The sequence below is a fragment of the Harpia harpyja genome, chromosome 3 (assembly GCF_026419915.1).
Source record: "Harpia harpyja isolate bHarHar1 chromosome 3, bHarHar1 primary haplotype, whole genome shotgun sequence".
In the NCBI taxonomy this organism is placed as follows: domain Eukaryota; kingdom Metazoa; phylum Chordata; class Aves; order Accipitriformes; family Accipitridae; genus Harpia; species Harpia harpyja.
In genome coordinates, this window is record NC_068942.1 from 27,217,672 (window position 1) to 27,473,013 (window position 255,342).

General features: G+C 42.8%; 2 protein-coding genes and 2 long non-coding RNA genes across 11 annotated transcripts; all 4 read left to right on the plus strand.

Annotated features, from left to right (window-relative positions):
* Positions 1–2,977: 2,977 nt before the first annotated feature.
* ASRGL1 (asparaginase and isoaspartyl peptidase 1) lies at positions 2,978–23,581 on the plus strand. 2 transcript variants are annotated; one of them, XM_052781775.1, is made up of 7 exons: positions 2,978–3,114; positions 4,367–4,609; positions 8,082–8,224; positions 13,301–13,455; positions 17,628–17,746; positions 19,684–19,794; positions 22,445–23,581. In XM_052781775.1, the coding sequence occupies exons 2-7, from the start codon at positions 4,423–4,425 to the stop codon at positions 22,678–22,680; spliced, it is 951 nt and encodes a 316-aa protein (XP_052637735.1). In that variant the 5' UTR covers positions 2,978–3,114; positions 4,367–4,422; the 3' UTR covers positions 22,681–23,581. The 2 variants fall into 2 exon arrangements, with proteins under 2 accessions (XP_052637735.1, XP_052637736.1); XM_052781776.1 differs by having other exon boundaries at positions 2,987–3,154.
* A 1,855-nt stretch (positions 23,582–25,436) lies between these two features.
* On the plus strand, positions 25,437–33,298 carry LOC128139417 (uncharacterized). The gene is made up of 3 exons (XR_008234373.1): positions 25,437–26,531; positions 28,197–28,301; positions 28,828–33,298. It is a non-coding gene; the product is annotated as an uncharacterized LOC128139417 (long non-coding RNA).
* Positions 33,299–40,446: 7,148 nt separating this feature from the next.
* Positions 40,447–114,282, plus strand: LOC128139419 (uncharacterized). 4 transcript variants are annotated; one of them, XR_008234377.1, is made up of 5 exons: positions 40,447–40,598; positions 48,018–48,129; positions 78,127–78,323; positions 90,356–91,401; positions 111,986–114,282. It is a non-coding gene; the product is annotated as an uncharacterized LOC128139419 (long non-coding RNA). The 4 variants fall into 4 exon arrangements; XR_008234374.1 differs by lacking the exon at positions 90,356–91,401 and adding an exon at positions 110,418–110,537 and having other exon boundaries at positions 111,986–114,276; XR_008234375.1 differs by lacking the exon at positions 90,356–91,401 and having other exon boundaries at positions 111,986–114,275.
* Positions 114,283–116,228: 1,946 nt separating this feature from the next.
* On the plus strand, positions 116,229–133,034 carry OGFRL1 (opioid growth factor receptor like 1). 4 transcript variants are annotated; one of them, XR_008234378.1, is made up of 8 exons: positions 116,229–116,641; positions 118,540–118,626; positions 119,174–119,255; positions 123,776–123,854; positions 123,947–124,013; positions 124,156–124,301; positions 125,854–131,068; positions 131,446–133,034. XR_008234378.1 is itself a non-coding variant. In XM_052781779.1 (8 exons), exons 1-7 carry the CDS (start codon positions 116,357–116,359, stop codon positions 126,611–126,613), a joined length of 1,506 nt encoding a protein of 501 aa, XP_052637739.1. In that variant the 5' UTR covers positions 116,229–116,356; the 3' UTR covers positions 126,614–126,620; positions 130,768–133,034. The 4 variants fall into 4 exon arrangements, 3 of the variants coding, with proteins under 3 accessions (XP_052637739.1, XP_052637737.1, XP_052637740.1); XM_052781779.1 differs by having other exon boundaries at positions 125,854–126,620; positions 130,768–133,034; XM_052781777.1 differs by having other exon boundaries at positions 125,854–133,034.
* Positions 133,035–255,342: the final 122,308 nt, after the last annotated feature.

The following is a 255,342-nucleotide window of genomic DNA, read 5'->3' on the forward strand; positions in this document are numbered from 1 at the left end:
GGCCAGTGGAGGCTGGGAGTGCATGAGAAACTGGGAGGGGACACAGCCAGGACAGCTGACCCAAACTGGACAAAGGGGTACTCCATACCATATGATGTCATGCCCAGTATATAAACTGGGGGGAGTTGGCCAGAGGGCACCACGGCTCGGGGCTTGGCTGGGCATTGGTCAGCGGGTGGTGAGCAATTTTACTGTGCATCACTTGTTTTGTATATTCTCTTATTACTATTATTAGTATTATTTTCCCTTCCTTTTCTGTCCTATTAAACTGTCTTTATCTCAACCCACAACTTTTACATTTTTTTTTCCCCGATTCTCTCCCCCATCCTACCGGGGGCGGGCAGAGTGAGCGAGTGTCTGTGTGGTGCTTAATTGCTGGCTGGGGTTAAACCATGGCCACGAAATATTGCAATTTACATTAAAAAATTAAACTGATTCTCAGAGGAACTGGTTTTTCCAGCCTCTCTAAATGGTAGCACGCTCTTTGCAATAAGAATATGGTAAGAAGTGGTTTACAGACTTCATTGAACTGTGCACATGAAAGAATTTATTCAACATGCATCAGTTTTTGCAGAGCATGACCTGAGCATCCTAATGCTGCAGTGATCTCCATATGACAGTTCTGCCTAATATAAAAAGATCCAAGTTTGCAGACTTTTTGAATTAGTATTGTGTTTCTGCATGCTTATGACACTTGCTCAAGCAGCCTTAGCCTTGATCAACTCTGCATGCTCCTACAATCCAAGTAATAAAATACAGAACACTGCTTTCTGTCCTATGTCATGTTTTGAAGATTTTAAAATAGTTTATTTAAAATAGTTTTATATACAAGCTGCTACATAAACATTTAATCAAAAAAAAAAGGAAAATATTTATGATGCACATGCATTAAAAGACTTACTTTTACTATATATTTTACTTTCTTTGGTGGTTTCTAAAGTTAAGTTTTCAAGGAGGTTCTAGCGGAATTCTTTCTCTAGAAGCAGGAGGGCATGCCCCTAATTATATGGGTTCTGCAGGGAAATAGAAGGCACAATTATAGCTGTATTTTAGTCATCGGAGATGCCGAGTAGATCCTATGTTATCAGGCCATTCTCACACACACATGTTCCCTATCCACATGTGGCAGGATCACTTCCTTCCCAGCTTCAGCCCTCTGGCCCTTACTCACCTGTGGTAACACGTTTCCACCTCTTTCAAGTATAGCACATTCAGCTTACAAGCAGGAAAGCTAATCTTCATGAGGGTGCACATGCAAAAGAACTCATTTATTCCGTATATTTTTAAATTTGCTTCTCTGGCAATTATGATATGCAAAGTTCTCTTAAGAAAATGAGCAAGAATGAAATCAATAGGTTTCTACAGTAATTATTTAAAATTTATCCCAACAGTTTACATAGCTTTAGGACAGATTTCTGATATGCAATTCAATATGTTGATTTTAAAAAACTACATAATAGTTACAAAAATAAAAATAATACTTTCCAGTAAGTTCTGAGAAGCTTTACAGCATTTTTAAAAGAATAAATGATTTGACCACAATGGCCAATGTGGTGGCCAAAGAGGGCTTAAGGTAGAAAAATTGATGTCAAAACTGATTATTCCAGTTCTATCAAGTGACAGGCTTGTTTTGTTGAATTGTAACAACGTTAGATTAATATTAAAATTTCAAATTAAGGTTACTATATAAATTTAGTGTTCAGCTGTCCATGCAAACAATTGAAATAATTCTTGTAAACTATTTAATCTAAATAGTATCAGTTTCCTGTTTTGACACTGCCTCTGAAAGCAAGATAAATATTCTATAAAAACAAGCAGTACTCTCAAGTAATTCACATACAAAATTTAAATTCCTCTTTGTCAATCCTATCAGTGACAATGAAACAACATCCAGAGTAGTCCCTTTTGATTAAACCACACTAATTCATTTTAAACCAACCTTCAGGATCAAAAGAGATCTTAAATTGAGTGAGTGCACATTGCCATAAATCCTTGTCCTTTTGCACAGGCATGTCACCTCGACTCCTCGCGTGGCAACAGCAGCCTGCGTTCGCTGGTCTCCCTGCAGCCTCGCCTAGAGCAACAACATGGAGAAAAAAAGAAGCAAAGAAAAAAAGAAGCAAAGAGTTGGTAAGCCAAGCAGGAATGGTCAAGGAAGAAGGCTGGCTGCTTTCTGGGTAGAGTTTGTATAAATTTTGAGATAACTTTGTTTATCTTTTTTACTACAAAGGTAAGGAACTTTGGAATTTTTTTTTTCTTTTTAATGAACTCTATTTTACAAGTATTTTTCCTTTTCAGGAAGAACTTTTTTTAGTAGCTCTTTTTATAGCAAACAACTGGTTGTCCCACCAGCAGCCTATAATTAAAACAATATTAATAATAAAGAGCAAGCTTACTTCTTGCCTTTGCTGCCTATTCGGGATCTGGGTGGCCGCGTACAGCTTATCCTCACCCAGCCTGTGCCAACCTGAGGGCAGGCTGGGACCCGCCATGTCTCCCACAGCCCCTACGGCCTCTTTCGACTTCACATCCCACAGCCCGACCTCTGGGAATGGGAATAGCCCGAGCTCTGGGAATGGGAATAGCCCGGCCTGGACAGAGGAGAGGGGAAGGGCAGGCACACGGGATGTGCGGTTGGCTTTCGTTTTGGGGGAGAGGTGCCATTTTTCTCATGGAACTGGAGGTGAAACCAGGCTGTGGTGGGTGACGAGGTGGTGTCACGACGCAGCTATCGCCTTCCACAGCGCGGCAGCGTGCTGCCGCAGGACCCGCTTCCCTCCCGCCTTCCTGTGGCTGAGGGGGGGAATGAAGCCGATAAGGGCACGATTCGGCGCTACCCGCTGCCAGGCAGCCCGGGGTCGGGCCCCCGCCAAGGGGGGGTGTGTGTGTGTGGCTGTGTGTGGGGTGGTGGCGGCGGCGGCGAACGCCCGGGCGCGAATAGCAGCGTGCCGCCATTTTAACTGCGGGCATCCCTTAGCGCGGCTGCGAGCGCCATGTCTGCTGAGGGCGGCTGCCCGTCCCCTGCGGCTGGGCCCGCCCCGTGCTACCGCCGGCACCCTCCCGGGTAGAGCGTCTGGGCCGCCGCGGGTTTGCTGTGGGGACGGGGCGCTGCAGGTGGGCTCCGAGGCCGCGCTCTCGTTCTCCGCCGGGGCGGGTGAGGCTGAGCGGGCGCGGGGACGCCGGGAGCGGGCGGGCGGGCGGGCAGCCCGGCGGGGTGCGGGCCGGGCCCGCCCCGCGGTGAGGCGAGGTGAGTTGAGGCGCCGCCGGGATGCCCGGCAGGGCTTGATCCGCGGCTGAGGAGAGCCGGCGCCCAGTTCGTCCTCTGACCCTGGCGGAGGGAAGAGCGTAGCTGCCGATTGAAATTAAAAAAAAAAAAACAACAAAACAAAAAACTGGCAAGGCTTTGCTTACGGGATCCTGGGTGAAAATCGAGACGTTTCTGCCCCACCGGGGGCTGTAACGCCCGAACAGCATGGGCCGGGTCGTCATCTGGTGGGTTCCCGCTGCCATCTTGGCAAGCGGCCCCGAGAGCAAGGGCCGCCGCTGAGGGAGCGGGCAGTCGGTAGTGCGGGACGGCGGGGAGGCTCGTGTCTAAAGGGTTGGCACGTAGGACGAGGAAGGGTGGTTGGATTTTGTTCTTCACAGCCTCCAAAAATAGCTGGCCCTGAGAAACTGTTTTCACGTGGAGACTTTCCTCTGTGAGGTGCCCTAGATTTCTGTGGGAGATGAGGCTGCTTCTCCTTTGCCTTTTTCTGGAAGCAAAAACGTGATTGCTAGCACCAAAGATGCATAGCAACACTCTTTTCTGCTCGGAAGAGGCCGTGAGCAGTAACAACAAACCATTTACTGCCAGGTTTGAACACCTTGTTTTCCTGCGCAAAGTACAAAGTTTTGCAAGAGGTCAGAGGTTTGAAGTCCAAGCACTAGAGCTGGTTGAGCTGTTAACTCAGGTCGGGTCAGTCACTTTATCACTGGTTATATTACTGTACTCGAACAATGGGGCTACCCATCTAACAGGAAGAGCAGTTAGCAGGATCAAGGGTTACTCAGATGCTTGTTTCTGTGTAACTTGTAATGTCACCAGGCCGGGTTCATGCTAAACCATAAGACTATAGAGTAATGTAGGCTGGAAGGGGCCTTCAGAGGCCACCTGGCCCAGCCCCCTGCCCAAAGCAGGGCTGACCTCAGTTGCATTGAGTTGCCTGTGGCCTTCTCCAGTCCAGACTTGAATTAGGAGCTCCTTTGTGTGAGTACTGAAAGATAAAATAGTTGCAGTCAAGCTGAGTGTATCTGTTAACGAACCTGCAGGTCTTTCTCTCTCCATGTAGAAGGGAGCACATGCTAAAGGCTTTTCTTTCCAAAACAGGCTAAATACGAGTAACCTGTGTGTGCGGCTGAAAGCCTTGTGAGGAATTTGGCAGGATGAAGCCTGTCATTGTGGTGCATGGTGGAGCTGGCCGGATCTTTAAAGAACGAGAAGAAGGAAGTCGTGCTGGTGTTGTAAGAGCTGCGCTGCAAGGTTATGGTATCCTGAAACAGGGAGGCAGTGCCTTAGATGCAGTTGAAGAGGCAGTACGATCAATGGAAGATGATCCTCATTTTAATGCAGGTAATTTTTCAAGAATTAAGTGGGTTTAGAATCGTCATGTATTTCAAGTGTTTTGCCCTGATGCTTCTGAAAATGCTGGCTTGCATTTTCTTTGAATTATGTACATTGCAGTGGAGTAAATAGTGGTGTCACAAAATAGTTTATTTTTCTGTATAATAAAATAGCATGGTATGTACCATAGTTTCTCATGAGTACACTTAGGCAGATGAGTTACTCTTTTCTCATTTTTCAGTGTTTTATACCTGCCATTTCATTCTGGTGGTGCCGTATTACTTTCCTGTAAATCCTTTCCCATTACTGTGCTGTGTATTCAGTTTTAAGACATGGACTCCTTAATGGAGGATATGTTTAGTGTAACGTTCATGTTTAAGGCACTTGAATATAGCTTGCAGCAATGTTTAAGCCTTAACGCTTGACCTTTACTATTGCCACAGGAATACTGTTCTTGGGGATTTTAGGTGTTTTTCTCTTAAGTAATGCTTGCAATTAGTAATTTTGTAAATAATAATACAGAAGTAATGCAGTAATGGTATATGAGTCATGAATTTTTACAGTAAGGGTTCATAACTGGATTTCCTAATGATTAATGTTAATGTCAATAGTTGAATATTTTTCTCCTCTTCGTATGACCTCAAATTTATTCTTTTGATGAATTTCAGTGAAAATACTTCTCCACCTCCACCAAGGTATGTCAGGAATGAACATGGAAAGACAGACCTGTCAGTGGTTTAGATAACATAGGTATTGGTTATGCACACACTTAGTTTGCAGAGATTCTCTTGTTCCTTCTCACCTTGTAATTGAGAGCAGGGGAGAGCTTTTACTTCGTATGAAACTTCCAGCGTTTTGTTACTGACTTCGGTTGAATATCTTGATTTTTAAAGGATTCAAGCTGAAATCATGAAGTGGACTTACAGGTGTGGTGTGTACTATTGTATAATTAAAATCAGGGTGGCATTCTCTCATTTAATTTTTACTTAACTGGACTTGAGTCTTAAGCCCTTGTTCAGGTTTGTGCTGATCTAAATGGCAAGTAGTCTGGTAATCACTTACAGATACATCTAATTGTGTTAACACTCATTAGATACAGCTGCTCTCAGTAGCTGGCGAAAATGAGCTGAAAGCTATGTGAAGAGGGCCCTGATTGGAGTGGCTGTTTAAAACTCACTGTGTGGTATTTATCTTTGTAAAAGAAAATCAGTTTTACTGTAATATTTTCTAGGAAAACACAGACATTGCTAAGAGACAACAGTAAATATTGGGAAGAATAGGCATAACCATCAAGTTGTGTCCTTTTTTTGAATGATGGGGTTTACCCCTGCTGTGTAGACGCATCTTGATGTAGGCTTTGGTGGAGGGGCTCAGAAGCTATACTGTTGGCTAAAGCTGCCATTTTAGTGACTTGTGCAGCGTCGTGAAGTCATCAAGTTCTGCCTGTGATGAGGAAGTGGCCTTGGTTATATTTCCTTCATGGGATCTCTTTGACTAGCAGTATTAACTAGCTTGGTGTGAATACTCCAGGTAGAAGAACTGTTACTATAGTGATCCTTGCACACTTTCCTCCTCAGCCTTTGCAGGACAGAGGACAGATCTATCTACTTGTAGATAGAGGGAATTGGAGTACTCCTCTCAGTGCCCCTGCTGCAATTTGGCTGGTGTCAGACACCTTCATTATTTGGGTCCCTTTAGATTTTCTGTCTTCTGTTGTCTCTCTGTTTTTTTTCCTGCCCTTTGCTTCCCAAGTGAGCCAAACTTTTTTTTTTTTTTTTCAGTGCTGCTGACAATGGGTACCATGGCCTCAGAGACAGGTGGTCCCTATCCATCATCCTGGAAGGCAGGTGAAAAGGCAGTCTGTAACCATAGAAGGAAGGATTCATCCTCCCTCAGATAACCTGAAGTTTAGTATCTAGTCTTGCTGTGGTGTACAGACTTTCATGGTGGTCAGTGGAATGAGAAAGGGTGGCTATACAGCTCTCTGAGGCAAGTGGGATGAATTGTTCTTGGAGGGCACCTGTCTCCCTTCACCAACTGTAAAAGGAGGCTTTTGTAGGAAGCGGCCTTTGACTACAGGAACTGTCTGCAACTGTTTTCTGCTCAGGAAATTTTAGGAAATCCTAAAATGTATCCAAGAGAGATGTCCAGTAGACATAGGCTACTACTAATGCAATGATGAAGGGGGCTGGTAGAGCTTCCCCTGGAACAATGGTTCTGGTCACTGATACTTGAGATGGGGTTACCCTAGTTCTAGTGGGAGTTTCGTGATCATGGGCTAGAGAGCCTACCTTGTCAAAGGAAGCTAAAAGAGTATGGCAGGGTTTATCTAAGAAAACAAAGAAGTCTTATTCCTTACACCAGCATAAAGGAGAAGCTGGAGGAATGATGTTAACATGGGTGGCACAAGGCAGTTACCTGTAAGGTCTCTACAGGTCAGTGTAGTCTAGATATTAACATTTTGTGAATGGTGCAGGACTGAACTCTGGAATAGCTTATGCAGTCAGAGAGGAGCAAAAAATAACTCTTTGGGGGTGTGTCTGTGTGGCAGGGGGAGTTTTGGAGACAACAGGAAAAAAAAAACCCTGGTTTAGCTCTGTATAATGTTCAAGTCTTTCTACCTGAGCTACTGTGTAACTCTGCCATGATTTGTTTTGTTGTTTTAACTTTTTAGGTTTAGTCTTCTCCATCCTTATTAGCAAGGCTTGTGCACTTGATGACTTACAACTGATTATTCCCGTGTGATACAGTTATTGGCATTATTATAAAAAAACCCCTACTATTTGCATTATCTCATTTTGTATCTCATTAATTTTCAATTAAGCTAGTAATAGCACCAGTAATTATAGAAGAAAATAACTACCCAACATTTTATTACTTAATTTTTAATTTTTTTTAATTCCTTAATCTAGTGTTTTTTATGTGGTAATGAAGAACTTGTTATTTCAAGCTTTTGTTACGGTAGTGAGTGAACACTTTTATTCTGCCCTGTCAATTTTGGCAGTTTCTTGGAATGCTATGTGACCTTAATCTGTTGATAGGATTGACCACTGTGCTATTTTGTTGGGTTATATTGTATCCTCCTTTGGAAGAACTGTAAAGGTAAAATAGTTTTATGCACACTTGAAGTGATCTGGGGGATGAAGAATTGTGCTCATGATTTTTTGTCATTTTAACTCTCATACCTAGTGTATCATTTTGGATGGGATTGGAAGTGTGTGTTTCATCTTATAAAACTCAGATTTAAAGCAAGCGTTGTACCCTGTGAGACTGCTGTTAATGGTTGGATTTTTGTGGTTATACTCAGTGTTTCTGCTGTTTTGTTTGTATGCAGGAGATACTTTCAATAAGTCAGACAACAAACTGGGAAAGAGAAAGTTTGCTTGATGAGACCTAATGGTTGAATCATGTAATTGTTAGGTCTTAAAGACTTTCTTCTTTTTCCTTTCTCCCTGATTTTTTTCTTTTTTTTTGTCTTTAGGCTGTGGATCTGTTCTAAATGAAAAAGGTGAAGTAGAAATGGATGCCATTATCATGGATGGAAAAACTTTAGACTCTGGAGCAGTATCTGCAGTTAAATGTATAGCAAACCCAATAAAACTTGCTCGACTTGTCATGGAAAAGGTATGCTGAATATGTACTTGAGTATGAAACATTTTTTCCCTTAGAACTTCATCCGGTATATTGATACACCTTGATGATGTTTGTGTAGCACTTTGAAGCAGGAAAAAAGGGAGAAATATATGGTAGTGTTCGGAAACTGTGGTCATGACCCTGAAGAACTTTTATTTTAAGGGATTTTGAGAGGTATTTATTAAAAATAGCGTTCTAAGGAAATGTAAGTTCTGCCATGCAATTGGAAGCTCAAGGAGAAATTGACATACACATTGATCTGTATCTTCACAGCTGGTGTTCAAGATTTTAGGGTTGGTTTTGTTCACTTGTTTTTTGAAGAGCTTTTATGCTGGCACTGACTTTTCTGCTTGATCTTGCAAGATTAAAGTTGGATAATATACTGGTGACTTTGCGATGACATGGAACTGAATTAAATGACCCAGTAACATATTTGGCCATGTAATGTGGTCTTACGTTGTTCTAGACAGCCTCCTCCGTTGTGACCTAATCAGATGCCGTAGTGCAAAGTCATGGTCTTCCAGCAGTAGAAGATAACATTAGCACTATGTGATGGTGACAAGATTTTCCAAGAGAATCAAACTTACCAGGGCAGCAAATGATTATTACTTGACTTCTGACGTAAAGTTGATCCCGCTTTGCTCCACTAAGAAGTTATTCTAGTATCTGCCACAGCACACTTCTCTCATTTTTCAGAAATGGTGCAACTGGTATGGTTCAGGATGGAGTAGGTTATTTGTGTGGTATGTGCATCTGTTTTACCATTACTAGACTTTGACAGGGATCAAAAAGTTTGTACTGTCTTTGGAGTTTACATTTTTCATCCTGCTAGTGCATCTGCCCTGTTGTTGAAAAGGGTTCATATTTGCAGAAACACTTATAAACAAAGAGTATTTATGTTTCTTTAACCTTTCAAAGTGACTTTTGAGGAAGCAAAACCTCTTTTGGTGATCTGTAAAGATGATTGAAATGTAATTTGTCCTCAACAGCCTCCAAAGAAGATAAGAATTATTTTTGCCCTTAATTGGAGGATGGTTCTGCTTTCAAAATCAGTCTAGTACGTCCACTAGAAAACAATGTTAAAACCTGCAATGAATAAGCTTTTTGTTCCTTCATATTGGTTTTATTCTGTCATTTGGCTAGAACAAATGAATAGGTATAGCTAGTAGGCAGCTTCACAAGACGAAATTTTTTAAAATTTGAGAATCTAAGTGGAGGGTTGGGGGGGAGATGTTTTCTAGTGTGTTGGGGAATGTTTTTTGTGGGTTGTTTTTTGTTTTTTTCCTGTAGATAACATCTTTTAATGCACATTGTTCAGTTCATATTCCAGAATCACATTTTTTTTGTTGCCTTCTCCATGACAAAATCCCATTTAAGTTGACAAGAATAAAGTCAGAACACCACTGTTGGTTTTTGAGAACATAACTTTCCAAAGTGCTTTTTAAAAACCAAAAAAACCCAAACCAAAAAACCCTCTCTTTTGTCTTTCTTGTCTGTTATAAGGTCTTTCTCGTCATTGTATGGTGCTTCTGGTGTTCAAAAATGTTGAGGCTAAATTTGAAAGGAAAACATAAAATTGAACTATACAGGACCAAGTATAACGGCGTAGCTCTAAAACCATGAAATTTTGTGGTAAAGTGTATTACTCTTTGCCCAGATGCAAAAAAAATCTGTGTAGATGACAAAGTTCAAATGTAAATTTTGGCCTAAATTGCTTGATATATCTTGAGGTGAGTTTCTGCTGCTTCTCCATCAGGTATTGTAAATGGGAATACCAACTGATGTTACTCTTCTGTTCATCTTGGACAGGAATTCTGGGACACCAAGCCAGGCTATTTCACAGTACACTTCGGAGTGTATTTTGTTTTGTTTTACTGTGCATAATTAAAAATATTTTCAACTCTGTGACCCATGGGTAATAAGACTAGTTTTCCTGGGGTCCTAAGCATGTTAGGATGCTTATTCCCCAGTGGTTTTGAGATGCCTGACTGCCTTAAGGAATTTTGAAACATAGAGCTCCCAAAACCAAACAAACCCAAAAAACCCTCCCCACCTGCTTGTAATTTTTTTCTGTATTTCCGTTACTATTCTGGAACAATATGGGCTCCATCTGGTGGCCAGAGTGGCTCTTCTAGATTGTTATTGCGCACATTTACCCTGTGTGCTGTCACATTCTCACTGGGCTCAAATTTGTCCAAATCCATGGGATTGAAGAAAGGAGGGCAGCAGAATAATTTCCATTCATTATTTACTATGCTATTGAACACAGCAGCCTCTAGAGATGGAAGGCTTTTAGTACCTTAAGTAATTCAACAAATCCTTGAGAAAGCAGTTCAATTCCTGTTATGTGGTGAACAAAAATAGAATGATACATTGAAATGGCACATTGTTTTGTTTTTGAATGGGGCATGTAATCCCCCTCAGCTCCAACACTTCATTAGGTGGGCATCTTGTGAACATTAGAGTACTGATTCATTGGTATGCGTGAACTCTGTATATGTTTTCCCCTACTATATCATCCAGCCCTTTACATTAGACAGAGGCGAATTTAGCTTAGGACATAGACTTCTCAAGGCAAAGGTGCAAATTTTTGCTATGCTCTGCACACTGCCAGGATTGTTAAATAAAGAACAGTGATGGTCTGAATTTCAGGCCAGCTGCAGAAATTTGGGGGATTTTCTCTTTCCTGTTTCCCATGAAATTAACTAAACTTGCTAACATTTGTTGTTTGTTAGCAAGATCTCTAGAATCCTTTATTTATTTTTTTGTCCTCTTGGATTACTTTGTATAAATGTGTCCCAGAAAAATTAGGCACTTAAGAAAGTTAGCAAACTTATTCGTGAAACTGTAGAAGAAGGATGAGACAGAAAAATGTGCTTTTGGGTTGTTTGGCAATGTTCTACCAGCTCTTTTGATTGATAAGATATGTTGAAAAAAAAATCAAATGCGCCTTAAGATACCTTCTTTTCAGTGAGGACTGAAAAAAAAAAAAAACCCCAAACAAACAAAAAAACCCCTATCATAGAAGCTTATTTCTCTATGTGCAAGTATTTCTTGTTTGCGCAGCTCAAGAAGGTGGGTATGTTATCAGAACCTGCATATGGGAGGGAACCCTTTGAAAAAGTTTTAAGAAATAACTTCCATTTTTTACAATAAAACTTTTTTTTTTAAAACTTTATTTAAAGGACGATATAGAGTCTTAATTGCTGAAGAAAGCAAGTGATGAAGGACACAGCCTTCTGAGACATTGAACTTTTATTTTGACTTTATCTGTATTTCCTAAAAAAAAAAAAAAAAACCAAACCAAAAAAAAACAAACAAAAAAACCCCACCAAAACCCCAAACCAATTTGAATTATTGGGTTGTATGCTTCTGGTGGTTTGGTGGCAATGGCAGAGGGGGGCAGTATTGCACAAAGAAGTTGGCTTTCAAGTGGAAGACCGCTCGCTTTGTTAGAAATAGGTAGGTCTTACTGTCTGGTAACATCACTCAGCATGTAAGCCTGTTGTCCACTCTTTCACACATACAGAGGACTTCTCCCTTGTAAGCCTTATTCTTGTTCCCTGAAGCAATAGTCTTATGAATTGAGGGCTTAATTTGTCAATAAAAAGGCATTTAAATTTTCAAAAATGGCTGATGTCAGGGCCACAACATCAGGAATGTTTCTAAAGTGTAGTCACATTTCCCACTTCTGTAACTATCTGGAGGGGTTAGTGCAGAGGCTTTAATAAGCTTAAGTCGAGATCAGTGTCTGTGGTTTGGGAAGGGGTTTGGCTGGAATCCTTTAAAACAATGCAGTACTATGGGTTGGTCACGGTAGTGATTGCTTGTCATTGCTTTAGAAATCAACAGAAGTTGATGGTCTGCAACATCTTAAAAGTCTGAAGCTTTGAGAGTGTAAATGTCCTGAGGAATGCAGCATGTCACAGAAATACTCAACCTCTGGCATCCTCGCTTCAGTCTGAGAGCCGAGTATGTGCCACTTTGGTGCCCTGCAAGGCTCTGCAGGCCTGCAGCCTCCAGCATCACGTGGTTGTACTTTCTGGAACTCACCTGGTACCTGTGTGCTGTGCTGCTGCATGGGCATAAAAGCTTGCTTGAAGTTAGGTGCTGTGCTCTGAAATGACTCCATACGGTATAGTCAGACCACCACTCCTCCAAAACCCTCCTGGGCTCTGATGAGCAATTAACAGCTGTGTAGTGGTCCAAGAAGTTGATGCTTATTTTTGGAAACAGATGTGAAAAAAAAAAAATCAGATTTTAGAGGTCCTACTAAAGTATAAGGATTAATGAAACAAATTTATCTGGGAAGTTTCTCTAAAATGTGAATTAACCAAGCTGTACAGACTTTGAAGCATGGATTTAACTAAGGCGGTTGACTTAAAATCTGGTCTAAGTGCTTTGCTAAATAAAGGAATCAAAATAGAGCTTCTGCAAATGTTAGAAGAGAGCAAACATTTTTCGGTCAAACCTGTTAGAACAGTATTCCATTCTTGAATTTGAAATTCTGGGTCTCTAAGAGTAGCAGCTAGGTGAAGGAAATATTTAAAATAAAATGGTTGAGCTGATGTTAAGAAACACTTCAGTGCATGATATTTACATTTTTTGGTTATTGTACTCTTACAAGGTGTAATACCTTCAAACAGAACAGGAATTTAATTACCATTCTTTCCTTCTGAGTAAAATCCTTCTAGATCTCTTAGTTAACTGGACAAAACAGTTTAGCTAAATAGTGATTTGATGATTGACTGGAAACAGTACAAGGAAGTTGCATGCAAATGAGCAAAAGAGCAAGTTTACCAATTTTTCCTTCTCCCATTATAAGTATTAAATAGATAAATGCAATTCTTTTCTGCTAATGATGAAAGTTTGTGTTTTGGCGAGCTGAAAATTTTTTCAGGTAGTGGAAGAGGATGTAGGCATAGAAATCTAGAAAGTTTAAAAATAAAACAAAATTTGGAATTTTCTTTGTGTGGATACTTCTAAAAATAAAGAGTGCTTGTACAAAACTGCTCAGTACAAGACCAAACAAGAATTGTCAGTGAATCTCCTGTCTGTCTTCTGCAGACGAAGCACATGCTGCTGACTGACCGTGGTGCACACCTCTTTGCTCAGGCCATGGGTATTCCTGAGACTCCAGGGGAGAAACTTATAACCGAGAGATCCCAGGAGAGATGGAAGAAGAACCTTGAGCCAGATTCCAACCCTGAAGAGTTTCAGAAGTAGGGTTTTTGTAAAATATTTTTTCTTTTTAAATTCAGGTAATTTAATTTATGCTATCAGTTAAAAAAAATCCAAACAAACCAAAGCTTGAAGGCCTGTATGCAGACTTGAGAATACTTCAGTTCCAAGTATTACATGGTTTGATACAGTCTTCACAGTATGTCCTCAGTGAAAGTAATGAAAAATCAAGCTTTCAGTGAATTTGCTCAAGTGTAAGTGACTGGAACAAACTTGAACAAACTTGTTGATGCTTAAGATTGTCAGTCACTTTGACATAGCATAGGTTTTGTGGCATTAATGGAGAACAAGGTTAGAACTTGTTATTGCTCTTAAAATCACAGCAGGCATCACTTTGTATAGTTCTTTTCCATGGAGGAACTGTGATTCTACAATATCTTCAGTCCACATTTTAAAACGAGTCCATGAAAAAAAAAAAACCAAAATTAATAGAGCTGATCTTGGTTAAGTAGATGATCAGATTTGTCTTTAAACTGGATTAGGTAGTTAAACAACATCAGATTTTGACTAGTAACTTCTCCTGAGTGCTGATTGTGGCTTTTGGTTATTGTAGGTAGGAATGACAAAATTGACCAAGAAGTTTGGTGTAATGGTTGGTGTGAAGAGGGATACTACTGGATGGTATTGCACAACAGAAAAACGAAAGTCACTTGAAAAATAAGCAAGTCTCATATAAAGTAAAGAGGAAGGTGAGGTGGACAGGAAAGGAAGCAAAATCATCAAATGTCAAAAATGTTTTTTATGCCTGTGAGGTAGGCATAAATACTAAATTGTTTTGAGCTTCCATTTGTATGTTAATGGTTGTGGCATAGGAAAGCACTGTATTATATTACATAAATGCTGTATTACATGTTGTTCATCTGTTCTGTGAAACAGTAGTAATGAGAGAAGCAGAGCTGAAGAATTTGTAGATCAAAAGGAGGAAATTTCTTCTGTGGGCATCTTTAATTAAAGTCCATGAAATGAGGCTATAAACTACAAGCTATATGTTACTGTCAGTAGATTGCTAGAAGGAAAAACAAATTCATGAGGCAAGTGTAAATATGGTCTTGTAAACAAAGCGAAGTTGTTCCTTGACCATAAGGTCTCAGTCGTAGTTCATCTTGTATCCAACAGAAGATTTCTTTTGACCCATGGTCTATCCAAGGACTGTGCGGTATTATAATTAGTTATGAAGGATTAGAGGATGGCGTAGCCCCTCCTGCCACTTGGTCTCCTGAATATGTAAGTTGGAATGGCATGGCATCTGAGCCTCCATTCATTCCTTATAACTGCTTAATTATTTTTTTTCTTGTAACAGTGTTAGGTATCTTCAATTTCAGCATTGTCTTGTTCTGAAATATCTGATAATAGAAGGCTTGTGTATTTTTGAAGGGCTCAAGACTTTTTCCTGTCTTAGCCATGCTGTTCTTTTTCTGACAGCCAGTGCCCAAAACATCAGCACAATTCACAAAGTTGAAAACCGGTCTTTTTTTATGCAAGCCCATTTGTTCCTGTATCACATGTGGAATGTTCTTTTTCCTGTTATGTCCACAGTGATTATGCAGAAACTTGCCTGGGGCGAACAGACAGAAGGTGAAGTAGTGTTAGTCAGAGGCAAGATAATACCAGATCACACTGGGAATTTGAAGGTTGGTGTGTACTTTACTTCCAGTCCTCCGGTCCTAACAATGTTGGAAACCTTGGGGGTTCACAGCTTTCCAAGCCAAGTTTGCTGTTTCCAGAAGAGAGACCTTTCTCTTCTGCTGGTTAGAAGCCAGCATTCATTTATGCTAAAAGCTTATGATTCCATTGCACTTACGACGTGGCATCTTGTACACGTTTTGCTGAGAATAGGATGCGGTTTGTTTTATCTTCAGTCTCTCACTCCAAAGATTCTGACCATACCTTTGTCAAGAAGGCTGGAGATTGCCTGAGAACCCCTCAGAAAGGCAGTTGAGTCTGGCCATAAGGTAGTAGATCTGTGAATCACAGTGCAAGAGTAACTCGAGGAGGTATTAATTAACAAGGGCCCTGACAGCAATCGAAAGAAAACGCTACTATTGATGCAGGGCTAAGAGACAAAATAGCAGATGCCTTATTAGTTGAATGGGGATAGAATAAGTACATGTAACTTCATGAGTAATGGATAATGAAAGATTTAGACAAAAGGGAATGAACAAATCCAACTGATCCATTCTGTGTCACAGTCTGTGCAGTATATAAGAATAATTCTTGATTGAACAAAATCATTATTACTAATAGCATCCTCTGGTATACTACAGGTACTTGTTGAGGTTCTTGCTACTGTCACTAACTAACAATAGAGAGATAGTTATAATATGGTATCTCTACTTAGTTTGCCTGCCTTGGTGATGTTTCTGAGTCAACTAGCTATGCAACAGATTGTTTATATCTTCTCTGCCTTTGTTCTGAAGATGAACAAAGAAAATATGTGACACTGAAGCAATAAAAAAGTTTAAAGGGACAGTAAGAAATATAGTGTAGTTGTCTATTTGCTCCACAGCAGATAAGGTATGTCAGATGCATTCACTTTGTTATTTATTGCCAGTTGAGCTTTTGTACCAAAACAGATAGCTGCTGCGTATGTGATTTGTGCACTTTCATTATTCTCACAATTGCTTAAGGTAAATACATACTTAGGAAAATGTACGTCTGGATGCACCTTTCTTAAATTCTCAGGAGGATCTAACTTTAGTTGGTTGAAAGGTGCCACATGAGTGTGCAAGGGAGTACTGAATTTACTAATATTCTTTTCAGCAAATCATTTGTAACAGATGGATGGGTGGGAAGCCCATCTGCACCATCATACCAGTTTGAGTTGAGGTCCGTCTCCACATAAATGTCAGAGCAGTTTGTAAGGCCTGTGATTCATCAGTCAACTTCGAATTGCTGTGAATGAAGTGTAGGGACTGACAGTATGATATTTTACATCAGCAGCAGGGAACAGGAAGTTGCTTCTCTGAGAAATTGACTGTGGGTTTCATGGTACACAAGGACTTTGTCTGACTTAATTAGCTTAGATTTTGTGGGGCTGTAGAAAGACCCTCACCAGTGGCCAAGCAACTTCCAAAGATATTCCTGTTCCAGTTTCCTGTTGAGCAGTTCCTTGAAGGATTGTTACAAATTCTTTTCCTGTGTGGAGGGATTTAGATTTTTTTGGTATACCTCTCTTAGCTAGATACTGTTTTATGTTCCTGCATGAACTGCCAAGATTGGAATATGGGGACACTCAAAACTGTTGCTTCTCAGTAATGTCTTGCTTCTCAGTGCAGCAACTGTTACAGTAAGTTACAATAGCCTTTTTTTTTTTTTTCTGAGTATGAATACATGTGTATATTTTAAGCAGCCTATTATATATGACTTTTCTGTGCTGAAGAAATAAAGCAGTAGTTGAGACTTCTATTTTCTTCAGTGCATGAAGATTTTTAAGCTGATGTGTGGTTTCAGCAGATTCTACTGGCCAAGTGATTTAAACCTCAAGATTGTGTAGCTACAGAATACAAAGATGAAAATATGTATTAATGATGGGTTGTGAACAATACTAGTTGAAAGGCACATAAATAACTTTTTTTTTTTTTGGTGGCATTCAAACATTTAGGAGAATAAGGAAGAGGAAAGAGGAGGAAGAGGAAGGAAATGATTCAGTGCATGCATAACATTACTGTCCTTTTCTGTATTCACTTGTTTACGTGCATTGTCATTAATAATTCCGGTTAACCTCCTGTTGAGACAGTGGAAACAATTCTTGCATCTTTGAGTTGCTGTTTAGGGGAAAGTTGTGTTTCAGGTGTGTCACAGCCAAAAAACTACTCCAGAACTATGATAGCTAGAAATATTTCTACCCTGCATGCTTTTGTTTCATGAGTTTTTGCCTCCCCAAATCAAAGTTTCCATGCTACAAAGGTAAAGAAGTCATGGGGGGAGATGAAAAAAAATTGAGTGTTTTCTACTCTATTAAATATAAAGCTGTGAGTATTGTTGCATATTGCTTGTTGGTTTTGTAATGAGAAGCATGGTAAAAAATAGCTTTATGATGAGCAGTAATTTTTTTGCAGTAATCTTTTTTAAAGTTACTTGGAAAAGAAATGCAACATGCTTTGGCAGGTATGCTTTAATTCTACCTAATTTTGTGAACTGTTTTTCTTGGCAGAGACCTTGGAACAGTCGGTGCTGTTGCTATAGACAGTGAAGGAAATGTAGCTTGTGCAACATCCACTGGAGGACTCTCTAATAAACTGATTGGCCGTGTTGGTGACACAGCATGCATAGGTATGGGGTGTGGGGTCTTGCCTCTCATTTTTTTGAGGTATCTTATTTAAAGAAAGAAAAAAAGAAAGCAAAAAAGTATTACACAGTCTCCTTTTCATTTCTGAAATGAAACATAAATACTGGTACATCTGAAATGGAGGTCTAACATTCAAATGTATCAAAGCTGAAGCTCCTTAACATAACATGGAGATTGCAAGTACGGATTGGGAGTAGAGGTGTAGTGCTGTCATTATTATCATAATCCAACACTTTTCTGTCTGGAAAATGGGGATGGGAATTCCTTTTTTCTGTCCTTTCCTGAATGCTAACATTTTTTTTTTTCTGTTTCCTTTCTGCTCATTCTGATAAAACTCTCCTTTTGTATGTCTGTGCTTACAGCTAAGTCAAAAAATGTAGCCTGTTCCATACTAAGATGCTGTTTTCTTGGTACTTAAGGAAGTAGGTGTAATTGTAATTACTGTTCATTATAGGAGTGAGCCAATTTTGTAAAATGACTGGCAACTTTGAGTAAATTCCTGTTCTTAGAGAGCCCTGATAAGACTGCTTCAGAGCCTAATAGATGCGGTGTGGAATAAAGGAAATATTTTAAGAGATCTCTTATCCAAGTATAAAGAGGCATCTGAAATCCTTTCCGCAGACTTCCTCCTCTCATGGGACAGACTTGCCATTTGATTGCTTCAGAGTTCTACCATACAGTTGGGATTTGAAAAATAATTATTTTTAGTAAAACATGTTCCAAACTCAAATAGCACTGCTGTTGGCAGTACATGATTATTATAAAACTAATACTAACTTTTTCTCGCACCCTAAGTTGCTATGTTTTGGTACCCTCTGCATGCATTTTGACAATGATTTTCAGCTTCATTTCTGACTGCAAACACCCTTCTCTTGTGTAGATCATGTTCAGGGCTCCTATAGTATGGGATGTAGGTCTGTGAAGGACAAGTGAACCTGGGCACTCTTGAGCATATTGCTTGCAACTTTTGCTCTTAGTAGACATCTGCAGGATTGGATATAGAAATACTAGCTGTCCTTTTAAATATTAGAGCCTTTTGAAAGGGGGCTTTGACAGACTGATTGTGGCAGTGTTTTTCCACGTGTAAATCGGGTTCCATTGAAAGGGTCTGATCTGATCAAGAAAGTACAGAAGGGAAGAAACTTTCATTGCTCTTCTGTGCTGCTTTCCCCTCCCCCAGTACCTTGTTTATAATGCTGTGGTATGTTCCTCCCCAGCTCCTGGGAAATATTTTTCTTAGGAGATGTGCTAGAAACATGGGTGTTGAGCAAGCGGAAGCTTGGTGGTGAGCAGGGTGTGGAATATGCCAGCAAAACAAGGATGGGAGGAAAAAAAAGGGGGGGGGAGCACATTCAACAGAAGAAACACTGCTTGTGGTGAGGATTGCAAGATTCTTCGGGGGTGCTTTGTGATGCTTCACTAGAGCCCAGGCTCTTCAAATCTCTTACCTGCTTTTTCTGTTGCGGATAAGTTCCCCTCAAACTTTAGTTAATTCATCAATGTCCTCACAAGATCTTCCTTCATATCTTCTCAATTGGTAATGTTGTATGACCTGGCACTCTGCATCCCATCACTAGTTTGCTGATGCTCAATATTCCGTCCCTTCCTGTTCTGGAAGATATTTTTGCCTATCCCTGCTGCTTCTGCTTCTTGTACCACAAGCAGATCACTAGTCTTCTAGCTCTCTCAACCTGGCAACTGACTTCATCCAGCTCTTGTTGATCTCTCTCATGTCTTTTACTTTTCAAACTGATGCAGAAATGGGAAAGAAGTTTGTTACTGACACTTTGCTCCCAGATGTGCACAGAACTGCCGGCCCTTTAGGAAGAAATGTTCAGTACCTATTTTAAACAATGCAGAGCTTGCAAATTGTATTACAGAATATTGCTGCCTTTTTTTTTTTTTTTCCCTCTCTGAAAAGGAAGTGGAGGTTATGCTGATAACCACTCCGGTGCCACTTCAACCACAGGACATGGAGAGAGCATTATGAAAGTGGTCTTAGCCCGACTGATCCTCTATCACATGGAGCAAGGTATATTCCAAACTTCCTGTGAGCTGAAGTAATGAGGCTAGGAAACGTTGCCTAATGACAGGTTTCAGTTTATGTACTGTCATCCTAGAACGGTTGTCAGAAGAGTTGTTCCCAGGGGTATGTGGATGGGTCACCTCTCTTTAAAAACGAAATGAAGTACTAAAGTATTAATAAAGCTAAAATAGCCTTAAGTGGACAGAAATATCTATGCTGCTTGATGTTTAATCATGCTTTAGATCAATGTACGTTGGAAGACATTATTGTCTACTTCGTTTAACTGAAGTTCTCTTTGATAATTTTTTCCCAATTTTAAACTAAAATTTTGTGAACAAAGCAACAGAGAACAAGTAAAAGGAAGATTTGTTTAAGGAAGCAGTAGAGGAGGGCTAGAGATAGATAATCAGAGCTGAAATAAGAAAGCATAGGATATCACCTTTCTAATAAACTGTTAAGGTCTTTATTTTAACAACTCTGATTATAGCAACAGAAATGCTTTTAAGATGTTTTAACTATGATTTAAATTTTCATTTTGTTTTGGAAAATATACTAAACTGACTGGGTGGGTATGTGGTAAACAGCTGACACAGTATGTCTTATGTGACTGTAATATAATCTGACTGTGAGATGACCCTTTGGAGCTTTACCTTCATGAGTTAGTCTGTCATCTAACCCCTTGATTATATTACAGCCTGTAAACATAGCCAGACAACATACTTCTATTGCATGCAGTTGAAGAACCATTAATATAGATATCACCATTATTTTTAGAAAGCCATAGCTTTTGGGCAGTACAGTGTAGCTTGCTTTGAGATCAACTGAACTGGAAATAGTTGGAAAACTTTCAATTTACATTTTCACTGGAGAAGCAGTAAGTAGAGAGACAAGTAACAGCTGACAATATTTTTGTTACACTTTATAGAGCTGTTTGCATATAGTGGGTGCATTTCTCTGTAAATCTCTTGGCTAATGTGATAGTTTCAGCATAAAATACAACCTACAGATTGTTTCCCAAAGCTCTAACACATTATGATCTCCCCTTACTCTCTCTATTATGTCCCTAGCTATTCAATTTGTGACTGGCCTTCTGAGCTCTATTTAGTCTAAACTGTGTAAACCAGTTTCTTCTCTGGCTTGAAGTTAACTGCATTGCAAAACCTATGCACTGATAGCAGTTACCTGGCTTGTGATCAATCAGTATGAAAGGCAAATGAGGCTCAAATTAAAAAGTTTTTTAGAAAAAGAAAAAAGAAAATGAACCCACATGTGTGCATGTTTAATTGGTTTGCACTTGTTCATCCTGCCCATGCTTGCTCTACCTTCATTCATCCTGCCCAGAAGTATAACTCAGCTGCCAGGAAAATACATCAGCAATAGACTGCCCCCCCGCAACGTTTCCATGAAGGTGCTGAAAACAAACCCTCAAGTTACTGTAACTTTTTGAGTCCTTGAACGGTCAACTGAAGTTGCATATTTAAGAATAACTACAGAGCTCTTTCATAATTCTGTTCAGCTATTCAGTAATTCACATAGTAAATATCTTCTTTTGGACCAACGTTGTGAAACTTACTTTCATATTTCAGGAGTGAATTGCTTTGCCAGTCTTAACAGCTGTTGCAATCTCTGTCTTATGGTGGCAGCTGTTGTCTTGATGAAAAATCAAACAGTGAAATGCTGACCCTTTGAAGTTGGTGCCACTGACTTGAATAGTCACAGTGTCACTCGTAACGTCAGAGAAAGGAGCTTTATCCTGTCAGTCACCAGTGCTGTGAATAATTCTGACTCTGCTGGTTTTGTTTGGTTTTAACTCAAAATTTGGAGGGAAGGCATGAAGGTCAGGTTTTGTTCTGCAACCTAAGCTGCATAACATTACTGATGGTATATATCTTAGAACAATTAGGCTGAGCCATCTGCATTCCTGAATATACATTCAAACTTGTAGTGAACAAATATTCTGCAGCCATTACAGGCTTGTGTGTATGATGTAGACATTAACTTTGTTTTATTTAGAAAATAGTCCTGTTAATGTGAATTAAGTGTAATGAAAAGATAAAGTTGCTTTGCTGGTCCTTTCTCTGATGTGTAGTACGTTGAGTCCTCATCTTGCCTGATACTTTCAGAAGTTTCAGGAAGAGTAATGCTGATGTCTGCTTTTGATAAATTATGACAGTGTGAAGTACATGCTTTGAGCTCCATTGCAGCCAGTGGACTTGGAACATAGATGATGACTGAAATTTTTGATTGCTTTAACGTGGTTTTTTCCAAATTCTAAATGCTTTAGATGTACCTTGTGACAAACCTTTGATGGAAAGCGTGCAGATTGGCATTTTTCCCTTCAAGTGATGGCATAAGAAATGTTGTGTCTTGAACATAGAGTTGATGAGTTAGTCTATACCAAACACTGAAACTGAATTACAATCTGAAGCTATTTAAATCCTGTCTTTGTAGCAGCACCATACCATAGCAGCTATTAGCAACTGTCCAGGGCCTTCCTATAAACAGTTCCTTTGCTACACTGGAAATTTCTTGCTGATTTATTTGAAGGAGGAATTAGATTTGGCTGGCTCCATGGGGAGGGGTGAAACTTAAAGGGAATTTTAAAACTTACTTCAAGGCAGACACCATGAAGTTATCTTGTTCTTCCTTGTTTCAGGACTGTCACCAGAGATGGCTGCTGACACTGCATTAGACTACATGAAGACACGAGTTGGGGGCTTGGGGGGTGTCATTGTTGTTAACAATTCAGGAGAGTGGGCAGCAAGGTTCTCCACCAAGCAGATGTCCTGGGCTACTGTAAAGGATGACCAGCTGCATTATGGGATTTATGCTGGGGAGAGGCATACAAAATCTGTTGATGAAGCACTTATATTTGAAAGTGAGGGATTCTGAGGATGAAGAAATATCGACTGAGGTAGAACGGAGATCTCCAATTTTTGCTGGAGGACAATGACAGTTGATGTCGTCTTTCTGAAAGATCTGTACTCTTTTGATTGGTTCACTGACATTGCCACATTTACAGTCAAAATGAAATCTGGACGCAGCTCTTCAGTGGTCATGGATATATGTGTAGTGTTTATTAATACCTTTGGGAAGTCGGGAGATCCTCCTTTTCTAGATGAGAAAGAGAATGGTCAGTAGGTTTCCTTGTCACCATGCCTGAATCCTACATTAAGGGGAGCCTAAGTTTCCGTATTAGAGGAACTCCTTTCCATGCCCATTCTCAGAGACTACTGCCAGGATGATTTCAGAGATTAATACCTGTTAATTAAAAACTTAATTTTTAAAATTGCATTGCTCTCCAGTCATCCCATAATAACAAAGTGCTAACTGTCAGTGAAATACCACCAAACAGCAGTGAAGAGTTAAGACTACATCGTTGTCACAGGCTTGATGTAACTGTCAGGGGAAATAATAATGAAGTAAAGAAAATAACTTTTCTCCAGACATGGGAAACATGGTGTTTCTACGGAGTCCTATTTTATTCCATTCATTGGCATCAGACCTACAATTAAAAACCAGACACCACAACAAAGTAGGCTACAATATTTCGAAGTATATGTGGATAGTTAACAGGAAAGATATTATTGACTTAGTATCTGGAGTAGTAATAAGGAAAGTCATGATTTCAATAAATATAAGTAAACCAGCAATCTTTACTACTCAAATACAAAGGTGGTAGGCACCTTTTAAGTCTAAACATGAGATGGGGATTAACTGGAAAAATAATTATCTAAAATCAAGTGATAAAAGCAAGCTGTACTAAAACAAATAAAACTGCCTCTTAACAAGCTTCTTGTCTGAAGTCTGAAACGTTTTCTGGAGAGGTTTTCTTTTTAAAAAAGAATTGATGTTCTGCAATACCTTTAATACAGTTTCTTCATTAAGGTTTTGTAGTTTTAAAAGAAAGACCAAAATTTCTTTTTCCTGTTTTCTGACTTAACTACATAATTTTTTTGTGTTAAAACTGTGTAATAATTTTATGGATTTTAGCTGGTGACTAGGTTTCCTCTGCGGACAGATTTGTAGTTATAATTGCATGCCATCATACTGTGGAATGTTCTCTTTACAAGATAACCCAAATAAACATAGCAAAAATCTTAAATCATAGCGTGAAACTACTCATACCTGTGTCCCAACTACAATGAGCTGTGTTATTGAGTTGGTTCAGACAGAATGGTAGGGTTGCCAAGGCTGTCTAACCTGCTCTCTACTTTGATCTGTGGTTTATTAGATGCTGCAGATGACTGGATGTAGACAGTGATGGTTCAAGAGCAGATGGTTCATTCAAGACACAACCATGGAGTGCTCGTGTACTTTGTCCGCAGGAGATGGTGTAGCAAATGGCTACTGTCTGATCATCAGAAGCTTATGAAACAATAACAGTATTTAAGATGTGCTCATCTGTAGGGAGAAGTAGTTGTCTTCTGAGTAAAAACTAATTCATTTCCCTTTCTCTGCATGAGATACCAATCTTACATGGCCAGACTGTTCTCTGGGGAAAAAAAGCAGTATCGCCTTAGCTTCATTTCCAGAATATCAAGGCAATCCAGATTTTTGTGGTCAAGATTCTACTTTGTTTACCTCACCTGTCCCTAGTCCAAGATCGAATTCGGGACAGGCAATAGAAAATATGATCTTTGTGAGTTCTGCCAAATTCCACTTTGCAGCATTGTTGTCATGATATTGCTCAATGATTTTTTTTAATGAAAAAGAATCAAACTTGAAGGATGTTTTTTAGAGCTAAATGGTGCTAGGTAGGCATGGATGTAGGCTGTACACAAGAAGAATACAAATATCTTGTCTTATAGCTGCTTTATCAGATTAAAGACTCCATAGAGGGCATGTTCCTAAGTAACCATTCCTTTGCTTGAAGTAGCTGGAGGCAGGAGCGCTTAACCCACTGTCGCTGCAACACCTGGTGTATCAGCTTTGTCAAGCTCTGGTTTTGTTGTTTTCTGAGTGGATGCAAGCGTGTTCTGGTCACGCTCCAAGTTGACCAAAACCCTAGTGATGGTTAGTGTAGCAGCAAGTGTAAGCTAATACACCTGCTGGGTGGTTTGTTGGCAAGGGTTTGGCACTACGCTAACCTGGACAGTTGGCTTTTGGTTAGCTTTGAACATGTTCACACCATCAACCACAGCAGCAGTACAGATACGATCTCAGGGCTGTCAGAAGGAATAGTAAATGGTTACTGTGGTTAATTCACCTCAGCTGTGTTCAGGAACATAACGTAATAAATTGCTGGCACTTAACAAAGAGCATTATCCTATATAGGCTCTTCTGTCGCTCATCAGCAGACTAGCTGGGCACTGTCCAACAGTGCATTAAGCAGTGTGACTACCATCTGGTCTGTATGATTTGTTCTGTCTCACCCGCTCCTTGGTAGCGTGCTCTATATTCCTTTCTCGTGCAAAAGTATCTGGTTTTCAAAAACATGCTTGTGTGCTGTTACGCCTTTCTACTTCACGTGGGGCTGGGAATGAGGAACTGTGCCTTGCATACAGATTGATGACGTTTGATAATCCTTAGGCTGGAGTTTGCTCTGCAGTTCAAATGATGGCAGCTCAGGCAAAGCACTGGGACCAGCGGTCAGGGCTACGTGCTTTTCGTCCCAGCTAGCTGATTTCCTCACCTAATCTGGAGAGCAGGTAGATCTGTTCTAGGACAGTGTTCCCCTTTCTGCGAAGAAGGGGGGATGATAGCAAATGGTCAGGGATGGGATAGGCCTAACTTTCAAAGAAAGTGGAGAGCTGGGGATCGAACAGTTGTTTTTCTTCTCTCTCTTTACCCTTCCAGTCATGTTCTTCAGCTAGAACAGCGCAAGACACTGTTGCTGATGATGTGAGAAGTTGCTGGTGTTGCACAGGGCTACCTAAGTTTTTAATAAGCTTACATGCCCCCTGCCCCTTAAGAATATCGAGAAATTACCCTTTATAAGGGCTTTAATTTAACAGCTTTTATAATTATAAATATGGTTGAAAGATGCTGAACTTCAGGGGGATATTGACAGCAGGACGGGAAGTTGTGTGCCACTGCCATGCACTGCTGCTGGAAATGAGCCTCTAATCCAAATGGCTGTGACCTGGATATCAAAGAAGGAAAATTAGGGTCTGTTGCCAAGAAACTGAGTGTCCTTGGCATGTAGCAAAGCAGCAACAGAGTTTTAATTATCTAATTAAAATGTGGCATCCCGTTATTTTATATCATTTAGAAAGCCAGTTGTGGGTATTGTCCTGTTTCTTTCTTGCTACTCTGTAGAAAAGGTCCCTGACCCGAGCAGGTAGCCACGATGGGCATGCGTATCAAAGCCAAGATGTTAACAAAAGCAGCAGTCATTGACTTTGCTCATATGTTGTTAGTTCTGTGCAGGTTTTCCTTCTTAATCTTTGCAAGTTGTAAGTAATTAAAAATTGTTCTGTGGGAGATGTAGGACGTGTTTGGAAATTTTGGGTTATTTTTTTCCAGTGTTCTACTTTGTCCTACATTTCAGCTCTGTGTCTCTGGGGTGGTTTTCATTGACTTTGAAATCTATCTTGGCAAAGTTTAATGGCACTCACTGTTTTGCTTGTTTCTCTTCTGGTCTGCTTTTCCTTTGATATGCTCTGATAAATATTTGCTGTGGGACAGATTTCAGTCTTGGTTATGTCAGTATAAATGAAAAGCACAGTCGCTGAAGTCCATGATTACACTAGAGGAAGTGAAATTGGACGTGGGCTCGCCTGTCCGAAGCCGGTAGCTCTGTAAGTATTGAAACAGCCTTTGCTAACGAGGGAGAGAAAAGAAAGAGGACAGAGAGCCTGCTGCGGGGAGTCACTGCCTGAGACAGGACTCTGGTCTCCGGCAGTGTCAGGGTGAAGATCATGCCCAGGGAAGTAGTTAAATATGCGCACTAGGAAATAAATAAGTGTCAAATGATTCACATAAAAGAATTTTAAGATCGTACAGATAGGGCAAGCAATGAGTCATTTTGGTTTAGACACGTAAGCCATGAAGGAGGGGAATCTCATTTTCCTTTCCACTGCACCCCTCACACTCGGTTTATTGGGGGCACATAGATACCCCACAACCTTTGTGTAAATGAGCTTTGCCAGCCCTGGTCGCATGTGCTTTAACTTGAATTATTTTTGACATTCTTACCTTTTGGCCTTTGAAATTCTCCTTGGTTAGAGCAAGTCTTGTTTTCTTGCAGTTCCTCCCTAAGTCCTTTTCCGCTGAGGACAGGATGGGTTACGATGCAGTCTGCGTGGGCTTTAGCCCTCCAGCCCTGCACTTTTGACCCTTTACTGCCAGGGCTTTACTACAACTTAAGCTATGTAAATGCATGGTAGCATGCAGCTTATTAAATACTCAGCTGCTTCCAGACTTAATGGCTCTGCCTGGCCCTGCCTGCTAAGCAGCATAGCAGGCTGTATGCTTAGCAACCCAGGCTGCTGTGAATGCATCACCCCCGTGCACCGCTTTCCCTACTGCCTCCCCACTGAATAAAGCAAATATTTCCAGCTTTTTTCCGATGGTACACAAAACCTTGTCTAGGTTTGGGTGTAGGTAGCACCTGCCAGCCGCAGCCTGTGCTAACAACTGTGTTTCAACAGCACCATGAGGTCTGACTAATATGGGAGACAAAACCTGGGGCCGCTGGAGGTGCTGGACCCATTTCTGCAAGTACTAGTGACTGTAAAATATATGTACCAGTAAATGTAGATCCTATGTTTTTAGCACTTGCTTTTTCTTAGCAATTCCTAAATGTCCACTCATAAATAGTTTCTAGAATAATTAACAAACTGTTGCTCTTTAGGGCTGGAAAAGTGCACAATTTGCTGGGACGTGGGTACTCTTATCCTCTGTACTTGGAACTCATTTGCTGCATGGAAGAGGGATGCAGCCAGTATTTCTCTCCTTTCCTATATTATAGCAGATAATTTGTGGTGGTGTTGGTTGGTTGATTCTTTGTTGTTATTGTTTCGTTGGTTTTGTTTTTTAAAAACTCAAAAGAGTTACTGTGGCTTCACTCAGGTGTTTTTACCTATCTTTTTTTCTCACCTCAGGTAACCCTTCTGAGGTCCTTGGGAATGAGTGTGGCTCAGCTAAGCCTCTAGTAAGATAATCACTCGGAAATGATGATATTAGGGAAAATGAGTGGAAGATGAAACCCAGCATGTTTTCAAGTATTTTAAGCCAGAATGAACCACAATTATTATCTAGTCTTACTTGCTAAATAAACAGGCCATAGGTCCTTCTCTCTGTTATTTCTGCATTAATCAAATAACTTCTGCTGAAGTATGGTCTGTTCCTGCCATGGACAGAATGAAAATGAGGATGTTCTCTGTGAGAAAACACCTGAACCGGTTTTTAAATAATTCTGTTTTAACACATTTAAGAAAAAAAAAAAGACATTATCATGGCAGATACCCCGGTGGCTTCTGTGCTGCCACCAGGCTGTGCTTGAAGTCTCCATGGGGTGAGGACGTCTGCTAGAAAACAGACCTGAAATTTCAGATCAAAGATACACGGTATGTATTTTCATGGCAACAAACCTCCAGAAGTCCTGCGTGTAATGGTAATATTTATATAACAATTCAGGTCTTCAGAGAAGTATACAGAAGCTGTGAACTGATCTGCGCAGCTCTTCAGTGGAGTTTATTATATTTGAACTGGTTTATCTCTGGTGAGCACGCAGGGAGATTAAACAACTACTCTGGAGCCACCAAATGCATCTGAGGCAGGGCCAAGATTAGAATATTGATTTCTGGCCTCCGCAGTCCCAGGCTCAGTTCACTACATTATGTTGTTTCTACAGATAACGTTTAGACAAATAGATCTTGACATATCAAAAGCTCAGTAGCCTCTCAGTAAATTGAGCAGGGCTTTAGCTGTTCAGTTCCTGTGATTTGTGCGTGCCTCATGCCTGGTCCTGGTAATCTCAGTAGCTATTGTATATTTACAGTGAAAACCACTTGTATCCTGAAGCATACTAGACTTTTTTTTTTCTCTTGGAGTAGAAATAAGCCTAATTATGTTACAATTTCTTCTTGTCAGATTGAGATCTGCAAATATGTTACTTCAAAGAAATTCTGCTTCAATCCTCTTTAAAAAAAACAAAACACATTGATGGAGATTCTCAGTCCTAACCAAGAGTAGCTTGTTGCTATTTCTAATTTCTTGTTTGTGTAAGAAGTCAGAAAAATGGGAAAAGTCCCACAGACCCAAAGTTCAAATCCAAGTGCTTTTAATGAAATCACCACGTATCACCTGAGGATACTTGGTTTCTGATATCCGAATGCCAAAGAAAAGGCAAGTATGTACATGAAAGCTGAAATAAATTCTACACAGAGAATAATTCAGGTATGTTAGTACTAGAAAATTTGTCTCCCAATATCTACAGTGGTGTAAGAATATTGCCATTGCTACAACCCAGGAAACCTCCGAACCACCTGAGCTTGCTGAGATGTAGACCAGAACCTTTTCTCCACATTTCTGAACTCCGGGTATCTCATCTGCAGCTAACAAAGGACGCTGCTTACTCATACAGAGCCTACTTGAAGTTTGGCAGTCCTACAAGAGCTGTACTGGCCTTTCGAACACGTCAAGTTATCTAACAGCCTTCTCCACCCTTCCTTGTTACCCCATGCAGTAGCACGATGTCATTTGTCAGAGCGCCAAAACTGGAGACATGCTGAATATGTGAATACCAAGGAAGTGGTTTCCTTAGCAATAACAGGCATGTGAAAGTCAAAACTTCCTTTCCTCCTCATGTGACCTTTTTCAAAGCAATTCAGCCCAGGAACAATAGGAGTGAATTCCAAGCACCCGCAGTGTTCCTGCACCGCCGGGCAAGGATCTGCCAAACGGCCAACTTATCTTAATAAAAAGGTAAGGTAAAATTATATTTCTCTTTAGATGTTCTCCACAAGGGATTTGGTGTGTTTATGTGTACAGCATAGTGTTTCCTGAAAGCAAAATTGCCTAACACCATAGAAACAAATATATAGAAGATAAGTAATTTTCTTGCCATTGTGGACCAAAACTTTTGTTATGCATAAAATCCAAAGTCCTTTCTGTTGAGAGGAAATAAGGGCATGAAAACTCTTGCCAGCTTGTTTTAATAGCTGGACCTCCCTGATGACATTTTGCCCGTTTCATGTAAGGTGAAAATCACCACTCCTTATGAAAACTCCTAAGAAAAAGAACGAGAGAGACAGATGATTTACAAAGGCAAGTAAGAGGAAGATGACGTTTGTCTCACCCGTCCCGCACACAAGTGCAGTATCAGTCCTCTGTTGCTATTCTTATCCTGAATATTTGGTACAGCCTTTTCTCATCCCTAAGGAGACAGCAGTGATAGCCAGAAGTACTTACACAAAGCCGCCTGTCGAAGAACCCTGAAGTATTTTCTAAAAGCAGATACTAAATTTAAACCTGAGCTTCCTATTGAGTTAGGGAACTATCCTCCCTGTTTTTCCAGCTGGGGAGGCGATACAGCAGGTAGTTGTCAAAAGGGCAGAGAAAATTCCTGTTGGAGCTGGAAATTGTCGTTCAGCATCCTTTCTGTATGGCAACGTGTGAGAGACAGGCTTGGATTTCAGAAACTCAAGGAAAGCTCTGGTGTTACAGTTCTCCTTGGCTTTGATGTTTCTGGGCCACCTTTACCCAGCCCCTTGCTAGCTGCCTTGCTGCCCACCGATGGGACCTGCATTCAAGTCTCTGGTAATTAACAGAGAAGGGATTCTCCAGTTCTCAGGGACCACTGCTTATCATCTTGCTTTTAATCACACATGCTGTGGTTTGCTTGGGTTTTTTCCCCCCATTTCAGCATTTAGTTTTAAACTCTAGAGGACCAGAAGTTTTCAGAAATGAACTATGCAATGTGGATAGCTGAGTTTGGAGCCAGTCCTGCCAGGCAGGAGAAGAAATTTGACGGGAGACGGTTCCTCTGCAGCTTTCTGTTAATCTAGGGAAGGGATGTGGCATGGGTTCGGAGCCTTAATGTCTGGAGGAAAATAGGCAAGCCATCTGCTCCTGCAGGCACTGGCGCATCGGTGCTTTGTGCCAGTTACACCAAGGCAAAACTTATTGTCTAGCCAAGCATTCATGTCCAACAGAGTGTGTAAGTACCTGCGGTGAGTTGCTGTATGAAATCCCAGTCCACTCTTGGCAAAATGTCACACCAAGCATGTTCACGTTCAATGCCAAGAGCTATGCAACGCTGTGCGATATTCCTGTGGTTCCTGAAGGTGGACTATCACGAGGATGCTTGAGGAAGGATGCGGATGGGCTGTTGTCAGGGGGGAGGCTTGGTATGTGCAGCAGCCTCTGCCACTGATTTGGTGCCGGAGGGGGTGACATTCAAACCAATTTCTCATTACACCCTCAAAGGCAAAAGGCAGGTGTGACCAGAAATAGGGACAGCCGAAGCAAACCAGACACAACTGTGGTGAACAATTGCAATGAGTCTTTCCGGATACAAGACATCTGCCCCGCACAGGGAGTGAGGAGTGGGAGAACAAGGATTGTGCTTCCCATGGGGGAGCGAGCGAGCACTGGCCGGGACACGGCTGCAGCGGCACCGCCGCAGTGCGGTGCAACGTGGAGGTGGGCTTTCTGCTGTCGGGAGGCTTAGCAAGTGATGCCGTAAGCCCAAAATACCACATTACACAGGCTGTGTGAAGTAGGTACAGACTTGGAACAGCAGTGGAGCTGAAATCAAAGACAACTGAGCGCTCCGAGACAGTGCCCTGCCATAAGAAAGAAAGACTTGGAAAAAGGCCCCTGCCTTTTTTTCTGGTGTGGCAGAAAAGGATCAGAAAAAGGTGTAGGAGGAGCCAAGAAAATGCTCTCCAGCAGAGGAAAGACAGCCGATGGGCTGTCCACAAGTCCCCCTCCAACAGTAACTATACAGGATGGGTCAAAGTCAAGCTAGGCAGTACCCTAGCACCGCAGTAATACCCAGTAAACTACTGCAGTACCAAACAATGCTGATTTTATTACATGCCAGTGCCTGAATGAGTAATTCGGGATTTATTTAGCTATCTCCATGTTGCTGCTCTGTGTGCAGGGGGGTCTGCAGTGGGCTGGCCAGGAGGCTCAACACTTGGTGGCGAGGCAGCGCTGCGCAGTAACGACCCTGGGTTCCAGGAGGAAGGACGGACTGGTGCAAAAACACAACAGCGGCACAAAAATTTGGATGACAGGAGAGAGTGTGCCGGGGGCTTGCAGTGGGGAGCAGAGATGGCAAGGGAGACCGGCACCAAGCTGCCTGTGTGTGGCTACAGTGTTAACTGCTGGGGCTCAGGGAATCGTTCGCCTATCAAGGACTAACCTGAACATACAGGCTCAGTGCATTACAATTACCCAACACAGAGCAGACTGCAAGATATGTGTCACGTGCTGTGGGACTAGGCACTATTTCCAACGATCCCATAGAAGTGTCATAGGATGATACTCTCAGCTACGTGTTAATTAATCAATAGTTTTTTTAATTCTGTTTTCCTTTGTTCATGTTAAGACAGGCTTTATTTCTCTTTATGGGTCATTTAGCTCGATAAATCTATTTGAAAAATTACTTGACAAATGTTTAAGCAAAGATTCTTTCTAAGTATGTGTTCCTTTTGGAGAAAATCTGGCAAAGTATCTTCCGATCTGTTCCTTCATAGGAGAGAGAATACAGTCAGGATATGCCAGCTCCTCCTGCGTAGTGCAGTTATTTTTTTCCTTTAGTTCTTGCATGTTTCAGTTTTACAATTGCTCCCACGGGTCATAATAAACCAAGATATAAAGAAAATATATTCAGCATCTTTTGAAAAATAACAAGCTGTATCCTTTACAGGAAATGTGGGTTGAGGCATAGTATACAAACTTTTGTCATGTCCTTTAATCTCACTTAACAGGGACATAGTTTAGCCACGCTGGTTTCTTCAGAGCATGTGCTGATAGGATTTAATTAATAAATCAGATTGCAGATTCTGTGACTGCTAGAAAATGTTCAACAGCAAAGTCACTTTGACAGAGCTGCTTTTCAACATATTATCCTTCTGCTGAAAGATCCCCCAATGAATCCAATATTTGTCTCAAGCACTGAGGAGAGCAATGACCTACTATAAACAGCACTGCCTGGCAGTCAGAGCTTGTCATTGTTAATTTACTGCCACAGCAGCTCATTCCCAACCTTACTGAATAAACACAGGTATTAAATCATTCAGCTGATGGGAAAAATGCAGATTCCATTCAAATCGATATAGTATGATGTTTCTAGACTTCACTTTTTGAGAAGTGTGTTTTAACAAAACTCAGGCTTCTAGGAGATGGGAGTGTGAGCTAAAGCAGTGCTATGCGCCTTAGTACAGAAATTTTCCAGCTATTCCAGCACAACAGTGCTGTCAGTTTAATGCACTTTTGAAACCTGCTATGAAGTGACTATGAAAGTAATGAGAACCAAGCAGATTGTTCTGGGTCTGGAAGAGCTGCTCCAGGTGAAACCCCCAGCAAGAGGAAAAACGTTCAGTGACTGAGAATGAGGATGCAGAGACGAGGGCGGGATGCAGAGACAAGGGTGGGATGTGGAGACGAGGGTGGGATAAGGGCCTGAGCAGACACGCAGCTCAGGTGAGAGAGGTCTTTCACCAAGCACCGGTTGCATCCTTCCTTTCAGCACAGACACACAACTTTGCCTCTTCACAGTGGATCTCTAGGCCCTTTAGTGTCTGAGAGCCGTCAGAGACCTACCCCATTGATTAAATTAGAAAGCATCTCTGCAGGAAAGCAACAGTGTGCTCCAGAAGTTTCCTGACGATTAACTTGAAAATGTGCAGTTGCCTGTAAAGCATATTTTCTGTTGTGGACAGCTGAAGGACACACAGAAATTCAGCATCGCTGCTATTGCAACTACTGAGACCTGAAAAACAGGTTCATTACCAGTTCTACAGGTGTAATGGGAGGATATGGATCTCGTATCTTTGGTTTCACTTATTTTTGGTGCTCGTCACTTGATCAGGCAGATTTGTTCCCGTTTCTGGTTCATTCTTCTTTTGTTCCGATCTGTCTCGCAGGCGGTGTTTGGGAAGAGCACCTGCCTCTCCAGAACCATTTTGCATCAGCAGATCTCCCAGAACCTTAACCAAATGAAAAGAAATGGAAGGAATGAGGCAGATTTGGGGCAGTTGGCAGGGGCAGGCGGGTAGGGAAGCGCTGTGGATCGGTGGATCATCCTCGAGAGGAGCAGGTGGAAGAGCTGTCATGTGAACACACAGTGTGGCAGGTCCTGGAGTGATACCCAAGCTCCCTGAATACTCTGTGGCTGCCACTACTGCTGAAACCCACCGAGCAGACCTGTTCTTGTGCTGGTCCATCTATGGAGAATAAGCTACTGCTACAAGCAAACACAGGCTGCTTCAAGTGGCTGTGGTTTCTACGGGGAACCTAAGGGTTTCACCCCCGTTGTGCCAATGTCAGACAGGTATCACTAGGATGCTTTGGGGTTTTTCTCCTCCAACTTTTAAAGAAAATTACTTGTAAAAGCTACATTAAAAGAAAGCCATAAAATTGAGCACTCACATGGTATGAAATGGAAGAATTACCATTACGCTCTTTAATTCAACTCTTTTTTGTCCCTGCATGATACAATCTTTAATTATACTCCACCAGCTAAACTTGTAAGAAAACTGCTACTGCTTACTTTTACTGGTAATTTATTATAGAAAATAATACGCTAAACATGAATGACATGTTCAGTGATTTAATATTACCAAAGCAATAATGTGATAAAATATTGTGGTGTTACTTGTTCACTCCTCATACTGTACTTACTGTACAAACATTTTAGTGAACAGCATGGAAAGCCTGGAGCTTGAAAGTATCTTTTGGCAAAAAAAAGACTTTTAGTCGATGAGAAAAGTTATCTCGGAAAAAAGCAAAGGATGTGGACTAATTACTTTGCTTTCTTGTCCCAGACATTCAGCTAGAGAAGAGAAGATTTACGAAACTCATATGATAAGTGTGAACTGAGCAGCTTGTATTGCAAACCAGAATTGTTAGTTCGTGCTGTTTGATGGCACCTCTCCAACGTACACAGGGCCCTGATCCTTAAAAGCTCATGCACTGGGCGTCTCTTAACTTTACATACATGTACCATCACAAGAGCGTCCAAAAAATGAATAAATCCCAGTTCTTGCAATACAGTATTTCATGTTCTCCCCCCTTTTGTTTCTGTATTCACCTCTACTCCAAATTTTAATTTGTTAGGAAATTAAATGTTTAATATTTTCTGGTCTATTCCTGGTAGAAGGTGCAAAGAGCTACAGACATCTACTGTTCTCTTACAATATTACAAATATAACTTCTTTCAAATTTAAATAAATATGTAAGATCTTGTACCAGGAGAACTGCTGTCTGTGTCTTCAAAGACATTTATTAGAAATATTTCTAGTTATAACCTAAATGTTTGCCTCTGAATATTAGATTTTTTTTGCTTTATACTAATATAACTAAATTGTCTTGTTACCTTTAGCAAGACAACTTAAGGAGAAAATTCCTCTGATGCCAGAATGGCAAAACTGGGCCCTTTGTTCTTTAAACAACAATTCAAAGTCACGTTGCCCTTATTGCTGGCCTTCAGTACTAAAGATTTTCCTCATGTCTGGCTTCACTTTGACTTCATGGCTAAGGTTTCAGCTAATGATGCTATCAGACAATAGCAGAATGCAATTCAAAACAACTACTGGAAAAATCCCTATCCTCTTCCAAAGCTGCCAGGTTAGGACAAAAGAAGAGCTGTAATACCTACCATGAAGGAAACACAAGCATTGAAGCTATCGGGCCTGTATCTGTACATCGATTTGCTCACTAATTTAGGGATTTGTTGTTTCAAATATAAGTTGCAAATGGTTTGATAACATGGCCTGAAAACAGACAGAGCTTCTGCATCTTTTGAGAATTGGCGATGGTCTTTTTTTTTTTTTTTTTTTTAATTTTTTCAACCACAGCATTTCTCTGGAATTAACTGTTGCCCTGTCCAGTGAAGCTCACCTGAGATAGCAAGGATATGCCATCATGGTCAGTACATCGTATCTAGTCATTTTGTTAGGGAATTCAGGTCTTTTTCATTAGCATGTACTTCTTTTACTATGCTATATGGAGTTAAACTATGGTATATGGAAAGAGAAGAGGGTAACTGGTAATACTGGTGATATTATGGGCATCCCTGTGAGGCACTAAATCGAACCAAATCAGTCAAGAAGAATATTCTGTTATAGTTGGGATCTGAAGTCTAAAAGTCACTTTTGATTAAATTGTAAAATAGTATTTTCTAAGCTGTGTTAATTTTACTTTGAAGTCCAGAGCAGCAAAAATGCAAGACAATATTAGAGTTAGTCTGATCATCTTTTTTGAAGGCTAAACACTACATACGGCTCCCTAACTGTAACTCACTGTGTGCATGGTAGAAGTACCAAATTGGACATCTGCTGCTGTGCTCTTTACCAGCGAGGCCACTTTAAAAAGCTGTCTGCTGTGCTTTCAAAGAAACCCATCACTGCGTTCCAGCGCTGAAGACAATAGCGGAGGGCAAAGATGTAACCTCTCTTGCCTGCATGTTATATATTCACATTACATCTCCTGCAGATAAGAAACCATCATTACCATGAAGAAGAAAACTAATCTGGGAACAGTGTATTTTTCTGAATTATTGTTTCAATCAGAAATGAAGTGGAACTGCCCAATCTTAGCAGTATTCACTAAGCAGGTTCATTATGGTTGTATCTATCAGCCAACCCACATCAGATCCTCTTGTGCTAGACATTATAAAACCAAGAGCTGTTCTTAAAGTTGGACTATGCAGAAAATCATTTGGTACCACTGAAACATGTCGCTTGGAGGAGTGCCTAACTTTGTAACTTTTTTAGTACAAACACTTTTGGAGTAAGGAAAATGGTGTAATACTAATTTCACTCAAAAGCTCAGACTATATAGGCCGTGCTACTCAGAAACAGAACATCAGCCAGAACGTGTTGCTTGCTTGTGACTGGAAACAGCCAGAGAAGAGGCAGAGACAAGCGGTCACTGCTGCAAGGGAAGGGTGGAAAATGCCGGCCTGAGAGAAGCACGAGGAATCTTTCTTTCTGGTAGAAAACTGACTGGAAGAAAGCTAGGAGCACTAAATGAGTATCAAAGAAGGTATGTTCTTCTACAAGGAAGCAGAACTCTGTCAGTGCCGCTCCCAGCTCTACCCTTGACTTGGTTTTCTGGTGGAAATAATCTGTGAGACCATGAGTATTGGCTCAAAGGGGATTTGAGCCACATTTCTTGAGTTTGGATCAGAAGGAGCAACAAGATACCAGTGGTTTTGCCCTTAATGTTGCAGTGTGCTTGTCCTTCATTAAAAACTAAAATGAAATGACTGTGCTTTTTCTTCCTCCCAGCCTCCCACACAGCAGCTCTGCTGCAAATCAGATGCCATGGAGGGTAGGTACCTCTTCTTTCCAAATGTCTTGTTTAATCTCCTCCTTCCCTTCTGTTCAGCTTCTCTTACAGTACAATAAACCCCGGGCTTTGTCCACCAGCCTGCATGTATACACTAGGCCTACAACCTTGTTTGTAGTTCTGATGACCTCTGGGGAGAATATATCAACACTTTCTCATCTCACTACAGCAGTGAAAGTGAGTAAAGCACAGTTGTTTTGTCTTTGAGCAATGGTTTTGATGAGGAAGTTATCTTGGTAATTAAAACACACACACCCCCCCCAAGGACTCTGAATGGCTTCTCTATTAATCACTACAAGGAGACCATTGACTTACTGCATTTGTGAGAAACATGCCCATAACAAAGTAGACACAATTTTTTCTAACTCAAAGAGCATTTCATTTGGCAGAGTCTAATACCTTTCCCTCACAGATATTACAGTAATAAACTGTGACTGAAAAAAGTTAGTAAATGTAACCCCGCACATCTTAAATATATGATTGAACTTCGTATGTTTACCAAGCTCTTTTAAGTGTAAACCAGGAATGTTCAGCTTTTCAAAGGTCGGCAAGATTGGGCTAACCCAGCCTTCATATCGATGCATCTGGGTGTTAAAGCCTGCTGAGAGCTCACCATTGATGGAGTTATCGGATGTCAGCCAAGCAGCAATGCCCATCCCTGCTCTTAGCACCATGGCAAAAGTGAGATGCGATGCTAACATACACCTCTTCCCCTGTGAAAGCAGCTTAGGAAATGTTTTTCTCACATTTGAAATGGTTTATGAGCAGGAACATGGCCAATTACCACAGCTCAATCAGTGGCAGCTCATAAAGGCGTTGCAAATCACCTATGTATCTGCTGTGACCAACAGACATCTTATTTTACCCACATACTGGGAAGCTGGATGTGGCTTTTGCAGGAGGGACTTGCGGAGCATGGATTGGAGTGACTCTGAAATTTTTCTCTGCTATGCTGCTGAGATTTGGCTGAATCCTCAGATAACTACTCCGTGTATAAATACTAGATGTCATTGTTCCTTCAGCATCTCTTAAAGCTTGTCCAATTTGAGCTGTAGGTTGTTGGGGGCAGGACTGTCCTTGGCGAGATGTTTGTACCACAGTGGCGTGCCCGGGCTCTGTCCCTGAACTTGTGCCCAGCTGTGACAGAAGGACAAGCCTTACAGACAATAATAACACCTGAACTTCTGGGCTAAAACCCCCAGACACGAGAAAGGTACCAAGTCTGCTCAGTAGGTCAGATCTTCATTGACAAACAGAAGTGCAGCAAAGAGCCTAAGCTAAGGCTATGTTTTGAGGCACACAGGAGAGGATGCTGGCACCAGTGTGTTTATGCACTGATACTCGGCTCTCAAGAGAAAAGGCTGGGAAAGAAGGACCTCTGTGCTGCGTACAGGAGAAAAATCCAAGTTTAGCCAAATCTATTTTTGTTAATTGTAATATTGACGACTCTCTCACGGCCACAAGACATAGTGTATGGCATACGAGCTGGAATTAACCTCTGTTATTCTTTTGTCTATGGCGTGGGACTCCGACTATGGCAATCCTCATCAAAGGGCAAGAGTCACCAGAGATGTTCTTCCCAGGCAGGGGGAAGCCCATGTGGGCTAGCCACCAGCGCGCTCGTACTGCCAGCCTTCAAACTCAGCAGCAAGCCAACTGCGGACTACTTGTCTGCCACCGTTAGTCGCTAAGGACTGAGAGCAAATGTATAAGGAAAAAGTAATGAAACAGGTGGGTGTAAGTGGAAAGTGGGATAAAACACATGATTTCCCAGGGGCTGGCGAGGTGCTGCAGGGTGGGTAGGAAACTGGCTAAAGGGAGATGCCACAGAGGGAACGCCCCCTTGCAGAAGGAAGGTCCAGGAGGATCAGGCGTTACACCGAAGTTCAACAGGTTCATCCACAAACTTGGCACTAAATTATGGGGTGTACTGGTGAAATTTCCCGATGGCGGGGCTGGGAGGGACAGCCAGGAGGAAGGAGGATCAGGACAGCCTAAAAAAAGATTTGCCCGAACTTGAGGACTGGGATAACGTGACGGAAGTTGAAGCAGCAAGCAACGAGGTTATGTATTTCGAGAGTACACAATAAATACACCCAGTTCGGGGGGCGTGTGACTTACTGGGTAGGACTGAGTGGAGTACACTTGTGGGTCACCAAACGGGCGTAAGGTAGTCGTGGGAAAGGCAGCGAGACCCCAAGACAGCGGCTTTCACCTCTGAATTATTTTTCCCGCTCACTCCTTGGGTAGAGAAGGGCCTTTGTGTTCCTCGCGCTCCAGAACTGACGGGAGGGCTAACCAGGGGTGGCTGTCGTCCCTGGTGGGGACAACAACCGGAGACAACGGTTCCGCCTGGGTTAACGGCACTGCTCCCCTCTCTACCAGAAGTAAGCGGGACCCCAGCCCTTTTCTTTTTTTTTTGCCTTCTACCCCTCCCACCTCCCCACAGGAGTACCTCAGGAGGCAAGCCGGCACTGCCGGGGGCCCAGCAGGGCCCCGCGGGCCCGGGTGCCCACCACCCGGCCGCACCGCTGAGGGGACGCCGGCCCCAAGGCGCGGCGGGGCCCGGCAGGGAGTCGCGGCGGCGGTCCCTCGCTCCTTCTCCCCGTTCCTCCTCCCCGCTCCTTCTCCCCGCTCCTTCTCCCCGCTCCTCACGCCGGAGCTTCGCCCGCCGCCGCCGGCTCCCCCAGGGCCGGAGCGCCGCGGCTCTCACCCCGCTGCCGGGGAGGCGGGCCTACCCGCCGCTCCCCCCGCCCCATTGGCTCACCCTAGGGAGGGAGGCGGGGACACACACACGAGACTCTCCCGGCTCCCCAGCGCCTCATTGGCCGGGGCTGCCCCTTTCCCCCTGAGCTAATTGGCGGAGCGGGCACGGGATCCCCTCGCGGCGGCGGCGGTCGGTGGTGGCGGCGGCGGCGGCGTCCGGTCGGTCACCTGCGGCCGGGGCGGGCGGCTGCTGAGGGGAGGCGGCGCCCGCGGTCGGCTGAGGGGGGGGGGGGACGGCCGGGGAAAGCCGGAGAAACAAAGAACATGGCGAGGGGAGGAGGAGCCTGCGCCCTCCCCTCGCCGGGAAGGGCGCTCCGGGGGCGGACAATGCCCAGCCCGGCCCGCCCCGGACGGCGGCGGCGGCGGCGCCTGAGGGCGGCTCGTCTCCCCCCGCCCCTTGTCCCCGCCTCTGTGGCAGGGCCCAGCGGGGGGCTGGGCCCGGCCCCCGCTCCGCTCCGCCGGACGGGACGGGCTGGAGGAGGAGGAGGAAGGCGGCGGGGACCGGGAGCGGGCCCGCGGCAAGTTTCGCCCGGAGTGGGGAAGTTGGACGCGGCCCGGCGGGACCCGGCCAGGTAAGGAACGGGCAGCGGCGACCGGCGGGGCCCCGGGGTCGCTTCACCGCCTGCGGCCGGGGGCAGCGAGCGGGGGAAGGAGGGAGAGAGGGCCGGGGCACCTGCCCGGGGCTGCCCGCTCCGCCCGCCGCTGCCGGGCGGTTCCCGTGGGCGAGGCGGGCGCCGGGCTGGGGCCGCAGGTGCGGCGGGGAGGGGACGGGCGGGTGTGCCCGGAGGGGCCCGGGTCCGGGGTTGGTTCGGCAGCCCCCGGGTCCGGGAACTTTTTCGAAACTTTTGACGGTCGGTCGGCCGGCCCGGCCCCGGTCTGTGGGAGAACGGGCGCCCGGGGGTACCTGGCCCGAAAGCCGGCGGGGACCGTGGTGCGGCTGCCGGTGCCGGCGGGGAAAATCCCTGCTGCAATTCCCTCCGTAAAACTGCCTGGAGTCACAGACCTACCTGCGGAGAGGGGCCGGGGCCGCTGCCCTCGGGGAAGGGAAAAACTCTCCGGCCCGTTCTCCTCCCGCAGCCGCACGGGGCGGGAGTCTCTGCCGGTTCTTCTCCGCTCCCCAAGGATCCCTTCGCTCTTCTCCTGGGTAAACGCTGCTCACGTCCGAACCGTTACGGTAGTGTTGTCAGGCCTCGGTCGGGATTTTGATCCTTTCACTTTGTACTGAGGTGGAGACTTTTTTTTTTTTTTTTAAACTAACTAACGATTTGAGCGTCCAGTTTGAGAGGTGATTTAAATGGATCTGTACTCAGCTTTTCAGCGTTAGTTTTAAGATGTCTTGAGCTAGTTACCTGAAATTTGAATTTCCCGAAATGTTGAGAAAAGATGAAAGGTGTATCGCTGCGCTGACTAAAATCATGATTAATGTGTTCATAATTAATTCTGTTACAGTCCTCCCCTCCCTCCTCCAGATTTACATCCAGGCAGCTCAATTGCATATCAAAAGCCTCTTCTCATTTTCATGTAGTAAATCATTAGACTTTCAAACTGTTCTTGCTTCTTTTCTTCTCCCTTCACTCGCACCCTGAACAGTTGAAATGAAATTTTGGGGAGAGACAGAGAAGAGTGTCTCCGCGTACTTGGTTAGGCACAAGTAATAAAGGCAGCTTAGCGATAGGAAAGCCAGGAGCGTAAATAGCCATTATTTTCTGTCCAGGGTTAATTAGTTATCATCTTTATATCTGCGCATGTAAGGATAGGATGGATAGAATTTTAAGGTGAAAGTGGCACAGCAGCTTTGGAAGGTACTGTTACACATCGCCCCAACTTAAGAAGAATATCTCTTTAAAATGTGTTGACATTTAATTGACCTTTGAAAGTTCATTCTGTTAATCATACTCAAAGCGCTAAAGCTATGGTTGACTGATCTGGTGTTCGTACATTCAGCCGTGCTCAGCATATAAATTCTGCAGCATAATTGCTACTTATTGAGCAAGAGTTTCTTTTCTTCTCCGAAAATGAGAAAGTTTTGCTTCGCCTCCGGCTGGGTGCTACGGGTAGAGTTGTGAATCCAAATGCTTTCCTGCCATCAGTTGTTGTGGCGGGTGTGGCCTCCAGCCAGGCAAGAAATTCCTTTGCTGAAACTGTGTTTTTCTCCTTCCTGAGGCCGCACATAGGGCAAGGTAACCTTGAAGGTTACTTCTGTGTCTGCTGGGAGTCAAACCACAACGGTTCATTTTTTTTTTTTTTTTTTTCTTTTAAGCTCTTCTAAACTCCAGCTGTTTGGGTGGAGAAGGCTGAGTTTAAATAGGTTGATTGCAGAAGGTAACAATGACCACCCGCCCCCCCAAAAAAACCCCAAAATCTTGGCTCTTAAAGTCAAACCTAATACACCTGTGTTAAAACGCATGCTACCTGCTTTATGGCTGTTGTCCATAGCTTTGTTGTAACCGAGACTCATATAGATACCGAGAATGGAAGCGTTACGTATAAGGTTGCTATTGAAAGATCTGGGTAAAGATTAATTTCTATTATGTTCACTTTCCAAAGGATAGGTTTCCCAGTGAGGTCAATATCACTAGCAATATTTTTCGTGTGTCAAGACCTCTTGTGTCATATGTTGAATTTATAAGTCTGTTTCCTCATGCAAAGGGAGGGAAATACTAAATGTTAAATGCAGTGTCTGTGATTCCTAATAGATCATTAGCTCTTTGCTGTTACCATTGAAAACTAATTAATAGCTCTTATTCTTAATTATAAATCTACTTATAAAGTTAGAGCCCTGGCAGTGCTGCTTTTCTAAGTACTTTTCTAAGCTATTTTCTCAATGCTGCTTTTGTAGCTGGAATCCCCTTCGCTAACCATAAAGTCAGATGTGATGTTCAAGCTGCGTTTGCAGCCGAGTAACTGCCCTGCCTCTCCGTAGGGTTAGGAGCTGTTAAACCCCGGGGAGGGGGGTCATCCGAGGGAGTGCTTTAATCAGGGCTGTGTCCACCATCGTGCAAGTGCTTTGAATACTAAGAAGAGATCCTGTAGTTGAGTTTTGTTTGTTTTAGCACAATAGATACAAGTGCTGCGTGTGATTCGTTTCACTGAATCTTTAGAAAGCTGAGCGAAGATAAATATGCCAACAGCATGTCTGTACTTTCTGTACAGTTGACAGAAGGAGGAGGCAAGAAATCCAAGGGAGCTTAAGGGCTGGAGCATGCAGATGCCCGACCTGCAGCTGCTCGCATGCCCGGTAGCCCAGAGTTGGCAACTGCTCTGTCCGGATGACCCGCAGGGAGAGGCCATGCAAGGTGTCCTCCGGCCACTGCGGAAGATGAGGAGCAGAGTGCCTCAGCTGACCAGCGGGACATGTAGCGAGAGATCTGCCACGCAGGCCAGCTCTCATAGAGGCTTAGGTCGTGGGTCTAGCTGGGAGAAGGTGTTGGTCCGTTCGTATTATTTGCAGTTGCAAACGCTGTCCTGGAACGAGACGCCTGAGCAGGGTCCCCTTTTCCAAAGGCTCTTCTTAGGTCATCTTGCTGATTTGGAGGAGTGATTTGAATGTGTTGCTCTCCTGGGTGGCAGGAGGTCCTGGGCTGAGCCTCTCCTGTTGAAATCGCTGGACAAAGCACGGATGGCATCACCACAAGGGCAAAGGCGTTCAAGTGGGGTAATGAAAGCAGACCCAGGAGGGCTTTAAACCTGAACGCTTCTTGTCCTAGTAGTTTGTATTGTACAAAAAGGTTTCTGGTGCAGCTGGTCCATTCCCAAACTCCTGATTTTATTGTTGGGGTAAAGGACAGATCTGGAAGTTCCACTTTGAAAAGCATGTTCCTGCATTTTGGCTGTTGAGGTGTGACAGGGTGAGCAGGGGATTTGAGAACTGCATGGAGGTTTGGACGCGTGGTACTGGTTCAAGCAATGTTACGAAGGCTTCAGTTTTGGTACACGTACACACTGGGAGAAGGTTGTGTGCTTGAAGGGTAGTAGCAGCTTAGCACGCATGTTTAAAGTTTTATTCATATCTAAAACTCTATCAGGCACCTAAACCCTTGAGGGTTAAGAGGGAGAGTCTTATGAAGGTGGTGGCTGATGTTCTTCATATCTGCATTCCTAGATTACTCTGAGGAGGATAATGTGAAGTCATTTCACTGAAGATTATGGCATTGCATGAAAGGAATGTAACATCGGGCCATAAATTAACAGAAACAAGAAAAGCTCATTCTCGGCTCTGGTTTGTTAATCCAGCCGTTTGCATATATAACCCTTTGCACCAGGAACTTGCACTGCCTAAATGTACCTTTTACGATAACAGAACCTACCGCAGCAAGTACATTTTTTCAGAGAAAAGTTCCCCTTCTCTTTTAAACTCAGGTGTGTGGAAAAGAAGTTGTACGTTATTCTCTAAGACTGTTTTTGCCTGTAATGCTTCACGTTGAATAAAACAGGACAATATCGAGGTCTTGATCAGCATTAGTCCAACAGATGCCTTTCCTCTGTAACCATTTGAAATTTAAAAGAAGCACGAGTTGGAGTGCAAATGCAGATGGGTGTAGTTGCATTTTAACATACTCACCGGTCAAGGTGAGTCCAAGCCATCCTAATGTGACATGCTTGACATAAGCCAAAGGGGATTAGTTATTAATACATTTGAAAAGTAAAGTCTGGTCTTGCTTCAATGTTTTTCTTCAATGACACATGTTCAAAATAAAAGCTTTGGTGACAAGTTGATTATAAACTTTCTACGAGTCTAAGCAACTGAGAGCTGTTCTTGGAGCTGTGAAGATAGGTTCTAATAGCTCTAATTTTTAGCTGACTACAAAAGCTATATTTATCCACTGGGGATTTTCCTTGCTAATAAACATCAGAAAAGTTTTTTGGATAGAAAACTATTTCATAGGTGTCCTCCTGCCCCTTTTCTGTAACTTCTGGGCAATTATTTCTGCTGATCAGGAGCAAAATGCAGTTACATCACTTGTTTGCATCTGTAGAAGGCTGTGTGGGGGTAGCACTTAGAGTAGTTCTTTGTGACTTATACTGGAAATTTTGGGGTGAAGGTGGGAAAGGAGGATAAGTTTAGGTTCCCAATGCCTGAAGCTAGCAGTAGGGTTTCTTCTGTCTTTGTGCCCTCTTCCTACCTGCCCCCCCCCGCCCCCGCATCCCCGGTCTTTCACATGTGGCTCTGTGGTCAGTCTAATGCTTTCTTCTCACTTCGTAGGACTAAATTGTTTCTCTTTTTAACTTGGTGGATGTTTTTTCCATGTGCATATTAGTCTCTTGTAGCTTCTGCTTCTGGAAAGCTGGCAGGAAAGACCCTTTCACGCTGATGAGAATACAGGTTAAGAGAAATTTGAAAGTGTAACATCAACAGGATTCAGGTTCGTGGCCCTGTCAGTATGATGTCAGCATTTTATCTGATTGGTCAGAGTATTTAATTAAAAACTGTGGGAACAAGCAAGTGTTTAACTACCTTGAGGCTGATGTTCAGCCTCGTTCTGTTCCCGCACGCCATAAGCCTGGTTATACCCAGGGAAGGGGGAGGCTGTTCGAAATAAATGAAGAATGGGACTTGAGTAGGTGTATTGCCCCAGCCTGTATGTGTGCAAAGGTTAATGCATGTGCTGCACATGAACTCTAGTTTTGTTCTTTAAGTGTTGCTGTTACGTTTTACTTGCGTAGTGCTATGAATAAACAAACATTTTATAAATTACTTTAGCACATGGTGTTGTTAACAAAGTTGCTTTCTGCACACTTTTAGTGGATGTGTTTCTTAATGCAGTACCCAGAAGTTCTCTTGCATCTAGCACTAATTTCTGGTAAAGCTCAAGTACCTTTGGGACAAGAGTAATCAATGCATTGCACAACCTCATAGGTAAAAAAACGTAAGCTGAAGCCTTGCAGACTCTTCTGCAGCATCTGGGGCTTGGGCTTATGCAGTTCGCTGTGGATCACATTATGTAAAAATAGTCTTGTGGTCAGAGGCTGTATTTGCTTTGATCTACAGGAGGCGAAGGACAAACATTGTGATTGTGCTAACTATTCTGAGTCTTTATGTCCCAATTGTGTGTTTGAGCTCTGTACAAGGGAAGGAGTGATGGGAAGAGAAAAGTGGCCTTCCCTGTATTTGCAAGGGAGTTGGGATGGGTGCTGCGTCCTGGCTATGGGCAAGCAGAATCGATTCCTGCATTAACTACCAGACCCTGAAATCAGAAATATGAGGGTAAACTTGTAGCGTGTGAGGTGTGGCTCACTGGACCAATGCAAGGATCGGAGTTCCAGTCCCTGCTTTTCTTCAAGAGTACAGCAGGGTATAAAATACATTCCCCAGAGATGTGACTTCAGAGCAAATTAGATGTCCTGAATAAAGGACATAAGAAATGTGAGTTAGGAGACAGTTTGCAAAATACAGGATGGAAGCGTCCTAGAAATTCTTGGAGTATTTTGGGGCAGAGTTTTGTGTTTGAGGATGGCTCTGGTCAGCCCAAACATATGTTCACTCCTGTGTGCAGGAATCTCAGATATGGACCACCTGCTGCCTGTAGTGCGAGTCCCCTGTGCCAGAGGCTTGTTTTCACTGCAGCTGTATTTCGCCTTCCCTTTGAATATGGACAATGAGGCTGATTATAGGTAGTTTGTTCACCCTGTTAAATCTGGTATGTTATGCTCTCTTGGGTAATGCTTCTCCCAAATAACCATGAGAAGGCACTATTGCTGTTGGGGGCTGTTTCCTTGTCCGATATACGCTCTTTATTCTTGTGTTGAGCCAGTACATGGTCTTTGTATTTGTCTGAAATAGAAAACCACTGACTTAAACGTTCTGCCTTGGGAACTGACACAGCAATGCATACTTGTGCACAGCTTCAGGCCAGTCACCTGCTCCGCTCCACGGTGGAACAGCAACCGGCAGGGCAGGCAGTCGGTTCTGCCAACAAGCAGGGTAATGCTCTGTACCACCTGGGCATCACCCGCTTCTGCCGGCTGATACGAAAGGACAGTTGAGCCCATTGCACCTTCCTTTCTGGCCAGTACGTAAGGTTTGTGGCCTTCACAGTGATGCCCTCGTGACACTGAAATGTACAGTAGTAAACACCACTGTATTGTTCACTGATTCTATACCAGAGCATAAATATTGCCGATTTCCCTCCTTAGCCTTCACTTGTTGCTGGAGCTGGTTGATTGAAAGAGATGTGTTTATCAAAGACATCCTCATTTCATGTGGTCATGTACTGGTTCAGGTACCTTCAAAAGGTGTCAGGAGTGCAAATCGATAAATAATATATTTTGAATATATACATTTCAGTTAATAAGCCCTACTTACTGCATATCTTTTGCTTTTGTTGTGTGCTCATAACTGAGATTCCAGAACTGTCACGTGTGTATCCTTCTCCTTTTACAGATTGGTTTACTTTAGTTCCCCTTATTGTGTTCTTTCCATGCTCTTCTCAGTCTCTATTTGTCTATTTCTTTGGCTTTCTCCTAATAATCTGGTTCTGTCTTGTGTGTGTGTCTGTCCATCCATCCATCTACAGAGGGGTTCTGTATGTCCCTTTTCCTCCAGAATGACTGCGTGAATAAATTCCTTCTCTTTCTTAAAGGCTTAACTAGGAGGACTCTGGGGATTTTGCTTTTCTGAAGTGATGCTTAATCTCAGATTTATTGTATGGTTGGTTTTGTTGTGTAATCTGTAAATTTCTTAAAATAATAAATAAGAGAAGTTGTTATGCCTGTCTCTGGTGGGAAATTTAACTGCTTCAACACAGGTTCTGAATACTTATGCTACCTTGGCAGTTAACCTTTATCTCCTATAATTGAGAGACAGCTGCATTCAGGAGTAATGTGTCACTTTAAACACAGTCGAAGTTTTAAATGACTATACCAGAAAAGGACACGGTTTTAATAATGGTTGTTAAAAGCTATCTGACTTCTTGCAGACAGTCCTAATAATGAGAACTATGTGATCTGAACTACTGGAATTACAATAACTTCTGTTCATGTGTGTGATACAGATTCCTGGAAATCTGAGGAGCAGTCTTCGGCGGCCAAAGAATGCAATTCTCCCCAGAGGTGTGGGTATCTCGCGTGAAGGGGACTGAAGTAGGATCAGCTGGTATCCAAGAAGTAAGTTCTTGTTTTCTCCAGATATATTTCTACTGAGGTCCACAGTAGTATTCATTCACCTAGACGGATTAAAAGCTGATTAAAATCCCCAATGATTAGATATTGGGGAGAGACTCTTGGGAAGAGGCTCAAGAAAATGCACTACATGTTGTTCGTACTTTTACCAATAGTTTTGACATCTCGTTCCCAAACATTTGGATGTTCTGTATCTCATTTGGTGCGTAATTTCAACTGCTTGTCTGCAACTGTCTGCTGAGTGCAGGGGGAGCCTGCCTCTTCAGGCATTTTAGAGTGAGTTCAAATGCAGTTGGGAGAGTTGGATTAATCGGCAACAGTTGGAGATACTCATGCTGTATCATAACAGCTGTGAACTCAAGTTCATATAAGTAATGTGTGCTTAATCTTCCTGTGCTGTCAGTGACAGGAAGAGGAGGAATAATTTTTTCCCATATTTAATGATGATCTTAAGGCTTTTGACAAGCAAATTTGAAAATGTATGCTACAAAGCAAGTTAGGAAACAATTGCCACAAGTCAAGTTTTTTCAAGTTCTATGCAGCTTTGAATTTGCGTTTTTATCTGTTGGTATTCCAGTGTTATTCTAATATGATTAAAAACTAATTTACCTGTCTGAGTTTCCATATCACCTCATCTGTATGGAAGGTGATGGAAAAATGCGAAGGCCTTGTTTTTGAATTCTAGCAGCACTTGGATAATTTTGGTTTAGTTGCTTTTTTTTTTTGTGTGTGTGTGGGGGGGAGGGTTTCTTTCTTTTCTTTTCTCTATCATAGAAACATAGAATGGTTTGGGTTGGAAGGGACCTTAAAGATCATCTAGTCAACCCCCCCTGCCATGGGTAGGGACACCTTCCACGAGACCAGGTTGCTCAAAGCCCCATCCAGCCTGGCCTTGAACACTGCCAGGGATGGGGCAGCCACAGCTTCTCTGGGCAACCTGTCCCAGTGCCTCACCACCCTCACAGTGAAGAACTCCTTCCTTACATCTCATCTATATCTACCCTCTTTCAGTTTAAAGCCATTACCCCTTGTCCTATCACTATATGCCCTTGTAAAAAGTCCCTCCCCGGCTTTCTTGTAGGCCCCTTTAGATACTGGCAGGCTGCTATAAGGTCTCCCCGGAGCCTTCTCTTCTCCAGGCTGAACAACCCCAACTCTCTCAGCCTGTCTTCACAGGAGAGGTGCTCCAGCCCCCTGATCATCTTCACGTCCCTCCTCTGGACTTGCTCCAACAGGTCCATGTCCTTCTTATGTTGGGGGCCCCAGAGCTGAATGCAGTACTGCAGGTGGGGTCTCACAATAATCCAATAATCTCACTAATAATCCATTCATCTTGCTTGGAAATTTCAGAAGAGTGAGAGAAAAGCAGTGGAATATTTTTTTAACTGAACGGTGCTTAGGCACCACCAGTTTTCCCCTTTCTCCTTCTGTGACATGTAAATTCATTAAGACATTGAAAAGTTAGAATGTTGTTCATTTTTTCTTGCCTGTGTTTGTTCAAAACCTTATCAAGATCAGCATGTATCAAGGTCTGTTAATTGATACTCGAGTCTTGGACGCTTTCTGCCTAAACACCTCTATAAGAATACTGTATAAATTAAAAAACAGAGCAGTAAAGATAACTGATTGCATTCTCTTGCCTAACAGTCCATACTCTGTGCTAAAATGCCTCACAGTTTTAGACTGACCTTGCCTTGACTTTCATACAGATATGATCTGTTTGATGTCTTTTAAAAGCGGAAAGGAAGCCATACATGGAGTGGAACTACGCATTGTTGCTGACATAATGTCCTTCATCTAATTAATTCCAAGTAGCAGGATTGTATAGTCTCCCTACTTTTCCCCCCTTTATGTTGTAGATATTAGGCCGGTGCATTTACAAATGCAAGGCTAATCTCTGTTTCATGACTAGGTGTAATTAAGCTGAAATCTTTTAATTCTGCAATCAGTGGTTTGCACCTAAGGATTTTTTTTGTTGTTGTTGCTTTTTTTTTTTTTTTTTCACAGTCCATATATATTGTCTTGCAAGGTGACTATTTGTGTTTTTCTTAGCTGGCTTGTGATAAACAAGATGGAACTTGCCAGAAGAGGAACTCTTTTTTTCCTTTTTTTTCAGAAGTATTGTTATAGGAAATATATTTTCTTACCCTCCTGTCCTTCAGTAGACCTCATGCAGGGATGTCAGTACCTCCTCGCCTTGGCAGCTTTGTGAAGTTGGGCACCTTACTGAGAGTTTCATAGCTTGTCCTGGTAGCTCTGCTAAGGAGAGGGCGAGTGGATCCCGTGGCTCTGGCGTGGTATACAGATGCCAAGTGCTAGGAATTCCTGGAATGTGGAGTTGTGCAGCACTGATAAAGTTTGCTTTGTTTCCCTAGTGACTTGACCCATTGAGAAAATGTGGTTCCCTAGGAAGCTTTAATAGCTCAAAGTTGGTATTGAATAAAGGGAAAGGCCCCAACGTAATTCTGCTTGTTTTCACCTGCTGCCTGAAAGATTAATTTTCTTAACCTTAGTATAGAAGATATAACCCTGAGTTTTGAAAATGATTTATAGAGATCCTTCACACTTATCAGTTTGAGTAAATACGCCGCAGGCTTCTGCGTTCCAGCTATGGTCTTTTCATAACCTACTCAGTTTACAGTGTGGTAATTTCATTTGGGGGCAAGAAAGTTTCAACGAAAAAACACCTTCTAATTAGAGTGATATAATCACTCTGCTTGCCTGCTGTGGTTTCATATGACTTCAGAAAAATAGTTGAGTGATTAATCTTTAATTTTCCCCATCATTAACTTAATAAGGAAATGGGAGATAGAATGAAAAACAAACAGCAGAACTGTACAACCGGGACGTTATTATGCCAAATCTTTTTGGCTTTTTCATTTGGTGAGAAATGCCATTCTGCCAACTGTGTGAAGTGTAGCAGCAACTGGTTAGCTCGGATAATTTGTAGAAATCTTCTAACAGGTTTGAACTTTATTGAAGCCTTTGCAGAGTTTGCTACAAGACTTCCTCCCTCTTCCCCACAGTCCCCTGTGGGTTGGGTGGGTTTTTTCCACAGTTTTATTTGGAAGCAAGTGTTGCATAAACTAACTTCTAGTATCACATAATTCCCTCGCATCCACTTTTCTGTTGGGAAGGAATCCATCTTAGACACTGTAGTGAAATACCCTTAGAAAAGGTTTGGTTCTATTTTCGTGCTGGTTGCTATCTTTAGTCACTGTGCTGATAAGCAAACTTAGTTGTGGAGTAGTGCAGTTTATGTAATGAACATGATGGGATTGCTCTAGTCTCTTGGAGAACAAAACAAATGCAACAGTCGAAGCAAGTTGCTCTTTTCATATCTCTTTAGTTTAATTCTTACCGGATGTAAAATAGGCAACATAATTCTGGAAGTGTAATGCTTGAAGAGAAACTACGCCTGGCTGTTTGCAAATGTCCCTCTGGAAGTCGTACTTTATTTCATTTGTAAATACTTATGAAAACAGTCCTGTGTACATCTGTGGGTAGCAAGACAGCAACAGAAGTTGTAGCGATCTTAACTAACCTGCTCGGAGGCCTCTGCATGTTAATAATATAAAGTAAACAGCTGAGGAATGTGTATTGCTGTTGACAGTGAGCGACTGTAAACATCCTCGACTGGAAGCTGTGAAGCAGCAGATGGGGCTTTCAGTCGGATGTTTGCAGCTGCCAACTGCCACAGACGTCAAGAAATGTTTGACACCTAAAGCATAGTTGTCTGTTTAAAACTTCTATTTGGTTTATCACAGACATATGAATTTAGGCCAAACTGCGTACTGCTTAATCTTTCTTGTGAAGTCTGTGTCTGAATATCTAGAAGTTATCCAACCTCTGGTAGGAAAAAGAGCAAAAATGGAATCAATTAGGTTATATTTGTAACTGCAAACTCAATTCTCAGTTTTCAGAGGTGAGTTTCTGTGCAGCTTGCTTGGCTGTACAGGTTGCTTGGCTTCATTTCCAGACTCTGCTACAAAGTTTTTACAAGATTATTTCACATATTTAGCATCTCTGCAATGGTTCATTTAGAATTTGAAATCCTAAGCCTTGTAGGAAGCAATCACTTAGAGGAGTTATGGAAACTAAAAATGCACCAATTAAAGCAACTGGAAAGGAAAAGTATATAAAAAAACCCCTTTTCCTGGATGAGGCCCAACCCTATAAAATGATGGGGAGGTGAGGGAGATTTCATGCGATCAGGTTCATCTCTGATGTATCACAGCATCTCAGCTGTCTGAGGTTCAGTGATCCTCCCCCTTCTCCCTTTCCTTTCATTCTCCTTCCCTCCTCCCTTTCAAAAAGAGGAGGAAGTGCTGAATGCTGATTCATACTTTTCTAGAAGTCAGTTGAGTCAATTTCAAGACTCCAGTCCTGCCAACTAGTTTTATGTGTGGGTGGACCCCTGTGCTTAAATATGACCCCAGGACATAGAGAACAGTTTATGTGATTGGGACGGTATTTAACGATGATTGCTATCATACCAGAAAAAGAGCAGTGAAGTTGTAGCATATAACTGATTTAAGTTGATACTGAAAGCACTAGTGTATTCACTCTTGAGAGAAGATATGCATCTTGTTGGTATGTATGTTAGATATCTATGCCTTCAGTAAAGAGCGTTTTGTTGTTAACTTGTTTTTTCTTGTCGTCAGTATCCTTGTTTCTCATATATGTATGCATGCTCATATAAAAGTATGAGGGGACATAATCTAAACGTTAATCTGTCCCTTTATGTTTCACATGAGACGCAGATAACCTAAGGTTCTGTGGAGTTTCTGACTTTTTTTTAAAGGAGCTAATGTCCTGGTCGGAGTTGTTATAAAACATTATTGACATGTAGGTAGCTAAAGCAGTGTGTGCAGTGTCAAAAAAGCATGCTCTATATTTGAGGAGACTTCACTAATCCATGCTTTGCAAATAGCTTTCAGTGTAGATTCATACACTTGCCATAGATTCAGCTTATATTGTGTTTCAGTAGTGCTTGAAGGCTCCTGTTAGGATTAGCACTGTACATCATCTTGCGTGTTTCACCGTCAGTAGTAAGGTACAAGCTCTCCCAACAAGGGATTACAGTCTAATTCAAGGCCAGTGGCATTGAAGTGGAATCCAGATGGTGTGGGCAGGGGACAAATGGGAAGAGTGAGAGGAAAACCAAGGGGCAGAGGGATGGTTTTAGGAGCAACTGTCTGCGTGTGTAGGTGGCTTTGAGTTGTCTGCCTAATTAAAATGAAGACAGAAGACATATCTTCTTAGCCAGTTATTTGTCTGGCTATAAATATTGTGAAAGGTGATGGTTTGGTTGGATGGTATGTGCATTTGAAGTTAGGACAGACACTGATGAAGCTGTATTTTCAGGTTGATCTTTTTTTCGAAGTACAGCAGAGGGAGCAGGTGAAATGGGCAGAGGTTTCCAAAAGCCTTTTCTTGCAAATCTGAGAAACTCTGAAAAGCTTGCAGTGAACTCAGAAGAAGAGTCAATACGAATACAACATTTGACTTAAAAGTATTGCAAACTTAGTGACGTACTACTGACCAAGTTCAGGGCCAAGGTAGATGTCAGAGGTAGGGCTTACGTTCACTGTAGAAGTAGCTGAATTTTCTGTGAGTATCTATGGCAAAAGAGAAATGGGAATTACTGACAACAGTGAGGTTATATTTGTGAATGAGAGAGATGGGTGTTACTGTTGACAGTAACTGACTGTAGGACAGTAATGAAGAGAGTTGTAGTTCAACAAAGTTTTTAGGTGAGTGCTTCTGCAACCTTTCTGGGCTTAAAACTGGCTTTTTTGACAACCTAGAGAACTTCCTAAGTGACCTTGCAATGAAATTCATGAAACTTGGACACACTTGAGAAATGCTATCTAGGCAGAGGATTCTTGACATAATCTCCTCATCTGGAAAGCTTCGCTATGTATTTGAAGAAGAGGATTGAGCAATAGGAGAGAACTTGCATAGGCAGAGTATTTAATATCAAAAGCATTAAGTACCTCCTGTGAAGATTTACATATTGATAGTATTTGTGCTTTGGCAGGAAATTCTTTCAATACCCATTCTATTACTCTTCTTCCTGAATTATGTACTGTCTCAAAGTTCAGCGTGTTTCCTCTTGGAAAATGTAGTAGTATGTTGGGACTGTTTTCTTCAGCCTCTAATCTCACTACATGCACATGAGGAGTTTTCTTCCAGAAAAACAGCTTCAGACACGTAACCCACTCTTCTGCCAGCTACCTCTTAAAACCTGCTAGGGCTAAACTTCAGAAGAACATTAGAGCAGTGGTCCTTAATTTCTGTCTGTGGCAGAAGCTGCCCGCTATCTTTGCATTACCCTAAATGCTGGTGTATGTTATCTTACCTGGTACTTGTTGAGGTCACTGTCTCACTTGGAAGGCAGGGTCTTGCTTTCAGGCCCTGGCTTCAAGATTTGGGTAGGTCAAATCAAGCCCTCTTCACCCCTCTACTGAATTAATGGATGTATTCTTAAAAAAGCTGCTTCGATCCCCAGCCCTGTTTGAAAGGGAAGAGCAGTTTTTGTCTGAGGGGTCCCGGTTTTGTCTCTGCAGGAGTTCTGTCTGCTGGCCGGGAAGGAGAGAAGGAAAAGGGGAAAGTCAACCAGTGCTACTTACCCGTGCATGCTGTTTATGGAAATCATCTTTAAAATGACGGGGCAGCTGTTGGAAAAGCCACAATCCATCTGCCTACATATGCACTTGTTATGAAGAGAATACAGTTGATGATGTGAATGGAAAGCTTTCAGTACTGAGCTGCTGTTCCTACTCAAGCCACACTCAAAACCGTAAATTTTTCAGATATGTGCTTTAACTCTTTGCCTGAAAAGTGACAGTGTTTAATAGCCATGCTTCTTGGGGAGTTTTCTTTGTTAACGATATGTGAAATAGGTGTTATACAATGTGCTTGTTTTGTTTAAAAGCAGTAAAAGAAGATAATAATCCTGTAGCTCTACAACAAATCTGAATTGGAAAGGATGATTCTTCTGAGTTGAATTGGGCTTATAACTTTTTTCCCTTTAAGCAGTAATTTATAGACCAAGATGCATGAAATCACTCCTTTTTTTGTACTGATATATACAGAGTGTTCTGTTTTTTCCTAAAGCTTCAAACAGTTATTATGAAACAAATAAACGAACAAAGGATATGAGAAGGAAGCCACGTGCCGTGCAGTGACATAGTGTTTTTCCAGATGATGGCTTGAGGCATCTTTTTTAGCTGTGGATGTAGATGTAGCTGCTTTATTTAACAATACTTCTCTTGATTTAATATGGATAGCCGGCATTTTGCTCCTATTCAGACTTCCTGTCACTGGCACTTGATTTTTCTTGTGAGTAAATTGGAGATATTTTCAGTAACTTTCTGTCTTGTGTTGCCGAAGACTTTTTCTTCCCCCGCTTTGATTAAATACATACCTCCTTTGATAATGCAGAGCATAGAAAATTAACTTCAGAGCTTCTGCCTATAGCAAGCCAAGAATATCAGTGGAAGAGAGGGATATTGCTCAGGTTTTTTTGCAGTCTCTTCTGGGCATCCAGGTGTATTTCAGTCAATAGTTGGTCTTTCAGCATCTGCCTGGAGGAGCTCTGAGCCGTTCTGTCCTCTTCATTGCACTTTTTTTTTTTTCTTTTATTCTTGTCTTGTGTAAGGGCAGAGGATTTGCTTTTAGCTCTCCAGGATGCTGTGCAGAGGTCTCTTGTCTCTTTGCTTTCACCAGATCACTCGTCTCTGCCTTCCCCTGGCTCACCTTTATTCATTAGATGCAACTTAAACTGCTTGCTTTTGTCTTCAAGGCCATCACGGCCTATACATGTATTAACTCCCACATCCAGTTGTCCTGTAATGCTATTCTCCATTACTGGCTTGAACTTTTTCTGTCTTTTTCAAACTCTTCAAACTTTTTTGCTCAATTTCAGAAATAAAAGGCTAATCAGTCAACAATCTTTCTAACTACATTGTTGTAGTAAAAGCTTTGGGAAGAGTTTGTGCACTCTTCTGAAGGCCATAAGCTGTTAAGAGATCTTCTTACAATAATGTTTATAGTACTTCTTTTTTCCCTTGCCCTCATCACCTTCTGTATACTTTGAGAGTAGGATTAATATTTTCTTATTGCAGTGTTGACTTTGCAGAGTTGATAGCTGCATTTCTGATGTGTTCTGCTGTTTCTGGGGAAAATGCCTGCTTTATCCTGTGCAGAATGGTGAAAACATTTTACTTCTTCCAGAAAGGTTTTCACCATTCTGTATAGCAACATGTATATCCTTTATGTTCCTTTATATATATTTTTTATATATATATGTGCTTGAAATGAATTGTATTAAGAAATTCTACTATACAAGGCTGATATACTCTGCCTTGTATTTTTATTTGAGTGTGTGTACATATGCGTATACACACACGTATGCGTACATGTATCAGGGAAGAAGAAAGAGGCAAAGGAGGCTGTGCAAATGGCTCAGTTTTTTCCACCTGTTGCCTAGATGTGCGTGTTGAGCAGAGTAGACCAGCTTTGTGTTCTAGAAGTTCTTAATACAATTAGTTTCAAGCATTCTAGCTGTGTGTTATTTACGACGTTATTCCGTGGAATATGTGCTCATCTGAAGCTCTTGCTCAAAAATTGTTGGTTGAAAAAAAATAAAGCAAATGAATATTTAGTCTGTTTATGTTAAGAGCAAATGCTGCTCTTTCTTTAGAGCAAGGATCTTATTAGTGTGTCAGCAATTTAATGTATGGAGACTAGAATGAGCTGTGAAGTTCCTCTATTTTGATTGTTGAAAGCTATGTAACCTTAAAGCCTTTCTGCATATCTGATGTGATTCTGGGATTCATAGCAGTGATTAATTCTATAGCTATAAATGCTCGTCATCAACATCCTGAAATGTTTTCAAAACATACAGAGGGGTTTTTAACAGCTTAAACTAAACAGTGGTGAAATAAGGGAAGGCCTATGTGAAACACATTTACAACAGTACTTACTATCTCATAGAACCATAGAACGGTTTGGGTTGGAAGGGACCTTAAAGATCATCTAGTCAACCCCCCCTGCCATGGGTAGGGACACCTTCCACGAGACCAGGTTGCTCAAAGCCCCATCCAGCCTGGCCTTGAACACTGCCAGGGATGGGGCAGCCACAGCTTCTCTGGGCAACCTGTCCCAGTGCCTCACCACCCTCACAGTGAAGAACTCCTTCCTTACATCTCATCTATATCTACCCTCTTTCAGTTTAAAGCCATTACCCCTTGTCCTATCACTATATGCCCTTGTAAAAAGTCCCTCCCCGGCTTTCTTGTAGGCCCCTTTAGATACTGGCAGGCTGCTATAAGGTCTCCCCGGAGCCTTCTCTTCTCCAGGCTGAACAACCCCAACTCTCTCAGCCTGTCTTCACAGGAGAGGTGCTCCAGCCCCCTGATCATCTTCACGTCCCTCCTCTGGACTTGCTCCAACAGGTCCATGTCCTTCTTATGTTGGGGGCCCCAGAGCTGGATGCCGTACTCCTTGCAACCGTACCTGCTATGAGAGTTTTTGGTCTTTGTATGAATAGTGATGTTCCTTGAGACACTCAAGCCAGTAACTGGAGCTTCTATGTAATGCATGGAAAGCAGTGAAAGGAAGGAAACTGGCTTAGGCCCTAGACTTACAGGGCAAGACCCAACTAGGAGCAGTGGGGAAAAGAGTATAAAGCGACATTCAAACAGTTCTGCAGGGTTGGCACAATGTCCTGTCTGCTAAACCATGCTAAACCTTCTCCAGCTCTACTCCGAGAAGTTTGCATGCACAGCAGCATCTTCACAAATATTTCAAAGACACAGGTCAGATCCATTTGAAATGGCTGTATATATTCTGCAGGGCTTGTTAGATGAGGCCCAGGGCTGCGACCCTGCAGGTGTACAGCTCTGACCAAAGGTGGCCCTGGAAATGGTATAGCAGCCAATTGGCAGGTCACATAAATACAGGTATATGTGAATTAGCTGAGTACCTCAAAAATGGTTACTTGCTTATTTTCTGAGCAATTAAGCTTCTTCACAAAGAAACAAATAGGAATTAAGATTCTGAAAGTAAATACGGTGTTGTCTTAAGGTGGGAAAAACAGTAGAAATGTGGTTTCTCTGTCCCACAGTGGGTTTGTGTGGTTATCATTACCTTTGAATACTCTGTGAGGATTTAATTGTTCATGAAAGTTGGTAGGAAATACCTGTGAAAAGGATTCACATTGCTGAACTTACTGCAGCTGTGCTGTAGTTAAATATGTCTGAGCTGGACTGTTCTAGGCTTACATTAATGAAGATTGAGAGGCCCTTTTACAGGACGATTTATATGATTTATTTTAGATACATATTTAGGAGTGGGATGACTTGTCCCCGGTTGCCCTGCTTATTTCTCTCCTTTATCTTCAAAGTAAGTCTAGGATAACTAGCTCAGGTGTGGGTATCTTGGCTTATAGAAGTCCGTATGTGGTCAGATGAATACAATCTTTTTTCTCAAAGGAGGAAATTCAAAAGGTAGAAGGCTTTTGAACAACACAAAGTGAAAGATGAAATATGAACAGCAAAAGCGGAGCACTTTGGAATGGCTTACAAAAATCTTACTAGTTGTGGAAGAATCCATAATCAAGGGAGATAACAGAGATAAAATGTCTGAGAATAGAGGTGGAAATGGCTCTTAAAAATACTCTTTCCCTTCCTCCTGCCACCAGAAATCCCTAAATAGATGGCTGTCAGCTTTTATTCCATGAATATAAATTAGCAGATAATGAAGCAATGTATGAAATTAGTAAGAAAATGACATGGAGGGAGGGAGGACAGCTGGACAGTCAGAGGAAGAAAGATTTTTATTAGAAACAAAAGTAACTAATGTTGGTGCCATGTAGAAGTCAAAGTCATAGAGCAGTGTCTAAAAACAACAATACTTGATAGATTTGTCAGGGATGCGATTAAAAAGCTAGATTTTAGTCAGATACAAACGTTCATGGCATTCTTTCCACTTCAGCAAGCCAGGAGCATGTTTAACAACAGCTATTAAAATGTGACATAACTTAGAATATGCCAATAACTTGTATCAAGGAGCTAGAGAGGAGTAATATGAGAAACTCTGTGGACTGCTAAGCTAAAATTAGAGTATTCCAAATTACAGGTAGAAACTCAGTTGTGCTGGGGCTTAACTGGGTGAGTAGAGTGTATGACTGCTTATAGGCTGTCAGCTTGACATGGATTTGGACAGAAGTACTGAAATAGGACTTGGACCAAAGTAGGTAAGTGGAGTAAATCATACTGGGAAATGGAACTCGTCTACTGTGTCATCTTTTAATTTTATTTCAGGTTAAGTCAGGCAGATTAGTAGCTTCATACAAACACTAGCCTTTATGATTTATTTCAGGATATTGGATTTGGCAACCCAAACATCCTGATGGAAAAAATCGAAATAGTGAAAAGTCTAAATATGATGTCTCAGAGGGATTAAACATTGGTGAACAGATTTAAAACTATAATTGTCAATGAATAATCGTTGTTGAGTGGTATGTTTCCTTGGGGTGGAGAGAGGTAGGCATTGATTCGTTATCTTCTCTTGGTTTCTTTTTTTTTTTTGTTGGTTTAACTAGAGGAAACCAGAGTTATTCCTGTTAGCTTACAAGTGAATTAAATATTGGAAAGGTACAATGAAGATGGGAACAGGTCATATAGCAGTCTGCTTGTATCTCTTGGGCAGCAAGCTGGTACTGTTCATCTTGAACGCAACCAAAATGTATATATATATACATGTTTAGAAATCAGAAAATTAGGGTATGTTTATACTTGATTTTTCTGTTTGTGAAAAACGCATTGTGGGTGCCTACTGGATAATGGGTTGAAGGAGTTGTAAGAATATGTGCTTTTAAAAGGCAAAGGAAAGAATTATGTGAAATGCTATGCCTCCAGGATGAATTTATATTATAACAGTGAGGAGTTAGAAAAATGACACAATGTAAGCCTGGGTGGTATTTTGTACTTTTCTCTAGCAGTATGTGCTTTTGAGGATAGTTGGACCGTGGCTATGACCTAGTATGTAGCTTCTGTGTTGGAAAAGGGAAGGCAAGGTTGCTGGCCTATTGCAAGGTAGTGGGGAGTGCTAGGAGATAGGGGAATAGAGGGAGGCATGAAGAAGGAATGTCTTGCTCAGCAAAAAAAAGGAAAATGAGAAAAAGCAAGCTAGTAAAGCTGAAAATGTGGAATGGACAAACATGGGAAAAAACGGTACCAAAACCTTGAAAACGAGCACTGTAGATAATGCTTTTGAAATACTTTGATTTTTTTCACTCCGGGTTTTGAGTCGAGCAGTTGAGCATGACTCTGTCAGGCGAACTATGTCACCAGCGTACCTCTGACGCGTCTGATCAAAAGCATTCCTGTGTGCCCCAGTGAGAGGGTGGAAGCGGAGCACTGACCAGCCCTGTGGGGAGCGAGGGTATCAGCCTTTAACTAAAGGTGTCCTCAGGGGCTCTAACTTTGCTTTTGAGCAAGAGAGACGGAATGCTTAATGTCTTCTGAAAGTCAGGCCTTTAGGATTTATCTCTACGCAGTCAGCAAAGAATGCTGGTTTTGTCATAAAATGTAGTTGTGCTGTTTTGACTCCTAAAGAGGATCTTCAGGGTCGTCTTATGGCTTGTGTTGGATGGTGTTTTTGAAAGGAGTGGAACTTGGCTGTATAAAAATAACGCATTAAAAGTGTCATTTGAGAGTTCAGAGAGTTGTCCGGTCTCAGACCTGGAGTAGCTGAGCTACGGATTACTTCTAACACTTCAGGATACAACACCACTACGAGCTGAGGTTAATAGATCAAATTCCTAAGTCAGTCAGTCTCTGATTCATCTTTTAAGTGTTGTTCCAGGTCTTCAAAGTAAGCCAAACTCTCTACAGCAACAAATGTTTCTACTTCTCTGAGCATACTGAACAAGTAAATAAAATAAGTTCAGCAAAATCCAAATGCAGTTTGGCAAGCCAGGATACTTACTGCTGGAAATACTTGCCAAAATGGCCTTGGAAAAGCTCTTCTCTGTTTTCAGTAGATTTGGAATTAATTCAGACAAGATCTCAGCTCTCTCTCCATGGGAACGTTGTGACTCTCTTAAATATTCCTACTACTGGGTGGATTGTGTGTAATGAGTATAGCTATAGAAGCGCTGGGTGCAGGGTGGTTTCCTTGCACAGTGTCTCTCGTCTCTGAGCTCTGAGAACTGGGTTATAGCTACATTAGTGGAATCATTCAGATGCTTGTTAAATAAATGGGAAAGGAGGACTGTGTGTGCTTGTAAACCTTACAGTGAAGGGACAATACTTTCTCCAGTGTTCAAACGTTAGTAGTTGTTCTGTCCAACTCTGGCCTTGGTGAAGGTCTGATTTCTGTAGACAGAACGCAGTCAGGAGGGCTTCTAGGTTAACAGCCAGGAGATTAATTATCTTCTCTTGGAAACAAATCCCAGAAGATAGAAGAACCAAAGAATAATGGAAAGAGGTCTGTGCTAATACCCTCCAGTGTGTATATATATATTTTTTTTTTTTTTTTTCCCCCTTCAAATTTCTTGTGTTGGTAGTAGCACAAATACAGATTAGATGCTACTGTTTCAGTTCAGGCTGTTTGCTAGCAGTAGGGAGCAGATGGTTTGAGGCATTAGTTAAGCTTTTCAGGTATATGTGATGATATGGAAAATAGTATTTTTACACTTTGCGCAAAAGTAAGCAGGTAAAGAAAGAGAAATAGGTGACGGCAAACAGTAGCATTGGGGGTGGGGGATGAATAAATAGCAGTCTAAAGAGAACGAGAAAACTGCTGTGGAATTTGAAAGCTGTCATAGGTCTCGTTTCCTCTCTTATTTATTTTTTTCATTTTGTATTCCTAACCTGACAGAGAGTAGAATATGCAGGCTATAGCAAGATGCTGGTGTGGCCAATAATGATGCCTAAGATGGATGTTCGAAGCAATTTAGATGCCAAAAATTAGACAGCATCTCCCTCTGGAGGTCTTTAAAGGCATCTCTGTCTGTGCAGGGAACCTTGTACTTATCTTGGGAAAATTGCATCATTAAGTTCCTAAACCTTGGAATTATCCTGGATACTCTAGTTGCTTCTACCCCACCCTGCATGTTCAGTAAAAACACAATATATGGCAGAACCTGACAGGTCACTGACTGAATGGGAGAACTAACCTGTTCTGTATGAGTGGGTTTTATGCACCATACTAAAGAGAAGTTGATTAAGGCAGTTCATGCAGGCAGCTTGTGTAGAAGACTTTGGCAAAAAGTTTCTGGTCTAATCTTCTGGCAAGTGAATAATTGATCTAGGGAAGAAATTACATTTGGCTGCTGCTTTAGAAGATCGGACCCTAAAGAAGTTACTGCAAAGGCCAAATCTCTTACATAGCACCAAAACCCCAATAATGTATAGCCTAAGACTATTCTGCAAGTGATAGCTATCTTCTTGTCAATTGGTGAAAGAATAAAGGGTGCATTCTGTTCATGACTGATGAAAAACATTTAAGTTTTATAATTCTGCACGAAGTTTCTATGCTCGCTCTCTTCATAGTCGGTAAAAATTTAGTTGGTAGAGTCATTGAGGCCTGGATAGCAGCCCTCTGGTCACCTTCCTAAACATAGTGCCCGTTAAGATCTCTAAAGCATTGGTGAAAATTGGTTAATGCTGATGGATACAACCTGGGACCTGCAGGGTTTACAACAGAGGCAACTGCAAGTGAGGTGGAAGTCCCAGAATGTTTAAACTGACAGCAGATACCTATGTCTAGGGACCTGAATTACACCCAAAGTGTCTGCTGTAGGATAAGCTGAATCTTTCTGTAGGCTTTTTTGACTGTAGGGGAAGTTTATGTGTCTTTATGTGGTTTAGGTGTCTTATCGGGAGTTGAATCCTACCCTAAATGTCTTTGTCTTGTTCTTCTTGAATCTGTAAATAGCCAGGCATACCTGTTTGGATAAAACCCGTGTAAGAAGTTCTAGGGAGAATCAGGATTTCGCCTGAGAATGTCAAAACGGCATATTTTTTTATAGGTCTGTGCAGTGTTACATTGTGGTGAAGTGTTGACAGTGTTCAAAGATAATCTGGCATTTCATTCCCAGAGTAAGTCTCTTTTCCCTTGAGAAGTCTCTCAGGATTTAGTATGGCTTTTATTCTTTTTGGAACTATATTGTCCCTCCTGTCTGTCATCTAATCCACGTGGATGTTTTTCTGTAGATCTATGCAGAACACGTGGGAGCTTTGTAAAGTTGGTAACGCTGTGTTTGTCCTCTACCATCTGACAGCCTAAAGACAGGAAGCTAAAGGGTTTCAATGTCAAGATGGATCAAATGGAGTATATTGGAAACCTGTAAACAAGAATTCTGATCTTCCCTCCTTTTCCCCTTAAGTCTGCACCATAGCAACTATCTACACAGAAGGATTTCATGTCTTGTATGAGGAAATCTGTAGAGAAGCCTTGTTGTTCTTTTGTTTGTTTCTGACACAAAGATACGTTACACGAACGTATCTGGTGCTGTCTTGGAAAGTTGGGTGTTTCATTCCTGGGAGGAACTGAATGCAGGTATCAGCTTTGCTAAAAGATCTTATTTTTCTGTTACGCTTCCTTCCATGTCAGTGTGCTGAGTTGAAAATCTGATTGTAAAGGAGCTGTGAACTCATACCGAAAAATAATGTGCAAGTTTTCTAACCTGAGCATTTCTCCTTCTCAACAGGAAGATCTGCAGGTTTTCCACGTTAGTTAAATGGAATTAAATTGGTAGCTTTAGGAAAAGGAGAATGCATTTCAGTGTTTCGGTACAGAGTTTGAATGATTAAAATTTGGAACTGAACACATTTTCGCCTTGGGCATTTTGCATTTGCTGCTTATGAGGATAGAGTTATTTCAGAATGATTTGGATCTTTTGTCAGTATCGCTGATTTAAGACTGGTTTAGCCCTTACACTGCCGAGTGGACGTGTGTTGAGGGGAAGAAGGGGCAACTGTTTTTCATTAGGACACAGACAAAAAGCTGCAAGCGTAAAATAAAGGTATGGAAAGCATCTTCCTTGCACTAGTGTCAGCTGGACCCAGTTCTAAGCCTGTCTAGTACTTTTCTGTGGTTATACATGTGGGTTTTTTCCACTGCCAACCGGCTGTTTGATGTTCGTGAAGGTGCTTGCACAGCGGGGCTGAAGCTCACATGTTCCTGCCCGGGTACGCACCATGAGGAGCGCGCGGTCTGCCTTGTGTTCAGAAGTGCTTATTGTCTACAACTTCTCTAGACTAACTAAATGTACTCATTCATCGTAGCTAAAATAGATTTTTAAATGTTTCTAGGAAGGTTATTGGTGCTTTAAGTCCCTCAACCTTCTGGCACTTGCTGTCTTATATATGGGAACATGGGTGACTAGACTTGGTCATTGTCAATGCTTCTCTTGCAGGGAAGTTTTCTACACCGGTGGCAGACTGCACTTGCTAGGGGTATTGAGTTACAAGATAGTGTTATATGCAGATATGCATTCTCCTCTATGAAAGCTGTAGAATAAGTAAATGCTCCTAACTGCATCTGCAAAGTGTCTGCTGTCTGTTTTAGATACTAGTGAAGTATCTTTGTTCCTAGAGATTCAGTAGCTCCTAATAAAACTTGTACAGTTCAACTTCTAATGTATGGATACAGCATTTTTGCTTTAAAAGTAAGTCGTTTTTAACTTTCTAAAGATGTTTCCGCGGCTGCAGCAAATCTGTTCTGTTGTGTGAAGTATGTGAGTGGAAACAGCATGTGCTAAAAATTGCATCATGAACTAAATCAGGGTTGTGACATCCATTATATATTGAGAAATAGTTTGCATTGAATTTCAGTTGCTTACTGAAAAGGACATCTGAAGGTATAAACCCTCTAGTTCTCATTGTAAGCAATAAATCATCTCTGATTTGATTGCATTTTGTTTTATGTCGCTAATACTGTGCTTTAATTTGCTGGAATTGATTTGCTGGAACCAGTTTTCTCCTCTTGAGAGAACTATCTGCTGGTGGGACGAAAGTTTCTTTGAGCTGACCAAAGTAGTAACTAATGGACCTTTTCCAGTCACTTTAAACTTAACAAGAGCAAAATATTTGCATTTTAGAAAACAAGGTGTATGCTTTCAAATCTGGTCAGAGAAATTACTATTGTTTGCAGTAAATTCTGCTGCAGAAAATTTGTGTCAACCGTCTACCTTTCTAAAGAATCTTAAGATGCGTGATGTAAAACAACATTATGCAGTCTTCACTTCCACATTTATCATTTCAGAATGGAGGATTTTATTGTTTACAAAATTTAAAATCTGAACCTAACTTAACTTTCAACTTCCTCTTCGGTTCCCATTTTAGCATCTCTCGACATTACTGTTGTGTTGGCAGAAGGTGTCATGTTGCTGGGCTCTCGAGAACAAAGTTTTCTGACACTGGGATGAACAGCACCAGGACAGATTTTCTGTTATGAAGAGGGTGTATATGTTACCATGCTGCTTAAATTTGGTTTTTGACCTCTGCTGAAGTGGCTAATGGTGACGACAGAATAATTTCTGATACTGTCCTGTGGTAGTTTCAGTGCAGCTTGTGCAGCCTGCCGGGGCTGTGAGCAGGCAAATGTCAGTTGCTGCAACCTTGAAGAGAGAGTAGGGTATTTCTAGCTGGAAACATGTCAGAATAGGAGAGAAGGTAGACATCATGGCTCTTTCATCTCCTCACAAGGCGCCCCGATTATTTCGCATAGCCTCCTAACAAACAGCCCGTGTGGCACTTGCCATCAGCCCTCTCTTCGGGTTTGTGTTTAGCGCAGAAGGTAAAATCGGGATGTTGCTGAACCCTGCCTAACATGTCAGTTCTTCAGATAAGACCCGTAGAATTGCAGCGCTGGTCAAAAATATCTCCAGAAAGGAAGTACCAGAGCTGCTTACATCCCTTTCTTCTCCCTTTAATATTTGGCAGGCTTTCACTTAGCTTGGTCAGGAAGTTAATATGGGGTGGTAGTTGGAGAGGTCACTTATATCGAGCAATCTGAAATACTAGCTGCCTGCTCTCATCTTTAGCCAGGAAGGGCACAGGCAGAACCGTAGGTGGTCACTTGATTTTTGTTGTTTTTTTTTTTAATTTTATTTTATTTTTTCCTATGCTGCTTCTGAGATTTACTGGTGTTGTAAGACTTGGGAAGGAAAACAAAGCCTCTGTCCACTGCTTGATGGTTGGGACTAGAAGGGGTTTCTTGTAAATTACTTTTTGTGAGAAGTAGCCTGCTAAGTTTTGTAGCAGAGAGAAGCTCTGGAGGTGAGTGGCACCATTCCAGGTTAGCACAATGATTCACAGCCCTGAGCAGGGCAACAGGATGCGATTTAGCAGCCTTGATGGGGGAGGAGGCATGGAAACTTTTAAAAATATTATTTCCATTGCCAGGCCATTTACTTACGAAAATTCTTATGCTGGAGCCTGTCTCTGCCCTTATCTTCTGCTGCTGACCCTCGGGTTTCTTCCTTCCTGCTTCTCGGATGGAACCTGGATATCCACGTTGCCTCTAACTGATGCTTCTTTGCCTCCTGCTTCCTACCAGCCGTGTCTGTCATAGTCATCAGGCGGGTTGTAGGGCTGGAAGTGAGGTAGAAGCAAGAAAAAAAATGTGATGCATTTTTCTCTTAGGCCTGCTTGCCTTGTCTTATACATTGACCGTATGATGTTAGGAGTTTGATTCGTAGGCAAAATGCATGCAGAGAACAGCTTTCTGCTTTATTCCTGTGTTAGTAACAGAGATTGAAAACTCTTCAATTACCAGATGGACGGGGTTTTCCGAAAGTTATAATTCTCATGAACTTTGTGAAGCTTAGAGTTTATATATCCCACTCTTGGATTATAGTTGTCTGTATTTATTTGTTTAAATATAGGGTACAGCGTGTACTATTTTGATGTACTATTTTTGATGATCACTGTATTGTTCCACTTCCTTAAAATAAATAAAATAAAAATAGGCTAATACTTAGCAGCATGCTAAGTGTTGAAAGGTTGATGCTAATTAAATAGGGTTGTCAAAGTGCATATATGAAGAATTACAGATGGTGCAGAACCTTTGTAAATGCTTCAGCTACCCCTCCCTTTAGACTGCCCAAACTTTGTGAAAATACAAAGTTTTTCAGTGCATTTAAAAAAAAATAAATCAAAAAACCACAACCAAAAAGTATTCCTTTGTTTTGTATTGGCACTATTTGAGCCCCTTATTTGTACATGTATAAGTTAGGCAGCAAGAGGAGAGGTGGGGATGGAAATACAGAACTGTTGCTAAATTGGTACCTTTCAGTTCCTTTGTTCAGCATAAGATTTACTTTAACCGCAGTAAAATAGATGTGGTTTTTAAAGAAGCCTTCATATAAAATAACTAAAAAAAATGTATCAACATTTGACTAATGCTTAATTTACTACTTTTTAATGAAAAAAAAACCCCAAAACCAAACCCCAAACTGCTGCTTGCTTAATTTTTTCTTCATACTATTTTTGTTCCGAAGTATCCTATCGGTGACATTGCTGTTTCTGTAAACACTGTCCATGGGCTGGCTCCGGGACTCTGTTTGTTCAGAGTGTGAGTTGGGAGACTCCCTTCCAACAGAGGAAATGGGCCGATGCATTAAGCTCTCGCTGGAGATTGTTCATGTCCACAGAAGCTATATCCTCTGCAGGAAAACAGAGCTTGGATTCGTGCCACAGTGTGTCCGTGATGTTAACGAGTGGGAGAAGCCGTGTGTTCGTTGCCCGCTTCAGCAGTAATCTGCTAATTCAGGGAGGGGGTGAGAAAACAAAGTGGAGTTTGATGAAATTTAAATGTGACACTTAATCCTGTTAGTACACAGAGGGAAAAGTTTTGTGTTGCGTGGAGGGGAGGGAGAGGAACTATTGAATTTACCTGAAATCTATGCATCAGGAAAAACCAGATCAAATGGGATCTGGATCCATGCCTTGTTTCAAATACATCGTCTTTGCCAAACAGAAACCTCAGCTGAGTTTCTGTAAAACTGAAGCCCTGCTTGTTTTCATCCCGCAGCAACTGTTGTTTAATACAGATGAGCAACTTGATCTTCATGGGTTGCTCACATACCATAGTGATGAGCCTCACTGAAATACTAATGAAGAAGTTTTAAGTTTACTGCCTATTTAGGAGAAAAGGAAGTATGTTCAGGTGAGTTTTGGTACTATCTTTATGTTCAAGTGGTGAGTCTAAATCCTTTTTTCAGTTTTAGGGTTGCTGCTTCAAGTAATACCTATTACTGCTCTCAAATTTTTTCTTTGGTGGTGTTAATTTGGCAGCCTGAGCCTAAAATGGGCTAAATAACTTAGAAAAGTTGTCAGTTGTTTAGTGTGACTGCAGCGTGCGGTGGTGCTGAGCATCGTGGTTTCTGTGCGATCCCTGATGTAGCTCTGGATCACAACGGGTGGATGTGCTGGGGGGAGCACGGGGCAAGGCAGCACTGGTGGGGCTGGTAAGCCAGTAACACCAGTTCATTGCTTAAATGTTTTTTTGTAGGCAGCGTGAAGAGGAAGGAGGAGGACTGTGCGGGAGGCTATGGAGTTGGAAATTGCATTTCTGTTAAGACGCAACGTAGAGGAAACCACAAATGAGGCTTGAGGAAAAACTGCACTGTGGGGGGCAGAGGCTGACATTGTGATAACTGGAGGTAGAGAAGGTGGTTTAATGGGGCGAAGGATGATTGTAGACCTTGACAGGCCTAGCCCATGACAGTAGCTGCTGTTTGATTCAACTGAGAAGGGGTAGCCATAAGAGAATGTAAAGGGATGACTTTTAAGACTATTCTTTCTGGGAGTAGTTTTCTGAATGGGAGTCACAGCAAGATTTTTTGCCTTTCCTTCATTGGAGAACGTTGTGTAAAAGTGAACCTGGAAGAGGAAGAGTCACTGGATGGGACAGAAATGTAAGGATCAGTTGAAAGGGCTGCAATTTAGATTTTAGGCATAAAGAATCTGCAAGACTGGGTGTTGGGCTGGGTCTGTGGAGTTGCAAGCATTAATGATGTGTTTGAGTTGGCAGGCATATTTTTCTTGAAGCAATGGAGAGATGAAGAAAGATTTCATATGTACCATTGGACACAGATTTGAAGTAGAGGCAGTTTTCCGGACCATGTTCACAAGGGTGGCAATTTTTAAAAAATTGCTAAGTAGATCACCCAGAGACTGAATGTCCAGAAGAGCTTTTCAGGATCTCCGCTGTAAAAACAAATCGAAGATCTTCTGATGGGGGGCGAAGGGGAAGTAGCTGAATAAGAGAGCTAGGTCTGGGCTGTCACAGAAAAGATGATTGACAACTCAAAATGCATGGGGATGGAATAGTGCAAATATCTTTGGACTTTGGCAAGAACACCGTTAGCTAAGTTAACCTGAAGAAGGTCTAGGATGGAAATAGAAAAGTGAAACTTGAGGCGAGTGGTGTGCTTACAGATTAAATGAAAATCTGGGTAGTGAATGAAGAGGTGAGGAGATTGAAGGATCTAAGATGGGGAAAATAGCTAAAGGATGGAAATTCCCTAGTAATGCATACATTTCCATAAAACTTACTTGTAAATCCTTAAAAAAGGAATATCATTAAAAAGAAATGAACCAACAAAACTATTTTAACATGGTTATAGTAACCTAAGCATTAGCAATAGGAAATGCTTCCTGCATTGCTTAATTCTTGCTCTGTGAATTTAATAGCACTCTTAAACCAACAGCGGCAAGAAAAATTGACTGTACAAGTCTTTCAAGCATTGTGCCAAACCTCATTCCTACTTGTCCACGTAAAAATGACAACATTTTAGGTTGGCAATTTCCCTTTCTTAAAAGCATCTTTATCTAAAACTTTTTTCAGTAGAGGAAAAAGGATGCATCCACCATATTCCATCTGGTCGGTTATGCAAATACTGCCTTGTAACTACTGAAATGCCAGCCTCTATCAAAGCCTCACAGCTTGAATACCATTTGCTGCAGTTCATTCAGCAGCAGAGCTAGCTGCCTGGTGGGTGTAGAGGAAATGTTAGAGGCTAGCTGAACGTAGTTTAGGTAATTTAGAGAAGGACGCAAAAACCCCTTTGACGCTCAAGGGTAAACTTTTAATTCAAAGATTTTAGGAAATGAAGTTGCACTAAACAGTAACTGACTGTAAGCTTCTTTCTACTCAAATTTTGCTGCTGATGTGAAGTATTAAGTAACTTTTAAGTGCAGCTTTGCAGTTTTGCTCCTGCAGAAGCTGAAATTCTTCTTTCCTTCTGAAAACTTTGATTTTGAAGAAGTTAGATTTCCTAGGGAAAAGGGGCCAGCTATTCTATTATTCTGGCACAGTGTGCAAGCTGGCTGTTCAGTCATGTACTCTTGATGCTAGTAATGTTCTTGAGATTTCCTGAAGAGAGAGTGACTAGAATAGTACTTGTCACCTGGGCATATTGAACTTGGACTGAGCAAGTGGCACGTGTAAAACTGAGGCACTTGGGGTTGGTTTTTCCATGTTTTGAACATGCAAAAAGGGGGGGAAAAATGACTTGCAGAAGAGCTGTTGTAGAAACAAGTGTTTACGTGTAGAGAATTTGAGGGAGAGAAGTTAACAGAGAGAAACTATGAGCCTCAAGGGTCTTTGCTACAATTAGAGCCAAGACTCATGAATTAAAAATTCCAGTTTAGAGAGTGCACATAAATTACCTCTTGTTTTAACCTGACAAAGGCTTGCAGTTGTATGGAACAAAATAGGAATTGTGCAAAGGTTTCCTGATGAAACTCAAAAGCAAGGTGAAACATGCTTGTAGGTTTTATATTTAATTAAGCACTTAGTCAGGTTTGCAACAAAACTTGCCTTCCTTCCTGAGTCTGTGATCAGACTCCTCCAAGAGAAACTTCTGAGACTACATAGCTCACCTGAATTGGAGGGAGGTTCCAGGGCTTAGTTTTGGTACAAAGTTAGAGGCGCTTTTCCTTTGGACATAATTTTGATACCATGTTAAGTGGTTTGGGGGTTTCCTGCGAAGCGATTTACTTCAGATTCATTTTTTGCGGTTGCTGCTGCTCAACTACTAGGTAGTTTGTACTCCATCTCCCCTTCAGAATTATTAAGGTAAATCTTCTAGGATGCTGTCTGCCTCTCTGCTTTTTATTTTTCTTTTCGATATTAATATCCAAGTTGTCCAGCATCTATATTAAGAAAACGTAAATGCTCCAAAAAAGACTCTGTCTATCTGTATTTTTGCTGCTCTTCCAATTTTACTCGAGATATGAAACCATACAAAGGAAGTCTAAGAGCGCGGTAGGCTTAAAACTTAAGTTGAAGCCTCAGAGCTGTGCTAAAACTGCGCTATAAGGAATGACAGAGATTTTTCAGCAAATTCGCTTCCTAGCTGTCAGCCTAAAAAGTTCATTTTCTGTTCACGGGTTTTTAATTTAACATAAAGTTTCCTTAAAATATGTAATTTTCAAAGTTTCTTACGTTGGACTGTAAGAATATATGTGCACTGAGTTAACTGCATTTGGTAAGAAAATTGGAGAGGTTTTTGTAAAGTCATGCAATAAGCCAGCATTAAAACCATAAACCTGGTTTCTTACATTACTCTTGTACTTTAGAAATGAATTAAAAACAAAGTTCTCCTAATGTAAAATTCCATAGGTCAATGTATTTTTGTTGCTTTGCTTACCTGCATATTTCTCACAAAACAGTAATCAGGATGTCAGCTGAGAATTCTTTGCTTGGTTTCTACAAATTCTGGTGTTCTCTTAATATGTGTTTTTGCTTCAGAGTAAGACTTGTTGATTGTGGTAGGATAGAAAGCTCAATCTATAAACTAGGAAAGCTGAAAATTCTTGTGAAGACTAAATGATAAAGGTTACATTTAGGATGGAGGAGTGGTTTCATTCCTTTTTTGATTGTTTTTAATCTATGCACTAATGGTCTAAAGTAAGTCCTGCCCTTTAAGTAGCCTGTGAAACTTTCTAGTTATTAGCTTTAGTAGCAAAGTGCGTAACTGAATTTGGACATTGAGCAGCAAAAATGTTTGTGCCACATTTGTCTTGCTGAAACTAATTTCTACCGTTGAGAAATTGTAAATTTTCATATTTATTTGCATGAAGAAATGAGATAAATGCTGCTGTTAGAATTTTTCTAAGTAAAATCGCCTTAGCTGGAGATGCTCCGGAGACACTTTCCTTACAACTCTTGTCAAAAATCAATGAGACAGGGAGAAGGTGGAGGGAGCCTCTGCTGTACCACAAGGACAATCAGGCGAAAGCTTGTTTTGCAGAAAAGCTTTATTTAGCTTAGCAACCTCGTTGCTAAATATTCCCCAACACTTTGCAGCATAACCTAAGGAGACTAAAGTTTTTTAGGAACAGAGGGAATGCGAATGTGTGGGGCGAAGACGTGTGCCATAGCTAGTCTGACGAGCATGAGGAAGGAGGGCATTGAACCTTAATTGGAGATTATTTAATACCAAGCTGGTTCTTGATGTCCTGCAGCAGTAGAAAATGATGCCTATTCTTCCAGCTTTGTATTTCATTTTTTGCAAGTTGATAACATGCAAATGAGATCATATAGCACGCACCAGGGGCTGCTTCTCCCTATGAAAGTGAGACTTCCTATTTTGTGTGACTCTTTCCATTCAGGACTGATGGCAGGGCTGGATTTGTGTACCTGGACAGCTGGGGGTGTGTTAAATAAATATCCTTATCAGCCTGGAGTGGAGGGTTGAACTAGCAATTCTCTGGGCTGTACTGACATCTGGTGGCAGTTTATATATTCATATAGTATTTGAAATGTTTTTCATTGAAAGATGGGGGGGTGGCAGTTACCTATCCACAGTCTGCTTGCATTTGTATTTTGGGCTGTTCCACTGTATTTTGTTGCTTCTCTGTGGTGGCCATTCTTCTCCCACTATCTTGCTTCTGACTCCCCAGGGGAAAAAAAAGTTTAAAATTACTGAAACTAACGTTTCTTTTGGCTAGTTTAAAAATGTACTAAGGACTTTAATTTCAGATTTTTTTTTTTATTCTGTGTGTGTCTTATAGCAGTTACATAGCAAATGAAACATATTTATTATTTTATGTTTTATCCCCTCCCTTTAAAGAGCTGCAAGGCTTGTGAAGGAAATGAATGGGATAGTTTTCTTTCTTCGAAGCCGAAGGCACATACAGTTGCTAAAGGAAAGCCCTGAGATCCACCTCTGTTTTTAGGTCTTCCCCATCCAACAGAGACCCTGGGGTTCCTCCTTACATACCCAGATATGTAAGTGCACGTATCCAAAATGTAACACAGAATGATCAGGACAGGAAAAAACATAGAATTCATTGGCACAGGCTTGAAGTAATCTTAGAATCATGCCAGGGGTTTTTTTGGAGAAAGTCAGTAACAGATCATTGTTACCAGGACCAGAAGTTGTTCACTGAAGCTGCACGCCCTTCCAGGAGCAGGCAGGTGAGAGGAAAAACTTGGCAATTTTGAGGGAAATGCTGCTTCATGTAGTAGGAGAGCAGCAGAAGTGAGCGGTTTGTGGTCTTCACAGCTGCCACCTGAGGATGGAGACATATGAAGGGGGATCCACCAGACCCTAGCTAAGCTCTAAGGGTGCCCGCCACTGTCTGCTCCTTCCCAAGTCCAAATCTCAGTCCTTGCTTCAAATTGACATGGCTGGTGTACTTCGTATGTTGCTGGTTGCTTTTCGAGGGGTGGCAGCTCAGTGAAAGAGGTGATTTGGGATATATCTCCAAATGTAAAAGACCACACAGTCTTTACTCCAGGACTCTACCAGGCAAGGAAGGAAGAGTTTTAAATACCTTGCAGTCTTCCCTAGGCCTGCTGCTTTTTAAGCTCTCTGTATTCAGGAGGGGGGTTACAGCACAAGTATTTTGCCCCTCAAGTGGGTCACTGCAGGTGGATCAGGTAGCCTCTTTGTAGGCAGATTAGCCTTCCCTGTGTGCGTTGGAGATGAATTTTGAGGGAGGTTTTGGAGACCGTTTTGAAATTTTTTCGTTTGTAAAAGGCAGTATAAGAGGGCTTACCATATAAATAATGCCTCATTAGTTTTACTAATGCCATAATATTCATAACATTCAGTGATACTTTCCCCATTTGGTAGGTCCCACCCACAGTGGTGTGTCTGATGCAGAGGTAGCAGAAAGATAAGCTTTTTCAGAGGGGTACAAGTACATGGAAAGTAGCAGGATGTCAGCTCATCCAACAAAGCTGTAAAGATGTTATACCTCACGCTATAGATAATTTTCTCCCTGTTTACAAACTGAGGGTCATTTTTCTTTATTTTCCAGTCATCTGCTGTTGGCTGATATAGTTGAGTGGTTCTTGACTGTAACAAATGTTCTGTAAAGTGAGCAGTGAGTAATTTGCATATGTTGGCACCCAACTTCTTGTCATCACAAGAAATTAAATATCTAACTTGCTAAAAAGGGTAGAGAATAGGTTTTCTTTTCAGTCCTTCCGTTTCGTGCTTCGTTGTGAAATGAAAGCAAATGAACGACTGCAGTCTCTTTATAGCGTGGCCTGCATTGTGCAATTCAGAATCTCTTTCTTCCAGGTGACGGCAGGGCAGTGCTTCAGTTGGGTTTTGGGGTCGTTGGGTTTTGTTGTTGCACTGCATTCTTTCAGCAGCTGCTTCTTTTGTAAAACTCTGTATTATCGTTCACAGTCATATACCTCAAGAGTAGGATAATGAAGGCAAGGGAGGGAGAGCAGATTCTAGGATCAGCTAAATAACTGTTTCACTAACACCTTGCCTCTTGGAGATCTGGAGGAGAAGGCTTTTTTGCAGCAGTTTATCCTTACTGTTGTGATAGATAGCTTTGCTGAGACCATGATCACCTGTGTGGCTATCTGTGCAGGCAGTGCCTTCCTTTAACTCCCTCAGCTGCAGAATTTTAGCCTAGTTTTGTGCAGGACTTGCTGGCAAATTGCCAGCTTTATTTCTTCTCAGACACCTATAGAAGGACATGCTTTGCAATGAAAGCTGGTGGGTTTTGTGGTTTGTTTTTTTTGTTTTTTTTTTTTTTTTTGCTGCTCTCTGGGTACCTAGACATAGATGAGGAACTGTGCCTAGCAAGTGGTAGGCATCTATTTTGGCAAAGGGATGTGTTGTGTGTAACTTCTTACCCCTCCCCAAGTATCTCACCTTAGAAGCATCATTCAGACTTCATAAATACTGGTAAAAATGAGTCACCTGAAATGATTTGGAAGTCAAAGGCAGTCAACAGAGAAGCAGGAGAAATATAGTGGACCTGTGCTTACTGTAATCATTTCATTGCTGTCATGTTCTCCTGTCGCTTGTTTTGAATGTAAACCTTTCAGAATAGGAAGTACTGTGGTGAATATAAATGCTTTTCCCAGAAGATTTCCTTAAATTGCTTGAAGTTGTTATGACTATCTGGTTGGAAGCATATCTGAAGTATATATGCAAAACTGGCTTTTAAAGTCTAAGTCGCTTATGTCATTCATTTAAATGCTGAAGCCGGAGAATATATAGTAAGTCTCAAAAGTGTTTGGGATTCCATAATAGTATGAGACAATAGTATATTGCTTAGTTTTTATTGTGATTTTTCTTGTTCTGAATTTCTGGATTGTTTTTTCCTTCACCTGTTTATTTCCTTGTCACTGCATCATTTGCCTTGACAAGTTTTCTTCCTCTGTGTGCTGACAGCATGTTGCTTGTTATTGCGCTAGCTCTCATAAATTTTCTTAGCTATGAGGCCAGCAGCTCCAATAGTTCATAGACTTATTTTGAAAGCAGAATTCTTTCTTGCTATAAAAAAAAGCCAAAGCAGGCATTTTGGTTTTTTTCCTGCTACTTACTTTTTAGCAAATACAATATCCATGCTCTCTGAATTTACGTAGTTAGGGGTTTTTTTTGCCTTAGGGACATACTGGATTATTGGGGGGGGGGGGGGGTAATTTTTTTTTTTCCATTTATTTTCCATGTATTAAACTTGGGAAAACTGTTTTAATGTTAGAGGCTCTAACATAGGTTAACATTTTCAAAGTCAACTGTCTGATTTTAAGCCCTGAAGTTTTAATTGTACCAGAAAAATAAAATAATAGTAAATAGAAATTCTAACCAACAGTAATAAAAGATGCAAATCAAGATGATATCATGATTGACCACTTCAATATAAAAAAAAATTTCATCATAGCCCTTAGAGGATCAAAATAAGATCTGTGAACAATAGAAATATCAGATGCCTGGCTGCCAAAGGTTGAGAGTACTGTGGTAAATTCAGTCAGAGACTACCACAATGTTATTTTTCTGCTCTCTCTTGTAAAAGGTTGAAATGTCTTCTGCAAATCGTACTTAATGTGGAAAACCTTGAATGAGGAATGTAAGGTCTCCAGCAGCTGTTCACATGAGACTTCAAAGCTGGCCCTGCCTCCAGTAGTGGCTGGGACTAGACAACCTCCTGAGATGTGTTCACACCTGGATTATTCTGAGATTTACTCCTTTTTTTTTTTTCCTTGCTCTGAGGGTACAGCTCCATGATTTTCTTTCTGTACTTCATGCTTTTGTTTCTTCTGCTGGATTCATTGCTGAGCCAACACCAGGGTTTCTTGCAGGTTTTCCTGGCACTCTGACTGGTTTGGCTGCTTGATTAAAGGACAGGGATTTCCCTCTTCTGCTGTGTGTCTTTGAGAGATCCAACCCATGGCCCCAGTCAACACGTAAAATTAGTGGAGTTTCTTTAGGAGAAATGCATCTTCTGAGCGCAGAACTAGTGTAGGTTGTTTACCTGCTGATTAGAGAACTGATTTATTCAGGACAGACAGCTTGAGAAGGAAACTTTTTAATTCTTGCAATTTTTGCTTTCTTTGCCCTTGCAGTTTGTATTATTTTGTAGCAGACTGGAAGGTGAAGGTGATCTGTACCTTCAGATTTATTTCAACTTTTCGGGCTCCTGTAAATCTCTAGGCCTTCTTATGAATGCTAAAGTGGGCAGTGCAATTACATAGTTCCCCTCTTTCCTTCTCCTGCTGCTGTAGTTCTTTGCCTCAACCAAGGGGATCCTCACCAGTGATTTTTTTGTGGCCACAAGAACTGGGCTTTTAGATATGTGTCCTGATTTTCAGAAGTACTGGAATGAGATGCGGGTAATGGTAGAGGAGAAAATTGTACAGTTACTTTCATCCAACTGAAACATACTTTATGCCAGTTTCTTCAGAAAGCTGGCCAATATACTGTGCTATAAATGGTGTTCATATAATGGCGAGAACAGTACCAGTATTGGGGCAACCTTCTATGTGTTAAGCTCTCGGGTAAAGCTCCTCTGCCTCTTCAATAGCAAATTAACTTTTCTTAAAGTAGGTTGCTGTGATTTTGTAAGACAATTCAGGTGCCCAGTCACTTGCACATGGGGGTTTTTTGCACATGCATTGTTTTTTAAAGTAGAAACTATTAATAATCTTGTCTCAAAAGTGTTTCTGATGTTGTGCTAAAACCTGTTTAAGTGGAATTTTTTCTCTTCTGAGCATTTTGGCTTTTGTTCTACAAGAGAAAAACTTTTTGTTATTTATGATTGGATTCTCATTTTTTATGTTGTCTTTTCCTTTTCCCTTAGAGGTGATATATTCAAGGAAACTGAATACTTAATCTGAAAATATAATCTCAAATATACCTAGACCGCTGTTAAGTAATCTGTTGTTGTATACTGAACTCTTTAATTTACCAAGGCATGTCTTTAAAAGTATCCTCTTTTTCACAGTATTCAAAGGTGTCCCAGAACCATCATTCCTCCAATTATTAATACTAAGCCAAATATTGTAGGCATTCCTCTAAGCCAGCACTCTAGGTTGTTGCTTTTAAACTGTGTTGAAAGCTTCCAGTCCTTTGGAAAAATTACGTGACTACTTTTACTTATGGAATGCAAATACAGTTTTTCTGCTTGATTGTTTGTTTGTTAGTGTATTTATGTGCACTCATTAAAATGGTGAATTCTCTTTTCTCTGCAGGCACAACTTCAAGACATTCAGGAGTACTTCGGAGTGAACTGGCAGGAAGCCTTGCAATACCACGGTGGCAATAACAGTGGCTGCCCTCTGGAGATGCAAAAACTCAGCTTTATTTTGAACTTCTTTCTTACACCTCCCAACCTGTGCGCAAAGGACTTAACATTGATTTGGATTCATGTGGTATAAAATAGTCATGGGTATGGGCTTTTTTCCTCCCTTTACGTGACATCTGCGTGTTTCCAGCAATCAGTGATGAAGTCTGTACTAGGTCTGCTGACATTTGGTCTGGTTTTTGAGAGTTCTGAGTGACAGGTACTGTAAACATCCTACACTCTCAGCTGTGGAAACTAAGAAAGCTGGGAGAAGGCTGTTTACTCTCCCTGCCTTGGAAATCATCTGGAGGACAAGGGTGGAATATTGTGAGCTCTGTGTTGATTGTATTTCTGACAACCTGTATTTCATATTTTACATTATGGTGTCAGTAAACAAATAATAGCATTATATCATGTCATCAGTGTCTCATGTTCTGACTGAGGTCAGAAGGGCCTTACAATATGCTTTAGCTGCACTGCTGGCTTGAGGGAAACTTAAATAGTAGCAATAATACATTACAATACTTTCATCCTTAAGCAGTGATTAAAACAGACCTGTCGTGCTGGTTTTTTTATAGGTGGTGGTACATACAAGTTACAGTGTAGACATCCTCAGGTTGACACATCAGTAGCATATTTAATCAAAATCAACCTTAAATGTTTGGTTCTTGTTTTCTAAGATTCACTCAATTCTTGTTTCCTACCCAAAAGGGTGTCAACCCATCAGAGGTGTCAACACTGATTAACTCCATCTCTAAATTAACTGAATTAAAGATACAAAGGTATTTGCCTTGTGTTTTCCACTTGCTGTTCCCTGCCACTTGCCCCCCAGACTGTATTATTCTTTGTACTTTGTCCTGGGAATCTTCCTCTTCCTCCCTGTGTTTCTTTCATTCTATTTGCCATTAGACAAGTAGAGCTTCTCATTTTAAATGTAGAATAAGCTGAAAAAAAAAATTTTCCTTTTAAATCTAATATCCTGCTGGCATGGTCTAAATCCTCATGAAGTGTAGTTTTGCAGCTCTTAAGCAGTGACTTTCACAGAAAGAATATTGTTTCCTCTTTTTTTTCTTTTTTTCTTATTTATGAAAGGGGACACCTTTTGTGCTCTAAGAAATTTTCATAATACAGTTGAACTCAAAGATCGCCTTCCAGCTCCTTTTGCAATAGCATTCTTATGTCTTCAGATCCTGCTGCTTCAGCTCTTTAGCAAAGGCATTTAAATATAAAATCTTTGAAATAAGAGCTGTTCTAAGAGTGTAAATATCAGGGTTTGGAAAGTGATGGGAGTGGGAAGACAACAGAAGAATGGTAAAAGATTGTGTAAGGGTTTGAAGTAGTACTTGCAACAAAATGGACAAAAAAGAATTCAACTGTTAGGCAGAGCTAAAAAAAAAAGTCAATTATTTGAAGCAGTAATTATTTTTCAGGTTCTGGCTTGCCTTCCTTTTGGAAAAAGGAATCGGAGGGCAAGCCAGAGTCACAGGGCCCATTAGAGTGCTGTAGCCAAGGAGTAAGTTGATGAGTGAAAAGAAGGTTGAGGTCTGGCTGTGCAGTAACAAACACCGGCACTTCAGGTTTGTGGGGGTAAACTCATGATTTGTGTAGTAATTTCTAAGAAAAGCAGAGTTAGCCTCCTAAAATGATCATTTTAAGGAGATATTAGCTGTTCAGACTAGTCAAACGATAGAGGGTAGCATTTCCTCGTACACATGGTTCCCTCGGCAGAGAGATATTTCCGAGGGTGGTGGAGCGCACAGTTACATCCTCCGCTGCATGACAATACTGATTGTAGGCTATGCTGTTGAGGAGAGACAACCTCCTGAAAGGAGGTAACATCCTGAATTTGTGGGGTGTGGGGTTTTTATATTATTCTTACTTAAATTTGCTTTAGGTTTAGAATCATTATTTTGTGTCAACTGGAAAAAACTTCGCTATATTTAGCATTACTTATTTGTGCATTTAATAGTGAAATTCCATCTTCAGTTTCATCAGTGTAAGTGACCGCTGGAGTCTTTCTCGTACATTCTTCCTTGGCCACGCTTTCCTGCCCTTTTACTTGTGCTGACTGTGTTTGTTTAAACTGCGAGCTAATTCAGTGGCTTGACCCCGCTGAAAACTAAATAAGCAAAACAGCTTTTATGTGGATCAGCTGAGTAATGACTTACTCCACCACTGTGCTGTGGCCTAAAATGCTACTAAAAATGCTAATTCCTTCAAATATGGCCACTTTTCTGAAGAGCTAGAGCAGAGTTTATTCTAAATAGATTATGAAATCCTAAAACAATAAAATGGTGAAATTACAGGATTTGTATATTTTCGTATTTTATTTGATATTAAATTATTTTGTTAATGCTGCTTGAATGCAATTGCAAGCATGGTGCTAAAATAAATTCAGTAAAATTGTTTTAATTAAATTTTTTCATTTTTTGAACGCCATTCATGCTTCTCTGAAAGATTTGTTTGTAAAGTCTAATAACTAAATTGTGTTGGTAATAGGGAGCAACCAGTAATTTTGCTACCTCTAGGCCTTTAATTGTAAAGGTATCCTCTGATGTACTTGCACCATACTGAGCACTGTATAAATTGCATTATTTCTACATCACAGAGGTTTTTTCCCCCAGGTGTCACTTGCCAAGCTAAAGGCAAACGTTATGTCCTTTTCTCTTGTTAATCTCAGACTTCAAAGAGTTTAAGATTCTTTCCAGTCTATCAATTAAATATAGACTTTCCCATTGTGAAAAAACATACAGGGCTGTTTCAAAAGCCTGTTGCCAGTAATGAGTTTTGGACTGGATCCATGGAGAGGTAATCTGGATAGCTACCACAGCAAGTCATCTGTGGGAAATTGCTGATTGTAGGCATGAGCTTTTTTTTTTTTTTTTTTTCTTGAGGTGGGGTTCTGCCAAGATGCAAAAGTGACTTGGTCCAAGTGATTCTTGGCACCACCCAGGACAATATCATTCTTGCATGTTAAGCTCAACATGCTGCATTGATTGTGTTTTGGGTTGGGGTTTTTTTCTATCATGAAGAGGAGGGCAGTTCTATCATGTTTCCTTATTTCTAAACTTAAGTTGAGGTATTGTAATTTTCTTCCTATAAACTCTTAACACAGAGGTGAAGCAGAATTTTTTCTTTTTTTTTTCTTTTTTTTTTCTTTTTTTTTTTTTCCCTCTACATTTTTGATTACATAGTTGCTCTAGGTAATTGCCTAACATCCAGTTTTGGTACTATAGGGAGTGACTGTGGGAAGAATGAATGTGTGGGAGTCCTTGGGTAGAGCTGTTGCTTGTTTGGAGGTCGCGACCTGACCTTGAGGTTTACCAGTGAAATATTAGAAAAACATTGTATTAAAAGTTTCAAAGAGCTGCTAGTGAGGGAAAGGAGAGGTGAAGGGGGAAGAGAGGTGACTGACTTATCCTCCAAAGGAGAAAGATAATATACTGTTGATTTTAAGTGTAAACACTTCCTTGATGATTGTCCTGGTTTTGGCTGGGATAGAGTTAATTTTCTTTGTAGTAGCTGGTATAGTGTTATGTTTTGTATTTAGTATGAAAATAATGTTGATAACTGAAAACATCAGTGTGTTGTTGCTAAGTAGTGTTTAGTCTAAGTCAAGGACTTTTCAGCTTCTCATGCCCAGCCAGCAAGAAGGCTGGAGGGGCACAAGAAGTTGGGAGGGGACACAGCCCGGGCAAACTGGCCAAAGGGGTATTCCATACCGTGTGATGTCATGCCCAGTATATAAACTGGGGGGAGTTGGCTGTGGGGAGTGGATCGCTGCTCGGGAACTAACTGGGCATCGGTCCGTGAGTGGTGAACAATTGCATTGTGCATCACTTGGTTTGTATATTCCAATTCTTTTATTATTATTATTATTGTTGTTGCTGTTGTTATTTTCCTTTCTGTCCTATTAAACTGTCTTTATCTCAACCCACAAGTTTCACTTTTTTTTCCACTCTCTCCCCCATCCCACTGGGTGGGGAGAGTGAGCGAGTGGCTGTGTGGTGCTTAGTTGCTGGCTGGGGTTAAACTGTGGCAATGATACAGTGAAAGAGAGCAGCGGTTGTCCGTGATGCTTATACAAAAGTAGAGTTCTTTTTATGCAGTAAATCTCACTGTCCCTGATTCTAATTCAGTGTGGGAGAATTTAAAGGTCTGTGACAAGCTATTCTACTTTGAAGACCTATATCTAAATGGAAGAAGAAAAAAAGAGTTTGCTTTGAATGAAAGAGAAGAAAAACACATTATGTGGACTTCAGTCATAACTGCCCCTGAAATGAGAGAGGGGATTCTAGATTTGAATTTTCTCTGTGCTATGATTGAGATAAAAACATGTAAAAACAACTGTCCTGCAAAATGCAAACAGGTGTGGGACATCTGCCACACAAATATGCATTCATATGCAAACAAAGATTTTTAAAGCTCTAAAAATACATTAACTTAAAATGTGAGCAAACACTTTTTTTTCTTTGATTCAGGCTTTCTTCAAAATTAGGTTCTGTATTTTAAAAACCTTTTTTTGTAAACTGATTCTCTTATAAAGCACATTTAATTAAACAGAACACAAAAGCTGAAGCTTCTTTTATTCTTGTGTGAAACTTTGGTTCTTGTCAGCTCTGGGCTCCATCCAAGACCTACTTAGCTACAGTTAGGCTTTTGTTTCTGTATTTTTGACCTTTGGTTTTAAGGATGTTAGGGTGAATTAAATGGAGATATGCTTTTGTAGCAACCACTTTATGTAATAAGCAAACTTCAGCGAAGCATTGCAGTCTATAACTACAAAGTACCTCAGAAGAGAAGCTGAGGGCTTGCTTATTTTAAACAGTATAATATGATAGCTAAATTACACCTTATTTACCTCTCCAAAAGGGAGAGTAGAGTGAGGCTGTGTTGCGTAAGCCTTATGTTTGCAATGCTGACTCCACTCCAGGAGAGGGAGGATCCAGTTTTGTTCCTGCTACAGTTAATAGGGGATTTTTTTGTTGCTGCCTTGGTCATGTTGTTAGGCTGTTAAAATAATACTGCAGAAAGATGGGCTGTAATCCTGGCTTTGGACAGACTCTCTGCACTTCATTTGCTCCTTTGTGAAAGATGACAGCACTTCCTCTGTAAACGCAGAAGCCCGCGTTGTTTAGGAGTCTCTCTCTTTGCGGTGAAGCACGTTTCCCAAAATCATACCATCACAAGGTAGTTTGTCTCATTGTGTTCCAGCCTTTCACTATGTTTTAGATAGATTGCACTGTTCGGTTGTACCGCTGGGGAAGCGGAAAGGATGTGCTTATTACAAGACCTAATGCAGGGTTATGATAAAGGCTGCTAAGAGCTCCTTCTTGTGCTTCGGTTGCGATGCTGTCCTCCCACAGGTGCCAAGCGGGCATACGGCACCTCTGCTAGCGGTGGTTTTAAGCGTGTGGTACAGGGCAGCCCGCAGTTCGTACAGTCATACCCCGGCAGCTGGGGTACTGAGAGCTGCCCAGCTATGGCAGCGTGGAAGTCAGCTCCAAGCCAGCCTCACCCCACTTTCTGGTACCCTGGGTATATTCTTAGGCTACGGGAGGGTCCAGCAGACCCTGTTTCTTTTCTCTTAGCTCAGGATAAACACACTGAGCATTGCCACCAACTAAGAACTTCTGGGCTTTGCATGGTTTGAAGGCTGCCTTTCTCCAGTTGTTTCTATATAGCCTAAAGCACCTGCTGGCTCAGGTGTTCTGAAAAAGTGCTGCTGAAATAACTCAGCTCTGATGGGCAAGGAATAGGGTGATGTTGACAAATGAAATAATTCCAGGATCTATGAAATTCATGTTCTGTTCCTTGGCTAGAAATAGATGGCTCTGTATAGCTATGAACTTCATAAATAGTTGAACTTCATGCAACTTGCCTAGCTTGCAAACGATTTTAGTAAGGATGTTGAGATGCCACTAGATTATGCTTAGTTCACGAAGTACAGATGAAATATGCACAGTGGTAGATTTATTATTTTTTATTCTTAGCAGTGACTGTACTCACTGCATTGATATTAATGGAGCTGCTAATTAAGATCTTGCAGCTTGACTATGTGCACTTTAATGTGAGGTATTTGAAAGACGTGTAGATGTGGCACTTAGGGACATGGGTTAGTGGTAGACTTGGCAGTGTTAGGTTTACGGTTGGACTCGATCTTAAAGGTCCTTTCCAACCTAAATGATTCAGTGATCCTATGATTCTAATTGATTAAATGCTACAATATTCTTTGTGCTGCCTGCATGGAAGAGCAGATCGAATCTAAATTGAAATAGATCATGTTTTATTGCCTTGGGGTAATTGTGTGTAGCATACAGCCTTTGAAATTAGAAGTGACAAAACCAGTTGTCTTGGTTGCTACTCAGAGTAGGTGCGTGTCATAGCGTATAGGTTTGCAAAAACAGGAGTGACCAAACTTGTCTGCTCTTTGCTGAAAGGTCCTGATACTCATGAAAAGTCCTACAGCCACTCGTGTTCATGGCTAGGAGTCCTTCATGTTGACTTCTGGGGACCCTGGTGCTTCTGATGACCATTGCAGTGCCTCCCCCCTGACCCCAGGAAAGGGCTCTCCCGGGGTGTATTTATCACCTGCTTTCCCTCTTGAAAGTGAAAAGTATCAGCTCCCTTTTGTGATCAACCTCGCTGAAGTTTGCATGCTCTAAAAGTCTCAGCAAGTACCCAAACTGAGGGGTGCTTGGTGATACTACACCTTGGGAGACAAGCTCTACTGCTAACGAAGATCTATTTTCTGATACTTCCAGTGGCAAACTTTATGCAGACAGCGTGTTTTTACCTATCCTTAATGTTTCTATCTCCTGCAGAGATGTGTGTGTGTGTGTTAGCTCAAATGCTTTTCTGTGGGACTTTGCTGCTCTTTATTTTGGAGATTTGGTTAGAGCTATGTGAACTCACTGTGTCATATGGCTTGGTTAGGATAGGAAAGGAGTAGGACTGAAACTCAGAGGGCAAAAGAAGTTGAATGGAAAATATCTGGTAAGATTTTTTTTATGAACTGCTGAGCTCTTCCAAGTGGGGGAGAAAAAGGATCAAAAATGCAAAATATTAAAGACAAGTTGATGTCTGAACTGTCAGTTCAGGAAACTCCAGAGAGAAACTGAATGGAAAGTTTTCCCCTGAAGTCCCCATGGAATTTTTAAAGACAAATCTAAATGGAGAACAGCACGGATTTATGTCTTTGTCTACAGGAACGGAATAATTATTGGCAGCCAAAAGAAACTCCAGATTCTTGGCAGAAAAAGAAAGAGGTCCGGCTCAAAGACTTGAACCGAGTTGATTTAAGGTCTTTCATGGGCAAATGTAAGATTTTAATATGTACAATAGAACAAATTTGTGGAAATGCGGAGGTGGGAAATGAAAAATGTTGGTTAGGGCTTGAAAACGTGTATACCTGTGTTTGGTTTCTTTGAGTATTTTTGCAGGCTGGAATGTTGTCTGAACATATGCCAAATGCATTGTTTACAGCAAGTAAGGTAATTACCTATAAAGGAATATAGAATTTCCTGCTTCAGATTGTGGTCTGTCATTTAATTTTAAAAGCAAGACTTAGTTTGAGTATTTTAACAAAATTTAACAATTTCTATTTCACATTTTAATCTGGAATGAGAGGAAGGGTAGTTTATGCTTTCATCATCTCCCAGTTTCAGCAGTCTGAAAAATATATGTGGATTTTAAGTGCATAAAAGTTCACAATGATTTCTTGATTGCTGTGGGGGGTGTTGCTTTGGGTTTTTGGTTTGGGGGTTTTTTGTTTGTTTGTTTAGTAGATCATGTGGTTCTTTTGATCTATTTGATGTTGCTGGAATTGTCTAAGGCAGCGTTAGGCTGGTTTTACTCCCCTCTCTTGCCCTCTCTCTGTATTTGCGTCTAGTGAAGAGGGGGAAGTAAGGATTTTGCTTCGGTCCATTTGAGTCAAGATTCCTATACTGTGCAAAGATTTTTGGTGAGGCGCTCACAGGCTTTTTAATATTGCTGGTTTAGTACCATCCAGTAGTTCTGCGGGGATGTGAGAGAAAGTCACGGACTGTGTGCTCTGAGGCTTGTACAGAGGGAGATGTTAGCAGGGCAGGAGCAGCAGGCTGGACCTCTGTGTCCTTGAAGCCTTCCCCTCCAACTCCCCTGCTGAACTTTAAAGAAACTTCACAGGTCTGTCCAGTTTAATTTCTCTTCAGGTTAACCTGAAAGATGGACAAAGGCATATGGCTGTCACCAGTAGGGCTAGTTCACATGGCTTAGCAATCTAGGGTGTTTTTTAATGTTTGCTCTTCTGAAGGGAATTTCAACTGGGACATCAAAAAGTATAGGCAGGGGGAGAGAGCTTCACTTTTTTAAGCAGGAACATTGGCTTGTTACCTGGCTCCAGGGACTTGCCTTTACATGGAGTTGTTCTGAACAGCTCTCCGTGATGCTTCTGTGAATAGAACAGGAGCTCCCAAAAATAATTTGAATCATCCATTACCTTTGAAGTGCGCACTCTGCTTTAATAGTAACAGACAGTTTTTAGGCATAGACAAGTTCTTGACAATTTGTTGAAAACCAAACCTTTTTGTGGAAATATTCTCTACTTCGAATGAATATTTGAGAAATGTGCTTGGATCCAGACTGTGGTTTGTGTGTGAACAGTGAGGGCAAACCTGCAGCACAGGCACTGGGACACAAGTGGGATATGGGAGACTGAAACGCACATCTCTTCCACCCGATTCAAAAATGAAAGCAAGTGTTGAAATCTTGACAACTCTCACAAAACCAAAAAAGCACCTCAACCTGGGTATGTACCCCGCAACTTCCCATGCTCTCATATTCTGACCAACTTTACTCCACTGTTTGTTCATGGAAAATACGGTTGTTTTATACTCTGAAGACCTTGACGTGCAGCCTGCTTGAGAGTATGTTTTCCAAATCAAGTCATCTTAATTTCTCATTTCTTAAATACAGAAGCATCCAGTTACATTTGGGATACAGTTTTTTTTCTCGGGAAGGGAGGTGGAGGAAAAAGAGAGTCAGTCAATGCAGAAGAGAAGAAAGTAGAGAAGCATTTTTCAAAGAGCCAAAAGGTCCGACTTAATCCTTGCCGATGCTGACAGTCCTGTGGAGTTCAACATTCAGCAGCTGGGACTATACCCTTCTGAGGTTGTGCCTTGCCTTTCACCAGCAGCTCCTGCTCTGTGTCCCTCTTGCTCCCCTGTCTGCTCCGTGGAGCTTGCCCAATCCCACTAAGCGGGACTGAGGACCAACTCTCAGCTGATCCGTCTCCTACATCTTGTGTTTCGTAGCTAAGGAACTGAGAGGAATTGGGCTGAGAAGAGGTAGCTGCCCAGGCAAGTTCAAGAGGGGCTAAAGCTGGAATGGTTGCCAGCAGAAAGAGACCTAGAAACAGGGCTGCAGAAAGGCTTAGCAGAAGCAACCTGAGGATGGCTTGAGTAGAGAGAAGTCTTGGGAAACAAAGAGAAGAGCAAACCTGGGGAAGGACAGAGCTTGCTACTCAATATAGAGCATCAGCAGCTGATTTCGCAGGAGAGGAGATGGCATGAAATCCTGCACAAGAGGGTGTAAAATGCAAAAGGTAGGCAATGTCTGTGTGTATATAATCAAAAGGCAGCACAATGTGAGACTGCTCTGCCTTTGCGGGCTCGTGAGAGAAACTGGAAGTACTGTACCAGGAAAGGACAGTGAATCTTTTTTGAAGATGGGACCTGATAGACCCTTAGCTTGAAACAGGCTTGTGTCCAGCTGATGCAGGGAGAACTTGTAATTGTTTGGAAAAGACCATCTATACCTATTGTAAGTCCTATTGCATGGGTTTCTCCCTTGGTGAAGGAAGGACTGGTCCTCCCACATCAGTCCACTGACAACCAGCTATTGCTCAGCCTCGAAAGGGCAAGGTCATCTGCTAAGAGCCTGGTCTGTGGTGTCACGTTCCTCTGGAAGGAGAAGCCTTTTGCCCTGGTCACCTGTAGCCAAAGCCCCTGCACCATCAAAGGAAGATGCCAGGGACCGCAGCCTGATTCTGAGAGGGAGAGTTAATTCATCACAAAATTATCTTCTTGGCCATCCTGAACAAAAAGCAATATATAAAGCAGCCAAGGATTCAAATATATGTTACCCAAACCACCTGCATCAAATCAAGCTATTCTAAGAACAACATTCTATCAACAAGTGATTTGGGAAGGCCTCCTTTGAACATTGTCCTCCTCCGGAGCAGCGTTTTGGAGGTAGCTCTGCAGTGTCTATAAGGTTCATCAAGTGCTGAGGTACAAAATGGGAGCTGTCTGTACTCCTGCAGGTCCCTGTGGTGGCTGGTGCGAGGGGACCAGAGGCAGGGCTGTGAGAACAGAGTGGAAAATGAGTTTGATAACGTGGATTTATGTTTGGGGATTTTTTTGTGGCTGGAGGCCGTGGAGCTGGTGGGCAGCAGGAGGGGCTGCTGCCCCTGCTGTCTCTGAAACACTAGAAAATAATGAAAAAAACCAGTCTTCAGTGCTGCTGCTGGTTTGGCACGACACAAATCTGCTATTTTCCCCCAGCACTCTGTTCTCCGTCCAGCCGAAAACCAATCTAAAATCCCTACCGGCAGAATTAAAAGAAATAAAATGATTCCCTCAGTCCTCTGTGGGGCCCGTTTGGCTGGACTGGCGCCGGTACAAGGGGGTCAGTCCTGCCGGGCTCCCCCCGCCATCGCCCGGCCACGCAGCCTCGCTCTGCCGAGGGACGCGTCCTCCTGCTCCGGTGCGTGAGACGACTGCCTTACGCTGCCCCGAGGAAAAACGGAATAATTTGAGGTAATGATCGAGTAATAAAGGTCGGGTCTTAATGAGTGAGGACGTAGCTGAGCTTAATAACTCCTGTTTTCCGACTGCTGTTTTCTGTTTCGGGACAGGAAAAGTGATTTTTCTGCTGTAATTCAGTGTGACTGCTGTACTCTGCTTTGTCTCCCTGCTCGTTTAGGATTTAGGCAATAGATAGTTAAGGCACTCTGAAATATTTTTGCAGCTAGCTAGTCCATGAATTATAGCAGATTTGGCCTATTTTTGGAGGGGTTTGAGACAGAGATGTTTACAACAGCTTGCAGAAAGGACAGGACTTGCTTTTGTAAAATTCTTTATGTGCCAGCATCTGGTACCTAAGTCTTGCTGCTGATCAGTCTGTAGGTTTTGGAACCCTCCCCCCCCCCCCCCCCCCCCCCCCGTGTTTGTGGAGGTGGGGAGAGGTAAGACCTTCAAACCTAGCAGAAGCACAAAACTCTTGTTTGCTTTTTCAGATAGAGGTCCAGCTCCAAGCTGCACAGTTGACAGAGGCTAGCTATGACTGCACCTTACATCTTGCTAACGCTTTTCAATTTATTTTTGTCACCTCACGAATACTACCTTCTCTGTCCCGCTATATTCTGGAGGAAATCTTTGAGGAAAGACAGCAACGGACAAGATGATAACATTATACCATCCGAGATGGCTTTTTAAGGCTGGTATGAGACTCCATATTGTTCCTTTGGTGCAGGAAAGGGAAATCTTTTATTTGAAGAAAGGTTGCGGACCACTCTAAACCCTGGAGCTTTGGGGAATAGTTTGTTTCCTGTTTTCATTTTGCTGAAATTTAAGATAAATTATTCTATCGAAATTTCTGTATAGAATTGGGCAATAAAGTCAGTATGCTGGGCAGCTGTGGAAGGCTTCACTTTCTATGGTTCTTACAAGAAAAGATCCGGAGCAGGCAAGGCTCGTTCATTTGCATTACAAGAAAACCCAGCGTACTGGCTTGTCTGTCACTGGGGTATTTCATCTGTCCGCCCAGGCTTTCTCTCTGCATCTGACTGAGTTGAGCAACGTGGCTCCATTGATATCTGTCAGCAATGCAGGGACAGATATTACACTATTCAAGGTCTAATCATCTTTGACATGAATGGGGAAGGAAAAAAAAAAATGCATTTCTGAGTGTGTGCCTGATGTCTGTTGACACAGAACTTCTGTTGCAACCAGTGGGAAAGCATGCTTGACTCAGGCTCAGCACCCCAGTCTTACTGTATCTTACAGCACAAGTACTGGTTTTGGGTTGGTTTTTTTTAATTGTAACTTGTGATTGTGCAAAGGTGTTAGTTTGACTTTTTTTATTTGCTCTTTCAGGAGCTCTAGACTGTTGCTCAGGATAAACAATCAAACTGTTCTGGTGAGTGCTGCACTTTACACCTTCGCACCTGAGTATGGTCATACTGAGGAAGCGACCAGCTCTGCTGAAAAAATCTATGAGCTTGAGACATTTGTAAATAACAGGGTTGTTAGAAAGTCAGAAGACTAACCTTGCGCTATGTTAGGGTAACTGTAGGACCAATAAAATGAACGTTTGCAACTCAAGAAAAGCTTGAATTTCAAAATGCCTACTGTACCAACCCAGGCATGACTTAGCAGTAATTGCTGTAGGATATCTAAATTAAGCAATGAGGTTTCTGCTGTGGCAACTGTTAGGAAAGACTTTGCAATGCACATCAATTCCTCCAGGACCCAAATGCACTTTTCCTTTCAAGGGGGAGTTGTGGGCATTCAGATCCTTGCAGACAAGTTACTGAGGCCCTAAATGAGCAAAACGCTTTTAAGCGTATCCTTAAGCACTTTGTTGTTGGTGAAGGGGAGACATAAGCTCTTCATTATCTGTGCTGAACAGGGAGCTGGGAGGCTCCTTGAGTATCTTTTAAAACACTTATATGCTAGCTGTGCCCTGAAATGCAGAGCCCGAGAAGCTGCTGCCTTACCCTCTAGCTGCGCTTGTCTTCTGTGAATATGCTCACTAACCTTCAAGTAAATGGTGCCTTGCATCTGACTCTTTGTGGGAATTTTGCCTATCCCTAGTGCTTATCAGTTTAGAAGAGTACGCATAATGCTCTATTCAGCTTTAACTGGAGCACTTTAGATATGGTCCATCTTATCCAAATACTGCTGAGCATGGGATTATTAAATAATCTGAAAGACAAATGGAGGATGAAGCCAGGAGGGGAACTGACTTTGTCTTTTAGATGCTCGCATCTGTACCATAACCAGGCGTTGGTAGATACTTCAGCCCTATCAGCACAGCCAGCACTTTGGAGTCCCCCGCAGGAGGCAGAAAAAGAAAGAAAAGAACCCACCCCGTCCCCTCCCCAAAGCAGCAGGCAATCGCAGCTGTTCTCAAGGAGAAGGTTTGTGTCAGCAGATCTTACACAGCTACGCTCAGAAAGTTTGTGTCAGCAGCCATAAAAGCTGGCCCGTCAGCATTTCTGTTTTATTCCATACACAAAATGCATATTACTGAACAATTATGCCAAAGGCAGGGAATATTTCTTGATAACACAACTTGGAAGTAGCGTCTTCCTGTGGGAGCAATTCGTGTCACGTGCTGCAGAAAGCTGTGTGGGTTTAGATGCAAATCCTTGTTGCTGGTACTTACTGTAAAATTGCGTTGAGAGCCAAGTCATGTGGTGTTACATCTTGGCCAAGGTAGTCTTGGCCTGATCCAAAGTCCATGGAAATTAGTGCATTCCTGGTAATTCTGATGAGCTTCCAAGCATGCCCCCAAAAAGCATGTTCATTATGAAGGAAGCTGGGTGATGTTTACATTTTTGGCCTCCAAATTCTTCAGAGAATACAGAAAAAGCACAGTGAGTTCAGTGTGCTGTTGGGATCTAGCTGTCATAAAAGGCAGGACAGAGAGCTGGGATGACTTCTGAATACAAACCGATTGACTGCTTTAATATATCTTTATTGCTCTATCTCAACCACCATTTAACTGTATTTTGGCTGTCTCCATTAAGAAAGATGTTTTTATTCCTCCTTTGTCAGAGGTCACAGTTCAGAACAAATTTTCTTTTACATAACTTCGGTGGAGAAACAGAATTGGGGTTTAATTTCACTTTCTATTGAATGAGCCCTGCTTTTCTCTCCTGTGAATAGGCAACAACTTGCTGCACAGTCCCCATCTCTGCTTACTGGCAAGCACAAGTTCTTTCAGAAACAAACAAAAAAACCCAAGCAAAAAGTCATGCTTGGAGAAGTTAAGGAAGCAGGAGAAAAGGAGCATAAAATCCCCAGACACTCATTGTGGATTTGATCTCTGTCCTTGTACAGGAGCTTGACTAATTAATTGCATGAAGCTCCAGGTCTGATTTCCAAAACTAATACAGATGTGTTTGGATATGGGGACTCTGGTGATCCAAATCAGTGTGGAAATTGCTGTGAGGCTGAGATCCACCTTGCCCACTTGTCGGTTGTTACCAATCTGCTGCTGGTGGTTACCACTGCCAGCCACTCAGCTGGCACAGCAGATTTTACAAGGCATGCTCTTTTGCTTTCTCTCTTTTGCTTTCTCTCTTTTGCTTTCTCTCTTTTGCTTTCTCTCTTTTGCTTTCTCTCTTTTGCTTTCTCTCTTTTGCTTTCTCTCTTTTGCTTTCTCTCTTTTGCTTTCTCTCTTTTGCTTTCTCTCTTTTGCTTTCTCTCTTTTGCTTTCTCTCTTTTGCTTTCTCTCTTTTGCTTTCTCTCTTTTGCTTTCTCTCTTTTGCTTTCTCTCTTTTGCTTTCTCTCTTTTGCTTTCTCTCTTTTGCTTTCTCTCTTTTGCTTTCTCTCTTTTGCTTTCTCTCTTTTGCTTTCTCTCTTTTGCTTTCTCTCTTTTGCTTTCTCTCTTTTGCTTTCTCTCTTTTGCTTTCTCTCTTTTGCTTTCTCTCTTTTGCTTTCTCTCTTTTGCTTTCTCTCTTTTGCTTTCTCTCTTTTGCTTTCTCTCTTTTGCTTTCTCTCTTTTGCTTTCTCTCTTTTGCTTTCTCTCTTTTGCACCTGAAACCAGGAGACTCTCAGAAAGCAGAGAAAAAATCAATCATGGACACAGTATTTTCTGTTTTTTCCATGGGCCTTCTAGTAATATGGTATTCAGTCAAAACAAAGACATGAATTTTATCCATGTCAGAAACAGTCTGGCATACTTTAAAGCCTGGTGGCTATTCTCTAGCTTAATGTATTTTTACCTTTTTTTTTTTATATATATAGGTTTATTTCTTTCCAACAAACATGAACTATTTTTTTTTTCCCTTCATGAGTCTGAGAGTGTTTCTGTTCATTTCAATGGGAAGTGTGCGGGACCTCTCACCCTGTCTTTTACAGGGCAGCGCTGATCTCTTCATGTGGGTTTTGGAGGGAGGTATGTGGATGTTACAGCTTTGTCTAACCAGAGAAGCCAAGCCTTTGTGCTTGCAGTTCATTCCAGAACATCTTTTGCAGCATTACTTATCCATAAATGCCAACCTGTTGGGGCGGTACAGGGGGGCATTATACTCTTGTGGCCGTTGTTTTGGGGAAGGGCATGACATTGCTTTTTCCGAGGTTAATAACAGAACAACAGATTTTGCTGTGTTGTTTTTATGAGAGAAAGACCCAATTATTAATTTTTAGCCATATATGCAGGCACAGTCCTGTTCACCTCACAAAATGAAAACGAATGCCCTGAGGACTAACTGCAGATGTTTCTGTATAAGCTGAAGCATAATTCTTTAGGATATCGTGCCATCTTGAATACCTCCCCACCACCTAGGGACTGAGTTGATAGTCATGTCCAGTGTTCATCTGTTTCCTCAAAACCTCCTCTACAGTAGTGCCTCAGTACTTCTGATGTGCAGGATCTCGTGTAGGTTCCGAGTCCTGCGCTGCCTGAGTACGTTGATAGGTACCACAGTATTTTCATTACCTTCCTCATCTGTCTTCATACCTTCCTGCAAGTTATCTAGAAGCTAAGACGTCTTCTCCATTGGTTAATGGTATCCATGAAGTGGGTGAAACTGGAGGAGAGAAGCTCCTGAGAGTTTGTCATCCTGTAATCTTTCAACAATTCAAATAATTTTAGTGACTCACAGGAAGATAACAAGAGCCAACTGCTTCTCTTTGACTTTGAGAATCAGATGGCAAAACCAAGCAAATTAGGCCTGAAAGGGCTGAAGAACCCCTCTAGTTGCCTAGGAGGGAGGAAAGGAAGAGGATCGGTTGATTCACTTGAAAAGCAGTCACAGTTTCCTCTCTGTCCAGCCAACATTAGTGTCTTCAAAAACACTTTTTCCTGATACAGAGCTTAAACTGATTTTTTTTTTTTCAGCTTTAGCCTTTTACACTATTACAACTAATCCCAGTGGAAATATTTCTCTCCCTTTCATTATTTTTTTCTGTGAATATTTATATAGTTATCTAGCTGTTTCCTTTAATTCTTCTCCCTTTAGGCCAAATAAATCTAGTTCTTGTCATCTTACTTTCAAAGTTGTATTTTTAAATAATAAAGCAGTGTTAAATATAGTTGAAAGCAGACAACATAATGCATCTGAGATTTCACAATAATTTAGGCTTTTGGAGACAATAGTGTCCATTTTACTAAGACCAGTAATCCAATATTATGAATTAGTCCCTTGTCAGAAGTTTTTGAACATTTGAAATAATAACTGGCTTTAAAAAATAATTTACAACTGACATGTAAAAGCCTGTTGTCAGACTTTATGTAAATTCTCCATCCTGTTTTAATACTAATTACAATGAGAACTTGAATGTTTAATTTTTAAACACTGAATTAATTTTTCCTTTTGCTTGTTAAAACACTATGAAATAGCTCGGAAACTCTTGTGACATCTGACATGGGACTTCATGGTTCCTGATGGAAAGTGTTGCATGTTTCCTCACATCCTGCTCTGGCAATGTTAATGCTATTCATTCTTTAGCAAGTGGGACTGGGAAGAAGTCCAGGTTTATCTGTCTTTTCCTGGGGGAACTGGGAGATCCAGGAGATTATGGGATTCAGAGACTCTTAACTTCTAAAGCATTTGTTGGAATTGCTAGTAACTGAAAAGTTTAATGTACTAAATACATTTGCAAAGCCTCTTACTTACAATTTGTATACCAAATGGTATCCTGCAGAGTAAGCTTTTTAGTGGGCACTCTCTCCTGGAAAAGTCATGTAGAAGTTAACAAAGATGTAATGACCAGAATTTGACAGAAATTAGCTCTTAGCTCAATAACACATCACTGCCGGTTTGATTTGTTCACTATAATTTTTACGGACAATATTGCTAAGTCATTATCTGGTAGTATATATAGATCTTCTGTTTAGATTCGTAGATACTCTGTTGAAATGAAAAGTGGCAATGATGAGGATTGGAGGTTTATCACTGCTTCCTCCCTAAGATCTTGACTACCCCTGGTTAGAACTTCTGAGTGTACCTCAAAGCAGAGTTACTGAGATGACTGCACCAAGACTAAAAATACTCTGAAGATGGATCTTTTTAATGGTTTGACCAATAATTTGAGCTTTGCAAACTCATGCCTTTGGCTCCAAACGCTGGATATTTTAAAGCAGGTTCATAATGAGTGATGGAAATTTACCTTTTCCAGGTGACACCCTAGACACATTGCCAATATACCTAGTTTAAATTTACTAAGCAAGTAAGCAATAAAATAAAGTCTACAGAGGTATATGAAACTAGGGTTGCTTGGATTTACTGCCACTAGATACACGATGAGTATGATTAAGAGGCACTTTATGCTGACTTTCTAATAACTCTCTGCTAAAATATGTATTTCAGGCAGTTCTGTCAGCTTTATTGTTACTTTTTAATTTTGGTCTAAAGATTTTTATCAGATGCGATTGTTCCCTTTGGGGATTATAGGATGCATAAATTTCTCAAGATGAGAGAGTTTCTGTGATTCATTTTTCTTGAGCTCTGCTGGTTAAGATGAAATTCCTTACCGGTGTCTGTAGTGTTGTTTTTTTACTCTGAATTCTTTTCTTAAGTCTTCAGTTTGATTTAATATTACTTATAGCATAGAAAGAAGTTTCCTTTTTGTATGAGTGCAGGAGGTCTGTATACTGGTTTGAATAAAGGAAGCCTTATTCTTTTCAATGTTGGAAAGAAATTGGGTTTGAATTCCCATAATTTCATTTGTATTGCAACTGAGTTCAGCCTGTGATCATGCCAAAAGATGCTAAAAACTGAAGCCCTCCATGAAAACCTGCTGCCCTAAAACTAAATGTATATTGGTTTATCTTTGTTTTCAAGGTGAAAGTGATTTAAACCTTATGTCTTAAATATTAAAACTATGTGCATCTTGCCCATGACATAAATGTGACTTGCTTGTCCAGCATAGGCAACTGCTGCCCGAGGCCTGTCTGGCTTCTTGCTTCTGGTCCAAAAGGGTACTGGTATCTCATGACTCCAGTGTCACACTGGCCAGCCCTGTGCAGATGTAACTACACTGAAGACTGCCTCTAATGTCTAGAAAGACTTTATATAAGAAAAGAATAGAAGACTAAATTTTGCCATCTCTTGGAAACAGGTGGATGAAAGCTGGTACAGGTTTTAGTTTAATTTCTTGTAAAATGCTTTGACTTTCCAGTAACAGCCCACAGAAGCAACAAGAATCTATAGGCTCAGTTGAGATCCCCAAGCACAGATGTGCGGTTATTTACTAGATATCCTGCCTGGCCTCCAGCTGCTGCTCCAGAAGTCTGAGTTTCTGTTAAATCCTGTGTCCTACCTACCAACCTCGTGTGGGTGTTCTGGTGCAATGGTGTCTGTTGTGGGTCAAGCTGAATCAATCTCCAGAGTCCTTTGACTATGTCTGCCTTGGCTTTACAGGTAGGTCACACACCCAGCCGTCAGGTAGACACGATTAGGTGTGCAGTGCTAGCCAAGATGTTCTCCTCCTGGTTCCCAGCTACTGCTCCAAAAGGACACCGGTCTCACAAAAGTCTCGTGTCGTGTCTGCCAGCCCTGCCTGGACATCTCAGGTACTCCAGAGTGTCTCAGTGGTATTAGACACTGTTTCATCTAGAAGTTGGTGTTAAAGCAGAAAGCCCTGCTCTAGCTGTTACCAAACAGCCACTGCTACCCTATTGTCCTTTTGGAGAAGAGATTCACAGGGACAAACTGGTAGCAGCCCATTCCACCTTCCGGAATGAAGCACCTTCAGGAAACTGTATCTAGTAAGGGACGGGATTAATTTCACCCAACTGTAGTGACCAAACTCATAGCTAGTCTACAGAGGGAGTCTAGATAACTAGCTTAGTGATATAAAAACCTTGAAAGGGTTTTGTGCTGAGGAGGTGCCTGAGATGAGTGAGATGATGGTGCCTGCTTCTTCCTTGTGACTGAAGAGGAAACCTAGGTGACTAATTTGAACTGCAGCCTCAGAGCGTACGTCTACATGGTATGCTAAAGAAACCATGATTTGACTGCAAGTGTGCACCGAGGCACAGCCAGGCATGTTGTCCAGATAGCCCAGGAACTCAAGCGTGCAGGGTGCTTTGTCAGATGGCGTGCCAGGCACTGTGCTGCAGTAAGCGTCTGGTGACTGTGAGACAGCAGTGTGGGGAGGAGGTGGAATGGGCCATGCTCGTGGCCACTTGGGAGAGGACTTTGATCAGGTGGCATAGGTATGGCTTTAAGACGTTGCCATTGAAGACGTGAAGGTGGCTATGCAGGCACACCTGGGTCCAAATCCATGCCTGGGGAATCGGCTGTATAGGCAGGGCTACAGCCCACTAAACTATCCCCACCCTGTTTCAAAAACACCAGTTAATGAGCTCGATGACTATGTGAAGCCATTTTATGTGAAATTCAATGTGGATTAATTGCTTAAATATTTACCCAGTTTCTCAGGGGGGTTTACGGCACATGCCAAGTTCCATATTTCTGCTGCTACACTACAGTAGTACTTATGCTCATTAGCCTTAAGGTTAATTGGAGCTTTTCTGGAAAGGTTGCACTAAGCCTGCAGTATAGACATAGTTCCTTTATAGGGAACTGCTTGTACCTCTTGAGAAATCCTCAGGAGCAAATGAAGACACTCATTTCCTCTTTGTGGCAGCAGAAGTTCCCTGGGGAAAGTCCCGCGGTGCTGGCCCTGGGCTGTCGAACCAAGCGTATGAGATTGTTGCCTATGAGTACGTCACGAACTTCATAGTTGTATGACAGTCTAAAAACTGACTACTTTTTTTGTTCTCTTTCTCATCCCCTCATCCTACTATAGATATATATATACACACACATGCATAGACACACAGACATATATATGTATACATGCACAAATATATATATATATACACGCTGTAATGGGGAACGTGGGTGGCTGTTCTCATAGTTGTATTTTGTAAAGCTAAAACTAAGCTTTTGGTGTTAAAAATGGTGTACGGTGCCCAGAGCGACGGTTCAGCTTTGCCTCCTCTCCCTGTTTGCTCAGTAACCATAGCTACTGCACTTTCCTTAGTGGGAGCAGATTTCTCAGAGATTTCTTCTTGTAGAATTACTGATGTAATTACTTTACAAACACCAGCAGAAAGCTTCTGTAATGGAAGTCCAGTCTCTTCTAGTGGCTTCGGCCTGTTTCCTGGCCTAAATGCTCAACCCATGAACAAAACCTACCCCTGGTTTGTTCCATGCTCAGCTCTCCCTTTGCATACCTGTCATGCCTTTACTGGTTTTAGTTGGCAAGAGTATCTGACACCTGTTGCTAATCTAAAGAAAATAACCAGTAGTCCTGGCTTCCGCTGAGTATGTTGATGCTTAGCAGTAAATCTTAAAAGATTGATTATCCTGAATTGTTTTCACCAGCTATTGGATGTGCAAGTGTTAAAAAAGTACGTACCTCTTCATAAAAAGCATGCAAAGTTTTCAGGTCTCTTGCAGAAGTGGCAAGCTAGTAGGGGAGAATAAATCATCACAGGCACTGTGGTACTGATGATTTGTATTCTTGTAGCACCTATTCCTTAGTCCTGAACAGCCACAAAATAAAAGGCATTCCCTTGCCCCAAATGATGGATAATCTTGGCATAACAGAAGGAAAATAGCAGATGGATATAGATGCATGGGGGAATACAGTCAGCCTGGGTCAGGATGATGCCAGTCTTAGCTTAGCAACTGTCTAACTTCAGCTGAATTTTTGAGGCTTTATGACTTTGGATCATTTCAATGGAGAGATACGACATAAACAGGGCTGTCATTGTGCTGTCATAAAAGAAAAGGAGGAACATTTTGTAACATTTCTAATATGTAAGGAAAGGCCTTTTTTTTTTTTTTGTGATACCTATTTGCAATGTGGTTCTTGTGTGAATATCTCACTGCTGTAGTTGCCACAACCCATCACCAAACCAATGCACTGCCATGAAAGTAAAAACTAAGCAACGATGCTTTTAGCTTTTTTTTGTCTTACAGAACGCAGTTGTCAAAAATGCTCTGGCTAGGTGAGAAAGATCCCGCTTGAGACTGATCCCTTAGTGTAGGTGTCTACAGCCTTGCTATTGCTGAATACTCCCATTTCAGTGAATGTAGAGAGCATCATGTCTCTACTCTGTAAGGAGGCAAATCATTTTTAGGCTTCCTGAGCTGTGTTGATTAGGTTGTCATTGACTACAGTAGACCTTGTTGGTTAGATTTCCCACTAACTGTTGTGGAGCTTGGAGACACAGCACGGAAGTAAGCAAACACTTAACGTCTAAATTTCCAACCAGAGTCCCATCCTGTGCTGTCTCTTAAATTGTCCATGCAAACGTGTCTGCCAACTGAGATGTCCTCAGGTGTCCTGCTTGGCCAACAGATGCTGCTTTTAGGGAGTAAGTCTACCAGAAGCCCTGTGTCATATCTTGCTATACTGAGCATCTCTGATTCCCCTGGACATCTCCGATGTTACCAGACACCTGAGAATCGCACACCCCACTGAAGAAGTCTGCCGAGAGCCTGTGAACATGGTGTACGCCTTCATTCGGGTAACCTCAAGTGTTGGTATAAGAGCAGCAGCTGAAAGAATGGCTTCACAACTAGCTCTTGCCTAGCATTGGAGGAATGCTCAGCCTAGATACATGCAGAGTTAACGTCACACTAGGGACAAAGAATTCGATATGGGAGTGGGAGAAAGCCGATTTTCACTAGTTGGGCCAAGTAGGCAGAGATCCTACACAGCATGTTCTCGGTTAAATTCTTTAGGTTACCATGGGATTTACCACAATACCTTGACAATGCTGTATTCTTGTTTTGAATGCTTTGTCATGCGTGTCACATCGACCGAACGCTGTCTTTGCACTTTGTACCCGGTGACTCAGCTTTGCAGGGAGTGGGTACAGCAGGAGCTACCCATCAGGGGACAGTGGTGTGGGCATTTCTGTAGCCTGTGCTGGTGTCAGCCTGGGTGCAAACCTTCTACCCTGGCAGCAAGCAAACCCACCTGCAGGTGGGGAAGCAGGGGTCAGCTCTGCTGCCAGACTCTCTGGTCTGTGCCCTCAGGGCAGGACTCTGGTGCTGACGTCCGCTTCAGGTGGTGTAGGGCAATAGCATTGCACAGGCCGGGCGATGGCGTCCCACAGACTTTTGCTGATGCCTGGTAGGAACCTGAGGTAAACCCAAAGAAACCAAGTGATCCATCCCTGGGTCCTGCACCTTCTGCTTGCAGCCCACCAAAGTGAAGATACACCATTTTCTCTTTGTTACCCATCTCATTCAGCCTCCCACGCTCTCTGTGTTCCATTTTCACATCACTCGGTTGCATTTTGTCTTCATTTAGAGCTAGTTTTGCAGGTGAAGAGTGCTGCTGTACTGCCATACGCTATATGACTTCCGCAGCAGCGCTTACTTGAACTGAGATCTCAAGTGATTTACTCAAGGTCAGGGACGTAGCTTGCTATGGCTTTGTACAGGAGCATGGCGCAGTAAGTCCTTGATTGGAACCAGTGGATGTTAGTTTAACACAAGCAATAAGAGGTTCATTTACAAGTAGAATGGGAGTGATGCTGCTGTTATGAAAGGTAGGCAGAAGGAAGGATGTAACTTGTTGTTCCCAGCTGAAGCTGTATGTTTTTCTCTACATTGTTATATCATTTAACTTTGCTATCTGTCTCCATTCCTGGAGGAAGTAAATGCTTTCAGTAGAAGAATCCTTCGTTATTTTAGTTTACATCTCCTTTGCAAATGAATGGGAAGGGTTAGAGAATGAAGAAGCAGTATTACATCAATGCGTGAGACTGTGTTACACACAGATACCCACAGAGGACCAGAATTGTCTGTGTTATTTTGTTGCCTTGCAGAGAAGCTCTAATTGTATTATTGCCTGATTTTATTTGAGTGAAAGTAGGAATACTTTTGAACAAAGATCGCAAGGATTGATTTTGAATTTCTGGTTTTAAAAAACATTAGCTATCAAGAGATGTATTGAATTGTGTCCCTTTAGTTTTGTATATAGTGTGCAAAAATGAATGCGTTGTGGTTCCTTGCAGAACATTATGCTTAGCCTTTCTGGTGTTTTTATGCTATCTCAGCAAATCAGTGCCACAAAGTTTGAATTTTATAGGTGTAGAGTTAAAGTCATTCTACAGATATTTTTTCCTTAATACACCTGTTTTACAGAGCAAACAACTAGTGAGATATCCTTGTTCCAATATACTTCAAAAGGGTTGTGTTGTTGATTTTTTTAAAGTAAAAGATATTTTGATCCTTTGGTAGCAGCTTTGGTAGAATTTAACTCAGTGTAGCCTTCTCAGGAAAACTCAATTTCAACCACACACTCAGATTAAACTATGAAGGGTTGAAACAGTTTACTAGTCTTAAAAAGAAGTAACTATGGAAACATGCCAAATCTTTTTTTTTTTTTTAATCGGAATTATTAAGGAACAAAGTATGCAAAGCATGTCATTTTTTTCTTCCTGAGAATCAAAGTGTCCGTTTGTTTACAGGAAGGATAGAGAGTTTAGTAACTTCCCTGAAAGTATGCAAATACATTGCATGAGGAAGACCTTAAAGCTTGTGAAGCAATGAAGGCGCTCGTAGATAATGTCTTAGGAAGCAATTCTTGTAATGCTCACTTGGAGCATTAGCTCCAAGGTGTAGTGGTCTGGCTGGGTTGGAGTTAACTTAATTCATAACAGCCCACGTGGTGCTGTGTTTTGGATTTGTGGCTAAAGCGGTGTTGATAATTATACACCAATGGGCCATTGATGAGCAGTGCTTGCACAGCATCAAGGATTTGTCTTTTTCCCACTCTGTCCCCCAGCGAGTAAGCTGGGGGTGCACAAGTGGTTGGGAGGGGACACAGCCAGGACAGCTGACACAAACTGCCCAGAGGGATGTTCCACACCGTACAGCACCATGCTCGGCAAGAAAAACTGAGGTAGAGGAAGAAGAAGAAGGGACAGGGGGTGGCTTCCTACGTGGGCAGTGTTCAGAGACTGGCTGGGCATCGGTCTGCCTGTGGCAGGTGGTGGAGACTTCCTTTGGGTTCACTTGTTTTTTTCTTTTTCCTTTACCTATTAGACTGTCTTTATCTCAAGCCACAAATTGTCTCAGTTTTGTTCTTCCTATTTTCTCCCTCTGTCCCACTGGAGTAGGGGAATGAGCAAGCAGGTATGTGGGTGCTTGGCTGCTGGCCAGGGTCAACCCACCACAGTCCTTTTTGGCACCCGACGTGGGGCTCGAGGGGTTCAAGATAATGACAGATTTGATCGGAGCGTGCTAGACTGAGTTTACAGCTGTTACTTGGCAGGCTGGTACTTGCTGTTGCTGGTCCCGATGATGCCATATTTGCTCCCTTACCTCCCTTATCTGCTCCCTTACTTGCTCCCTTTCTGTACATTGAATTCTAGGGCTTGTTAATGGCTTCTTTCAGCTTTTGCTGTTTTCTGTGTTGTTTATCACTTTTTTTTTTGCCTTGCCTGGGAAACCTATGATAAAAGCACTGGCCTTGAGCCCAGTCTGGTATTTGGCCCTTGCATCACTGCCCTCCCAATCTCTGGAGAACCATTTTATGGAGACAGCAGCAGTTACACCTTCCTCTGGGAGCTGCTTTGTGGGGAGAGTGAAGAACGGCACCTTCCCCTTCTCCTTTGGGGTAGAGTTCCCAGCATTATTGCAATGACCACTCAGTTTCTTGAACATCCCTACGCAATCGGAGCTCTCGTACACACGCGGGCTGTGAACCTGATTTTGTCTTCTCGTAACGGTAGCCAGCTGGCAGGGGATGCGACACGGAGTCTGCCCTGAGGCAGCCGATTCCTGGGTGGCAAGGTGTGGGGGAGAATTTGGGCAGTGTACTGGGCAGGCTGGGATGGAGTTAACTTTCTTCATAGCGGTGCTGTGTTTTGGGTCTGTGGCTAAAACAGTGTTGATAACAATAACCTACAGCACCGGGTATTTCCAGGCAGTCTCCCATCCGAGTACTGCTCCAGGTCTGCCTTTTCCAAAGGGTTTTGATCCAAAATCAATAGAAATTCAGGCCTGTCTTTAAGCTGATTTCAGTATGTTTCAGGCCATCTTGGTAGAGCCCTGGTTAGTGGTGTTTCTCATCAGCTTCTTGTACCATCTACTAATTAAAAGATTTAACCTGAAGTATTTTCTTTTGTATTGGGACTCTGGTAGAGATAACAATACTTTATTATCAGGTCTGCAATATTACTTCTCATTGGGGTAACTGGTGCACTCAGCTAGGTCGGTAGTGCTGGAAATGGTCTTTGTGCTTTGTTTTGCAGTTTCTATTGTTCTTTTGCGGCCATGTTAACTAGTAGGTAATAATTTCATGGTTAGTTTACTACAGTTCATGCTTGGATGAAGTCCTGAAGCTGTACTGCTATAAAAAAAATCCCATGGGTAGCTGTATTTTGAATTTACTAGCCGTCTCAGACAGATATACTAACTCTGTAGGCCCAGAAGAGTAATCGGTAATCAGCGGGTGTTTTGCATCCTCAGTTAATTCACTACCTCATGCCTTGTGCAGGACTTGTTTCTGCCTTTGTTTAATGGATGTTTCCTTTGTTTAAATACTGGGTTTTGGAAAATTAGCCTACAGTCCATTTGGTGGTTATCTGTTTCATTCACTTTTGACTATGCTAACTTAGCTATCTCATCTTCCTAAACTCCTCCAATGGTTAATGGAGCAAGGGACTCTTCCAGGGCCCTATTCACTTTACGTTACCTTAGCGGGTAGTGCAGACAAATGGCACACCTGAAGAGCAAAACAGTCAGTGCTGACGCCCACACTATAAAAATGTTAGGGATTTTTTTTTTTTTTTTTTTTTTCAGAATAGTCCTAATCTGGTCCCATGAACTGAATGCCCATTGCATCTGGAGCGTATTCGGTATACTCTTGGACTTCATCTTCTGGTTTACTTGATTTAAAAAAAATAAAGTTCATGTTCTCTGAGACTGCGTGAATGAATAATGTGAACCAAAGCCCACCAGGTGGAAGGCTTAGGAACTTAGCTTTAAAAGCTCTCTTGTGATCCAGACTAAAGCACTAATATAGATGCGGGCTTAAAGCACCAAAGTCCGATTAGAGTTCTGAATCTCTTGCTATGGCAGTCTCCCTCTTTCTTCATTCCCCATAGAGCAAGTCTGTGGAGACTCGCCAGCTACTTCATTGCAGCAAAATTGGGTGCTGAGAGTTGCGCTGTGGCTTCTGTGCGACACCACTGCAGTGCAGAGCCGCCGTCCTGGCAGGACCAAGCTTTGCAAGAGTCCTTTAAACCCGCTGAGTTTGTCAGTCATTCACCAGATGGCCAAGCAGAACAAGCTTAGCCTGGTATATTAAAATGTGTCTACGTAGTGAAGATGGATCTCTTCTTGGGTAACTTTAGGTATCTTCAGTGGAGATGTCTACATGTAGGTAAGTCAGTTGTTCTCCCTTTATAAAGAAGACAAAGAAAGAGGCACTTCATCAGGCCTAGTTTAAACGTCTATGTTAGGATTAAATGATTGATGACCCAAAAGTCCAAGTTTTTCTCCACTGACCATAAGGGGACTCTGAGCAACGATTTAGAGACACCCATGCTGTAGATGTCCGAAGCTGCATAAGAAGCCCACTCCTCCTTTCTGTATCTGAGCCAGACTTCAGAGATGTACTTGAGGATTCCTCTTGAGTGTTGGGGGGGGGGGGGGGGTTGTCAGATTGAATTACTTATCTCATTTTCTGTTATTTTCAGACCCAGTGTGCTCATGATGGCTTCTTTCACAAGTTTTATTCAGTTCCCGGTGTTTTCTGCCTGGCCCAAATTGTCTCACAAAAGTATCAACCATCACAACTTTTCACCCCATGATCTGAGCTCCAATCCCGTTTAATCTCAGGACTGCACACAGAAATAGTGATCCTGGAACAATGTTTAATTCATATCTTGGTGGATGGTTGACGGCATTGATAGCCTGCAGCATATTAACATACTGAATTATCAAGGCCCTTAAAGGAATAATGAATGCTGCTTACACCGACTTTCTGCCAAAAACATTCCTTTGTAATGTAAATGAAAGAACACACCAAAGCAGTTACAAGTTAGATACATGTCCCACCACTGTGTCTGCTCAAACCGATGGTGCTGAAAAGGGCTGTTGCTTTTCTATCTTTTTAGCCTTAACATGATGCTTACACTACCACGGATGCTTTATTTTTCGCTCTGGCAGGCCCTCAGACCTGTCAAGTATTTTCCTGCTTAAGGAGAGCTATGAGTGGTGTTAGAGGGTGACAAATTTTGTAGAAATGTAATGCAAATCCTTGTTTTCATGTGGAGCAGAACAGGGAGATGATCATTGCATTCTAGAAACGGCAAACACCTGCATGAGGGTGAACTGCTTGTGTCAGGGTTTCAGCCAGCTCTGTTAAAAAACATCCAGAACATTCAATATTGTTACTCATGCATGGCTGGCAATCTTTATTTTGTTTTCATCCTGATTCCTTTGAAGAATTCATTTAATGAGCACAAACATGCATCATGGTTTTTTTTTCTCCTGCATTCCTTGCAATGTTAACATTATCTCCTGATCTTAACTTGTAGCTCCCACTACAAAGAAACACCACCACAAAGCACCGCAAGCCAGGAAATGCTGTTGCTTTAATGTTCTTAAGAAAAAACAATTGGGTTTTGTCCTTTTTAACATCAATTTCAAGAATAAAAATTGCCTCTGGTTTGTTAGCCATACATTTCTGTTGTAGGATGAGAATGGGGATTTTTTTAGGTTATGACAATGATGAAGCAAGTATACTGTTTAGTTGCTCTTATCTTCTTGGTAAGGGTCCTCCTGTCCTCTCAGTAAGGCACATTTACTGAGCAAGGAAGCTGCTCCTTGCTTCCCATCCCTGGCCTGGATCAATCCTTTTCTTTTTTGGCTGTCCTCAGCTCTGCCTGCTGAGTCTGGATTTGGCTGTGCTCTTTTGCCTGTGTCCTGGTTTGTGGTTTGCTTTGTAATGACCTTTGTTTGACAGTGTATTTTAACAGCTTTATGCACTGTTAATTCTGATTTTATCTGTAATTATGGTGACAATGTGGGGTTTTTTTAGTTTTGCTTTTAGTGTTTTTTAGCAACACCATTGATTAACATGTGTAATTTGCCCTCACTTGTTCATCCCCAAATCCTGAAATTTCCCAGTTCACCTAGTTGGGTTTGTTTTTTGGTTTTTTTTTTTTTTGACAAATTGACTCCTCCCAAATCCGGCTGCAAGCAAACTCCTGGATATGATGTACTGATGGAGGACAAAGCACTCATTGTATTTTAGCACATTACCACCAATATTTTGCTGGCCCACTTTGCCACGTGCAAAAGGACAGTGATGTGCTTATTCACTTGTCTCTTTATTCAGGACAGAAGTGAGCCCATTTGGATGCCACTGGTTCATTCAGCCTGGTCAAACACCGATGTGAAAGAATAGAGATGTCTTTCCTGAGCACATCAAAGGCTGCCTGCACTCCAGCTGCCAGGTGGCTTCACGCTGTAACACGGCGTATTACAAAATGAAACAGGCTAATTTTGGAATATTGCACATGCTCACTGTGTTCAGATAATTTTGGTCACTGCATCAGATTCCTAAAGTGAACATTTGTTACCATCATTTGTTAATGCATAACTCAGATTCTACATCTCAGAAAAAGATCTTCCCTACGCCTTGTTAGCTCTCCAGTGTCACTAGAAGCAGAATTTCATCTCTGTAAACTTACCATCTCGCATGCTCTATTGAGATGGCAAGTACACTTAATGTATTGGTGGCACCGCAGAGATAAAGGGGGAGAGAGGCTTTTACAGGCTCTGTTAGTAAACAGGTTTTCTTCAGAACAAAAGAACACAATAGCATTGTGATGAGGCTGTCCTGTGGTGATCTAAGGAAGTGTGTGATAGGGAATATTACAGGGGCAAGAAGTAAGATTAAAAAAATCACTCCTTTCACTCCAGAGTCTGTGTGCACCGACTGCTTACGGTCTCCTCTGAAGCTCACATATGTGAAAGATGACATGATTCAGTCCCATCTCAAATCAGGTTCGTGTCACGAACTGTGGGCCATTTCTTACTCCTCATCACTCCAAAGTAGTTGAATTCTTCAACTGTGCAGCCTTCTCCCTCCAGCCTGCCCACCCTGAAGTCACTCAGAAGTTGGCAGGCATGGGGAAGGGTCACTCTGAGGTGCCATCAAAGGGTAACAGGCAGGGCTGATGCAGAAGACAACTCTGCCCCAGTGCGGCTGGGGAGCTGGACCTGTGTTTTAATGCTGTGCTGAACAGTTTAACTAAGCGAACTAGCCCAAATAGTTGTAAAAATCGCTGGACCTGTGATAAGTAAATCAAAGCCAGTATTGTTGGTGGTTTCTGTTTCTGGTTGCATTTGTTTGCTTGCTTTTATATCTCAGTCTATGCGTGTTTGCCTTAATCACAAGCTAAAAGCCCTCTGGAACGTGAGTGACCTAATTAAAAATGGCTTCCCTGATGAACTTCTTCCCCAGTTTATGTATTTAGATAGATTTTCTACAGGTGACATACAAAGCATGATATGGAAAAGGATGAAAAGTAGGTGGTGGCAGAGTCACCGCCTGCAATTGTCCCACGTGTTATTTGGCCTTGTACCAGCCTCTGATTGGAACTAACTGCTGAGGGGTTTGTCAGAGATCAATGATTTTAGGCATTTTCACATTATCCTTGATGAAATGTATGAAACCCACAATTGTCCAGCCAAAAGCAACCTACGGAACTGCACAAATGCATATAATTTAACATGGACTTTTTTTAATGGTAGGGATCCTATGAGTCCCATGAGTAACATCAGTCTTGACATCAATTAGATCTTTGAAATAGCTATGCTGTACCATCCCGACTATGTAAATTCACACAGTCGCATGCAAAAACTTATTTAAGAAAGGACAAGCAGAGTCTGTGGTCTTGATATAATGGTTTACTGGCAGTATCTTTTACAGGGACAGCATGAGCTCCTAGTCTAGTCAAATTGAAGTATTACTGCTTGTGCAGTTCTCTTCCAGCTGGCAGAGGTGGGCCAAATTTGCGATGGCTGTGTGTTGGTACTGCTGGGCTGCACTCCCAGGGGATGCCCCAGCTTTACGTCACCTTTAATTCAGGCCCTTTAACACAAGCAGAGCAGAACAGGATTCATTATTGTCTCCTCGTTATAGATGGGGAAGGGGCTCTGCACAACTTCTGCTGTGTTTAGGTGAGGAAATAAAGCACCGTATAATGACATCAGGGTTGTATGATGCTATGATTTCCTTATACCCTTTCATACTTCTCTGTTGGTCATGGAGCCAGAGACTGGCTATTCATTCAAAGACCAAGGAGGAGGCAATTTTCTTATTAGTCTCCTTATCTTTGTGATCTTATACATAAGAAATTCAATAGGATGTGGCAGGAAGCTTAAAGCCCTGTCTCTTCCTAAGGAGATTTGAACTCTGAGTTCTACATACCTGGCAACAGATAGTCTGAAACAAGGGTCTTCTCAGTCTCTCACTGGCAGTGTATTACGTGGTATGACCTGATTACAGATATTCCTCATGCCAGGGAAAGGGCCGCTCACCACCAGTTTGGTTGGGATCCCTCTCCTGTTCCTGTGGGAAGCTGGGTATTCTGTTCAAAACTCAATAGCTTCAGAAAACCTCAGGAGTGTGGGACTGCATCAGGTCATGTAATTTTTGCAATTTGAAAGTCTGATGTCTAAACCTGAGTTTGGCTAGACCTTGGCTTCCTTTATAATCCATAGATACAAACAGCTTTTCAGTGATTTAGCTTACATATTTAAAATGCCTGTCTTTAGGATGATATGGATCATCCTCTGGAGATGCCCATTTTTCTCCATTGATTACACAAGGAGTGTTGTGTAATTATCTCAGGCCTAAGCATCTACACGTTAAATGCCTCAGGGCATATAAATCCCCCAAATAAGAAGCCTGCTCAGGCTCAAGAAGTATGTCAGTCTGTGTCTCTGGTTAATGTCCCAGAGAACACAACCACACAGTTTTGGGGGGTTTGGGCCTACTCTGAGTACATTGATAAGTCAGGTCCTACATCTGGCACAGGTAGAAAGTGCCTGGGCTAGGAATTCTGGAAGGCAAGACAGGAGATACTGTGTGCTGTCAGATCAGAAATGTCCATTTACACATCCAATGGCAAAGACAGTCTGTAGTACACCTTCCCAACAGAAATATGGGTGCTCAGGGAGATTAGGGGCAGGATCGAGTATGTAATAAAACACCTAAATATAGTTGTTTACACATAGATGTATGCCTACAAGCTAACTAGGGGTGTAAGCGCCCATTAGATAACTGGAGCTCTGGTCAATACAGTCCACGCAGCTCTCAAAGTGATTCAGCCAACCAACCAGTCACATATAGGCGTAGTTGGCCTACGCCTGTATGCCATAAGCATACACCTAGTAGGTGTATCGTTCCCTTTGAGATGTCCTAGAGTAGCCAAGACGACTGCACGGGGCTGGCAGCTATACCGAGGACATACTGAGCCTACAGAGCACCAGTGCCCTTCTGCAGCAGAAGAGGTATACACTAAGGGATCTCCAAGGGCACTTAGACGCCTACATTTGGGCTTCTGAATCACATTCTCGGTTTGTCTTTCAGGAAGAAGAACCTCTTTCTAGGTTCCACTGCCAAAATTACTAGCTTGCCTGGTGCGGTCCAGGAGCCCTTCAGCAGAACTTAATGGTGTCACCTAACCCTGCGTGAATTTCTGGCAAGTAAATGTCATTTCTTATCAGCGGTGTCAGGCAGCTGACCTGCTGATGCACCATAGTCAAGCCCTGCTGCAGGAAAGCTGAGCGTGCTAACCCAAGCAGGTGGTTTCAGTCCATCGCAAGGGTGATGTAGGACCCTAGCTGTAAATCAGGGGTTGCTGCACAGCAGCTCGTTTAGGCCATGTTGCCTCTTACAGTTGGATTAAGCAGCTCTCAAGCAGCTGGCTGCACTCTTGTGCCGTGTTTGAAAGGCCAGTCTGGGAAGAAGCTGAGCAGAATCTTAGAGGCTTAAGGACTAGACTGAGACTACTTCTCTGGCCACCTAGACAGACCATCTTAAGGTAATACACTCTTTTATTAATTTGTTCTGTGCTTACCTTGGCTGTGACCTTTCACAGAGCCCTAGTACAAGACAGTCCAATAAACAGGGCTTTAGTTAAGGTCTTCAGGGTTGTAATCATAACCCAGCAAAAAATGGAAGAACTTCCACTTGCTTTCGTGAGCTTAATACGCTGATCTGTAATGTCTAGCATGATCTATGTGAAGCCTTTTCTTTTCTGCAGATTAATTTCAGATTTCAATAGAAACAAATTTACGCAAATATACAACCTGACTTCTGAGTTTCCAGTTAGTTAATCATTTCCAGTGACATTCACTAGAGGAAAATTATGGAGAACTTTATAAATTAGGTTCACCTCCTATAGATACTACATCAGGCTTGGCATTTAGCAATCTGAGGCATTACTGAACTAAAGAAGAGAACTAAAATTCACCATAGTCAGATATTCATTGAGAATGCCCGGTTCCTTTCAAAAATAAGCCAACATAATGTGGTAACAAAGCACATTAAAATACCAGTCAGCTACGGCTATGGCATACAAAACATTGTCATTCCTGTCTGGCTTTGGACACTTGCCCAAATACATGTTGGTGTCCAAATATATTCGGAGCCTTGTCTGAATGTATGTTAATAACACTGTAACTCCCAGATATTTCTGTTGTATTGCTGCCTTTCTGCATTTCTAAAATCTACTTTTGTATGTCTAAGTATCTGATATGAATCATTTTACATTACCTCGACTAAATTTCATTTTACCAATGTTATTTATTTTGCCATCTTCTGCCATTTATCAAAGTGGTTTTGTAGTCTACTCATATCCTCTAAGGATGCATAATCCCTCCCAGCTTTATATCACCTTAATATTGGGTCGGTAAGACTCTCCAGAGTTGTTAATGGACCTCTCTGGTATCCTGTTCAAAACATCCTCCCAAGATAATGATGAAGTATTACAATTACCTCATATTTAATTTTTAATAAAAATTTACAATTATCACACTGATATACATGCAGCATTAGCTTCCAGAAAGTGATGTGGTTTCTATTTTGAAGTCCTTATAAAACCATGTCCTCACGAAAGAAAAAAAAAATATTTTCAACTAATCCATGCTGTTTAAAAGGTATATACATGTATATAACTAGAAGTCAAATGCTTATTTCTTTTTATAAGCTTTATGAAAGTCTGTATTTGATGTGTGGAGGTTTGCAGTTCCCTACGTCTTCTATTGTTCTTCAAAAATGGGTAGGGTAAGAACGCCTCTCGCCTGTGTTATGGGTAAGTCAGACTATTTCATAGAAACAGGTCCTGCTGGTTTTAGCACTTAGTCATCTTCTGTTGTACTGGAATACTGCGGTGAACTCAAGTGCCAAAAATTTACTACCTTCTCAAAAATGACTACCAGTTATGACTGTGAGATAACTGAAATTAATTCTTTAATTTTTTTCATTAAGGTATGTCTTGTGGGGATCTGTTCAAGCTCTCAAATACCACCCTAAGAAGCTATATAAGGTGCTAGAGCCTCTTCATGAACCCTGACCGCCTCCAGTTCACAACCAGAACCAGCAATACGCTGCAACAGTGAAAGAAAACATTGTTCACAGGAAAAATCCACACACCTGGCAAGGTGCGGATCTGCCCCACCACATCCAAAGCTTAGAGTATTCTGATCTCAAAAGGTCCAACCCGTGTCCTTCTGGGCAGCTAAGAGACGGTTGCGAGTAACTGATGACAAAAATAGCAGATGAGTCTTTCAGGGGAGGAACTCTGTTCCTTGTTCAGCTGCACAGCAGTGCAGCCAGTTCTCAGTAGGCACAAAGTGGATGCCCCATCGCTGTCTAACTAGCGATTCTTGCTGGATGTTGATCTACGCAAGAGCTGTTTAATCTTCCTTTCCTGAGCAAACTCACTTAGAAACTAGCCACTGCCCAATGGCAAGCTAAAGGATGAAAACCAATTGCGTGAGAGCTGACTCCAGCTAAAACTGGTATTATTTGTCAGGGTACCTGAAACATTTTGAAGGCTTGCGTCGTTGATGCCACTGCCCTTTTTTAAACTGCCGTACCAACAATCAGTCAATTTAGTTTCTAATCTGAGAGTTCTTTTAGCCTACCTGCTGGTAGTAAACTCCTTTATAGCAGTGAATAACGCCTTACAATGGTTCTGGTTGGCTAGGAAAACCCGCACCACCCTGGCAATCCACCACCAGTGAATTAGGCTCCCGCCAGCCTCATTTCTGTCACTTCGTGCGAGCACTGTGCTATACCTAGTCCAAAAATACAACCCAGTACTTCAGGGAACTCCATCACATCACCTCAGCAGCAGAGACTGCTGTAAGTCAGTCAGAGCAGACTTCTGCTCTTGGCACTGGCTTCCCACAGCAATACCAAGTCAATTAATTTGACTCCCAGTTCTTGTCAGTGGTCTGAGATCCAGATCCTTTAAAAATCCTCCTAAAGCTCTGTGATGACATTTGGCTGACAGCTTTGCCCTTCAGGTAGAGCTGAGCTTTCTATAATAAGGTGCAGTTATTTGCACAAGAGACAGAGATTTCTTGCAGGAAGATCTTTAGTTTGTGGGATTAATTGCCATGCGAACTAAATAACATCAAAATCTTCACCTGATTTTTGATGCATGCACAAGGCATGCTTTTGAGGCTCTGCTGTCTCTAGTATAAACGCAGTCGATGTGAAGGAGTATTGACAAAAGCTGTAGCAGGGGAGGGGAAGCAGGGCTGGTCTATACTGGGACCAGTTGATGTTGGTCAATGGAAGTAGGTAGTCAGCAGGCAGTCAAGTCAAATGGGTTCCAGACATCAGAATTTCTTAAGTCAGTTCCTTCAATCTGTGCCAACAGCGTGGGAGGAGGTATTGTGGAAGCAGGAAACAAATCTGCTTTTCGTCCAGATAAGGCCAAAAAAGAAGGAACTCTCCAAAAATGTGAGACATAAGCATGAGTTTTATCAAGGACCGTGTTCCCCCAACTGCAGCTCTAGCATCCAGCCTTACTGCTTGCCCTCTTATAACCTTTCTTGTGCCTTCTTGATGGGAGTTTTTTATTCCATATTAAAACACTGTCCACTGGCAAGAATGAGGCTGAACCCCCCTGTATACTACGTGCATTCCTGGATATCACATTTCAAAAAAGTTCCAGTAGAGCTTGAAAACCTACAGGAAAAAGTCACAAGGATGATGAGAGGAACGCAATGGCTTTCATGCTAGGTAAGGCTGTATAGGGTAGGCCCTTGCATCTTGGAAGAAAAACAATAGGTATTGAAGTGACAGAGGTCTATAAAACTGTGAATAGCATGGAGGCAAATAGGGAACAATCATACTCTGCTTCTCATTAAAAAAGAACTAAAAAGAACTAACCAGCATCAAATGAAATTATAATATTTTGTATTCTAAAAGATATACTAGAGAACATGTATTTAAACTATGTAATGTCGTTTCACTATGTATCAGAGGTCAAAAGTGTATGTAAATGGTATAGGAACAGGTCCATTGATGGCTATTAAAATGAAGACTCAGATGCAACCTTTTGCACTGGAGGTTTCTAAAGCTTTGATTTTTCATAAGCTGGGAAGAAATGTCAGGGTAAAGACTGGTAAATAAATGTCCCATTTCTTAAATCGTTCGGTAAGGTAAATGACCATTTCCAACACTGGAAGAATGGGCAAGAATGACCAATTTGTGTATGATCATCCTGTTGTCCCAACCATTATTGTGGAATGGGGACCCCCACTCCAGTACTGGGGCTAAAATAGAGGCGGGGGGTGTTGGGCTGAATGGTGGGGTGGGTGTCTTGGCTGGGACCGCCAGGTTTGATCTTGGACTGAGCGGGAATAGCTGGGTCCTGAGTAGGGCAGCGGCTGGCATGATGGTGACTAAAGGGTGTTGGAAAGGCTGAACGAGCTTCGTTGATCTCCATGAGGAGCAGAGGAGGAGGAGAAGTGTCTTGGCCAAGGCAGGAGATGGTGGGGGGAGGCAGAGGCATGGGCACCTGAGGCAGACCGAGCCGTAGGACAGGCTCGTAGCTCAGCCACGCAGCTGTGGCTGCACCCAGGTGAGATCTAACTGCAGATACAGTTACAATTTTGGGCCTGAAACAAGGCCCGACAGCCAGGGTATTCCCGGTAACTTCCCTTGGTCCTTGGTGCCGGTGCGTGCAGCTCGCACACTTCAAATGAACCTGAAGGAGGGTCATGCGTGGGAGTGATACCAATGCATCTAAGCGTGATGCTGTGGCAACCTGAGTTACAATCATCTTTCGGTTTATAGACAGCGGACTGGGAAACAAGAATATATACAGATGATATCACCTCTACACTGATGATCCTGACATCCAGTTAAAATGTTGGTACCTACGCTTGAAGAGGACCCTAGAACACTGAAGCAGCAGCAGCAGAAAAAAAAGGCACAAAAACGTGTGAGGGAACGGGAAAGGTAATTTACGGCGAGAGGCTGAAGAGGCTCGACTTGTTTGGTTTACCAAGGAGAGGACTGAGATGACTTGATGATAGTGCCTATCTTTAGGAGCAGTCACTATACCAGACACCACAGAACTGTCTTTGGGGAAAAAAGGCAGAAATTCATGAGTGTGAACTGAAGCCTGACAACTCTGGTTAGAAATGAGGAACACGTTTTTAATCACGAGGGGGAGAGCAGCCACTGGAACAACGTGCTAAGCCTTCAGCTCATCAGGTCTTTGCTCCAGGCAGTGTTTCTGTCCAAAAGGCCAGCTCTAGCCAAACACAAAATACCCTGCCACCGCCCCTGCCAAATCTGTCCTTGAATGTCACGTCGGATTTATCCCCAAACTCTCCGGGGTTTTAGGAAGAGCTGAAACCGTCTGGTTACCACCCTATTCCCCCCTCCGCTCCCGTCTCCTCCGGCACCTGTATATTCCCCGAGGCCCACCTCGCCGCAACCCTTCCACGTCTAGCGGACAACCCGCGCTTGCCCACGGCCGGTAACGCGCCTGCTTCTGTCACCGAACCAGCATCTCCTTCGCGCTGCTCTGGGGCAGTCCCCACTCCTCGCGAGCGACATCCGCACCGCGACCCTTTAGGGCTTTTTTTCCCCCCTTTTAGGGCTTTCCCCCCCCCCCCCCTTTTAGGGCTTTTTTTTCCCCCCTTTTAGGGCTTTTTCCCCCCATTTAGGGCTTTCCCCCCCCCCCTTTTAGGGCTTTTTTCCCCCCCTTTTAGGGCTTTCCCCCCCCTTTTAGGGCTTTTTTCCCCCCCTTTTAGGGCTTTTTTTCCCCCCTTTTAGGGCTTCCCCACGCCCTTTTAGGGCTTCCCCCCCCCCCCTTTAGGGCTTTTTCCCCCCTTTTAGGGCTTTTTTCCCCCCCTTTTAGGGCTTCCCCACCCCCTTTTAGGGCTTTTTCGCCCCCCTTTTAGGGCTTTTCCCCCCCCCTTTTAGGGCTTTTTTCCCCCCCTTTTAGGGCTTTTTTCCCCCCTTTTAGGGCTTTTTTCCCCGTACCCCTTTAGGGGACACGGGGCTCTCCTCCAAGAGGAGACACCCCCCCCCCGCCGGAGAGGGGATGTCCGCCATCTCCCTGCGGAACACCCGTTTCCCCGCGGCCGGGACACCCCGCCAGCCCTCCGCCGCCGCGCCGCTCCCAGCGGAGCGGGCGGGCGTGTCTCCCGTGGAAATCCCGGAGCCTCCAGCTCCGCCCCGCGCCTGTCCGTGGGCTGGGGGCGCAGCCCCGGCCGCCGCCCCGCCCCGCCATGCCGCAGCCGTAGGCAGCCCGCGGCCGCTCCCAGCCCTCGGCCTCCGCGGCCTCCGGGCGGCGGGCCCGGCCGTGCCCCTGCCCTGCCCTGCCCGATGGGCGGCCTCCTGAGCGGGGTCAGCTTCAAGGAGCCCACCACGGTGGAGGACTGCGACTCCACCTGGGAGACCGACTCGGAGCCCGAGGCGGCGGAGCCCGCCGGGGAACCGCCGGCGCGGCGGCAGCAGCAGGAGGGGGTGTGCACCGCCGCGGGAGGCGGGGAAGAAGAACCGGCCGACCTGCCCGCCGCGGACCGCCGGCCCCAGGAGCCCCCGCCGCCCCCCTCGCCGCCGCCGGAGGAAGGGGAGCGGGCAGAGGCGGACGCCGCCAGCCCCGAGCAGGTACCGCCGGGGGGGGGGCGGCCGGCCGGCCGGTACTCCGCGACGCTGAGGGCGCCGGGCCGGGCCGGGAGCTCCTGCCGCTGCCCCGCTGCGCTCCCCCGGCGCCGGAGAGCGGGCCGGGCCGAGCCCCCGGGCCGGGCCGGGGCAGCCCCGCTTCCCCTCCCCGCTCTGCGGCACTCGAGGGCCGGGGCCGGCACCCGGGCCCGGGCGGCGGCTGAGGCGGGGCGGCGCGGGGACCTCGCCGTTGCACGGAGCGGCTTCTGAGGGAACCGGCTCCGCGCCTGAGGTGGAAGCGAGGCCGGTTTTTCTGCCCCCCACCCCCCGCCATCGTTACGGTAACCGGCTCTTGGGAGAAAAATGAGGCCTTGAAGTCGTTGTCGGTCCCGCTGCTGCTGCTTCTAGGGAAGGTTCTGCTTTACGTTCAAGGTAGTCTTGAACTCGGCCTCTTAATTAAACGGGTTAAAAAGCTGAATATTGGAGCGTACGTGGCGGCGGGTTGGTGGGTCCGAGGTGAGGAATTTTCGGAGCAAGTTTCTGTCTTTTAGGAACCCTTGAACGTGCCGACCCTAAGGAAATTAAGGGCAGCTTCGTCCCTAGTTTTATTGGAGTTGGAACTGAACGCAGGGTGGACCTGTTAGATGTAGTTTTTTAGCCCGTTAGATGTATTACGTTTGTATTTGGTTCAGAAACCGTGCAAAATTAAATAAGCGTAAGCATTTTTCCCTTTTCTGCTTGACAGACAGTGATACTAATGCCCGACAACAGGGTGTCAAGGGGCGTCACTTGCTCAAGCCAGGCTGTTTTGCCCGTAGGTCAAAGCTGGTCTTGCAAAAGGAAGAATGAAAACAGATGCTCGCTGGTCATTAACGTGCTACTGATAAGCATTGGGATGAGCAATAATAAAGGCAAACGTCCAGTGCAGTCACAGGGAACTTCCCTTTTTAGGCTTGACTTTAACCTATTACATGTGTATTGCAAGGAATAGAACGAATTCTGCCCCCCCCCCCCCCCCATTTGGCCTTTAGTTTTAGTGCAGAGACTTATTTTACGAGACCAAAGAATACAAAACCCTTTGCAGCAGTATGGTTTTAAAGAAATTACAAAGAAGATAAAGTTGTTGGTAGAAAGTTGAAGTCTCTGTACACTAAGGCTTCATTTTCTGTTTTTCTTCAACGCGTGCAGCTTTTTCAAGTGTTCTCTGAAGTCAGTGGGATTATTTCCATTGACCTTGATGGGCTCTGGTTGTTTCGGGTCACAGCTTCTGAACAGCGGGGGGCCAGTACAAGTTATCCTATATATGTATTTTCTCTAAGCAGGTTTTTGCTTTGGGGTTTAGTTGTTCTTCTTACTGGGCTTTAAATTTAAGTTCTGAGAAACAAATAATAGAAAATCGTTCAAGAAGGTGTTAGAACTGCAATTTGGCTTGTCCATGACTATTCATTTTCTTCTACAGGATGCAACGATAGCAATTAAGTCAATGTACGCATGACAAATAGTCTTTGCAAACAGTATGTTTTCCTGTTCAAAATGAGTAGTGTCTCTGCATTTTCGAGTTCAGCTACTTAGCTCGTGCCAGCACTTGCTAGGTTACTTTGAAGTCTTGCATTTGGAAATGACAATCAAGCTGTTGATTTAAATGAAATTCCATCTCGTTGGAAGGACATTTCATAGTCTTGCTTTTGTATTTTATTTTATTTTTTAATTTAGGTTTAAAGTGTGTGGTGTTAAGTGTTCAGCAAGGAGATTTGCAGTGTTTGACCAAACAGTAGGCAAATGCGCGCTCTTGCGTTTGCTTACATTGCTGAAATCCATCATGAAAAATAATTATTTTAATATTACAGAAAGCCGCTGTTTAGTGTGTTTGTGTATGGTTATTACCTACTTTCTGACTGTTTCAGGGTGGTGATGGAACTGACCTGACAGCCAAGCCAAAGAGAAGCTTCTACGCAGCAAGAGATTTATACAAGTACCGACACCAGTATCCAGTAAGAGAATATTCTATGGTTTAAAATTGCGTTTTTAGTAGAAGACAGCACACAACCCAAACATTCCTAAACCTTTGTGGTGCCTGATAAATATGAGAAATGAGAATCAAAAAGCTGATGCAGAGGCCCAACGTATGCCAGGGGGAGAGGAGTGAAACTAGTGCAACGTCTTTTCGTCCCAGGTGTTCGTGCGTGTGTCAGCCTGGGAACAGTGGTAGGAGCCCAGAAATAGGCTTGTGCCTTGACCATCGAAGAGGGTAAATTATAGAGTTTGGACTTCTTATTATTTGTCTCTCAAGTTCCTTGAGACTGAAGTCAAGGTGCTGCTATGCTTGCGGCTCGAACCTCTGCCTTGGTAGGAGAAGGTACGAGCCAGAAGGAACTTGCAAATCCTTAAACTGAGTCTTTAAGTGCATGAGTGAAACTCTGTGGTTCCTAAAACTCTGAAATGTTTTTTGTCCTCGAATTATTCAGAGCACAATATCACTTTCTGGATACTCTTGATAGGTTTTTGTAGGCTGATAATGTCCTATTTGCTTTCTTTTAGCAGAACTTTAAAGATCTTCGATATCAAAATGACTTGTGCAATCTCCGCTTTTACAAAAATAAAATCCCGTTTAAACCTGATGGTGAGTAATCTGTGGCAATAATAGTGATAACAAAAGAATGCTCACTAATAATAGTAACAAAGTGAAACTCTAGTGATAATTGCCGTGCGGACAAATTAAAGGTGTATAGTTATATATTGTACCACTTGAACCTCCTGTCTTGGAGTAGCGTGTTGATAACATGGGAGCAGGTTACGCTTAAACCAGAGTTAGCTTTTGCCCTAGGGAGGTGGTGCTTTTCTCATGCATTTTCAGCATGACGTAGTACAGGGCATTGTTTGTACCGCTATTTTACAGTAGTGGCGTTACCTTTTATTAAACAAAGATAAAGTTGTTCCACTATGCTGCACAAACTCTTGCTGCTTGAATAGGAGTGGCAGGGATCAGGGTGTTGAAAAAGAATGTAACTACCTTATGTGAGATTATTATAACAACAATAATAAAATTATTTCTCAAAGTCCCTAGTGGTTTTGGTAGTGGAGCAGGAACCTCATACGCAGGGTTTTGCACAAGCACAGGACTAGCTGAAAGATGACAAACCCTGCTCTAGAGAGTTTGCAGTCAAAGTATGAGAGACAAGAGGGTAGCAGACAGATGGGGAAGCAGAAGGAGGCAATAAAACACTCTTGGTTAGAATGACAGACAGGAGTCTTGGCACAAAAGAGCTTAGCCATTGGCAAAAAAAAAATTTGCAGGCCGAAAATAAGCTTTTGAGAGTTTTAAAAGAATGAGGAGGAGGTTACTTTGAAGGTGTGTGTAGAAAGATCCTCTCGGCATGAGAGCAGCTTGGGAGGAAATACTGAAGTGCGCATCTGAGTACAGAAGTGAGATGTGGAGGCTGCCATTGAGGCAGGATCCTGTCGGAGGCAGGATCAGTCTCATAGCAACAAATAGGTTCTGGTACGGTAGGAAGGGACAGGTCACAAAAGGCTTTGGAAGTGAAGGCGTATAGTTTTTGTTTAATGTTACAGAAAAGGGCTTCACAATGAAAGAATGCAAAGCAAAAAAAGAGGCCATATAAAAAAGCGGCTGTCTAGAAACATGATCATACCAGCAGCATTCAGGGTAGATGTAAGCATGGCAAGAGGATTTCAAGGTCAGGAAAAGGGATGTTGAGGTGCAAAATGTCAAAGCTCTGACAGGAAGCTGGATGGGCAGGAATGTTATACAGAAGGATGTAAAGATGTACATATAGGAAAGCTGAAGATGAGAGCTGTTTATAGGCAAGATAGTGATAAAATCCTCAGCAAGTGAGAAAACAAGTCAGGTTATGTGAAAGGAAGGTAAGACCTTTGTTTTCATCATCTTGAGCTTTATCTTTATCCATTTATAAGAAGGGTCGGAGGGAGGATCTGGGGAACTACAGGCCTGTCAGCCTGACCTCGGTACCGGGGAAGATTATGGAACGGTTTGTTTTGAAAGCACTCACATGGCAAGTCCAGGATAAGAGGGGGATCAGGCCCAGTCAGCATGGGTTTACGAAAGGCAGGTCCTGCTTGGCCAACCTGATCTCCTTCTATGACCAAGTGACCCGCCTAGTGGATGAGGGAAAGGCTGTCGATGTTATTTTCCTAGACTTCAGCAAGGCCTTTGACACTGTCTCTCATGGCATACTCCTGGAGAAGCTGGCGTCTTGTGGCCTGGATAAGTGCACTATTCACTGGGTGAAAAACTGGCTGGCTGGATGAGCCCAGAGGGTCGTGGTGAATGGGGTGAAATCCAGTTGGCGGCGGGTCACGAGTGGTGTTCCCCAGGGCTCGGTGTTGGGCCCTGTTCTGTTTAATATCTTTATTGATGATTTGGATGAGGGGATTGAGCGCACCCTCAGCAAGTTTGCAGACGACACCAAGTTGGGAGGCAGGGTCGATCTGCTTGAGGGTAGGGAGGCTCTACAGAGAGATCTGGACAGGCTGGATCGATGGGCTGAGGCCAATTGTATGAAGTTTAACAAGGCCAAGTGCTGGGTCCTGCACTTCGGTCACGGCAACCCCACGCAGCGCTGCAGGCTTGGGGAAGAGTGGCTGGAAAGCTGCCCGGCAGAGAAAGACCTGGGGGTGCTGGTCGACAGCCGGCTGAATGTGAGCCAGCAGCGTGCCCAGGTGGCCAAGAAGGCCAACGGCATCCTGGCCTGTATCAGGAACAGTGTGGCCAGCAGGAGCAGGGAGGTGGTTGTTCCCCTGTACTCGGCACTGGTGAGGCCGCACCTCGAGTCCTGTGTTCAGTTTTGGGCCCCTCACTACAGGAAAGACATTGAGCTGCTAGAGCGTGTCCAGAGAAGGGCAACCAAGTTGGTGAGGGGCCTGGAGCACAAGTTTTATGAGGAGCGGCTGAGGGATCTGGGGTTGTTCAGTCTAGAAAAGAGGAGGCTGAGGGGAGACCTTATCGCTCTCTACAACTACCTGAAAGGGGGTTGCAGTGAGGTGGGTGTTGGTCTCTTCTGTCAGGTGTCTGGAGATAGGACAAGAGGAAATGGCCTCAAGTTGAGGCAAGGGAGATTTAGGTTAGATATTAGGAAAAATTTCTTTACTGAGAGGGTTGTCAAACATTGGAATGGGCTGCCCAGGGAAGTGGTTGATTCACCATCCCTGGAGGTATTCAAAAAGCGAGTGGACAGGGTACTCCAGGGCATGGTTTAGGGGGCATGGTTAATGGTTGGACTTGATGATCTTGAAGGTCTTTTCCAACCGAAATGATTCTATGATCTAGATACCCATGGGCAGATCCTGTGGTTTTAGCTTGACGGGAAGAAGAGTTAGACCTGTGAATTACCAGTACAGAGGTAGCAAATTCAGGGGACACTACACAGGGAACAGATACAGAAAGAAAGAGAAGGCCACTGCGGTCCATGTGAACCTGAAACTGAAAGCCAGAAGAGGTTGGGGCGGGGTGGAATCCTTTAAAGTGCAAAATGAAGGAGAAATTCAAGAGGATTAGCCACGAAAAGAGATGGTCACCTAAAATCTATAAAGAATAAAAATTCTCTTAGTATTTTAGGAGAAAACCACAGTAGGTAGTGTCAAAGGTAGCTCATAGGTCATGGAGGCTGAAGTGTCAATGGCTGTGAACTCTGGCTGTGCAGAAGGTTTTATTGAGAATGGGAAAGAGTAGCCACCACCTTGACCTAAGTCTGTAGCTCTGTGAGTGTGTTCGGAGGGAGTCTAAGCTACCATGTTACGGACTGAACTACTGGGGAATGTTATTAAAAAAAGACATTTCTAGTGCAGTACTAGATCTGAAGTTTAATTCCATGACCTACAGATTTAGCTTGTGGTTCTGACTCAGAGCTGGCCTGTCTGTCTCTCTGCCCTGGAATTGAGCAGCAAGTTTTCCACTACTTGAAATGTAGGTTGGATACAGTGCGGTGGTGGCGGGAGGTCCTCTTGCCAAGGTCCTTTTGCAGCCTTGCCTGCACTGGGAACCTGATGTTCTTAGCAGCCCCTTTGACTGGTGGCTTTCTGCATTTCTTGAAGAAAAGTACCAAATGGGTTCCTCTTTGTCACTGAGACCCAAGTGGAAATTTTCATGGGGCGGGGGAGAGGGAGAGATCTCAAATGTATAATAGGGGACTATCTGCGTGGGACTTTGGGCTCTCTAGGCCACTCCTATACTATTTGACTTTGGGAGAGGGCATGCCGCAGTGATAAAACTGTTGTTGGTTTCAGAGTAGAAACAGGCTAACGCTGACCATTCATTCATGGAAAGAGACTGTACAGGTTTTGGAACAAGGAACATCCTTTTATGTACTTTGTGTATTTGTGCAGTGCCTGGAAAAGTGCCCTGGCCCGTGACTGAATTTCATGAGCATGGTCTCAGTGTGAAGAATGATTAATTTCCTTTTGCATGTACTTTGCCCCCTTTTTCTATCACTGTGTCTTTCCAAGAGGAACAGACTGAACTCCACAACTGTTTTGAGACCACTAAAAGCTGAAATTCTCATTTGTTGAGCATGATCTGAGAACCCAAGGTCAAACTCATAGCAATGGTAGCAAGACTCTTGGCCACAGCCAGCTGAGAAAGATTTCCTTATCGTAATGTTATTTGCAGCTGGTGAGATTCCTGGAATGGGAGATTTCTTAGAGTTGAGGCTTTGTTCTACTCAGTTGAGATAGAGAGAGAGATATGCGGAGTTTTGTCATGTTAAAGCAATGACAGGTGATTCACAATGCAATATTGTATGTAAGTGCTTTGTTAATTACCAGTCAGTGTGATAAAGGGATCTAGGACATGAGAACTTTCAGAGAAATATATTTTACAGAGGCTATTGTCACGTACCCTCTGCTGGTAAGTAACTCAGTATAAGTCAGTTGGTTTTATTTATATTGAAATTTGATATATCTCTTATTTTTAATTAAGTTTTAGTAACTATATTAATTTTAAATTAAAATGAATTTATTTATGGCTGTAATAGACCTTATTTCACATAGTATGTGAAAAACAATTAAAGTATGTATTCTATCATTATGTTAACATGGCATGTACTTTATGTAGCTGAATGCTGTTTTTGATGGCTACCTAATAGTTTTCAAATTATTTTTATGCAGGGGTTTATATTGAAGAAGTCCTAAATAAATGGAAAGGAGACTATGAAAAACTGGAACATAACCACACTTACATACAGTGGTCGGTCACTTACTACGTATTTCTGTTTCAAAGCATTAATTTGATTAAGTGTTCATATACTGTGAGCCATAATGTGCTTTTTCTTTTAACAGGCTTTTCCCACTGAGGGAACAAGGTCTGAACTTCTATGCTAAAGAATTAACTACATATGAAATTGAGGTAATACAAATTGAGCTCAATACAAACCATCACATTAATTTTGATACATAACTGCTTTTTGTTCTGTAGAGTTGTTTTACACAATGCAGAAGTACTCGCTTTAGTGCCACTTAGAATTTTGGACGTATTCTTTGTTTATTAGGAATTCAAGAAAACAAAAGAAGCAATTAGAAGATTCCTTTTGGCTTACAAAATGATGTTGGAGTTTTTTGGAATAAAACTAATTGATAAAACTGGAAACGTAGCACGAGCTGCTAACTGGCAAGAAAGATTTCAACATTTGAATGAGTAAGTAATGACATGCACTCCACTCTCTAGAATTGCCATAGAATCTCTTTAGCCTTTTGTTTTCTAGAGAAAGGGAAGATATATTTTCCAAAGATTGCCAGGAAAAAGAGAAAAAGGAATAGCCGATGCCTGGCTTGTGTCTGCATGTGTATGTTCCTCGTTCCCCTTTTTTTGATTGTGCTTCTCGCCCATTACCAGTCTAACTGACATCATTGAATTCCCTGAAAATACAACTTCAGATGGTGCTGAAGAAGATCACAGTTCCAAATTACTCATGCTACTGAACGCGTTTTCACCTGATCCCAAAGTGCTGCTTCTCAGTTGGAAAGGATGCGTGGTTTACCTTTGTATTCACGTTTTGAGAAAAGTCAAATTCTCCACACCTGTATGGAAGCTAAATAACAAGATTTCCCTCCCTCCTCAAAACAAGAAATATTATGTATTTAATAATTTTTAATTGCAGTGCTTAACTGGAGAGGTTAATCATGCATTAAGTCAAACTTTAGCCCAAATTTCGGCAAATCACATCTGTCGCTTTTCATTGGTGTTGTGTGGAGCATAAGTTTGCACTGAATTTTGTCCCATGTGGATTAATTGTATCAAAATCTCTTTTCAAATCTTGTGATCACTTTCCTAATACCTCTGACCTTAGAGCTGAAGATTGTTTTCTTGCAGTATTTTGTTTTCCCCACCCAAATGAAAGCTTGTAGGTAGAATTGCTGATGGGTAATTCTGGGTGAATAATGGGAATAATTTGTTATTAATTTTGCTTAAATATTATATGAGCCAATAGGGATGTGGGCTCAGACTCAGGCCACAGATAAAACAGGGTTTCGGGAAGCCTAGGTGTGACACACTGCACATTTTTACACTGTAATTGCTATATTCTCACTAGTGAGTAGCTACACAGTTTTAAGTCAGGAATTGGGACTGGTTTTACCTAATTTTAGCCATCTAAAATTTAGGCATTTAAGTTTTACTGTTTACTTAGGCGTACTTCATGAGGGAAAGAGTTCTTCATAAACACTTCCAGAACATAGTTCGTTCTATTTATCTTAGATGCTTCTTACGGCAGTGGGACTTGCTCTTCAGAGATGCCTGTTTTTCTCCCAGCACTGACTGTACCAGAAGTCCAGGTAGCTAGTCTAGACTGGAGACCCAGCTTTTAAATAACTTAAGTGCAATGGATCCTGTTCTGTAGCTGTATTGCTGCAATACACTACAAAACCTGTATTTTATGAAGTGACTGGCTTTTCTCCTCAGAAGGAATACATACAGCAGAAGGGATCAAAATCAGTACATGCTTTGATTTTATTTTTTGTCAGCCTGTTGCCTCGGTGCATTTTACAGACACTAATTTTCACTCACAACATCCTAGCAAAGGAGGTGCTAGCAGGCTTCAGCAGCTGTGAGAAATTAAAGTACAGGAAGCCTGAAGTACACACCTGGAGTGATAAAAAGGAGTGAGGAATTGAAGTTCCAGTTCTGTATCTGTAATGTGGGGGGAGGGGGTTCTGATTCAATGGAATTTTTTCACCCTTTTTTTCCAAAGGTCTCAACACAACTACTTGAGAATCACTCGAATTCTGAAAAGCCTTGGCGAGCTTGGATATGAGAGTTTCAAATCTCCCCTGGTAAAATTTATCCTCCATGAAGCTCTTGTGGAAGATACCATTCCTAACATAAAGCAAAGTGCTCTAGAATATTTTGTGTATACTATTAGAGACCGAAGAGAAAGGAGGAAACTCCTGAGATTTGCCCAGCAACACTATACGCCCTCAGAGCATTTTATCTGGGGACCCCCAAGAAAACAGAAGTCGGAGGCAAGCAAAACAAATAAAAAGCCAGCATCTCCGATTTCTATTCACAATAGTTATATTCCTAAGCATAAGAAACCAAAAGAGCCTAAGAATACATCGGCAAGTGGAAGCTCTGCTGGTAAAACAACTGAAGAAAGAAAGGTAGAACTCACAAAAAACGGCGAAGAAAATGACCAGGATGAACAAGAAATGAACTGTGATCCTGTTAGGCAGAATAACAGTGAAAAGAACAGCGATACCGATAGCGGTCAGCTTTCAAAATCAGAAGAAATTCATGATACTTCAGACAGAAAGGAGGACACTTCTCATTCCAAAAAGGATGATGAAAATCTGAACAGTGACTGTGGAAATCACCCAGACACTATAGAGAAAGATTTATGTGACACTGAGAATTCTTCAAATAACACGTCAGCAGAACTACAAGATAACCTTGATAAGGATATGCTTTCAGGGGGGACCACCACGAAAAACAAGGATGAGCTCAAATCATGAGTCTGAGGTTAAAAATCATTATATTTCATATTGAATGAAGCAAATTATTCATTGCTCCTTCATTTTGGGTGAAATTTCCATCTAGTGTAATATAAAGTGTTCATGAGACTATGCTTGTTGTGCATACATCAGATTAGGCTTCTGTTTGGTTAATGAATTTTATTTTTCTTCAACTCAGTTGTTTATCAGCAGTCAACCAGGTGTGGCTCTTTAAAACAATTGTGTATCTTCAAAGCTAAGAAATCCATTATCTTTTCCAGACAGATTGCATAGAAAAGCTTATCTATTTTTTTGCCATTAAATTAATCCAGTATTTAAAAAAAAAAAAAAGTGTAACTTACTAGAAGGCCTTGGAACATCAGAATTTTTAAGTTTCTTTTAATATGCTTTAAGTGTTGATTTCCTTTTATGAAATGACTAGAAATTCTTTCAAGAGCACAGTTTTTTCCCTAGTGGATATTTTTTTAGGAACTATGTTCATGTTTAAAGGCAGTATTTGCACAGCATCTTTTACCTTAGATTAGCATCCTTGTCGGAGACACTTTGTAATGGGTATCAAAATGTCCTGTGCAGCTGGGTATCATTGTACATTGAATTAAAGTTTAACTTAGGATGAAACTGTATCCACAGCTTTTGGGTACAAAGGAAGTTGTGCTTTAGACTTCTTTTAGTCCCTGTTAGGTTCTCTCTTCTCTGGACTCGTTTGTTGCTACTACTAATTTGGGGGGAGGAATATCTCTGATCACTCAGATTTGGTCTCAGTGTGAAAGCTCTCTGATTGATCAGCTGTAACAAAACAACTCCCCCAGCTGGGTTCAGCACCTAGAAAGCCTCCGGACAGCTGAAAAGCAGTGTCTTCACCACAAGGCACTGCTTAATCATCAAAGCCATCAGAGACAATGTCACCAGGCCTGTCCAGCTGGATCTTACCTGAACTTGGAGGTTTCTTGGCCAGTTTTGGGTAAGGTCTGCACAATGCTGAACACCCTCTTGCTGGTCTGGGAGAGAAAGGCCATCCTGATGCTTTCCTTCCAGCTGTCTCTTTCCTCTCTTTGCTCGCTATCAGAGGTCTTTCACAGTTTAATGTTATTTTGATGGCCAGCTGAAATCTGAGGTAGGCCAGTCTGCTGGCCCAGCTGGAGCCCAGCAAGTAGGAATTTCCCAGTTAAGATCTTTCCCAACTTTCTTCACTGAAGGACTGTTTGCTTTCCCTGAGTAGCCTCTTCTGACTTCATGCCATTCAGTCAAACAAGATAGTACCCAGCAAGTTAATTGAATATGAATTAAAAAATAATTCAGGTAGAACTCACACTTTCTACAGTCCTAAAATAGTCTACAACTTCTGTATCTATTTTCTATTTAGAAGTGTATATATTATCTACTGCCTTTAATGTATTTTTGATGAAATGTTATGAGGTAAGTGGCTAACTACAGTTAGCGTGCGTGAGTGCACTATGGGACTTTATTGAAGTCTTATAACTCAAAATGGCAAAGTCTTCAGGGGTTTCAGAGCATAGACAAAATGTCTTGTATTTTTCTGTTTCGCTAATTCCCATCACGGCAGTGCATCATCCATTGCTTTCCCCAGGTAGCACTGTTTCTTGGGATCAAATAGAATGGCAGTTAGAGATCTTGGTACCCATGGACAAAGATCAGGCTCTTTCCATCCTAAAGAGGCAGGGAAGAAGGAAGACATATCCCTCCTCCTCCTGTGCTGACTTGTAAGGAAAGGAATGTATGTATGTGGATTTTTTTAAGGGTAACCCAGATTGCTCGAGGAGGCGTTAAGTCTGTCTGAGCAGAAATGCCCCAGAGAATTCCACTTGCAGCCACTGCCTCTTTAAAGCTGGAATGGTGCTGAGAAGCCTTTCACAATACCCTGGACTTGATCTAGGATCCCCTTGTCCGTGTTTGCCTCTGACCTTCGGAGCAGAAGGGGACAGGAAAAGGCTGAGATAAAATTGGTCCATGTAGTTAAGGACTCATCCTCCCTGTGTGTACGCGCGGGGTCAAACTTTATGTTCTGCCTATGACTTTTTAAATCTTGAGTGCCTAACCATGCCAACTTAATAGCATTGTTTTTACATAGTTATTTCTTGAATGGCATAAGGAAAATTTATACCCTGTGTATGAGGAACATAACTATAAGGTAGGTAGTTATGCGGAGCCTTCAATTTATGGACTTTAGTATTAAGGGTAAACACTTTTAAAAAAACGCATGGTATTCAAGTGAAATAAGGGATGCTGGGGGTGTTATTATATTTATACTGTAATTGGATTGAACATCGATGACCTCAGGAGATCTTTTGTCTACTGAACAAAAAAAAAACCAAAAAAAAAAAGATAAATCTTGCTCTAATTTTAGACCACAAAGCTCTTGGGATGTGCATCCAAAAGATTTCTCTGCAGTACGGTATTCTGTTACTGTGACACAGCTTTCACCTGTACATGCTTGCTGGTTGTCTACTCCTAATTAAGTACTTCATGTACTTTTAATCTGGCAGGGCTGTCTGCATTAAGGGCCCAGTGTATCTGAAAATACAGTCAAGAACTTTGGGACTCATATCCTTATATTAACTTTGCAATTTTTTTTTTTTTTTTTTAAATCCACAACTCAGTATATTTCTATCAATTTTCATAGAAGTGAGAAGAGTAGTGGCATACCAGTTGCCTACAAAGAACTATGGTAAGTGAGGTTTTTTGTGTCAGGTGGGCTCTTGCACTCTGTAATCTTTGTCTTACAGCTTTATCAACAGAATTACTCCCATGGGACACTTCAACTTTAACTAACAAATTCTGCTCTATGTAAAATGTGATGTTTATCTTTCTTTTCCATGGAGGAGTTGTTTCTTCTGATTTTGCAAGTGCTTAAAAGAAGGATTCATTGCAGGGCAATCATGCAGTGTAGCATCCCATTGAGATTTGGGAGGATCAAGTAGGTGCACTGTATGCGTTTCATTACAGGATCATGGCCTTAGCAACCAGAAGCACCCTGTGCTTGAAGTTTCTAAGTATTGGCTTTCAGGTTTACAGGTTTACAGTATATGCTGAAATGATTGTCTTCTCATAAGTGCCAGTACTTAGTTATTTAACCATTACTTCAGAAACCGAGGATGTGCAAAGAAAGTCAGCACATTTGCTCACTGTTAAAACTTAGTTTTGTCTCTCTATTATGCTTAAGTATTCAGGGATTTCTGTGTACTTACTACGATAATGTGTTTTGGCCCAGTGTTTTACTGGAATCTGAGCTATTAATTTATTAATTGAACAGAATCTCCCATACAGGTGTTCTTTCCTAATAAGTATATCTGAGTAGCCTCTGGTACTGGTAAGCAGGAGTAACGTGTATATGCACGTGCCTGTGAATTTGGTTTTACGTATCCTGCGGTGAGGAGATATGCATGCGCAACTTGACAAAATGTTACTGAGTACACACATGCAAGTGAAGGCGATCGTACAAATCATGCAAAAGTGCAGCACTTTAGTTACAGCTCTGTGCCGTACTATCCAGGACGTAACTCTGCCTCGGTACCTGGTTCGGTGTTGGTGTAGAGACTGAAAGCTTGGGTACGTGAGGTGTGCACCGCAGACCGTTCAGATAAGAAGAGCAGATACGCGTGTGCACGTATCTAGGAGCAGAACTGAGCTCTTGGTGTCCATATTGCTCATATTTAAAGGCATGAACCTGAAGGATGCTAAAAGTATTTGCAATAAGCCTTCGAGAGCTGTTCCCTGGCTTGGTCAGCTCCCCAGTTTCCTGCTCTACGATTGCAGCAGTCTGATGTATTAGGTATTTGTATAATCATAGTTAATATTTCATGTAACCTAGTGTAAGCCTCCTTGAATTATTCCAGGATAATTCTAATAATCTGCAGTTGCATATACCTGTATTATAGCCAGAAAGTTTACAGACTTTAGAAGCTTTGTATAATTTTGATGGATGAGCTAATAAGGTAAGTCAAGGGAGATTTACTAGATTCAAATGGAAAATGGGTCTTGTTTGTTTTTAAATAAAATTTATGTATATCTGTTTAACTGAATTATTTTTTTGCACCTTTCTTTTCCTGACAGTTGTGATGCTACTGATCACAAAATATGGTAATATATATATGTTTAAGTGAAAATGTAACTCTTATTACGCCATACTTTTACAGGTAACATACCATGTTGAATTTCCTTGACAAAAGCTGTATTTATGAATAAGAAGCAAGTATGTGAAGTAAGTTTTGCCATTAATAAAAGTGTGACAATATCACACTAATGATGCACATTGCCGTAAGAACTACCAGTGTGGATCAGAACCAAAGATGTTTCTAGCCTTGTATCCGGCTTCCAGCAGTGGCCACCAACAGATGGTGTGAAAAAAAGAACAGCTAAGGTGACCCCATTTTTCTCCAGGAATTTTTCCATTTTTGAGCTCATGGTTTCTTTCAGCCTCCACAGTCTCTCGTGGCTGTGAGTTCCATGTTTTAATTATGTTTTGTGTGGAAAAAGGAATCTCTTGTTTGCCTCAGATCTGTTTATCCAAGAATTGCTAGTGCATTTAAACACAGTTACTAAAAGTACTGTAAGATGAACAGTAATCCACTTCAAGTCAGTTTTTAAAAGCCGTAGGAGATTCTAGTGATAAAATACCTGCTTAGGCAGAAAATGTCCTGTGTTTCTATCCTTAGGCAGAGGATGTCTGCTTAGGAAGAAAACTTGTCCTATGTTGATGACAATATTATCTTGCTTGTCCCTTCTGAATAAATTTTTATACATAAATCCTTTTGTATGAAGTATTAAAAGTCAGATTCCAACTGCAAAACAGATTTTATTTTTTTTCCTATCAGTGTAAAAGCAAGATCAGTCAAAGGCAAAACCTATTCCTAGCCCACATCTGAGTGAGGTACCTCTGGATGTGGAGACACCAGCATCAATGGGTGTAACGTTGTGATCATGTAGAAGACGGAAATACTATCTGGGATTTGCTGAGAACCATACTCCTCATTCCACATTTTGGTAACTTATTTTGATACGAGTCCCCGGTTCCAATTGCAATTGGAGTAACTGCTCAAAAGGTGTTTTTGATGGCCATCGGAGCCTGAAAATGAGGGATGGGTCAAAAAGGCCTAAGCATGAGCAACCCGCCCTCCATTCACATCATGGTCAACACCATAGGTTGACTACTAACAGGTACTTAGATGCAGTTCTCCAAGGGGAATGTAAATTGTGTGTCTCTAATATCTCTGTGCTCTGTATTGCCTATGAACTATTTCTTTTCCTGAAAGCTGTGTTCCTTTTACAGCCCATGTTCTTAAGTATACTTACTTAAGACCGTCGGGGAAAGGAAGAGTTTATTTTAAAGAGTATATTTAATACATGCCATACCTAATGGACTCGTAAAATACAGTTCAAAAGCTATAGAGACCAATTAAATAGAGACCTCTTCTGGCTTTACATTTATCATCACCTTTATTTTCAAAAGCCTTAAGCTGTTTGCGATAAAATAACAAATGTGAGAATTGGCAAATCGTTCTGAAAGAAGTCTCTTCTTAGAAACTCAGCACTTTTTAATTCTACCACGCTTACTAGTCTAGTGGCGTATTCATCAGCGAAAATTTATTGTGAAATATACTGAATGTATTTACTACTGTGGCTAACTATGTGAAAATTATTGTTTTGCAGTAAAAAAGGTTATGGCGTTTATATTTTGGGGATCTGCTGAAGCATGTTTGCTAATCCTTAGTTCCTCTTTTTTCTGTGTTTTAACCTATTCCATAGTTGTTTGCCTTTTATGCGGTTTGAGTTCAGCAACAGATGATTAGGTATAGTTTTGCACTGATAAAATTTGGAAATATTGTAGACTTCATTGTTAAAATGTATTCTAAGAAAAAAGTGCAGTAAAAAAAAAAACAAAACAAAACCCAACAATTTTTACTTGCAAAATGAAACAGCTACATGTCAGTTTTTATGAATGGTCCTGCTCTCTTCTCTGTATTCCTTTGCAGTGTTTAATTACAGAATGCCGTGCATGTTTGGTAGTACCAATACCATATGTATGTGGTAGGAGTGGTAACCAGTTTCTGGATTTGTAATGCACTATAAAGATATATTTTATAATTCTGTAACTGTATGGCAGTGTTATGCCAAAAAATTGTATAAACATAAAAAGCAATAGTTTTTGTTGCTTACTGCTATATTTTAAATCGTTTGTAAAATGAAATACTTGGATTTCCTTTCAGGTAAATATATTTTTAATAACAGCAGCCAAAAACTCAAAACTAATAAAGCTTCTTCATTTAGCAGCATTGTTTTAGCAACATGTACAAATATTGTGTAGCTCTAATAATGTGTAATTGCTGTTCGGCGCTTGTTTGTATAGTCTTCTGTAAATGTATTAACACTTAAAAGTAGGGCATTAAAGGCTCTGGTCTTCCTTTTTTGTTGTCAGTGGCGAAACCACCATGGATAGCAGAGGAACAAGGGAAGGCCCAGAGTGAGCTCGGGTGGTGTGTTTTTGGTTTTGTTTTTTTTTTTAATTTAAGAAAAATATATACTATGAAAACACTGTTAACATTAAAGGGTAAAATATCCGTTATGATGGTGGAGGCAGAAACCCCCTGGAGCAGTGCCAGCAACTGGCTGCTGCTGCTTAAACTTAGCAGGGAAACACTTAACCTGCTGGTTGTATTCATCCTGCGCTGAAGCTGTAGAATTGGATGGCTTCAGCTACTTTGCCCCCTAGTTTTGTAGTAAACTGTTACTCACACGGTGGGACTGCAGATTTATGTAGCTCTCTAAAGGGCTCAGCAGGTTTGGAGAGGATTTCCCATTCTCACATGTTTCTTCTCAAAGTGAGGAGGAGCAGGTGCTCCTTACGTGGAAGGAGGGCCTCTTGCGTGGTCAGTGTCTCGAATGAAGCTTGGCGTTAACGTGGCTATATTAACTTACCTCCAGGTTGTCAGGTCACCCAGGGATGGGCTCAAACTGGTAGGCAATAACACGATGTGTCAGCGTGTTGGTTTCCCCAGAAACTTCAGTTACAGCTCCCTGAGGCAACTGCGTTAGTTCATCTACTTGTTGGCAAAGACCGGCTGCAAGGCAGTTACCCTCTCCTACCCTTGGAGCGTAAATTTCACAACTAGAAGGGCCATGGCCTGTATGGAGACACTTCGTTATGTTGCCGGCCCTCGTACCAGCAACTCCAGGCTTTGAGCACGTCTGCAGTAAAAAGATTGTTCCTGGGTAGAGAGCACCGACGCTCGTGGGCGCCAGAGCCACGTCTGAAAAGTTTTCTTGGGGCTCGTTACAAGGGTAAGAGCATAGACTGATATCCCAAGTCTAGCTGGCCCTAGTTAAATTAAGACAAATGAGCTTCTGGAGGAGGTGGAACAAGGGGGTGATGGGCCCAGCACCCCGCGCCTCACCTGCTGCCTCCCCCAGCCAAAGGGGCAAGCACCCGCTTGGGCACGCAGCGACATGACATCTGTCCGTGCCGCTGGGTCGGTAGGGGAGCCAACCCCTCTGTCCCCACCTCCGCGAAAATTCGATGGTGGATGGAAATACGTGCGTATCTCTCGGGGCACGCATTCGCCTACTTTGCTTTATTTTGGGGGGTAAAATCTAGGAAATGTTCAGCTGTCAAGGTCATGGGGGGCACACAGGGAGTGCTTCTGTTCTGGTGGGAATAGCACACGGCAAGGAAGGATCGAGATGACGATGCTTGTGTTTGTGCAAGGAGAGTTGGGAAGTGCTTTTATTATGCATAGAGTGGCGACGGAGACTGCTGAAATTAATCTAAACTACCTCTGTTGTTTAGGGAGTTAAACCGCAAGGTTTTGTTTTGATTTTGTTGTTTTGCTGAAGTATTTTTCTAACAGAGCTGTGCCATAAAATTGGGATGAAAATATTTTATTTTGATATACACGGATGATCTTGAGCAAGGCCTAAAATGTTTATAACGATCACGTTAATTGCAAAAATGTGATTTAGCTAACAAAACCTGGGAATACTCTTCCTAATATTACATTTTGATGGATTTATTTTGCTTTGTTTGTGTGGGCTGAGTAATAAACCGGAAGACAAAATATTAAATACCTTTACTCTCTAGGGTTAATACGGGCCAAGTAGTATGGGATTGGGGCAATCCCAAGCACAAATACAGGCTGGGCAGAGAATGGGTTGAGAGCAGCCCTGCGGAGAAGGACTTGGGGGTGTTGGTTGATGAAAACCTGGGCATGACCCGGCAATGTGCGCTCGCAGCCCAGAAAGCCAACCGTGTCCCGGGCTGCATCCAAAGCAGCGTGGCCAGCAGGTCGAGGGAGGGGATTGTCCCCCTCTGCTCCGCTCTGGTGAGACCCCACCTGGAATATTGCCTTCAGCTCTGGGCCCCCCAGTATAAGAAGGACACGGACTTGCTGGAGCGGGTCCAGAGGAGGGCCGCAAAGATGATCAGGGGGCTGGAGCACCTCTCCTGTGAAGACAGGCTGAGAGAGGTGGGGTTGTTCAGCCTGGAGAAGAGAAGGCTCCGGGGAGACCTTATTGTGTCCCTTCAATACTTAAAGGGGGCTTATAAGAAAGATGGGGAGGGACTCTTTGTCAGGGAGTGTAGTGATAGGACAAAGGGTAACGGTTTTAAACTGAAAGAGGGTAGATTTAGATTAGATGTAAGGAAGAAATTCTTCACTGTGAGGGTGGTGAGGCACTGGAACAGGTTGCCCAGAGAAGCTGTGGCTGCCCCATCCCTGGCAGTGTTCAAGGCCAGGCTGGATGGGGCTTTGAGCAACCTGGTCTGGTGGAAGGTGTCCCTGCCCATGGCAGGGGGGTTGGAACTAGGTGACCTTTAAGGTCCCTTCCAACCCAAACCGTTCTATGACTATCACTTCCAAGTTAAATCAGTAAGTGTGACTGGAGAGTATCTGCAGTTTAAACATAATCCTCCAAAGCAGCAGCAAAAGTATCTACCAAAGTATTTTGCGACTAAGTAAAGGTACATAATGACACCACTTTTTAAACATTAGCTTCCATATCCTCTGAGGTGGATTACATTGTAGTCAAAAACTGTATTATGACTTTATTAACTGGTTTGTACCCAATATGAAAGTTGCGCTTCAGCTCCATAGGGCCTGTTATTTAAAGCCTGGCTCACTTCAGTGGGGGCAGGAAGAGTGGGTGTTCGGAAACACCGGAGACCCCAGTTTTGTCCCCACCTTGGAAGGCTGTCGCTCCCGGCTGGCACAGAGACCCAGTCAAGCAGAGTCTTGGGTCAAGGTCGTAACATGGCCTTGCTCCCACCTCTCCAAAGATGCTGTGATCAAACACGCTTCGTTTCCCTGTAAGGAGATGAGCTGAAGATTTGGCCGTCTCAGAGCTGGCCTGGGATCTGCCACTCATGGCCAGGGTCCGGGGCTGGGCAGGGGGTTGTTCTGCCTCCCCATGGGGGTCTGATTCCTGCAGGCAAAGTTACGAGCCCGGTGGGTTTATTGACCTGCCCGAGTGCAATTACTTGCAGCAATTACTGGCAGCTCAGACCTTGCCTTGTGGTTAATCTTCCTCTGCATGTTGTGGGGTGATCTTAAAAATAAAATTATTTTCCAATAATTCTCCCTATGAAAAGCCAATTTAAGAAGGTTTAATTAGGCCCAAGTATTTGCCTTATCTGATAAACTCTTTTGATATAGTATATGCAGTTCTTTAGACGTTTTTGCAGGCAATATTCTATAGACATCGTAATTCCAAGGCTTACTGAATGTAGGAAGAACATTTAAAATTCAACTGGCTCTTTCTATTTTTATTTAATGTATAAATCAGACATAATTCATGCATAGTTCCTTCCAGGTTTAGACATTTATTGAGCACTATGTATGGTTATAAACATTTTGTGGCAGCTGTTTCAAATTTCAGAATAGAAATAGAAAAAAAAAGAAACCTCACATTTTCACTTCTCCAATTTCCTTTGAAAGCTTAAACAAGGAAGCTTCTAATTTTCTGCTTCCAAACTGGCAGCTGAAATTAGGGCCTTGAATTACTTCTGAGAACTAGGACTTGGGACCTTCAGCCCTACATGGGACCCACAGTCGCTTGGAGACAAATCTGTAGTACTTGGTGAACTAAAAATGCAGAAATGTAGTAGAATTTTCCAAAACTACAAGGCACCTAATGCTGATACTCAATTAACGAGTCTTCTCAGGAAGTCTATGAAGGGTTTCTCTGCATCCAGAGGAAGCTCAGGAGCAGTCTAGTTCTTCAGTCAGTTTTGAAAAGGTTATCATGAAACCCCACATTTTAACTCTTCACTTAAAAATAAGAGTTCTTTTTCTTTTTTTCTCTTTTTTTTTTTTTCTTTTACGGTAAGGACACAGTGATAATGGCACCTTTTTTACCTTTTAAACTGTAAAACAAACCTTTGCTGTGTTGACATGCATCAACAACACCCTCCACGCTGGTGGTTGCTTCTTACTCATCCTCAGTCACCGCCATCGCACGCTCAAAGCCATCCCTGCTCGGCGGTCGTGCCCGACTGTGAGTGTCCAACACCACGGAGCTGACCTGTGTGACTAGCACTGGTGGCCACTGTCCTTCATGGCATCAGTCACTGTCATGGAGGCAATCACACCCAAGAGCTCTTCAGTGAGGAAAGCTGGATCTGAAGTGGGCATCTGCTTTCTCTTCCCCACCCCCAAATTCGGTCCCTTTCAGCCGCTGCTGCCTCGCCTAAAGCAGAAACACTCTTTTCCTGGGTCTCTTCCTTGCACTTTTTCAAGGATGGGTAATGGCCCATCAGTGCATTGGTAGTTGTTGTGGGGACTCTTTGCTCAACCGGTGCCCACATTTTCAAGGCTTTCGCTGTTATCCCACCCTTAAACTGTGCAGACACCCGGTGCCAAGCTCCGTTCGCCCAGTGAGACGATAAAAAAGCTGTGAGCCCCGTGCCGAGGCAGCGCAGCCTCGCTGGCAGCGAGGGAAGGCCACCGTCCCGCGGGAGACAGAGAGCCCACCTCAGGTCCAGCCTGCGTGGGGGAGTACCGTCGCTTTTAAGGAAGGGCACGCGCGTAAGTGATCGCAATGAGCCTTCCTGTGGCTTTATATGAAATTCCCCAAAAGACTACACTCGGGTATCAGAGTTTGTTTATGGTAATGAAGGCCCAGTGCTGTAAAGCTAGGAAGAATATGTCCCAATAGTGCTTTTTAGAAGCTTTTCACCACTTTGGATAAAATGCTGCTGACAAAATTTCAATCTTGAAACCTCCTGCAACCATCAGATAATTAAGAAATGTTGCTGAGTCACACCCGCATAGGGTAAGTAAGTGTCTCCCTGGGGCACAGCTGGGAACACCGATGCCTGTTTCAGATGTGTCCCCAAATGCAGCAGATGTGAATGATTAAGTAATATACCCAGTGGCACATTCTCTGCTGACTCATTTGCTGCACTGCTACTGAGATAATAGGAGTCCTACCAGACAAATTCAAGGCAGAGTTTTGCCAGGACTTTACAAAGATCTTTTCATATAGACTCGGAAGGATGATAAATTTATATAGTAGGAGTCACATTGTAGTTCAAGGATCTTTGCTGGAGAGAATCCGACTCTTCTGGGACCTGTTTGTTGAAATTAGAAGTAGGATGAAAGCTATGCCAGAGACTCTTCTTCCATGGACACCTGAATAAATCCCAGCAAGCATCATCCACTTTTTGTCAGAAATAATTTGGGAGATGATATAAATCTCAGTCTTTTGGTGTGAGCAGTCTAAGAGCAAAGGTGAAGGTAGGACTTTGGTGACTGAACCCTTTGGTATGAAATAAAAGTATAAAATTAAAAAAAAAATAGCATAGCAAATGTGAAATTTGTGACCCAGATAACTCCAGTTCAGTGGCTGCCTAACCTTAAATTGTCTTACCTATTAAGTCAAAGTTTTTCTAGATGCCTGACGTCCTGCTTCTGGGCAGGGTCTGATGGTAAAATTCCAGCATCAGGAGGCAGATGGGAGTTAATGAAATGTTACAGAGCGCTGCACGGAGGGATGCTGAGAGAAAAGGCACAGAAAAGAGTCTGTTGGATTGGAGGGGTTTTTACCCAAGGATATTGTTGAAGTAATGGCTGGGGGATGAAAAGAGGAGCTTTCATGCCATTGTGAGATGGGCTGTGTGTAGACTGGCGGTGGGTGCTCCCCTCCTCTCCTACTCGCTTTCTCAGCCAGAACTGACTGGATGTCACTGACTTGGAGATAAGTAGGAATGATGAATGTTCCAAAAGACAATTCTGTTGCCTCCAGAATCCTGATGCGTTTATGGATCTGCAAATCTAATTTCACCTTCCTGTAACGTGAGCTAAAAGCTTTATTCAAAAGTCCTGAGCCTACCTTGAGCAGGATTTCCTCAAGAGCCAGTGATCACTCTTGTAGACCCCAGTGGAGCAACTGTCCTTACGATTCTTAATTTTTTTGGCCCTGAGTGCACCTGCAGGCTCTGCAATGTCCCACGAGGCATTCGGCTGCCTGTGCTCAAGGGCAGCTCTGTAACCTGGGGTCAGACTGTGGTGGAAAGAACTGTGAGATGCCTCACTGGGGCCTCCTCTGCTCTACAGGGGAGCTGGTGTTAAGGTTAAGCTCAGCCTCTGATCCTTGGGCTTGGCTTTGCCTAAGCTATGCTGCAGCCGTGCCTGTGCCCAACCACGCTCCTCACTGAAACCTGCCGGATGACTTGACTCATGGCTGGACTGGACCTGCCTCACCGTTATTGTTATTTTTCAATTTTGTAGCTCTACAAGAGAAAGAGTAGATTAACCAATGCAATTGAATAGTCTTTGCTGCAAATGTAATGAGATAGACTGCTGGTAAGACGTGTTGGTGCCTCAGACACCTGCCTGGAGGGCCCCTGAGGGTCTTCTTCCCTCCTCAGACACCCTCGTCCCACCACCGCAGCCCCAAACCATGGCACCAGCCAGAGCAGCAGCAGCTGTGAGCATCTGCAGCCCGACCGGTGCCTGCTCCCACCTGGCACCACAGCCCAAGAGCCTGCTGACCAGCGTGTCCCCACGGCTGGTGGCTTTGCTCGCTCTTCTGGGCTCAGGCCTTCTCTTGCCCCGCTCTCGCGGTCCTGGCTTTGGGCTCGTCCCACCTCCCTTGCCTCCCGCTCACTCTTGTCTGCATCCCTTTTCAACAAAAAAACTCAGAAGACAGCCAATATGAGGACCAAAACTAATGGCAGTCGCACATTTGTTAATCATGTTAACATTCACAGCTACGTTAATGACAGCACTGCTAAGCATAGCTATGTCGCAGTCTTTCTCCTTACCCTGGTGATCGTTTGAACGGTAACGTCACTGCAGATACCACCCCGGGCTCAAAGAGTCCAAACTCAGAGCAAACACTCAAAGCTAAACTAAGGTAATCGTCACAATGTTTAGGATTTACACTACGCCATTCGCAGCGGTCGTGACAGTATTTCAGTTTCTGTGTACATTTGGCACTGGCTTCCTCCCGATTTTTGCAATGATAGCTACCGGCAAGATTAGAGAACCTTTGCTTCTCTTTTAGCTATAAGTCTCCTATGAAACCGAATTAGTAAAAATCAGCCAGACCCCTAAAGCAGTCTCTTTTCATAGGTGAAAACAGGGATGCTGTTGAGTGGTTAAGGTCACTATTTGAAAAATCATCCTCCATTTCTGAGGTGAAAGGTTCTTTGATTTTTCTGTCTCCAGTTTGCTTTGCCTCTCTCTCTCATGAATCTACGGTGAAAGTGGAAAATATCTCAAGATGAGGATGGCTTGTAGAGAAATGCAATGAGACCATAGGAAGCTGATGAGATGCTTTCTGTGGAAGCCAAGCTGCAGGACAAGAGAGGCAATTCACAAGTGGTAGAACAGCTGGCAACTCCAACCCACACCATCTGGATTTGTGTGATTTTATAATATTTATTGTCACTAACTCTGAGAGGAATATGAATAGAGCTGGCTGCAAGTGGAAATGAGCTGGCTTTTCAATAGACCGAATTGTGTGCGGAGCCTTGGCAGGGACACATAGCAGGGTGAGCATCTGATATCAGCCGGCCAGCCGTGAATTACCACTTCGTTGGTCAGGCTGGCTACATGCAACAACAACAGAAAAAATTTCAGTCAGGAGAGGGAAGCCCTGCTGAAAAAATGACATTTCAAATCTATCATTTGGAGAGGGGAGATGATAGAAGGTTGCCAGCTCTCCATCTTTAGTCTGAAGTTTGTGAGGGCTGCCTCATTTTTTCCTTAAAACCTTAGCATCAATAGATGTGGGATTACTCAAGAATCTTACAGTTATATTTTTTAAAAGTCTTTTCAGGTCTTATGGTTAAGAAAAAACTGTGACCCAACTCTACCTAACAGCTGCAGAAAATGGAACAACCCCCGAGTGCATTTTCTTAAATCTTCTGATTTGAACCAGTTTGTGGTTTGGGGATTCTCATGTGTGATTGTGAAAGCACCGAGTTGTCAGTGTTGAGCGTATTCATGTAGGTAGCATGATTGCTGCCCTAGGAAACTGTTCTCTGGAGGTGCCTGTTTCGCTTCGTGAACGCCGAAGGGAACACTGCTGCTCCTCACACAGCTGTCCCAGCTGGAAGTTCAAAAAGTGGGACAGGGAGAGTTTAGGCTTTTATGTTTCCGTTCCTCATCTGTGAAATGGGATAACATGATTTTTTTCCTTCCTGCAGATCAGCCAAAGGATAAATTCCTCTTCTTCTGATGTCACAAACTGGTAACTACATGAAAGCTCAACCTGTCTTATTTTTATTTTAAAATGGTTTTACTTCTCATGGGATATTAGGAAAGCTTAAAACTTTTAGTCTGAGTTTAGTTAAACCAGACTTACAAAGGAAGACAAATAATGGTAACTTCCTTCCTTGCCCTCTTTCTTTCTTTCTTTTTCGAACTTACACATTTCAGTCCTATGTGGTTTGGGAACTGACCTATTTTTGATCATTGACTGTAATACTGAAACAACAGAGAAATACATGCCACAAGATATGAAACAAAAATTAGCATTTTATTCTAGTAGAATACTATATTTTCTAAATCTTTTCTTCATGTTTGAAAGTCAGGTTTTAATTTTTTTTTTTTTTAAATGGAAAAATACTGGTTCTCTGTTCTGGGATTCACTCCAGAGCTGAAAACACTAGTATTTGTAGCACATCAATTTACAAACCCCTTTAGTTAAGCTGAAGAAAAACGTAGCAAGACATGAATGCCAGAGAAGATGAAGTGCCTAGCTAAGCAGCACACAAAAATGCATCTTATGTCCAGCTTGCACTGAGTGCAATGCCTCAAAAGGGAAAGGGCAGTCACAGGGAGCAGCGCTGGCTCTTCTGTCCTTAGCTAGCAGAAATGGGTGATAAAAGCAACAGCAGAGAGGAATGCAAAGATCTGGCACTGGCATTAACAAGATACCCCTCTAGAAAAGCCTGCAGTGGTGACAGGCTTCAACACTGAAGACTACTCTGTAACTAGTGTGTCAAGAGGACACTAAGAAGGAGACCAGCCTATGTGTATCTATCTATCTCACGTACCGTGGTGAAGATAAATCAAGAAGTAGAGAAAGAAACTCAGCTATTTCTGTCAGCAGGGTGGTGTGAGCTAGCTGTGCATCTATTGAAAAGGAAGAATTCAACTAGAGAAACAACAAGAGGGACAGAAGACACAGCCTATGTAAAAAAGATGCTCATTTCTCCAAAGAGCCCCAGAGCAAAGCGGAGGAGCGCCTGGGATGGCCCCGCTCTGGAGTGCCCTGTCCCGCTCTCCAGGAACAGGGTTTGCCTCTGAAGGCAAACGGAGAAGAGTGGATCCCCAGCAAGGTTCAGCCACTCAAAGCAACCGTCTGCGTGTTAGAAGATTTGAAAACCACTGTGAGATAGAAATGCTCTGTTGAAGTCAGTGCTTCGTGTAGATGTGTATTCTGCATCCCTTTCTCAAGGTGGTAGAAGCAATATGACAGAGCAGGAGTACTGGGAAGAAAACCTTGTAGAGGCAACGCACTTCCAAATCTCGCTTCATATCTTATCAAGCAATATTGCTCTCCTACTTCAAGAGAAAGGACTGGGAATTTTTCAGCCCGTCATTGACTTAATCCATTTTACCAGTTTTTGTGTCCCTGCCTGGTAAGACCTCGATTTAGCTGAAAAAAATAAGAGACCTTGAAGCACAACCTAAAGAAGCGAATCTCAGCTGCACTTGCTGGGCATGGGACATGTCCTGCTCTGAATGCCCCGTGTGTGTACCAGGATCTGCCCCCCTTGAGGCTTTTCCTGGATGAGGCTGTATAATACTAAAGAAATTCCCTTATGATGAGTTTCCCAAGGGCATTTTGTACAGTGCGCAATCACAAAGCTGTAAATTCATTTACTTTATATGCATTTGGTGGCATTAAGATTTGAAGTATTCGGGGGGGAAAAAAAAGTCCTATTTTGGAAATGCCAGCATGTGCGGACAGGAGAGAACATAAAGTGGACAGCAGCATCTTCTCTTTTTTTCCTGGTCAGACGTGCTCACCCACAGCATCAACTGCCACAGCAGCTCAGACATCCCCAGGGCCAAGTCCTGACTGGTGACAGGCTTCGGAGGATGAACTGGGAGGCTGGTGGTGGCTGGGCTGGGCCTTCCAAAGGTCTCCCACTCCTCGGCCTCAGTACTCTGGGCTTACTGCATGCACGCCGTGATGCCACAGGGGTTTATGTGAGTGGTCTTTATGTGTCCTCAGCCATAAGGCAGAGGGTCAATGTGGTCTTGAAACAAAATTCTTCAATTTAAAAATCATTGTTAGCAATCATTCACTCAGATCCCTAACACTGAAATGCCTATAAACACAGATATTTCACAGCCAGATAGTATGTTCTCTGTTCCTGAAAGAATAGCTGTATCTTTTTTTTTAAAGGATAACTGTTGAGCAGACAAATGGAAATGTGACCATTATATAGAACAAGGCGTGTAGTAAAGAGAACAAATTCCTCAGCTGCCTGACAGCAAAATTGTGTTTAATCATATTCAGCTCTTTTCTCCTTGTCCAGGCATGTCCCGAAAAAATCAATCTTATGATCAACGTGCCACAGGAATCTCATTTTTTAATTTAGCTCTCTGAGGGATTCTCTTTTGATCCTTCTGATCAGACAAGAACAATTACTGTGCCTCTAAGCTCTCCCCTGCCTCCAGTCTCCAATTAGTCACATCGATAACATTTTTTCAGTGTAAAAATAAGGTCATCTCTTCCACTGCTTATGTCTAAATCAGGAGACACTATGATAACTCATTCACAAAACAAAACCTCACTCTTCCCAGCCAGCCCAGGGCCTTCTGCCTCCAGGTTTTCAAAATCATCACCTTTTAAAAACCTTCGTCTGAGCTGTAAGAAAGCCACTGAAGAAATTTTTGTTTGCTTGAAATACCTCCTGGTGTTTTGAGAAGTACATGAGCCAAGCCAAGCACTTGACTGCATGTGTTTCAGTTCGCTAAACAGACCTTCTGAGATCAGTGGGATACTGACACATCCAAAATTGAGCCTGTACTTAAGTGCTGTGAGTCCAGAACTTTCTCCTCCACACTTTTCCAGTTTGTTTTCTTCTTTTCAGAACTTTGAACTATGATGTTGTGAGTTTTTTCTTCAACTGTCCTTTCAATTCTGTCACAGAAAAAGGTCACAGTCTTCACAGTTTGTTGGTTTTCTTGTCTGATTTCAGTCAGGCCTCGAAGGCAGCAGCTTCTCACCTACATTTGTTCAAGACAAAAAAGCCATGTTGGGCTTGATGGCACTTGAGCTTACTGTTGAAGCACTCCCCCTCCCCACTGGTGTATCTTTTTCCTTTAGGCAAGTACCAGCAAAGCTTGCCAACCATTCAAAACAAAATGTTAGTGGGGAAAAAAAAAACCCTTTATATTAAAAAAAAAGTCATGAAAAACTAAAGAAGAGGCTAGCAAAAAAAAAAAAACCAAACCAACTCTTCTCCTTTCATACAGGGCCTGGCTCTTCCTCTGGTGTGGGGCAGAGATGGGGCCAGCCCAGCTGGAGAGCCAAGCCTGAGCCACGTTGCGAGGACACGGACCCTCACAGCTCTGCCCGTCCCACCTGGTGGGATGGCCGGAGGTGGGAGACCAAAGCGGTGTCTCCTCAGTCCCTTGGGAATGTCTTGAGGCAAAGTGGATGGATCTACAGGTCAACAAGGGATTGCACAGCTGGTGTCAACAACAAAGATTTGTCTTCAAGACCTTGGAAGCCTTTCTGATGATCGAGAACTTCTTGGAAGAGATGGGATCCCTGTGACCAAGTGGGGCAAAAATGTCTTTGCCAACACGCTGGCCGACCTGGTAAGGAGGTTTTAAACTAGAAGTGATGGGGGAGAGAGATGATGATCTATAATCACGTGAGGAAGTGGTTGGCAAGCAAAGGGCGTGGGGTGATGTGGACAAGAGACCTTGTAATCAACATAAGGCAGAAAGGAGCAGAAAGGGGCCCATCCTAAGGGTATGCACCCAAATAAGGGTGAGCCTACATGACAGCATGATGGGGGAAGATCTCATACCTTTGGTGGGAAATCAGCACAACTGGGAGTCGCCTTTATGTGAGATAGCAGGGGGGATGCAGCTGGCTCTGCCTTGGGAGGGGTGATGAGCCAGCTGAGAGCTTATGGGTGAGGGTTAGAGGGTAGATCAGCATGGATGACATTGTGATGGGTGTCTGCTACAGACCACCTGGTCGGGAAGAAGTAGATAAAGCCTTCTTCAGACAACTGGAAGAACCAAAATATAAAAATGATGAGTATATTTACCTAAAACCAGAAAGGTTTTATATACATAAACCCAAGACGGTGGTGAGGCACCATGGGACATGGTCTACTACCTGGGAGGGAGCATGGGCCTCAGCGTATCAAAGACCTCAACCCAGACAGAGTTCTGGGGGAGGATGCCACCGTCCCAGTCTCAGGCAGCCGGCAGTGCCTGGTTGCTGCCCGAGGGCTGGGGCAGGGGCCAGTGTCCGTCTCCTTGTGACGGGCTACGTGCCCTGGGTGAGGAGCTGTTGGCAGGCGAAGGAGTTGTGGAGGAGGTGAGCAGCTGCACACCATCAGGGAGAATGAGCAAGAGATTGACAGGCTCTTTGCAGAGGCTGAACAGCCCCGAGGTCCCTTCCAAATGGAATTATTCCATGATTCTGTGATATGAGGACAAATGAATGTAAGCAGATCTTCCTCAATAGGAGCATGAAGGAAAACTCTGAGCACAGGTAATTTAGTGATAGGTCGTATGAATAGATTTGTGGAGCTATGCTAATTCAGCCTTAATAATGCTGAATAATGCTGAAGGTGTAACCTAGAGGTCTCGATCCAAGGTTTTGAACCTCAGCTTTGAGGATGATGTGGAGCAACAGGAATGCTGATATGGCTATAAAACATGACCTGTAAAGAGATATTGAACAGACTCAGACTGTTAACCTAAAAAAGACAAACTGAATGAGAAACTTCGTAAGAGTCTGCGAATGCTTCAAGCTCTCCTTGGACAGTTCCAAAGAGGAAAGAAATCACCTAGTCTATGCTTGTGCTGGATATCACAAAAAAGCAGTAAAAAAAATCCTAAATCTTCACAGACTCCTAAAGGACTGGCCTATTGTCTACAGCCATGTGGACAGCCTAGCACATGGAAAACCCCTAGTGCCAAGAAAACAGTTTTTGTTAAGTGTTTTGACCCACTGAAGCAAAATGAATGAAAATGCCATAACCTGCTACATTTACCTGAGTTCCAGCCCTGGATAACTGCCTTTTGCTTGTGGAAATGAATTGTCCCCCTGGTTTGCCTGTTTCCACTGATACCTGGGAAGATTTCTTTTGCCGTCAGGTTCTCCATTGCTTTGCCACAGTGCTCCCTAGCTGAGGCAGACGGTCAAAGCTCAAAGCATTGCCAGGCTAAGTGTCTTCACCAACAGTAAGCACAGATAACGTTAGAGAGGGAGGAATTGAATATTCATAGATCCACTGCCTCTATAAACATAAACAAGCATGTAGGGAAAGTGAGGCAAAGGATTAGTAGAGTTAGACAGAAAGAAGTGGGGTTTGGTTTGTTCTTTTTTTTCCCTGGGGTAAATATCTAGCTGGGTGAAGATGCAGTATTTTCTCCAGATTCCTCTCTGGTGGGTTGACCTTGGCCGGCTGCTAGATACCCAGTTAGCCACTGTCTCACTCCCCTTCCTCAACAGGACAGGCAGAGAAAATAAGATGAAAAAGCTCATGGGTTGAGATAAGGACAGGGAGATAGCTCACCAGTTACCATCACGGGCAAAACAGACTGGACTTGGGGAAGATTAATTTAATTTATTGCCAACTGAAATAGAGTTGGAAGCTGAGAAACAAAGACAAAACCTCCCCCTTTTCCCAGCCTCAGTTTCACTCCTCCATCCCCAACTCCTCTGCCTCCCCTGCCCTGAGTGCCACATGGGTTGTGGTCAGTCCATAACAGCTCGTCTCTGCTGCTCCTTCCTCTTCACGCTGCTCCCATGTGGATTGTCCATGGGCTGCAGTCCTTCAGGAAAACCTGCTCCAGCATGGTCCTCTCCATGGGCTGAGGGGAAATCTCTGCTCCAGTGCCTGGAATGCCTTCTGCCCCTCCTTCTTCTCTCACCTTGGTGCGTGCAGGGCTGTTTCTCACCCCTCTCTGCTCTCTGGCATTTTTGCCCTTTCTTATACACACTTTCCCCCAGGTGCCATCATCTTGACTGAGGGGCTCAGCCGTGCCCTGCGGTGGGTCGGCTGGAGTCCAGCACGGGGCAGCCCCGGCCGCTCCTCACAGAGACCACCCTGCAGCCCCCCTGCCAGCGCCTGGGCAGTACACCCAGTACATCCCCGTATTCTCTTTTCCTTTTGATAAAATATGTTTCTGTTCGTATATTATTTAAAAATCATTATTTGTTTATTAACTTTGAAAAAAAACCAGTAAGACTTGAACCAGGACGTTTTTGCTTACGATGACGTTTGGCTTCTGCCGATGGCTGGCAGAGGGGTTACACAGACACTGAAGTCTTTCCCAGCTGCTGTGAAGTGCACACATGCGTGCAACAGGGCTGTGTCCCAGGGTTCAGGTCGCCGATCACCAACCTCCTCCTCTGGAGCCCAGGCAGAATTTCCATCCCCTGCTGAGAACGATAGAAGAGTGAGTCAAGGGCATAAACCCCAAGCAACGTGTTAGGTACCCTGCCTCCTTGGCCCAACTTGTGTATTTTCTCCAAAAATTATATTTCAGGAGTTCTGGCTGCACCTTTTTTGTCTGTCCTGAACCAACCATTTTCTATAGCACAGATTGCAGTGAAATAACATTTCTAGAATCAAAAGAAAAAAAATGTAGTCCTGTTTTACTGCCACAGGTCAGGAATAACTTTATTATTCAGAATATCTGAGAAAAATTGGTATTTTTGGCTTTTACAAAGAAAACTTTGTAATAATGGAATGTTTATATTCCTGTTTCCTTTCTTTTTACTAGTAAAGAAAAGTATTCCTGTAAAGATTAGGAAGTAGGATTATTTTTGTGACCTATAGCTGTGCATCTCATTTGTCTTCTGGAATTTCCCTTTAACATACTGGGCAGTTTCATTCATCATTGCACGAAAGCAGCCAGCGACCAACAAATGAAGAACTGGCTAAGTGATAAATTGCACAGACTAATTATACATCGAGGATGGGATTCCTGGTAGCGCTCGGCATCTTCCCTGACCAGGCACTATGTGATGTGGGGGTGAATATCAATGATTCCTGCATTCCCAGCTCAAATGCTCCCCGGGCTTTACCTGCAGTACGTAAAAGTGATGTAACCAAGGTTCTCCACATGATGTGCTTTTTCCAACCAGAAAATTTAGTATGGGTGGAAAAAGAAGACTCCAGATGCTAGTCCTGGATTTCCAGATCTCCAGCAGTCAGTCAAGGGCAGGACCCTCTCCAATCCTCCCCAAATTCCTAATAAACGTCCCTTGTGCATCCACAGCTCAGCTCTTTGGTGGACGCACTTGAATGATGAGGCGTCAGATGTACTGCTCACGTGTTGGACAGATGGTCAGTGCTTCCTCAGCGAGCCCACCGCATGGAGGAGACCTCAGACTTTGAAAATACTCGTCATTCCAGCAGTAGATGTGTGGCAGGCCAGGTACGCCCTGGCCACCGCAGACGCCGTGGGCACGTTCATAAACTTCTGTCTAGGAAATCTGGGACAGAAATATGGCAGGTCTGTAATATAGGTATCTGCAATATAAGTAGCATTTTAATAAGCAACTAATAAGCATAAGGTGCATATTCAAGAATCACTTACACATTCAAGAGTCTGTTTCATCGAAAATAGGATTTAGGGTACATTTTCCCAAAGTGCTTACATCTTTTTTGGTTTGAGTTTTACGGTGTTTCTGGCTGTGGTCTCCCTGAGGTTTGCCACTAGTTTGACGGTCCGAGAATATTACTTAATACCTTCAAAAAGTATATACAAGGTCATATCAAGGTATCATTTTTTAAGCAGGAGCCCTACAGAAAACAGCTGAACAATAACTGTACTAATGGCCCTGAATGTGCTTGTATCAATATGTTATTTCACTGCATAAAGAAATCAATGTTATTAAAAAAATCATAGCAATCATAAGGACATAGCCAATTTGAGAGTGCTATTTACTGAATAGCTAGTGACCAATTTTCCAGTCCTCCTGTTTAAATTAATGAATATTTAAAGAGAAGACTAATTTGATTTCCTTGAAACCTGCCAAGTTTCATTAACACAGTGGGGGAAAATACAAAATATGTATTTGAATGCTTTGTTCTTCAGGAAAAGCTATTCTACCTCTGATGTGCTGCAGATTAAAAGAAACCAGTGATTAAAATAATATTAACACAGTTTATGTCACTGCTGTTATTTCGCAGTCTTAAACTCAGGCAAGTGAAAGATGATTAAATTCCTATTTTTTAATGAGACTTTTCAGAGAATAATATACAGGCTTTGTGGGAAAGGCTGAAAAAACGAATTTTTTTTCACAAAGCGGCAACAACCATTTGGAGGGGAGGGTGATTCCAACACGACAAAAGTGTGGTGTGGGCTAGGATGTCTCCCAAGTACAGTGACACTGTCTTAAAGCCATTCGGAATGTCAACAAGCTTTGCTGTGCACGAAGACTGTAAATCATACAGAAGCAGTCCCTTATCTGGGTAGAACAAAGACTGTCAGAAAAATCTTTCTATTTTTTTTCTGGATGAATTTCATTTACCTTTTCAACAGATTTTAAATCTTTTGTAAAATACTCCAAGGGGGCATAGCACAGTATGAGACTTGTAATCAGCCTGGAAAGAGTGACAGAAAACTGGCTCATTTGGGCTCTCTCAATGCTTTCCTTTATTCTAACCCGTCTGTTCACAGCTTAAATCACAGGAAATCTGAGTGTTTAACTCTTACAGCAGGTAGCAGAAAAAAGCACAAAGGAACCTGAGCAAAATATTTGAAGTAAAATCTAGATTCAGAAGCAAATCAGGGCATGACTCACCTGCATAAAGCAATTATTGTACACGCATAACCTTTTTTGTTGTTGACCCACCTGACAAGAGAATGCACAGATTTAACATGAAAAAAAATCATCCTTAGCTTTTAATGAAGGAAGTAACTAACTGAGTAAAAACAAATTTGGAGGGGGAAAAAAAGAGTATATATTAGCTGGCTAACAGCCGGAAAAAAAACGATCTTGGTATGGATGTCTAGCAAGAAGTGCTGGAGTGTCTATAGCTGATACCTATCAACCTGTTTGTAACAGCATGTAATAATGGTCGGAGGTGTGCCTCAGTGAGCTTTGGTCCCTAAGGAAGTGTGTGCAAAGAAAAATAGGCACCTGTTGTTTGTCTCCTTACATTCTGCCTAAATAAATAGTTACATGTGTTTTAGATCCCATCCTCAGACTCTTGGGACGAGCACCGTCTTTCTGTTACACGTTGGTACGATGGCTGCTCTGCTCCATGCCTGGGCTTTCTAGGAGAAAAAAACTGTATAGGGGAACAGAGAATACCTGAAAAATGTGAAGTCTGGAAATAACTGCAAAGATGAGAATATCTCTTCATATCAGGGCCCTTTGTCTGAGACTGGGACAGCTGCATTTTGCCTTTCTTAGTTCCATCTGGAATTTCAAGCAGATACTTCCCTAGGGATATTTTCTTTGTCACTGCTGTTTTTCTGTTGTTTCTTTCAAAGAGAAACAGAATTCAATTTTTAAGAAACACATGCTAAAGCCCCTAAAACCAATCTTTTTAATACACTTTATCAATATTAAATACAACTCTCGTGCTCCACAGCTAGAGTACAGAACAAGAAGGATAGGATATTGGCTGATAACATTATTCAGCATCCCCAAAGCTCCACTTACATAACCTGAAAGTCTCTCTAACTATAAAGTTTCAATATATATCTTGCGCTGTACATTGCTGTTAGTTGTGAACAGGCTAAGACAGCACTTTTACAAACAACTAAGAACTTCAACATCACGAACATTAATAACTGGCTTAATGAAAGACTTGGCCTCTCTAAGTCTGAACAGATGCTAATGGAAGTCGAATTAGAACCCAGATTTGCTCAGGGAGCAGGTGTCAAGTCATGTTACAAACACAGATTATGTATCTGGTCTTTCATCCAGTTTTGCTCAAGCAGGGAAAAATTTTGCTTCTCAGGTCCTCTGGGCTGCACCTACACTGCCAGGCACAAGGGACTTGAACACCCTCCAGGGGACTGTCTCTGTGGTTTTGTTATTCGTGGAACAGCTTGGGCCCATGTCAAGCAGCACATTCCCAGGCAGGTTCCCAGTGAGCACCCTGGGTGTACTGGGTTTGCGTGGCAAGGTTTTGGTAGCGGGGGGGCTACGACTTCTGTGGGAAGCTGCTGGAAGCTTCCCCCATGTCCAACAGAGCCAACACCAGCCGGCTCCAAGACGGACTCGCCGCTGGCCAAGTCCAAGCCCATCAGCAATGGTGGTAGTGTCTCTGGGAGAACGGATTTAAGAAGGGGGAAAAAAACCTGCACAATGGCAACTGCAGCTGGAGAGAGAAGATGTGAGAGCACCAGCCCTGCAGACCCCCAGGTCAGTGCAGAAGGAGGGGAGGAGATGCTCCAGGCGCCGGAGCAGAGATTCCCCTGCAGCCCATGGTGATGAAGACCATGGTGAGGCAGGCTGTCCCCCTGCAGCCCAGGGAGGTCCACGGTGGAGCAGATCTCCACCTGCAGCCCGGGGAGAGAGGACCCCAGGCCGGAGCAGGGAGATGCCTGAAGGAGGCTGTGACCCCGTGGGAAGCCCATGCTGGAGCAGGCTCCTGGCAGGACCTGTGGCCCCGTGGAGAGAGGAGCCCACGCTGGAGCAGGTTTGCTGGCAGGACTTGTGTCCCCGTGGGGGACCCATGCTGGAGCAGTCTGTGCCTGAAGGACTGCAGCCCGGGGAAGGGACCTACACTGGAGCAGTTTGTGAAGATCTGCAGCCTGTGGGAAGGACCCACGTCAGAGAAGTTCGTGGAGGACTGTCTACCGCGGGAGGGACCCCACGGTGGAGCAGGGGAAGAGTGAGGAGTCCTGCCCCTGAGGAGGAAGGATCAGCAGAGACAAGGTGTGATGAACTGACCCCAACCCCGATTCCCCGTTGGGGAGGAGGAGGTAGAGAAAGTCGGGACCGAAGTTAAACCCAGGAAGAAGGGAGGGGTGGCAGGAAAGTGTTTTAAGATTTATGTTTTATTTTCTCATCACCCTACTCTGATTTGATTGGCAATAAATTAAGTTAATTTTCCCCAAGTTGAGTCTGGTTTGCCCGTGACGGTAACTGGTGAGTGATCTCTCCCTGTCCTTATCTTTACCCACGGGCCTTTTGTTATATTTTCTCTCCCCTGTCTAGGTGAGGAGGGGGATTGATAGAGCGGATTTGGTGGGCACCTGGTGCCCAGCCAGGGTCAACCCACCACACTGGGCAAGGTCACCCTTCTTTGGGGGGAAAGAGCATTTTTAGATAACAGCCCTTTGTCCGTATTATTTACTAGCACTGACATAGCGATGAAGGCCACCATCAAGCTAGAGCAATTGGTGTCCTGTACAGACATAGATGCAGAATCACTGGGTGGGTTAAATGGTAATAAATAGGGTTGTTTCCACTTATGGCACTCAAGGATTCAGCTGAAAGCAGTGATTTTACATACATATCACAACAAAAGCTGTAATAATTGCTTCCTTAGCCATTATACATTTCCCAGGGCACATTGAGCCATGTAGAATCTGTAAGAAATCATATCATTTCTACAAAGAGACTGCTGTTTCCCAGCCTAATTCACTTTAAAATAAAATCAGCTAGATTATCCCAAACTAGATTGATCTGCCATGTAACTTAAAATGGAGAATTTGCACCGGAATGGGTTAGGACTGCTCAAGTCCTCTTTCAGCCATCTCTGCCACAGGGGTAGAAGCAGGGAAACGAGGCAGCAGTAACAGTAGTGCTCATGGTACTAGGACCTGAAATAATGTCAGCTATTTCCAGAGTGACTTCATGCCTATCCTATTAGACATTTTCATGAAGTGCAGTGTCTGTTATATTCCCAAGTCCTAAAATTGAACCCAATATTAAACTGTGGATTAAACCTTTGTAGCTCAGACATCTAGGTATTTGTGTTCTCAATTTGGCAGTTTATGTAGACAATAGTATTTCTGACCCCATTAAAATAGACACAGCAACTGAATTCTTTTCAGCTAAATTCAGTTTCAGTTCAATTCTACAGCAGTAGCTTTTCAATCAACAGCAAAACACTCCCCCAGTGGCAAATTTGATTTCAAAACACAAGCTGTTTTCTTAAAAGTGATTCTGTAACACGGTAAAAGGAGCTACTGTCATGAAGTTATACTACAAAACTGTCCTCTGTCTGGTAAATAAAAATCAGATACGTATTGACCTTTCTGTTACTCCAGCAGAGATGGTTTGATCTGAATAGTATTAATCCTTCCAGTGAGGAAGAAACTGCTTTTGAAAACATGTAAAATGCTTCAGCAGTGTTCTCTTGAGCTTTGACAAAGTCACCGCTGAGCGTGGTGATGTCCAACAAAGATATCTGAGTATGCTGATTTAAGAAGTGGCATTTCTGCACATTTTTGTTACATTTCTTCCATCAAAATGAGCTTCAGTTTGGTGTGGTAATGCAGGAGCTTTTTCAGCATTGTCTGTGAAAACCTGCAGTCAGATTAACATTAGTCCTCCACATCATTTAAAGGGAGCCACAGTTCTGCAAGCCAGTTTATTTGTACACAGAGTGTATTTTTTAACAGCAGCAGCTTCTAGTATTTTCTGCTTAAGCTGCTGGGATTATGTGAAAGAAGCTGGAGTTATCTCAGCAGCTGTTTTGTCTGGACAAGACTGTAACAGCTGCAATCTTGCTGTACAAAATTTTGGATTAAGAAAAGCCATCCTACCGTGGTCGTCATTCAGAGTGATCTGAGACTGCTGCATCCCCTTCTCCATCAAATCCTCTCTTACAGGTTTGTGATAATGGTCCCTTTAGAAGTACTGTGCCGGTGTAACACAGGCTTCAAACTCACTTGGTGAGGTGTGTTTCTTTCCTTCTTTCTCCTCAGAACTACACCATTTGCAATGAATGATGAACAGATGTGCTGTTTTACTTTGTAATCTCTCCAAAGCAGGGACATCACTGTGAATTTTATTGACAGCACCCCGGGTCCTAGTGTATAGTGCATTTCTAGGGCCCACACCAGCATGAAGTGTTGCTAAAGGTATATGACAATGAGAAGGACATGGTGGTAAGGGAGTCGTAATGGATGTGTCTGATAAGCTGATCTTCACACAGCACGCATTTTTGTAACAACTGAATACAAAAAAAAAAAATACACATCCAGAAGCTGGGAGTGCATAGGCCTATTTACAGGATGTGTGAACATATGCTGTAAATGTGCCTCTAAAAATGGATTTAGCGCTCATAGCAGAGGAGCAATTGAGTATAAATTCCAAGTGGAAAATCTACTTCTGTTGAGGGGTGTATTACTAGTAGAAGTAAGGAATGAGTGGGAGGTGATATCTTCTTCTCTGATTGATATGTGAATTTGTACAGTTCTGTGGTGCTACACATCTTGACTCGCATTCACCATTTAAGAGACAGGCATATAGTCTAAACTAGCTGTTCAGACATCCTGTGCCTTCAGTTAGACATCTTCACGGGGTATCCAGCCTATCCAAAGTGCCTGAGAGGGGTGGGATAAATTGTCTCCTGGCACTGTCTGTCTCTCTTCATTGGCTGGAGAGAGAGCCACAACTATTATGTTAGACTAGACACCTGTGTTTTAGACAACTGAATTTAGATTATTTGAATTCTACTTTCAATGTCCACGATTTTTCAAGGATGCTGAAATGCTGGAGATGATATCAAAAATATTTTGCAGCTACAGGAAAAGCCTTTCAGTGATATTCATACAGAGCTCAATGAATTTAGTTTATCCAACAGACACTCAAGAGAAGTCTTGATTATAGTGTAATTATCTGAGAGAAAAGATGAGGTACTGAAAGATCCTTTACTGATGAGAAAAAGAAGGCAGAAGGGGTTGGTAGCTGGAAGCTAGAACCAGTTACATTCAGTTTGAAAGCAGTCTGGGTGAATAATTTGAGAAAAACTTTCAGGGAAAGGGTGGCTTCTCCATTTCTTGGCACTTTCAGGTTGGAACTCAATGATTTGCTGCAGTACATGCTACAGTGAAATCCAAGGTACTGGGCTCAAACCAAGGTTAAGTAGATAGGAGCCAGCCTGCCAGTCTGAGAACAAAACTGGTAGTATAAAAGTGTGAACATGATCATGGGGAACAGTCTGTTTCCCTGGACTGGGTTATTGTATTCTCCTGGGATGATGGATCTAGCCAGTCGTCTTTTTGGCACCTGCCTATCTGTTCTTCTGCCTGCTTAAATGCTTACAAGGTGGGAAAATCTTACCACCTTTTTTGATACTAGAAACAAAACAACACCTCGCCTCACAGTATGAGCAAGTGATGCCTAGCAACAGGAAATTCAGTGCAATGTGGACTGCTTTGATTTCCGATTTCACTGATTAGTTTTATTTTAACATATAAGATTTGGAGAAATAGAATTCCAGATGGTACAATGTTATTCACAATCTCTCTGTAATATGCTGTGAGACTTCATGCTATAGAGCAATGTATTATTCCGGTTCACTCACTTCTTAAAAGATGTAGATGTGATTATTTCTGCTACTTCAGAGAAATAATCAGTTTTCTATGTGGTATATGGAAGCATAGTGTGTACACATGCTCTATACCTTATTCACATCAGTTCCATTTCTCCTGTGACCTATTTTCACACTACATCAACCCCTCCCCTTCACTGTGCTGTGCCCTTATTTAGACACCCCAAAACATAATTTCTCACATGCACAGAGTACTTTTTCCTCCTGAACATTCTGTCGGATAAACACAGGTTCTGCTGCAACATTTGGTGGCACTCAGAAACATCACTCTAAACAGCAAAATAACATGTCACAGGGTCCTTCCTTCAGTGCCATTAATAAAAGATAAATTGCCTTAGATAAAAAACAGGAAGAGCCTTAATTTATAGACCTACCTGTAACAATTTTGGTAGTTGCACCACCTGTTTAAGGCACAGGATTTCCTTCATTGGATATCCCCAGTTTGCACATGCCCTGTTCATACATGGCTATTTCCCTCTTTGCCACTTGCTGTGGCTTTCTTGCTAATAACGTTATAGAAAAATACTCTGGCTTATCACACAGTCTCTTGTGTGTCTTTTGATTGAAGCCATCCACATAACTCTATGCTGTCACCCCTGGTTGAAGGTCATATGTGTATTTCCTTAACAATGATCTTAGGTCACTTTGAGGGGTATCAGTATAGAAGGGTCAAAAATGGTGATGATCTTCAGGACCTGAGGAGAGGGTTGTCATGCTGTGTGAGGGCTGCTATTGACAGGTCATCCCAGAAGACATCTTAATTAACTGGAAAGGGTTAGATAATTCAGTGTGTGTTCTGTCAGGCACCTAATCAATCATCTTCTCCCAGAACATACTAAAACCATAGTTTATTGTAGCCTAAGGTGAATTGGGTCCATAATTTGGAATAATATGAGAAAAACATTGTCCAAAAAATCTTGGAAGTTATAGAAGAAGCTCAGTTTGTGTTCATGAGCTGAATGTGTCTCCTTGATTCAGACAATAAGGATTCCTTTACAGCAGCTGAATGGCAGTTTTCACAGCATCCCTCAGGAGATACCTAACAAATATTAGGAGAAATTCAATCTTTGGGTTAGAAAATTACTGTGGGGACAGCAGGAAAAACAATCTTGCATTAGCCTTGCCAGTTTTTACTGCTCTTTGTTAACATTCTCATCTAAACCCCTTTTATCAAGGTTTTTCAACTGCCATTTCCAATTACATTGGACTGAAATTTGTCCATCAGGATGGGAATGTTTGAATGAAATTCTATTTCAGTTGCTTTAACCTCTTCCAATAAGGAGAGGAACAATGAACTGTTTACCTTACTGTGTTTTCAGACTTTTACTTGTTCCACTGCTGTGAACTCTTCAGAGAGTAATTTGGTACTGTGGCTTCAGGTAGGTCTGGTGAACTCCTGTAGTTTATAGTCCCAATTCTGGCACTTTTTCTTCTTGGGCAAGCCCTTTGACTTTTTTCTATCACCCCTTTCAGACATACAAAATAGTAACTAGAGGAGCCAAAGAGGAATTACAGAAAGATAGCCACCCCAAAGTGCTTCTCTTCTGCTGTTATGCTGCTGTGAATTATTCTTCCATGCTGCACTTTATCCATTCATTTGTTGTGATCACTTCCTGTGTTTAGTCTCATCAATATTTTAAGCTCTTAAGCCATGGCCTGTCACCTTTATTCCCCTGTGAAGTTGTATGAATGTTTCTGGCACTCTGCAGGTAAAATTAATATAATAAATAATACTAATACCAACTATTTTGGGGCAGTTTAAGACTATGAAAACAGGGCACTGCTTTTTATTATTATTATTATCCATTCTGAAGTGGCAGTTTAGTACTTCAAGTGGACTAACAGCATCTTTCAAAATCACAGTTTAACCACAGTGTACATCATCTTTTTTTTCCCTTTGAAATCATACCTTTGAATTTGACCTAGACCAGCAAAAAACTAAAAAAATTTCTGGCCATCTAAATGTCATTTAGGATGGGATTCATCAATCCAAATTCAAGTGCTTGCAATGTAGGTATCTGCACATAAACAAGGCAACAATATCCAATGTACCTGAGACAAATCCTTCTAGATGGTCCTTTTTCTTTGCCTGGACTATGCAGGACTTCTGGGCAAGTAGCTCATCTCTGTGTTGAAGATGTTTAAAGTTAGGTGAAATTAATACCGTGCTGGTGGTCCCTTCTTCAGCATTTTTATGCTCTAACTCCAGTCTCAAGGGAACTCCCTGCTTACTTTAGAATACCAATTAACACCCTTTACAAACCAATTCTAAACTGAATGAGCTTTGCAGTGAGTGAACTTTTCTCCGGTGAGGCAGCTCCTCCCTGGTAAGCGCTTGCTTGGATAGTGCGGCAAGGAGGATGGCTAGTGTCCTGCTATTTGTAATATACTTGTTATGCGGATAAGAGCTGCAGTCTATAAAGCTGTCAGTCTGGTGGGTTTTTACCAACAGAAAACTCACGTTAAAGTGAGAGTGGAGGAAAGGGCATCACAAAGAAGTAAATAGTATCCTTCTGTATTAGTAGCTTAGGCTTATCTAGGGAGTGTATCTGATCCCAAGGTACTTCAGACAGTGTATCTGAATTGTTAAGTAAATAAGATATTGCAAGGAACAAACTATTACTTTATGTCAGCAAGGACAGAAGGTTGCAGAAGCTTACAAGTTGCCTCCTCTCGCTGCAAATGTCAACATCAGCCAAGCCTCAGTCTAATTCAATTATTTTCCCTTTACAGTATGATGTCCAAAGGAAGCGTTCACGCTCCTTCAGTGTCTTCAGCTCCCCTGCACATTGCGGTCCATCTCAGAGCGTGACGCCTTCGGATCCGACCCCATCAGCTCCGCTGAGCCCAGACAGCAGCAGAGCTGCCACGGGAACTGACGGGTGTCACGATTTCCCTTGGTCTTTCCATCGGTCTGGTTCTGAATGAACTTTCAATTTGCCAGCATCTAGGGTATATGTATTGAGGGCTCCAACTTGTGGGGATTAGAGAGATACAAAATTCCCTATGTTAAGGTTATTAAATTAATCTGCTTCATTGAAGGATGAAGCAGGCTGGAGAAAGGAGTGGTTATCGCACAGGCCCTGGGGGCTTAGGGTGTCGGGAGAGGAAATGGAAGGATTTATTACAGTGTATTTCAGAATACTTGCAAAGTTCGAATCATCTTTGTAATTTGAAATCACTTCGGATCTATCAGAGCTTATCCAAAGATTGACAGAAATTAAAAACAAGTAATTTTTTAAATCTGAAAGTGTTTGAGCGTGGTTAGCAGAGATGAGTGAACATCAGACTGCTGCATTTGGCACATAGATGTTACAGAGAAGTAGAGTAAAGATTAGGTTTTGGACCAAAACATTGATGCTGTAACTGATCTTCCATTCCTGCAGCTTCCTTGAACGTACCACTGAGGGGTTTGGCCCAATGGCCAAAATGAGTGATGGAAACACCAAAACATTCTCCGGTATGGCAACAAAGTACATCAGAAGCTAAAGCGCTTTTCTCTTTTTGAATATCAAACATGCACCACTGAATATCACATCACCGCTGCCTTGAGATTTGTGTCATCACTTACATCTGCACAGTAAATATAAAATGTGACTTCACCATGAGGGTAATGTTAAACATCCTTGTTACAAATAAAGCAAGCCCTGTGTTTGGGCCTGGGTCACTTAAAGGTTTTGGGTCTGTTAATTAAACTCTCTTCACCTTTTTGCTGGCAAGATTTTAAGCATTTTTTAGCTGCTTTATCAGCATAAGTACCTCCGCTGCTGCCATCCAGCATGTCATCCTTTTCTTTGCTCCTGTTTTCAGCAAGGATCCATCTTCATACTCACTGTATAGACAAGACTTCTTTTACAAGGTCGATGCTTTGTTTCTGCCAGAATAGATCCTACCCCAGATTTGCCAAAGCTCTGTGATTATACCTGGGGATGACTTACAGCAATGAGAATCTTGGCTGGAGGCACCCTGCCTTGCTGGGTCACTACCTGATAGAAATTGCCTGCTGTTGGCTGTCTCAAAAGTAGTTTTCAAGAGTTGCTTATTTTGAAATTAATTCCCTAACAAGGGAGGGGCTTCATCTTAGCACCTGAGCCACAGCTCTCCTGTCCTTAATGCAGTTTTCCTGTGGGCTACCCCCTCAGTCCTGCTCCAGACCCAGAGTGAGATCTCTATGAGCTTTATGGTTGGGAGTCACCCATAAAAATCCACAGAGCTTTTGGGAAATTTCCACCCTCAGTTCTCTAAAAGTCATGTCTTAATAGATTAATATGATTCACCTGCTTTGTTTTTCAAGCTATCAGGTATGTGCTACACACCTCAAACAAACATGTAAGGACAGAGATCCTGCCAAGAAGAGCCCAAATCCATATTTGGCATGACCCAGTGAGTGATGGTGATTATGAGATAAAAGGGTGGAGGAGACGGGAAGGACAAGAGCTGCTGCTAAGACAGTTGTTTGGCAGCATGTGGATTTTCAATGTCTAGAAGCAAAACATGCAAACAATTAATCCTTTAATCTTTATCTTTATTATATATGAAATCTTCTAAATTACATTCCTAGCCATTTTGGGTATTTTCCAAAGCAATTTGGAAGACCTGAAAGCACTGAAAGAATGGTTTTGGGCAGCAGGACAGGTGGTCCTAGATGGGTAGGCGAGGAGGACCATAGGAGACAGCAAGGCTGACTGACGTTAGTGGAAAGATGAAAAGAGCAGAGGAAACAGAGAGTTAAACTTAAATTGGTTAGAAAACCAGAACTGGCATCCAGGTCTGGTCTGTGAATTGAGCCCTACAACCAGGACCAATTTGAGGCAGTAGCAGAAACCACAACATTTTTGCACAGCTGGATGTACAGCTTCAAACTGCTCCCCTGTGCTTCCATTTCTAGCACTTCTATAGATTATTGTCTTCTTTGTTTTTCTTTTTACTAACCCCATTTCAAAAGTTTGAGTAGGAAGTAAAACAAAAATACCAGAATTCATAAAACTTTACTGCTTTATTATAAATTACAAATCCTAGTCTAAAATGAAATACATAGAAAGAATGACGAGCAGCCTTCTGCTTTACTTTTAGTATTTAATGTCTGCCATTTTTTTCCTCCTACTATGTGAAAAAACCCTATTTCTGTCTCCTTATGGTATGTATTAAAAGTACAATATCTCTAGGGACAGCTAAAAGGAGAGTGAGCCCCATAGAAAGAGAGGCACTGTGAAAACACAGGGTCAGAAACATTCTCAGTCCCGAAGAAGTAATAAAAAATAAATTGGGAGGCACACAGCTGAGACATTTACCCACTGTCATGGCTGGGATGCAGAAGGAATAGGACCTCATGCCTCCACCATGGCCTGGCCCCCCGACACGGATTTGGGCAGGGTGCATGCAGCAGCTCGGCAGCCCTGCGCTGCCTCAGCCACTGCACGGTTTAGCAACCCTGGAAGCTTCCACAGGCTTGTTCTTTACGCTTTTTCTTCCTGTTATACATGGATCATGCAAAAAGATCCAAACCCACACATGTCTCTTCATCAGCTTCTGCTACTTTCTCTAAGGGGAGTGTGTGGGGTAAGCAAAAAGTCTCGACCAAGCCTGTTTATTCCTCTCAGAGTAACTCCATGCATTTTGCAGGGTTAATCTGCACCTTTCAGCTACAAGAAAATGTAGCAGAGGCAAATGCTGGGCAGGGTAATTTGGTATTGTCCACCAGGGATAGAGAAGAGAAAGCATCATCTTTCTGCCTTGTTCAGCTGCAGTTTGGCTGAGGCACCAGCAGCAGGATTGACAGCGTGTGGCTAAATAATCAATGTTGGAACAAAGGTATCTCTGGAGAGAAATCTTCCTATCTGAATTATTTCTACACCCGTACGGGAGTAAAACATGGAGTTTCCTTTGGTCCAACCCCCAGGAAACATGCAGGAGGCCTGTGGGCAGCTCCTTGCACTCCCCTCGAGGTTGCCCACCAGTCCTGCAATGCAGCAAGGACAGGGAGCTCTTCAAAGAGTTTGGACTTGTGAGAGAGGTTTTTGTACCTCTCTCCCCAGCTGAGCCTGTAATCCTTCCACAGCTGAGATGAAATAGCCTCTGACACGAGGAGCAAAAGGATTTCTTTGGGGAAATGTAAATGTGTCCTATTTTGCTAGTTAGGCTGTGAAAGCCTCACGCTAGAGAAGGCAAGCACGTTTGCTATTTTTGCACAATAGAGCCTGGTTTTAGCTGGGGCCTCTTACTGCTTCTATCATATAACAACCAGCAAAAGACAGCACGATCCTCCCTGACCAGCTGTGTGTTGAGAACTGTAGGAACTTTCTTGGAAGAAAGGGCATATGAAGAGCCCTCAGCAGAGGACGGTGTGAAATTCTGGGCAAGGCTTGTGCGTGGGAACAGGCGTCTCTGTCCACATTGGTACAAAGGGAGGAGGTGGCCCAGGTGGGCTTCGTGCTTCTCTTCACTCACTGCATCCAAAGGGATGCAACCTCTGCATCCCAGCGGAGGTACCGCAGTTGTCAGCATTTAAAGGCAAATTCTAGCCCACACATTTGTATAAAAGGGGATACTGGCATCACTGCTGCTTTTTCTGATGATGCCAAAAAAAGCTACTTCTTAACATGGACACCAGTGATTTATTTTCTTCTTTAAATTTTGCTTGTATTACAAATACATGCAATACATTTATGGGAGATAGTGCAATGTCAGCAAATGTTAAGTAAGGGGGATTTCACAGGTAATACTATAAAATAGTTGCTCCTTACCTCCCGTTATATATTTCCACTCAGTATGCACAGTCTTGTAAAAAAAAATACTGTCCCTAGGAAGTTATGCTAGGCTAATAATTTTACTGTCTTTTTACAGTTATCACATCTATTAAATATCTCACTTGATAACAAGTGATGGGGCATGGTTGAACAAATTACGCATTCCTGAACAGAATCCACCAAGACAATTTTTTTTTTCATAAAGAAGACTCCAATAAGACTGTACTCTGGTCTGCCTTCAAGGTATAATTTTAGTTGTCCTAAATAATTGCATTCTGTTGACATTTGGTTAGTTAGGATGTTATTTTCTGGTATATGCTGCAGCACTAAAGTAAATTGCCCTAGGATTTTAAAATTACATTGGCTATGACTTTCATCTGCATGAAAAGGTCAAACCTTACTAAGTTGAGCAACTACTAGCAGAAATTGTCACCGGGCTGTAGTTAAAATATAAAGCTCACAAAGCAGCATCTGCACTCTAGAGAGATTAGGGAGGTTTAGGAGCTCATTGTGTGGATGGGAAGAACAAACATCAGCTCCTTTCCATAACACCTCCAGAGTCTTCTCCCCTCACTAAACCCTCTCCAAAGCTGTTTGCTAGGCAAGTTCTCCTTTCAGGGCTTCCCCAATCCTCTAAACCCTAATCACCTGAAAAAGGACTTACAGGCACAATATCTTGTCCAGTTAATTTTTTTTCAACTATATCAGTTTCTCCAATAAAAGAGACCTTTCCCTATAAATTGTGCTTCGCTTAAACACAGGCGGTGGTTAGAAATCCCTGTTTACTTTACCATTTACATGCAAAGTCATTGGAAGAAAAAGGACAGGGATTAGTCTTAAGAATAGGGCATAACGTGCCTGGGAAATTGTTCACGACTGTTCATTCAGTGACCAGAGGAGCTCTGTAAAAAAGGCAAAACTAAAGAAATTAAACCCATTTAAAATAAATAAATTGTACAGAAGCTTTGCCAAAATTCTTGTGTTTGATATTTATTGATGTCTTTGATAATGCGTGGTTATGTTTTCATATAACTTGATTAGTGCTAAGCCTTCAACAAGGTTGGGAAGTCAACCTGTCATTTGGCCCAAGTGGTAAAAAAATCCTCTTGAGATCTCTCAGTGTTAACTGCTTCTCCTGTTTCTACCATTTTATGTTGCCATCACAAAAAAAAGAGCTGCTATCTATTAAAAATAAAGTACAAAGTAAAGACAAAGTTTTGCAGAGCAGTCCCAGATGGTTTTTATATTTTTACCTAAAGAAAGTCGTGAGCTTTGATGCCTCTGGGATTATTCATATGAATAGGGATTAATAAGTGGTTAGAGATCATTGCTTTAAAACTAATGTCAGGAAGAGTAAGTGGTGTGAATTGTCCGTTATTTCAGTGGGACATCCACTCAAAATGTTACTATCACAATTAACAAGGTAATTAGACTAGGAAGGGGGAGAAAGGCTGTGTTGGCCCAGACAATGATCGCCTCGTGTAGAATAGAGCTCACTTTCCTGGGGAACGGCACAGAAGACAACAGGAAACCCTGTGAAATTAAATCAGTGGTACAAGCATACAGTCTGTTACGAAGACGTGTCAGAGCTGCTGTATATCCCTGTCCCAGGAGCAGAGATGTGATGCTGCAGCTTCCCAGCATCCCCCCTTTGCTGCCTCTCCAGGGTCTATTTTGACTCCTGTACCACAACGTTTCAGAGCACGGTTCTCCTCCCCGCAGCCTTTGGCACGTGTAACGGGCCCATCCTGGCTAACCGTGTGGTCTCCAAATCCTGATCTTGGTGCCTATTCAAAGAGAGTCCCACTCGCCAAAAGTCACCTGAAGCCTTTTGTTTCCTTTTATAACATCTTGAAAAGCATGATTTGAATACCATTCTCAGGTGTAACTCTAATACTTCAACTTAAGGACAGACAAGCTCTCAATTCAGGGGCCACATGTGAAGACGCCTGTGAATTCTGCCCCAGCTTCTAGCAGCAACCAATGTACCTGAGTTTTCAGAAGCTAAAACTATCAGACATCGCTACCCCTCCTGAAGGAAAAGCAGATTGGTATCTCACATTCAGTGACACATTTGATATTGTCTGCTCCTCTTTATAGCGGTCGTTGGCATTTGACTGTCGTGGCAGCATGGGCTTTCCTGCACCACCAAGTGTCTGTCCATCTGGTTATGGTAGCATGACTAAGCTACCCTTCCAGCCTCCTACAGCTTAGGCCAAAATGACAGCTTCAGATCCCGCTTGTGCTTTTTGGGTACTATTTTAATCCCTGAAATATCCAGCAGACAAAGCTGCAAGAGATAGCTGCTCTTTGCCTAAGGCCATGCTCCCTCAGTGCATGCCGCAGGACAGCCCGCTGGCTCACAACAAGCTCCACACCGGGCTGCGCGGTTCTTTCCTCTGTGAAAGTTGTCTACTCTTGTGAACGGCTCTACACAGAACCTTGTCCGAGCAAATTTGGTTTTTGAGAACACATAAAAATGCTAACCCTTTAAACATGATATAGCATAGCTTCAGTATCGCTTGGTCTCCTAAAAGTCAGCTGCCTAACATTATTTAAAGTATCTTGACACATATGAAAAGATGATCATAACTGGAACTTGGAAACGCACTACCAAAATACGCTTAGCCTTAGGACCACTGTACAGTCATGTGTCTGTCCGTCTGTCCCAGGTACTGCTTTGACCACCGGTAAGAATGCGGCTGTGGGATGTCACTTATCCTGGAATCTTTTTATTGAGGATTAATAAGAAAACTAGGGATTGGCTTTATTTCTGCTTGTCCAGAAACACACTTCAGACTTCAGTCCTGTGTGCTACTATTAATTTTGCTTTCTGTTGTTACTCTGGAACATAAACAATGTTACTGTTGTTCTTTAATATAATTTGAGATGTGATGGCACCCAAAGACTTACTTCAACTGGGAACAAGGTCCCCTGGAACTGGAAAGACTATGGATACATGGGAAGCCATCTTCTGTGCCCCAAAGAGTTTAAAATGGAATTCAAAACAAGTGGTAAGAATGAAGAACCAGATGGACGATGAGCACAGTGATAAGATGAATAATCATGATGCTGTGGTTACATAAAACACAGCTCTGTGCTTCCAAAAAGTCACTAAGTCTGACTCTGTAAGCATAATATAAGAAAATCCCAAGACTATCAGCTTCAGTGTGTCTTGGCTATTAACGGATGACTAATTTCGTGGAGGCTACACATGTAGGCTGCAGAAGGCAGTGATGTCTTGAGGAGGGTTTTAAACAGGATCACGGCCTCACCTCAGGGTAAGCGCAGCATGTACGAGGAGCGACGTGCAAAGAAGATTACAGTCTTTTGCGAGCGAGGCAGAGAAGGGAACCTTCAAAGCTGGTAGCATGGTAATGAAAGGCAGAAGGGCGACATGTTCTGAGACAAAATCAAAAAAGTAGGACAAGGTGAAACTGTGCAAAGCCTCGGCCATGAGGTGTAACATCTCAGGTTCAGCAGGGGAAAGGGTGAACTCGTGAAGACTTCCAGCAAGGTGGGAGAGCTGGGCTGCTGGCTGGAGAACACACTGGCTTTTGTCTCATCTTTTGAGAGTTTGAAAGGAGTAATATGGGCAAAAGGAACCAAGTGTGTTACAGTAGGCTTTTAGCTGCTATGGGAGCTGAGGAGGGTCCTGAATGACAGTGTGCAAAGCACCGACGATAATATGCTTTAGAGGGAGTTTCTGCTGCATTTAAATGTGGCCTGAATGTTTGGAGAAAGGAGAAAAGTAAACCCCACGTAGTGTCGACGGCAACGCAGGCATAGTGGCAGCAGTAACAGAGTGAGAGAGTTGGAGAATTTGACAGAGAAGACAAGGAGTTTTGGTTTTCCTCAGTTAAGCCCATGATTAGATATCCAAGGGGAGATGTTAAATATTGGCCAAATTTCAGAGCTCAGTGAAAGTGGATAAGTGAAGAGGCAGTTTTGAATTGCAGTATGCTGCAGAGAGAAAAGGCTAAACTGAATTCGGCTGGAAAGTCAAAGTTCTAGCTAATAACGGAAAGCTTAAAGGAGGACAATATTTCAGAAGGAACATTTAGTTAATTTGCATAGAAAGCATCTAATATAACAACGATCACAGTGGAGAACAAAGATATGAATTTTTGTGAGGATACCAACTTTCCAGGTAGACTAATGTTTTAATAGGTCTTACTAATGCTTAATTACAGCTAGGTCTTTATTAAGGAACTCAAGGAGAGTGCTCTGCGATTCTTTACAATGGAACAATATAATTATTGTGAATCAACTCAGCATCTTCATCTTTGTCTCATGCTACAAAGGGACTCGAAAGTTACATAGTTGAAAGGATAAGCTATTGTTCCAGAAACCGAAGGTAGATAAAATGCAGGACAAGTCTAATATAAGGCTACAATTAAATGAATAAAAACCTTGTGATATAAAAAGCTTTGATGATGGGAATGAAGGAACCAGAGGTTTGCAAGATTGTAACATGTAATTACTGCTAATAACCTAGTTTTAATGTAGCACTTTTCAATTTAAAAGCTCCCCAAATGTCTTAGAGACTGTATTGTAAAGGTTCGCTTTTAAGAGTTTCATTCTCAGCTTTTTACAGTTGGACAAAGTAGTAACAGTACTTGCAAAATTGCCACCGTGGGCAGAAGGGAAATCAATGGCTGTTCAGAGAAGACAGTGCAATTTCGCTCAGCCTTTAGTGCAACCCCTCCATCTCACATCTCCCAATTGCATCAGCTTCACTGCTTTTCCTTACCCTCTCCCACTCCCCAATCCCCACTCAATTCCCTTTTCTTCAGTGTCACTCTCCCATTATTTCTCACGTGATTTTTCACGGTCCCTTCCCATCAAAACCCAGGCCTAAGACGGATCTAACGTAACATTTCCTTCCTCACAGAGTTCGTTTCGTGTGTTCATTCCCTACGTTCAGTGTCACCTTTGCCCAGCGAGCGTGTAAATGCGGGGGGACAAGGCAGCCCGCTGCTCCGCGCTGAGCAAAACCCCGGGGCTGGGCAGGCACATCGCTGGTTGATCCAGAGCACAGCACAGCGCTTGTGATTGATGCAGCCTGGCTGCCGTAGCAGGAACAACCTCGACGGCAAATGGAAAAGGCATTAAATTAAGGGCTGTCTTTATAGAAGGGACCTGTTGGAAAGTCATCTCATCCTGGGGGAACACAATCCGGCTCCACACCAACGATTTGTAAAGGTAACTTATTATTTTAGAACGGAAAGTGAAGAACAGCAACTTCATTTCCTGAAGGTATTGCTAAATGCAGAGGAATTACCCAAGAAGGATTTTGTCCTGTTTTCCTGGCTAATAACTACCTCTAACTTCTCTGCCAGATCCTGTATACAGCTGATCAAGACTCACGTATCTCATCTGAAAGGCAACATTTACAAAAGCACCATATCCCCGTCACAATCACAGAGCACTGGTAAGTGGTGGGCTTATGGGGAAAGACCAGGAAAAATCTGTTTTTCTAGTTTTTCCTTGCAAACCCTTTACTCTCCTTGTGACAAGCACTGCTCAGGAACCATTTATTGTTTATTTCATACACTAGAAGTGTTCAAGATATTGTTGCATTTCTGTTATCGATGCTAATGGAGGCACATTTTTACAATAGTTAAATTTTCTTTTTCTGCTGTGCTACAGGCCAGACATATTCTGGTGGATTTTGAGATGTACAGCCTTTTTCAAAATATCATTAATTGTCAGTGGTACGATGGATCCAAGGCCCAAAGATCAAATTTCTTTTCTCCAAAATGGAAATTGATATGCCAAGGAAAATCAGCTCAGCATGACACTGCCATCTGAGAAGGGTTCTGGACAGGAAAATGCTACCACGTTTGGCAATTTGTGGTCCTGATAAAGCACTATATATATATTTTTTAGTCTGGTTATTAATTCCAACACTGTAACTTCAATTATCAGGTCTGTTAAATATCCGCTGCAGTTCATATTTCTGCACCACTTTAATAAGATGGGATTCAAACAAAAAAGCAAGAGTGGAACAAATGAAACAAACCAGATTGTGTCTTAACAAAAATACAGTGAAAAGTCCTCCTTATAGCCTTTTTACAAACCTGTACCTATGTCAGAAAGTTGGAATTTTTTTATGTTTGCATTTCTCCATTATCTAGTAAACTGAAGTGTGACTTCAGTGCTGTGTGAAATACAAATTCTGAGCTAAGCTGTCATTCATTGCTGCCCCAAGATTAAATTGACATTTTGGATAATATTCTATGGCACGTAGTGTAAAAACATAGAACCCACTCTTGTGAGATGCTGAGAATCACCGATTTCAATGGAAATTGAGGGCGTTTGGACTCACTGTGAACCTTCACTTCTCGCTATCATATCCGTGTTTGTACCAGCCCATCAAACCCTGTGTCACCTCAGACTGGAGTCAAAGTCAAACATGAAAAGAAGAAGATGACAAAAATGCAAGAGGACACACTGGTGCTGAAGTTCATTTAAATTTCAAAATAAAACTTCTCGCCAGCTGAGCTCTGTGCAATACTTGAGTGGGAAAGTTAAGAATAGAAAAAAGTGCATGGTAGACTGCGTGCCTGTCATGCCTGCCATTTTGGGGAGTCACAAGTTTGGGGTTACCTGACTGAACCTGGCGTGGACGTGCTGTGTGACCATGAGTAAGTCTTTTTAATTTTCCTTCCTGTAAAAATCTGCAAAAGGTCAGGTGGATGGGAAGGTTGAGTGATGCTAGCAGTGCATTCCCACATCCTTCAGTAAGTGGGAGAAAGCGCAGAAATTGTGTATGAAAATATGGAGACAGCTATTTGACGAAAGTGCTCCACAAGTTCAATGCATTTTGACCTTATGCAACCTATGAAGTCGTACTCTAGAATAAAGAGACTGAACACGTTAATACCTTGGTGGCAAAGGTCCTGCAGACCTGAGAAAGTTCCCTTTAACCGGTCACGGATCTTCAGAGGTGCAGATGGAGAGGAAGAGCGTGGTAGGGGTTGTAACGTCTCTATTAGCACTTTCTGGTTTGTTGTAAAATCTTCTGTGTCGTTTGATGTGCTTGTATTTGCAGAGCTCCTCCCATTGATTTGGGGGCTGCATCTGCCTCTTCTTTTAATGACACAGACAAGTGAAGACAGAAGATCAGAGCTCGGTGGATGGTGTGAGTAGCTGCATCTGGGGAGGTGTGGAAGAATGAGTGTTTGCATAGCTGGAAGATAATGTACTGCTTCACATCATTTATCAGAGAAATCTGAGACCAAAGTCGTGGGGAGGAAGAATAAATATGGAGCTCTTGTGCTAGATATGATTCCAACAATATCACTTCAATTATAAAAGCCACGTAAACAGCAGGAGAATCACAAGGGCAGCAGTAAAAGCAAATGTGTTCACATGAGTCCTGATTTAGCAGTTCTGGCATTTTTATAGAGGATGCTTCATCTTTGTCATTGCTATGGGAATAAAGAGAAGGGGAAATAGTAAAAGCCTCCTGAATTTCCTCTGATTAATCCCCTATATCTTTTCTTGTCTATTAGCAAGAGTTCAAAAATAACTGCTAGACATAACAGTCTGACAACACAAGGGAATGATTGGGGGAATTTTATATCCTCATTAGCTGATCTCAGAAAATACAATTTCTCTGACACTGCATCCAGATCACTCCTTTTTCAAATAGCTTAAACCAGTGGCGGTACTGTACAGAATTTGAGGCCAGAGAGAACATTACATTGTTAGAGAGTGGCCTCCCATATAACCAGGCTGAACGCTTTCTCCCCACTGCCATTTACAGAAAGCCCAATAGCTCATTTTGAATATAGTGACTTTCCTAAATGCCTTCAAACCTCATGTGAATACAAGGAGAGAGAGGAAAAACCACCACTGCGGATTTTTTAGCAATGGCCAAGCACACTCTTCATTAAGATTCTGTGTTTTGTTTCCCATTTAAATTTGTCTGCCTTGGTTCCTGGTATGACTTTCCCAGAATGGCTGAAAATATAGTCCCCGGTATTTTTTCCTATTAAGGCATGTACACTTTGCAGTTAATTTGCCTCCCAAGCTCGCTTTTGATACGCTACACAGAGTGACCTTTTGAAGAATTAGGTCAAGCAGTCGGAATGGTGACACAAAGCTCAGCGCAGTAACTAGAGTGTAAAAATGCTGAAAATCTCTTCACCGAGAAGCACTTGCTCCCACCCTCAGATCATTTCTGTGAATCTCTTATGCACATTCTCTGATATTTCAAGGTTGTTCCAAACCATGTTGCTATTGCAAATATGTGGAACAGTTCTGTACCAGGCTCACCTGTCCCTGGGGAAAGCATTGCTTTGCCCCTGCTCGGTGTCCTCTCTTACTACTGACAAGATTTGCATTTTTCTTCACAGTGGCCTCCATTCACCTTTTTACTCTTTCGAATCCCAAATGGTTTTCAGGAGTTCGTGAGTTGCCAATAAATACCCATTGTCTTGGTATGGGCTAAAGTTTCTGTTCTGGTATATTAGGATGTATTGGCTGTATGAAAATATTTTCTGTATGAATGGGCTAACATATTGAATTATTCAAATGTCTCAAAAGACTGTCTACCCTTCATCAATATTTACCACTTTACCAGTAGCATCCAAAGCTTCTGTCAGGAATGAGCTCAGGATTATTTTCAAATCTTCGCAGAACTTTCGGTAGTATTCAGTCTACTGGCAATGCTTGCAGGATGTTTGTCAGTGATTCCCCACTGAAAATTAGTGTTTAAAATTTGACTGCTAGACAACGCTGAATCCGTTCTAAGATGTATTTTACTGATACCGCACTCCATATATTTTTGTCATAATGGTGTCTGTTACTAAAGGAGTCTGGATGTATTACAGTTAGGTGGTTATCTTTATTAACTAAATTGGTAAAGTTATCAAAAAAGGAAATTATCTGTGTTTGACTAGACCTGTTTTCCATGCATTACCAGTATCAATTATGCTGTCAAATTTTATTTCATTAACAAATCAATCCTGTACAGCTTTCAGATTGATGTCAGACACAGTCCACATATAATTACCTGGGTCATTCTGCTCACAGCATGAATATTAGCACAATATTAGAGTTCTTCCAGTCTGGAGGAATTTTCATGGCATATTGAGGCAAACACATAGCAATGGGCCACAAATCTCCATCACCAGCTTTTGTTCATCACCAACCCCACAGCTGATTCCAAGTTTGCAGGAGTTTTTGTGGATGTCACTGCAACTCTCCGAGTCACTGAAAATAGCTATGACTAAACTGTTATAAAACTTCTCTTTCCAGACAAGGTGCACTGTGTTTCTATGTATTAAAGAGCACAATTATCCTATGGCAGAGCTGTTATTCTAAAGCCAGATTACTTTCCTGCAGTGTAACACAGAGAACAGCAAAGTCTTGCACTGCTATCTACATTTTTTTCCTCTCTGTGTAATGGCTAATTCCTGGAACCAATTTTGTGGTTTCATTAAATCCCTTAACGCTTTCAGCAAAGTTCTGGGTCAAGGCTCATCAGATGAGCAATTGGTAGACATACTTGATAATGACTTATATTCAACATGAAAAAAAAACAACCCCACAGATAAAATATATTCCAATTTAATTAGAGACTTTTTTTTTAGACAACTATTTGTGGTGTCAGTATTAACTCACCTCTCTTCTTCTCCCTGAAACAATCTATTGGATATTAGAATAAGAAGGGAAGAAGAAATGGAAAAAATAAGGGAGTAATGATCAAGATTCTGGGGTTTTTAGGAAGAATTAGTGACTGAGAAATTTGGAGGATTCTGATGGAAACACTGTAAAGATAAAATGCCTCCTTCTTTTGAGAACTTTAGAAGGTTGTTATCAAATTCTAAAAATATGACATTATAATAAACAATATGCAATACATATATATGTTTCATGAATTCAAAACTCTTTTACCGATTTTCAAAAGCCATCAGAGATTATTGTGACCCTCTAGTCTGACTTTCTACAACATATAGAGGACTCCCAAGAATATGTTACTATTTCTTGCTTCCCTCCATCTGGTATCAGTTGGTAAAGATCAAACTTTTAGAAAGAAACATCTAGTGCTGATCTAACTTCTCTGTGTGATATTTCAGCTTTAATTATTTTCCCCAATAAAGCTTCCAGTTTACTTCTAGTGTGAATTTCTTTTACCTCAACTTTCAGCTGTGTTTTTGTATACTGAAGATCCTCCATTAGCAACATTTTCTTCCCTTTGTAGATACTTCTGAACTGAAAACAGACTTTCCCTTAACCTTGCCTTTGATAATCCAAATATATTGACATCTTGAGTGCCTTGCTACAAGGCATATCTTTCAATCCTTTAATCATTCTCAGGGCTTTCTTCTCTGAGTTATGTCCAATTTCTCAGTGTTTCTCTTGAAGTATAGATGCCTAGCAGAAACTGCACTACTGCCAGATATATTTTTTCTAGTTCTGCTTGGTATGCCTTTTTTTCTACACCCAAAGTGTGTATTGGTACCACACCTATGGACATGGCCTGCACTCAACTTGCTGTGAACCACAGCCCATTTTTCAGAACCTGTGTGGTTTCTCCATACAAATCTCACAATTCTATGTTCCTTTTATGCTGAAATATTGCTTCTACTTGCCCATAGCAAAATACATATAGGTTATTTTTGTGCTCCTTTGTAAGCAATCCAGATCTCTAATTTTGTCCTTTTGGTCTGGTCATTTATCAAGACTATATATTTGTGTCATCTGAATGCTTTATCAGCAATAAGGGCATATTTTCTTCTACATTATTGATAAAAAGATTAAGCTGAACAGGGCCAGGACCTGAGTCCTATTAGGTCCTCACTAAAAAGATATTTATTTCATGCTAATTTAATAATGTTAATAATGAACCAAGATCATTGTTCTTTTTGCTCCTGCTATGTTTAAAAAATGTCTCTCTTGTGCCCTTACTTCGACTGGCTACTGATTGATCCATGTTCAGTTTTCCTTTTTTTACTAATTTTTGAGAATTCTTCTTCCTTATTTACATCACTTTCTATCCAGTTACTCTCTTCTCCAAGCATGTGTGTGTGCACAATAATTGCTTGCACCTATTTGTAGGCTAATTTTCTAATACCATACCCTTCTGGTTTTGAGTGTAGCTTTTTCTGGGACTATATCACAAATCACAAACAATCAATCACAAATGGGTCCCCATTACCTTGCACATTCTGCTCAGTCTTTCTTCTGGATAATGTGGCTCACTCACACTGTGCAGTCCAACTACAATGCCAATTAATAAACCCAAAAGGAAAGAAATATCATAGTGGAGGTGAAGGACAGGCTTGAAAAGGGAAAGGAACAGGTCTTCTAAAGTGAGGAAGAAAACTTGCCAATTGCAACAAAGTGAGTAGCTTGCCAGTGGAAAGAGAAGGAGGGAGAGGAGGAGTTGAGAAGAGTTGTCACAAGGCAGATGTCTTGGCAAGGAAAGCTCCGGTCATACCTGGAAATAAATAATAATTTAAAAAAAAACCAAAACCCAAACCAAAACAAACAACTATAAACATATCACCCCTTGAAAAGGGGAAAAGGGCTTAGTACCTGAAATGAGACTTAATCAGCTAAATGTGTGTTCAGAACCTCTAAGGCATAGCTGTATGCTTTTCAGAGTCTGACTAACATCAGAATACCATGGTTGTCAACTCACATTCTAATGGAGGCTCAGTTAATTTGCAAAAGTGGTCTGAAGCAGTTTTAGACCAGCTTATATCACCCTGAAGGACCATAGAAAATTATATGTGCAAAAACATCCAAGTTGGTTTTTTACTAATACAGAGCTGTGCCCACATCAGGAGCATTTTGCTGGCGTGTATGGCAGCATACCTGCAGCAGAAAGGCACTCTGAGCACAGGGATTGTCGAAATGTCAGCTGGTAGATGCCTTTTCCTGACATACAGATTTAGGTCAGATGCCTGACATGGGGGTTTAGGTACCCTGCTTGAGACTGTGCTGGCTGTAAAGCCTGAGACGGACACTTTATAATCAGAACACATACATTAATATATGTCAGTAAATGCTTGAGACAAATTTGAGGTGTAGACAATATTGAGAAGAGGTGTAATAAGGATAATAACGAGTGTTGCAAATAGCCAGGAGCCGTGACATGGCTGCGCTTTATTATACTGAAAGAGCTTTCTAATGAGGATGAAGTGGGCATCATTTAATCAGCTCAATTTTTCTTACCAAGCAGATTAGCCCATTGGGACAAACCTGCTTGCATGGCTTAATTCAGCACATTATAGACAAGAATTATATTCAATGCTGTTGCAACCTATAAATTGAAATGAAAAATGAGGTTAAAGTTTGTAGAGAAGATCTGGTAAAACTTCATCATTTACTCCATCTACCATTAAAACCTTAGATTTACTGTTTTTAATTAAGCATCCTAGCTGTCCCCCAGTCTGCCAAGGCATTCTTTGTCTATCTTAAAGTCATGACCTTAAGATCAGCAGTCTACAAAGAGGCATCACCGGTGCAGATGGAAAGATATTAAAATAATGTATTATTGTGTCTCTTGCTTATTACAGGGTTAGCAAAATTTCATTAAGAAAACTAACACACCCCCACACCCCTGCAAAAAATCCCACAGTGTAAAAAGAAAAGGGGAAGGGAACAGAACTTTTCCCATACTATAAAGAAAAACTACCTGGAGTTGTAGGGCTTGAAAATGAATGGAGGACACTTTGCATGTGGAAGTTCTCAGCATCTCACAGGGTTGCACTGAAGCAGAGATGTCACTGTAAAATACAAATTGCTTTGAAGATAGATGGGCCAGCTTTCACTGTATGTATAAGCAAAAGAATGACAGTTGGATTCTAGTTCAACCCCAGAGGAAACGGATACCTAATTTTCCTTGAATACTGTGTGCAGTTCTAAGTTGCTTAATCTCTAAAATGATGCTCTGATGTTGGGAGAGATTCAGGGAAGAGTATCATGGAGGATCAAATCTGGGGAAGGTTCCCATAGTTTTGGCTGAAGGAACAAGGAGGCCAAGATCATCCCTCTGAAAAGATACAAATAGGAGTAAGGGGAAATAATCTGGATGTACAAAATGATGATGGCACAAAGAGGCTGAAGAAGGAGCAACTGTTTCTTCCAATACAAGAACTAGGAGCATACAAATACAGCTAAGAGGAACTTGGTGCAAAACAAGACTAGAAACAGTTGTTCATGCAATGATGGTAGGCTTGGGATGCTTGCTGTCAACGGAAGCTGTAAATGCAAAATGTTTGCATAGGTTTAAGGAGAGGCTGGACAAACGGGTGTGGAGGAGAGCTCCACTTTGGATCACTCAATACAGGAAACACATCAGGCTCAGAAAATTCTCTAAGCTGAAAGTAGTTGGGGATCAGGAGATTACTCAAGGTATCAAATCCTCCTCTCCTGTCCCCACTCTTCTCTGGCATTCACTTGTAGCTGGACACAGGATATTGGCCAAGCAGAGCCCTTGATCTCCACCATGAACAGCCATTCTGATTTTTGTTAAAAAGTGGATAAACTCACTGATTTAAAATCGGAAGAAGACTACTGACAAAATCCACCTATAAAGTGGCCATTCATTTCCCCTCATTAACCACATGATTAGGGACCCTAATACCTGCTTTCCTTTTCCAAGACAGCCAGCCCTTCTTTGATCATCTATATCATAATGAACCATTGCACCTGGAGAAAAAAAAAAACCAAACCTTTCCACTGGAAGGAAAAGGAATTTTTAAAATGTTTTTGCAAAGCTTTAGCACAGCTGGACCCTGATCTTTGACTAGGCAGTGCTTTTACACAGACCATCACAATTAGCAGGAAGAAAATAAAAAAAAGAAGCCTCATTTCCTAATCTATTGTGGCTTGTTGAATTTCAGAGAAAAGTAAAGGATCCCAGCACAAGTTGTCACCTGAATCAGCCTTAATACACTAGTATCCTTTAATGCACTGGCCAAAGAGATATTTAGGAAAAGGCAGCAGTTCTCAAAGGGTTATTCAATAGTAACCAGTGCTTCTTTATTCTCTTTTGTCATCTGCAGCAATACTGCACATTTTACCAATCTCCTTTCATTGCCTTAGAGGACTGTAACTTGGGATTTTAGGAGTAATCTTCAGCGCTCTCTGCCAATGGCCAGCTGGGTACCGCGCGGAAGGTAACGGTCTCCTGGAGTTTCGTTCTGTGCCTAACAGAGTAACGGACAGGTGATTACTGGTTTTTTCCTACTTTGATTAGGAAAACCTGGATTCCGATTACTGCAGCACCTTGGAATTAGACAAAATGTGCATACTTTAAAAATGCTTTGTCCCTATAGCTGCGAGACTCAGCTGGGTTTTTCTGAGACCAGAGTTATGCGGTAAAGCACAGAATATATTTTATAACCTGTTATCCAGAGGTTTGGTGGGGTGCAGGTCTCCTTTCTTTGTCGTCTCTGCACCACTCACGTCCCCTGGCCTGTCAGGGGAACATCAGGAGATTACATTTTTTTGCTCCAAATGTTTATAACCAAAATCCAATAGTCTTGATAGAAACCACAGATCCACTTTGTTGCGAAGTATGTAGAGTTTTGCTTTAAGCAGGTGAGAAAAGATGGCTCGCCCTTGCAGGACCTTGTTAAAATGAAGATACCAGAAACTGGAAGAGCATTTGGTGAAGAGCGGGTGCAAGTTACCATTTTAAGACTCTACTGTGTGCTTGGGAGGACAAGGGAAATTGAACCCCAGATATTACCTGGGGCTTGGGCAGGGGGAGGTGGTGAATAACCCTGCAGTATCCCAACTATAACTAGGAAAGATAAGAGTGAACGGGGACACCACAACTCACAGCAAATGAGTACTCTCCACTTCCAGCATCTGCCCAAAACAACACGGTGTCAATAAGGATGAGCAAATGGATGAGAAGATGGAAGGACTCTTTTGAGTCTTACAAAAAATGGGCAGGAAAAGAAGGGAAGCCTGGGCAATATTAAAGAACACATTTAAATCTCCCAGGCTATCAGAACTGTACAGTCAATATTAATCTATTGAATTGGCCATAGGAATAACATTAGTTGATAGAAGCCCTGTCACAGTCTTCTCAGTTTCTAAAGAAAATCTTTAGTACAACATGTAGTAAAACAGATTTAGTGGTATAAGACAGCCTCTGATAAAGCTGCTATAACTTGGCTCTCCAGTATGAATTACCCTGCTGTAATTATACTTGCTGCAGCAGTATTTCCTTAGGGCAAATTCTTCCTGTGAAAGCCGTGAGAGGGTTCTGTGTCGATGGCAGAAATGATGTTATTTTTGCTTCACTGTGGGATTTTCTAAATGTTTCCACCTGTTAAATAGAAATTAATTCTCCTAGGGAGAAAAGTAAGACTTGAATAGAACACGGAAACTTCTGAATCTTTCTATCCTGTAGCTGTTGAGATCATATTGGAGCAGAAGTGCACAGACGTGAGTCACAACCTATGAATTTTGACAAGCTGATGATGAAAACTTTTCTATTTTCATGATAAGCAATAAGTTAAGACCTGGACTTCACCACCACCACCCAATACTTACCACAGAGTAGTAAATCTCTGCACAATCACTACAAATGACATAAATGATGCCACTTAAGCACTAGTTTGAGAAGAAATCAGTGCATAACTGCATGTGCAACGTGGGACAACATCAAGATGATTGTGCTTAAGAGATGGCATTTTTGCAATACATAATGAAAGACTGCAGCCCATTTCCCTCAGTGAAATGCCTCTGGTTTGCAGTTCTGTGCTGAGATACTTCGCCCCTAGTGAGTGTGACTGGGTTCATGCACCCTCCAGCACCATCGCCTTCCCCATCAATAACAATAAGGCACAGCTGGGACAGATGAGTCTACAGCTCAACCATACTGACCTACGGGTGCTGTGAGGATAGTTGGCACCCGCCGCAGGTTCGGACATCTCCAGGGTCCCTGGTTTCTTGGTGAGGCAGTGTCTAGTCAAGACTGACAGAGAAGAGAATTAAGTTCTGTGCCTGGGCTATGCTGTGCATGCAGGTGTAGTTGAGGAACCAGGTTGGTGGTTCACAGTAGGCAAAAAGGATGGAGAAAGAGCAGAATGTAGGTTGCCTGCAGTTGTCTGAGTCTGTGGTTTGATATTTGGAGCTAAAAATGTATATGGGATGTATCAGAGAGAGAACATTATACCTGGACCTGAAAGATGCTCTTTTTCTCTATCCTTGAGTACTTACTTCCCCTGTATGTATAGCAGCAATAATATCACTTCCTTAATAAACATGGCACCTGTGAAGGTGAATTCATTAAAAAGTGTGAGGTATCCAGGTACTGGTGTAATGACCTGCTCTTAAGGTATTTGAGGTGGATAAAAGAAGGTGTCGTGGTTTAACCCCAGCCAGCAACTAAACACCACACAGCCGCTCACTCACTCCCCCCCACTCAGTGGGATGGGGGAGAAAATCGGGAAAAGAAGCAAAACCCGTGGGTTGAGATAAGAACGGTTTAATAGAACAGAAAAGAAGAAACTAATAATGATAATGATAACACTAATAAAATGACAACAGCAATAATGAAAGGATTGGAATGTACAAATGATGCACAGTGCAATTGCTCACCACCCGCCGACCGACACCCAGCCAGTCCCCGAGCGGTGAATCCCTGCCCCCCCCCACTTCCCCGTTCCTAAACTGGATGGGACGTCACATGGTATGGAATACACCGTTGGCCAGTTTGGGTCAGGTGGCCTGGCTGTGTCCTGTGCCAACTTCTTGTGCCCCTCCAGCTTTCTCACTGGCTGGGCATGAGAAGCTGAAAAATCCTTGACATTAGTCTAAACACTACTGAGCAACAACTGAAAACATCAGTGTTATCAACATTCTTCACATACTGAACTCAAAACATAGCACTGTACCAGCTACTAGGAAGACAGTTAACTCTATCCCAGCTGAAACCAGGACAGAAGGTAACAAGTATTTGGAGGGAGAACTTGTTGAAAATGTGCACAATCAGTTGCTCACTAACACTGAAATATTTTGAGGTAATGAATCAATTTTTTCAAAAATTCTGTGTGAAATCAAAGTAATTCAGTTTGCCTTTAGGATAAGTTAAATCACAAATTATGATACCAGTATATTCAATATATGTTTTTCTATCAAAAAAAAGGAGAGAGTTCAACTGTTGTCCCAGTGTAAGATGAAAACAAACTTTGAAAATCTCCACGTGTTTCCAGCGTAAGATGAAAACAAACTTTAGAAATCTCCACGTGTTTCTAACGGAAGAGACAATCTTTTTTTTTTTTTTTTTCATTTCATGTGGCAGATGTAGTGGAGGTCCTGGCTGAGGAAGAACTGTGACTTCTTGGAGGTCTACCCATGCTCAGCTGCAATGAAAGTCATGTCAAAAGATAAAGGTATTACATTCATGTACTATGCCAAGTGCAGACTCCCTAGGGAATTGGTTAATACCTTATGCTCTATGTGTAGGTATATACAAAAGTCTGGTAATGAAAAGTTCATGAAGAAAAACATCTGCAGTCAAGGCTGTCAAATGCATACACACTTCCTAGAAGCAACACTTCCCTGCACCTATGACTCTGGGTTGCCAGCTTCCAAATATCTAGTGCAAAGCTAGAGGAAAAGTGGAGCTATGTGCTTTGCATCAATATGCTGATCATTTCTCAGCATGAAAACAGAAACGCAGAGGAAAAGCTCTTGGCATTAAACCTCCAAAAGGCAATGTCTACTACGGAGCCAATTATGGAAAGTTGTTGATTCGGCTTTATGCAACACCACATGTGAGGATGGTACGCATCATTTCAGTTTCCTCTCCTACTTGTCCCCTCTTCCTTCTGGTGGGTGTCACAGACTCGGTCTCACAGTGAGCACTCTGCTCTTCTCGCGGGTAAGCCAGCATCATTTCTGAAACAGCGTACTGCCTGCCTGGGGTGCTGCAAATGCACACGCTCGTCAGCTCTCGATTGCAGGAGAAACACCACATCAGGATTTCAGAACAGAAATAACCCTGCAAGAAGACGTTTATGTCTGTGAACAAAGTTGCTTAGGTGAAATAGGACATAAATTAACCAAATTCTGCTTTTATCAGTACATTGCTGCTGCTGCTCATATAATATTACAGACTGGGAGAGGAGAAATTGCACTAGATCGTAACCTTCTCTCTGTCAACATAGATAGCTTTCTGTAGCACACCTACTATGTTTTTCCTACTAGTGTTGCAATTGTCCCAAGAAACTCCATCAGCTCTTCCAGGAAAATAATCTCCATCTGAATGGATTGCACTTTGAAAGAGTAAGCAATAAAAGTTTGGATTTTGTTCTCTTTTGTTTTTTACTTTCAAATTCATTAGAAGGCAGATGGAGGTGAAAGAAAGGCCATACTGAACAGAAGGAGAGCATGTAACAAATGACACATTGAAGGCTGATATGTTAATGCCTTTTTTCTTCCATTTTGGCTCTGGTTCTCACAAATGCAGTTGTCTCCAGAAGCTTATCAATATTAATATTAACAAAAAAAGAGTTACAAAACTGACCAAGGGAAAAAATGTTTTGAATAATAATTAGCCAAGTTCAAGCTTTTATGTCATGTTGAAATACTCTCCAGACTAAAACACTAGGCTGAATATACAGTAGGACTTTATCCAAGAAGCCTTACTAAGAGCTGCTATCTCAGAATTTAGGGCCTGTAATAGTTCACTTGCTTAATATTAAATTACTTCCTTGGAGCAGATTTACTGAACGTCCTCTCAAAGAGACCCAGTAACACCCCGTGACAGCAGCCGCTCTCCGCAGAGAGCTTGGCACGGGTTGGACTTGCTGGGGGAGCTCCTGGGCTGTGGGAAAGGAGCAGCTCAGGGTGGAGGAAAGCCAGGGATGCCTCCCTTGTCTGCGAGAGTCGAGGCTGCTGCATAGCATCGGAGGCTGTGGTGAGGAAGACCACGGGCAGCCTAGGAGGGTGGGGGGCAATTGCAGAGCCCCAGAAAGGACTGCGTGTCGGGGTGAATTTGGGCCAGAGGAAGCCAACAGAGGCAACCTGAAAAGTGTATCTTTGAGATCTCGTGAAGCGCAGACGAAATTTCAGAGGACAAAGAACGGCAGACATGGTTTCTGTCTTCAGAAAGGGAATAAAGGAAGCCCTTGAGGATTTTAGAGAAGTCGGCATAATTTCAGTACCTGAGAAGATCCTGGAACAAATTATTGCATGATCGATTTATGAGCACCTAGAGAATAACAAGGTGATAAGAAACAGCCAGCATGGATTTGTGAAAAACAAATCATGTCAAACCTATTTGACTTCCTCTCTTGATAGGCCTGCTGATTAAGAGAACAGTCGCTGTGACTTTTTCAGTAGGGCTTTTGACACTGTCCTGTATAATGTTCTCCAACATTTCATAGCACAGTGGGAGATGGCCTGGTTGAAATTACCATACAGCGGCTATGTTGCTTAAAAAAATGTAGCCAGAATGATTCACATTCTTATCAACACTCTCTATCAAACCAGACAAGCATTTTATATGGGCTACCTTGGGCCAGTTCTGTTCAATAATTTCATTAGCAGTTCAAATGGTGGAATAGCATGTATACTAATTTGCTGATGACACCAAGCTGGGAGGGGTTGCAAGCTCTGTGGAGGACAAGTTTAGAATTTGAATTGATTTTGACAAATCAGAGAAATGGCCTGAAATCAATAAGATGAAATGAAATAAAGACAAGTATGAAGTACTGCACTTTGGAAGGAAAAAATCAAATGCACAAATATAAGCTTGGGGTTATCGAGAGAAAAGGATCTGGGATTACTCTGCAGAAAAGGATCTGGGGTTACAATGAACCACCATCTTAACATGTGTCAGAAGCACGAAGCTGCAGCTCAAAAAGAAAAATATCATGAGGTGTATTGGCAGGAGTGTCAGATAAGGTATGGCTGTTAATAATTGGGCTGTTCTCAGTGCTGCTGGAATACTGTGTCCAGCTTTAGTTCCCTCCTTTGAGAAAAGAGGGTCCACAGAAAAAGAGAAAGAATGCAACAATTCAGACACCCTGACTTCTAAAGAAAGGCTCAAATGTATGGTTTGTTTTCTTTAGAAAATGGAAGATAGAGAGGATATAATAATAGTCTTAAAATGAAAAAAAAAAGACGACCTTTTCAACTGGACAGTGATTAACTATATTTCTTGTCTATTGAAAATAAGGCAATAGTTAAATTTGCAGTAATGCAAAATTATGTTATATATTAGGAAGCATTTTCCAGTTCTTGGGCTAGTAAGACACTGGAAAAGCTTTTAAGGAAAGCTTTTACATAACCTTCACTGGAGGTTTAAGAAGAGGTTAGACATGTCTCTTAGGAGTGGTGCGAAAATACTTGGTTCTGCTGTAAAGCACGGGTTTGGCTTAAAAGTTGTCTTAGAGTTTCTTTCAGTCTTGCAATTGTATGATTTTTGGGAAGTTCTTCCTGGTAGTCTGTCTACATTTTTAAATGTGTACACCATAGTCTTTCAGCCTGAATAATTCTTTTCCAAACAGGTACATCACCATCAAGTTTCCAGCAAAAGATGCTTTGATTTAGGGATCTCACTGAAGTCAGTGTTGGAAATCCTGCTGATTCTAACGGCTGCCCCAAAATAGGGTTTTCAGGAGACAAGTTCAAAAAGTCTGTACTTTAGTAACTGTGAAAGGCTGTGATTTAAGCTCTCTTCAGAAAATATACGATGTGATCCCTGCTACCTGGCTCCTGCTAGAGAGCAGATGTTGGTATTTGTATCAGACAAAGCTGGCTTGAGCTAACTCCTGTTAGAACTGCTAACAGTCCATTATATTATTTAAAGAGTGCCACAGACTGTTTATCTGGTGCTGTTAACCCGTTATATTTCATTTGCTAACCACATCAAGTGACAAAAAAAAAGTCATATTTTTTCATTACACCAACTCCCTAGGTTAGTCGCTTGCTCTAGGCTAATCCTGTCAGAGCTGCATCTTGGCAGAGGCACTCCTGGCAAAGGAAAGTCCAGAGACAGGACAAAACGCTGTTTGTCCTGCCAAGCATGGTCTTGGCTGAGATTACAGGGTTATTAAAAACTGTATAAGCAGCCAGCAAAGTGCAAATGTCCATTGCACAGTTTTGCAGATAATTGGCTTGCTAGTAATGCTGTCCCTGGCACTGAGAGGACCTGGATTGTGCACAATATCCAAAACAGTAGTAGGAGACCCCACAGGACTCCCCCACTGTGACAGAGCATCAAACTGTATCCACAGTCATACCTAAAGTTCAAAAGATAATGTGGGCGATTCGAGCAAGAAATCCAGGCAGACCCGGTCATTCAGTGGGTACCAACAAACCACCTTGCAACATATCAAGCAAAACTTCATTGCAAAGAATGCAAATTCTTCATCTATGTGCATTCAGAAGAATGCAACTTGTCCTCCCTCAAACGCGTTTGGCCACAGCAATCTGTGATTTTTCTCCACCAGAACCACTTCTGACACCTCACTGCCCGCCAGGGATGAGGGCAGACTTCTGCCTGGAATTTGCCATAACTGCGTTAATATATTAAGTCCTAAAATGCTTGCAAACCTTTTTTCATCGCTTTCCCTAGGCCGCGTTGCCCTGGGAGAGATCTGCACAAGCAGCCGCTACTTTGCTGTGTTTCAGACGGGCCTCCAGGCAACCTGAAATCCCACTTCAGTCAAGGGACTTTCGGCTGCAGAACATGCCCTCTCCCTCTCTGCTTTGCCAGAAGAGAGATGTGATGGTCCTCTGGGCATGTGGCTTGAGGCTGAAGCTGATAGTGGAAGGTTTGGGTTGAATTTTTATCAACTTACTTGCTATGTATACATATGCATATGTATGCACACATATGTGTATATTGTTCAGAAGATCTTACCCCTTCCCCTGTTTATTTTAACTTATGGAATAAGTACCTCTAGAAGATTTATAAGTAAACATGGTACATCCAACGCAGTGGTTTGGATAGTGAGGCTGCAGCCCGTTCGAAAGGAGATGGCAGCGCGGCGGTCCCCCGTAGCTCTCAAGGCGCTGGGCTCAGGGGTGCTCTGAAAACATGCTCGCATGACCGGCACAAGCATATTACTGGTTGGGTGTGCTGAAGCCAGTGTTTTGGAAAATCCGATCTGCTTGTGTTTCTCAATTCAGCAGAAATACAAGGCTGTACAGCCCTTTTTCTTTAGATTCTCATGTCAGCATTCAGGAAAGCCCACAGCAGCTTGGTGGGCTTGTTGGTTTGTGGGCAGCCCCACGAGGTTTATGGGTGGCATGGCTACACAGGCAGCGTGAGGCACGAACCATCAAGAGGTATGCTTGTGTGTCCAGCTGTTTCCCAAAACATCAAAAGCCTTCTGTAAAATGCTCAGGGGGATGGATGTATGGTACGAGAGCAGCTTTCTCGTGCTTACAGACCTAGCTAAATCCTTGCTCAGAACCCTTTACTTCATTAGCCTTTGAGGATTTATTGACCTTATCAAGCTCTTGTAAATGAATGACTCGCTTTATTTTTTTTAGCAGATGGCTGAGACTATTAGTGAACCGGTTTATGGTGTGTGTTTGACATGCAGGATTAACTTCTCTCTAGGGGCTGAAGCTGTTAAGAAAAATGTTGTTTTTTTTTTCCTCAGTCTAATATTTACTTCTCCTGATGCACAGGTATTCTTACTAATCACTCTAATTATATCATTTAGAGTAGCTGAAGCCTGCTTTGTTAGCCTCCTACCTGATGGCACATTGTAGGTAGTGCCTGGCAAAGAAGCCATCCCTGTGTTACTCTGAGCTCTGCAAGTAGAAAAGAACCATGATTCTTATGGATGACTTAACTATTTTGTTTACTTATGGTTATCATATGACAGTATATTGATTTTACAGATTTCAATATTTATTTCAGAATGTTAAATGTGACCTAGTCCAACTCCGTGTTTACTTTAATTCTTCCTTTAAAATACAACAAAAGTATAATATCAGCATTTCTTCCTTCAAATTTTCTGAATATTTCTCCAGTCACCCATGGAGTCAAAACCAGATGTGGGACAACCATTTTGTTCTGGTTTTATAAGAACCTGCGAAGTTATAAGCAGAGAGAAAGACTATATAACCAATCTTCAATTTAAAAGAAGGCTGTAAGCAGAGAAAAGTCCACGGATATGAGTTATATTACCCAGGAAACAGTCTGAATGGGAGTAAATGAAGTCATGTCATCTCAGGATGACACAAGATCATAATAGAAAAACAAAAGACTCTGTAGAATTTCCAAAGAATCTAACAACATTGCCAAAAAGGTCACGTAATGAAAGATGAAACTGAATGTAAGACAGATAGTTGCTGTTATATTAACTGATAGAAATGCAAGGCAGAAGAAGGCTGCATCTACCTCAGTACTACAGTACTCTAAATCAAATAAATCATAAGAGAGAACACGAACATCACCATGGATATCTCATTGAAAACGTTTCAACAGAAAATAAGCAAGCAGATCAAATAAATGTTAGGCTATATGAAGAAGATGACAAAGAATAGTACCAAATCAAAAGACCAAATACTTCTGCTGCAGGTCACTGAAGCCCCATTAACTAAGCTAGAAGGAGGTCTCTAAGGTGCATAGTTTCAAATACTCCAGCTAAAAACATTACAGCTGAAACCAGAGAAAAGGGTAATACCAAAAATATGCATAGAATGTATTCTTCCATATGAGGAGAGCTTTTAAATGTTAGGACAGACAAATGAGCAAGCATATAATGCAGAAAATAGGATAGAAACTGAAGTCTGTTACTGACACTTTCAAACTTAAGAAGAGCAACCACCTTTGTAGAAATCAGAAAATCCTCAAAACCAATTCTTTTCCACGCATTATACAACCGTCACGTGGGATTCACTGCCGCTACTCTTGAAAGGTTAGCAAGGGTTAAATACTTCTGTGAGGAACAGAGCAATTGGGCTTTATCGCTCTCTAATGCACGGCCACATGATGGGGAGAGGCTCTGCTGTTGCACCACAGTCCCTTCAAAATCACAGCTGCCAGCAGGCTTAACGAGATTAACTGCTGTTGTATTAGCCAGGATGAAAAATGCATGTGGCATGTACTCCTTCCTGCTTTCCGTGGCTTACCTTGCAATGAAGGAACGAATTCCCCTATACGTACGCACAGTAGTGCCTAGCCTCCTTTTTGGAGATGCAAAGCTTAAAACCAAACATGCTGTGCCAAACCAGTTTGCTGCTGGAGGCAAAAACTGGATACAATTGGTCTGATTGGGTATAGTGCAATTTCTCAGGTTTCTGCCAAGCGTAGTTGTCATTTAGTCTTCTGGGAGGAGACGGGAGTATACAACCACTTAGTCATTGCATATTCTCTTTGAAAATCTTTTTCTTCTAATATTCAGATTGATGAAGCCTGGTGTGAATCTTAAATTAAGGAACTAGTGGGGAGAAAGCATTTCTTTTTGTTAATGGCTTTTCCTTTCAAGCCACACTATTATTCAGTTGCCATGGTTTATCTGATTTTGTAAAGTATCCAGAGAAATATGACAATGATTGGGCACTTAGAAATACACTGATAGATAGACACAGTATATCTGTGAAAGGTAGAATATTAACATTTTCTGTCTTGGTGACCACCCACTGCCTTGGTCAGCTAAAATCTGGGCCCTTTTTCCCTTATGTATTGAGTATATTAGATAATTGCCTGCCAAGAAATGCTATTCTACAATAAAAATACTGTTAAAATTCTTACTTAACCAGAAGAGAACAGATACCCAGCAGAACTATTTCTTCTCTAGAAACAAACATGTATTTTTAAAGAACAAGTTTTGGTTTCATATGTAAGCTTCCCAGTGCTTGCTCATTTGTGTTGCTCTTGCTTTAAAAGCTGCTGTGCATTAACTCTCCTGCACTCATTAGGAAAGCATACATGCGATAAAGCTCTGTGCACTTCATTTCCCACAGATGTCTCCAGAGCGCACTGGTCCGCTGCAAGCTCAACATCTTCTTTACAAGTCATCTAGTGTGGGGAAAGAAATCTCAAAAGAGGATGTTTGTATTTCAACCTGGATATATCTGTGGTGCCCCAAATCTAGCATGCTCCACCCTGAACAGACTTTTTGTCGGCTCCGACAAGAGTGTCATCTCCAGAATACAGGTCTTCCTGCACCAAGCTGTAGGAGGGATGCTCTCGGCAGCCTTGTCCACCACCATCTTGCATCGGTCTTAGAGGCACCGAGATTTTCTGGACTATCATCAAATGTTATTAAATGCACTACAATAACCCAAACTACTGCAAATTAGGGCATGTGCCTGGAAGATGCTGTACCAGGCTCTGGCTGGCTGTGCAAGCTGAAAAGCAGCTCATTTAACAAGCTCCGTTCTCCACCTGGCCTTTTGCCTACATATTTTGAAGAATTTTTACCTTCCCAAAATGCTCCTTATGTCAAGTTCTTGACATGTACATTTGTGCCCCGTGCAGCCAACCTGATCTTTTGCTGGGTGGACTCTTATCATGTTGATCCTTTTTCTCAAGGAAAAATAGGATCCAGCCCTGCATGCACCCACTGCCACGTGCGGGAGTGCCGCTGCAGAATGAGCTTGCTCCTGCAACGAGGTGGGCACCACGCTTCTGGCCTCGCCACGTACTTGGCCTGTCTTGAAGCACTTAAATTGTGCTTCAGGCTCGACTCGCGTGGTTAAGCCGTAAGCTTGTATTTTAGAGCGTTATTGCTCATGGCAGATTGCTCAACGTCTTGCAGGATCAGTTCCGCAAGGGTGCCGGCTGTGCAGGTGAGCAGAAATGAGGGCAGCAGTGAGGTTGCACTGCGTCCTGGGATTTTGAATGAGAGCATTGCTTCAGCCTGCACGCAAAGTGGAAACAGTTTTGTTTTGTGAATGATAAAAATCACATCATTCCAAAATATTTGGATCAAGTACAAACACTGTATACTCAGGTAACCACTATCAGACTATCCAATACTGATCTGCTGTGTTTCTGTAGGAGGGGGTGTATGCTTATAGGTACATCTGCATGTATTTATATAGGGTTTTTATACCTATTTTCATCCATCCACCCCATTTGAATAAAAGACTTATAGTAATCAACTGTGGGTGTGGCTTTCATGTTATTCTGTAAAACTATTAGGACAATCTGTCATTTCTTACTATGATTTATTTCCTAGAAATTACAACCACATTAATGCACTTTTTCTATCCTTCAGCTTTAATCACTAAGATTAAACTAAAAGCAAAGGCAAGTAATTATAAACGTAGGAATATGGGGCATTATAATCCACAGGAGAAAAATAGTTTACAAAAATCTCCAATAATAATATATTTTCTACTTCAAATCTAATTTATTAAAATTCAGTCACTCTCCTGCTTGTAATATGCTTCTTCCTAGACTCTAATTACTTTTAAGCTCAGTGAGGTATCCAGCTGAGACAAAAACTCTCTCTCTGAATCCATCTTATATCAGCACAAATATGGCCTATAACATTATACAGGCACAGAGCCCTTTGGCTTCAATGGCCTTGCAGTAGCCCACATTCATCCTTGCAGGAGAAATTACAGAGCTCATGGCCTCCTCACTTTCCAAATGGTTCGAGAGAGATTGCAAAAGACACAGGCAGTGCTCTTGGTTAGACTTGGAAGGTGATCCAAGCTTTTGCCAACAGAGCAAAAATCTACCTTGTTCTTGATCAGGCAAAACTTTAAAAAATAATGTTCTTGTAATCTGCGGTGCATTTCAGACTCGCATCCTTTCTCTGCCAAGTCAATTAAAAATAGGTACTGCTACATTGGAAAGAACTCAAAGAAAAGCAACAAAGACTTATAATTACAAAGTAGACCCATGGCCTCCAGGGCAAAATAAAATAAACTTAATGCAGGACATACAAAGCCAGCACAGAAAAGCAGCTCCAGAGAGACACTGTAAGGTATCCAGAAGGTAACATCAAAAGAAAGAGCAGGAATTGTTTTGGGTAGCCAGAGTCAAGCCTTTCAAAAAGAACCTGTTTTGTTAAACGCTGAGATTGTTAGGGATGGAGTTATTTAAACAGCTAACCGAGAGGGTGATTTTCTAAGGAACTTTGGTGAGGCACTGGAACCGGGTGCTCCAAGCGCGATCAGGTAAAACACAAAAGGTAACACAGAGTTATAGTGATAGAGGGACACAACATCCTGTACTACTGGAAGGAGGTTGCTTACGTGGCTGAAGTTAACAGGGGGTCAGAGAGCTTGCCTTAGAAATGGAGGTTAAAAAAGCTAAATAATGGATGCCGTAGGGAAGCAAAAAAAGAGCATCTCAGCTGGTTACTGGTTTCTAGGGATATAAACTACTGTACAGGGTTTAATTAGGGGTATGGGATGGAGCGATATGTGAGGCATCAACCTGAGTGCTCTGCTTCTGCAGGCAACTACGACAAAACCTCATTAGTAGTTGTATCCACATACGTCCTTTCAGTACTTAGTTCTCATGGCCCCCCTAAATTCTTTAGTGCGATCCAAAAGGACTACACAGAAAGATGAAGGCTTGAAAATGAGGATGGGCATGTGTGGGCCACGTGTGGGAGCAGCAGCACCACGAGGCTGGAAGAGGATCCTCACGAGGGGCATCTCCAGCCACGCACCGCTCCTCAGGTTGCAGCTGTGGAGCTTCCCCCAGGTGTGAGGGGAGTTTCTGGGCACCTGAGCCAGGTCAGAGAATCTGCAAAGGCCAGAAAGCTGACCAGAGCGTTGGCCAAAAGGGAAAAGGCTGAAGAGAGGAGCGTGTGTGTCTTTGGCTTTGTCACTCTCAGACTTAAGAGTAGTCTCCAACCTGGATTCACAGCTCGGACTCCTGTGCCAGTTGCGTGAACCTGCTTTTCCAAGCAAGAGCAGCTGAAAGGGAGAGGGAAAACGGTTGTGTGAAAGGTGTACCAAGGTGGGAAAAGGCTGAGAGAATGGGAAAGAGGAAAGAGGGGAGAGTGAGAGGAAACAGGAATCAACATTAATCTGTAGGTTAAGGGGTAGGAAACTTATCGGGAAACACCAGGTTTCTGTCCTCACCTAAAAGAGTATTTAGCAGAAATTACATTGCAGCAGGGGCTGGCATTCAGGCAAGTGTCCTTGCCACTCCGCTGTTACAGAGCTATTCCTGCTCTCAAGGAGTACCTCCCTTTCCCACAAGCATTTCTATGAACACCCAGGAGCAGACAACAAGACTCTCCAGGGACTTTGCAGAAGAACGTTTAGTGCTTACTTCAGTTTCTTAAGCATAAACATCTAGTGCCAGGTGAGTGCCGTAAGCTTTTCCCTCACCTGCTCCTTCGGAGGAGTACAGACCTCCCGTAAGTCCTGTGGTGTATCTGCTGCCTGCGCGCTGATGTCCAAAAGACACCCGAGGGGTCTCAGGCCACCAAAACCTGTATCCCATCTCCAGCGACTGCTGGGAGCTGACACCAGCTCTTGTGTAGACGCCTGCATGCAGGGGCCTCAGTGTAAACATATGCAGGTGTCTCTAAAACCGAATCCCACCCTTCACCAGCAAAAGGCGCTCACCACTGGGTTTAGGTAGCAGCCGCATGGACAATTTTGGGACGTATATTTGGCTGGCTACAGGGATAGTTGGACCTGGCACATCTCTACCTCTCTGTCCATGTAGACCTAAAGCACTAGACTGTACACACCCCAGGGGAATGGACCATATAGCCCTGGACAGGAGGTGATAGGCAACTTTGCCCCAGGGGATGCAACAGAGGAGTATCTCCTGGTACCACTCTGAAGGTCCTAAGGATGCACTAAAGCTGGTGTTAGGCACAAAACGGCACACACGGCTTCCCCCACCCGAAGGGTGAGATGCTCTATAGGGGCTTCTTTATAATAGGGGCAGGACCATAGGCCTTTTGCACTGTAAGGTGGTATTTAGTGAGAAATCAGTGTTGCAACTGATAACTAAGATGAACCTTTCATATAATCAGGACAGCCAGAGAAAGAAAAAGAATTTGTAGCAGGTTTGCATATGTGTGAAAGAAAGAAAGTTGTTCCTCAAGCTGACAAAAAAAAAAAAAAAAAAAAAGACTAAAAAACAGTGATTGAAGTGGGAGTTTAAGCTTCAGTTTCAGGTTTGAAGAGCTGGAGGGACCGTCCCCAAGGGCAGGTGTCAGCCCCCAGCAGTCCCTGTGCTCATCAGTGTGAAAAGGATGGGCAGGGGCACTAAGGGCAGCCAGGAAAATGCTAAGGCTGTGGACTATCTCTAAAGGACAATCTCACACCTCTCAAAAAGCAGCCCTTGTAGAGAGGCTTTGCCGCCCCTTGCCTTCCCCAGATCCCTGCTAGCCCTGGCTACAGTAATGCCAGGAGAAGGAAGGGGTAGAGAAGGCGTCTGGTGAGGCTGTTCATGTTTTGGTGACTGCAGCAAACAGTTCATGTAAAGCACGGACAGAAACAACCCACAGGATTATGGAAACATTGGGTATAAAAATACAGTGTGGCAGCTGTGCATACAACCATGGTATGGAGGACATCCATCAGGGTCACTTGAGATAGGTTTGCCCACATCTGGCTCTGTGGTTCTCAGCTCAAGAGAGCTGCCAAGGGCAAATTAATGGGCTGCCCAGGCAAGGAGGGCACTTTTTCCTGTAAGCTTCCCCTAAGAAGTGGAAAACAATGCGTCTCTTTGTTCCTATGCCAAAGTTATCCAGAAAAATCACCCCACTATCAAGACCATCACATTTAATTGAACACACCTGGTTTTTTTAATGATCTTCTTGACTCTTGGCTGTACCCTGGGGAAGATTCCTGCCACCATTTTCTCTCCAGTCCTGAGACTGATCAGAGCAATCATGTAACCCTCCCACTGCCTGCATGTCAACACTCCAACAAATGCTGTATTTTATTAAAATACCATTATAGCCTCTTAGTGACTTTCAAAAATTAGGTCATTGCCAGATCAATGCAGCTATGTTTACTTCATTTCAGGGATTGATTTTGGTGCTTTAGGAGAATAAGCAAATGGCTGATAGTAGTTGACTCTCTTTGGCATTGCAGCATTGAGCAGTTTGACTGTAGGCTGAACCAGTAAATCTCTGCATCTTTTAAATTTCATTTCTATTCAGGCTCAGGGCAAAATTTTTACTCCCAACCTGCAAATGACATTTTGCTTCTGGTACTGTTCTTTTATATGCTGAGAACTCCCATTGATATACAGAAAAGACAATATTAGAGTCAGGAGCCACGCTGCACATCTGAGAAATGGTATTGCTCTTACGATGCCCTTACATGCTGTGAAATGGCTTTGTAAGAAAGTGGCACACAGCATTCAGGTTTACCATCATTCAGTGGCTTCCGTAAGAGATGTGCTCCAGTTACAAGCAAAAAATGTTCCAGTTACCAGCCCTGCGGGCTCAGACCGGGCTCTGCGGTTCAAGCTGCTGTCTTTCCTTCTCACATGCCAACACTAGTGATAAAGCGCCGTGAGTCATTTCAGTCCTCAGAGTCACTTGTGTACATCTGTTTTCCTGCAGCCCAGATGCAAAAATGTTAGGATTCTGTAAATGACTCAGTTGATGATGTTTTACAATGAAAAGCATCCGGCTAATATCCCATCACAGTGCGGGCTGTTCTGGGATAACAGGAACGAAACTGTGTTTAAAAAAAAAGTAGTTTTACCACTCCAGGAAGCACTGATGACCCTAATATACAGGCTGTGTATATGGGAGAGCACGGTATGGCATACAGCTGCTTTTCAGAGCACTATGAGGCTAGTGGCTGCCGAATTGTTCTATCCTCCTCCTTGGCTATGGCGTGTGCCTTCATCCCATGGGTCAGCTGTAGGGAGAGCCCCTGCTCTTGCGTGGAGAGCTTCTGCTGCCCACCGGGAACCAGGCAGGAACCGTGGACCTTGGGCGTGCAGGTCACCTCCGGGTGAGGAGCGTCCCCACAGGCAGAGGCATCCTGCTGCCTTCCTGATCCACCACACAGTGCTAAGAGGCCTCTCCTGCAGACATTTATCCAACAGAAATGAGGCTTTTCATCTGACCTGTCTTTGTTATTGTTATTGTTTATTTTGCCACACGATACCTGGAGGTACAGAATATATTTAGTTGGGAAAAAATAGGGGTTTATGGCATTCTGAATAGCTTCCCATAAAAAAAAATTTCATTTCCCAGAAGACATAAAAGTCCTGAATCTCTCATAAATCACCCCAAGACACTTTTGTTACAAAGTAATTGAGAATGCAGAGCCTCTTAACCTTCTTTTAGCCCTATTTTTCATCACATCTCCTACAGCTGAAGAAAGTCCTGCTTGTGGTAGGGTATCATATTTAATACATTACCCTACATGCCCTTGCTGGACCTCAACACTCGCTTTCCAGTACTTTCCAAGGTAATACAATTTATGCTTTCTTTAAATCTCTTCCAGTACTAGGTTTTTTTTCATAAACCACAGTCAGCTTTAGGAAGTCCAACTTTAACAGAAGTGATTCAATAGCTACTCAATTGCCTTGGGCTTCTTCAAAGAGTGCTTGAAAAGGAGGATGTGGTGAGACTGATAATGGGATACGTGTCTTTCATTTCCAAGATGCCAGCTTGCGACCAATGCTCTTGATGTCACTCTGATTGGAAAAACTATATGAAATGTGCTTGTAGCCACCTTCATTTTCTTATTGGCTCGTTGCTTACTGCAAAAATGCCTGCCACTGCGACGGGCAGAGTTACGCCGCAGCCTGAGCAAGGGGCAGCAGGTGAAGATGAGGAGGGCAACACTTGCAGCCTGTTGTAGGACTTGTGACAGTGTATATGAAAGTACCCTCTGTTTTGGCTGGCTCTTTATTATCACCAAAACAGTCGAAAAGTCAACTGAAAATACAGTTCCAGAAAGGAGGAATAGTGAAGAGATTTTCAAATGTATTGAATCTTCAAGATTTTAATGGGTTGCAAGGCAGTCTCACTACTTTAGGAGACTGTCATTGTTTCTGAACATTTAAACTTAATATGGGGGGAGAAATGTCCTAAGACCCTTTTTTTTTAAGGATGGTACTTCTAGCTCAGGTGAATGCTGAAAGACATTGGGAAAGCAGTGTGGAAAAGCTGAGTTGAACAGCTTGAGCCATACGTGCTCTGTGAGAACGACATCCACGCTGCTTCCAAAACCGCAAACAAACCAGGAGGAATATCTGATGCTTTGGGGGTCCTGGGGTATGCAACATGACCCACACTGTGCCTGCCCATGAAAGGACAAACTACTTCTGTAGCACAAAGAGGTTGCAGAGAGTTCTTGGCCCCTCTGTAGGTCCAGGTCTACAGGTCCCACCTTCGTGACAAGGCAAAGCTTATTTTCCAGCCCTGTCGATGTAACACCTTCAGTGAGCCAATTCAGCAGCCCAGACATGACCCTTCCTACAGCCGATGTGGAGTTTAAGGGAGGCAAGAGGCAAACTGCGACCTGAAGGTACCTACAGGTTAGAAATTTGTCTCACTTAATGCTTTCAATAGAAACATCACATTTCAACCCACTCTCCTCACCTGGTAGCGTTCTTTCCACCCAGTGGCACCGCAGATTATCTCCAGGATGGCAGGAATACACGGCAGGAAAATTCAGCATAGCCAAGGAAGCTGAGTTACGTTAGTCCCAAGGGTTTAGCATCAAGTGAACTGACCTTAACAGCAATATTCTGCTGCCCCCCAGGGGAAGGAAGGAATATGTATGGATGGGCTCCGAGTGACCTGTACCACTTCATCCCCAGCTCCAGAGCTGAACTTCTGCTCCTGGACCCGCTTTCTCCAGCCCCTGTGCCTCTGGGAAACGATGTTTAAAACTGCACTGTTCAAAGGACAGAGCCAGAGGCTGTAAAAGCAGTGGGTGCTGCAAGACTCTTTATTGCCATTTCACACAATGAAATACTGAATGATGATTGCTTACCTGGGTGCGCCGTGAGAAAGGCGAGGTAATGCATATGTATGAGAAATCTAACTGTTTGCAGAAACAGCAATACTAACGTCAATAGGCACAAGAATAACTTTCCGTTGCCAAATAACGTACATTATTTAGCAATAATACATGTGCATAAATAAGAAAGTGCACCAAGTATATTTGTGCCTTCTTTCTTTTGCTTCTGGAAAATATTTGTTAGCGGTACAAAAAAAAAAAATGTTGTTCATGAAAATAGACAAGGCTAATCTGCTACACAATTGTCTACACATTCACATAAAAATATGACGTTCAAAATATTAGATCTACCCTGCTTAGGATCATTCTAAATAAATGGCCACAGTAGATGTCATAGAAATTGGGGCTTCCATGGCTTTCCAAGACCAAATTGTTGTCCCACAAATTCCTCCTGTCTGCCCACCTGGGCTTCCTCTCTGTATTTAGGCACATAGCGTGCTGTCCAGTCCAGTGTTAAATGGTTCTGGAAAATGACTTAAGTCTGTTTTATTTACTCCTCAATAGTCAGTTTCTTTACCGTAAGTATATACCACCATTTGCTTATACTGTTTGTATTTGTCTGTGCTGATTTATACTGGATCGTGTTGTTATCCTGCTGGCAAAGGACTCAGAGCTCAGTTATGGGAATGCACAAAGAGTGAGAATGTGGTACCAAACTCCTTGTGCTCTTTGGTCCTTCCAAGTTAAGAGCTGAAGCAATTGGTAATGCAAGTCAGAAAAAAAGTACCACCTGACCCTTGGAAGCAATCACAAGAACAAGCACCCATGTTTCATGTGATTACTCTTCCTCCACAGAGAAATAACCACATTAACCCATGTTAGACAGGCTATTTCTCCAGGTTTCCTACCTGAAAAGTGAAAGCACTTTCAGAAAAAAAAGCACTTTTCAGAAAACGTAACAGCAGCACAAAACAAACCTGAGAAAATCAGTGCTCACTAAACAATTCCTATGGAAAGGTAAGACCTGAAAACTGCATTATCTTTATTGCAGGTAAGAAATGACACTCGATGCTAAGATTTCAAAGCCACGTCCTCTAAGTTAGGGAATACGTATGCATCGGGGGCTGAATTAAGGCTGCTGGACAATTTTAACCCGAGCATTTCTTTGTGTTTCTGCCCTCCCTGTTTATCTCAGAGGTGAGCACACCCTGCCCACTACCAGCAGGCTTTCCAGAGGGCTGGTAAATCCTCCCTGAGCACCCATGTGCAGAGCTTTCCATAGTGTCTGGCACTTGATTGAAATTCAAGGAAGCTTTCACAGGGACAGAAAAGCACATATCCCCAGCATGAGTGTGATCAGTTGCCAGACCGCAAGTCTCTGCTTGAAAGCATGAAAGAAATTGTCAAGGAACTAGTTAGGATCATTTATTTACTTTTCTTAGCTTTTACATGAGCTTACTCTTGGAAACAGTTGAAGTGTATCAGCTTTTTTTAAAAAAGATAAAAAAGTAGATTGGGGCAGGCGGCTAGCATGGAAAATGTCACAGCTGATTTGCAAGCAGGTAAAAGCAGGTCCTTTAGTAATCAGCGATGGCTCGGGGTTCCCCTTACTGCAGGATATGCCTTGACTCACTGCCCGTGTGCGTTGACACACAACCCTTTCTTCTGCTCGGCTCTGTTTCCAGGGCTGAAGTGAGGTGACCCCAGGTTGTGGACCTGCCGTACGAGGGGCTCCCTGTCTCGGCAGAGCCCACGCAGGCTCCGGCTGGGAACAGAAGCCCCCCAGGAACCTCCTCCTGGTACATGGGTTCACTGAACCTACCAAGTCAATCTGGTCTTTAAGTCTTCTGTAAACAAGCTATTCAAAAATCCCCATCTGCATGAAAGCTTAGCTGTCTGTCCTACCTCATCTTGGGAAAAATTGTCTTTCTGGTGCCCCAAAATCATTCTTGTCACTCCCATTAAGACAAGCTGTGTCTAGCCTGTCTTCTCCAATGTAGTGTTCTTCAGATCAGAAGGATATATATTATGTATGCATTGAATTAGAGGTTGAAGGCATGTCTAGGATGCCGATTGTTTGTCCTTACCATCTATTTCCAGGAGATGTGCAGGACTGCATGGTCTCAACACACTTGGATAAGGTCTATTAAAAGTTCTTCTTTATGCTAAGAAGATTTGAAAACTCTACAGCCTAAGCAAGTAGGCTTCCCGACAAGATTATTCCATATTATGTACACTTGGTTTTATCCTAAACTGACTGTAATTTGTTAAGATATGGTACACAAAGAAATTAAACTATAAACTTTAAAGCATCCATCAATTTCAATTTGATTTATTTAAAAAAGCTAAATTATGGGTTAACTCAGAAGGTAATACAATTCAGAAAGAGAGTACTTGTGATACAAGGAGTCCCTTCATACATTAATTTTCATTTTTGGTGAGATGAAGTTTGAAATTAGATTCAGATTGCAAATTATAGCTTTGTATGGGCTCCCTATTGCTAGCTCGTGAAATACTTAAGATTCCTGAGGATGAAGCAATTTTGCTTCCCACAATAGACTGCAAAAGCCTTATTTCCCACTGGTAGAATAATAGGTCTGCAGCTTGAAGTGAGAGCGAGCCATGCCTTTGCTCCTTGACTTGGTCACCAACAGGGATACATTAAACTAAAACATATAACTGAAGAAGAAATAATGTCATAAGGTGGGTTTCATTTTAATTCAGAGCTTATCCTTTTTACTTCCCCGCTGCAACTAACACTACAGCCTGAATTCTGTGAAGGAGGCTGCCCATCACTTAATGCCATACACATACCTTATTTACCTTTCCCTATACACTGCTGACTTCTTGCTTTGTACCAGTTTTCGGGCTCCACAACGCTCACAGACATAGCGGGAGAAAGGCATTTGTCTCCTTGCATAAACTGATGGACTCATTTAGCGGAAAAGATCCATTCCATTTAGGGAAGGCAGAGGGAGTAATGTTTATGGCAACAAAGCAGATGTGTGATGCCCTGGAGGTAACATATTAAGTTTGAAAATGTCTTCCTGCTGTCTCCTAAGCACCCATAGTTGTATTCATCTGTTATTATTACCTTTCTTGGAGCGGCAGGGAGGAAGGCTGCGTGGAACTGCACCTCAGCAGATGCTGGCACGCGCCGATCGGTACCAGGTCTTTTGTTGGGCAGAGGTTCATGAGCTGAAATCATGATCAGCCAAAGCTTAAATACCAAATGAAACTGTTCTGCTCTCTCCTGCGGCTTAAAGCAAAATGAGTGCTGTGTGGGGAGAGAAATAAAATGAACTAAGAAAATTTCCCAGAAGAAGAACGGAGCAGATTAAAAATGAACGACAGTGAAATTCTCCAGAAATGTGGAAAGTGACTGGAGAAAGTTTGAGTTTGGTGTCTGGTGCAGAAGAAGACAGATATGAGACTGTAGTTCTGACTTATGCTCATTCTGAAGCATTTTCTGGTTTTAATAGCTCACAATTAACTCAGACTGATAATGAAATTGTGTTACTGCATAAAAAATGAAGAATAGTGGTGAAATGAAGCAAGTGTCAGATGTGCTTCCAGAGTACAAAACAGACTTTGCAACTGATCACATCTTACAATTTTAGCAATTTATATTTCTGAACAGAGACCAGATTGGGACTGGGAACTGGGACAAAAGATTTAGTGGGAAGTTTCAGCAAGACCCAGGATTAATCCCCAACAAAACAAACTTAGATTTTTCTAAGTAAAATTGAAATCCAATCTGGTATGAAGCCTCCAGATGTGACTAGCTCTTTGACAGTCAAGAGTCAGACATGTTAATAAAAAAGATGCAAAACTTGAAGCTGGAGCCTTCAAAAAACAGAAACTGTATGCCCTTTGGCAAACATCACAAGCTATGACAAGGTCTGACTTTTGGGAACTAATGCAAGCATTAAGGTGGAGTATATTGCTCAGTGAGAGTTTACAGAGAGCCACTATAAGGGTGCACACACTACATGGACAAAAACACACCAGCAATTTCACTGAAAACCTTTTTATAATGGACACCATGCAGGGATATGGAGCCTGAAAACAAATGGAGTTCTTATTTATTTTTAACTGAGCAGAGGTGAATAAACCAACATGGCGCTAAAAGCAGTGATACTAGTGCTAGAAGAAGAAACACAGGGAATAGAAGGCAAATGGCTAAAGTTTAGGATGGAGGGTGAGAAATCTAGCATCTCTGAAGTAGGGTGGGAACTGCAGGGAAACTGCAGGGAAAAAAAGAAGTTGGAAAAAGACTTGGACACAGGGGAAATGTCTGCATTCCTCTGCTGGAAACATGTCTGCCCTTTGGTCTCATTAAGACCGTGCACTCATTTGAGAAGCTGGGAACCAGAGACACAAAGAGGTGGTGTGGGGATGTGTTCCAGGGGAGAAGGGAACTGCTAGCAGAGTACAGTACGAAGCTGGAAGGAACATCTGCCCTGTGATTCCTATCTTTAAGAATGTTCTTCTCACGTAAGGCTAAAGTAAGAAAAGAGAATTGTTTCATTACTCTGGAGACCTTAGAGCAGAAGAATCAGAAATGTAATGCTGAATATATGTAAAAAGACATAATTCTTCATCGATGCATGGTTTCAGAAGGATTTAAATCAATATGTATCAGAACTTTTCCTCCAACTATAATGCTGGAACAGCTGGAAGAAATGGCTGGTATTTGTCTATGCTTCATGCATCAGGCCACTGGCATTTTCTCACCAGGCATCCTCACTGGACTGGCAGTCAAAGCCAATGTGTCTCCAGCATCCTTTGGTGCCTGTCTGTGGACAAACTGAACCAAGCCTTTAGTAAATGTAGTCAGTGGAGCCCAGAAAGCAATTTAGCTGACCAAGGGCTAGAGACAGTTGCTAACACACAAGCACTGAATGATATCTGAGATGCCTTAGGGCATCTGAGCCATCTGCGTGATGTTGGTTCAAAATAACACAGGCTCTGTGGTGACATCTCACCCCAGTGAACTAGCTGCTGCACACCAGGTGGGCTATGCTAGGGCATCCCAAATGGCATTTAACACTCGCGTGCAAGCAACTGTACCAAGCCCTTCAATGTCCCAGTGGGTACTTAGACATTTACTGTGCCTGTTAACACATTCATGCAGACATCTGCACTTAGATGTCGCAGCTTTGAGTTCAATTCTGCCCTTGGAGTCCTATATATAACATATGTGCGAGAAAAGGGAACACAGTAAGGAGTGTGGGTAGCTCATAGGAAGTTTAAGACCATGTCTAGCAGGATGCTTTTACAGGACAGAGAAAGTGCCATGGTTCCTCCAAGTGGTGAAACAGGTGGGGACTCCCAGCCTAATTCAGCACCTGGTGATTGCCGGCGTGCAAAGACGTGTGATGGCTCCGATGGGCAGCTTCTCATGAAAAGTGCAAGAAGCTGATGGAAGTATTCAGAGTTGGAAAGCACAAAAAAGTTGCACATGGATGCCTCCATGCAGAATATTTGCACGTCCTCTTGTGGTTGTGAGGTCAAAACTGAAGAAGGGTGGTTAATGTGCTGTGGGTTCTAGCAAAAATAGGCTGTTAGCACACTCAAGAAGAGAAGGAGGCCTTGGCTTTGTTCTGTGACTGTAAATTTTCATGTCTTTATTTATGGGAGCCATGCGCTCACTGAAACTGATCATAAACAGTTAGTGCCGGTGACAAAAAGAGACCAACACCAGCTCGAGCTCTGAGGAAAGAGAGATTCATTTTTTCAGGGCTAAGATACTGATGGCTGCACGTAACCCCATCTCAGAAAGGAGAACTGGAAATTACACAAAGATGGGCAGCACGGTACCGAGTGGCTTCTGCAGGAGGAGCGGTTAAATAAGCAAGAACTCCTGAATCATGAACAGGATTGAGGACTTAAGTAGAAAATGATCATTCCTAGAATCAGAATAATTTGTTGGAAGGGATCTCTGAAGGTCACCAAGTCCAACCCCTTGCTCAAAGCAGGTCCAAACAGACAAAGTTGCTCAGGGACTTTCCCAGCGAAGTGTGGAAATCTCCAAGGATGGAGATTCCACAACTTCGCTGGGCAACATGCTCCCGTGTTTGACCACTCTCATGACAAACATCCCATGTTCCAGCTTGTGTCCATTGCCTCCTGAGTGATTACCATGAACTCTCAAGAAGACTCTGTCTCTGTCTTCTCTGCCCTTCCACCGGGTTTGATGAGATCCCCCCTGAGCCTTCTCTCCTCCAGGCTGAACCGCCCCAGCTCTCACAGCCTTTCTTCATGTCACAGATGCTCCTGTCCCTTAAGCATCTTAGTGGAGCTTCACTGGTCTCTCTCCAGTTTGTCCATGTCTCCCTTGTACTGGGGAGCCCAGAACTGGACCCGGCACCCCAGGCGTGGCGTCACCAGTGCTGAGTAGAGGGAAGGAGCACCTCCAATGACCTGCTGGCTAACTCTGGGTTAAAGCGCATGAGTTTGCTGTATCCATTATCGCACTAGACACAAGACCTAGAGGTCACCATCGCAACGGTCATGCAGCTGCATTAACGCAAGCAGGAGGAAGGTCTTTTTCACAAACCACACAACATAACTGTGGGACTGATCACTGCAGTCTATGTTAGAAGCCAGAAGTATAAATTCATTTTAAAAAGGATTAGATGGATTTATTAATACAGGCCTATTGTTGCCCATTAAACATGATAATTCAGACACAAACCCCAACCCAGGATGCCGCTAAGCTGCCAGCTGCTGGAAGCCGGGAGGGCATGCCAAGGGGAAAGAGGACGTCTCCCTTCTACTTTTTCTCTTTGTAATTCCCATATTTCATTGTCCTCACTGAATTGCCGTGGAAGGATGAGCTAACGTCTAGCCTGAAAACAGTAAGGTCTCATTGAATCGCAGAATAATAAACCTCAGGTGTATCAGCAAGGGCCAGAGGTTTGGTGGGAAGTGACAGGAGGAGAGCACTGAATGGAGCATATCTGACAGCATCACCACCCCTCGGAGGTGTTCAGTGATGCTTTCCTAAAGGCATGAATATATAGGGCCACAAAAATAACTCCAGGGTTGACAGGTACAGGTTGTATCTTTTTGTTTCTCTGTATGGCTGACTGCATAGGGCTTTAAAAAGGGTGTGAACACCGACGGGGTGAGGGGAAGGGTGCAGCCAAGTTCTGGAGAAATTGCACTTCAGTGCATTTATCTATGTTAAGATATTCTTCATGTCACTCAGAAATATGTACGGTGAGGGGCCCTTCAAACCGCACTGTGAAAAAATATGCAACATCCCTGCACACCTTGGCAAAATGTGCTGCTGGAGGCAGGAGGGAAGGCTGGCTGGTGGCTGCTCCGACTTGCTGGGGTAGGCAAATTCTTACGCAAATAGAATACAAATTAGGGAGGATTTGGCAGGGGGGGCAGGCACACTTGTAAAGCACTTGACAGGAATGAAGTGGAGCAAAGACCCGAGCAAAATGATGTTCGTGTCAATCTGATTTCCAAAAAAAACCCCCAAACCTGTCTGGTCCCAGCCAAAACATGGATCACTGATTGCCAGAGCTGTTGCAGGATGAGACTGCAGAGGGTGATTAAGGCTCGTAGCAGGTGGCTGGGGTGGCATATTCCCAGACTTTTTACCAATGTAAAAAGAAGCCTTCAAAAGGAGACGTAATTTGGTTTGAAGGCAACAGAAAAGCAAATGTTAAGGTATTATAAAATCATTTTTTAAGGAAAATAGGGAAGTCGTCATTGCCATGTTTTATATTGGCCTCAGATGAACAGCAATATGGAAGGAGTTGCTTCAGTTTGTCACATGTGCCGAAGACAGGAGGTCAAGACATGTATAAAATCCTGGACTGGTAACAACAGAAGAAAATCAAATCCTTTGTGCAAAGTACGTTTATTTGTGCTTTTGGAAAAACACAACCCAGTTGTCTGAGAACTGCTTCCCTCTATTTGTGCTAGGGCTGAGCTAGCTGGCAAAGTATTAGCTGCTTGGGCCACAGGTTAGGGACAAAAGGCCCGGATTAATGGCAATTTTTAGAATTATCAAGAAATCCATGTTATCCCCATTTAAGGGAAAGCAGGAAACAAAACTTTTCAGTCAACAGAAAATCAAAACCAAGAATGCTTGCCCATTGGAAACCAATGCCAGAGCCACAAGGAATCTGAAGAAATACAACGCAAAAGAAAAATGTGGGTATGACTTGGAATCCTGGAAAAGTCCATCTCTTCATCAAAATGAAGCTGTGCAGAGCCGCTGTGGGAACTAGGGACACAGGCAGCAGCACCCTCACCGTCACCGATGAGGCTGCTGCCCAAACTGATGCATATTGTAGAGGAATGGTTGATACCTTCTTCAGGCCCCAAAGGGAAAGAAATAAGAGGTATGAAATTAGGCATTTTGTTGCAAATAACTCACAAAACCTCTTCAGGCTAGTACAGACAACAAACATATAATTCAACCCAAGAAAATAACAATACCAATCGCTGCCCTGCTACCACACAGAGGCAAAAGAGAATTTTTCAGCAGGACTTCAGGAAAGGCGGTAACACAATTTTTCAGTCCCTCCAAAAGCATGGGAGAAAGCATAACATTGTGTGTTAAAAAATGGAAAAGAGCGAGCTCTGATGAAAGGTACTCTTGAGGTGTTGACGTTCTTCCTCCTGTGGAAGGGAAACTGTGAATATGCAGGCTCTCTTGCTTATTCTAATCTGCTTCACATGGTTTTTCTTTTTTTGATTGCTCATAAATTACTTCTCTCTGTGTTAATCAGTTTGTCCTGCTTTATTTACATATACTTTGCCTCCTCTCATTTCGATGCGCCGGTCCTCCTCAACCTGAAAGAAGGAAGGCACAATTAACAGAGCTGAACCTAAGCAGGCAGCCATCTCTCCCTGAATCTCAGGATTTGTGCTGAGGCATCGCTTCTTCGCTCCCGAGCAAGAGCACAATGCAGGCGACCTCCCAGGAGAGAAGATGCCAGGGACACAGAGTCAGAGTTTTCTTCAAGGATAAGCACCGAGGTGCTACCCCGAGTCCTGGAAGCATTCCCTTTTGCCCCAGCTTAATCTGCATTTCAGCTCCAGGCCAGCTCTTTTTGGTACCCACAGCAGACCTCTACAAAGCTGAAAACCAGATTAAACTGCAGCAGACAGCTTTCAGGAGCAGAGCTAGTGGGTTTTTTTAAGGCTTACTGAGGTATCTCTACATTACAATGCAAACTGCACTGTAGATACAGTTTAAGTATAAATCGCTTTATTTACACATATCCCTGATCTCGAGAAGAAAAAGCCAGAAGGCATGTAAGGCAATTCTTGCAGGAATTTTACCAAAGAGCAAATCCCTATTTCCCAGGGGTCAACTTTGCTTTAGGGACTGATGCAAATCAACACCTCCGGCAGAGAGCAAACTATTTTGCTGCTCGTGCAATTCCCTCTCTCTCTAAGCTGATTCTGCATAAAGTCATCGCATAACTTGAAACTCATGGTCTTAAGAACAATAACTTGAAGGCTGTGTTTAACACAGGAAGCGTGCGATGCCTAACATAATATATTTATTCATGAGCTATCTAATAACTGAGGAAGCATATTTTACCATAATGCTCAGATACAGAAAAACAAACACTCTTTGTAGTTTTGCACTGTTTTGCTTGCTTCGGTATATTGATAGTGCTAATGACCACAGTTTGTGCCTTTTTTTGCTAATCACAGAAAATCCCTTCTTTGATGATATTGTGCTGTGACGGAATGATAAGAACGAGGGCCGTGCACCAGAGCGCCGGGTTCCTCCGCAGAGCGACTTTGAACTGCCACGGCAGAGAAATGTGGTGTCACTGCCGCCAGCTCCAGCCCCAGGGAACAGGCAATCCGGCTCTGCCAGGGAAACCAGGAGTAGCTAAAACTGGGGAGAAAGCAACAGCAGAGCATCATAGCCAAAACCCATGGGCGACAGCGGTTCGGAGGACCTGTAGGTATGCATGCTGCTCAGGGCTAGGGGAACACATGATCTGATTGCAGCAATTATGCTAAAAAAAAACCCCACTAATTCTCTATGACTGTGTGATAATTTGCCCCTTTTGGAATAAGACTGTTACATGGCACCTGTCTGTACAATCTGGGGGGGGGGATAGTGGACCCTTTCTGTTCATCTGAAACACATGTAAGAATGGGCTAGACATAGTATGTCATCACCCCACCAAATTATTACTGGAGGAAACTCTGCAGTTTATTATGCATTTAATTTCTAAGTTGTTAACTTCTTTGCCAGAAATGTTGGGCTTTACCTTAACTCCCCAGGGATCAAAGGCCATTTTGCCACTACTCTCAATGGGAGCAAGTCCAAAAGGTTTTAAAACATCCTAACTTGCTGGAGCAAGCATTCCCCTCATATCAATGTACATCGTGCACAGAAGCTTGCTTTCAGAGCTGTAGGAGGAAAAATCTGCGTGATCTATTGATACAAGCTGCACTGTAGGAGCAGAGAGACAAGAACAGATTAGACTGGTGTATACAAGCACCCTCCCAAAGAGTAAGATAAGTTTTCCTCTGTGCTGGCAGTGAATGAGCAGAATTTTCCATTTGCTTTCCCAATAGACGGGAGCACCTGAGGTAAAGGTATATTACAAATCTGTCCCTTGGGAGACTGATGCTGTGTTTTCTGATGGCCTGTCACCTTGCTACTTTCCCTTGATTTATTTGAACAGTGGTGTGTGTCTATCTACAGGGTGCATATTTAGAGACAGTGAGAGTATCTACTCAATTAATACAGATAGACATCCAGGAGCGAGATTTGGCTGCTTGGAGGTACGCTCTCTGTTTACTCCTAAGCAATCAGTTTGGATGACGATCTCTCAAAGTCATGGTCCAAAAGAAGTCACAGATGATTCATATGATTTCAATCTTATCCTTGGTTTCAAGTGCCTGTATGTCTTATTCCATATCTAATTAGCCTTGCAAAATCCCAGTTCGTAAACACTAATTGGAAGCATGCAAGGGTAAGTGTTCATGTAAATCCTCCTCTGCATCTTTGGATGTATCAGGTGCTACAGGCTAACAAATCTGACACTGGAAAAATGCTCAGGAAGTTTTGCCTATACAACTGGAAAATTTGAGCCTGTACTTGAAAAGAAAAAGGGTGTTGTGATAAAGCTGGTTTAGAATAGGAGTCAGGAAGAGTTACAGACAGGTTGAAAATTGCAGATAGTACAGGGTGTAAATTGATAGTAAACCCACAATTTGTAGACCCTATAATTAGCAGTGGTAGCATAATACAGAGATAAATTAAATAAAAATTGTTAGTGGAGTAGCCAGCTCAGGGGACTGATAATAAGACTGTATTTTGAGCTTAGTGTCTCCTGCCAGCAAGTCACTGAATCTGAAAATGCCAGACTGACAAATAGCAAAGATCGCTACTATCTGATGCGAAATTAGTTTACTGGTTCAGTCTAGTGTTTTGCATCCAGCATGGGCCCTGTTGTTTGCTGACTCCAAGAAGAGGCCAAAGGCTCAACGGATGGAAAATGAAAACTGCACCTCCCTGGAGAAACACTAGCCTGAACAGGTATGAAATAAACTGCTGAGGATTAAGAGGCAAATTTTCTTGTTTTCTACACGTACTAAATGTGATTTTAAATATACAGTTGACATTCCTAGTGCTGTCAGTCAGAGCTTTTGGGCAATTACTAACAAAACTGAGGACATGGCAAGAACTCATCACTGGGAAGTGGAAGACATAAAATTTAAACTCATTGTATTTTTAAACATCGGGTTGATGAATTCTAGCACAAAATACCAGGAAAATAAGCTCTTGATATCAAGGCGTAGAGAAGATACCTTCTGAAATAAATGTTCATCCAAGTTACTGGCTTTATGTTATCAGCTTTCTGCAGGGGTATCTAAGTAATACTAAACTGTATTATAAAGGACATCTGTCTATTGGTGTAGGCAGACTGTCTTTTAATTGTGAAAAATGCATGATAGTAAGGAAACTTCAGTTACTAAAGCATGATCTAAGTCAGGAGAGAAAGGGAACATCCTTCAATTACTACTGTATTATGCAGAAATTATTATGCAGAAAATAACTGAAGAACGACCTATGGCAGTGACTTGTTAAAAGCCTGGGGAGGTGCGATAATTTCACATACGTTTCTATTAAGAACCAATCAAAACTCAGTTTAATGTGGCCCTCCTTCGTATCACAACTTTGGTCAGGTTCTTCTGTGGCAGATAAAGCCCTAAAATTATTCTTTGGAGTTACTGCCCCTCTACCTTGCACGTCACCTGGTCTATCCTTTCTGTAAGTTCTGCTCCTCAATACTTCTAAGCCTGTCATTTACTTGGCTGTGCTATGCTTCGGCAATACCAATGACAGAGTACCCCTCCTGCAACAGCTATGTCTCGAATTCAGCAGTCTTATTATATATGCTTCCAGTAACGTTTATTGTAATAGACATTTCATATTTCTTTTCTTTCTCCTACCATTCTCCTTTCTCTATCATTGCCCCTTGCAACCTTTGCCTACAGTTCAGGTCTTTATGGGCCTAGCTCTGATACCACTTTACACTGGACAATTTTTCACTAGAAAATTGATTCCTGATTTACAATGGGGTAAATAAAACATGGCCTCAAGCCTTTTGTCTTGAGATTTCTGTCTTTCTCATCATTAACACTTAAAAATGCTGTTGGGAAATTTCTGCTGATACCTTCAGCTCAGATGCAACACTCCCTCCTTCCCCCAGGCGTCCCACATTAAAAAAAGAAAAATAAAGAAGATGCATTGCCTTATCTTTCTATGATAATACAAGAAGCAGAAGGAGGGGTTTGAGATGCCTTGAGAGCATTAAAAAAGTTGTTTGTCATCTCAAGTGATGGAAAGGACTTAGTCACCGTAAAGTCTACTAACCATAAACCACACAAACTTCACACACATTTTGTGTTATTAGTATTACAAAGCATTTATATAGTGCCATACATTTCCACAGCCATTTCTTCCAAGCAGATAAAGCACATTCCCTTCCTCGGAGAGCCTGCAATCTAAATAAGTCAAGACAAATATTGTACGTGATAAAAATAGAGGACAAAAGTTCAGGGGGAATTGATGTGTGGAGACAGCTGATAAGGAGAAGAGTGGAAAGGGAAATGATTAAAGATTGCTGTTTGGGATCCTTTCAAAACTAGGGCGAGGCTCAGCACACTACAAAGTCTATGGCAATAAATGCAGTACTGGTAAGACCTCGGTTGCATTTATACTTTGAAATGTATTTTATATAGACGAAGTGCTGCCTGGCCAAAATGGCTCCTTCTAGTCCAGATGAATTATACATAAAGTGAGTCTGGATGAATTATACATAAAGCGGGCATTGGTTTGGATGTAATGTCTGTATATGCGACCAATTTGGGATTTCAACGGGTCTGATTTTCAAACGGGATGTACTAATGCGTACAAATACTGTCCTTTTGATGAGGATTCTCAAGCTGGACGCCCAAGACAGAGGCATCGGGTACCAAGGAGAAGGTCACAATTTTCCAGCAGGGTTTCATCGGCTGACGAGACCTGCTGGCTGCCCCCATCCAGGAAACCTGCTGATCCAGGGCAAAGCAGAAAGTATTTCAAAAAGCGCTGCTTCGCCGTCCATGCCCAGCAGACGGGGGGGATGACCCCCAGCTGGAGCCAGGGGGTGCACGCAGCCATAGCACCTGTGGGGCACCCAGTGCTCATGGGGCACCCGGCCTGGAGATGCTCCAAGCGCCGGCGTTTGCGGGAGGCTTGTGCAGGGTCCGCCGTGGAAAGGTGTCCACCTGAACCCCTTTTCTGCCCCACCAGGCAGCTTGGGGCAGGGCAGGAACCCACTAATTCACATCACGGTCTTTCCCTGGGAAGGGATGCTGTGCTGCCTGGAACAAACCACCAAGGGGGCACAGGCAGCTGGGGTAGAGCCAGAGCCGGAACCTGGTGGCAGACCACCAGCCCCAGCACGCAGGAGGTGCCAGCCGGGTCACCCCATGCCTCTGCTGCCAAACAGCCTTCAATGGAGCGGCCCATCCTTCACGTCCTCCAAAGCCGGTGCTGCCACGCTTGCCCCACCGTTGCAGGGGAGACGGTTTGCTCTCAAGAAATTCATGACAGGGCTCCACTGCACGAGCAGGGTCTCACTGAGGTCTGACACTGTGATTTCTAACTTTGGTTTATTATTAATTAAGCTTCTTTCTGTGACTTGCTTCAGGCAGCACAAGGAAAAGCGCAGCTATTTGCATATGCATCCTCAGGGCATTTACCCAAAGTCATACGGGTTATTCAGAGATTCAGAATACCTACTTAAATGTCTCAGATGAAGCAAAACTAATGAATATCTTTAAAGTTTGTAGGTATAGGCCCATCTATAAATCAGTGATCCTTATATCGGCGCATACTTTAAAAAAGGTTTTGTGGGGCACATAATTTGCAATATGGATTGGGAAGCAAAACCAACGTAAGCACAGGAGAAAAAGGAGTCTTGCAGTTAAGTTGAATATGCAGAAACAAACAGGAAAGGAGGACGTAAACAACATCAATACATACATAATTCAAGAAACATTGTCTGAAAATGCACTTTTCACTTTAAAAAACACTTCTAATTATGAAAGCCCCAGGGAGGAGAGGAGGAAAGAGAAGATGTCAAATACTAGCATTTGATTAGGCCTGCTTAAGAGAAGTAAGGGCTAATATTTGGGTCCAGATCCTTTAAGTGTATATTTTTTTGCATATTCTTATTATGCACATAGTAAGAATTATGCATAAAATACACAACCAGAACTAGCCAGATACTCCAAAATATATCTCCATAAGCATAAATGGTTGGGACCTCCACCTTCTTGACGAGCCGAGCCAGTGTCTAATTGTGTGAAGTGCTGACCTCTTCCTACAAAATGCTGATTACCTCAGGCACGCCACAAGAGAAAAGGAGTCAGTGGAAACTCCAGCTAAAGAAACAAAATGGTCTCCCCTTAGATTGGACAGAGTGTTTTCAAAACCGCAGGGAAATAGTATTCCTCAAAACAGCAGGCATGACAAATGGGAACTAAGAGCCGGGTTTAATCCATTCACCTCCTTTTAAATAACATGCCCACAAGTAGAAGTTGAAAAAAGAATGAGTCCAGAATGGATTTGTTTCAAAACTGGAGACACAAAGAAATCCCACGTTTATTAAATGTGGTGTTCTTCTCGGGAGACAAAGTGGCAGCTCAGTGTGGAAATGTAATAGTAGCATTTGACAGAGATGCAGTTCATCACTGTTTTCCTACTTTAAAGAAAGACCTCCCTCCAACTCAGATTGCATCCCCGCAGTAGATATTAGGGGTCTTTCCAATTTCTAAAGCTTTTTGAAATTATTTTCAATACCACAATGTGTTCAATTTTTAATGCAACCCTCCAGTTCATGCTTGCTTCTTTACATGTCTAATCATTCCTGAGAGAGAAAATCCTGCACGTGATGACTGAATCCACTGCAAACATCGACAAATCATACCGAGTAAAAGGTTTTGAGATGGTATTTACCCAACGCAAATGGACACTACCCACCAAGATGCTGAGTTGTTTCCTGGGTTTCTAACTCATTAGGCTGGGGGCATTTCAGGGCAGCGACGGTCTCTCCCTTTGTGTTTCCAGAGAAAATCTCTCAAGGCTGTTCTAGTCCCAAAGAGCGACTTTTGGTGCAACTACATGAAAAATTGCTGAAAAGCAGTCATAGCTGAGGTAGTAGGGATTTGATCTTCTCCGTTAATAAGGCTGGTCTCAGGACCACTGACCTTGCAGAGAAGGGAAGAGGCGACGGACCCATTAGCTGCTCCCTTTTCTTGCAGCCTGAGGTGTTGCCAAAGGGATGCTTGCAATGTGCAGTGAGGGACTGTGTCAGGCATAACCTCTCCATCAGCTGTGGTATCCACGTCTCCCGTGAGAAGCTGGGCTTCTGAAACGAAGGCAGGCGTTCCCCTCCCTTACACGTCTGCCGTCAACCGTGGAGCAGCACAAAATGAAGTCCCTTATGGTGCAGGCACTATTAGCAGCTCCAGCAGGTCCCAGCCCCGCTGTGCTCATTTTGGAAAGTTGTGTATTAGGGGTGTTTTGCAAAGCTGGACCAGGCTTTTAATGGCATAGAGCCAAACAGGAGTTTGCAGCTTCTCTGTTTGGGGCACTGGGGATGGATACAGGGAAGGTGTCTACGTGTGAACTAGTCACCCTGGGGTCAGTTGGTATGATTAGAGTGAAATGGGAGGGGTGGGAGCGTTAAGATTTGTTTAGATATGTGTTTCAGTATTAGAAGAACTGTGCTTCCAGAAGCAGATTTGTGGGATGGCAAGCAGTGTCCCATCAGAGGTACTGGGAGTGCTGGGTACTGCAGAAGGGTGGGTGATCAGAGAAGACCTTACCGCGTGGGAGCAAGTACAAGAACAAGGACATCCACATGCACGAATGGCCCTGATGTGGCGTTTGCACGGCTTCAGAGAGGCACTTTGGACAACAGTAAATCAGAAAACAGTAACCCACCTGCAATATCCTTCCTGGTAAGGTGGGGGCTCAGTGTCCTTCTGTCCCAGCACTGGGCAGCTGGGATACCACGCCGGGCAGGATTGCTCCCGTTTGCCTGCTCCCTGCGCTGTTGCAGGCTCTGGTCCCTGGGGCTGCTGCTGTCTCGGTCCGGCACACCGCTACGGAGGGAACAACCACAGAGGAGCCCGCCGGGAACACTCGAGCCTCCACAGCCGGGAGAAGTTCCTCGGGGAAAGGTGGGACAGAGGAGGGGACAGGAGCCGGGCGGCGGGCAGGCTGCAAGGAGCAACAGCAGCCCTACGACTTCACGGCTTCAGAAGAAAAAACTCTTCCAAGGAACCCAGAAGGAACTGGGTAGAGTTTGTTGCAGAGCAGGAAGCTCACAAAAGTTTTTGGACTGAGAGCAAGCCTTGATAAAGCACAAGGAGACAGGGGATAACTGCTTCTGTGTTCTTCACGGTAATCCACCTTACTCTGAGTTTCTTGGTTTAAGACATTCAGTGTTTTTGTTTCTCATACGATTTGACCTGAGACACATAAAACTCACTGGTATCACTCTAAAGACACCTCTAAAGGCAGGTAAATTCACCTCCTCGTTCTTGCCAAACTGCGATCCTGTCTCAAGCACTCCCTCGGAAATGGGACACACGGGTTCAGACCTCTCTTGGCTTTATGAGCCTTCAGACCTGTTTTTCTTCTCTCCCTGGTGAGCACTGTCACCGTTACTCTATCAAGTCGGGAGCGTTATTTACTTTTCTTATTTGAACTTCTCCACGTTGCAGAAGATTAAGTCAATAACCATGGGCCAAATGATATAATTAATTGATGGTCACTGAATAAAAACTTCTGGTTTCAATTCCAGTACTTATGCATTTTATTTATACCAGCCACTGGGTACAATGCAGAAAATTTTTTTCCTAGTGGAGACTGTCCCTGCACTATCCCCTGCTTTCAGCTGAGTGTTGCAATCAGTAAGGTTGCAGAGTTATGATTTATTTCTCTGGCCTAAAGCTTGAACTGTGTTAGGAAAAATGCAGGAACTTAAAACAGTGAGAGATTTTTGGAGTGCACACAATATTTTCAAGGCCTACGTTCAGATGTGCACTTCACTATTCACCTAATTTTAAGTACGTGAGTAGCCTCATGTAGCTGACTCTAGGTGAAATGTAATTTGATTACTTGTAAATAACTTTTCCTTTATTTTTACTTTCTATCTGCTTATTCTGAAATTACTTCGGGAAGAAAACAAGAGATGCCTCAACTCCAGTAAAGGTGGAAGCTATGAAACGATCTGATATCATTTTGTCAGAGATGGATGTTTTCAGTTACTACATTTCATACAGCTCACCAACACACTCAGTGAACATTCAATAAACCTAAATAAACAGACAAATAAAGAATTCATTACATAAAAAAAAGAAAAAACGTGACACTGCACTTAGTTTAGCCCTGTGCATACTCTGTCTTAATTTAGCACAGAAACTACTTAATTGATTTTGCAATCTGCCTACACCTATTGTGGGTCCAAATGAGCATTTCCTTTCATGCTGTAAAGTAAATTCTCTGTAAATTCTCTTTGCTAAGAGAAGCAAATTAAAAACTGTTCACACAGACACATTTCTTTTCCCTCTTGGAGCAGGATTCCCCTTCTCTCTCTGCAGCACCTGGGGCACTTACCAAGATGAGAAGTCTCACCTCCACCCCGCACCTGGGGGCTGCCGCAAATGCGGCCAGCCAAACCCTTCCAGGCATTTAGTCACCTCGAATCCCTTTGAAATGTGAAAAGTCAAGACGTCTTTTCAGAGCACACCACTTTGTGGTCCTTCTTCTTCATGAGAAGCAGCAAGCACTATGATCAGGTCGCAAATCAAGCAGCCCCTGTGTCCTAGAGGACGTGGGTCATAGACTTTCACAAAGATGGGAAGAACAGGACAGCGAAACGTGATCTATAGCGTTGCATACAAAATTCAAGAAGGCATAACACCTAGGGGAATAATGCACACAAGAGGGGAGATAAATATCCATGGTTACTGAGCGTTTGGTACTGGCAATGACTCCTGGGGTTCAATCTCACCAGTCTTCAGCCAGAGCCAACTTCCACCTACAAATTGCCCAGTGGTGCAATAGTCACCATCTCATCTTCTGCCTTGGCAGGAGATGAAGACTTCACAAGAAGCTCACGTCCCCTTTCCAGGAGGGGCTAATGAGGAGGCCCGCCATGGTTTGGAGCAGCACCCGCTGCCCCTGCTCCTCTCCCCTTGTGTCTCTGAAGGAATTAGCTTGGGGTCTCTTACAGTAAATGTCCTAGAGAGCAAAAAGTCTGCACATCTGTGGCTGCATAGCGATTGCCCCTCTAACGTTAAGCCTTGGCTCCTTTTGTGTCTGTACTCTCTCTCTCCACCTGCCACCTTTTTCACACATCTCCCTCAGATTAACAGTGGGTTTAGGTACCGTTAGGTATTTTTAGAGATGCTCTCACCTATGCCCATGTTATTCTGTTGAACTTAAAGAAAAAAGCAAGTCAATGTAGAGCTGGAGGCCCCACCAAATGACAACACAACTCTGGAGGTAACTAAAACAAATAGCACATCTTTTGCATATGGCAGAAGATTGAGATTGCCTTCCTGTAGGTTCATATAAAGCCAATTGGATGGATTTATTTCAGAAGCCAGAAGCAGAAAGCATTTATAGACATAGAAATGACTGATGATGCTGCAAGTGCTGTCTCCTGGCGTTGCTCCATTGTTTGGCTTAGAAAATGCTTTTGACAAAGCAGAACTACAGTCTGTGAGCAACTTTCTTCACGGGTGATCAATTTTAACAAGAAATATATTGACCAGATTAAAAATCCGGGTAAATAAACTACAGTCATACTCTTATGAAACACAGGGCCATTGCAGAGCTGCCTCCTTGTCTTTTAGGTAAAACCTTTCTTTTGGTAATCAAGTTCTACTCGGACCATTAACAGTTTATAAGCTGGCTGTAAGCTATGTACAAGTTGTAAAGTCCCTATTCATACTGCGCATTCTATCAAGAAAAAATTCACTAATATCTAATGTACACTTCCCTTTCCTGTAAGCCTAACCAGATCAGACCAAATGCTTTGATGAAGTATTAAGGGAAGGAAAGCTGTTCAGTTGTCTCTTGTGTTTGCTATTCTGCAGATCGCTGCTGTAAGTTGGTAGAAGGTCTGTCTGGGAACAGACAGTGACAAATCAAAGTTGCCGATGTCTGGTCGCAGAAGCCCATGCAATTATGATACACCCTTTACTAGACAGATGCTTCCATCCTTGCAGTTATTCCATGTGCAGGCTGCTCTCTGCATCCTTGCTTCTCCATGAAACGGACTTCATAGAAACACGATCGCGGGTTTTGTGTCATTCAAAAAAGTCATTTCTATATTCTGTAAAGACTCTTATACTTAACATACATGAGGGTTCAATTTTGCATCAGGGGCCTTGACTTCCACATACTCATTCTTTACCACAGAACTTCTAACTATCAGAAGCACCATTTTATTATAATACGGATATGCTCTTTCATTATCCATATGTATTTGCATATGTTAGTATTTCCCCTTTCCTCTCCCAGCTTTAGTGTGTGCCCAATCCAATTAGTCCATGCTCAGTTTGTCTATGTTTTGGAGTATCACAGGAAGATCTTATCAAGAGCCAATATTACAGTATCATGTGTTAAAATGTGATTTCTTGTTGCTTAAAAAGTCCAAATAAAAATAGATTTTACAATCCACTTCGGAGTCTCCAGTTCTGGCTGTATCATGTAAGTGATAAATTATTCACTTTTATTTTATGGAATTTCTTATAATGTAATTACAAGAAAATCTCAAATTGTATTTATAAGTGATAGAGTGATTAAGATTTTAAATATCTCATTTACATGCTGGTGGTAATCTGTTCATGAATATAAGATAAGAAGTTACTGGTTTATGAATTCTGTCTGAACGAAAAGTATTCACAGAATTTAAAAAATATCTATAAAGCTACTCTTTCTCCCCTGACTTTTTATCTCCAGATGTACAGAAACACAGTTTTGATTCCAGAACATGCTCTGCATTTAGATAATAATGGAGCATAAGATAATAATAGAGCACAAGCTCTGGCTGAAGCGTAATTCCAGCTCTTCTCCAGTTCTGGCAGACACACAATTTCCATACATGAAATTAATGACTGTAGGAGCCATAAAGGATATTCTTACTGGTACACACTGTTACACTGCTATGACATACAACTCTTGAACTTTAATTCATTTTTCAGACACGTTAAATTTAGGTCCCTACCTTGCAGTATAGCACGTGTTAGCCCGTCCACATGTTAGTCCATTCTGCAGCGTTAGCGTTTCCGCACGCGGTACGTGACCATCACTATCGTAGCCTTAGCCATTCAGCACTGTCTTTGCCAGGTTTTAGGATAAAGTCAGCTTTGCAGAAAAGGACCTGAGGTGCCTGGTGGACACCAAGTTGAACAGCAACGTGCCCTTGAGGCCAAAAAGGCTAACAGTATCCTGGGCTGCTTTAGGAGGAATGCTGCCAGCAGGTCGAGGAAAGTGATCCTTCCCCTCTGCTCAGCACTGGTGAGGACAATCCTGGGTCCAGTTCCAGGCTGCCCAGTACAAGAAAGACATGGACATACTGGAGCTGATCCAGCAAAAGGCCACTGTGATGATCAAGGGTCTGGATCATTTCTTCTGTGAGGAAAGGCTGAGAGAGCTGGCACTGCTCAGCCTGGAGAAGAGAAGGCTCAGGGGGATCTCACCAATGTGTATAAATACCTGAAGGAAGGGTGCAAAGATGTCAGAAGCAGGCTCTTTTCAGTGGTGCCCAGCGAGGCAATGGGCACAAACTGAAACACAGGAGGTTCCCTCTGAACATCAGGAAACACTTTTTCACTGTGCAGGTGACCAAGCACTGGCACAGGTTGCCCAGAGAGGTTGTGGAGTCTCTCATCCTTGGAGAAATCCAAAAGCCATCTGGATGCGGTCCTGGGCAACCTGCTCTAAGTGGCCCTGCTTGAGCCAGGGTATTGGAGCAGATGACCTCCAGAAGTCAGCCGGTCTGTGTTTCTCTGAATCCAGCAGTGCTTTTAGGAATCCACGAACTGTAATATTCTGCAGGCTGTTAATGGTGTGAATCCAGGATATCTGATTCTCATTATCTGTTCACTTAGCACTCTGTTTATACTTTAATCTTTAGAGCTCTTACCACTTTCTCAGCCAACCTGTTGACCATACTCCAGACAGCAGTTGAACTTCATGAAAGAGAAAACATCATGATAGTGTCAGATGGCTTTAATGTAACTTTGTTACCTCACCAAGAATAAGCTAAATTCTGTTTCTCTGAGCTCTAAAGTAATGCAAGGAATGATCTGTCAATTAATGATCACCCCCTGAGGTTTTATCTCTTGTTTTCCTTAGATTTTTGTGTCACAGCTTCCCTTGCGAGGCCAATACTGCTGCCTTCTCTCTAAGTGCCTCTGCTCTTCCTACAGCTTCTCTCAAAGACACAAAGACCTTCACAAAATGTACCCATATTAACACCTCCACCACCATTTGCTCTGCATACACCTTTGATTTGGATGGCAGCACAGACCTGTCTTTAAAGTAGAGATTGCTGTTATTTTAGCTACCTTCTCGCCGTTGGCATGTCAAACTTCTCTGAAGTGTGGCAGAGTGGTTACATGCCTCCATCTTGATCCAGAGATGTATAAGAGATCTAACCCATTGTGTAGCAAAGTCTGGCATACTGTGCATACTAGATCAGTTTGTGTTTTACAGTGTTGAATTTTTCTATCACTGTGGAAATGCAATACTGAATTAAAGTTTTTCCTCACCTCCTATTTTCTGCTTTGCTTGATTTATGGAGTAGAAAAAAAAAAGCACAGGTACATTCTGACAGATACCCCTTCTCACACATTTTGTAATTCAGAGTGCTATGATGCAAGTGATAGGTTTTCTGGAAGAAGACTTTATGGTGAAATATGGAGACCATTCTGTTAGAAACGAGGGGTGCATTTCTGCTCTGGTGACAGTGATGCCAATCAGGACTGTGCATCTCCTTTGAAGCTGATAGAATAATGGCTAAAAACAGTGAAAGAGTGAAAGCCCAGGAATTACCCTAGATTAATTTTAGGGTGGAAAGTTCACCCTGCTGCACTGTGTCTTGCAACCAATGCAGGAAAACCCAGCACTTTCTTACCACTACAGATCTCCAACAGTTGATCAGATAAGAGACAACAGATAAACAATAGAAAAGAGTTTCTGAGGTGATAGGGTTGCAGTAGCCTTTTGGATGAGACCCGCGGGGCAGTTTTTATTCCCTCCCAAGCTCAGATACTGTCGTGCACCAATGGGCTGAACTGCCCCACAGTGCCATGGCTGGGCTGCACCCAGGTATGGGGCTGGCTGGCCCCATGGCTTGGTGCCCACTGGGGGCTTGGCCCCAACCTCATCAGCTTGCCAGCCCCGGCTCCCTGCAGCATCACCCACCCCACCAGAAACCCATCAATGGGTGCATTCAGCATCCTGACAGATTGTCCCATTTTTAGGATCTTTAGCTCCACCTCTGTTACAATTTGAATAACAAAACCAGTCAGTTTTAGAATCATAGAATCATAGAATCAGAATGGTTTGGGTTGGAGGTCACCTTTAGAGGTCATCTAGTCAAATCCCCCTGCAATGAGCAGGGACATCTTCAACTTGATCAGGTTGCTCAGAGCCCCGTCCAGCCTGAGCTGGAATGTTTCCAGGGATGGGGCATCTGCCACCTCTCTGGGCAACCTGGGCCATGGTTTCACCACCCTCATTGTAAAAAATGTCTTCCTTATATCTGCTCTATATCTACCCTCTTTTAGTTTAAAACCACTACCCCTTGTCCTATTGCTACAGGCCCTGCTAAAAAGTCCCCCCCCATCTTTCTTATAAGCCCCCTTTAAGTATTGAAGGGACACAATAAGGTCTCCCCGGAGCCTTCTCTTCTCCAGGCTGAACAACCCCAACTCTCTCAGCCTGTCTTCACAGGAGAGGTGCTCCAGCCCTCTGATCATCTTCGTGTCCCTCCTCTGGACCTGCTCCAACAGGTCCATGTCTTTCCTGTGCTGAGGACCCCAGAGCTGAAGGCAATATTCCAGGTGGGGTCTCACCAGAGCGGAGCAGAGGGGGAGAATCCCCTCCCTCAACCTGCTGGTCACGTTTCTTCTGATGAAGCCCAGGATACGGTTGGCTTTCTGGGCTGCAAGTGCACATTGTAGGCTCATGTCCAGCTTTTCATCCACCAATAGCCCCAAGTCCTTCTTGGCAACCAGCACTTCTTTTACTTGCCACATCTCTGAAATATTGCTGCTTTTCATGCACAGAGAAACCTTTGCCGGGATGATTACAGCAGAGTCAATTACTTGTTTGGGGCTAGGTGTTGCTATCAAATAAATAATAAAATTCTTGTTTCCACACAGACCTTCTTCTTACTTCCAATCCTTATATTTCCGTTGCAAGTGGAGCTGAATTCACCACTGAAAAATGAATTTATCATTTGTCATAAAAGCAGCTTACAAGGATTACGTAAATCAGCACAGGCCACAAAGTGACCTGGACAGTGGCTTGCAGGAGAGGAAAGTCCAATATTATTGTTAATGGCAAAAGGTTCTTTATGTCATTATTTTAAATGGAATTCAAAGTAAGGAAAGTTGATAACACAATATAGTCTTTCACTTCATCAGTGTTTCTGAGCAAGCATTTTCTAGTACTTTCTTACTCAAGACATTTAGCCTGTTTTCTGCTGTCAAATTATTCATCAACAAGCTTTGGTCTTAAAATATGGTGGGTTTGTTGTTCCAGAACAGTTTTACAAACAGATTTCAGCCTCTTGAGTTCTTAATTTAGGATATTCGCTATTCACTTTTCATCCAGAGCCCACCATAATTTCAATTCCCTGACCAGAGTAGAAATTCAGCCTGTCAGCCAACTTCCTATAAAATAAACATATGTGCTACTTATTTTTTCATCTTCTTCTGCTTCCTTTTCATATTTTCTTATCTCATTTCATTTTCAGTGGCTTTTCCCCCTACCTCTCTTTTTAAGTGCCTTTTTTGCTTTTTTCTTTCTCCTTGCCCCTTTTTCATTCCATCCTCTCCCAGTCTCACATCCAGCATTTTCTTGAGTCTCACACAAGTTCAGAAAAATATGTTTTCAAACAAGTTTTCCAAACTCATATGAGACTGTTTTCAGAGGAGAGAGGGTTTCCCAAGTCAAGTGCCTTTTCTCTGGAGACAGCCACAAGAGCAGAGTTACCAAGAAAATCCAGAAAGCATCAATTTATAGTTTCAGACCCAGCAGTGCTGCATACAAATGTGCCTTATTTTAAAGATAGTAGTAATAAACCTTTATCAGCTGCTGAAATCTGAGGATATATATGTATTGGTTGCCTATGGCCAACTAAACGTGTTTAGTACATGAAAATTCTCCTAGTAGGAAGAGCTCACTTGAACATATTACTAAGAAAAATACTTTGGCAGTTTCCTGAAAACCATCGGCTTGTTGATGGGCCATTGTCAGAGAGCAGAGGTCCTGCTGAGGACCTCAAAAAACCCCAGTATGATATGAATGGTTCTGGCGAACAGTCCTTTCCATCTGTCCAGCTAATGTATCTGAACTCAATAATGAGCAACACTGCATGAGTTGCAAGCAATAATTTATTAAAGCATATATGTCATGGGAAAAGCAAGCAGTGATCAGCTTTACTTTCTGATCAATTAACAGCACTCAGACAAGCAGAACTCAAATTATTTTGAAACCCCAAATGAACCAATCTAGTCATTAGGAAGTCTGTGGTGCTGCTTCATGCAAGCAGCTGTTCATTTTATCATATTTACTTTTACAAATTACTGTTATCATCCTGCAACCTTAGCTCTATGGCTCTTTGGAAACTACCCAAGGTTTGATTTTTAAGGACTCTATGTGCAGTTTAACCTACTTCAAGAGAGAATATTGAAAATTTTGAATGGATTGGAGTTGCAGTAGGAAATGTTTTAACAGCTATTTGCACGTGACAAGAACACAATGTAAGCTCCCACAGACGGTCCTTCCCCAGCCATGGACTTTCTGATCAGGGGGTTTGGTCCAACACGGCAGGAAAACCCCTGTGAGCAGGAAACACCTGAGAGCTGCTCCCTTTTAAACAGCCTGAGATCCATACCTCAAAATGGCCTGGAGAAACCAGTCCCCAAGGCCAAACAACCTTTCACTGCACGTGTTTCCATTGCCTTCGTGCTACCATGATTTGTTTAACCCTCAGTGCCTCTGCTCCTCTCCTTGCTTTCCCAGGATCTTGAGTAACCCTGCAACTTCCACTCATGGTCAGATGACAATCATCGTCGGATGACAGGAGGCAACACAGGATTCAACTTCCCAGAAGAATGGGAACAGAGCCTTTGAGATGGGATGTGTTTCGAGTGGGAAGGAGATAATGCATAAAAAACAACCTCTGTGCTTACTACAGCAGTGCCTAAGAGCCCTGGCAAATGGGATTGCGCTGTGTGGCTGGCCAGTGCCACCAGTGTCCTGCCCCAGCTGGAGAAGCCCAGACCAGTGCTGAACATGCCCGTGAGCCACAGCACGAGGCAAATCCTACTTCTCTTCCAGGAGTACTTCTTTTCCTCTTGTTCTTACTTTTATCGTTACTGTGGTTGTTATTTTAAGAGCAACGACTGGAAGGGAAGAAGGAAAATGAAAGGGAAGGGCAGGTGGAAAGGCATATAAAAGGCAAATGAAGTGAAGAGGGAAAGAAGAGAACCAGGGCAGAGGGAAGTGCCTACTGAAACTCTACGTGTTGCCTTCCCCCTTGGTGAAATTTAACTTTCAGGCACTCCTGGATCCTTTCTTTCCTTTCCTATGTGCAGGTGCCTTTTCAAGATGGATTGCTTGGCATTCACTGATTTTTTTTCCCCAATCTCTTCATTTGGCAGCACTTGCTGTAGCTACTAATGCGTGTAGCCCAGGAAAAACAATTCCGCTGCAGAAAAGTAGCTTGTAACTCTATTATATTGTAGACAGACCAAAACTTTGGGGAAAGGAACTGCACTTCCCGATGTGTACTCTGTCATCCCTTAGTGATGGGGGGATCTTGAGTTAAGCTAGAGGCAGCGGTGATGGCAGAAGGGACTTGACCTGGGCTGCCATGTAACCAACAGCAAGGCACAAGCCAGTGCACTTGTTTTATTAGATACTTTTTCATCCTGAAAAAAAGCCATCGGTTTTCTCTAGGTAGGCAGCTAAAGCATGCCTGCTTGCACACGCTCTACTACAGGTGAAGTTAATTCAATATTATCTTTATTTTGTATGTGTGAAGCATTGGCTGCTGAAAAGACAAAAAGCTCTGTGGGTCTGGTGTTACCTTTTGCTGAAATGCTGGATGGAGCTGCACTTTGTTAAAAGAGACAGAAATTATCTACCCAAGGGAAGAAGTCCATCTGTCTGAGCCTGGGAGAGAAATTCAGTCTTTAATATGTGTCTTTCTAAATTATTTGTTCCCATTTGGATACTATAAGCTTTCCAGTCACTGGCTGGCTGTGATTTCTAAAGTACTGCTCACTGCAGTGATCCTTGTTCACTACCTTATTTCCAGTTTTCTTGCTTTCCCTTTGTATGAGGGGAATTAATTGCAGAGAGCTGTTGAACCAACCTGCATTTCCATCCTCCCTGTGCCCTGCAACGAAGCGCTGTGGCTCTTCCAAACAACTCTGCTCCCGCCCGTCACCTCCCAGGACCATGCAGTAACATTGCCTTGCGCTCCTATGGGTGGTCTTTTGGTTTCATTTCCCTTAACAGTTTTTACACAATACGGAGTTATGCCAGGATCAAAACACACGCAGCAGCCCATTCCTGTTGCTTGTATGCCTCATAGCGATACATGTCTCTAACAGAGACCCAAGCCGCCGGCTACTTACAAAAAGCTGGGCAGCACAGGTCTGAGTCATATATGTAAAAATTTCTTTTAATCTTTCTCTTCTCCAGTTACGCAATTAAGAGCAGAAAGTGTATTGACAAGGTGACCATTCTTGCTGCCATGATAAAAGGTTTTAAAGTCTGAGTGGCGCTTGTATTGTTCCGCATACGGCCTCTGTACACCGCAGCGTTACTGTCCCTATGCCTTTATTTACTTCCTCAGCCATTTACAGTCAGCGGTGGCTTTCCAGACCGCTAGTAATTATTACTTTGGTTATTAAATGCCAGCAATATGCTTAGTGCTATGCTGGACACCTGAGCCGCAGCCCTCCAAGGCAAAATCCTCCTCCCAGGAGCACAGCGCCCATCAGTCGAGGCTCTGCACTGCTGGGCTCACCCCGAGCTGAAGTTCAAACCATGTTGGTTCTGACGTTCAACCTAAGTAAAGAGATCAAGGAGAGGGACAGGTCACCTTGGGTAGCCAGCAGCAAGAGGAGGGCTGGAGAGGACCCCGCGCTGCTCTCCCCGGTACCCAGGCAAGGGACCCTGCGGATGCTCCAGCTCCCTGCCGCCCGCAGCCTGGGCCAAACCTTGGCAGAAACCTCGGTTCCACACTGAGCTACGAGGAGAAGAGAGCACTAGGGACAACCAAGCGGCAACTCCGAAATGGTTTGTTTTGTTTGTGTACCATCCTGAGGCAGCTTCAGCCAGCCTGTTTACAGGGTTAAGCCAGAAGAGTGCCTGGCTCCTAGTGCAATGGCCAGCAGAAGACTTCCTGACCTAAGTGACAAAATGCCAGCACAGACACAACTATATCGACAACGAACGCTGTGACACAGCCCCAGCTTGGCCTCAGTTTTGAGACCTACACTTTGTTCTTATCAAGGCAAAGGCGAAAAAAAGCCATCATTCATTAGAACAGAATTTAAAAGACTTTGCATTTTCAACAGAGAAAACTCAAGGGGTTTTATATAACCTTGCAAAGGAAAAAGGTTTAGGGCAGGACAGTGTGAGAAATAAAATTCTGCCTGGGTAAAACATGCTTGCAGGTGTGTGTTATGTGTTGGTCATGCAAGAAGAGCCAGTCTCACACAGCCCACACCTTACTACCTCCTTTACCTCTAAATAGGCTGAAGGGCGTTTTACAGGTTGCATTGCCCTGCATCTTAATAAAAGGGAATTATCCTCACAGGCTGCAGGTTCTCCAGGCAAGCAATAATACATCTTCCTCGGAAACAAGGGCCATCACACCACAGTGTTACTGAAATGGCGTTTTTCAGCCACACAAAAAGACCCATGTGGGAGAGACTTGGCCCCCAAAGCTATAATCTAGAAAATGCATTGTCCTTCCAGAGTCTGATAAAAGAGATGCAAGGACAGATTTGCCTGGACAAATGCAATGAGCTGAGGGCGGGAAGTTCAGACACACGTGTGCCTACGTTTTTTGAGAACCACCACCATTCCCCATTTCTACTTTCAGCTCATGCATCATTCACTCAGCACTCACTTTTCCACATTCACACGATGCACTACTATAATATCATGCAATTGGAAAAGTTTTGAGCCTTTTCAGGAGAAAGTAATAAAAAAAATGTATTATTTTTCAGCTGCTTACTTGGGTTAGCTGATCATTTCTGCTCACAAATTCTTCTGGGTCTGGACCTCCTGTGCGATCGTGTATAACCATGGCTGGAGAGTGGGCTGAAGAAAGAAAAAGTCCTAGAAATTAGCTGCTTCCCTAATCAGTCTTTGATTTGTATCAAAGGAGACATTTGCCGTTTCCAGTAATTCATTAACTCTCTATTGTTTCACAGCGCATACAGCAAAATCTTTGTAAAATGTTTTACCATTAAATCCCTTGCTGCTATTTGTGGCTCTGCTGCTATTCAAAGGGCTCTAGCTCACAGCCCCGTGTACAGCTTCTTTATAACGGCCGGCACTATGGGAATCAAAGACTCCATTATATCAATAGATGGTACCTGTCACTTTGTAACATGCTCTTTATGGCAGGATATTTATTTTTCAAAGATGTATTCCTCCCGCTGTAATCCTACATGTTCCTCCTTTACACTTGCAACGTGCCAGGCTTTAAAGCAAAGGACAAAGCAGCTGAAAATAGGAGTCTTTCCACCCACCCAGCCCATTTCTTTTCAGAGAGTGAGAAATTAAAACACAGGGCTTTGTGGATGAATTGCTGTCAGAGTAATTTGATAACTAGGATCCCAGTAGAAGCTTTTATAACAACATTAATAAAGATGCGCTAGCACTGAGATCCCTGCGTGCCGCATACCAATAACACCAGTTAGAATTATTGCCTTCAGATAATAAATCACACTTTTTCTAGGAGACAAAAAATTATTAAATCTGTCTTCCCTCCCCACCTCCCCAGGATTCAATAACAGGAGGGTTTTTTAAAAAAAGCTGCTCAGAAGCACAATCCTGCTGTATCTCTGCCTGCTTGATGGCTGCACCTCCTGTGTCCTGCGGTGCAGTTATTCACTTAGAAGAGACAAAAAACCACCCCTCCGTAACTTTGACATCTGTTTTCTGCTTCATTAAATGGCGGGGCAGGTTTCGTTAGCCACCAGCAGCGGTGCGGGCTGGGGCTGGAGGGATAAGTGCTTCCCAGCCTGGCTCGGGGGAGCCGGAGCCAGAAGATGCAGCATCTTTTCTCCTAAACCTCAAGGACAGGCAGAAGAAGGGGTGTCTGGAGGACAGCGCAACACATCCATCGCCGCGTCCCCAAGACAAGAGAAGCCAAACAGGAATTGTGGCAGTCCTGCAAAGGCAAGGCCAGGTGTGTGTGCCGTGCGTGGGGGTCTCCGATCGTCCCCTCCCTCCTCCTCCGCAGCTCCGAGCTGCTGCAGTTGAGTATTGGGCTAACCAACCTTCGAGGTTGCCAAAGGAGCCGACTCTGGGCTGGGGAGGTCCAGCAGTGAGGAGGTGGAGTTTTGCGGGTCTGAATCTCGCACCTAGCTCCGGGATAATTTTATTGAGCTTATTCTGGGATGTCTGATACGCCAGGATGCTTTGCACAGCACGTGCTCCACAGAAAGCACACTTGCTACCTGCAGCACGGGGACACAGCAGAGGACGGAGGTGCCAGGCTAATGCGGCACAGGAGGAGGGATGCTGGGCACTCGTCTCAGGGGGATAAACAGCAGCTGGGCTGTGAATAAATGAGGTGAAACCCATTTTGCTTCTCCTCCAATTCCCACAGCAACCACAGCTCTAATGAAAGAAGACCAGGATGGCTGAGTTTTAAGCAATTATAACAGCCTGGACCTGGTGTTACAGGCCAGCAGCATCGACTCCTCTGGGATATGAGATTCCCTATCTATTCCTAGCTTTAAGCAGTGCCAGTCGGAGGAATATAAGACTGGAAAGGAGCTCCTGAGCCTTTAATACCAGTCACTTGCCAAATATGCTGGCTATACTATTTCATGAGCTGACCAAACTTCGTTTTAATGATAACCAGGTTTTATGCCACCACTGTCCTATTCCAGATCCTCAGTATACACTGATAATGAGAAACATTTTATGAAATCCTGCCTAAATGTATTTTCAGTTGTTTCTGTGTGAATGATACTCTTTGGCTTAAATAGCTTTTCTTCTCTTGTTTCTCCAGAATTTAGTGTCACGATGTGTTTGCAGGGAACAATTAACTCTCTTTTCAGCTTCGGAAAAACTTAAGAGAGCCAAGCCCCTGCCTTTCCCTCCCACATCCATCCCACCGTCTGTCCTCTGCAGCTCCTCCATCTTTCATGAATGGGGGTGCCACCAGCGTGCACAATACTCCAGACAAGGTGTCAGCACGGTCTTCTACAAAACCGCCTGAATGTTACTTTCGCTCCACTGGGAACAAGTCATCAGGGATATCCTCAGCCTGCATTTGCCTTTCATGGTTGGATCACACTGATGACAATATTTATCCTGACTGGCTCAGTGACCTAGTGCTTTCTACCCATTTCCATTTCCAGCTGATAAATTCCCAGTTTTTAGTGCAAATTCTCGACATGAGTCTTTAAATGATCTTGCTCTTCATTCCGCTGAAGTTTATCGCATTGTCTGCTTCTTTGGGATAGTTGTTTTTTCTGCCTGATAGCCTCATCTTCTGCCATATTGATGATGCCTCCCATCTTCATGTCGCCAGCAAATTTCAAAAGGACCCTCTTACTATTAGCTTTAAGGATCATTCATGAACCTCTATCCCAACTTAATATTTCTATAGTACACATGTTTTTCCATGTTAGTTGATAATTTACTTAATCAGATAGTTCCTAATTTTTTTAAGAAGAGTGTCAATATTTTATTCTGTTCCTTAAAGAGTGACGATTCCTTTATATCTGAGGCTAATTTATATTTTGGTCAATCCAGCAGTTGTTTAGCCTCCCTTTTCTCCTCAGTATTAGCACTTTCCTTCTCCATACTGTCCATCTTCCCATCTTCTGTACTTCCATTACAGACTGTCATATTGCTGTTTATTTGATTTTTCCCTTTTTTAATATTAGATGTCCAGGCATGGATGTTAAAGAAGTCTCCTCCATCCATCTCCCTTCTTTTCCAAGTTAAAATTCTTGTCATCATTTACATCAGCTTCGAGCCAAGAGGAATAGTGCCCCAGCAGAGAGACAACTTTCTATTTTTGCAGTGATACACAGAATCAACCATTCAGCATATTTGTGTGAGTGAAAGACATGAAAATGCACCCAAGTGGTGCTTTTTTTTTTTTTAATTCAGGGCACATATCCCAGGAAGACTCTGAAATCTGTACCATTTCCCTGCATACCACTGTAAACATGTCCACAATATGGTATTTCATTCACAATTCGCAATGGGTTCAAGCAACTCTCAGTCCTGGAGAGGCTTTTATGCAGCAGCATAAAAGGGAGTTTCAGGATGCAACTAGAGAGGAGCAGTATTTATAACACTTGCACAATTGAAAAAAGCCTTTAGATTTTCAAGGTAGAGGAGGAAGACCGCTGTGAAACTCTGGGGTTGCATCAGTTGTGGGGCTGGCCCAGGCTGCCAGCACCAGCTGAAATTGGGGTGAGCATGGGTGGCAAAGAGAGGGGAGCCAGTCTTGGGTGACAGCACGTGGCCGGGACCAAGAGGTCCTGGCCAAACCTGGGGGGTGGAAGCCAAGTAGCACCTTTGACTCTGTTATTTGCCGTGAGTAGCTGTCATGCTATCCCATTGCTGTGGCTATTAAGAGAAGAGAAAGAACATGTGGAAAGACCCATAAGACCCTCATGCTGCGTTACAGACACAACTGCTGTTTGTTTGTATATACAGCCACTGTTACTCTTCAGCTGACAAATTTGATTTGTGGCCCTTAATATCTTCAAAGTAATGCTCTTGCTAATTGTAGTCATGCTATTGATTTTCATAGAGGCATTTTACTCCATATGAATCCATCGCTTTTAAGCCAATTAATCATGCATCGCTAACTTAACTGCAATGGCGGTTTTAATGTGAATATTCAAGTAGTGTTTCACTTCGGGGTTTGTCAACAGCTACCATCTGAAGACAATTTCAAAGCCTTAAGAAACTGCTTAATATAGTTATTGGATGCTCACCAGTTCATAAGACCCTACCCCAGCTGCCTCATATATTTTATGCAGAACAAAATCTTCTAATTAAGTAGATGAAAGAAAAGAATTAACATACCACCTAGGGGACTGAACATATATGATTATTAAGCAGTATAAAAAAAATGAAAAAGGCATACCCGTCTTAAAAAAGGGATTAAAAACGAGCTAACTGGGGGAGCAAACCTTCATTACACTGCAACAGGGAAATGAAAGAGAGTTTAGGCAGACCTATAGCTGCGTCTGACGCTGCAGGGATGTGCTGGAAGTAAGGTACAAGATTTTTGAAGCAGTTGTGCGTGCTCTTTAAATTCCTCAGTCCATTTCCGTTTCCCTTTTCGGGACACCGTTGGGGAGGTTTTCTCAGAGGCCCCGCACGGCTTGCCGTGGAGGCAGTGATCCTCCCCACCCGGCAGGCACCAAGACCCGGCATCCCACCCCCACGTCTGGCTGCTGCCGTCCCCGTTAGAAACGAAGGCCGTGATATTCAGTCCAGGTCCGACAGGAACACAGGGCAAAGATGTATTCCCCTGACCTTCCACAAAGAGTCTCAGCAGCCCTCCTGTCCTGCTCTGTGTCTAAGGACTTCTACTGCTTCAGCAACTATATTTGCTACTGCATCAATGGTAGTCAAGTCAACTGCACCATCATGCCAACCCACATCCTTCTCCCAGGCCATATGCACAGCCTATACGTCTGGGAAGCAGAGGGATGATGGACAGAGCCAGAGCATTGGTTGCATCCAACAGCCCCAACCAGAGGCACAATTATAAAAGTGCTAGCTGGCAACCGCTTTGGGATGGGGACCGCAGGAAAGAGGTATTTTCGTTCCAGGTTTAACGTGACAAGCTTAAAGACAGAAATGACAGAGCTACTGTGGTTGGTCCATCCCACCTTCCCTTACCTCCAGCTTTCCTTGCCCGCCTGCAGAAGCCGTTACCTTCACCAGGACTTTTTCCAGCTTCTTCCAAATCGAATGTCTTTGACCACATCAAGATAGTTGTTTGCTCTTTAATGGGCAACAGTCACATTAAGGATATGCTCTTGTGTAACTCAAACACAACAAGGGAAGTAGCTGTCACCTCAATATCAGCAGCATAGCCAGAACTGGAGAGCCAGTCCATGCTAGACTGGGCTCATACAGTCACAAGTCTGAGAGTGGAGATCTTAAACTAACTTAAGCAAAAGAGGAGAAGACTAGAGCGTGCAATTCAGAGCATGCAAGACTGACTTGATTCGTATGTGTAGCCTTGGAGTAATTTTTGAAGAAAAAGTAATTAAACATATGAAGATGGATGGAAGATTAATGCAACATACCTGTCAGACGAGCCTAGCATCTTTCTTGGAAACTATAATTGATATTTTTAACTATTCTTATTATGTGTTACTAAGACCAAAAATCTCATTTATCTAAACATCTGTGAAACATCTGCTATACAGCTACACAGGAAATTATTTTGTTTTGAGAAGAATGAGTACAAGCCATGTAGCATGAATAAGGATGCTTGAAGGGAAAATGTCAACAGGGTGGGCTGGAAGGGATGGTACAATGTTGGAAGGGACGGTACAAGGCTGGAAGAAGATGATGAGCAAAGTTTTTCAAGGACTGGCTCTGGTTTAGTTTTAGCAACATTAATAGTGCAAAAAGTGGACAAGTGGTAACAAAATTTGCCACGTACACCATCCTCCGTATGGGGGACACTGTCTGTCACACAGGGAGAGATAGTCCTGAGGACAGGAGGAATCTCAAAGGAGTACCATAACTTACAAGGCCATGCACTTCAGCAATAATAATAAAAATGTGCGCTGTAGTCTGGGAGTTCCTCAGCGAGCATCAAACATAAAATAATGTGTGGATATATATGTGTGTGTGCACATGCATACTTATGTAAATATATATGCTTGTACATATACACAAGCACATGTGTGTATTCACAGATGTCTCCACGCCTTGCAGCCATGACAAAGGCAAGTGAAATGTTGTGGTGACTCCAAGAAATCATGGACTGTCATTGGCGTCTCATACAGTTCTAGTCACTTGCGTACAGGAAAGTCGGATTTTAACTGGACTAGGCACAGGAGAGAACTTTTAGGATGAGCAGAGCTATTCACTGTATTTAGTAGAGAGGACTAGGACACCTTGGTTTGCTTTGCTGAGCAAGACCCTCAGGAAGGATGAGGCTCCTCTATATCGGGGGGGTAAACTCTAGGAAGGGAAAAGCTATGTCAGATAAAATACAATACTGACACAACAAAAAAATGGCACTAGCCAGCCACAAAAAAAACGAGACTGGAAATCAGGAGGTGGTTTCTGACCACTGGAGCCAGCAAAAGCCACAAAGTGAGGCCGAGGCAGTCTCAGACAGGATTTGTGACCCAGGGTGCTGGGGGACCAGAAGACGTAAAAAGCCATTCTGGACTTGTACAGGTAGGAATGTCACAGGCTCAGCAGCACAGATGATTTAGTGGTGAGACAGCTGTAGCTTGTGATGTTTGGTTGAAGGGTGCTTCGTTCTGTGCTGACACCAAGACCAACTTCAAGTGAGCCCAATTCCATTGCAAACATCTCATGCAGGTTTATTATCCATAAATCAGTTAGCATATTAAAATACATTACAGGAAGAAATCCTTTGCCTAGGGCCTTTAATAAAGCTTTTAAATGTGCTCTCTTTAGTTTTGTTGCTTCCTGTTTGAAATATATAAATGAATAATCAGTACATCAATTATTTCTATCTATTTTCTAGTCAAAATGCAAAATATCTCTGGCAAGTACCCTTGTTTATTAATTTCTGTGTGATGTCTAAAATAAAATTAGATAATTAATAACAATTATACTTACTTATACTTACTTATACTGAAGAAAAGTCTTGAGGCCTCCACAGCAAATGTTACACAAAAATTGTGGAGAGATAAAGGAAGCATAAATAGCACTCTGCTGCAAGGGACACGAGAGTCTTCCTCGACATAAATGGTGAGAAATAATTAGGGCAACTTACCCAATTCTTTATCTATGTGCATAATAATACAACATCCCTGTTGTATTTGAGGCACACTGAGTCCCTAAACTTGTGGCTATGAAACATAAATACTGTGCACTTACATCCAGTATTGTTCATAGCAGTTATCCTGAAATTGTACAGTCTTCTTTCAGACCACCCTTCTTGGACAGAAAGAGGTGAGATGCATTTGTACAGGAATAAGTAAGAATACAGGAATACAGGTTCATCACCACTGATTGTGTCTAACCCTCTAAAACATTTTTCTTCTGTGGCATTGGCAATTATTATTTCTTATAATTTATTATAAAACTAGAACTGTTTCAGCAGGATTGGTGAAGATACTCCAGGTTTACATCCAAGATTGAGAACAGAACCAGAACCACTATTTACAATAGAAAACAATTAAATGAAGCCTATTATTTCCTTCATATGAGTTATCCATGAATGGATTTAAGTGTCATTGTTTTACCTTTTTTCAAAATTTTCTAGTGATTTCAGTAGACCCATTTCAGCCCAAGGAATTTGGACAGACAATGGGTGGCAATTCACCTTTTTCATGGGGTGACTAGACACAAACCAAAGACAATATTCTTCTGCAGGCACAGGAGAAAATGGCACCTTTTAAATGCAGAAGGAGGGTCTACAAAGCCTTTATGCCAAGAGAAGCCTAAGCACACCCTCACACAACTATTTAACTCTTTCTTCTTAAATGAACAAATGCTTTTTTGTGTAAATATTCACAGAAAGTTAATTAAAAGTTTTTTACAAGAGGAAATTCTTTTCACTTGAATGAGTAACCACACTTTTATATATATAGATATAGATATGTGTGGGTGTGTATAAATACATTTTTTCAGTATTTTCTCAGTGTGAGTAGATATGCTTGACTCAATGGAGTCAATTTTTCCCAAGAGGTAGCATCTGGCTCCTTTACAGACAGTAACAATGTTATGCTCTGAAGTGTTATTACACTTCCAGAACCGGAGACATGTCATGATAACAAAAGTTAAGATTTTTGTATACATTTATGAAATTCTACTTATCTCTGTTGGTAGTAACATATCCTCAGGTACAGAAGAAAATGTCTTCAATGCATTAATATTGATAGTATTATTTGCGTCTCAGAATTATGAATGCAGGATGTTAAAAAATCTTAAGTACTAAGAAGTGGGATGTTGCTTCAAAGATAATCCTCCAGGGATAAATCCCAAATGTCAGCTTTAAAAAGCTTCACATAGTGCATAAACATAAGAGCAGGAGGGCTGCAGGGAGTGAGGTAAAGAAGTTGCATTGATGCTTTGCAGATACAACTCTCGCCTAAACTTTTGTTGATTTATTTGGACTTTGCATTTTGCATCTTTCAAAGGGTGGAAGAAGTTGACACGAGGCTCAGTTCTGCCTGGTTCCGTCTATGAAACTGGAGATGTAAGTGGATGTGAAATATAAGAAGGGACTTAAAAGAGATTGTTTTCCATTCTTACTTTGTCTTTTTTTTTTTTTCCTTAAAGGACAATTCAGCGCTGTCTGAGCTGGAGAACACTAAAGCCCTACAGTCATAAGGACCTTCTCACATCTGAAAATATCGCTACTGCTACTTATTTTTCTCTACGCTTCCCTGTTTTACTGTTCTTCAAGCTTTGCCGCAGAGCCGCCAGAGAGAAGCATCACAGCTGGCTAAATTCGGACCATTTAAAGTTTTTCAGGGGAAAAAAAAAGAAGGAAAAGGTTCCCCCCAAATTGCTGTTTCTTCTTCTATGTTCTGGTCAAACTCAAACAGCTGCAAACTGAGAGTCACAATATTATTGCACACTATTATCGACTAATAGGAGATGCTGAGATCAGCTCTGGTGTAGCCCCACGGATGCTCTCTTGGTGGCATCTGGAAGGTAACTGTGCAAGGCTCTTTGTCATGCCAGCACTGCTGGGAACACTCCCGGTTGCTTTTGGACAGTGGCTGAGACCAAAGGGCTGAAACCTCTAAGAAAGGAGTGAAAAAAAAATTAAAAAAATTAAGTAATATCAAGCTGGAGAGGGACCAACACAGATGGGAAAGTAGCAGAGGGAAACACAATGAGATGCTTTGGAGCAGGAGGAGGAGCAGCGACCCTGCTGGGGCACTGCCAGGCATCGCATCCCAGGGGAATGCGGGAGCAGCTGGCACCCAACCAGAGACCCACAGCACTGGGGTGGCATTGGGGGGGACACCCCCGCTCCTCAGGGTGCACGTGTGGCCTTAGCGGGGTGCCGGGCAGAAGCAGGGGTGCGTGCACCGCGGGAGCACCCACATCTCCCACAGGAGGGTCTGCACGTGGGTACCTGCACCCACACACAGGGCATGGGGTGTGTAATCCACACTGCCCGGGAGGGGGGCTCTTAAATGTTGGGGCTATAAAAGCATGCTTAGAAATCTGCAGGCATTTATTAACGTTTTGCATGTGTCTAGTACTGTGGTTTATCTGATGTGTTGCTGGTTTCAGTCTTGAACATAGAGTTCACTGATTGCAGGTTAAATACGTGCCGCTAATAAATCAATAAATTGCTTTAATCCGAATTTGATTTAAACCATGTGAGCTGAGCAGTTTTTCCTTGCAGTAGGGCTGCATGTGCCAGTGACGCTGTGTGAAGCCAGGACTGTGGTCTCCATGGGGCAGCAGTGACTGTGACACTGGGGATGCTGTCTTCCACAAGCAATTTTAGCATCTGACCTACCTTCCAATGTTATCCTGATGGTGATCACCAGAGTAAAGCTATGCACCATGCTCTTCCTTATTGAGGTCCAGGGTAATTCTTTTTGTTGTTGTTTTTCCAGTTTCAGAGAAACATTTTATCCCTCTTTCTAGTTGCCTGTAATGGTTGTGCAGTATTGGATTATTTCAGATAGAAGTTTCAGCAGTGACTAAATGAACTTGTGATTCTTAATGACAGCTGTGAGAACTCGCGTCTTTGCTTCTGTCATTCATTGTGTTGCTGGACCATGACTGAAGAAACAACCACAATTTGATCAGTTAGAGAAATGCAGTGAAATGCAGAGTAACACCGACTATGTGCATATTGAAAAGGTACCTAAAATAGACCCAAGCAACCCTTCACTCTCTCCTGCCTGCTGGACAGTTAGAATTCAGATCCAAATCAGGGCATCTTCTACATCATGAAATTCTAATTTTCATACTAAAAAGTACGAAAGAACACTGGCCTGTTCCTATTATGCAGCATTATACACTGCTGACGCTGGGGCGCTCCTGGGTAAATGTCAGCGTAAGCTCTGCGTTGTAGATATACTTCATTGAAGTGCTTGAGTATATTACTCAGGGATTTTAGGACAAAGACTACAAAAGAATTTCAGGCCTCGGAATGTTCCGTTTCTGGGCAAGTTTCATAAAAAGGACCCAATTCCCAGCAGCTGGTGATAACAATCTCCATTATAGACCTAGCTAAAATAAACAGGCAAATCCGTATGGTCCAGATCAGCACACATCTGCCTGGGTGAACCATCACATTTAATCTATAGATAGAAGAAAAACGATCAGAAGACTGTATCTTACTGAATGCTTTATGAACTTTTCCACTGGATTAAAAAAGAAAGAAAAGAGAAGGCTGCTTTGCTGACTGAATTTTGACAGAGGGAAACGAGGCATTTCTCAGGTCCACTACGAGTTGACTGGAAATCAGCCTACCTCCGTCGAAAACAGGTTTTTACGTGGAGTTGAACAGTACGCCACGTCTTCCATTCTGCTTCCCAACACACCAGTGAATTCGCCCTAATTTCTTTAGCTACAAACACGAAACGTACCGCCTCGTGTTCTGCAAAGTGGGAGCCATCCTATTTGAGCAGTGACCCCGGAATATCCCGAACCTTCCGCCGCGGATCGACTCCCTCCTTTGGGCCAGAGGTGCTCCCGGCGGCACTTTACGGCTCGCCGCTTGCCGGCTGCAAAGGCTGATGTACTGTGGCAACAGCAGCTGGCAAATCGATAGTTCTTTGCTGATTAATAACTGATTTTCCACTGCCCGCCACGCCGCGTTAGCCCCACCGGAGCGGGCGGCGCAGGTTGCGCACGGCCGCAGCTCCGCTTTTCATGTGCAGGATGCGAAAACTATGCGAAAACTCCCTTTTTCTTTTCTTTTTTTTTCTTTTTTTCCCCCGCCCTTTAATATTTTTTGCCCCTTCCTTCCACAAAGCCCTACCAGCGCCCACACGACGGCGGCGAGCGCGGGAAGCGCGCATCCCCGGCGCCGCCGCTGGCCGCCAGGTGGCGCTGCAGCCCGCCCCTCGCGCCGCCGGCCGGCGGGAAGCGGGGCCCCGCCCCTCTCCCTCTCCCTCTCCCGCTCCCGCTCCCGCTCCCGCTCCCGCTCCCGCTCCCGCTCCCGCTCCCGCTGCGGCGGCGGGCTCTCTCAGGGGAAGGGAGCTGCTGAGGGGGGGTCCCCGCAGCCTGAGCCTCGGTAAGGGCTTCCTAAGGGCCCTGCTGAGCAGCGGGGGCGGCTGTTGCCTCGGTTCGGGCCAGTTAACGTTCTGCTGTAAGGAAATGATTTTCAAGCCCGTGGTTTGCATCTTCGTGACAGGCTCCGCAGTTGACTTGCTGGTCGGGTTCTGTTTTGGACCGGTTTATTTATGTTCCCTTCGGTTTCGTCTCACCGTAGGGGTGAGGAAGGGGCTCCCAGTAACTCCGGGGAAGCAGCAGGACATTCCCCAGTCAGACATCCCGGGGAAGTCATAGAATCCTAGAATCATTTCGGTTGGAAAAGACCTTTAAGATCATCGAGTCCAACCGTCAACCATGCCCACTAAACCATGTCCTGATGTGCCTTGTCTACGCGCTTTTTGAATACCTCCAGGGATGGTGACTCAACCACTTCCCTGGGCAGCCTGTTCCAATGCCTGACAACCCTTTCAGTAAAGAAATTTTTCCTAGTATCCAATCTAAAACCTCCCCTGCCGCAACTTGAGGCCATTTCCTCTCGTCCTATCTCCAGACACCTGACAGAAGAGACCAGCACCCACCTCACTACAACCCCCTTTCAGGTAGTTGCAGAGAGCGATAAGGTCTCCCCTCAGCCTCCTCTTTTCTAGACTGAACAACCCCAGATCCCTCAGCCGCTCCTCGTAAGACTTGTGCTCCAGGCCCCTCACCAGCTTGGTTGCCCTTCTCTGGACACGCTCCGGCACCTCAAAAGGACAAAGTCAAGGACAGAGGATGGTGTGGCGGATAATGCTGAAGACCTCAGATCAGCCGAGATGGGCGCTGGTGCCTCACTGCACTGTCTGCAACATGGGGACTGATACTTCTCTTTCATTACGGCCATGGGTCCTGCGAGGATGCTGGCCAAGTACTCTGGCGTCCCCCAGCTCTGTGAAAACACAGGGGGCTGTTCCTGCTCCAAAAGGCTGGAGAGCTCTTCAGGCAGGTAACCCAAAGGAGCTCCCACATTTTACAAACCTCTGCGGCAGGATTTCATGAGCATCGCTTTTGGAAGAGCCTGCCCCTGCTAACACCGCCGGGCACACGTACGCTGGAGGCTGCACGCACGGCCGCTTCTCTCCCGGCCAGCCTCTGCCTGCGTCTTGCCTTCACCCACCGGCCCTGCTCCAGGGCATCCGGCCAAGAGCATTGCCATGATGGACAGCCAGAGCAAACAGTTCACAGGGGTTAAAGCCAAGATTGCTAGACCATCTAATCAAATCTTTATTTAATACAAGCCCTTAAATTTATTCAGGGTCTCCTCCCCTGAACCCTTGACATGTGCCTTGCTAAAGTTTGTCTTCTTGCAGGGTGTCCAGCATGGATAACCAGAAATGGAGAGTTCACCACCCACTTCTGCAGCATCAACAGACTATTCAGCTTCGCCCTTTCAGACAGGCTTCATTTCCCATTTGATTTCGTTCTGTTTTATCCACCTGCCTGTGGTTCTTATCGCACCTTTCCCCAGATTTTTCTTCTCATGAAGGTATTTATAACCGTAACCAAGGCAGCTTGGGGTCTTTCTCATAACCCCCTCAGTGGGAAGGCTTGTCCTTTGCTACAAGGCAACCCCTCTGAGCCTTGCATCAGCTTCATGAGACTTTCTGCACTGCTTACAATTTTTCAGCAAATTAATGGGACTGCCCTTACTTACTTCTTGCAGACGAACAGGGTTTGTGTGTAACACGTCGGATGGAAACATGCACCGTGATGTAAAATCAAAGGTCCTGAGTCTCATTCACATTGGAGACCTTTAACTAACTCTGGCAAATTACATTTCATTTAGATCCGATGTACGGCACCCCTAAAATGTTGGTGTTGGAAAAGCGCCAGACTGTAAATAAGGAGTTGACTCTCAATTATTTTTATTGACTTAATACTAAACCACTGACCATACCGTTAGGGTTACTGCACTTTTGCTTCTTTTGCATTATTAGAAGCACACACTGACTAGCACTTACATACCCCGAGTCGGCTGTGCACGCATCCTGGTATTTTATAGTGGAGTACAAAGATTTATTTCCATCTTCTTTTATTTAGTGAGAGCAGAGGTGCAGTTCCTGAGGGGGCTGCTGCTCCGTGTTAGAGTGGAGATGGGAGACCTGACCGACTTCTCTCCAGCGCTACCTTGGCATAACTTCATTCACTCCTTCAGTGGATACACGCCTGATTTATGTCAGCATTAATAAAATAAGAATCAGGCCTGCTGCTTGTGCCCTAAATTTCCATTACCCCGGACCACTTCACGAAGACGTCCCTCCTTCTGCATTCAGAAATTTCCTTTGTTCCCTTTCAACATGCTGTTAGTAACAGCTAAACAGGGGGGGCTGAAAGGTGATAAATACATCTGCATTTCTAAGCACGGCTGATGCTTTCTTTCCTTAAAATTACTTACATGTGGCATCTACTTGCCTGAGTCATTAATTCCCCTTTTACACAGACTGCCTCCATTATTTTTATGCTTCGTCCTTGATGTTTGCTTACATTGTCCCTGTTTTCCATGTCAGAGAGCACAAGGTGCTGTACCCCATTAAGGATGACTAATACACGGACAAAGAGGAAAAAGGAGAGAGATTAAACCAGAAAGAAATGCATACTAAAAACATTGCAGAGTACTTAACAAAAAAACCCTGCTGCTCACATGAAAGCAGTCTGGGAAAGGAGACTATTAGAAAGCGAATGCACACGACTGAGGTGGAACTACAATTAAACCACCAGAGTAAAATAACAGAAAATGTAGTAGTGAGGTTAATAATAAACTCCAGTCATGAAAGCACAAAGTGTAGAAAGGAAATTACACTGCCAGTCATCATCTCTTTATTAGGGAACTCATTAAAACCAGAGCAGTACCACTTCTTCCACTGGAAAATTTGGATGGGCACGAGCGGGTCCCTCCTGGAAAGAGGCAGCTGCATCCAGGAGAGCTCTGTGTGAGCGCAGAGGAGGGACGATCCTGCTGCAGATGCTAATGTAATATTTTCATTAATTGGTTTATGCGCTTACTGTGCATGTGCCTCACAAACACAGCTTATTGCTCACTACTACTCCCTTGGCTTCTTTTTATCTCATTCTGCCTCGCCTACCTTGCAATTTAAAGGCCCATATTTCAATTTCATGACAGGACAATCTGTAGCAAAATCTTCTCTCCTCTCTGCTTCAGTCATCCTGGCTCATCTTATTCTTGCTTCGCCAGTACTTGGCTCTCTTCATACTGCCTGTCTTTCCAGCTTCATGCTTCGCACTCCCAAATCCCCTCCTTAAATTCCTTTTTCCCCTTCTCTCCTCCTGCCTCTGCCTTTACTTAGAAGCGAACCTGCTGCCCTTGGCTCCATCTGCACCTGACATGGTGTGTCAGGAGATGGGGATGTAAAAAGACTGGAGAAATCAGGAACCTTGTGGTGGGGAAGAAGGGAACTAGGGGTGGGGATGTGCATAAGTGTGGCTGCCTGCACAGTTTTTGCCCAGTAAAAAAGGCAATAACAGCGAAAGAAAAATCTTGATGAAAACAACACATTTGCAAAAACATTTCAGGTTTGGTTTTTATTGAAAGTGAAAGCTCTGTCAATAAAATTTGCTGAGACTCAGAGACCTTTAAATAATTAGAATAACTTTTCTGCATCTAATTTGAAAAGTGCAAGGGTTGCCAAAATAGACGTTGTTTCCTTGTATTCCTCTGTGGGTATATTATATGCACACACTTAAATATGCATTCATATTGGGAGCTTGTAATCCTTAGCTGTAATTCTCCAACTAGAAAATCTCAAGATAAGGATACCAATGCAAAATTTCACAATGAAATTTTTTTTCATATTTTTCTGTTACAAAAACATTTTAAAACAATGTAGTTGCAATCAAAGTCATCTTGAAATTGCTTTAAACACAAACGTTAAGCACTCAGGGAGGCTTGCAAATTCAGAGTTGGGGCTGGGTGCACCGTTCCCAGTGACCTTCACAGCTCTTTTAAAACCTTGTTCAACACTGTGAACAGTGCCTCTGTTTTGAATAGGAGATTCTTCCTATGAACTTCCTAGATGTAGAAACCTTCTGCCTCCATGCTTATTTGCTGTACAGTTCTGTATTTTTAGATGGTAAATAATTTGGGAGAGGCATCCTATTTATGTAAAAATATCTATCTTTCTGTATGAATGGGACACTGCACTCAACATGAAAATGGGTAACTTCACACGTGGACAGTGGGATTGAGTGCACCCTCAGCAAGTTTGCAGGTGACACCAAGCTCAGTAGTGCAGCTGATTCACTGCAAGGAAGGGATGCCAGGCAGAGGGACCTTGATAGGCTTGAGGAGTGGACCCATGAGAACTTCATGAAGTTCAACAAGGCCAAGTGCAAGGTCCTGCACCTGGGTCAGGGCAATCTCCCATAGCGGTATAGACTGGGGGATGAATTGATTGAGAGAAGCCCTGCAGAGAAGGACTTGGGGATACTGGTGGATGAAAAATTGGACTTGAGCTGGCAATGGGCACTTGCAGCCCAGAAAGCCAATTGTATCCTGGCCAGCAGGTTGAGGGAGGCGATTCTGCCCCTCTGCTCTGCTCTGGTGAGACACACCTGGAGTACTGTGTCCAGCTCTGGGGTCCCCAGTACAAGAAAGACATGGACCTGTTGGAGCAGGTCCAGAGGGGGGACACGAAAATGATCAGAGGGCTAGAACTCCTCTCCCGTGAAGAAAGGCTGAGAGAGTGGGCGTTGTTCAGCCTGGAGGAAAAAGCTCCAGGAAGAGCTTCTCACAGCCTTTCAGTGTACAAAGGGGACTTATAAGAAAGACAGAGAGAGACTTTTTACCAAGGACTGTAGTGACAGGACAAGGGGCAGTGGTTTTAAACTGAAAGAGGTTACATTTAGATTGGATATAAGGAAGAAATTTTATACGATGAGGGCGGTGGAACACTGGAACAGGTTGCCCAGAGAAGTTGTGGGATGCTTCATCATTGGAACTGTTCAAAGTCAGGTTGGATGGGGCTTTGAGCAACCTGGCCTAGTGGAAGGTGTCCCTGCCCGTTGGACTAGCTGATCTTTGAAGGTCCCTTCCAACCCAAACCATTCTATGAACACCAGATGTGTAATACTCTCTCTCCTGTCCCGAAGAGGGAAAGAAAAACTGAGTATAAGGATGCAGGAAGCCAGCTGAAGCCGTGGCCCCCCCGGCGCTCCCAGCCCCATCCCTGACCAGGCTGCCCAGGGAGCGTGGCCCTGCACACCCTGCTCGTGCCCCAGCCCCAGCGCAGCAGGCCTCGGTGGGAGTCCACCAAGGGTAAAAGGAACAGCCAGAGCCAAGGGAAAAGTCGGGGAGAAATATTTATGAGAGCAGAACTGGCTAATGTTTCATGGTATCTTGTTTTCTGTCCGGGGGATACTTCTGAAGGAGGGGTGAGGGTGAGCGGAAGCTTCGTTTCCAAGAGCTGACTTTTGCTCCAGCTGTTTGTTGGACTTGCCACTGGCAGGATTTGGGCTTGCATGCTGTTTTTTCTTTTGATTTTTGCTAGCTTGCCGTGCCCTGGGGGAGCCTTGGAGAGCTGTTTTCCTTTCTTCTGCCCTTATTGCTGCTGCTCTCTATTTTCCTGCAAATTCTTTTCTCTGCTGCCGCGATGGGTTTTCTCACTTTGAGTTTCTTTCTAAGGTTTTCAAGGCTGCAATGGCCCCCAGTACGAGAAGGAAACGAGTTTGTATCAACCAAACCTGGACAACAGGAAGCGTGATTAACACTTAAAATCATCAACACCCAGCTCACAGCAGCGTAGTGGTAAAGCCAGACTTTTAATCCTCAGATCATCATAGGGCTATGCTGTGGGGCTGACCTAACTGAGCCCCCTCATAGAGCACATGGATTCCATCAAGTTGGGTGGGCCATGGGGTTCCTGGTGTCAGCAGTGGGCCCTGCAGCCGGTGGTGTGGTCACCCCTCTCCTCCACTGTGCTCCTGGCCAGCCTGGCCCCTCAAAAGGCTGGTCAGAGAGGAATGGGCAGGGATGCAAAGGGGCATGGTGCGAGAAGATGCCTCCCTCTAGACAGGCTGTGGACATGCGGGCCATCTCCCAAGAGAAGCACTAGAACCATCGGTTCATAAACTGAGGGGAAAAAATTAAAATGGCTGGAGAAAGCAGACCGCATATTTTATTTAATATCCTCACCATTAGTGAGAGCCTCACCTTTAGAAAGAGAGAAACACAGGGTCAGCGCTTCCACAGCTTGGGGGGGCTCCAAGCAATACCTGCTGCCATCCCAGGAGGGAGCACCAGGTGACATGAAATCCCATTTTTTCTCCCTCTCTGGCCCTGTGATTCCTGTTCTTACTGCTGTCCACCCGCTGGTATCACTTCAGTCAGTGTATAGAAATCACAATTTCTTTCTTCCCCTCGTTTCTGGCGTGACTCGTGTATATCCTCATGGAGAGGACGTGCTTCTGGAAGGTGACAAATGTGGGCTTAAGCCATCCCAGCTGGGTTTGGCCTGAAGGTAATTGCTGAGCTACTTAGTCAAGGAGCGGCCAGAGCAAAATGAGCCCGGCAAACACTTGAGTCAGCACACAGAGCCGCATCCCCAGTTAGGTGCCTGCAGGATGGTGTTGCAGCTGAAAGGAAAGGTTTGGGGGTGGCATTGGGTCATAAAATTGGCCTTAAGAGAATCAGACCTTTCATAAGGTCTAGTCTTAGTATTGGATGGTAAAAGGGGAAGAATCTCTGCTGTGCTTTTCAGCTGACTGTATGGTGGTATAGCCTCTGTATTTCATTCTCCTCCAGTTAAGCTTAAGCTCAAGCTCAAGGAGAAACACTTGAAAACATGTAAACAAGAAGTGACAGAATCCAGACCTTAAACACCTACCCCAATAGCCTAAAAGAAAGCTTTTAATAAAGGGGAAAATAATCTTCTGACAGAAAATAAACCTTAGGAGAAAAAAAAAAAGTAGGCAAAAGCTGAATATTTGCTGAGATTCAAGGGAGGCAGGAGAGGGTTTTCCTTTGGGATTGGAATGGGATCCAGAAATCATACTTGAAAAAAAATAACTGTCAAACCTCCTCCCGAAATTGTGCAAGCATTCTGCAGTCCCTGAATGCCTCCAGCTTCCCCCTCCTGCAGTGGACGAGGTTCTCACTATATGGCCTTCTTCGCTATGAAATTGAAATTACTTAACTATAAATTGCTTTCCAAACAGTGGCTGGCACCTTGTATTTTTGTCAAAGTCACTGGTGATGTGTCCAGGTTTCCTGGAAATGCATTCAGAAAGACTTCTATCGATTTAGACCTTCACACAGATCTGTTATTCCCAGCAAAATTCTCCAGGGGGTGAAGTTTGTGTTTTCAGACCATGCTCATGCCAAACAATCCTGCAGCACCAATCAGACAGGGCACTTGACAAAAGCAGTTTGGGGAAGATAGAGACATTTCATTTGATGGAGAAAATAATGTAAGAAAATTCTATTACTCTGGGTGTTTAATTTGATTTTCTTCCTCCTGGTTTCACCTCACCCCTAGACCTTGCTCTGGTGTGAGGCTGGGATGAGTAACTGAGCCTGACTATGGCACACGGTAGAGCTGTGAATTATTTTGGCCGCAGCCTTGCAATGAACCTTATGCAGGCGTAGAAGTCTATCATCTGCATTGCCGGATAAAGGAATCCATGTAAGGTGAACCCCTGTGCAAGCTGATGCAGGGAGCCTGCCAGTTACCTCTGAGGGTCCTCAGTTGTCAGAGGAAAGAGTGGAGCTGTGAGGAGCTGCAGGGGCACAGAAGTCCTACAGAGGAGGGAGCTCTTTGCCAGCCTCTGCTGGAGTTGGAGGAGAAGAAAGTGGGCTTGCCCAGGACCCATTTGCCTTTTATTTTTAAGACTGGTAGGAGTGCTTCTGGTAAGATGCAGATACATTTTAAATTTGAAGTTAAAATTCTATTGTCCCTTTATGCTCTGCATTAAACAAGAGCACTGAGCACAACTCTATTTTGAACAGCTTTGATAATGAAACCTCAGGCAAACAAAGATTGGAAATTGCAAAGGAAAACGCTTCTCCTTGGGAAGGTGTCGCTTAGGCAGGGCTGCGTGTCTGTCTGAGTGCTCTGCACCCGCGCATCACCTCTGGGTCACCACCAGTGATGAAGAAAGAGGCAGCACAGCTGGACCCGGAGCTGCAGCCGTGTCTGAAGAGCCCACCTTTGGCCAGGGCTCACTGAAGGAGGCAAGATACGAGATGTAGCAAAGCCTTGCAAAGCTTTGCATTTGGTCTTTTAATATTTTTTTTTCTGTGACTGGGGAAGAGTTACTTGTCGAGGGGACGCAGATAAAGCAATTGGGTCTCCTGGGTTTCTGGGCTGGACCTTGAGCCAGCGCTGTTTAGATTATTCAGGGGGCACCACTTCGGTAATTTTACTCCATGAAAACTTCTGCAACCAGCTCCTGTCAGAAAAGTAACATCACTCCCCCTATACTTACTCTACCTAAACTTTATTTTTTGAAATCTAGGAGACTGGACAACCTTTGTCGTTTGTTCTTATTTAATATTGTACATGTTCCTTATATCGCTTTAGCGTCTGATTCTTTTTTGTTGTTGTTGTTGTTTTCTCCCAGTTGCCATGTTAAGAAATCAGGCAAGCAAGTTTTATTTCCAGAAAGCTATAAGCAGTTGAAGAAAAGGTTTTAATAATGAAAATGCCTGTTTTATTGCATTGCTGTCTAGAGCAGCAATATCTAGAAGGTATAAAAAGCACGTAGCTCCCTATCGAGGAGAAAAGGTCTGTTTATCACAAAAAAAAAGCCTATTTAGCATTGAAGGAAGTATCTTAGTTTTTTATAAGAGCTTCAAAACCTCTCATGCTTCCTTTAGTTTTCTACCTCTGTGCTATAGTCACTTATTGTCTGTGTCTGAAATTAGATTATGAATTCTTTGTGACTGGAGCTTCTTTATGTGCAACCAGTGCTGTGAGACCTTCATCCTGGTGCATTCTGAGCAATTATCTGTTCCCTGCAAAGAGGTAGTGCGCAAACGAGGATGAATGCCTTTATTTACCCTATAGTCTTATGAATTACACAATAGGAATGTTCTACTGAAAGCTTTGGACAAACAGTGGCTGATGCTCTGACCCTGTTAAAATCAGTGGCAAAGCTACCACCAAGCTACCAAATGGCAAAAAATTTCATTTAGAAATTCTAAGGACCTTTAGCACCTGACCTGACATTGTGAACGGGTGAATCTGCATTGGTACAGAGAGCCTACGTGTGAGTAAAAGGAGCACACCCAGGATTTCAGGTGATGTTTTGCATCTATCACAGGAAAACACTCTGGCATAAGAAGGAGAAGCCCTGTTAAAAAAAATTCTGCATAAAAAAAAAGTAGAAGCATAAATTTGACATCAGTCAGAGAAAGCTGGAAGAACAAGAGCAATATGAAAAAATAAGGATGATCATTGCTACGTAATGCATCCAAATACAGATCTTAACTAGCTTTCAAAAGTATTTTTATCTTATGTTCTGCCTGGGCAAACTTCATTCATGCACACTATAAATACAGGTAGAGGTGAAGGCAATGAATTATGAGGAGAGAAAGGACTAGCAAACCCAGCTCTTAAAATGATACATAATTTAACACTTAATCCTTTAAAGGATTCTGAGAAAGAGAAATGATTCAGACTTTACAATAAATAGTGATCTATAAAGGACTGATCTTCTCATGGAATGACTTTGGTGACTGTGACTCCATCTCTACATTTTAATCTAGCCAGCAACTGTTATAATAGTGAAGTTAATATATTTGTCACATGGAGCTCAGGGTGGAAATTGAAATCACTGTGCTGCGCTTGGTCCGTGGGGCTTTATATATCGCATTGTAGATGAGGTTTTCTGAAAAGTCTACCCAAATATGCATAGCATTTCAAAATCGATATGCGTGACTGACCTTCCATGAAGTTCCTTTTTTTCCTTTATTAATCACAAAAAAAGTTATTTTTGACCAGATATTTCATGCAATTAATTTCAACAAGAGCACAAGAGCAGAGGATGGACTATCTAGACAGGCTAGCTGTATTCATGTCAGCTAGCTTTGAGGAAATTTCTCCAAGAGTATTTTAGGACTTATTCTGAGCAACCTCTGAACTGTTAATGATGATTTCTGAAAACTGCAGGTGGACAGGGCATCCCAGAGGGCTGGAAAATTTCTAACAAAATCTATCTTAAGAGCAAGACTAGGAAGAAATCTATGGGACATACACTGATGTATGAGTTTAGCTTCCATATCTGGAAATGCTGTCACTAAACAGTCACTTAATAACCAACAAAACAGACAATATATATTTTTTAAGAGCAAATCACATGATAACATTCTAACAAAATTCCTTAACATAGTTAGAAACCTAGGAAAAACATGGAGAATAACAGACAGAATTTATACTGACCATACCACAACTTTTGACAATCATCTCATACAATGTTCTTATAAGTAAGCCGAAGGAAAATGACCCTCCAAAAATTGAGGGGGATGTACAACTGATTGTGAACCACTGTTTGAGTTTGTCATTCAGTGGGTTTCTTAAACGTCATGATACAAGAGATGGGGCCCTGTAGAAGTTTGTTCTGATCTGTTTGGTTTTATTCTGCTGCAGAAAAGGATCCAGAAGATGACAATGGATTGCAGTTGAAAGTACAAAATATAGCCCTGTTGCAAGACATTCAAATGCCCTTCTGGGACGCATTAACAGGTATAAAATATAGGAAGCGGTTCTTTTACTCAGCTTGGCACTAGTGACCTCAGCTGGAAAACTGTGTCCATTTTTAGGCTGGGTATTTTTAGAAGAATGTAGCTCTATGAATCACACAGCTCAGAGGTGACCAACACGAATGGTAAGAAATGTGACTTCTTGGGAATGGGTGAAAGAATTAAGGCTGTCTTTTCTAGAAAGAAGATAAGGGTGATGTGAGTCTTCACATGCACAAAATATGTACTCCTCCAAAATCAGCAGGAAAACAAGTAATCTCAGTTGCTAAGAGCAAAGGTAATTCAGATTAGATGTTGTTGTTTTAACTGAAAGGACAACTGAGCATTGGTTACCACAGGCACTGCCGGCACCCTCTACACTGAAAGATTTAAAGAGCAGCTGAGGATGGTGTAAATCTGTTTGATTTTGTCTCAAGGATGGGAGTAGACTAAATCAGGGCTGCTTGTTCTGCTGACCGTCCGTAGATTGCTTGGACAATTTCCCCAGCCTGCTGCCAGCAAGAAGCCAGCGTGACCTGGGTGAGCAGTTTGGGGGTGGCAGCCTCTGCCCGCCTCACAGCTTCACGGAAAGATCTCTTATACGGTGGGTGCATGTCAGCTTCCCCAACCAGAGAAGGGCCAGAGCCATTCCAGGAGGACAGTGGTTGGGAGCAGGCTGTTGCCAGGACCGTTTGTCTGCTTAGAGCTCGTTCTCTGCTCAGGTCTGAGGATTACCTTGAAAATGGGGGAGCCAAGTATAGGTTGTGTGAAATACGAAGGTGGCAGCAGTATACACCCGAATCTGTGACAGAAGGAGATGACTGAGCAGCTGTTCCTGGTCTCAAGATATGCATATTGAGGTCCTGGGACACCGGGTGGTCCATGGGCCTGGGGTTCAGTGGTTCATAACTGACCTACAGAATCGTGATGCAGTTATTTCCCATTAAAGATGTGCTAATAAAGCTGGATGGTAGCCTGGGAAATATTCTGAACTTTGGCACTGATCCACTGGTTGAAAATGTGTGGAAATCATTAGATGAAATGACCTCTTGAGGTCATTTTCAACCTTACACTGCAGAGATTTCTGTGAAGTAGTGGAATAATTTCACTCCTCTTTGGAACAACAGCAGGACTAAAAATGGAAGAACAAATAATAGATAAAAAACGATATAGTTCCAGTATCCACTACAGATAGAACAAGTTCATGAGGCTTTTCTCTTTACGCTATACATAATAGAATGTCAATGAAGGTTTGGAAGAGCTGGTGTGTTCAACTATGCCATTTGAGAATTATACGATACCTCATCTTTAGTGAAAACTTCTGGCAAATAGCTAAACTATGTTAAACTGGATTACTTGAGAATCACAAATAGTGTAATTTGAGAGGAAGGTTGTGAGAGGTACAACTACTTGCCTTGTCTTTCCACAAAGGATGAGATGCCTTATTCTTCTCAAATGCCAAAACCGGTCAAGGATTTCTGAAAGAATAATATTCCTTAAAACAATATAATAAACCCAAATCCTTAAAGTTCGACCTGCCAGGGAAGAAAAGAAATGAAAGTTTCTGCATATGGTATGTCACTGATATGTACTGAATTTCAAGCTGCAGGGCAAGAAATCTGCTGTGGAAAGACCTAAATTTCACGCTTTGGGACTTCACGTCTGTGAAAGCCATAGTATCATTACATTGACGCACACAGTTGGATAAGGGCATATTTTTACTTGGGACCTGCTACTTGTGTTTATCAGAGGGATCCCCTGGCATACAAATGCCTGGCACAGCCCCGCTCTCTGAAGGAGGGGACTGATCCCGCTGACAAGATGCCCCAAGCACTATCTGAAGTTACAGTCCTACGTGCAAGCCTCAGCAAAGCACAGCAGGGGTGGCCCATCGCTAATGCAGGATGGTGCTTCAATCCAGCCCTAATTATTAAATTGCAGTGTATGCTACCATGCTTCTGTATCCAGCCTTCACCCTTAAAAAGATAAGAAATCAAAGTGTTTGAACATGGTGAATAGGAGTGCAAGCTGTTTACATAATCACTGTTTACATTCTGTTAGCGGTGACAAAATCATCACGAAAAAAATTGTCAGTGTTGATAAAGAGCATATCAGTAAACAGCAGATTAAGCAGGACACAGAGCGCCTTACAACCCAATTATACATAATTTGCCATGGACATGGTTTGAGAAAGAAATGCACACAATGACTTAGAGAAAATTGCTTAGCTTGGCCACATCCTTATTAACAAAACAACAGTGCCTGAGGGCAAACTGTCCTTGGAAATAGAACTCCTGGGAATAATAGTGTGTCCTCATCCTTTGCCTTATGATGAAGAAGAGCCCTTTCTTCCCATTCCCAATCCCCTCTAAGGTATGAGACATGCCCCCCCTCCCTTGGAGAGCCAGGGTCTACACTGCTAATCTGTTACAGGCATTCAGCAGCTTGTTTTTGGGGATCTATGCAGCAATGTCCTCCCACCTTACAGCCAGGGTACCGCAGATTTGGGAGGCTGCAATACCTCTCCCATCCCTGGTCTGCTGTTTTATCCAACGAGCATTCCTGCATCCTGCCCGAAGTCTTATTCCCACTTTTTCCTGCGCCCATGCATTGACTGCAAGCACAGAGTCAAATCAAATCGCCAGAGAAGTGAGTGTATGAGCTTACCAGCAGTCTAAGGAAAGTGTCTCTGCTGCTGTATTTTATCACAGCTGCTCATGAAAAATGTGCATTTTGTTCCACCACACCTTCAGCAATGATCCCATGGGGCATTTTGTGGATCATATTTCAGTGTGACAGTCAGCTTACAATAAGTTTTCAAAATCAGAACTTATCAAGGAGGAGAAAGATGGTGACTTGTCCATTGTTTTCAGGTAATGAAAAAGGGATTTTAGAAGACTTTTATAATTCCATTAAACTAACAGGAATATTAAGAACAGAATGACAAAAATGACAGCCTAAAAAAGACTGAAATGTGCAATGTCTTTTCTCATGACATAATCCTTCCTAAATGGCGAACTAAGATCTATTGCCTAACAATCTTTAAAATGAATAACAAGAGAACAGGCTAGAACAGGAAAAGAATCTTTTAAGGAATATTTGGATGAGCTGGAATTACTCAAATTACCATTCCTGTGACAAAATCTCAGAAATCACTGAGCACTTTGTGAGTTTGTGGGGAATGGGGGAAATCCTGAAGAACAAGAACAAGAACAAGAACAAGGATAAGGACAAGGACAAGGACAAGAAGAACCCTGAGAAGGACAGCCTTATTATCACCTCCAGAAAGGAGGGAGTAGGATTATGTACAGAATACCTGGCTAGGGAGCAGTTCCATAGAAATGGACCTATAATAGATAACAAAATGAATCTAACTGTTCCAAGTATCGTATGCAAGGCATGGGTGGTAAATACTGTCCTTCACATTACACTGGTAAGATCTTGATCAGAGCAATACTGGAGTCCACATTTTAAGACATACACAGATGTAATGAGAAGATTTTATTTATTATGAATTCAAAAAAGAATTTCTAGGAAAAAAATGCTTTTTGTAGAAAAGCAGAGATGAAGGGCAGCTATTGTTGCTAGCTGTGGAAAAGGTTGCTATAAATGGGAAAGTGGTCAGTTATTCTCCATTTGCACTGAGACAGTAACTTGTGAACATACAGTAACCGTAAGACTTATGTTAAAAATCAGGAGAACATTCTTACCGTCAGGACAGTTATCCTGATGGCTGCTGGATTATCATCATGGGAAGTTTAGACAAATGTCTCCTGGCTTGAGATCAGTGGTTGGACTACATGACCTTTTGTGCCTGGCATTTCTACAGCTTGTTTCTTCCTAGCACATACCTTGATTTTTAAAGCAATTGAGTTTGTGCCACATTCAAATTCCAGCTGCAAGCTCTTTGTTTTGTTGGCCATATGCTTTCGAGCACAGAGCAGTGTGCTGTACTTGACAAGCTGGAAGGCTCCGGGGACATCCTGCTGGAACAATGCAGAGAAGAAATACTGGGAAGGTGAGTGAAGAGGGAGGGAGGAATATATTAGCTCTGCGGCTCAGCGGCAGTGTTACAAATACCTCCAATGTAGAGCCAGTTCCTCAGTGTCGTTAAGCCCAGCTAATGATGGGCTGAGTTTGCAAGCTCAGCGCAAGGATACCATGTAACATGTATATTTACAGTATCATGACCACTGCTAGGGTTTAATGAGAATTTCAGTGTGGGAGGAGACACCATGAACAGATGGAAAGGCAGCAGTAATCCACAGACATATTGACAAAGCACACAGGCCAACTGGGTGCTGACCAAGCCCAGCTGTCCCTTTTTATGGTCTAGTCTATTTGAGAGGAAAAAAAGAGGCAGAGTTTCAAGTAACACTCCCAGCGCCTGAGTTTCTGGTTGGTGTTGATATAGCGTGACCCTTTTTCCACTGCCTGTCTTATCCATAACAAAGATGCCATCTTCACTGTCTTTGAAGTACCACCATTCACAGCCTGCACCAGGATGCAGCAAACTCCTCTTTCTTTTCGGTGTTGGATCTGTACAGGCAAGCCAGTCTCAAGGAAAAAAATGTGAGCTTAGGGAGGAGATGGTTTGAAAAGGTGCCTGCTCTCCCCTAGCCATGATAAATACTCAGCTGTTCTGGGACTGTAAGGTTATGGGACAGAGACGTGCCGTTTCACATCACCTCCCTAATGTCTCCTAAATCTTATACAATTACTGCATACAACACATATAATAGTATATGGTAAGGAAATATCCCCAATTTGGCCAGCCAGCTCCCCAAACTCCCTGGAGGTTTGGGGAGGCAGGTATATGCTCTAGGTCTTTGAAGTGATCTGCCAGTCTCCAACTGCTCAGACGCTACAGTGCCATAAAACATTCATCACCTCAGAGATGCCATAAACCACTTGTCACCTCAGAGATGCGCTCTGAACACCAGTTTTCAAAATACATCTTCATAAAAACCAGCCAGTTATTTCCATATGGTAAGGGCCAACCCAGAACTAAATATACTATGAAACCAAGTCCCCAGCCAAGACCAAGAAACTTTCCTGTCTGCTGGTTCACAACATGAGGTGTCACCCAGCTGCCTTGCAAGATGGTTTGCAAGCCTTGTCATACAGTACCCACTTACCACGGTGATTGCTAGCTGTCTCGGTGTCACTGCTGTCAGCCCAGGTCAGGGTTTGGACAGTGAGATAGAAAATGATAGATTCACGCAGGGCTGATTTAGTCTTCAAGTAGGGCGAAGCGTGCTTGCTGAGAAGTTTCCTTGCATTTGACAGTGCTGGTTTAAGTCCACATCTGATTATGCTAAAACAATTAATTCTGTCAACAAGGCTTCATGTAGGTCTGAAACATAAAGGTGTGGGAGGCTCCTTTATGATTTCAGGAGAAACTGGAGCAGACCCTTTGACTTGTCAAGGACAAAAAAAAAAAAAAATCATCAACTTGAGGCTCTTACAAAAAATCACAACATGGTGAAAGCAAACATTTTCTTTATGAGTAATAACTCCAGGGAATAACCTGGAGCAGTTCCTTTTCTGAGGGCATTTCAGTAAGTTGCTGTTTCAGACCCAAAGAAAAGCTTTATCCCTGAACACTTGTCTGCTTGGGGTTTTTTTACTGTATCAGGTAGTCTACTAGAAGATTTGTCTCCTTACAAGCTTGCCTGACATATGCTAGGACACTGGTGCTACAACAACATTACCTCATTAATATAACATTACATTACAAACAAAACATGGAATAAAACATTCAGCCCTCTTCGTATCAGGACCAAGGGTCAAGTAGCCTTTTTCAACCTTACAGCTTTTAACTTTAACTTTTTCATACCCAGGGCCTACTCAAAATATAAGCAAACTGACCAGGTACCAGGACTCAGGGGGAGCTCAGGGGTTTCTGATACGAGTTATACGGATACAGGGGACGGGTAGCCAAACAGCGTAAGGATGATCTCTTCATAGTATCTGAAAAGGTAGATTTAAAAAAGGATTGAAGATACAAAGGCTGAATCATAAGGCAAGTGCTTGAAGACACCACTTTAAGGTTCAGCAGGCAATCTTAGTTGTAGTACTTCTGATTCTTGAATGCCTGAGTTTGCATTTCTGCTAATATTCCTGGAACATAGGTTTTTTGTGCGTGCTGTGTTCTAGGCTGAAAAGCAAATAAGCGCTTTCCCCTCTGTGTAATTATGTTACCCCTGGAAGTTATCTCCAGAGATTACATCTCTTGCTCTGCCCCACCAACTTTTGCCCCTTGAGCAAATGCTGTAGTTGTGAGATGTCACCTGGAACGTGGCTCAGGACCTCACTGGCACAGGTTTCAGAGGTGTTTGCTGGCAGCAGATGTTTGGTGAGAGCATTGATTTCCATCCGTACCGGCGCCTGGAGGACCTCCCCTGAGCAGATTCTTTGCACATCTGTTTCCCACCTCTTCCAGTCTTCATCACTGAAGCCTGTGGCACGGAGGGATAATTGAATCTTTTCAGCATTGAGCATTCAGCTCTGCATTTCAAACTTATTTTGCCTTACGCATTTATTTTCAATTAAAACAATTTTTATTTTCGTGACAGCTTCCATCAAGCTATGCATAGCCTTGTTCGCTCTGCATGTCCCCCTCGCACTAGGTCACACCATGTCACGCCTGCCTCACCCCGCTCTATCCATACGTGGCATTTCAGAGCTCTGGGAGGCAGGTATGACACCTTGCTCTTACCAACTGCCTGTGACCACAATGGTCCAAATGGGCATTTGCAGTTCTTCTTTCCAGGAATCTGTCGCTGGTTGCTATAGTGATAAACAAGTTGGGTTATTAGGAAAGGGAACAAAGCACTAGAGAAAATTATTTCAAAATGGCCTGTGTGCATACATAAACATGCAATCTTGTTCTTCATTGTCAGCTCGGGCAGCTGGTTTCTTGTTCCTGGAACAGCACAGACCCCATATACATTATTTTAGTCAGCCCAGCCCAGTCTCCACTGCCTGTCTTGTCTTGTCTGACAAGTGTGCAAGTGTGGAGCCCTCACTTCTAAGTTGGATGATTAAATTTCTTGGGGGCTTCCACAACTGGATAGTGTAGGAAAATGTGCTCTCTTAGAAAAAGTGTTAGGTGATCTAATGAGGCTGAAATAAGTCTAAAGGAGCAAAAGAGGACAGCAGAAATTATGCTTTTGCTGTGCTGATGCTTCCTTTTTTTCCTCCTTTCTTTGCCCCTTGCTGATGTCAAGATACCTCTGTGCAGACACTTAGGGTGGCGATCTGTGTCTGTCAGATGGCAGAACATTGCTTTCCCTGTAGGATGCCTGGCTTAAGCATCGGTCTTTTGGGCCTTCACTAACGTATAATAAACCCGTTCTCATTTGAATCCCTAGATACGCAGTGACTCCACTGAGATCAGGCTTGTGCCCTTCAGAGTGCTCGGTAGACAGTGGATGTTCTTTGACACTCCTGTGACATGCAGCCCCAATGCATTTTTCCTGGCTCATCGCACATTTTGATTGACTGAGCGATGCCAAAAGGTGTAAATTCAAACACTAGAAGCCACACTGCAGATATTTAATTCAGACAGGCAGGTTAGTCTTTTGCCTGCTATGATTTGAGTCACCTGGTATCTGGTTTTACCCATCACAGAAACGAGGCTGATGAGCCACCTTTGCATGCCAGAGCTGATTACCCACCTTCAGTTATCACCAGTCACTGCTGTTGAAAGAAAACCACAAAACAGTCCAAAGAAATGAACCATCCTTTGTTTAATCTATTCAATTACAGCCATGTGAAATAGGAACTATTTCTCTGCAGTTTTTTATCCACTAGTTAAAAATAATTGCACATTTTTATATCTTTATCCAGCTGGTTTTTCTACTGCTTCCCACAGGACTGTAATAGTTCCATCAGCCGCAGAACCTACAAAACAAAAAATTTTAATAGCTTTATTTCAAATGCTATCCATAAGTCTGACCATCTTTCCAATATCTGAAAAAGAACAGTCTGTAATGTTGTACCTATCTTGAGCAAATCCTGGTGTTCAGAAACTGAGGGGAAATTCAAATGGGAGCAAGGAAAAGGCTTGGCCAGATTGTCGTCCCCCCCCCCCGCTGCCCCGGGCATGTCCAGCTGAGAGGCTGGGTAGGTAGGCAGGTCCCAGTAGAAGCCTCTAGACGGAGCTGCCTCATGGGTGGGTGACCCCCAAGTGGTAAGTGGGAGAAAAGCAAAAAGAACTGAGTTGTTTTAGAGGAGGGGGAACAGTACAGCTACAGCAACTCTCCTGCCATGCCTATCCTTTTCTACAGATGTTGGGAAGACTGAAACCAATGAAGAAGAAAGAAACTGGGGCATGCAATTGCTGGCTAGCATTGCAATTCCTTATGACTGTGTCCAGCCAGCGCAAGATGAAGAGTCTGCAGCGTGCTCCAATTTGAAAAAAGCCTCCGTGGGCCTGTAGAGAATGTTCCCAGGGATGAGATTTCTTCCGTATATATGTCCATATGCACACTTGCACACATGCGCAGCTTTCTAGCACTACGTCAAGCATTCTCCTGCCAGAGCCAGACATCCTCCGCTGGTAAGAAGTGCAAGAAACTGACGTAGAGGTAGGTTTTTTTAAAACAAATGAAAAATTGGGTGCCAAGTCCTGACACATCTCTGACAAAAATCTTTGGAGGACAGGCGCAGCAACCAGCAATACCATAATAGATGAGCCAAGCCATAAACTACTGCAAACAAACAATTCTGGACCAGATCCTG

Bases quoted from the DNA above. Each gene is read 5' to 3' on its own strand.
- ASRGL1 (XM_052781775.1), top strand. From the start codon at position 4,423: ATGAAGCCTGTCATTGTGGTGCATGGTGGAGCTGGCCGGATCTTTAAA. The intron at 13,456-17,627 runs GTAGGGTTTTTG...TTTTCTTGGCAG, and splicing joins AACCCTGAAGAGTTTCAGAA to AGACCTTGGAACAGTCGGTG. The intron at 19,795-22,444 runs GTATATTCCAAA...TCCTTGTTTCAG, and splicing joins CCTCTATCACATGGAGCAAG to GACTGTCACCAGAGATGGCT.
- OGFRL1 (XM_052781777.1), top strand. From the start codon at position 116,357: ATGGGCGGCCTCCTGAGCGGGGTCAGCTTCAAGGAGCCCACCACGGTG. The intron at 119,256-123,775 runs GTGAGTAATCTG...ATTTTTATGCAG, and splicing joins AATCCCGTTTAAACCTGATG to GGGTTTATATTGAAGAAGTC. The intron at 124,014-124,155 runs GTAATACAAATT...TTTGTTTATTAG, and splicing joins TAACTACATATGAAATTGAG to GAATTCAAGAAAACAAAAGA.